The following is a 265,489-nucleotide window of genomic DNA, read 5'->3' on the forward strand; positions in this document are numbered from 1 at the left end:
GAAGGGAAGTCATTCCAGGTTCCCAGAAATCTCCTTTCTCAGATCTGAGTGTCCAGGGTTTCAGCTGAGCTTTTCAGGCCAACCAGCAGTTACTTGGTCAGTCCTGCGGCCTTGACCCCATCTCTGGGAAGGGCTACAGTCAGAGGGAGTAGGGCGAGTCTAGCCCCCAAGCCTTTGGAGGCACAGTTAGACAGCGAAAAGAAGGGCCCTGGGCTCATGATTCTAGGAGCGAAATTGGTGTGGGCAGCATCTCTCCTGGGCTGGACAGAGTGGAGGCTGGACACACAGCAGATCCGTTCCTGTTGCAGCTACCAGCCCCAAGAATTGCTCCCTGGCCTGTCTTGGCTTCCCTTGGTCTCAGCTGCCCCTGAGATGCACCTGTCATGGCAAGTCCATCTCCAGCCCGCATCTCTGCAGGGCCAAAGTGAATCAGGTGGCCAAAGTTCATTGGTTCCCCAACCATGGCGCAGTCAATCCGGCTCCTCTTGTTCAGCTCAGGTTTCTCTACCATGCAGCAGCCTGGTTTGTCCCAAATTCCGTCATGTTCCCTGATGGTTCCGGGTTGCCTGGGGCCCCAGAGGGTTCTTGCTCTGATGCCCAGCCTGCCCCCTCCTCGCTCCCCTCAGGTGTAAAAACACCCTGGGTATACTCAGCTGGACAGGTCTAGAGCAAGTAGAGTCCTCGGAGCCCTTAGCTGAGCAGGGAAGGTCAGCGTCTTGGACCCCGAGAGACTAGCAGGGTCAGGGAGTGGGGTGGGCAGGCCGGCACAAGGTTCTGTCTCCCACTGACTTGGAACCCTGTTCTGCTCTGGCTTCGAGCTGTCTGGCCGCAGCTGGTGTGTCGGGGGGTGGTTCCCACTCCATGCCCGCCAGGGTGGAGTTTCCGGGCTCGCTCCTCAATGCAATGGGGGAGCCAAGGGCCAGAGTCTCTGGTCTTCTGGGCAAATCAGTGAAAACTCTGACTCCTGGGAAGCAAGTACCCGGTGAAAGGGATGCATGCAGAGGAGGGTCCCCTTGGCTGTCAGAAGGGGTTAAGAGAGGCTTCACAGAGCCGATGTCCAGCTGGGTCCGAATGCGGGAGCTCACTGGGTGGAGCACTGGGAAGAACATTCCAAGGGCAGGCAGAACAGAGGCAGAGGCCCCAGGGCACGTCTATGGCTTTGTGAGGATGTAGTCCCGTGGGTCTGGGCAGAGGGGATTCAGGGCAGAGGTGGGGTGCTGTGAAGGGAGAGGCGGCAGGAAAGACAGGCTGAGCGCCACACAGCTTGTGAAAAGCTTGGACTTCACGCGGGGGCAGTGCAGTCCCAGTAGGGCAGGACCTTCCACCACTGAGGCACCTTCAGATGCTGGGGACCCGTCCCTGATCCCGTGCCCTGGCTTCTGCCTGGAGGCACAGGAGCTCCATGTCCACACCCCAGGTGTCCGTGCAGACACTCCCACTGCTCCCCTGGAAGAGGAGGCAAGTGGTCTTGGTGCCGGGTCACGGCCTCATACCCCAGCTGTGGCCCTCTCTCTCTCACACACCCAAGTCCACACCTGCCTGCCTTCTGGAAGCTTCCTCTTTTCTTCTGCTCCCTGTGTCTCTGGGGTACAGGCGCCAGGAAAAAGTCTCTCTCCTGCAGGGGGCTCTGGCGCTCTCCAAGGAGTAAAACCAAATGATTTTTCTACAGTAGCTCTAGGTGGCTAAAGTTGGCTCAGTGGGAAAGAATCCACCTGTAACACAGGAGACACGGGTTCAGTCTCTAGATCAGGAAGATCCCTTGTAGAAGTGAAGTGAAGTGAAGTGAATGCTGTTCAGTCATGTCTGACTCTTTGTGACACCGTGGGCTATACAGTCCATGCAATTCTCCAGGCCAGACTACTGGAGTGGGTAGCCATTCCGTTCTCCTGGGGATCTTCCCAACCCAGGGATCGAACCCAGGTCTCCCACATTGCAGGCGGATTCTTTACCAGTTGAGCCACCAGGGAAGCCCACCTGGAGAAGGAAATGGCAACCAGCTCCTGTATTCTTGACTGAGAAATCCCATGGACAGAGGAGCCTGGCGGGGCATAGTCCTTGGGGGTTGCAAAGAGTTGGACACTACTTAGCAGTTGAACATGCATGCACACTGGCTCTACGGGGATAATAAGCCTGGTGGGGGTGGGGGCGGGGGTGAGGTGAGCAGGTAGTGAGAGCCATTTGGCTCTGTTTTCTTGTGTTTCTCCTCTATCGTCTCAGTTCAGTTCATTTCAGTCGCTCAGTCATGTCTGACTCTTGGCGACCCCATGGAGTGCAGCGTGCCAGGCTTCCCTGTCCATTACCAACTCCTGGAGCTTACTCAAACTCATGTCTGATGGATACCATCCAACCATCTCATCCTCTGCCGTCCCCTTCTCCCACCTTCAATCTTTCCCAGTATCAGGGTCTTTTCAAATGAGTCAGTTCTTCGCATCAGGTGGCCAAAGTATTGCAGTTTCAGCTTCAGCATCAATCCATCCAATGAATATTCAGGACTGATCTCCTTTAGGATGGACTGTTTGGATCTCCTTACAAGTTCAAGGGACTCTCAAGAGTCTTCTCCAACACCACAGTTCAAAAGCATCAATTCTTCGGTGCTCAGCTTTCTTCACAGTCCAACTCTCACATCCATACATGACAATGGAAAACCCATAGCCTTGACTAGATGGACCTTTGTTGGCAAAGTAATGTCTCTGCTTTTTAATATGCTGTCTAGGTTGGTCATAACTTTTCTTCCAAGGAGTAAGTGTCGTTTAATTTCATGGCTGCAATCACCATCTGCAGTGATTTTGGAGCCCAAGAAAATAAACTCACTGTTTCCATTGCTTCCCCATCTATTTGCCTGGAAGTGATGGGACTGGATGCCATGATCTTAGTTTTCTCAATGTTGAGTTTTAAAACAACTTTTTCACTCTCCTCTTTCACTTTCATCAAGAGGCTTTTTAGTTCTTCTTCACTTTCTGCCATAAGGATGGTGTCATCTGCATATCTGAGGTTATTGATATTTTTCCCGGTAATCTTGATTCCAGCTTGTGCTTCATCCAGCCCAGCGTTTCTCATGATGTACTCTGCATAGAAGTTAAATAAGCAGGGGGACAATATACAGCCATGACGTACTCCTTTTCCGATTTGGAACCAGTCTGTTGTTCCATGTCCAGTTCTAACTGTTGCTTCTTGACCTGCATATAGGTTTCTCAGGAGGCAGGTCAGGTGGTCTGGTATTCCCATCTCTTTCAGAATTTTCCACAGTTTGTTGTGATCCACACAGTCACAGGCTTTGGCATAGTTAATAAAGCAGAAGTAGATGTTTTTCTGGAATTCTCTTGCTTTTTCGATAATCCAACAAATGTTGGCCATTTGATCTCTGGTTCCTCTGCCTTTTCTAAATCCAGCTTGAATATCTGGAAGTTCACAGTTCACACACTGTTGAAGCCTGGCTTGGATATTTTGAGCATTACTTTGCTAGCATGTGAGATGAGTGCAATTGTGCGGTAGTTTGAGCATTCTTTGGCATTGCCTTTCTTTGGGATTGGAATGGAAACTGACCTTTTGCAGTCTTGTGGCCACTGCTGAGTTTTCCACATTTGCTGGCATATTGAGTGCAGCACTTTCACAGCATCATCTTTTAGGATTTGAAATAGCTCAACTGGAATTCTATCACCTCCACTAGTTTTGTTTGTAGTGATGCTTCCTAAGGCCCACTTGACTTCGCATTCCAGGATGTCTGGCTTTAGGTGAGTGAATCACACCATCGTGGTTATCTGGGTCATGAAGATCTTTTTTGTATAGTTCTTCTGTGTATTCTTGCCACCTCTTCTTAATATCTTCTGCTTCTGTTAGGTCCATACCATTTCTGTCCTTTATTGAGTCCATCTTTGCATGAAATGTTCCCTTGGTATCTCTAATTTTCTTGAAGAGATCTCTAGTCTTTTCCATTCTATTGTTTTCCACTATTTCTTTGCATTGATCACTGAGGAAGGTTTTCTTATCTCTCCTTGCTATTCTTTGGAACTCTGAATTCAAATCAGTATATCTTTCCTCTTCTCCTTTGCCTTTAGCTTCTCTTCTTTTCTCAGCTATTTGTAAGGTCCTCTACCATCTAGGACCTTGGAAAGTCAGAGGGGTGATTTGCCTCACACCCAACACTAGCATCTTGGCAGCCAGTAATAAGTCCAGTGGGGAGCAAAGTGTCACTTGGGAAAACTGAGGCTTCTCTTGGCATGGCAGGAGTGGCTTTACCTGCCTGGACCCCATGGGCCTCTCAACAAATAAGTACCTACTCTGTGGCAGTCCAGGAGCACAGCAGGGAAGAAGACAGACTGGGTACTTCCTCCCTTGGACCTAAATATTCTAGCAGGAGGAGAGAGATGATGAACACCCAGAGAAGATGGTTTCAGATAATAGTGGACACGAAGAGGTAAGACAATGTGGTGTGGAGTGATGGAGGCAGGGGTACGTGACTTCAGTTAGCAGTTCATGTTTACACTGCAGCCTGAGTGAGAAGAAGAGGCCATTCTTTGGAGAATGGAGGCAAGGACATCCCAGGCCGAGAGAAGAGGAATTGGCAAGTGCAAAGGCCCGGAGGTAGAAACAAGCTTGGTGTGTTCAAGAAACGTGAGGAAGGCAGAGCGCGTCATTGAGAGAGTGACAGGAGAAAAGGTTGGTGACAGAGGCTAGGGCCATGTCATTAAGAATCTTGCAGGCTGTGGCAAGTTTAAGTTAGATATGATGAGAAACCCTTTCAGGTGTTAAGCAGGGGGAGTGACATGTGATTTTATTTTATTCATTTATGCATCTGTGCTGGGTCTTAGTTTCAGCTCGTGGGAATCTTCCATCTCCCTTGCAGCACGTGGAATCTTTAGTTGGAGCATTTCAAATTCTTAGTTGTGGCATGTGGGATCTAGTTCCCTGATCAGGGATCGACTCTACACCCCACTGCATTGGGAGAGCAGAGTCTTAGCCACTGGACCCCCTAGAGAAGTCTCTGTGATTTGTTTTTGAAAAGACCTTTTTTTAATAGCCAAAAAAGAGAAATAACCCAGATTTCTATTGATGAGTGGATAAACAAAAGGTGGTATAGCCAAACACTGGGTATTATTCAGCAATTAAAAGGAGTGAAGCGCTGATGTGTGTTACAGCGTGAACAAACCTCAGAAACATTATATTGAATGAAAGAAGCCAGACACAGAGACCACATATTGTGTGAGTCCATTTATATGAAATGTCCAGAATGGGCAGATCTACGGAGACGTAAAATACATTAGTGGTTGCCTGGGGCGGGAGTGGGGAACGGGGAGGAGAAAGGATGTGCTAATGGATACAGCGGTCTTTTGGGGGGTATTGAATGTTCTAAAATTAGATTGTGGTGATGCTTGTACAACTCTGTGAATATACTAAGAAACATGAATCGTATGCTCTAAGTGGGTGAATTTTATGGTGTATGAATTAGAATTCAATAAAGTGTTTTCTGGGTAGAGAAGAGACTGAGGAGAGCAGGAGTGGAAGGAGGGAGCCAAGAGGCTCATTTAGTCCCCTTGCTGGGCTGGTGAGGAGCTGGAAAGAGGTGGGAAGATGCAGTCAGCCATGTGGTGGTGGAGACAGGGCTTGCTGATGGCTTAGGGGAGGGCGGTGAGACCAAAGACAAGCATCGATTAGGGCTTGAGCTCGGGTGAAGGAGGAAACAGGCTCTATCTTGAAAGCAGGACTCCATCTTGGGCCGGACTGTGCACTTTGAGTTATATGTCCAGTATCTATGGAAACAGACCAACTGGAAAACCAGGCCCCTGGAAGGAAGAGCCCCAGGGCTCATACCTAGACTCTCCTCGCCTAAAAGAATACTGTAATTATCTGTGTAACCGGATAGAATCATACATTCTATTATGCTTGTTGGGATATGACCACAGGTCTATTGATAATTGTCCACTGTTAACTACCTAGGCTTAAGGCATATGAATCACGGGTTAACTTTGTATCTTTCTTTTTCCTTTGTTCAGACTAGTTTCTGGGAACCTTGTACACTTAGGGTATATAGGTTTTCACAAAAGCTGGTCGGGGTCCTTGCCTAAGAGGGGACTCTGCCTTGTATCCACCGGTGTAGTGAACTGCACTCCACTATCTGCATTGTCCTGAGTGAGTTTGTTTCCCGGAACGCGTGGCTACAACAAGGGTAGATGGTAAGGCCGTTTCTGGAAGTCTGAGAGGCCCAGGCTGGGGGCAGCTGGGTCAGGTCTGCTGTGTGGAGATGCCCTGAGCTGCCAGAGAGGCCGCGGGTGTGGGAGTCTGGAGCTGTGAGCTGCTGGACTGCAGACTTGGAAGTTGCCAGTCTCCAGATGACATCTAAAGCCCCCAGATTCAGTGAGATCTCAAAGGAGGGTGAAGAGGCCTTCAGCCTGTGTGGCCGCAGCAGCTGAACGTGGTCCCAGACGTGGCCAAGCCTTGGAGTCTGAGTGGCTTTGGCTGGATTCACAGGCATGGGGCTGGGACTATGATTAGCCAGAAAATAGATTAATTGGAGGGGTCATGACAGCTTTTGGCTAGACTCTCAGACTGTCCAGGCAGAGAGATTGGTTTCCTGGGGTCAGGAGGGCCCACACAGACTGCTTTATTCTCAGCAGCATTAGCCTGGCTGCCACCAGTGTGGCCTGGGGCCTCTGAACAGAGACCAGGCCCCACCCCTACCCTCGTTGGTCCGAGGAAGTGGGGAGCTTTTCCCCAAGGGCACCTGCGACTCTGAGACACAGTCAGGGTTGGGAATCACTGGGCTGGCGCGAGCACCACCGAGTTTTCCTGTGTGGGGTTTCTGGAGTGCTAAGCATTGAATGCCAAATCCGGAAGAATTTTTCCTTTTTATAAAACCACCCTCCCCACACTCCTGTTGCTCATTCAGGACTGGAGGCTGAGAGTTTCAAATGCAGGAACAGCGATCTTCCAAACAAGCCACAAAAAACAGCAAATCTGACATTTGGGGGCCTTTAAACAGGATCGGGCTCAGGAAGAGGTGTGGAGTTAAGAGCCCCACACTCTGCCCCTTGCGTCTGTTTTGAACTGTGGACAAGGAGAGGGCAGAGATTGGGGTCAATCTCCTGGTTTGCCCGGGACTGAGGGCCACCCAGTATGAAAAGCTGCAAAGGCCAGGGCAGGCTGCGATGAGCCAGCCGCCCTACAAGGGAGGGAGGAACATGTCTCAGGTGCCTCCAGGGTGTTTTATTTCATAAGCTCTGATCTTAGTTGTGTGCTTCAGAGGTTTGAGCCACAAAGGATAGAAAAGGGCTTTGTGACAGCCAGACAAAAAAGCATGAAGGTCCTTCTTATATAAGAGATAAGTCATTATAGGTTGTCTCTTATCAATTGAGACAGAGGAAAAACTCAGTGGAGTTTTTATAATTCAAAGACTAAGAAAGGAATTAAATTTTGTGCTGAAATTAGTGGTGGACGAGGTCAGCAGAGGATTCACTCTGGAGAGGGCAGGTATTGATAGGAAGCAGCAGGAAGATTTTCTGGGGGCTGGAAATGTTGTGTCTTGATGAGGGAGGTGGTTTTAAGGTCTGTGTACATACGGGTCAACATTTCTTCAGCTGTATGTTTAAGATTACTATCCTTTACATTTGTTGCTGAATCTGCATTAAACCTAAAAGATTTTTTTTTTTAAGTAAATATTTCTATGACATTAGGCACCTTCAGTTTTCAACTGTCTTTCACTCTATTTTTAGTTCGGGGCAGGGCTGAATATAAAATAAGAAAACCCCCTTCCAGTCTTTTAAAGAAAAGTTTCATTTAAAACCTCATGGAGAAACAGGACTAATTAAAAACATGGGAAAAGGAAAGTAGATTGAAGGGAGGACATGGGATTGGAGGGGGAGAAAGGAAAGGATTTCCTTAAGGGCAGGTTGAGCTCGGAGACAAAGATGAAAGGGAGGAGGAGGTAGACAGTCTCGAAGGAGGTTGGAGGTAATGAATTGTTCCTCAACAGGAGGGAACCCGGAGAGACTTAACAGAGATGGAGGCAGGATCTCAGACAGCAGGTCTGATGTTTTCCCTGGGGGCTGGGGCAGGGCACCCTTACGGGGAGCCCTTAAAGCCATGGTGGGCAGTGGCTATCAGGGCAGGCCCCTTGGCCAGCGGGTGAGCCTTGGGCAGGGAAAGTGTGGAGGTCATATGGAGATTGTAGGTGAGGAGCCACATACCGGAGGGAAAGCCCTGGAGAGGTGCAGAGTCAAGACCCTCCAGGAGGTGCCAGGCAGACCACAGGGCAGAAAGGAAGGGGGTGCTCCGGGCATGTACGTGGAATCCAGGCCTGCAGGGGACACTTCTGGAAGGCCATCGTCTCCTGGTTAGCATTCCCCATGAGGGGAGGGCGTGAAGGTGGACAGTACTGTGTCTGAGACCTGGAACTCACTGACTTCCTGCCTGCCTGGGCCCCACAAACAGCCTTGATTCTGCACATACAAGGGAAGGAGAAGGGCCATCGTTGGAAGCAACTTCTATTTTTAAAACACCCAGCTGGGCTTGTTGAAAGGCAGTGGCGGGAGGAGGGGAGGGGCCGGCAGAGAGGGGAGTGGAAGCTGCAGGAACAAAGGTCAAAGGAAAGCTGGGGTGGCTTGAAGTCCCCCGGCCCGGGACCAGAGGAACCCAGAGACCGAGGACTGGCCGTGGAACACCCGGCAGAGGGCGCTGGGCTCTCTCTGCACTCCTGGGGGCACTGGTTCCAGAAGCTTCTGCTTAGGAACCCAAGAATGGTTTTCCACTGAGACTGATGTAAGGCGAGGAAAAAAAAAGAATTCTTAGGCATCTCCACTCAGAAGGGAGAGGAAGCTTTCAAAAATGTAAAGGAGATTATCTCAGGCCCCAGCTTAAAACCCCACCTAGCTTCTTGCTGCTCTCAGATGAAGAGCAAAACCCGCCCAGTTCTGGAGGCCCTGCAGGTTGGAGCCCGGTCAGTCGCTTCCAGCCGGTAGGACCGCGCCTCCCCCTGGCTTGCTGACTTCCCGCCCCTCAAACAGACCAGAACTTCCTCTGCTGAGCCTTTGCACCAGGGACTGGCTGTCCCCTCTGCCTGCGATGCTCTGTCACACGTGTCAGCTCCCCGGGGAGTCCCTGACCTCCCCCGTTCCTCTCACATGTCCCTTGTCTGTGGTCTCTCCGCCTGCACTCAGCTTACGGATGTATCTGAGGTTTGGTCACTAGCCTGGAAGTCCTGTGGGAGCAGCCACCTTGTCTGTCGTGTTCTCAGCTGCAGTTTTAGCACCTCGCTCTTCGCTCTTCGTGGGGCAGGGATGGTAATGGCTACTTGTTGAATTACAAAAGCCTGGAGGATTCTGGAACCAAGGCCGGGGCAGCAGCCCTGAGCCCCATAACCCAACTTCAAGAACTAACTGGACGGGAGAAAGCACAGTCAGCCTGGTAGGGGATGGACCTGGAGCATCACTTTCAGGGATAATGGCCAGAGGGAGTGGAGTTTGCTCGTCGATGCTAACCTCCAGCTGGTGCTGGGATTCTTCACATCCTGTGAAGAAAAGCACCCCAGAAAAGCAAGATGTTCCAGAAACTTGGGGTCAAATTACATCAACATTGGGGGTGGTGACAGGGAGGTAGGAGATGGCTCAAGAGGCAGATGGGGCTGTAGGAACCCTAACATCCAAGAGACCCTGACATCTAAGGAAAACAATTGAGAGCAGAATTTTTATTCTGGTCAAGACTGAGCAGAACAAAAAAATGGAGAAGGAGGAGTTTTGACTTCAATTTGTTTGGATTTCAGTTTTCATCATAAAGGAGGTTTCACTGTGAATTTTATTTATTTTTTGAGGAGAGAATTCATTGTTTGGAGAGTGTTTGTATTGTTCAAAACGGGGGGGCAATTCTTCTTATTTGGTTTATGGCAGGACCTCTGATGAGCACACACAGAGTTGAGGCAGAGGGATATGGAATGGAGACAGGCTAGGCATGGGTTTTATTCTGGGGTGTGGGGTGGCCTTGGGGAGCATTCAGCATCGGTTCTCCCATATCTACCCGCGCCAGGGTCACCTGAGGGCTTGTTACAAAAAGACTGCTGGTGCCCCCAGAGCTGCTGATTCAGTCAATCGGGGCGGGGTGGGGGGGTGCCTGAGAACTTGCATTTCTAACAAGCTCCCATGTGCTGCTGGTGCCTGGGGCTCGGTTCGACACTCTGGGAGTGTGACCTAAGGATGCTTCAGCTCTGAATCATTCTGTGGCCCAACACAAAACCCCCTTTTCAGGTCTCAGGGGAGCTCCAGAAGGAACAGTGACTGGGGGCAAGGGGCTCCCATTGGGTCAGGACCGTCTGGGTGTGCTCCCCCCTACCGCCAGGGAGACAGCCAACCCCTGATGACTGCAAGGCTGGCCAATAAATCCTAGGGCTTAGGAGAGGGAAGTCAACGGGTGTGTTTGTGTGTGCACATGAGTGTGTATTTGTGTGCTTGTACATGTGTGTGTGTGTTTGTATGTGCACACATAACTGTGCATGTGTGTATGTGTGTGCATGTGAGTGCATGTGCGTGTATGTGAGTGTGTGTGTGAAACCTTTTCCTCAGCATGCTCTCATCTCAGCCCCCAGACTGGAGAGTGACAAACAGGTCTGGCCTGTCTCCTCACTCTCGGTGGGACAAGGGCTGGGCTGATCAAGTCGGTCTTCTCCTGTGTAAATAACTGCCAGCCTCGCCTCCCGTCCAAGGAGGGATTCAAGGTCTCCAGGAAGAGGAAAGACAAATAGGATCTCAAACACCTTCCAAAGCAGAGACGCCTCTCTGCCAGCATCCTGGACAAGCTCTCAGCCTCTTTCTCTGGCCGGCCACTCCTGCCCGAGCATCCTTCACAAACTCACCGGGCCTTGGAAGCCTGTGGACAACCTACAAATCTTCATCCCAATTTCCCAGTTTTCGCAGATTCAGGGCTAACGGCAATATGCTTGTTCCATGCGAAAAGCAGAAAATGTTCAGATTTATTGCTTGGAGAGTTTGGTCTGTCTCTTGGGCCTGATTGATGCAGTTTCTCCAAGTTTCATAGCATTTTGTTAAAAGAAGAATTTTTGACAGTAGTGTTTTGCCTCACATTTACTCAAGGTTTATAGTTTACGAACAGTGTTCACGTAATAACGATAATCACTATAGGTACTGAGTTCCTACACCGGGGAGCTCAGTTAACCCTGGAAACCACTCTCCCTTTCCACAGACGGAAAAGCAGAGGCCCAGAGAGCTTAAGGGACTTGCCTGAGGTCACACAGCCCAGGGAAAGGACAGGGTGGAACTGAACCCAGGTCCATTTGGTTTCAGCCTGCGTTCTCCTCTCCTTTGTCCTTCTTACCTTCAGCCTGACGGAATGCATTCCAATCCGCAGAAAAACTGAGTGAGAAAAAACACAAAACAAAGCAAAAGCCAGAGGCTTTTGCAGAAAACAGAGGCTGAACTGCATATAAAAATAAACGCGTACGTTCAAGGGAACCCTCAGGTCCCCAAACAATATGTTTTGTGTAAGATTCTTTCTATAACGATGCAGGTGGTAGAGGGTCCAGTGGGGCAGGTGGTCAGCGAGCAGAGGACTGACTTTCTAAGTTTGAGGACTGCACTGTCCGAACAGTGGCCAGGAACCACACACAGCTATTGAAATTTAATTAAAATGAAGGGAAAAATTTAGTTCTTCAGTCGCACTTGCTACATTTTAAGAGCTCAATATCCATATGTGGCTGCCCTTTTGGACAGCAGGGATCTAGAACATTTCCATCATCACACAAAGTTCTACTGTATAGCACTGTTCTAAGCCCCCACCAAGCCTGCTCCTGTCTTACCCTGGCTGTCCTGGAGGAGGGGAGCCGCAGCGCAGAGACAGATGCCTATTCTAAGGCAGGTTCCTCTGTAGTCGAGGTACCTATAGCTGCTATCCCAACACCCAAGTCCCCCTACTTTACTCTGGAGAGGCGACAGCACAAGGGAAGCAGACAAAGGCCAAAAACCGAAGGACTGGCCGTTAACTGAGGCCATGCTACTCAAAGTACGGCCCAAGGCCCGGCAGCTTCAGCATCTCCTGGGAGCTCGTTAGAGACGCTCCATGCCGGACTCTCTGAATAAGAACCTGTGTTTTAACAAGACCCCCAGGTGATTCAGGTGCACATTTAAATTTGAGAAGCTGTGACTTAAGAGACAGGCTGAGCGGGATCAAAATACTGTCCCAAATATAGGAAACCAATCAGATATTTTTAGACACACAAAAAAATAGCATCAGCACCCTGTTCCCCCAGTAGGGTGTGATTAAACATGAGTCACAGAGGGCTGAGCATCTCTGCACCACGTGATTAATCAGCATATTTCCTAGGTTAGGCCCCACGGGAGGAGCTGGGGGGAGCTGGCCCATTTCCCATCCCTAGCACCTTCTTAGACCAAGATGAGGTCACCTCTCCAAAGCAAAGAGAAGAGAGCTAAGACTCACATCCTGGGTCTCAGGGATGCTGCCTTTATATCAGATTTTCTATTTTTGCCTTTTCTTTCCAATGCGTCTGGCTTTGAACTTTGTAAATTGTCAAAGACACAATGCACTGTATAAAGTCAGCCTGAACAAACACACAGTCCTTTAAAGGGAAGCACCTGGCAAAAGACTGTGTCCCCTCTTCCCGGGGACGTGATGCCCTGCAGGCCCCAGTGCCTGGAGCCAGGTGCTAATGAAGCTTTCTGGGAAGGAACCAGCAACAAACCAATCCATGAAGAAAACAGGTGCTTCCATCCGCTATGAGGGCAAAGACGAGGCTTAAAACGAGCCTGGCAGCACACTGCCCGCCTCCCCGCCACCCCTCGAACTGGGGACGGAGAGGTTTGCTTCCAGAATGGTTCCAGAGCTCAGATTCTTCCTTCATTGCAGATGACTCACCCTTTTATTCCCCTCTCCTCTCAGCCTACCTTGGGTCTTACTTATTTTTATCCCCAGAATGGAGTTAAGTTGCCAAAGGGATGATATTTCTCCACCTGCAAGGGCCCTCCTGGAGGATGAATTTTAAAATATTCATTTTTACAACTTGCTCCCAGCGATAATGCAGAAGACAAGAATGCTGTGGGGAGGAGAGGGGGGCAGCGACATGGGCCCAGCAGGGAAGCCTGGGGCCTTGGGGAACTGCTAAGTGGCTCTGCCAATGGAGACACCCCAGGAATTGACTCCAAGGGGTTGGACCTGGGAAAAGGGGAAGGGGTCAGTGTGCTTTCGTAACTCTCTTTATAATGCTGAGAAGAATCAAAGCCAGACCTAAGAATAGTCCTGCTGTTTTTGCCTTGTCAGCAGACAGATGTGTCGTTTTGGTAGCAAACCTCATTTTTTCTCCAGGGAACAGCCCGTTGCCCATCGCATGGGGTGGTCAAGATGCCTAGGCTTCCCCTTGGCTAGGGGCACGTGACCCAGGTCAGGCTGTTTGGAAGCTCGCGTCCTTGAAGGGAGACACAGTAGAATCTGGAGCTAACATTTGGATTCACCCGTACTGGTGGTGGTGCCTGGGGAGGCTGCCCCCTGATTCTTGCAACCTGGACCCCTGGCAACATCTTCTTTCCTGTCCTTCTTGAGGTCTGGCTGCTCTCTCCTGAGCCACTCCGAGGCATTCTAATACTGTATTGTTATTATTAATTTTTCTTGCTTAAGTTAGAAAGTGTTGGTTTCTATTATTTGTAGCTAAGAATCGGAACTGACACAAACCCAAATGCCCAGCAATCGGGGCTTAAAAGCATGATACAGCCCACGATGGAGTACTACACACCAGGTACAGCAACGAGACACAGGCACAGAAAAGATGCTTACAACATATAGTTTAGTGCAGAGCAGATTCTAATAAAACAGGATGCCATAGTATGATACAATGCTTGCAAAATACACTCTGTACCATCATAGAAAAAGGTCTGGAAAAAAATATAACAGTATTTATTCTGGTGCTGACGTATTCAGTATTTCCTTGATGCTGGGAAATACTGACAGCAAAAAGAAGGGGGCAGCAGAGGATGAGATGGTTAGATAGCATCACTGACTCAATGAACATGAATTTGAGCAAACTCCAGGAGATAGTGGAGGACAGGGGAGCCTGGCGTGCTGCAGTCCATGGGCTCTCAAAGTTACATGACTTAGTAACTGAATGACAACATTTATTCTGGAGGGCAGGAAGGGGAATGGTTTTTCTTTCAGCTTACCATAAAGATATTCCTAACTGTTCTATGATATTTGTGTAATGACTCTTCTGTTTTGCTTTAAAAAAAATGGGCCCAAGCAGGTTATACTTTCTTGGTGCCTGTCAAGAGTGATTTGCTGGGTTTAGGCAGCAACTTATTTACCAAGTGCCAGGGCTCCTGCTACAGCCACAGCTTCCTTGTAGCTCTGACTACTATTAAGAAGATGCTGGAAATGTCTGAGTCTCCACAACAGGAAGCAGCATCTCCCACAGCCTCAGGGCACCAGCCACATTATGCTAAGGAGAACCTTATGAGGTGGAGGGTCCACCCTCCGCTTGGTGGAAAAGAGAGGTTCAGAGAGACAGGAGACCTGCCCAGGTCCCCCCAGTGGGGGTTTAAAGCCAAGTCACCTGGCCCAGGGCCTCAGCATCCCAGGGTGCTACTCAAGTTCACTAACAGCCAGAATGAAGTGGCTGAGCCTGGAGACGGATTCAGAATAGTCCTGTGAAGTCAGCTGGGTAGACACACTGCCGAGGGGTGAGGGTGAGTGAGGAGACGCTCTCCCCAAGCTGCTGGGGCCTGAACTCTTTGCCCTGTAGAATGGCGGCCTCCCAGGGGTGGAGGTCAGGGGGAGAGCAGATTTGTGGGCTGCCGTCTATGGGGTCGCACAGAGTCGGACACGACTGAAGCAACTTAGCAGCAGCAGCAGCTTCCCTTCCAGGTCTCAGCTTGAAGGTCATCTGCTCATAGAGGCTCTCCTTGACTGCTCCTCTAAGGTAAGTCTTGGCCTGCTTGTCTCCTTTGGAGCATTTTATGGAACTTGGCAGTCATTCTGCTCCATGGTGTGTGTCTCCCTGCTTGACTACATGCTCCCTGAGGGAGAGGCTTCTGACTTCCACTCACAGTTGTGTGCCCGTGTCTGGCCCCTGTAGATACTCACCAAGTAGCTGCAGAACGATGGGCTAGATGAAGGCTGGACGGGGGTGGTGAGCAAACCACAGGGGCTGGTCTCCCCTCTGCCTTCATTGGCTGTGTGACCGCAGGCATGTTACTGCCCCTCTCTGGGTCTCTTCCAAGCCACGATGTTTAACTTCATGTATAAATATCCAACTCCATTGAAAAGGTTGGCCTCACCCTTGCTGAGTATCTTAGGACCGATGTAAGGGAAGGTAATAGAAGTTGGCATCTTTACTAAATTATACCTTAAATCAACTGCTGGTTGATTTTTCTTTCTGATGATAACATTGCCGTGGTTTCCCCAGGAGTCACTGATGTGCAATGAACCCAATTGTATTTCTTATTCAATAAACTCTTTTATTGTAACTTTACAGATTTTTCCATTACGGTAATGAAAACAGCACTAGTGATTCATAACTGGCCCAAATCAAAGGGGAACTTCCCTCAAATCATAAGGTAAATGACACATAATTGAACATATAGTAAATGTTGGGCAAAAGGAATTCAAAACATAGAAAATGGGGTCAGGATTGTGTGTGTGTGAGTGCAAACACTTTAAGGTTTGGTTTATCAGGATGATAGCATTTTTGAAAGCACATGATTTTGGAAACTATATTTATAATCTGTGATAAAACACAACTGTAGAGAAAAGGCAAAATCAAGCAAAACCCAATAAACCGCCTAAACGAAAGGAAGTAAATCGAATCCACGGGGCTGCAGCGCAAACCTCCGGTGCTTTGGCCCTGGAACGGCGAGAGAGCAGGCGTCACAGAAATTCTCCGTGGAAAGGAATGTCTGGGCCTGCTGTGACATCTCTGCGTCTCCAAGTCCTGTCTCCTCATAGAGGAAAAGAAGTTGCTCGTCCGACACATTGGCTGGGTCTGCCGGGCAGGGGCCCACGTTCCCAATCCGTTTGAGAACAACCCCCAAATCCAGAAGAGGCGACCCGGGAGCGGCAGGGATCCAGGTGGGCGTCAGCCCCCGCCCCGGCCGGAGCTGTCCGAGTGGTTCACAGGGAGCGGGTGGGCCTCTGTGTTAAACACCCAGTCTTCCAGGGAGAGCATGTCATCTTCAGAGAACAGAAGATAGAGATACCTGTGCGCAGCGGGGAGGCAGCAAGATAGCCTGTCAGTGCCCCAGGGAAGGGGGATCTACTGGGAACAGAGCTCAGAGCCTGGGGTCGGGGGCGGGGGGGGGGGGGCCTCTGGGACAGGCCTGTGCCCAAGCGGGCAGGGAGGTCGCAGACCCTGAATCTGTCCAGAGGGCCCAGCCCTGGGAAGGAGCTGTGGACACCGGGGGCACATCGAGCTTTAGGCCAGATGGAGCTGCTTCATCCTGCCTCTGCCCCCAGCCCCCACTCTGCACCTCCCCCAAAACCAGCTTCCCCTAACGGAAGGAGCAGACCGTTCCCATCCATCCTGAAGGGCTAAAGCACAAGGGACCTGCTTTAGGAAACCGCGAGGAAATGGAGGCCAGCTTCCACCCCGGAGAGGAGAGGACGGCGCAGCGGCTGAATTGCTGTGGTGACGGTACCAGCGCCGTCATGGTGATTCCTCTGCCCGTTTTACACAGAACTTAAGTAACAGGCTGCAGCGGTTCACTTCTCACACAGCTAATGCTCAGGTGCGTGGAGTCCGGCCCACCTCACTCTGTGTGGAGAAACTGGCCTGGCCCAGGGCCCCCGCCCCGAGTGGGATCACCTCCTGGTTCCCAAGCTCCCATCCCTCTTGGGCGCCCTCCTGGGACGGCAGAACCTGACTGATGGTGATGGTGGAGCCTGCCCCTCCCGCCTGCTTCCCTGCCTGCCTTCTGGAAAGAACACCGGCCAAGCCCCCAACTCACTTTAGAGTCTCCGCCAGAAAGAATGTCTGCTGCTTGTTGTCGTGGTTGGGAACCTTACTGTATACGTCCTGGATCCCGGAGAACCCAGCTTCCGTCCGACAGTATTTCTCCAAGGCCTGAAGGAATGGAAGGCAGACTTGATGTGGGGAGAGGAGAGGTCTCCCCAAGACCCACATCTGCCCAGCTCTTTAACAGGCATGCGCCCCCTGCTTCGGCTGGCGACTCCAGCGTTGGTGGGGGCAGTGGGCCAAACTCCTCTCCAGGGTTCAGCCACCCTGCGCGAGCAGGCTCCCTGGGCCCTGCCTGAGCTCTTCACCTGGTGGGAACTCACAGGAAGCTTTTCTGCCTCTTGGGGAACTAGACTGGCCTGACAGACTCCCTCACGGTGGCAGACAGAGGGCAGGGAAGGGGCGGGTGATGTTCCTGGCCTGCAATGTGGGGATTGGTCATGGCTCGCCCCAGGGGTTCCCTGTAGAGATGTGGTCCTTAGGCCAGAGGCTGTGTCCACCTTCTGCACAGAAATGTAATTTTTATCCACTTAGCATCTATGGGTGGGGCCCAGGGGGACAAAACAAGTGACCTTCAATGGTCAAGAACTAGGGTTCTCAGAAAAGTAGGGGGACTCTGGCCAGTGCAGCGTGTCCGTGAGTCTGAGCAGGTCCTGACCCCTGGCAGAACATGTGCTCTGGGTGGTCTGGGCGCCCCAGGGCAGTGGGCCAGGGAAGAACAACAGAAGGAGCTCTGCATCCATCCAAGAATCTTCTGGAGTCCCCACCCCTGCCTCTGACACCTGCCCCAAAGAAGGGAAGGACTGGAGGAGCAGAACCCAGAGAGGGGGAGTCCAGGGCTGGGCTGGTTTGGGGAGAGGAGGCAGGTGAGCTGGCAGCCTGCTCCCATTTGAGAGGAGCGATCGACAGCCACCCGCCCAGGCTTCAGGGTCAGAAGGCGGTGACCCTGTGTGCGCTGGGCCGCCTCTGGCTGCCGCCCTGCGTTCGCCCCTCCAAGTTTGCTGACACTAGTGGGCGCTCAACCCCCTTCACAAGCTCGGGGCCGCTTCTGCCCAGCCGGCGACTCTTGGCCCTGCAACTCAACCCTGACCCTTTGCACTCTCAGCCTTAGCCAGGTGCCAGCCTGGCCCTTCCTCTGGGCTTTGGACCCTGGCTGGGAGTGGCCAGCGGCCCCCGCCACTCACCATCACCGCTTCCCAGCCCCACTCCCTGTAGATGGGGTCGTGGGTCTGCCGCCACAGGTACATGTAGCTCTCCACCACCTCCGGCCGCAGGATGTAGTAGCTCTCGCTCGTCTGCGTGGCCACAGCCTCTCTGCCCGAGTTAAACCAGAAGGCCTCGGGCCCCAGTTTGGTATCTGTGGGGAAATGACCAACCAGGGAGCCTGGGTCAGACCTCCCATCTCCTTGCTCTTCAGGACCCTGCTGCCCCAGGACAGATGGAAACCTCTGGAAGCCCTGGCTGGGACTGGTTGGTGATGGATTGGCATGGGCTGGCCTGTCTGATTTGCCTGATAAGCTGCCTGGCAGAGGTATAGCTCCCCTCTTGGCCTAAGCTGGCCAAAGCAAGACCCTTAGGCCTCAAAACTTTGGCAGTTTTAGACCCTGAGAATCCAGATGAACATCCCAGTTCAGGGAGACAAAGCTTTGGGTGGTATGCCCCTCACTGTGTATTTTGAGACCTTAGTCCTGCTAAGATGTTAACCAGAGCTCAGCCAAGAAAGGGTTGCAGGTTTAAGCGCATTTGGGGAACAGTGGGTTAAACCCAAGTAAAAGTCTCTTGTCTGTGGACCCTTCTTTAACTTGCTAATGCAATGACGCTTCTCCCTTGCCTGCCCCCCACTCCCCAGCCCACCCCACCTTCCCTGGGAACCACTTCTGACACTTTCCTGAACCACCCTTCCAGAGCTGACAGTTTGGGAGACCGCTGAGGTGGAGACAGGGAAGATTCGCCCAGAAGGCACACATAGGCAGAGGGAGCCAAATGAAGAGGCTGCTGAGCTCTGGGTTTTGCTGTGCTTGTCCGCTTTTGGTCAGTTTGCTGGGGCCCCACGTTCTCATAACCACTGCAGCCCTCACGGGCGAGTCTAAGGGCTGGGCTGGGTGCTTTACATCCATTTATTTCAGTCCTTAAAAGAAATGTTGCTTTGGTTAAGGCAGATATTATCTGCCTCTCAGACATGTGGAAACTGAGGATCAGCGAGGCTATGTGATTTGTCCCAGGTAACACAGCACGCTGTGGCTGCGCTGGGGTGTGACCCTGGGTCCGTCGGACGCCCTTTCCCCAGGCTGTCCTTTCTCTCTCTTTCTCTTCTGGGCCCAACATCTAGGGGATGTAGGTCAGATCATCTTTCCTTTAATGCCTGCCCATCCGGTCCAGTCAGCGGAGGGCCCAGCTCTGGTCCTAACGTGGCCCTCCCCACCTCCCCTGAGGGCTCAGGACCCCTAGACGCTCTGGGCTGCTTTTTCTCAGGGACAGATTGGAGCTTTGAAGGACATCCTACTCATTCATATGGAGGGCTTCAGGGAAGGTGAATTAGGCAGACCCTGGCCCCTTCAATCCTCTCAAGTGGCGGAGCCGCTCGTGGCCATCAGAACCCAGCCGTTTCACCAGGCTGCTAGCGGGGCGAGGGTGAGAGTGGCCGCGGCAGCCATCCATGGCAGAGCCGGGCTGGCTGCAACAACATGCTCTGTTAAGCGGACTGTCTTTTATGGTCTGGGCTGATTGTCCCCAACAAATAGCAAGCTTTTTATCATTCCTGAGATTTCCTGTTTGTTTATGGTGCTGGCAGAGACAGCCCTTTGAAGAGAACTGAAGACCAGTTTTAAGGACCCACTGCGAATCACTGGCCTCCTGAATACAGCTCCAGGAGCTCTGGATTCCACTGTTGCGCTCACATACTCGTCTGCAGTGGACCGTTAACAAACGCTTCCCACAATGCTGGCTGAAGGTGCAGGCTGAATACTTCCCATGGGGCCTAGGAGACCTGTGTTATGTTCCCATTGAACAGATGAGAAAACAGAGGCCACCAGCTGGGTGAGCGGCAGAGTGGTACTCAAGCCAGGATTTTTTTTTTCACTGCAAATCTTGCGTGGGTCCTCTCCTCCAACCAAGGCTGGGATTACAACTCAGATCAGTGGGCCCCTTTTGGGGTCCCGGGGTGGGGTGGCCTGGGGCTTTTTCTGAGGGGCGCTGTTTAGAGAGGCAGCAGACAAGGTGGGGCTGGGCATCAGAAGACCTGGGCTCCAGCCCCGCTGAGCTACTCAGGTGCAGTGTGGCTTTGGCTTAGCCACCGTTTCCCCACCTGTAAAATGAGGAGGTGGGTTCATGATCATTAACGGCAGCTTCTGAGTCTAACATTTGGCAGTTCTGCCGTGAGGGCTGGCGGGGATGGTGCAGAAGCTCTTGAGCTTCCCAGGGGGTCTTGGATCAGAAGGTGATTATGGGGGTGGTGCCAGGAGGTGGTAAGACCCTCTAAATAGGAGGATTCCAGGGAGGAAAGACAGGGTACGTTGCAAGGTAGGGGCTCAGGGAGAAGGAATTTGCTAGGCTCAGGAAGTGAACGTTTCCAGCTCTGTGTCCCTCATGTGGGAGCCTGGCTGGGTCACCTCTGAGCCTCAGTTTCCTCATCTGTGCTGTGAGGGTCAGCGATGGGTGTCGAGTGTTGAATGATACCCAGCATAGGCAAAGTGCTTAACACAACACCGTGTTCCCTGTAACTGAGGACAGTTTGGGTGCGTGGCTAGCACACCCCTCATTCAAATTCTGCGTAACCCCTAAGGCGAGGCATCGCTAAGTCCACATGTTCCCTTCACTCACTGCCACTCTGCTGGTCTTTCCAGTCTCTCCTGCTGCCCCTTCCCCTTGCAGGGTTACCTGAGCGGGCGTATGACTCGTGGCACGTCTTGGTGATCTGGGCTGCGAGCTCTCGGTAGTGGGCCCTCTTTTCTTCCTTGGCATCCTCAGCGCCGAGGGCGATCATGCCCCCGGAGAAACAGGCCAGGTGCCCCATCTTGTGGTCCAGGATGCCCCCTCGCCACTCGGCGATGTAGGTCAGCCCCCCGGGAGAGACATTCACCAAGTGGGTCTCTATCGCCTGGGAGCAAGGTGGGAATCGGGGCAGGGAGGGAGGGCAAGAGGGGCACAGAGAAAGGAACGGGGGGACGGAAAGTGAACATTCTGGAGATGCAGCACGCGCAAGTCCTCCATCCCAGACAAAGGGGTCCTATTGACCTTGGCTGGGGGTGGTCCCAGGCGGGGCTGGCAAGAGTTTCTGCCACTCACCCAGCTGAGGCCTGCTGCTTGCTGGGGCGGGGTGGGGAGCTTGGCCACAAGGCAGCTTCCCCACGGTGAGTCTCTTAATCAGATTTTTAAAAATCCTTTACGTTCAAACATTTTTAGAAAAAAATCTTTAAAAATTATTATCATTCTCCATTATATCCTCTGTCTCCCACATTGCAGGCGGATTCTTTACCAGCTGAGCCACAAGGGAAGCCCATATGCTCTGTTAAGGAATCTTAACCTGAAGCCTGGATGGCCTGCGGATGGGCTTGAGGGGGTCCAGAGTTCCCCTAATATTGTATGTGACACTTTAGAGCATTTTCAAGGGAACAGGATCAGTTATATTTGATCAGATTCTCAAAAGGGACCACAGACAATAAGAGCTACCCCCTACAAGCCCTTATCAGAGGCTTCCTCACTTAATGCCCACAATAAGCCAGGCACAGCGGCGAGTGGCTTGTCCCAGGTCTCCCACCACACCAGGATCAGGACAAGGACGCCCACATGCCCACATCTGATTCCTTCCATGACCTGACAGCTGCTCCTCTTGGTGACAAGGGGCTTTCAGAGTCCCTCCCTCCTCCCCCAAGAGGTGATGCTGTTGGGGAAAGACTCCCAGGATATTGGGGGGGGGTGTAGGTGTCAGGCCATCACACCCCTGACTTCTTGCCAGTAGTCCCTGGGACTCCAGCAGCCCTGGAGACGGAGGTGATGGTGGCAGCCACCCAAACAGCACAGGGCTGCACTCAATGGGTCCCCTCCGCTCTATTCTCTGGGGTGGGATGCGGGGGTCTCTGTACTCTGTAAATAGCACACGTGCCTGCATCTTGGGCCTCTGTAATGCCCTCCCATGGTTTCCAGGCGCCCTCAGACCAAAGTCCAGCAGGGCCTCCGACTCCATGATCTGCACCCTGAGGTTTAATTCAATGCCAGGGACATGGCTCCCAGGTGTAGACTCCGGGTCAAACCGCATCTCCACCAGCCCCAAGCTGTGTGACATTGGGCAGGTTCTCTGTTCTCTCTGTGCCTCAACTTCCTCATGTATAAAACCAGGGTGAGAGCACAAGCCACTTTACAGGGTTATGAGGGTCCAATGTGACGTGTCTGCGGAGCTTAGCATGTTTCTTTGTGCAGAGAGGCCTTAATAAAGAGGCCTCTGGCAACTTGCTACCTCCAGCTCTGCCGCTTCCTTGGTGAGAATACCCCCGTCGAAACCACGGCGGCCCCATCACTCTATGACCCTGTTATCTCTCTATGCAGTTCTGGCCCCACGTGCCTGCTCCTGTTTGTATATGATTCTATGGGATATCTGCTTCCATCCCAGGACCCTGAGTGCCAGGTGATGGCAGAAGCCACCATCGTCAACCACCAGCCAGTGGCTGGCACTGGGGAGGTGCTCAGACAACATTTGTTCCTTGATCTGTTTTTCCTTGCCAGAAAAAGCAGAGAGGCTGGCGATTATGACTCCTCTCCGGTCTGCCCTCTAGCCTCCCCTACTCCCTTCCACCCTCCCCCTCCCTGGCCCTGGCCACACCTGTGCCCCTTCCCAGCCCCCAGGACACTTTGTGAGCGCCCTCAGTGCCAGCGCTGTGCTCCATGCAGGGGATACAGCCCAGAAGATGGGCCTGGGCCCCAGGGAGCTCACCGGTGGGCACAGAGGCTTCCCAACAAAAGCAAATAACGCCTGAGAATCATGACTTGTGATCAACATTTGAATAAAACAAGTTAAGGGGATGAGACAGAAAAAAGCTTGGGGAGGGGGGTGGTCCTACGCTGCAGAGTGAGGTCAGAGATGGTTTCAACGCTGGTGACCCTCACTGAGACTTTTTTTCCTACCTCGGGCTTTGTTGCAACTGCTGTTTCTCCCCTAAGCTCCAGCCCCAACTTGTTACCTTCAGCTCTGCCACTTCCTTGGCGAGAATACCCCAGTGGAAACCACGGTGGCCCCGTTACTCTATGACCCTGTTATCTCTCTATGCGGTGCTGGCCCCACGTGCCTGCTCCTATTTGTATATGTTTCTTTGGGACATCTGCCTCCATCCCAGGACTCTGAGTGCCAGGTGATGGCAGAAGCCACCACCATCAACCACCAGCCAGTGGCTGGCACAGGGGAGGTGCTCAGACAATATTTGTTCCTTGATCTGTTTTTCTTTTGCCCTCGGCTGTCAGGCCCAGGCTGGTGGGCTGGCACCAGGACCCTCGCTGAGCAGCAGATGGGGATGCTTTGATGATGTGACTGATGCGCCAGGGCACTGCTCTCCTTGGGAGGAGCATCGGAGTGACCTGCAGGGCTGCGGGGCCCTGACCCGGCAGAGCTGGGTCCACCGCAGCTGCTCTGCGGCGCTAAGTGTGTTGGAGCAGGGAGGGGTGGCAGGGCTAGTCCTGAGTGCAGATCCCTGGTTCAGTTACCCACTGTCAACAATTGGGAGAGAACCCAGACATCCAGGGAGATCCTAGGAAGCTTCGCACTGCAGCTGGAAATCGGCACCTTTAAGACTGTCTCCCATTGGTTAACTTCTCTTTAGGGTTAATGGGGCTTCCCTGGTGGCTCAGAGGGTGAAAAATCTGCCTGCAATGTGGGAGACCTGGGATTGATCCCTGGGTTGTGAAAACCCCCTGGAGAAGGGAATAGTTATCCACTCCAGTATTCTAGCCTGGAGAATTTCATGCACAGAGGAGCCTGGCAGGCTACAGTCTGTGGGATCATAAAGAGTTGGACATGATGGAGAGACTAACACTTTCACTTTCACCACGCTATGTAAGTGTGGTAAAGAGTGAAAAGATAGGCCAGTCTCTCTCTGAGGATATAACTGAGACAAGCAAATGTAAAGGTGAAAAAGCAAACCCCAAAGCTTTCTAAAACCCTAAGCAAGACAAGAGACAGCAGTCTGGCAACTGACCAGTAGAAAGGCTAAAATCACAGCAAGAGACAGAGTGGAGAGCTGAGTTTGAACCCCAGCTCTGCAGTGTGAGAGCTGCATGACTTTGGGCAAATTGCTTTACTTTTCTGAAGACTCTCTTTCATCTTCTGTAAAATGGGAACAATACTTTCTGGATGGTTATGAAGCCGCTCAAAGACTCTGGCTAAGCACTGGCATTGACGGTTCCTTCCTTTGCCTCCTGGAGGGCACCCTGTCTGCAGCCTCCTGAGGGGGCTGTCAGACCAGCCAGGATCCTCTGTGATTTGGCAGCTGGTAAGTGGAGGATCTGGAGTCAGTGAGACCTGCGTTTGAGCTCTGGCTGTGAAACTTGCTGCTGAGGGCCTTGGGCCTTTCTTTTTAATTAATTTATTTTTTAATTGAAGGATAACTGCTTTACAGAATTTTGTTTTCTGCCAAATATCAACATGAATCAGCCATAGGTATACATATGTCCCATCCCTCCTCCCTCCCCTCTAGGTTGTTACAGAGCCCCTGTTTGAGTTCCCTGAGTCATACAGCAAATTCCCATTGGCTATCTATTTTACACATGGTAATATAAAGTAATGCTCAAATTTTGAGCTAGCAAAATTGAGCTAGCAAAGTAAAATTTTGCTAAGTACAGTAAAGTAAAATTTAATTTGGTAAAAAAGTAAAATTTAGAAAAAAATTGAGCCAGCAAAGTAATGCTCAAAATTCTCCAAGCCAGGCTTCAACAGTACGTGAACTGTGAAATTCCAGATGTTCAAGCTGGATTTAGAAAAAGCAGAGGAACCAGAGATCAAATTGCCAACATTCACTGGATCTTTGAAGATGCAAGAGAGTTGCAGAAAAACATCTATTTCTGCTTTATTGACTATGCCAAAGCCTTTGACTGTGTGGATCACAACAAACTGGAAAATTCTGCAAGAGATGGGCATTACCAGACCACCTGACCTGCCTCTTGAGAAATCCATATGCAGGTCCGGAAGCAACAGTTAGAACTGGACATGGAACACAGACTGGTTCCAAATAGGGAAAGGAGTACGTCAAGGCTGTATATTGTCACCTTGCTTATTTAACTTCTATGCAGAGTACATCATGAGAAACGCTGGGATGGAAGAAGCACAAGCTGGAATCAAGATTTCTGGGAGAAATATCAATAACCTCAGATATGCAGATGACACCACATTTATGGCAGAAGGCGAAGAAGAACTAAAGAGCCTCTTGATGAAAGTGAAAGAGAAGAGTGAAAAAGTTGGCCTAAACATTCAGAAAACTAAGATCATGGCATCTGGTCCCATCACTTCATGGCAAATAGATGGGGAAACAGTGGAAACAGTGGCAGACTTTATTTTTTTGGGCTCCAAAATCACTGCAGATGGTGACAGCCACCATGAAATTAAAAGACGCTTGCTCTTTGGAAGGCAAGTTATGACCATTCTAGACAGCATATTAAAAAGCAGAGACATTACTTTGTCAACAAAGGTCCATCTAGTCAAAACTATGGTTTTTCTAGTAGTTATGTATGGACGTGAGAGTTGGACTATAAAGAAGTCTAAGCGTTGAAGAATTGATGCTTTTGAACTGTGGTGTTGGAGAAGACTCTTGAGAGTCCCTTGGACTGCAGGGAGATCCAACCAGCCCATCCTAAAGGAGATCAGTCCTGAATATTCACTGGAATGACTGATGCTGAAGCTGAAACTCCAATACTTTGGCCACCTGATGCAAAGAGCTGACTCACTGGAAAAGACCCTGTTGTTGGAAAAGATTGAAGGCAGGAGAAGGGGACAATAGAGGATGAGATGGTTGGATGGCATCACCGACTCGATGGACATGAGTTTGAGTAGGCTCTGGGAGTTGGTGATTGACAGGGAAGCCTGGTGTGCTGCAGTCCATGGGGTTGCAAAGAGTCGGACACGACTGACCGAACTGAATGTAAGTTTCCATGTTACTCTTCCCATACATTTCACCCTCTCCCTCCTCCAGACCTTGGGCCTTTCTAAGCCTCAGTTTCATCACCTGTAAGAAGGGCACTAAATAAGGCCAGGCATCCAGCACAGCTGCCTGGAGGAGACCACAAGGACAGAAACTCCCTGCTCTTCCTGTTGTGCCTCCTCTTGACCCCAGGGGTGTGCCTGCCCGCCTGTCTGAACCCCCGCCCCCCATGCCCACCCTAGCAGGAAATTGGTCTGACCTGCACTTTGGAGGCCCTGAGGCAGCTTTCACAGTGGTTGCCCGGGCCCCAACCCAGAGGCTGTAAAGTAACCTTGTTGGGGTGCAGCCTGGGCACTGGGATTTTGCAGCTCCCCAGGTGATTTTTAACATGCCAACAAGGTTGACAACCACCAGAACATTCTTCAAAGCCCCAAACTCGCCAGAGGCCCAGCCTTTACCCGGGGTCAGAGACATTGCAGGCTCTTCATTGGGGAGATCAAATGCCAGAGCAAAGCTGAGTTCTCTCCTGTTCAATCAAGTGTTTCTATAAAGCTCCCCGTTTGCTTAAATAATTCATGGCCATTTCTTCCCTTGAAGCCTCAGCTACAGTGTGCCCTGAGGGCTGGGAACCGGGCTGCTCGTTAACTTTTCTGTTTATCCTGCAAGGAAGGCAGAAAGGGCCTCTCCAGGCAGCACTGCTGGACCTGACCGCTAACCCTTGACAGACACTGCAGGCTGCGGCTGCAGCTGAGCCCGGAAACTTGAGTGGACGGGGCGGAGCCAGGCCGAGCTGGGACTGCAGTCCCAGGACCTGCTTCATGACTGAGGTCTTGGCGCTGGGGAGCTGGGCAGGGGAGATTCATCACTGAGCCCACAGTTTTAAGGGGTCCACGGCTCTGGAGGGCTGTTCCAGTGTGTTTCCTTGAAGAACGACCATTCCTGGCCAGATTCAAGTGATCAGAGCGTAGTTAGATGTCATTCATCCATCCAGTTGCTGCCCACACCCATTCATCCACCTATATCCACCCACCCATCCTTCCACTCACCCATCCACCCATCCATCCACCCACTCACACACCTCTCCTCCCTGCCTTCCTCCCCACTTCCTTTTCTTCCATCCTTCCACCCACCTATCCACCCATTCAGTCATCAATCTGTACTTCCTTCCCACCCTCCCTCTGAGAGAGAAGCCGGGGAAGGCTAATTCTATGGCCTGAGTTGACCAACAGGCAGGACCCAGCCATGTGAATGATAGTCCAGGTAGGAGGGCAGCAGGTACCAAAGCTCTGAGGTGGGAATGAGCCGGTGTGCCTGAGGGAGGCTGGGGACCAGAGCTCAGAGGGCAAGGGGGAGAGAAAGAGGTCAGGGTGACTGGCAGGCCCAGGTCAGGGACTGTGGGCAAAGGCGAGAAGTCTGGTTTGTTTCAAGTGCTGAGCAGCTGTGTGGGGAGGGACAAGCACTTACAATTATTCGGGCTGCCGTGGAAGAACTGACTTAAAGTGGGGAGGGGTGAGCAAGGAATCCAGTTAGCTTCGACCAAAGAGGGAGCAGAATAGATCCAACCTGCTCAATGTACTTTATGAGGAAACTGAGGCCTGGAGCCTGCCTTTTGTTTCACTGGGCTCAAAGGTATCTTACCAGTGGGCTGCTGGGTTCCAACCCCCCTTCAGAATAGCCCAGGCTAACTGGCTGCCCATCAGTCCCACAGTCTCTGCCCCTTTGGCCCATCTGAGTCTAGCATTCTTGTTCACTCCATGCCACGTGAACAGACCAGCTGAGGGACAGTGGGGAGAGCCTGGCAGCTGGCTTTGGAGATCTGGTTTTAGCTGGAGTTCTGCCCGTTCTGTGCTGTGTGTCTTTGAGCCACTGCCTTCCCTTCTCTGGGCCCACAGGATGGGTGTCCCGCTGGGGAGGCCCCTCTCAGCTTGGATGTGCTAATTACGTCCCCTCTGGTTCAGCCGGAAGATGTGAGGGTCCTGCTTTGGCAGCCTCCCTTGGGGGCCCCTGTGTTCTGGGTTCTGACACAGCAGGAGCACAGACCCTGTGTTTCTGAATCAGGCTGCCTGCTGCTTCCCCTGAGGCCCTGGACAAATGACTTCACCATCTTCAGCCTGGGTTCTGCATTTGTAAAACGAGGGGGTTGACATGACCCTGATTTCAAGGTGTTTGAGAACAGTCACAGACAGGGTGTGCAGAGCGACAGGCTGGGGAGGGGACAGTCTCGGGGTTCCTTTGGGCCCGCTCGCTGTGGGGGGCGCGGGTGGGCAGAAGTGGGTGGGGGCCAGGCTCCCAGCTCTCAGGGACCCTCGGGGAACTGGCGGCGAGTGACCAAACCGCCCATGCAGCGTCAGGCGCCTGTCTTACCTCCAAGGCTTCGTAGTACATATCTTTAGCTTCCGTATCTGTCTTGGCCGACATCAGCCAGGACTTGATCAAATATTCATAAAAACTGTCCCCGAGTCCTCCAACCGAGACGTGGTCTGTGAGGGGAGAGAGGACAGGAATATTATCTCCACCGGCCGCCGGCAAGACTCACCCGGTGAGCTCGGTGGGGAGCGCGCATTTAATCCCTGGCCTCAGACACCCCAGCAGAACTGTTCAAGGGTGCTGGGAGAAAGGTGTGGCTTGCGACTGGGGGCCACCGGGGCAGCTCGAGCTCGATGGTCCCACACAAAAGTGCAGGGGCTCCTCCAGCTGCCATAAATCATGTCGTTTAGCAGGCGGAGGACGGCAGGGCTGCTGGTTATTAACTGTAAATGAGTTGCATTTCTTTAAAAAGATAATCTGGTGGCAGGGAGTTCAGGGATTTTTTATTACCCGGTGCCAAACATGGTAATTAATGCTGGGCAGGTTCATAAAAGGCCACGGGAAGGAGGAATGAGAGGCTTAATTTAGTTGGTCAGAGTGCAGAGCTATTCTGAAAAAGCCAGGTTTAAATGTAGCCAGTTGGGATGAACGGAGTTCAAAGGAGCAGGGGGAGGGAAAACCAGGTTGGAGGACCCCTCCGTCCGCCCTGGGGGAGCAGGACCTCCAGGCGTGGCTGGACGAGCAGGTGTCCCCACAGGGCAGCTCCGAGAGAGTGACAGGTGACAGAGGAGCACTTAATTACAGAAGCAAGAGCGCACTTCACTCCCATTAACAGGCAACCTCAGGGCATTCGGTAGATACGGCAAGGAGCGAACTGCGGTTCCTGGTTAAGCAGGGAGACAGAGAGAGGAAGGAAAGGGGCTGGATGAAGGCAGGGCGTGGGAAATGGGAAGAGGATTTTCAGCTCCTCTGGAAAAAGAGGGGGCCGAGAGAGAGAAGGGAGGGAAGGGGGTAGAGGCAAGAGAAAGACACAGAGACTATGGCAACGGCTACCCTCTTTCGAGGGTCTACTGTGGGCCGGAAGCTTTGCTGTATTATGTGTAACAGGCTTCCCAAGAACCCTGTAGAGTAAGCATGACAAACCCCATTTCCCAGATGGGAAGACTGAGAGTGAGCCTAAATAGCTCAGCCACCAAGCCAGTAGAGCGCTCACTTTCTGCAGCTTCACACAGTCAACCAAGAGAAGGAGGCAAAGACAGAGAAAGAAAGGACAGGTGTGAAGAGGGAGAGCCCAGAAATGGGAAGAAAAGACAGAACCAGGAGAGGGGGCTTATAGGAGGCCCCACGGTAAGTAAACCAGCCCTGCCAGCCCCCTCCGGCCCCTCCTTAAACAAATCTTGGTCCAGCAAGGGTTCAGGAAGGGGACAAGCGCTTGGGAAAATGGGAACAGACCAGATAAAGCCTGGGGCTTAGGGAGGCATGGGAAGGGGCCAGCGTGGGCTGGACTTTGTTACCCGAAAAGACAGGACCAGCCTAGTGTCCCCCTCGGCCCCTCTCCCTGGGGAAGGACACAGCTGGACAAGCACAGAGGTGGGCAGGGCTGTGCCAGGCCTGATAGATGGATGGTGTGTCCACAGCCCTGGCAGGAGACCCATGCAGAGCAGAGGTCGGGGGAGGCTAGAGGTTGGACCAGGTCAGCCTCCGCAGAAGGGGCTGTGGCTGGTGACACACAGGAGGGGCACGGTGACCTCCGTGGTCATCTGCTGGGCCTGCCTCCTCTCTGCCGCCCCAAACGCTGCAGCCCGCCCCCACACACTCTGTCTCACCTGTGATGACCCCTCTGCCGGGAAGACCCTTTCCCCCTGGCATGGCTCAGGCCCTCTCCCTGCTTTGCTCCACCTAGAAAGGCTTTCCTCCATGTCCCCACAGGGGGACCATGAGGAAGGAGGGAGATAAGGCAGCTCTGCCCTCTGGCCCGGTGCCTTCCTGCAGTAGGCGCTAGGTGACAGCGGCCCCCCACCGTTGCTGGGTGCTGTATCGTCAGGACCTGTCTGTGGGTCTGCCTCCCCAGCTCGGCTGTGGGCTGTGTGGGGAGGGACCATGGGAGATTCGCAGCTGTGCCCAATACCTCGACCGCGCGCAGTGGACGCCCCAGTAGGCCCTGAATGAGAGAAAGGTGAGCAGATTTGGGCCGTGCTGGGAAGGACCTTGAAGGCTACGCCAGTGAGGCTGGACTTTATCATGTGACTGCAGAGCGTGGTGAGTGACGAGGTCCAGGGCTTCCCCTGGCAGGTGTGTGTGGGAGAGGGAGCCAGGTCAGCAGGTGTCCCACAGTTGTTTGAGACAGGACCCCCCTGGGACGTGCGTAGAGTTTCACAGGACCTCGGCTGCAGCGCACAGTTCTTATCTGCAGGTCCTGCCGCTTTCTAGCCTGTGTGTGACGTGTGTGGGGGGGGGGCGATGTGTGTGTGTGATGTGTGTGATGTGTGTGGTGTGTGATGCGTGTGACATGTGTGGGGGGGGCGATGTGTGTGTGTGATGTGTGTGGTGTGTGATGTGTGTGTAATGTGTGTGGGCGATGTGTGTGTGTGTGGTGTCTTCCCACACCAAGGGGCACAGGGGAAAAGTATAGGAGTGGGAATTAGAAACATTAGCTCCGGACAAGTCAGACCCCCGCCCTGGGGGCCTCCATCTCCTGATTTGTCAAATGCAGATGGGAGCAAGAGTTTGTGTGCTTGAGTGGAGCTGGATTCTTCTGCTTCCTGACCGTGTCAACAACACTCCCATCACACTCGGCAGCAGGAGGCGGCCACCCTACATGCCTGGGAATCGCCAGCAGGAAAGTAGCGTGAAGCTGGGGAGGCAGCCAGGCTGCAGCTGGCGGGCCACTTACGCTCCTACGCCGCCCACGGGGGAGAATCTGGGCTCGCCACGTCCCTCCCACCAAGGACGGTGTGGGATTCAGGCAGTGGACAAGGCGGCCAAGCTACTCCAGGGGCCAAGCCGGAGGGCTGGCAGCTCTTCAAGCTCTGCTGGGGCCGGTCTCATCTTGGTGCTTGCTGCCAGCAGCAGCCTGGTGGACCTATCCTGGCTGCGACGTCCTAGGGGCTGGAGGGTCTTGGCCTCTCACTACCCTGACATCCAGCTTCAGGCAGGAGTGGGGACTGGGCAAGAGCATGGGTCTGGGCTGGGAGGTAGCCTCAGTTAGTTCTTCGCCTCCTGAAGCTGCAATGTCTGTGGCTGCAAGTGGGCTACACAGAGGATTCAAGGAGAGATAAGAACGTGAACTTGGCTTATGCAAGATGGGAATGGCATCATCTGCTGGAAAATCACACAGTCATCCAGAAAACAAAACCAAACGAACCCAGTGAAAACCACAGAAAAGCTGAGATGACCCCTGGCACCAAAGCCAGGGGAGGAGGAAGGCAAGCGCCCAGAGGAGCAGGGCTTTCTTTATAACCTTCCCTCTGCAATCCAGTGGGCCTTGGCTTCATATTTTATTAATAGGAAACACTTTTCCATATGTGACTGAGTCTGCCCAGCCCTGCGACCCTGGGTGCAGCCTGCAAAGAAAATTATGCTTCTCAACAGGGCCGGGGAAGGCGGGGAGGCTCCCCTGTAATTTGCCAAGGTGGCCCTTCAGGTTGGGAAGCCACGCCCCTCGCCCCCTGGTAATGGGTTTTGCCGCATTGTCCTGGAGCAGCTAGGGCCGGCAGCTGCAGTTTATCTCTTAACCCAGTCAGGCCTTGCAATTAAAGGCAGTAACAGTTATTGAACTGTCTCTTCCCGTGGCCATAATCTGTAATTCAAACCTTCATTTTCCCCTGGCACTTCTGAATTTGGTACTGTGTTTTGGTTATAAATACTTTGCGTTTCTCCAAGCAGTTTTTGCAGGAGGCTCCTTGGGAATGAGGTCATCACCAAGGAAAATTCCCGGGTCGAATTTTCTGGGCCTCCTGGACCGGCGGATCCTAGAGGCTCTGGCTTGGAAGGGCAGGCCTCTGCAGTTTCCTCACAGTATCCCTGATGGCCGGCCAGCTGGCCCTCCAGGCCCTGCTTGTTTGTGATGGGTGCTTATCACCCGTTAGGACAACCCATGCCATCTTTTTTTTTTTTTAAGTCTTGTTTTGAATTTATTACAATATCGCTTCTGTTTTATGTTTTGGTTTTTTGGCCCTGAGGCATGTGAGAGCTTAGCTCCCCACCAGGGATCCAACCCACACCCTCTGCATCGGAAGGCAACGTCTTAACAACTGGACCGCCAAGGAAATCACAACCCGTGTCATCCTTGGAGAATGAACCGAAATCTGTTTACTGCAGCTTTTGACCAGCGCTCCTACACCCTTCTGTAGTACACAAAGATCATATCTCTAGCTCTTCCATTTTGCAAGAGAGGAAACCAGGGCTCAAAGAGAAGAAGTGACGTTCCCCCAGGGTGGGCAGGAATTAGACTCAGGTTCACCTTGTCCCTGAGCCTTTGCTGATGACATTACAACTGGGGTTGGAGGCAGGGAAAGGGGTAAGGGGGCAAAAAAAAAAAAGGTAAGGGTAAAGGGAAAGGGTCCTTGTCTGGGTAGAGGCAGTGGAGGTGGGGCTTCTGGGCGAGTCTTGGGAAGCCCTGAGAGGCAGGGCGCATGGAACCAATTTGTGCTGACGGTGACCACACGACTAGGGCCTTGGTCAGAAAAGGCAAGGCAGAGCCGGGCTTCCCGACAGTGGGGCAATGATGGAGGCTGGGAGACCTTAACACTCCCCTGCCTGAGAGTTTCACAAACCCCATTCTGTTTCAGTGGGTGGAGCTGGGGGCTGTGAATGAGGCTCCAGAGGTGACCCACAACAGTTTGGTTGAAAAAAAAGCCTCTGAACATAAACAGGTGCTGGAAATCCTAGCACCGATTCTTATAGGTGTAAGATATGAGTGAGGAACTCATGATTTTTATATTGCTGTATAGGCAAGATCTGCTTAAATGTTTTTTTAAGAAATTAAAGTTGGAGGAAGGGAACCAGATGAAGCGGGGTGGGAGGGGATTGCATGGCTTTTCTTGGAGCCATATTTGGAGTAAACCTCTAACTGGAGCACTCTTGCAAGTTTGGGAGAGGATGAAGGAGGTTTCGGTGGGCATCAGAAGAGATGGAAGGCTGGGGATGGCTAGCGTGGGCGATGCACAGGGCGGGCCTCACACCTGTCACAACGGCAATGGCAACGGTAACGAGCACTCCCCACGGCTCCTGGCAGGACGGTGGTACCCAGGAGCCCTGAGCAAATGCATCACCCCTCACTGGGCCCAGGTGCCTCACACAGCCTGGCGGGCGGGGAAGCCGGGCAGAAATCCAGTGGACCAGGGGCACCTGTACTCACGTTGCATCCAATTCCCGCTCACCGGGCTGAGGAAGTTGGGGTAGAGGCCGAAGGGCTTGTCAATTTCCCGAAGGACCTTTCGGATGTTCCTGACCTGCCAAGAGATGGACACCAGGCACATCTTTACTTTCTCCAAGGAGCCAGCTAATTCCCAGCCCACTGAGGACCAGGGTGGCTGATTCCAGTCCAGAGAGGAAAACATGCCAACAAGGAAAGGAGAGCTGGGTAACCAGCAGTTGGCTCCAATCTGGAGGTCAAGAGGGGCCCTTAATGCTCAAGAGTGGGGTGTGGCAGGATGTGGCCACAGTGGGGCCTGATCTCCCACCTCTGTGCTGACTGATCTGCCAGGGGCCCTGCCAGTCTCCCCTTCCCCACCTTACCCCTTCCTCACTGTGTGTGGATTGCGGGGACAAGTCTTTTTACTAGGGGCTTCGTATAAATGATAGTCGCTCATTTGTAAGTGCTAGACAAAACTGTCTTTTTCAGTCAGAAATGGTTAAATATTGGCAGTTTCACATCGCTCAGCCTGGTAATATGTTGTTTTATCTGACACGGTAGGAACCATTCCAGAAGGGAGGATCCTTAGCATTCTTGTGCCCTAATAGGCGTCTCGGGGTTTTAATAACAACTGCAACAGCCGTTAACGTTTCTCAGTTGCTCTGAGACAGACCCATCAGATACACGATCGCCAACCCTCCTAACAATCCATACGGGATTATCATCTCAGGAATCAGGATATCGGAGAGGTGCGGTCACTTGCCCATGGTCACGGGGCTTGTAGTGGCAGAAACCAGGGCGTGAGTCTGGTCTGTCCGTCCACACGGAGTGGCCCTGGGTCCAACAGGGATCAGGGCAGGGACCGTGCAACAGAGGCTCCCCCTGCTAGAGCAGGACGCTGGGTCTGCAACCTTTGGGGCTGCGAAGGGCATGACATGGGATTCAGCAAGGCTTTATCCATCAGGGGCTGCTGTCTGGCAGAACATGAAATCTTCCAGTGCAGACTCCGCAGGACAGAAAGGCCCTTGGGGACCGAGCTGTAGCATGCTCACAGATTTATCTACAAGCCGAGGAGCAGTGTTTTAGCTGTCAGACCTTTCTTTCCAGGCACAGAAGCTCGCTCGCACTTGGCTTTGCCACATCAGATCTCATATCCATTTATACTAACAGAGTCCATTATGGGGGACAGGACTGTGCTTGCACCTGAGTCAGTCTTGATCGTCCTGGTGGTGAGCAGTGAAGCGAGCTAAATGAGCTCCCCTGGAGGGTGTGGGTGCTTCCAGAATCAGGGCCAATTTGTTGACTGCCAATAATCGCCTGTGTGAGAGGCATGACTGCGGGAATCAAAGGAGCTGGAGAATGTAAATGTGGTGACAGAGAGGTGGAGGGACTCTTGTGAAAAAGCTGGAAGCCTGCTGTAGTGATCTGGTCTTGAAAGAGCATGGGTTTCAGGGCCAGAAAGTCCCTGGGTTTGAGTCTCAGCTTAATCACTTACCAGATGGATGACTCAGGACAGGTGATTGAACCTCTCCGAGTCTCAATTTCCTCCTCTGTCAAATGGGGATAAAAGAAGACACACCTCACAGGCTTGGTGGGAAAATCAGAGCCACTACACAGGGCCCAGCACATCTTAGGTGCTCAGGCAGCGGCAGCTCCAGCCTAGCAGGAACTAGAGCAACTCCTCGCCTCACTCCTCTCTGAGCCAGCCGTGGTATTCCTAGAGGGGTCTGGCTCAAGAGCAGTGGAAATAGGGAGGCTGGGGGCAAAGTCAGCCTGGAGTCGGGCAAAAGGACCAGAGACCAGAATATAAGATTCATCAGAAGTGGGATTGACTTTACTCCATGAGCTCTGGAGGTGGGGTGTCCTGGGGAGGCAGAGTCCTCTCAATATAAGGAGGGGCTTCTGAAGGGAGGTCTGACAACATGAGGGGCTGTTTAAGGGTGATGGTGAGCCCCAGTGCTGAGGAAGTGATCAAGGGGTTGAAAAACCCTTCTTGAGATTCTTGAGAAAGCTTGGGTGGATTCCCACATTGAGTAAGCAGTGGTCCTCTACCTGACATCAAAAAACGCATGGGTGTTTTTATTTAAAGACTTTTTTTTTTTTTTTTTGATGTGGACCATTTTAAAAATCTTTATTGAATTTGTTACAATATTGCTTTTGTTTTATGTTTTGTTTTTTTGGGCATGTGGGATCTTAGGTCCCCAACCAGGGATCAAACCCACACCCCGCCACCCTGTGCTAGAAGACAAAACCGCAACCACTGGGCCTCCAGGGAAGGCCTGTACGGGTGCTTGTTTAAAATGCAGATTCCTGGGCTTGGGATGACACTCAGAAATCTGCTTCTTCACCAGCCAGCGTGCTAGGTGATGGTTTGAGGCTGGCTGGCTGACGTAAGCCTGGGAGCCACTGTAGTGGTGTGACTCTGTGAGCCCCTGGCTCCCTTGGCATTCTAAGAGATTAACACAGGACCGGGGAAGAGAAGACTTTGGCGGCAGGGGGGTGGTGGGGGTGGGGGGAGGTGGTCTCCTGCTTCCTGGAGGGCAGGGCTTTATCTCCCTGCAGGGCCAGGACTCGGGAAGGGTCAAGTGCCATCGGCGGGTGATGTGTGTCCACTTTCCTTCTTTGGGTTTAGAGTTGGATCTATGGGGACCCTTCCAGATGGGACTGCCCCGGGCTGTGACCCTGAGAAACCGCTCTTTCTGGAGGGCTTCACAGGGCAGGGGCGGCTGTCAGGAGGGACAAAGGCCTGGACACTAGCTCTCTGCACCCCTGCAGTCCTAGCCAGCGGGGTAACTGAGAAGGAACAGACGTGAGCCTCTGCCACGGAGGGAAATCACTTTGCCAGCCTGCTGACAGCGTGAGCTAGACGGGCATCTGGAAGCGCTAAGGCAGGCAGATCTCACCCGAAGAAGTTAAATGTCTCTGGAAAGGGGACTTCGGTGCCGGGTGGCCAGTTCCTGCCAATGCAAGCTGGTGCCTAGACTTCCCTGGTTGCACTTACTCCGGATTTCACACATGTGTGGTTGCCACCGAGCTCACACGTATACCAGGGAAAACCTTCTCACTGGCAGCCATGTCTCTTCCCTGCTTACTCCTTGTTCTCACCTTCCCTGCCGCCTGGCATCGGGTACAATTAGGCAACTATTTGCTACACTGGCCCTGGCTGCGGGCTTTCAGCTTCCCCGCCCCCCACCCTCAGCTGGCCCGTGCTCCATCTCCCTGAGTGCTCACCCTCTGCTCTCAGCAAGGGAAAGAGGGAAAGAGAGAAGACTTGCCTTTTCTGCGAAGACCTGGTTGCCAGAGAGCTGGGTGAGGTGTAAGAACTCCAAGTGCAGGGATCCAAACTCCGCCAGGATGCTGCTGCTCCCTGCCATGGCCCAGCCCCAGCTCCTGTTGGAGCCGCTGAAAAGACAGAAGCAGTCGGGTCACCCCCTGCTGGCGGGGCTGGCTCCTCTGCTTCGTGGAGGAGCACCTACTATGTGCTGGGCACTGGACTAGGAGCTTCACCATACAATCGCAGTGAATCCTCCCTGGGGGTCGATACTGTTCGTACCCCCCGTTTATCTGATGAGGATGTTCAGGTTGGTGAGAAACTCGCCTACAGGTCATTTAAACCCAGGGCTGTCTGACAGGCAATAGTCTTCGTTTCTATGGTCAAGCAGCTCCTGTAAGGTGCGTGGGCTCTCAAAGGACGTGGGCAGAGCTGCTTTGGTGGCCAAGACCTGGCACAGACATGATGCTAAATTTACAGGCGATAGGGATAATGCAGTCAGGGACCACAAAGACCCCCTAGAACATTCTATCTCCATCCACTTGTTCAAGGGCAACTGATCGCTCACAATCATTGTTGCTGTGTGTGGAGAGTGCATGGCCGGGGTCCAAAGTGGGGGACAACGAGAGGAACCCCGCTTGGCCCTTTCCTTCCCTCCACAGTCACTGCTGCCCGTGGACTCACACAGCTCCCACCTGGAACTTCGTGGAACCCACACCTGAAGGGTGGCTGGCTCTTCTAAGACCACCCACCAGGGACTACCCAGATCCTGGGAAGTCCGAGGTTAGGGATGAAAGCAGCAGGGGCTCTCTGAGCGAAGGTCTCCTCGCCGCAGAGATGCACGCGTCTCATGAACGCCTTAGATGGATCACCAGCATGACTTGGCGGCCCCGCCAGAGAAGGCTGTCAGCTAACTGCCTCCTCCCTTTCCTTGAAAGTACTGGGTGCTTTCAAGGCGGAAGAGTGCAGAGGCAGGGCCTCGGGTAATCCTCCCATCTGCCCCTTTCACACATAGGGAAAACAAGGCACAGAATGGTGACGTCACCGCCCGAGATCGCACAGTTAAGTGGAGCAGCTGGGACCCTGGCTCCCCGGTAGCTGGCCTCTGTCCGCCCTCTGTCTCCCAAGGACCTAGGAGGGCAAGTGTGGGCCCACAGTTTGCCAGCTGAGGGGCCCTGCTTTATCTGGGTGGGCTGGGGCTCCCCCGAGGTTGCCTTTCTCCTCTCTGATGTGGTTTCAGGAAACTCTTGCAGAAACAGATGGAATCGAGTTCAAGGATCTTTTGGAGCAATGACCTCAATAAACACACCCGTTTCCTTGGTATTACTCTGACTCCGGGCAGGTGTGGAGGGAGGGGTTGCACAGAGGGGAAATTTGAGTTCTAGGTAGTAATTAAAACAGCTTCCAGATGCAGGCACTGGGGCGGGCTGTCCACATCATGACTGCATTTAAAGCCCACAGTTAAGCACCGTTAATTCCTGAGGAAAATAGACAGGGAAGTGAGCTGTCTTTAGAAGCTCAGAACCAGTAGGTGGTGGAGGCAGGAGTTGAACTGAGATCTGTTGGCCTCGGCCTCAGAGAGGACGACCCTCAGGGGTCCCCCAGATGGCCCCATATCCACCCTGAGAGAAGGGGAAGCTGATCCCTCTGTGTCCCTCTTCCCTCCAGGCCAGGAGACCTCTCTCCAGCCTGTGACCTCAGTGGGAGCCTCAGGCACCCAGAGAGGTCTTCCTGAATAATTGATGCTTCCTGCCCTGGCAGAGAAATTCAAGGTAAACAAACAAAAAAAAGCCCCAGCCATGATCAGCAGTCTTTTGTTCTCCCTTTCCTTACAGGAGCCTCTCCTTCCTTCCCCTCCCTCCCAGTGCTCACCCTCCCAAGAGGACCTTCAGTGGTGGAGCCCCCGGGCAGGGGCAGGCCGTGGGCCTGGCGCTTTCCCCTCTCCGACCTGGCCTCACAAACTGGCTCCCCCAGTTCTCAGCTAGGGGACTTCAGGCGGGTCAGGGAATTCCTGCAGACCCCGACCTCCTCATCTCCACACCTCATAGAATCACTGTAAGTTATAAATTACGCATGCGATGGCTGTCATTGTAACCATTATGTAATAATGCACATTAGATTATGTTGTCTGTTAGAGTTAAGTTCTTGATATGTGCCAGGCAGCAGCGGTATCTTATTCTACCTTCACATCCAACTGCAGGGGTAGACAGCAAGATTCTTATTTCACAGGTTAGGACAGTCCTACTCAGAGAGGGTAAGACACTTTTGCAAGGTCACACAGTAACTTGACAGTGTTAGCTGAGCTGAAACCAAATCCACACCCTCGGTCCTCTGTGCCCCTAATGCATCCGTTCTGGGCAGCATCCATTCGGAGACCAGGAGGTCTTCTGATCAGCCTTGTGACTGGTGGGCTGACGGAAGCGGGTCTGCTCCCCTCCCTGCCTTTTCAGCCGGCAAGTGGGCCTGCAGCCTGCGTTCTCTCCCCTGGTGTGAGAGAACCATAATCCCCCTCCCCAGCCTGGCAGAAGCCTCTGTGTGTGTACACACGTGTATGGTATCAACACAATTGTTAATTCTGGAACCAGGCAGAGACTGGATTCTAATTTCTAACTTTGCTGCTGTGTGACCTTGGGCAAGTTACCTCACCTCTCTGAGTCTGTTTCATCACTTTAAAGTGGGATCCATGTGGTTGCTGTGTGAACAAGAGAGAGAATCCATAACAGCGTGCCTGGGACACGGTGACCATTCGACAAACCTGAATAATTATTACCACATGGATGCCTGTGTGTGGCAGAAAGGTGCACTTGTAAACATGTATTTGGGTGTGAATCTGTGCACATAGGGATGGGAGAGTGTATGTGGCAAAGGTGAGGTTGGATCTGTGAGCCTTCATGATTAGGGTGAGTGGCAGTGGGGTGCACACGTGTGTGTGAGCCTGAGTGTGTGAGAGCTACCTGGAGAGGCAGCAGAGGTGCAGAGGCCCTGGGACTGGACACCTCCCCTCTCCCAGAGTCCAGTGGTCCTGCAGGTCACAGGTCATGGCTGCCCCCTGCCTCTGCCTCCCAGGCCTGCCGCCAGGGAGGAGGAGTGGTCACGCTCACTCAGGGACCACCACCCTTCACGGTCCTCCTCCTAGGGGCCCCGAGCAGAGCTGCCCACAGCCAGCCCTGCTGGGCAGGGGCAGCAGCGTGGACCCCGCTCCACCCTCTCCAAAGGCAACACTCAGCACCACGCCCCCAGGGCTGTATACATCCCTGACGCTTTCCCTGGTGGAACCAGGAGGCAATTTTAGCAACAGACTCTCTTACCCAGAAAATGAGAGGGAGGTGTTGCCAGGAAATATGCATTTACATACATATGTATACAGCACTGGCAGCATGCAAACAGCCTAAAAATAAATGCGCTTTCTTAATCAGAAATGTCAGGATCTGTGTGAGATCAGGTCTGGGCTCTGAGGGACCCGGGAAAGGCAGGCAGCCAGGGCTGCTGCGTGTGGGGCTTGCTGGGGGTCAGGGGAGGGGGGTGCCATGTATGGAGGAGGGAGGGGTGCCTGAGCTAAGGTCTTATCCTGACCCTGGGCAGGGAGGCCCGAGAAGCTAGACCCGGGACATAGAGTTAGAATCACAGGGTGCTTATGTCTTGGCTCCGAGACATCTGGCCAAGTTTCTCCAGGATCAGTGTTTGTGGGAAAGGAGCCTGAAAAGAGATCCAACTGTCCACCTCTGAGGAGTCAAGCCTGGCACCGAGATGGTGTTTCAGTGGGTCCCTAGGGTTCCTCGCTGGTCTGTTACAGAGACTGAAGTGACATCACTCCCCAGGAATCCTTTCAGACCAGAGATGGTAAGTCAAGATGCCGAGCAGGCCGAATCCCCTCTTCTTTGCAAGGCCCTAGAGGGTGGGACCTCCTCCGGACGGACAGGGGCAGTGGGAACTCTACCTGAGCCCAGAGACTCTGCCTACCCTCCCCTGTGGGGCTGAGATTCCTGAGATAAGAAACTGCTTCAGGTGATGGGACGAGAAGTTCAGTGTGATGGAAATATTGCAGCTCTTTCCCCAGGGTCAGGCTGTAGCAGGGCCTAAAGCAGAGCCCCAGAGCGCTCCCTGGGTGCTGGGGAACGGCTAGTGCCTTCTACTAAGACTCCTGGATCTGTTCCACGCAACAATGGGCTGCAGGGTTCCTGCCTGAGGGAGGGCCAGGTGGGCATCAGGAGCACAGCTGTTGATCCATAACGAAATGGTTTAAAAGTTGGCCCCGTTACCTGTGAGCAAGAAGACCTTGGGCAGCAGCCATAACATAAATACTGACCCTAAAGGACTGCTGTGTGGAGTGTGACCTGTGAGGCAATGAGCGAAACCGTCGGCATGATGCCAGGCACAGAGTGACCACTCAATAAACGTAGGAATCAGCAATCATCAGAGTCGGCCTCCCGTTTCATACACGGTGCCTCGAGTGAACATGTGTGGAAGGAGAGAAGAAAGAAGGGGACGTGTGTCCTGCCCTTCGAGAAGCTGCAGGGCTGGTGGGGGAACGTGGGGAACAAGGGTAACGAGGGCCAAACAAAGCAGAGAGAGTGCCTGGTGGCCGGCGATGCGAGGATGCTTTTGGCTTCTGGAGAAGGTGGCATCTGAGCTGGGCTCTGATGGCCAGAGAAGCGGCGAGAAGCCCAGGGGACAAAAAGATGGAGGGCAGGCAAGGCAGTGGGGTGCACAGGGGTCCCCAGGAGCAAGCTGCATGGTCCTCAGTGGATCTTAAGGCCTGCTGGCTGCTGTCCCCTTGACTTTCACCCCGCCTTTCCCCTCTGGGAAGCAGCGGGACGCAGGTAAGTCCCCAAAGGCTTTGGAGCGGGCTGGAGCTTCAGCCTGGCTCCACCTGCTCCAGCCACGTCCCCCAAGGTCTCATCCACTCTGGCTCTGGGACTTGGTGAACGTCCAGGAAGACGCTAGCTCCCACACTGAATTACGCAACCCATCGGGAGGGAAAATGATGGAAGCAGCCAGTGAAAATCAATGGCCAGTAAAACAAAGCATACCAGTGGTTTCTTGCTTAGTGGAGTCACGTGTGATATTTTGGGTCTTATCCAACACTTCTGGTATAATCCACATTTTTTTTTTTGTGAGAAGAATTTGTTTTTATAGGGGGGACTCACAATAAATATTATTGAAAATGGAGTTGGAAGTCCTGGGCTCATATCCTAGGTGGCCCTTTACTGGCTTATGTGACCTCAGCCAGGGTCTTTCCTCCTTGGAGTCTGAGCTTCCATGGGGTCGATGTTTCAAGAAGCCCCTTGGGGTTCCTGAGACTTAACTCTGAAAGGGGTTGAGGGTGAGGGTCAGCAAACCAAGGTCCCTCTGTCCATGGTCCTGACTCCCCAGCGGCTGCAGGTTCCTGCCTGTGGTGGGAGGTGTGATGACCCTCCTGGCCAGGCATCTCAGCTGAGGAGGGGGGTGGTTGGGGCACAGCTGTGGGGCTGTGAGTCATGGCAGCATTACAGGAGGATCCCAGAGGCTCGGCGACCCTGCTCTCCACACCAGGAAGATCAGCTGAGCCCTTGGCTAAGGCTGGCTTTCACTATGCCACCCACTCCCTGTGATTCCCACACCAGAATCACCCCACCCCGCCCCCCACCCGCCACCCTGTGCCTCAGTTTCCATGCAGATGCAGCCAAAGCCACAAAGGGGAAACGAGAAGGCATCCTACCTTTTGAAGTTCACCACGCCTTTTGGGATTCCCGTGGGGGTGTCGAAGGCTGGCAGGAGTTTCTCTCCCAGCTTGACGGCCTTTATCCGGAACACCTGTAAAGGAAGAGTCAAAGGGCACTGCGAATCCTGGCAGAGGAGCCCGCCAAGGCTGCTGGACCCAGAGTGGGAGGTTTATGAGGCTCTGGGGTCAGACAGGCCTGGACGTGAACCTGACTCCATGACTTCCTGGCTCAATTCCCCTCCTCGTTTATAAATTAAGGACCGTACTACCTTCCTCAGAGGGCTGCTGGAGCAGGAAAATCAGATAGCGGTTGTAAAGCACCTCCTGTGGTGTCAGGACCAGGATGAAGGCTCAGTGGTTATGCCGTGATTAGGGTGACTGTCGGGAGACGGAGCAACCAGGGCAGCGGGCCACCAATGCCAGTGCTGCCCAGGCTGGGCACACGCGAAGCACCTTCAGACAGGACGTAAGGAGCACTGGACTGGGAGCTCCGGGCCTTGCTCCCCAACTTGGCTTCCATGCACTTCTCAGCAAACCTCTGCCTTCCCCCACACCATAAACCCAGCGGAAGGGCCTTTCCCACTGACATTCTGCCCACCCGTTCTGTTTTACAGCAGCAAAGGTGAATGGCTAACCCAGGGACATGATGGCTAGGGAGCCCAGGTGTCAGGGGCCCCGCCCAAGGCTCTGGGCTGCTCAAACTGTTCTGATTAATGCAAAATCACCTGTGACCCTCTGAGGAAATAAATCATCAAGGAAGTTCCGACAACTTAACTTTATGGCTATTTATTCCAGTGTTGTTTACAATAGTAGAAAAAGTGCAAATACACTAAATATCATGTAACAGGGAAATGGTGAAATTATGGCTTTTAAGTACAACCACTGAAGTGATGTTGCAGACGGTTATTTTATAGTAAAAAAAAAGGGGGTTTATGATCTATTAAGAGACAATATTTCACAATGGTGTAATTCAACTTTCGTATGAGGAGAGGTTGGGAAAACACTGAAATATTAAAAATGGTCTTCCCAAAGGACTAGGCTCATGGAGGATTTTTATTTTCTTCTTTTGGTTTATCTCTATTTTCTGTGCTATTTACAATAAAAGCAAACCCACAAAAAGGTTATTTATTTTTTAAAAAGATGAGATGCAAGTCCCCAGGCAACCACTCCTGGTGAGACAACAAACATCTCCTTTCCCTTTGGGGCTCCAAGGGGGTCTCAGTGCGCTGGACCCCACTGCGTGTTGCTGCAAGACGGAGTGTTCCTGAGGCCTCTCCTTCTAACAGATGCAATTTATAGCCTCTCAGACAGCCGTCTGGGGACCACAGTGGAGAAGCAGTTTGTGGACACCACCTGGGATGTGGATTAGAGGGCTCTGTGGAGCAGGTGTGGTTCTTGTTTAGGAAGGAGGGTGGGAGGGAGGGAGGGAGACGGATGAATTGCACCTGGGGACTGGCTGTGATGGGTGCGAGATGATAATGTCCAGTGCCAGACAGTGGGTCCTCGAAGTGCGGACAGGGGCAGCACAGCAGAATCCCAAGGGAGTTTGTCTAGACACCAGATTCCAAAGCTTCGAGTCACCCCAGAAGCCACTGGTTCAGTAACAAGGGGCTCTTGTTTGAAGGTCCTGATATCTTCATTTGACCCCCAGGGGGGCTGAGCACAGAGGCACAAAGGAACCATAGGGACCTCACACAAGGCTGGAGCTCCAGGCTGCCCTCTGCTCAAGGACTCCAAGCTAACTGCTCTGAAATGCTCCTCTCTCCCAGCAAACCACATCTCCTTTGGAAGGCCCTCCTGCCAACTGGTTCAGCAGAGTCTCAACCATCCCAGGCAGGATGCTGGGGGACTGTGTAGATAGGAGTAGTACCATGGGGAATAGAAAGCCTGTCCTCCTTATCGTTTGGAAATGATGCATCTTATCTACGTGAACTTCAATCCTTGCAACAGCCTTGGGGAAGACAAAACTGAGTCTCAGAGAAGCAATTTGCCCGAGGTTGTGGAGCTATGTTATGTTGCTCTTTTCCAGGCCACACGCTGACCAACACAGAGAGAGTCGGCCTCAGACAGTCATGGTAAACAATGGGCAGTGGCCTCCTAGTTCCAAAACAGGGGTGAGAGAGACTGGCAGAAATTACGTGCCACAGAGCAGAAAGGGCTCTGGACTGGGAGTCAGAGCCCAGGTTCAGATTTCCCGTCTGGGCAGCTGCGTGACCTTGGGTGAGCCAAGTGCTGTCTCTGAGCCTCCTCTGCACAAAGAACAGTGATGCGTGCCCTGGCTGCTTCAGAGAGTCCTCTGGAAATCAGATGAGAGGATGAACGTAAGTGAATGTGCTATACAAGCTGTAAAGTGCGCTCCGAATGTCACTCGGTGCGGCCGTGGCTGTACTTGTCTTTCTCCTGGGAGCGGAGTTTCAGGGGCTCCACCTCCTGCGGGTTCCCTCTGTGGCAAGAAAGACCTCAGCACTGGAAGGGATGTGGGGGCTCCTTCACCATCCATTCCACAAACACGCGTGGGAACAGCCCACCCCATGGATACCCACTGTGGGCAAGATGGAGGAGGAGAGAGGAGGGCGTCCTCACCCTCGTGTGGCCAAGTCCCGGTGACAAGCAGTGATGCCGGGCCAGGCTGAGCAAGAGCTAGGACCCAGGCCGCGGGAGGAGGCCACAGGAGCCTGTGTGACCTGCACCAGATGCCTCTCTAGCTCTTGGTCTGCATACCTGCTAGGGCAGCCTGGTCTCTGCCACGTGGAGGGAGGGGTCAGGGAGGCGTGTCTGGGGGGACGGGGCAGTGCTGACCACCCGGGAGCCTGCCTGCTCAGGGGCTCTGCGCCGATCGGACTCTCCTGGGGCCTCCTGGACCACGGCGCTCACACCACACCCCACTGCCTGCTCTGCCCGCCAGAAATCATTGGTCCTACACCCACCCCGGTGGGCCCTGAGCTGTATAGCTCCTCCCCCATCCTTGACAGGAGGCTGGGGAGTGCCTGGGCAGAGCCTGGTGCCTTCCTCGACTCCACGTCATTTTCCTGTCTTGGGGTTTTTCAAATGACATTCAGGCCTCAGGTGGCTCGCAGGGTTCCCATGGACCATCGGTTCAGTTCAGTTCAGTTGCTCAGTCATGTCCGACTCTTTGCGACCCCATGGACTGCAGCATGCCAGGACTCCCTGTCCATCACCAACTCCCGGAGTTCACTCAAACTCAAGTCCATTGAGCCGGTGATGCCATCCAACCATCTCATTCTCTGTCGTCCCCTTCTCCTCCTGCCTTCAATCTTGCCCAGCATCAGGGTCTTTTCCAATGAGTCAGTTCTTCGCATCAGGTGGCCAAAGTATTGGAGTTTCAGCTTCAGTATCAGTCCTTCCAGTGAATATTCAGGACTGATTTTCTTTAGGATGGACTGGTTGGATCTCCTTGCAGTCCAAGGGACTCTCAAGAGTCTTCTCCAACACCACAGTTCAGAAGCATCAGTTCTTTGGCACTCAGCTTTCTTTATAGTCCAACTCTCACATCCATCATTTGGGGACAAATTGGTACAAGCAGGAATCTCTGCTGAGGAGATCAGGCTTGAGCGAGAGGGGCCCTGAGCGACCAGAGATCGAGGGCTCACTGCTGCCTCCACACCCTTGGCATCCGGGGCAACCCAGTGACTTCCTCCGGCAGCGGCGGCAGAGGCTCCCCGCCGGCAGGGAGCAGGGCCATTGTTTGTCTCTAAGTGGACACAGCAGTGATGCGCAGAGCGGTGCAGCCCCCTGGGTAATGGAGACGTGACTGATGGGTGACCCATGTGCTGGGGACTCAGCCAGCTTGCCCCTCAATCCTCGGACACTCCCAAGGGATGAAGTCCCCGCTCTGTGATCTCAGGGTTCCTTACAGTGCGGAGAACATGGGCTCTGGATTCTTTCAGCCCTGGGTTCGAACCCTTTCCCTCTCGTCCCATTTCACAAGAGCTCTCTGACTCCATGGGCTTGGGATCACCCCATGGAGGGGAAGGCAGGAGGCCCAGGAGCGGGAGAAGGAACTTGCTCAAAGCCACAGGCAGGTGCCCCGTGAGGGTGACAGGCAGGTTTTTCTACTCCGTGCCCAGGGCTCCACCTTCTTGCCTCATTTCAAGGCTCTCCTTCTGGAAGCCAACGCAGCTGGCCTGGGCTGAGTGGCCAGCAGTGGCTGCCCACCTCCCTAGGGGGTCACCCCCTTGAGACCTGGAGCTGGTGTCTGGCCCAAGAGCAGCTGCCCTTAAAGATTTACCACCAACCGTGGGAGCCAGTTCTGAGCAGCAGAGTGGACGCGCTGGACAGAAGAGGAGGAAGAATCTGTAGGTGGCCCTATGGAGACGGGATGTGGATCCCCTGGAACCCCTGTTTCTTCATAAAATGAGGGGGTGGGGTTGGTGTTCTCCCAAGCCCTCTTCAGCCAGGATGACCCAGGGGCCTCAAGAGGCCAACTCACCTCCTCTCCCGTCAGGTAGAAGGCTGAGAGGAGTCCTCCGATGTACCGGATGTTCACTTCAAACAAGGACGCTTCTCCGCTCTGCAGGGCAGAAAGATGGGGAGGGCAGAGGGGACATTCATGAGATCCCTGCAGGGCTCCCTGGGGCCTGCTGGGCCCTTGAGACAGGTCACACCTGCCACCCACCGCCTCTGCCCCACGGGCCTGGCCACACTTGGACCAGGCTCCAAGCCCTTGCCCAGCGGGTCAGGCTCCCTGCGGTGGGGGTTTTCAGAGCAAAAGGCGAGAGGGATCAGCACCTGCCCGGCGGCAGCTACCGCACATTTACAGAGTTCCAAATAAACACTGGGCTTGGCTTCCTTCCCCGGCCCTTGCCAGAGGCCATCGGAGCAAAGTTATGCCTGGCTGCTCTCCAAGGAGCTTGAGAATGCGCGGGGGGAGCTGCCGGCTGAAGCTTAGCCCGAGGACCGGCAAATCCTCTCCCAGTCTGGCCCCCTCCCCTCTCTGACGGAGCCCCCTTGGCTTTGCAGGAGGCTGGTGTGGCCCTTCTTCGGGGTGACAGGGCAAGCATTAGGTTCTCAGAGGAGGTTCTGGGGCAAAAGGAGGGCTGCCAGGCAGATCCTGACAGGCAATCAGCACTTTCTTAGCCTCCGCTCCGCAGCCCTCAGGGTACACCCACACTCGCCTTCAACATTGGCGTCTTCTTTCTGAAGCCTGGACAGCGAAGCAGGGGTACTGGAGCATCACGCTAAGGACCAGATCTGGCTTAATATCCCACCTGAGCCACTCACTTGGCTTTGGGACTTTGGGCAAGATACTCAGCCTTTCCCGCTCCGAGTTTCCTCTTCCTGAGTGGGTGGACAGCAGATGCTGACTGGGGCAGGGGAGAGGCCTGCCCAGTGCCTGCTTAGGGGTGGGTGTGGCTCCAAAAAGGTACCTGTTATCATCCCCCCCTGCTCCCGAGGGTTCCCTTTCCACGCTTCCCACACTGCAGTCTTTGGTTATTGATGACAATGACGGCCATCCTTTTATCTGGGAGAGCTTGTCCACTAACAGAGCACTTGCAAAGCTGGTCCTCTCTTTTGCCTTCCAGTCCTTGGTGAAGTCATCACACCCACCTTTCAGATGAGAAAGCCCAGACTCAGAGAGGTGAAGAGCCCCCACCTGGCTTTCTTCCAGGGACACTCCCTAACTGTTCCCGGGCTGCCTGAATGTCCCTAGGCTCCCCAGCCCTGCCACCACCCGGCCCCTCGGGCAGCCGCCTGAGGCCCACTCTCTTCCCACCATCTGCTAAGGGGCCAGATGGGCTATGGAGCCACTCCAGCCTTCTCCCGCCTCTGCTCCCATAGGAAATGGCAGGATTCTGCATGTCTTCACCTCACACAGACTGGGCAAAAGTCACAAGCTTCGAAATCATCACAGGGATGATGGCATCACTTTATCCGCAGTGGACTTTACAGTGTGTTATCAAATGCTTTTTACAACCCTCCATGGTCATCCATCCTTACAAGCCTGTGAATTAGGCACCAGCATCGCCCCGTCTTTTGGGTGGGAAACTCAAGTCCAGGAAGGTCGCATGACTTTTTCCCAGCCTGCAGGCCGAGCCGTCCCCTGTAGCGTCGCTCTCCCAGACCTCTTCCACCCTGTCTCTCTGCCCTGCTCTGTGGTGACACGGGCCCCTCTAGGAGCAGAGGCAGCCACTCTGCCAGGAGCTACAGGAGCTGTCTTGTTCACAGCAGGACCTGTCACTCATGGAGCCCCGGCTGGAGCCTGACGGTGGGCTTTGACATGACCCCACCGTCTGTCTCCACGTCCTGCTCCCCAGACCACCTAAACGGCCTCTCCCTGAGGGGAGCTGAGACTGCCAGGATGGATCTGTCACTTTAGCCCAGGCTGGGAAATCACTGGGAGAGGCAGGCATCTGGCATTTAAGGCTTTTGTACCATCCACACGCATGAGCATTCCCTCCCCAAGGGTCTGGTCCTTGAGGTCCTGAGCAGGGTTGCCTGCAAAGGCTGGAGACCAAGAGGGTCCCAGACCTGGCCATGGGCCTCACACCACATGGCCTCTGTGCCCCCTCACCTGTCTCAAGAGGGCAGCGCAGGGGCACATAGATGGGTGCTCCGGCTCAGGGCAGCTCCAAGCGGGTAGCCACTTCTCCCTTCCTAGAGTCGCTTCCCCTGTTGCAGCTGTTTTGTCTGACAGACTTAGTCCCCAGAAGGAGCTTCTTGGGTGGGAGCAATGTGCCTGAAGTTCAGGCTGGTAGATACTCATGGGCTGTGGGACATCCCCCACCTTAAGGCTGGTCACAGGGGAGGGCACTTGGCACAGAGTGTTGGGAGCTCTGGCTCTGAGAATGCCCTGCTGGGCAGCCTGGGTCTCAGAGATGGGAGGCGAGCGGGCGGCTGACCTCTCAGGCCCCTTCCAGCCCTAGTACCCCAGGAGGTCTTGGACTCACCACGTTCAGGTGGAAGCTCTCTTCGACCCAGGCCTTGGCCTCCTGGAACTCCTCCTTCAGCTCCATGAGGTAGAGGGTGTCGAGGGAGTCGATGACCGTGGCCCCGCTGAGGCCTCCTGCAGGCACAGAGGATGCAGGGCGTGACCCAGGGTCATTCTCATCCTTTCCACCCCAACCATAAGCCACCATTCGCCAGGCCTCCTCTAAATACCTGGGCAGGCTCCCAGGCACAACTCAGGGAGACTCCAGGGTCACCAGCCTTTAAAGGCACATCTGGGATCCACAGTCCTCCCTTTGCTTCCTCCTCAGGGCAGCAAAGAGGGGGTGGTGGGTCGGGGAGACAAGATCAAGGGCTGAGCCGCTTCCCAGACCTTGGTTCACTTTTATGTCCACCAGCAAGCCAACTATCAGCACCAAGCGGTACCTACCACTTTTCTGTGATGCTGGAGGGTGAGGGGAGGGGTGGGCGAACTGGCATTTGGTCTACAAAATCTTTAAAAATTTGCTAGTCTTCTGACTCAATTCCATTCTTTATTTTATGCTAAGAAACAAGATGTTCATAAACATTTACCCCGGAAGGTATTTATTGCAGTAACATGTAATGGGTGAAAAAGTGAAAAGTGAAAGTGTTAGTCGCTCAATCGTGTCTGACTCTTTGTGACCCTGTTGTAGCCCACCAAGTTCCTGTCCATGGAATTCTCCAGGCAAGAATACTGCAGTGGGTAGCCATTCCCTTCTTCAGTGGATCTTCCCAACCTAGGGATAGAACCCAGGTCTCGTAGGCAGACCTTGAAGGAAGATTCTTTATCATCTGAGCCACTAGGAAAGCCCCAAATATAACGGGTAAAAGTTGGGGGGAAAAAGCTCCAAGTCCAATAATAGGGGATCAGTTATACAGATTGTGGCTTATGTACAAACTAGGGCTTATGCACACATTCACATGAGTGAGAAAGACTATTAGTTGGGGAGATATCCATAGGATCTGATCAGCTAAAAAAATTAAATTGCAAAAAAAACCCCCCAAAAAAGCAGAGTATAATTTCTTTACTGTTTGCCAGTATGGACAAGCTGGTACAGAATTAAGTCTGGCAGGAAGTGATTCAGTGGTTATCTCTGAGGGTGAGGATTACAGGTGCTTTTTGATTGCTTCTAGCTCATGGATTATTTTTATAACCAGAAATTTATTTCTGCCTAAAAAAAAAAAAAGGAAAGACAGTTTGAGCAAAGAAACCAAATACATACACAGACTAAAGAGTCCACGGCCACCCCTGGGCTTCAGACTCCCGTCTTGGGAGTAAAGGCAGAGAACACTGTACCGTTTCCCCCTCACAAGCCGGACAGAAAAGCAACGAGGAAGACCTCCCCATGTGGGACAACAGAGTGTGGCTTGTAGAGCATGGTGAAGGAGGAAAGGAGGGAGAAAGAGATGTGCTTGGTGCCACCTCGAGGGCTTCCTGGAAGAGACGGCAGGGTGCCACCTGGAGGGCTTCCTGGAAGAGATGGCAGGGTGCCACCTGGAGGGCTTCCTGGAAGAGACGGCAGGCTCCCATCAACTCTGTACTACAGCCATCACAGGCAGCAGTAATATCCCCCAGGGACTAGGGGGTAACTTAAGAGGAGTATTGTTCCTTCAGTGTACTCCTTGCAGAGTACTCCTTCCCCCAGAGGCTGCCAGAGCTGGCCAACGGGTGCGGAGCCCCACTTGAGTTTGAAGCACAGCTCTGCAGGCCCTCCTGCATTCAGAGCTAGTGTCTGATCTCCTTAATTAGTGCTTCCCTCACTGCTCACTTGTGTTGACTTTGCAGAGTAATGCCTATGAAACTCAAACACTTAACCACCTCTCTAGGCTGGGCAAGGTCAGATAAAAGGCATGCCCTGGAAAAGGATGGGAGGTAGACCCAGGAGAAGTTGGCTGAAAGTTAAGTCTGAAGGTTAAAGAGCCATTTCCAGGAGGAAGGGTTTGGCAAGGAAAAGTAGAGGGTGGGAGGGCTGGCGGGGGGTGGGGGGAGGGGGTGGGGTAAACGACTCACTTCCCAGTCCAGAGACGTGTGTCCTGGGATGGCTCTGCCATTTGGGTTGAACTGAATTTCCAGAATATCAACCCCTCCCACACTTAAGCATTAATAGGAAAACATACTCAAAGCCAAACAAAGTCGATCTTTTCCTGGTTTATCCCGGCTGCTTCCAGGCAGGTGTCCAAGGCCGACCTCAGTTCATGGGAACTCTGGACCCTCCTGAGGTGTTCAGGCCTTGGGACACAGATGGGGCACACACGGACGAGACATGCCCAGACCCAAGGGTGCTGGCCTGGCATCCACGCTCCAGGCTCTGATGCCTTCCCTTCACCACAGGGCCTCAAACCTGAGTTCTTAAGGGCCTGGAGGAATTCTTGAGATCCCCGCCTTGTCTCACCCCTAGATTTCATAGACGAGGACCCAGAGAGATCCCCTTCAAGTTCAGGCCAAGGGAGGAGAGGAGCCCCAGGCTGGGCCACATGTAATGTGTTTTCCGTATGAGGATGTCTCGGTTCGCTGGGAAACAATTTCGGACCTGCTAGCTGAGCCCCCTTCCTGGCGGGGCCAGGACGCTGCTCCGATCAGTGAGGAGAAGAGAAGCCCAAGCTGCGTGTTCTTCAGGGCCAAGGGCGAGGCGGCCCAGAGTATCTGATTTCTGGATCCTGTCCCCAAGCTGCCGGGTGTTTTCACCCCGTGGGCCCTCCATCTCCTGGGCTGACCCTGAGCCCAGAGGCCTCGGGACCTCGGCTGGGCCAGGAGGGCAGCCAGGGAGCCTCGTGATCAGCTGTCCTCCCAAACACTCCCGAGGCCGCTCACTAAGAGATCTGTTGGCAGGGTTCTGCCCTGGCTCTCAGCTTCCTCTCACCCCGCCCCCAGCCACCACCCTGCTGGGCCGCAGGCCAGGAAGTCACTTATTGGAAAGCTTTTCGTTTCAGGCCAGAGGTTACCTGGTGGCCCGGCCGCCAGGCAGGACAGAAGGCGTGATACCTTCTCTGTATCTGCACCTGTGGCCCGTCTAGGGTAGCTCCCCCATGGAAAAAGAGATCCGTCCATTCAGTCAACAGGCCCACAGACTGTCGGGAAAGAACCAGAGGGGTGCAGAGAGTCAGGCAGCTGGCTCGGCGGCTTCCCTGGGCCGCAGCAGCCCACGCCCCCAGCTCCAGCTCTGAACTCTTGTTCACAAAGGACACCGCTGGCTCCTCTTTCTGCCGGGGCAGGAGGCGGTGGTGGTGGTTCAGTCACTAAGTTGTGTCTGACTCTTGTGACCCCATGGACTGTATGTAGCCTGCCAGGCTCACCCTATCCATGGGATTCTCCAGGCAAGAATACTGGAGTGGGTTGCCATTTCCTCCTCCAGGAATAGAGGCAGTGGGGTCTGTTAAAAAACAAAGAAACAAACCACAGCTCTGGGTTCAAATCCCAGGTTGGGTCAGCAACATATCCCCTCTAAGTGCCAAAGTTCTCATCTGTAAAATGAGGTAAAGGCCACTGGGCCGGGGTACTGGGGAGCTACTGAAGGTTCCTGAGCTGGGACAAGGGTATCATATAATGCCCAGCCTAAATGCACATGTACATGTCTGGCCTGGAGTAAGCGCTTGACAAATCAGTTTACTGCTCTTATTTCTGGGGTCCCTTAGCTCACCTTGAAATTCTGACCTGGCCCAGGGAGGCATGGGTTTACATTCTGGCTCCATTAGGTACTAGCTGTGTGACAGGGCAAGTCATTGTACCTCGCTGAGCCTCATTTTTCTCATCTGCAAGATGAATACAGTAGGACCAACCTGATAAGGCTGCTGGGAGGGTTAAGTGGGGCGGTGGATGAAAAGGAGCTGGCACGATGATGGGTACATGTGAGCTTGACCCTACAAGCAGAAGTGTGACCCTCTCTGCCCCCAGCTGGCCCTGGGCAGCCCCTCCACAAAGTCTTCTAGGGTCACTGAGGCCTTGTGATACTCCTGCATTTACTGGTCTCTCACCACCCCATGGGGCACTAGACACAGCTTGTAAAAGTCTTGACCTCAACTTAAAGGAAAAGCGTCACACGGGTCCCACCTGTGTCTGCTGCTTCCCACCCCTGACTTGTCTGTGCTGCTGCTGCTAAGTCGCTTCAGTTGTGTCTGACTCTGTGTGACCCCATAGACGGCAGCTCACCAGGAACCACATCCCTGGGATTCTCCAGGCAAGAACACTGGAGTGGGTTGCCATTTCCTTCTCCAATGCATGCAAGTGAAAAGTGAAAGTGAAGTCTCTCAGTCGTGTCCGACTCTTAGCAACCTCATAGACTGCAGCCTACCAGGCTCCTCCATCCATGGGATTTTCTAGGCAAGAGTACTGGAGTGGGGTGCCACTGCCTTCTCCAATGTATGAAAGTAAAAAGTGAAAGTGAAGTTACTCAGTTGTGTCCGATTCTTAGCGACCCCATGGACTGCAGCCTACCAGGCTCCTCCGTCCATGGGATTTTCCAGGCAAGAGTACTGGCCTGGGGTGCCATTTCCTTCTCCAATGCATGAAAGTGAAAGGTGAAAGTGAAGTTGCTCAGTTGGGTCTGACTCTTAGTGACCCCATGGATTGCAGCCTACCAGGCTCCTCCGTCCATGGGATTTTCCAGGCAAGAGTACTGGCGTGGGGTGCCATTGCCTTCTCCGGACTTGGCTGCACACTTGCCTCCGAAAAGGTCTACCTGCCTCCCAGGCCTCTCTGATTCACCCTGTACATTGTCACCTTACCTGTCTTCCTAAAACCAGATCCACTGTGCCCCTCCCCAGCTCAGGAACCTGCAAAGGCTTTGCAGTACCCATGCAACAACCAGGGACAGGGGGTGAGGCCTTTTGGGTCTCAGTCCAGAGGATCTGGCTAATATCATCTCCCATCCAGCTCTGCTTCCTGGACACAGGCTGCGTGCTCTGCCCTCCCTACATTTGCATGTGTGGTCTCCTCTGACAAGAGAGCTTCTCTGTGCATCTGGGCATTTATGTATTAAAGCCTTCACCTTCTTCAAGGTCACCTCCCACTGGCAGCCTTCTCTGATTGCACCCAGCCAACCTCTTCCTGCCCAGAGAGCTTCCATAGAACTTTCCCAGACCTCTCACTCGGGTGACCTTCATTCCCACCCTGTACTGTGAGGCTCTAAATAGACTGTGAGTTCTTTGAGGCCAAACGCTCCCAGGGCTTCTCTCACACCCCTTCCCTGCTACCCCAAAGGCCAGAGCCCCCAACCCCAATGCCACCCACCATTCCCTGCAGCCTCAGCACCTGCCCTGACTTCTGTGATACTTCTGCAAACTCTGCTAAGAATTGCCTTGCCTATCCCCCCTTCTCCTGCAGGATTTTTAGAGCCCACCCAGGGCCTCCTTGGCCAGGAAGCCACCGTGATCCTCCCCCCACAATCTGCATGAAGTCTCACCCTCCCTGAGACGTCCTCACCAGCCCCTCGGGGCCCACCCTCGAGGCTTGTGCACTCTCATCTCCACAAGTGGTCCCCTCTCTCCAGCATAACGGAGCTGTCAATTTACTGCCCTGTCCTCTGTAGCAGCAGGGGCTCAGCCTGCAGCAGGGTCGCCTCCAGGCTCAAGAGACAGCTGCCAGTGGAGTGGGCAGACAGGAGGGAGGAGATCCGGCTGGCCCACCTCCTGCAAGGAGTCCCTGGCCTTGCTCTGGCTCTGGGCTGGGTCTTGGCCTTCAGGACGCCCCTCTTCCTCTTGCTTCTCCTTCTCACTCTGTGGTTGCTTCTTTCCAGCTTCTTTGCTGGTTCTTCCTCATCGCCAGGCCTTGAAAGCCTGGGGCTCTGTCCTTGGGCCTCTCGTCTGTTCTCCTTCCTCTTTTTAGTGACTCAATCTGGCCTCACAGCTTAAATACCATCCACGTGGTGCCGATGACTCCCAGATTTAAATATCCACCCAGGACCTCAACCTCCAGCCCAGACTCACTATTCAACAACGCCTTACTCACACTTCCACTTGGAGATCTAGAGACATCTCGCCTACAACTTGTCTGAAGGCAAATCCTGCCCCTCCCTCCCAACCTGTCCCTCCCACAGTCTTCCCCCCTTGGTGAATGCCAACCCCCTCCTCCCAAGAGCTGTGGCCCCAAGCCCTTGACTCTTCATCTCTCACCCCCACATCTTGTCCTGCAGCAGATTTTGGTGGCTCTGTCTTCATAAGAGGTCCAGCCTCTACCCACTCCTCACCTTCTCTGGCCTTCCACCTACAGAAATGCACGTCGTGTCATGCCTTTCCTCTGCTCAAAACCCTCCCAGGGCTCCCCACCTGCCTGGAGGGCTGTGATCCTGCCCTGGCTTCCTCGCTCTGCTTGGCCTCCCTATCTTCATGCCAGCTGTTTGTTGCTCCCGGAGCCCTCCAAGCCCTAGAGCCTTGGCCTTGGCCTTGGCACTTGTGATAGCTCTTCCCTCTCTCTATCTTCAGCACCTTAATCCCTGGCAACGTTACACACCTGTCTGCTTCCCTGTTTACTGTCTTCCCCAACGGAGCGTAAACTGCTGGAGGGGAGGCTCTGTTTTGTGCACTGCAGTCCTCCACTGCCTAGAACAATTCCTGCCCATCACAGTTGCCTGATGAGTATTTAGGAATAATGGGGCCCCTTCCCGGGGCAGGGAAGGCTTCGAAGGGGCTGTGGCTCATTCATATCTTTCCATGTTCAGCTACAGTCTGGCACCCAGAGGCATTAAAGGTAAATGTGTGGGTTGAACAGACTGAACCTATCACGTGGGCATCTTCGGTGGCCACGTCCAGGGAAGCTTAACTCTGTGCTCTAGGTTCTGGTGCCAATCGACAGAGGAGACCCTCCCAGCAGGCTATGGCCAGATTGGCCAGAATGGTTGAGCGGGTCACACCACTGCCCTGCACAGAGCTATCTGTCTCACTCTATGTCAGGCTCTACAAGGGAAGGACCCTGGGACCCCACGGCTTCCTCCCCTGGGGGCTGCCTGGCCATGAACCACCCTGCCCTGCTGGACTGTGGTTTGTATCACCTCTCCAACTCTGCCATATTAATGATGATGAGGTTTTTATGTGACATTGTATTAGCAAAGAGAAATGGGTCAGGCTGGGCAACATAAGCTCCAGAAAGAACATTTAGATAGAAAAAAAAAATCACCCAAGGCGTAGCCTATTACCACAATATCCCCAGAGCCAAATACTAATGGTTGCATTTAATTTGATGATACAATCCAGAGACTTTTCTTAATCTGTAAAGCAACAACACAAATGTCTTTCTCAGCTTCCAAAGAAACCAACGTGGCTGTGGGGCAGGTTGAGTTCCCAAAGATGGATGCCATAGGACGTCCTATCCCACAAGAGAACCTCTGTCCACAGCTCCTCTCCTTGAACCTGGGTGAAACTTTGTGACTACCTGGAATAACAGAATAAAGCAAAATGGATGATGTGCTAGTTTTCAGGGCCAGACTTTAAGAAACAGGCAGTTTCTACTTCCTGTCTCTTGGAATGCTGGCTCTTGGGACCAGCCACCATATTGTAAGGAAGCCCAAGAGAGCCCACAAGGAGAGAACATGTGGAGAAGCCATACGTATGCTATCTGACGGACAGCCCATCTAAGCTTCCAGTCAACAGTCTGCATCCATTCCAGACATGGGAATGAAAAAGCTTCCAGAAGGTTCCAGCTATCAAGTCACCTTCAGCCTTCAAGCTTTCCCAGGTTAGGGGCTGTATATCCTGGCAGGGAGATAAGCTGTCCCCATTGTGCCCTTTCTGAATTCTTAGCCCACTGGATCTGTGAGCATAATAAAACCATTGTTTTAAGCCAGTAAGTTTTGGAGTAATTTGCTATGCAGCAGTAGCAGCTGGAATGTTCTGCCACATGGGTTTCTATGCGGATGAGTTAAAGCGATATCCCCACTACCCCAAAGCACATTGTTTAAAACTACCTGAGGTCTTCTGTGAAAGAGTGAAAAAGGAGAGTGAAAAAGCTGGCTTAAAACTCAACATTCAAAAAACTAAGATGATGGTATCTGGTCCCATTGTTCCATGGCAAATAGATGGGGAAACAATGGAAACAGTGACAGACTTTATTTTCTTGGGCTCCAAAATCACTGCAGATGGTGACTTCAGACATGAAATTAAAAGACCCTTGCTCATTGGAAGAAAAGCTATGACCAACCTAGACAGCATATTAAAAAACAGAGATATTACTTTGCTGACAAAGGTCTGTCTAGTCAAAGCTATTGCTTTTCCAGTAGTCATGTATGGATGTCAGAGTTGGACTATAAAGAAAGCTGAGCACCAAAGAACTGATGCTTTTGAACTGTGGTGTTGGAGAAGACTCCAAGGAGATCCAGCCAGTTCACCCTAAAGGAAATCAGTCCTGAATATTCATTGGAAGGACTGATGCTGAAGCTGAAACTCCAATACTTTGGCCACCTGATGCGAAGAACTAACTCATTAGACAAGACCCTGATTCTGGAAAAGATTGAAGGCAGGAGGAGAAGACAACAGAAGATGAGGTGGTTGGATGGACATGAGTTTGAGTAAACTCCAGGAGTTGGTGATGGACAGGGAAGCCTGGGGTGCTGCAGTCCATGGGGTCACAAAGAGTCAGACATGGCTGAGCAACTGAATGGAACTGAGGTCTTCTGGCTGCATAAAATATTTTAGGGATGAGGACTTCCCCATTTTTATCAGGTCTGGGTTATTTGTTTTCCTCCGGGAGGAATTTTTTCCTTGAAGCTTTCCATAATGATTAGTTCCTGGATTACATAAAGTTGTGTTCAGGGGCTTGAGTATTTCCAGGAAAAGGTTTCTTGGTGCCTCCGGAAGGACTAAAGATATTTTTAAGGAAATATTCTTGGAATCCAACAGAATGTTCTTACGAGAAGCTGATTAATAAAAGGTGATCAGATCTGACCGTATCACTGCCCTTTTAAAAAGCTCTCAAAGCCTCCTGTTCTCCAAGTTCAAAGTCCTGGGCACAGTGTGCAGGGAGCCTGTGGTCCAGGCTTGGCACCCTCCCTAGTCTCACCTCCCTTTTGCTCTCTTTGCAAGTGATGCTCTGCCCAGAGCAGACCACTAGCAGCTCCCCAAACACCCTGCGGTGTCTGCTGATGCGAGCGCTGTCTTTTCTCAGGATGTTCCAGAAGCACGAAGCAGAGCTGACCGCCCCCTCCTTTGCAAGCCCAACTCGCTCTGCAGCAGGCACCTCCGTCACGGCACGGTCCACCCTGCATCTGACATCTTTGCCCGTGAATCCTGGAGGGCAGTGGCTGGGTCTGACTCTTCCCAGGAGCCCCCGCATCCATCCTTAGGCCAGGCACCAAGAAGGCAAGAACAAATGGCTGCTGCATGAATAAATGGCTGGTGGCAATACCCACAGCACTTTCTTAGGGATTTCCAAACATTTCACAAGCTATTTTGGCCTCAGAGAAAACACAGAGCTCATAGCAGCAGCCAGTTATCCAAGGAACGCACTGTCAGAGGGACATGATGGGCAGCTGCTGACATCAGGGCCCTGGTGGAACTAATGGCTTCCTGCATCCTTCCCAAACACATGCCACGCTTTGCAGCCACAGCCGGCTGGAGAACGCTTGCTGTGGCTGACCGCAGATGACGTTTACTGCGACGAATGGCCAGACACGGTTCATTGAAGCAGCCTGCTGGACAGGGTTCCTCATTGGAAAACAGGGTGTGTTTAAAAATGTTAATGTTTTGTTTGTTTTTAAATAAGAGCTGGGGGTGCAGGCTGACCTGGAAACTGGTATTCAGACAATTCCCTGCAACAGTGCTGTGTAACAAGCTCTGAACTGCTTTCATCTCAGAACATCTCATAGAGAAGAAAAGGCAGATGGAGAAACTGGAACTCAGGGCGCTCACAGCTGTAACCAGACTTTTCAGACCACGTGACTTTACAGACTTGGTTTTAACCCAGCTTCATCCTTTCCCAGCTGTGTGATCATGGGCAACTGACTTGACCTCCCTGGGGCTCAGAAAAATGGGACAATGGGGGCCTCCTTTTGAGGACAGAGTGGCCAGTTGAGATGGATGTATACCAGAGCACTCAGCAGGTGCTCAGTACCAGAGAATCTGATACCCCCAGCACACAGTAGGTGCTCTGTGCACAGGGCTGTTATCCTAAGGCTCAGTTCTGGCAGAGGAAGGCATACCCTTGGCCCAGCAGGAAAGGATGGCACAGCCTACGTGCCAAGCAGACAGGAGATGTGGGCTCTCAGGAAGGCAGGACCAAGCTGGCCAGGCACTCTGGCATTTTTAACACACTTCTTGCCTCAACAGGAAGAAGAGCAAAAGCCGGAGTCCTGGCTGCTCACCCCAAGACACCTTAAACCCAACCGCCACTCTGGGTAGCTCCTGAGGGCAGACCCAGAGTTCCTCCATGGTCTGGCTTCCCCCTGCAAATTAGACGATGGCTCAGTACTGTCCCTTCACCTCCACGGGAAGGGTAAACATCCTTGTTCCATCAGCCTTGGTCTTATCCATGTAACTTTTTTTGGCATCATGGTGGGAAGGGAATTAAAAACGGCTCTGACTTTAGGCTCGGCCCTGAGACTTGCCAGTGGGATTAGTGGACATGACTTGAACAGAGGTTTGAAATAAGCTAGCATGGGTGGATTTGCCCTCCTGCGTGCCCACCTTTCACCAGGAGAAGAACAAGTCTCAAACAGTCACTGGTCCATGAAGGATGACAGATGGATGGAGCAGACCTGAGCCAGCTGAGTGCAGCCTAGATAAACCAAATCCCAGTCTATTTGCAGCCACGTGAACAAAAAATAAATGCTGACTGTTGTCTGCCACTCACTGTGGAGTAATTTTTTACATGGCATTATTTGGGAAATAGATGACTGATATAACGCCCTTTCAGTCCTATTTCTTAATAGTCTTGGCATGTTTTCTGTACTGTAGCTAGACTACAGACTCTATGAGGTCCACCTTTTCTTACCTTCCAGACCTTTATTCTGTCTGCTTGGACGTGCCTCCTCTAACCCAAAGTGTCTCCACAGATGGCCAAATCCAATGTCTACTTTAAGTCCTAGAGAAAATGCTGCTTCCTCCATGAAGACATCCCTGATTGTCCCCACCTGGACCTGAGGTTATCCTCCTCTGAATTTTTATTAAAAGAACTGCTTTTCAACTTTCATTACAGAAATCTGTGTCCTTTTCTCAAGTCCCTCCCAGGCAGTGAGTGTCTTCAGGGCAGAATCTAAGCCTGTTTAACCGAAGCTGGCACAGGCCCTGGAGAGTAAAGGTGTCACTGAGATCTCCTGAATGATGCCCTCCACCCACTGCCTCCCATCTGGATGACAAAGACTCTGGAGAGCCAGGGCCCCTACCAGAGGCTGTTCCTAACATGGTGGCAGGTGTGGAGGGGGTTGGAGGGGGAGGGCAGACCCTAAGTCCATGAATCTCTGAAATCCTGGCTCAGGGCGGACACCCAACCGAAGTTCACTTGTGGGATGTGGGATTCTCCTAAATGCCAACCACAGAGGTTAACAAGAACAGCTGTAGACAGCGCTCCGTGCTGGGCACAGCCTTATATGTTTACACACATCTTTTTTAAGCCTTGTGAAAACTCTATCATTGTCCCTCTTTTACAGGTAAAGATGGAAACTTCAAGAATTAAGTCACTTGCCCCAGGTTCATTCATTTACCCGAAAACACACTGTGGAGTCAGGCTGGGCCTGGTGCTGAGCACAGTGGGGAGCGGACAGTCCCGGTCCCCACCCTCAAGGCGCTGAAGGTCTGGTTGGGGAGAAAGACACCAGCCAGGTATCACACGATGGCACCGAGTTACAAAGGACCTCATGCAGTAGAGGGAAAGCGAACAGGGGCATGGCCGAGCCTTTGAGTTGAGGCCTGAAGGAAGCATGGGAGGGAAGAGGGGGTCGGGGCAGGCCAGGTAGATACACGGCAAGTAGAACGGAGTGGGGAAGTCTTGGCCTGCTTGTGCAGCAGAGAGCAGGCGTGGGTTGGTGAGAAAGAGGGAACATAGTGGGTGGTGAGAGGTGGTGGGCCGGACCACACAGGGCATGGGGGGCTCTGGAAGCTTTGTGTGGATGGCTTAGGGACCCCAGCTGCCTGATGTTTTAAAGTGACACATAAGCGGTTGTGTGAAGAGTGTCCTTGAGGGGGACCCAGTAGGGACTCCAGGTAGAATAATCCCGGGAGCGGCCCATCTTGGCTGGGGAGTGCCCCCTAGTGACTTAGGATGAGTAGGAGGGAGGCAGGGAGCACCTGGGCCTGTGCTTTGAGATCCCCTGAAGGCAGCTGGAGACACCCTCCAGCTGGTGGGAGGCTACTTATCAGTCCAGGGTAAGGAGAATTAACCAAGAGCACACAGCAACATCAGCCAGTCACCTCACTTCAGCCCCGTTGAGGGGAGCCTCTAGCTGCCCTCTGAAAGTGCCAGGGCCTCCCAGGCCCATGGACGCAAGGTCACAATGTCATCTTGCATATACATGGTGGGCACACAGAGCTATGCACTGACCATGGCAAACACAGCCTGCAGGCCAGAGCCAAGAGGCACAGATGCAAGGCTGTGATAACAAGATGAATGATGACTCCCGGAAAGGGGAGAAGCAAGGAAATCAGAGAGGCCCCATTCACCCCAAGAAGCATAAAGAGGCGGCAGAGGCAGTGCCGGGAGAGCCTGGCACAGAGCTGTGCCCCAGCCGAAGGCCCCTCCCGTCGCTTGGACGGCTGAGCTGCAGGGGACGGGCCAAGCCCTGGAGCCCCACTCACTAGCTGCCTCAGTTTCCTCATCTGTACAATGGAGCAACCATACCTCCACCCTGCAGCACCATCCTGAGGGTCAGAGATCATACCGCTTCCCGTCCACGGCCAGCCTCGACTGAACCTGTGTGGAGGCAGACAGGGGCACTCTTTAAACAGCCTCCCAACAACCCTCTGAGGAGGGTGCAATTGTGTCGCTCTTTATCAAGTGGGGAAACTGAGGCTGAGACAGGTCATGGAAGGTTCCCAAGGTTGATGAATGGGGAGCCAGGATTCAATTCAGTCTGTCTGCCTCAGAGACTCCGCATTTCATTGGTGGGTCATCTTGCTTCTGTGCAATTTCTGGAAACTTGGCCAGGTTCAGAGGGCCTGAGAGGGTCCCAGAGAGGTGCCCACAGCCACAAGACCCCCAGGCCAACTCCTCAGGGCTTGGCAGCACCTGCCACCTGTGGGAGGGAGCAGTGCCTGTGTGAAAGCAGCTGGTACCTCCCGGTAGAAGTCCTGCCTTGATGCGCAGACAAGCCTCCACAAAGCCTTCCCAGACCTCCTCGAGGGAGTGATGCTTTCTCCCTGCACCATTCTGGGTCCCACTGCTGATCACCGGGCCAGGCCAACTCTGGGAGTGTCCCTGTTGGTCTGTCTCTCTAACAAGCAGGAGCCTGGAAGGCAGAGAGCCTGCCGTATTCATCTTGAGACCATCTACGATGGCTTCCCAGGTGACTCAGACGGCAAAGAATCTGCCTGCAATGCAGGAGACCTGGTATCAATCCCTGGGTCGGGAAGATCCCCTGGAGATGGAAATGGCAACCCACTCCAGTATTCTTGGCTGGAGAATCCCATGGACAGAGGCTACAGTCCATGAGGTCACAAAGAGTCAGACATGACTGAGCGACTCACACACACACACACACACACACACTCACACACTCACACCAGGTGTGCGCAGTAGGGTCTGAGTCAACATAAACAGAATTAACCTGGAGAGAGAACTGAGGAGCCCAGCAGGCAGGAGCAGAGGCCAGACCAGCTGGCCCTCTTCCCATCAGGTCCATGATGGCCCCCCCGATTCATCCTCAGCATCCAGGGAAGAGGAGGGGGCCAGCTCCCCCTCCTCCACAGATACCTGAGACCTTCCCTTTCCTTAATCCATAGACCCCTTTCAGAATCTGCTAGAAGCCACCCCAACCCCTCCCCTTTACTAAATGGACATTTGTATGCATTTTACACAGAAAGTAGCACAGGCTTCCCATTGGCAGACCTATCTGGGTTGACCACCTAAGTGAGATGGGGGACCCTCTGGGCAGATATTTATTTCCTACAAAGGATGAGGTGAGGAATTTATTTTGGAGTCAGGGAGATGTAGAAACAAATCCTACCTTACTATTTCTAGCTGTGTGATCTCTGGTTAGCTGGTTTACCCACATAAACCTCAACATCCTCATCTGTGAAATGGGGATCATGTCAGGTAATGCACATTATTAGAGACAGTGCATTAATAGGTGGACAGGGAAGTTTGTTTTTTTTTCCTTTAAATAAGAAATAAGAAAATCAGCTGCAGTAGTTGCCTCTGAGTTACCTTTCATTTGATTTTATTTGATTTCTTTTAAAAGGCAACAGTAATAATGGAAAAAGCATAGGCTTCTAGTCAAAATGTTTGAGCCTTGGCTCTGTGTATTACCAGCTATGTGACCACAACTAGATTCTTTAACCTCTCTGAGCCACGAGTCTGCGTTTATCAAAAGGGACTAATAACATCCCCCTTGAAGATGTGGGTGGCTTGGATGTGGCACAGAGTCTGGCAGAAAGAGGGAGCAGGAGGGGAAGGGTCCGTGCATGAACTAAACAGGGAGAGCTCCTCACCCACCTGCCCATGTGTACCCACTTCTCATTCCTGGTGCGACAGCCCTGAGCACGCTTCCTGGGTGAGAACTACTTCTGTTTTAGATCTGGAGCCCAACGCAATTCACAAATGCAGCAGACGTGCCGTGGCCCAGAAGACAACTCCCTCTGCTTCAGAGAAAACACACAGTTCAATTTCCCAAAGATCGAACCTGGGAGCCTTTCAAGGCTTTCCCAGTGAGAGCAGTTCTCGGAATTCTCAGGCGCCACCCTCATGCGACTAAACAATTAAAGCCCAAGTATTTGTCATTCTCAGCAAAGGTTTGCGAGGATGAGTGAGAAAATGAAAAAAAAAAAAAAAAATCTGATTTCAGCGGCACAGTTTTCAGAAATGTATGGTAATCCATTTTTGTCAATCCACGGAAGGCGCAGCTCAAATCATTAAAAAGCCATCGTACTTAATCATGCATGGAGAAGGCTGGGCTGTGACTCTCAGATCATTTTCAAATGGTTTCAGGTTAACTTTCAGAAACTGACAGGCAAGCAGGCAGGGGATTATGACAGATGATAATCTGAAGAATTTCTGGTTCTGGTTCTCAGAGGATGAGGGATTTATTTGAGAGAAAATTGCCACCCAGACCTCAGCATGATGGCAACAGTGAGGAAGAGTCCAGGATGGATCAGCCGTGACCTCTGCCCTCAGGGAGTCTGCAGCTGCCTTCTCAGAAAGACAGCAAGTTCAGAGCAAACTATTAAGTAAGCAAATAATTGTGATGCATTGTGACAGGGGCTAATAAAAGGCGGAAGTTGACCCAGTGGTTAAGTCTCAGCTGTGAGCATACAGACCTGGGTTTGGGATTCGTCTTTGCCACCCATTCTGTGACCTCACACAGGTTCCTGAACCTCTCAGTCTTGGGTTCCTCATCTATAAAAAGGGATAGCCAGCTCATAGGCTCAGGAGATTATGACTGAACTCATTCCTATAAATCCTTTCACGTGGTGCCTGGTACACACTGAGCTCTCTGGTCAATGCTGGCAAAGCAGCTAACTCTGCAGAAGGAAGCCTCCCAGGTGACCTCTGATTGGGATCAGGAAGGATAAGTGGGAGTCTGCAGGGATAAGGGGTGGAGGAAGGATGTTCCAGGCAGAAGGCACAGCACATGCAAAGGCCCTGAGGTGAGAGGTTGGCCAGGGAGGAGCACAGGGCGTGTGGGGAGCAGGACGAGGGAGGGAGTGCTGCAAGGGAGTCCTCCTGTGAAGGTCAGTGACTGCCAGGCTGAGGCGTTCAGGCTTTATTGAAGGTGGGGGCAGCATTTGCGACCTCAGAGGGTCAGGGACATCCTGTGTCTTCTTCCAGGTCTTAGTGTGTGTTGGTTACTTGTTGAATTCTCAGGGATCGCCTCTCATCAAACTCGATCCAGGCCTTTGTGTAAGAAAAACACCCTCTATTAGGCCTAGTAGTGGTCATGCTTCCCCTCCTCAGGGCAGAGCCGTTGGGGGGGAACCACCATCCAGTCAGACACTGCGCTTCCCACTTTTCCCACCTCCCTTATGTTTAGGTGGGGCCCTCTGACCCAGTTCTGGCCAGTGGAATACGGGTGTAAGTTACATACAGACTGAGCCCTGGTCTGTGAAACCTGCTGTGGGATCCTCCGAGGCTGAGGTGACCTTGGGAGTCACAATCTGAAGATGACGGAGCCTCTGTTACCCTGTCCCTGAGGGACTGTGATGGGTGGGCCTCCCTCCTCCTGCCATTTGACTTTACACAAGCAAGAAATAAATGTCTGTTCCCAATCCATACAATGATCTCTGGGTTTATCTGTTACAGCAGCTCGCATTATCTTAAATAAATACACCCATTACAGCATGACTCTGGGCATGTTATTTTGCCTCTCTGAGCCTCAGTTTCTCTAATGCGGAGTGTCGTGAAGGGCTAATAAGATGAGATGTGAGGGAACACATTGCTGGTGTTGTGGCTTCAAATCTCCCCGAGAGCTTGCGGGGGAGGGCACTTTGCAGGACTCCTGCTGTGGCAGGGGGAGTGCACGCAGCTAGGGGCTTGGAGACGCTCCGGGCAAGCAGTCCAGATCCAGCAGCAGATCCTGACCTGGACTGGAGACCCTCACTCCCGGCTTTAGTTCTGCCCCTTGGCAGAACTCCCCCAAATGGCTGAGGGAGGGGGCTGGGGCCTGGCTTCTGTCTCTTGGCTTCTGCTCCCCTGGGAAGCAGTCAGCCCAGCCTCCCTGATGATAACTTGTTCCAGCCTCTCACAATTCATTAGCAGGAAATTGCATGCCCTGCCAGGAAGATGCACGTCTGATTTTTCAGACATGTCAGGTAGACACTGTTATCAAAACCTTGTCATGTCTCTGCACAGCCCCGCATCCTTCTCTGAGGTCCTCCTGGCAGGCTCTGTGCTCAGGGCACATGCTTGCTATGTTGGGAGATTGAGGAGCCTTATTCAGTTGAGGATTCCGCCAGCCAGCTTGCAAGGAGCAGGGGCTCGGGACGGAAGCCCGTGTTGGTGGCCGAGGCTCACGCTCCACCCTGCCTCTAAGCCATCCTGCACCCCCAGCCCAGGACTGATGCTGAGACCCGCAGAGGAGACAGGAGGAAGGCCTGAGTGGTCTGTGATGTGCTGAGCTGGATCCGGCCAAAGACAACTTTAACAGGATTCCGGTCATTACGCGTCCTTTTGCAGACAGGATTTCCTCTCCCATAGACTGGAAGTAGGGATGGAGAATGCCCCACCCCCAGCCTCTGGAGCCCGAAGTCGGGGCAGGGCCACCTCATCCTGTACACATGGCCCCGTGGCCTCATGCTTAGGTGGGTGGGTGCAGACATTGACCTTCTCCACCTTCCATGCCCTCACCTTTGCCCGCTGCCCACTGGCCAGCGCTAGTGGAAGGCAGGTGAAGAGCTCTCAGGTCACCTGATGGCGTAAAGACCATCAACACCCTGGACTCGGCTCTAAGGAGAGACAGAGAAGAAGCCATGACAAGGACAAAGAGCATCCATCTCCACAGTCTTTTCACACAATAATGAACCTGTCTGAGCCTTATATCCTCTCTGAGGAATACCATTACCCTTATTCCACTGAGGAGGAAACTGAAGCTCACGGAGATTCAACGACTGGTGCTCAAGGTAACCCAGCTAACGCACCAGGCAGTAATCTGAGCCGCACCCTGTGAACGCCTCATAATAACCACCGTCACTTGCTTAGAAGGTCCTACATATCGAGTCCTAGACCAAGCATTTGGTCAGTTCTCCAGCTGAGGTCATATGATCGCCATTTGCAGGTGATCTATGGAGGCTCAGAGAGGTTAAGCAAGTTGTCCAAGGTCACACAGCAAGCAAGCAGTAACCACAGCCTTCATGGCTACAGCGGTGCTCTCTCCCTACGCCAGCTGCCTCGCCAGCGAGAAGGGTCCCACCTGGGGAGGGCTGCAAAAGAGGGAGGCTACCAGATCCTACCAGGCGAAAGAGCAGCAGACAAAATTGCACACATGCTGATCACCACTCCATTAAAACCCCGAGGGGGCATGGATTGGATAGGGTGGGAGGTGGTAGACCGTTGGGTGGCTGTCTCCGAGTGAGGCAGGGCCTGGCAACTTCTGTTAGCTCACGGTCTCCCTTGGCTGAGTTTTCCTTGTAAGGATGGCTGAGGGTCAAAATGAATAGGGGCCAGGTGGGCACGGGTGTGGTGGCTCCCGGGCTCCTTGGCCCCGGCAGCAGGGGGTCCTCCCTCCCTCTCCCAGGTGCAGGAGCCACCTGGCCAGGTAACCTCTCCACCTCACCGCATGCCAGACAGCCTTCAGTTAGGCAGAGATCCCAGCAAACCAGCGCCCACTGCGCTGAGCACGCGGAGCTTTTGAAACAGCGAGACTTGCAGAAGAGGGGCCGAGCAGCTGCGACAGCCCAGGCAGTGCGTGTCTGTGGCCCCCATCCTGGAGGCCAAGGCCAACGAGCTGGTCTCCAATTACCTTCTAAGAGGCCCTCCGTGATGTAGCCTCCGCCCTCCGGGCAGCTCATTACCCACCTCTCCTTTCATGCTCCAGTCACTCTCAGGGCAGCACACAGGACTGCCAAACCTCCTCCCAGGCTGTCCTTTCCGCCCAGAATGCCCCCCACCTCCGCCTGCCTATTCTTCAGCTCTGGAACACAGCTCTGTTGTTCTCAGTTGCCCTGAATCCACCCTCCAGCTTTCAGACTGCTATACATCTTAAACTTCTGTTCAAGCAAACACTTCAGGAGAATGCTTCCAGAACTCCTGCTGGAAGGCAAGGTGGGGTAGAGAAGGAGGGTGGGGAAGGGGAGGGGGCCCCGAAAGGGGAGGTGAGGTGGCCCGAGGGTACCCAGCACACCCGTGCGCCACCGACTCTGCGCAGCCTTGCTGTAAGCTGCCTCTGCAACAGCTCCCGGACTCTCACGCCGCTGTGCGTTTGCACATGATGCACCCTCCACCCAGAAGGCAATTCTACTCTTCTCTATCCGAGCAGCCCCAGCTAGTCTCAGGGCCCAGTTGGATACTACACACTCTGCGATGCTACAGAAGTAGGCTCCTTCCTCTATATTTTCTGCACTGCGTATGTATGTCACAATGACGTGTGGGTCCTTTCCTTGAGGAGAACTCTTTAGGGATAAGGGACTTGGCCAACTCATCTTTGCATCTCTTTTATCAGCCCAGAATTGGCCTGGAAATGTCTCATGAGTGAACGAATGAACCTCCTTCTCTAAGACCTCAAGAGGCCTAATCCCCTCTTCCTGCTGGGCCTTCTTCTCCAGTCATGAGAGGAACAAACTGCCCTTTGTCTTCATACTACGTTGGTATTGACCAGAGTTGGGTTTTAATGGCGCTTTGACAAAAGGCAGCACCCACGTTCATTTTCCTTGGCTAATTACATTTCCCAATTGAAATGCTTATCTATGGGCTGATGTTAAAGACATAATCAGTTTCCAGAATGGATTCAAAGGAGGTGAGAAGCAAGAAAATAATTAAGCTAACTTCTGATTGAATCAAATAATTAAGTAGATTAAATCGGCTGTTTGTGATCTACAGCCCAGCCCAAGCCTAGGGAGTGCATTTCTCTATCAGAGAGATTATTTCTGATTGTTTTAGAGATGGAGAGCCTTTCTTCTGAGTACTGTGTAAAGGACTGACTCCTTCAACTGAATGCAAAATCAGAGTGGCAGGACCCCAGCTTCCTGGTTTAGGTAAAGTATTCTAGGTTTAGGGAAAGAAAGCTTGAAGCAGGGAGGGGCGTTCTGTTTCAGAACCATATCTGGACACTCGTGGCACAAGCGTTGCATTGCTGGCCTTAGTTTCTCACTTCTCCATGTATCCATGCCCTCTGCCCTCTGAGCAGGCTTTCTTGCCCTGTCCCTTTTATTCGGGGCTCAGGCATGTGGCTAACTTTAGCCAGTGATAGCCAATGTGATGTAGGCAGAGGCTTGAAGAAACACCTGCATGGCCATCACTGTGAGAACATTCTGGGACTAGATCCTGAAAAGGAAAGACATGTGGACCAGAGCTGAGTTGACCAGTTGTCCCAGCCAAGGGTTTTCTAGGATAGTTCACAGTCAGCTGTCCTACTTGAGATCAGCAGTCACTTAGCTGACCCAATCTGGAGCTGCTAAACCCTGAAGGCTCCCAGGCTAAATGAAAGCTTAGTGTTACATACCAGTGAGGTCTGCGAGTGTGTGTTATGCAGTGTCATTGGAGGGCTAGATTATCCCTCAGCCTGGGATGATCTCTTCTCCAGCCCCAACCTTTAGAAGGTCCTCTCTACCCTCAGTTCAGCATCACTTAGAACCCTGGTAGGTGACCAGTAAATATTGGGTTGGGCAAAAAGTTCATTCAGTTAGTGAATATGCTGTTCAATTAAGTTCTTGGTGAAAATGAAATATGTCTTTTATTTTTACTTTAAACTGAATGAACTTTTTGGCAGACCCAATATTTACACAAAAACTCATCTGATCTTTACAAAGGCTCCTGGGTGATTGTCAGGACAGCGATCATTTGCCCCATTTTATAGACGACGGTGTGAAGGCTCCAAGCAATTAGAAGAGCAAGGGATTATGGTTACAGAGAGTGGGTTGGATGAATACATTAGCCTCTATTTCTATTCCTACCCTGAAACTCCACTAAAACAACAGTATAAAATTTTTTTTTAAAAGATATCAATTTAGAAGGACAAAACAGAGGAGAGGCAACAGCAACAATCTTGGCCTCTGCTAAAGAGAGAGATGTGTAACATTGAATTAGCAAAGCCGGGAAAGCAGAATCTATGCCAAGATGCTGAAAGCACACGCATCAGGTCTATACCAGAGAACCTCACAGGGTCTGGAATTGGTGGCAAGACCAGGCATCTCTGGAAGGATTTATTGACAGTCATCTTAAAAGGCAGTAAGACCCCTTTTCTCCTACATCTACCCAGCCAAGAAAATGTCTCCTTCTCATCCCAGCATAAAACTAGGGGTTGAGTCTTGAGAGGGGGTAAGCTAGAGGGTCTCTGGACCGTGGGAGACCCGGCAGAGGTGGGGACACCATCCTGACAGCATGGGGGTTTGGGACTGCCCCACTTTGTCCCCTAGCCCTTCTGCCTACCTGGTTCTCAGCAAACAGAAGCCCAGAGTCCACTCTCAGAGAGGAGAATGGAAACATCTCAGCAGACGCTGAGCAGCCACGGAAGGCAAAGACCTCTTTCTAGAGTTCCCTGTTGCCTCACCCTGCAGTGAGGTATCAGCCAACAAAACCCACTCACCACATCAGAGCCCCAACCACCTTCTTTCCTGGCCCCATTTAACATGCACACAGCCAAGGGTCCCTAAACATTTTAGGGAAAACTCACATGTGCAATAGACATACATATACTCAAATGAACAGGAAAAGTATATTTAGAGGACACAGACTCTGCAGGAAGGAGGAAACTACAAAAAAAAAAATCATATCCTCAGAGAGACAAAAGGAAATGTTGCATCCATGAGATAAGAACAGGATGCTCGAAAAAGAACATTCACAAAGCAAAACAACTCTTGGAAATTAATAGATAGTCTGACCGAAGAAATAAAAGCCCTACAGAAGAGTTGGATGATAAACTTGAGGAAATTTCCCAGAGTAGAACCAAAGAGAGAGACGAGGATGGGGAACAACTGGAAGTCTCAAACGCTGCTGGTGGGGATGAAAAAAGGTACATTCACTTTGAGAAAAACAGCTTGGCAGCTCCTTACAAAGTTAACCATACACTTAATACATGACCCAACAGTTCCACTCCTGGGTATACACACATCTACACAAAAACTTGTACATAATATGCAAAATAGCATTATTTGTAATATCCCCAAATTGGAAACAACCCAAATATTTATCAGTTGGTGAATGGAAAAAACCAACTATGGAATAGTCATACAATGGAATACTGCTGCTGCTGCTGCTGCTAAGTCGCTTCAGTTGTGTCCAACTCTGTGCGACCCCATAGACGGCAGCCCACCAGGCTCTCCTGTCCCTGGGATTCTCCCGGCAAGAACATTGGAGTGGGTTGCCATTTCCTTCTCCAAAGAATGAAAGTGAAAAGGGAAAGTGAAATCACTCAGTCATGTCTGACTCTTAGCGACCCCATGGAATGCAGGCTACCAGGCTCCTCTGTCCATGGGATTTTCCAGGCAAGAGTAGTGGAGTGGGTTGCCAGTGCCTTCTCCACAATGGAATACTACTCAGCAATAAAGTGCAAACCGCTATACATACAACAATGTGGAAGAACCTTAAAAACATAATGTGAAGTCAAAGAACATGACACAAGATTACACACTCTATGGTTCTATTTATAAGAGACTCTAGAAGGTTCACACTAAACCAGAGTGACAGGAAGCAGATCAGTGATTGTCTGGGCCAGAAGTTGAAGGAGGGGCATGAGAGAACTTTCAGAGGACAAAATTTTCTGTATCGTGACTTTCAGTTTGGTTCAGTTTAGTTGCTCAGTCGTGTCCAACTCTTTGTGACCCCATGGACTGCAGCATGCCAGGCCTCCCTGTCCATCACCAACTCCTGGAGCTTGCTTACACTCATGTCCATCGAGTTGGTGATGCCATCCAACCATCTCGTCCTCTGTCGTCCCCTTCTCCTCCTGCCTTCAGTCTTTCCCAGCACCAGGGTCTTTTCCAATGCATCAGTTCTTTGCATCAGGCGGCCAAAGTATTGGAGCTTCAGCTTCAGCATCAGTCCTTCCAATAAATATTCAGGACTGATTTCCTTTAGGATGGAATGGTTGAGGATCGTCATTTTGGTGATGGTTAAAAGCACTTCTCAAGATGCATTGAATTTTGAGAATTTTTCTTATTCTCTTATAAATAGAATCATACAGTGCGTACTCTTGTGTCATGTTCTTTCACTTAACAGTTGAATTTTTAAGTACACTTAAAACTGGGTGTATTTTATTGTAAAAAATTATACATCAATATAGTTGATTTGAAAGGAAAAAAAGAGAGTTACTGATTGAATTGGGGTTTAAATCAAGGAGATTTCATGGAGAAGGCAGAGTATAAGCTTGGTTTTTAAAAAAATGAACTTGAGAGACATATGGAAGAAAAGAGGAGTGACCTGTCAAGGAGAGCAAATTGTGTAGGTATGGCAAATCGTGTAGCAGTAGCTGCTGCTGCTGCTAAGTCGCTTGAGTCATGTCCGACTCTGTGCGACCCCATAGACGGGAGCCCACCAGGCTCCCCCGTCCCTGGGATTCTCCAGGCAAGAACACTGGAGTGGGCTGCCATTTCCTTCTCCAATGCATGAAAGTGAAAAGTGAAAGTGAAGTCGCTCAGTCGTGTCAGACTCTTCGCGACCCCATGGACTGCAGCCTACTGAAACTGCTGGTGCTCCCCTGATGTGCATCTCCCCTAATGTCTATAGAAACAGAAACCGCAACTGTATCTGAGCACATGGCCATAAGAATAAAGGCCACATTCCCCAGCCTCCCTTGCACCTAGGTGTAGGCATGCACACAAGTTCCAACTTGTATTGTAACTTGGGGATATAAGTGGAAGTAACTTGGGGATGTAAGTAGAAGTGGGGTGTGCAACTTCTGGAGAGTATGTTTAAAGTGAAGGGACATTCCGTCTCTCCCCGCTTTTCTCTTACTGCTGGCTGAGATGTGGACATGATGACTAGAGCCAGGGCAGCTACCTTGGACAACACTGGACTGAATGCTTGTGTGTCTCCAAAATTCATGTCAAAACCCTAACCCTCAATGTGATGGCATTTGGAGATGAGGCTTTCAGGAAGTAATTAGGATTAGATGAGGTCATGAGGGTGGAACTGTCTGGTGGGATTAGAGCTCCTATAGAGAGCTTGTGCATTCTCTCTCTCTCTCCCCTACCAACCCTCTCTTGCTCCTGTTCCTGCTCCATAAGTCCACAGAGAAATCATTTGAGATGTAAGCACACAGCAAGATGGTGGCTGCCTACAAACCAGGAAAAGATGCCTCAGAATGAAACCCACCTTGGCAGCACTGCGATCCTGGACTTCCCAGCCTCAGAGCATTGAGAAATAAGTTTCTGTTGCTTAAGCCATCCGGCCTGTGGTATTTTGTTTCAGCACCTCGAGTAGACTAATACACACAAGACAGACTATGTGTTTGCTTCCTGAGGACAGGCCTGAGCCCCCCTCAACACCCCCATAACCCTTGCACCTAGCTGCAGAAGACTTGTTGTGGGATCTCAAGTATTTGCTGAAGCAAAGAATGAAAGGTTGAAGTTTCAGAAATCTGAGGTTTCACAGCCAGAATCTGCCCATCTTTTTGGTTAACAGGTCCCCAAGTTGCTTTCAAGGGTGCCTCCTCTCTCTCACTCCTAGTTCATGTCCTTCTTCATGGAGTGGGACTGTCTAGACCCCCAGCAATGGGAATGAGTGATCTAGACCCCAGCCAACCCATACCTTTCATCCCTTTGGACCTAAGGATATGTTAGGGACAGACAGAGCCATGGGCCCCATTAAAGCTTGTTAGAGCTAATCTTGGGACTTCAAGTGAACAATCAAAAAAGTGGCTCTTTTATACCACACACAAATTGAGTGGATGGAAGATAAAGTAGCTGTAGCCAAATTGCTATCATGAAGGAACAGCCAATCTGAGGCTAAAGCCAACTGAGAGAAAGTAGCGCACAGAGACAGAGGGAGAATGGAGCCTTGGTGACTTCATTTGATGCCTGGATCAAGCTGTGCCTGAAGTCCATCCAATCCTAGTGATTTAAACTAAGTGATCTAGTAAATGTCCTTGGGGGTTAAACCAAACGGGCTTCGGTCTTTATCTCTTCCAACCCAGAGAGTGCATACTAAAAGCTGACCTTAAGGGTCAATGTCACCTTTAAAATAGGTCATCTTGGGAGCAGTGCTACCATCTAAAAAGGGGGCCAGGGCACTACCAGGCTGTTGCATTAACTCTACTTCCTCTCAAGCATAGCTGACTCCGAGAACTCCAACAAGGCCTTGTTGATTCTACCTGGTATGTGACATTGTAAACCAATCTCACGTTATCAGCATTGCAAAAATCCCCCTATAAAAACACAGGAGTCTAAAATGTTAATCTGGGAATTAGTGGACATTTATCTTCTTTTGGATCGGTATAATTTCCTCCCATTTTTTTTTTTTACCTGCTTTCTGAGCCACCTCATTTATCTAAGCTTTCAAAAGCTCATGCAAAACACATAATGTACTTCAGCTACAAAAATCAATGCTTGAGGATGTGTTTTTTACCAGGATTGCTACAGAAATTTTTCCTGTTGCTTTTCAGAGCCCTCATTACCAAAATTTTTATTCATGAATAAGAGCCAGAATAGTCTCACTTATAAACAAAGCTTTTCCCTAATTATCAAGTAGAGGGGAAAATGTAATTTTAAAAAATTATTCTTTTTTTTAAAATATGTTTTTGAAGAGGAGGAGATTTATATTAGTTTGGGCTTCAAACAACCCTCCCCTACCCCTCACCCTCACCGAGACTGACTTTAATTAAAGACCATTTACCTTGGGAATGGATTGCTTGCTGCAATTTGTACCAAAGAGACACATTTGCAGACAAATGGATTGCAGTTCTTAGATTTTGCTCAAACGACAAAAGGAGCGATTATGTTCCCTCGTCACTTCCTGACTCTGAAGAACTCTATTAAGAGAATAATTTGAACGGTCTCTCTGCTACTCTGCATTTTAAAGTGTGATCTATTTCAATGCCACCAACATTTTCCCCCTTTAAAAATAATGAGTGATATTTAAGGAAAAATGCCAGCTGGGTGTCTATTTGAGGAGGGGCTTGTAGGAACGTGAAGGTTTACATAACTCCCTCTGAAGCCCCAGCTGCTCGCACGTGCATGGGTAACCTGTAGCTTTGTTCTGTGGCTGCAAATAGCAGACAGAGACAGTCCTAGAGCACAGGAGGAGACTAATCGAATTCCCACGCTCGCTCTGAACACCTTGTTCTATTTTCCGTTTCCTGGCTGCCCAATGCCAGAGGGGTTTCAGTGGGGCTGCCTAACTCTGGAGCCATGGAGTTTAAATGGAACTGTCAGCCCTAAGGCTTCCTGACTCATATGTGGTCTGAAAACAAGCCCCTGGATCTGCTGAAGGAAGCCCAGACTGTATGGAGGTCGCTGGTATTGTATTAAAACAAGCCCGGGGGTACCTTCTCCATGACCCTATAAACACCTGCGTGCTATGTTATAATGTTCCATGCATCTGTTATCCTAAGGGACTGAGGGTGGGTGCCTTGAAAACAGGGGATAGTCTACCTCCTCAGGGCTTAGCTCAGTACCTGGCACACAGTGGGGCTCACTAAATGCAGTGAGTGACTGAGTAAGAACATGTCCTTTTAGGTCTGTCCAGTTGGAGCTGAGCTCAGCACCAACACTGACTGGGTACCTGGGCAATTCATCCCAAATCCAGGAAAGGCCTGTCCAGTCCTTGGCCTGCGATGATGGGAACTGGCCTTCCTCCTCTCACTCTGATCTATGCGCTATTTGATTTTAGAGATTTTAGAACAGGGAGGAATCTGAGTGTGGTCAACTGCAAAAACATTCCCAATTCTTCACCCTTCCCTGTACCCTTGTACCTTTGGTGATGTGATTTAGCAGATGATTTCAGTCCATCTCCTCACCCCTTTGTCCAGGCTAGCCTTTTAACCCACTTAGCCAACAGAATATGAAGGAAGTAATGGTGTACCTTCTAAGCCTGGGTCTTAAGAGGATATGCATGCTTCCACCTTTCTTTTGGACACCTGTTGCTATCAAGAGAAGAAATCCAGGTCCATATACAGCCAAGTTAGGTAATCCAACCAAGTCCATCCGAGACCAAAGGGCTCCCAAGTGACTTAGCAACTGACTACAGATTAATGAGTTAGCCTAGCCAAGACCCATAGACTGGTGAGAAATAATAAATAGTTTTGTTATAAATCATTAAGTTTCAGGATGGTTTGTTATGCAGCAATAGCTGACTAGTACAGGGAGCTCAGCATTCCAAACAAGTGGGCACCCTGAAGCCCAGAAAGGGGAGAGAACTTTCCGAAAACCACAAATGTCAGTGACAAGAATCCATGAATGGGAACCACTCACTCAGGGCCCTTCCAACTACACCGAACACTGGTCTTTCTTTAAGCACCCATTTCTTTTCACCTTTCTAAGTCATCAGCCCTCGGGTTCTGAACAAAGGGCAGGGGCAGGCACATGAAGGTCACCCAGCAGCCATGAAGAGGCCAAGTACATGTCATCAGTTTCCATCTCACTGCCTCTGAGCTTCTAGAATCGTACTTCCAGGAAGCCATTAGGTTCCCACACATTGTAACCATGTGTACTGCAGTGAAAATCAACCACAGTGGCCTTTCCCCAATTTGTAAAAAATTACGGAAATCAATAGGACTTTTAATGTCAATAGTCATTTATAAAAGGAACTTAGAACAGCATTTGGCACACAGTAAGTGTTCAATAAATGTAAGTTGTTATTATTGTTAAATTCTCCTCTCATGTTTCTTCTTAAACCTCTGGCACCTGCTACCATGTGTCAACCAGCAGGCAAAATGCATGGATGACAATACCCACAGCTAACATTCTTTGAGCACCCTTCAGCCCTTCTGCATTTCATGATGTTACTCTTCACCCTTCTTTGAGGTACCAACCCCCTCTTACAGACGAGGAAACTGAGGTTCAGGGAGATGAATTCATCCAAGGTTAACAAAGCTAGAAAGTGGCTAGACTCACACCTCAGTTGTCCGACGCAAGCCCGGGGCAGCATAGATCATGACATGATTATTCTTTATTTTCTCTTGTGCTCAGCCTAGAGGAGAGACTGAACAAAAGTACAGAATGAATAAATATATTTCAAGAATTCAAAGACAAAAATGTCTCTCTGCCCCACCCCAAGAAGGGCTGAAAATGAAAAGATTGACAAAGGACTTCCCTTGTGGCCCAGTGGTTAAGACTCCACCTGCCAATGCAGGGGACACAGGTTTGACTCTGGGGTCCAGGAAGATTCCACATGCCATGGGGCAACTAAGCCTGTGTGCCATAACTACTGAGCCCAAGCTCCAGAGCCCTCTGCCACAACTGCTGAGCACATGGGCTGTGACTACTGAAGCCTGTGGGCTCTAGGGCCCATTCTCTGCAACAAGAGAAGCCATAAAGATGAGAAGCCCTCACCCTGCAACTAGAGAGTAGCCTTCACTCGCAGCAATGCACTCAGCAATGAAGACCCAGTGAAGAAAAAAAAAAAAAAAAAAAAAAAAAACAGAGAAAGAGAGAGATAGACAATGTTAAAGTACTGGTGAGGGTGTGAAGCAACTGGAACTCTCACGCACTGATTCTCCACCACCTCCCCACACTCCCTCCTCCCCCACCAAATCCCAGGCTCTCATACTTGAAACCGAGAGGGCAGGGCAGCAACCATGTCTGATTGACCAACACAGTTAAACAGCCCTCCAGAGCTGTGGTGAAGAGCATGGGCTTCAGATCTGGATGGGTAGGGTGGACAAGAACTATCTGTGAGCCCCTAGAGCGTTAAGCTTGATCCAGTACTGTTCCTTTCCATGGGATTCACTCATCGCGTCTTCACACTTTATTGAGCACCTACTATACGCCAACACAGAGACCTTGAAGCTGCTACTGTTATGATCGCAATATAGAAAGGTGGCTCTATTGGACTTTTCTAAATTTAACCAGCCTGCGTGATCTTTGGTTACCTCCTCCACATGCTGCATCAGGTCCCTAAGTGTCCTTCCTCTTTGAGAGGAGAAAAAACACCTATAATCCAAGCCTCTCCATCTTAGAAATCATCAAAGCAGCAGGGATACCATCTATACTGGCCTTTCATTTCTCAAATCAGGAAAACTGTACCCTCCCAAGGGTGCTGCAATGGACTGAATGTTTGTGCCTCCCCGAATATCATATGTTGAAATCCTAATGCCCAGCATGATGGTATTAAGAGGTTAGGCCTTTGGGAGGAGGTTTTTAGGTAATGAGGGTGGAGCCCTCATAAATGGGATTGGAGACTTATAAAAGGGACTCCAGAGAGCTCTCTTGCCCCTTTCACCCTGTGAAGACACGGTGAGAAAACAGTCTTTTATGAACCGGGCAGCCAACCCTCAAAGAGACAATTAATCTGCCAGTACCTTGATCCTGGACTTTCCAGCCTCCAGAATCGTGCAAAAGAAAGGTTTGTTCTTTAAGCCACCTACTCTGTCGTATTTTTGTCATAGTTGACCAAGATGGGTGCTATTTTGTGGGGGCAGCATGACCTTGCACCCCACCAGCCCGCCCTTGCTTAGTGCTGCGTGACAACTCAGTTCAGCAGGTCCTGGATTCCTGCGTGGCAATGCACATTGCCTATGTCACGTCTGAGAAGATCCGTGGATTCCTAAGTTCCTAAGCTCAGGAAAATGCAAGTGTCCAAATTCCAGGTGATGCTGACTGAGCAAGAAATCCATTAGGGACTTTCTCAGATACTTTCCAAGACAGTGGCTCTTTGGTACTGTCTTGGGATTGAACTCCCTACCCCCTAGGTCCTAAGATCACATATGCAGTTGTCTAACACAACCTAGATGCCCACTGATGGATGAACAGATAAAGAAGTTGTGTACATATATACAACTGAATACTGCTGCTACTGCTGCTAAGTCACTTCAGTCATGTCCGACTCTGTGCGACCCCATAGATGGCAGCCCACCAGGCTCCCCCGTCCCTCGGATTCTCCAGGCAAGAACACTGGAGTGGGTTGCCATTTCCTTCTCCAGTGCATGAAAGTGAAAAGTGAAAGTGAAGTCGCTCAGTCGTGTCCAACTCTTAGCGACCCCATGGACTGCAGCCCACCAGGCTCCTCCGTCCATGGGATTTTCCAGGCAAGAGTACTGGAGTAGGGGTGTCATTGCCTTCTCTGACAATGGAATACTACTCAGCCATAAAAAAGAACAAATCTAGTCAGTTCTAGTGAGGTGGATGAACCTAGAGCCTGTTATACAGAGTGAAGTAAGTCAGAAAGAAAAAAATAAATAATGTCTATAGGATCTCTATTGGAATAGAGACTCAGACATGGAGAACAGCTGTGGACACAGTGGGGGAAAGAGAGGGTAGGATGAATTGAGAGTTTAGCATTGAAACCTACACATTACCATATGTAACATAGATAGCTAGTAGGAAGTTGCTATATAACACTGGGAGCTCAACCTGGTGCTCTGTGACAACCTAGAGGGGTGGGATGGGGTGGGGGTGGGAAGGGTGTTCAAGGGGGAGGGGGCACATGTATACTTATGGTTGGTTCATGCTGCTGTGTGGCAGAAACCAGCACAACATTGTTAAACAATTATCCTCCCCCCCAAAAAAATACTGTCATATGATTCTTCTTGTTTAATCCTTCTAACCCTAATCCTTTTTTTTCTAATTATGAAAGTATTATCGATCCTCTAAGCATAATTACATAAGATTTGAGAATTGTCTTTGTTTTAATACTGTTTTATCATTATTTTGTTAACTATACTGTCTAACAAAATTACTTGTTGTTCAGTCGCTAAGTCGTGTCTGACTCTTTGTGATCCCATGGACTGCAGCACGCCAGGCTCCCCTGTCCTCCACTATCTCCCGGAGTTTGCTCAAATTCATGTCCATTGAGTCAGTGATGCTATATAACCATCTTATCCTCTGCCACCCCTTTTCCTTTTCCCTTCAATCTTTCCCAGCATCAGGGTCTTTTCCAATGAGTAAACTCTTCGCATCAGGTGGCCAAAGTATTGGAGCTTCAGCTTCAGTATCAGGCCTTCCAATGAATATTTAGGACTGATTTCCTTTAGAATTGACTGGCTTGATCTCCTTGTACTCCAAGGGACTCTCAAGAGTCTTCTCCAGCACCACAATTTGAAAGCATCAGTTCTTTGACACTCAGCCTTCTTTACAGTCCAACTCTCACATCCATACATGATTACTGGGAAAACCATAGCTTTGACTATACGGACCTTTGTTGGCAAAGTGATGTCTCTGCTTTTTAACATGCTGTCTAGGTTTGCCACAGCTTTCCTTCCAAGGAGCAAGCATCTTTTAATTTCATGGCTGCAGTCACTGCGGTCTGCAGTGATTTTGGAGCCCAAGAAAATAAAATCTGTTACTGCTTCCACTTTCTCCCCATCTATTTGCCATGAAGTGATGAGACTAGATGCCATGGTCTTAGTTTTCTGAATGTTGAGTTTTAGGCCAGCTTTTTTCTTTCACCCTCATCAAGAGGCTCTTTAGTTCCTCTTAGCTTTCTGCCATTAGAGTGGTGTCATCTGCAAATCTGAGGTTGTTGATATTTCTCCCAGCAATCTTGATTCCAGCTTGTGATTCAACCAGCCTGGCATTTCGCATGATGTACTCTGCAATACTTGGTTGCTAAACTTTATGGGGGGAGTATGAAACTCCTAACCGCAGTCTCCAATCCTTGTGGCAGCAGGGATAGGTTATGTGGAAGACAATTTTTCCATGGACTGTGGGCAAGGGGGGATGGTTTCTGGATGATTCTCATAAGGAGCGTGCAACCTAGACCCCTCACATGTGCAGTTGACAAGGGTTCATGCTCCTATGAGAGTCTAATGCTGTCGATGATCTGACAGGAGACGGAGCTTAGGCAGTAATGTGAGTGATGGGGAGTGGCTGTAAATACAGATGAAGTTTCTCGCTCGCCTGCTGCTCACCTCCTGCGGTACAGCCTGATTCCTAACAGGCCACAAACCAGTATCAGTCTGCAGCCCCTGGGGGGTTGGGCATCCTTGACTTAAAATATAAGTGGAATTGAACTCAATGGGGGAGAAGGCACTAACTGCATAATCCTAACCCTTTAAGGATGGTCAGGGTTAGGAAACAGTCTCCCCATTTTATGGGCTTCCCTGGTAGTTCAGCTGGTAAAGAATCTGCCTGCAATGCAGGAGAGCCCGATGTGATTCCTGGGTCAGGAAGATGCCCTGGAGAAGGGATAGGCTACCCACTCCAGGATTCTTGGGCTTCCCTGGTGGCTCAGGTGGTAAAGAATCCGCCTGCAACGTGGGAGACCTGGGTTTGATCCCTGGGTTGGGAAGATCCCCTGGAGGAGGGCATGTCAACCCACTCTAGTATCCTTGCCTGTGGGCCACATGGGGTTTCAAAGGGTCAGACATGACTGAGAGACTAAGCATGGCACAGCACTCCCCTTTTTACAGATGAGGACACTGGGGTCTAAGAAGTAAATTCCTGGCCAAGGATCACACAGGCTTCCTGCCTGACTCAATCTAGTGTTCCTTCTACTATATATCTCATAAATAAGGTAGGGTGGGGAGCAGAGAGGTGGGGAGAGAGGGGCATAGTATTACATCTCTCCTGTTTTTACTACGTTAGGTGTTTTTGTGTGTTATCACCACAATCAGGTTAGGTGATATTGTGCCCATTTTACAGATGAGGAAACAAATTCAGGAAAGCTGACTGATTTGCCCAAAGTAACGACAGCAACAAATGCCAAAGCAAAATCCAAACCCAGGTTTTGAATCTGCGCAGCAGCAGGCAGAGGCCTACTTTCTAGAAACAGAGTTTATCAGGTTCCCAGTCTGGTGAGTGACAAATTAGCAGGACGTGATAATTCATGGTTCAGGCACTGACTTCTAAAAGCAGCTCTCGGGTGGTAGGTTAGAACTGCTTGAGGCTGGGCAGTATCGGGAATATGAGCTGGCCTCTCAAAGGAACCACCTGGAAAGAAATGAGTCACTTATGTTATTCTAGTAGATATGTTTTTTAAAAACACGTAAGTTTTGAGGTCAAATAAAATAAGACCATCAGCCTGGAAGGATGAAAGGCTGTCGAGAGTTTCAGCTCCAGCATGTCTTGTTATCTCAGGCCGTGCTCTTAGGATTCTGCCCCAAAATACTTATTCTGGCTGTACACCCTCATCTCTTCTGCGCTCTGGGGTAGATCTGTGTCCCTGGCCCTGGGAAACAGGAAGAATCTGAGGTCTGCAGTGTAGCTGTGAACAACGCCTGGACACCTTTTCCATCGGTCAAGCTCTGGCCCACCCATCTGCAACATCTGAGGCTTCACAGTGGTAAAGAATCTGCCTGCTGAGCAGGAGATGTAGGTTCGATCCCTGGGTCGGGATGATCCTGTGGAGGAGGAAACAGCAACCTCCTCCAGTATGCGCCTGAAAAATCCCATGCACAGAGGAGCCTGGTGGGCTACCACGGGGTCATAAAGAGTCGGACACAGCTTAGTGACTGAGCACACACACAACGCTTCACAGAGAAATGAACAGAAGCAGCTTCTCTTTACTAGTTGATCTGAGATTTCTGATGTGGTCCATTGCAATCACCGCAGACAGGAAAGGAAAGCTGAGTGGCTGCCCTGGGGGCAGGGGCTGGAGGCCTTTTCCTTTCCACTCCCAGCACTTGCTTCCTAACATCTGCATCTTAACAGCGAGCAGCTGTCTTCCCCGTGAGACGCGAGCCGTGTCAGGCCAGGACCCAGGGCTAGTTTCTCTCTGAAATCTCCAGCATCTAATCCAATATTTGGAACTCTGTAGGAGTCCCACCACTATTGTTCGTGGAATAAATGAATGAATGAATGAATGAGTTCTGTCAGACGATGACTGCGTCCTGGTACCAGGGGCCTGGCGGCTGGTGATGACTCTGAGGCTAATGATAAGGAAGAAGAGGTGAAGTTTGTTGTTCAAGGTTATAGCAAAGTTCTGGGCAGGGAGAACAGACGCTGACCTTCCCCACCTCAAAGCTTGCAATAGCTTTTCCCAGTTGGCCCACGCCTTTTTGAAGCCCTCAAATGCATTTTCTCCCCCAGATCAAGTTACTGCAGAGGCAAACCAATTCTCTGGTTAAGTGAAAAGAATGTGAGCAGATTATCTATTGATTGCCATCCTTCCAGGTTTTATGGATAAAGACCCCCTACCTGGACTCCGCATGCAGCATTGACAGGCCAAGTGGCCGCGTGATGGGAGGTCGAGAGGCCAGAGCTTTGAACGGCCTGATTTTAGCTCTCTGGTAATCTCTGCTGCGTGGGATGGCTTTCGACATTGGCATTTCCGCTCCCTGGGTTTTAAAGAATGAGAAATCTGTGGCTGATCACATATTCAGCAGCCAAAGGCACTTATTCGAAGACCTAAATTGCAGAAATAACTCGCCTGATTAGTTGAATGAATATGAGTCAGATCATCAAGCTCAATCTATGGATAAATCAGGATAAGCTAGCTGGGCCCAGTGGAGGGCAAGTCTCTTCTGCAAGTCTCATCAATCTCTTCTGCTGGGCCAAGACACACTTTCCCTGCAAGGTGGCCCAGGCGGGAATCCTTGAGCCTCCGCTTGACCAGCCGCACCCTGAGCCCCAGCTCCAAGGCAGAGTTTCAAGTTTGGAGGCAACTGGACCTCTGCTTATTCCCCAAGGGCAGATCCCCTGAGGATGAGCCCGGCCTAGTGAGGGACACATGAAGAGGGCCCCGGCCTCACCTTGGGGCCACAAGCCTGTCCTCCTAGTGCTCCTGGTGAGCTCCTGCAAAACAAGCCTGAGCTTCTAGGTGTCAAACTTAGATTAGCCCAGTTCAGCAGCATTATCACCAAGCAAATCTCTAACAGCCCTGCCGCATGCCCAACTCCCCCAGAGTGGCCTGCAAGGGTTCCCCCAGCCAGAGCCGGGCTCCCACAAGGAAGAGTTCCAGAAGGAGTCACAGAGCCTCTGAGCACAGTGCACACTCTGCTTGGCCATACCACAGCCCAGCCTGTAGCCTAACCCCGCTGAGCTGTCAGAGACCTCACGGCTCCCCAAAAGTGGGCCTCCGGTCAACTCTTCCTCTCTCTGGAACATCCCAAGAAGGCACGTCCCAGGGACTGAGGACCACACCTACATCATAGCGGAATGGCACCCCAACACCCACCGATTCTTCCTTTCCTGTTCCTATTATGCGATGGTGGCGGTGACGGGACTCTGAGAAGACCAGGCCTCGGGTGAGGTGGTCACAGAGTAAAGAGCTGGAGGAGACGAAGCAGGGGACAGGTACCATTAAACCATGCAACGGAAGGCTATACAGACCTAACCCTTTCCATCAAAGCTTAGAGGATCAGAGAGTTTGGGTTCCAACTATGGCTCTGCAATTTGCTGGCTGGCTGACCCTGGCCAAAGTACATACCCTCTCTGGACTTCAGTGTCCTCATCTGTAAAATGTAGATATTTCTATATAGAATTATTTGTAAGACTCAGACTCAACAAATAATATATTTAAAGCAGTCAGGAGAGTGCCATGTGGTAAATGCTTGCACATGTTAGCTAGCTCTGTTCTAAAAATCTATCCTAAGAAAATATTAGGACATGTATGCCAAGATTAGTGAACTGAATTAGAAAGAATGGCAAAAAAAAAAAAATCAGAAATAACCTAAATGTCCAGTAGAAAGATAAGAAAAAAATATATAAAATGTATATACATATACATACATACTGTGCTGCAGTCCGTGGGGTCACAAACAGTTGGACACGACTGAGTGAACTGAACTGATGTATATATATGAACATGTGTGAATATACACATTGTATATATGTGTGTGTGTATATATGTTACTTCCCAGATGGCTCAGCGGGTAAAGAATCCACCTGCAATGCAGGAGACAGAAGAGACATGCGTTTGATCCCTAAGTCAGGAAGACCCCTGGAGGAGGCTATGGCAGCCCACCCCAGTATCCTTGCTTGAACAAAAACCCCATGGACAGAGGAGTCTGAAGGGCTACAGTCCATGGGGTTGCAAAGAGGAGGACACGACTGAGTATCCAACCACACACATACATGTACGTGTTCATACAACAGATGATACAGTGCCATAAACATGACAATATAGTTGCTAGTGTTTAACAGCTTGAAAAGGTGATCAGAAAAACACTTTAAGTGTTAAGGGTATAAGGCAGATTACGAGACAGTACTTTTTATATTATTCCATTTATGTAGAAATACATATTCATATGTATGCATTTTCCATGAAAGAAGACATATCTAGAGAGACACATGAAACCATGGGTCACCTCTGAGTGATGGAACTTCAGGAGCCTTTCTTTCTGCTCTTATTTGGAATTTCTAATTTCTCTACAATGGGCATATACTACATTTACCTTTTTTTTTTTTTTTTTTTTTAAGGAAAAAAGAGATGGAGTAACTTTAAGGGTAGAAAAGGATTTTCACACCCAGATAATTTCAACACAGATAAAAGGATCTGTTCAAACTTCATCACTCTCCAACTGAGAAGAGGCATGAAGAATGGCAACCTTAAAAGAGAAAATCTCACATTTCAAGGTTTAGTGTCTGAGAAGAGTAGCTTAAAAATTGAGAGTGTCTCGGGCCATCCCGATGCATCCTTCCCTGTCGCTCCATCCCCCGGGACACCAACCTTGAAAGTCAGCAATAAACCAGACACAGAAGGTGTCTTTCTCACAGGGAACACAAAATCAGAGTATCACAGTGACAACGAATTTCTACTTTACGTCGCAAAGAGACCCTTCCTGCTGAGATGGGGGGATTTGGGGCACAAATCAGCTCTCTGGAAGGAGGAGACATTTTCACAGGATCAGCTGGAGGTCGGGGAAAACTGCAAAGTCTAAACATTCTTCGTGTCATAACTTTGTCAGCTGTGTTGAAGTTGACAAGATGCTTACCCAGCATCTCAAGTCATATGCCCAATTGAAGTGGTTAAATGTGTAAGCTATAATAACCACTGCAAAGATTTCGTAAGCCTGTGCCCAGGGCTTTAGCAAGCCTGCCTGCCTCTTCTCTCCACACCAGGAGCGGCACAGCCAGACTGCCTAAGAGTGGGTCGCAGGACAGCAGCCACTGGCTAAGCCAGCGGCCCGTTTCCAGCATTTGAGCTGTGGCCTGGGGCTGGCACTGGATGTAGGGTCAGTCAGAAGCTGTGCCTACCTTCAGGAAGCAGATTATACTACAGAGCACATTCTTCCAAGAGAAAAACACAAATTCAGTTTGTGTTCCCTCACAAAGGGAACATTGGAGCTTGGAGGCAGCAAGGAAGAGAAAGGGGGTAGATGGAGAGAGAGGCTGTCCCACAACTCAACCCTGGGAGAGAGATGGGGGCCAAGGCTTCCTAGGTTCCTGACTGGTTCCTATGATCAGAGACAGGAGTGGAGATGTGCTGAAGGTATAAGGAGCCAGGTCAGTGGGCCAGGCAGGGGTCCACAGTGGGCTGGGCAGTGGGATGGGCACTAACAGGGGGAAGGTGGGGCCCCGCCAGTGCCCAAGGAGATGGACCATTTGTGATAATACAGCTCCTTTGAGGTTTCTCTTATCAAAAGCATCCAAAATCCTCTCCTTGACCCCACAGGAAGTGGGGCTAACATACATCCACACCCCCAGCCCCTTCTCAACCACACTTTAGAAAGAGCTCACAGTTACACTGTGAATACCCTGTTACCCGGGGGTAGGGTTAGTTCCCAAGCACCATGCCATTTGCACAGGCCGCGCTCACTGAACATCTGCTGAAGGAGCCCCTAGATGGGCTGGACCACTCACCCCATGAGGCTGCTCTCCAGACCACCGCAGCCTTCCTGCTGAACTGGAGACTGGCCTTCCACATCCAGTAAAGTGTGACCCCCCTCATCTCACCCAGGTGGCAGACGCAGCATCCATAGTGGGGCAGGGGGCTCACCCCAGCCAAAGACACCACCTGGGCTGACGGGTCTGCGAGAAAGGGACTGATCACTTCAGAAACCACATCCTTTAGGCCCAGGAGGGTCCAATGGTTCCTAACCCAGCCTGTGTATCAGAACCACCGGTGGGGAGATTCTACCTTTAACACAGGTTCCTAGGCCAGATCCAGACCTGCTGAATCAGAATTTCTGGGGATAGACCACAAAAGTCTGCATTTGCAAAAGCCTATGGGTAATTCTGATGCTTTTCCCTGGTAAGAGCTACAAATTGGTCCACACTGCTCATTTCATAGACAGCAAGACTATGCCAGAGAGAGGGGAGAAAGTGTGTTGTCCAAGGTCACACAGGCAGAACAGGGAGGGGACCTAATCCTCCTGCTTCCCCTGGCAGCTCTGACAATATTAATGGTAAAAATTGATGATGATAATAGCAGCTACTGTTTATCAGCTCTACTATTTGGGGCTCTAAGCCCTTCACGTGTATTAACCAACCGAATGCTCACAACCGCCACTCTAGGAGGCACACGTTATTATTCTTGTTTTTTCAAGGAGAGAAAACTGGCAGAGAGGTTCATTTAATCACCCAAGGTCACACAGCCAGAAAATGGTGACGAGGCAACCTGGTGACAAACCTGTGCTCTTGACCTGTTGGTATAACTGCCTTCAGTCACCAGGAGCCTCCCTTGGATTTTGTGTCCTCCCCAGTGTGCAAAATTGCAGACTCTGGGATGCTCTGCGGTCTAGTCTCTATGGAGCTGCCCAGCTTTGCACCCTGGAGGGGGAAGACAGAGCCCCAGCTCTGATCCAGGGAGCCGGGGGAGCCCAGAGAGAGGGTCTTGCTTGCCGAGGGACCTGCTTTTGCATTTCCATCTGGGTCTGAGTATGTATTCAAGTCCCTTCAGACGAAGAGTTGACTCATTAGAAAAGATCCTGATGCTGGGAAAGACTGAAGGCAGGAGGGGAAGGGAACAATAGAGGAAGAGATGGTTGGATGGCATCACCAACTCAATGGACATGAGTTTGGCAAGCTCTGAGAGATGGCGGAGGACAGGGAAGCCTGGCGTGCTACAGTCCATGGGGTTACAAAGAGTCGGACACGACTAAGCGACTGAACAACACCAACAGATGAAGCCACAACCCCAGTGGAAAGAAGGCCCCTCGCTGTGGATTAGGGCAAGAACAGAAGAGGCGGTTCCCCCGGACAGCCCCTGTGACATCATCTCAGACAGTGGCGAGCGTCATGCAGTAATAGCCTTGTCTGAAGTGTTTGAGATTTTGTCCTCCTTGGTTTGGGGAAAACAAGTAACTACTCTGGCTTCACTTTTTCAGCCCAAGGCAGGGCAGAGGGACACCATGGACCAAGGCCAAGCTGTGTCAACAGAATCTCCGCGGCAATCTGCTTTTAATCAATAAACACACACGGGCCCATCTTTGCCCTTCACTAGTCCCCTGGACACCCCAAAGCACCATCTGGACCCAATGACACGCTGGTGTCACACAGGGCAGGTGACGCAGGGACTCCTGGCCCACGGGGGGCTCAGTCCCTGAGGTAGAAGAAAGAGGACGGAGGCGCTTCGGAGGCAGAGAAGCCTGGGTTGGAACCGCCGTTCTGCCTCTTTGCAGGCCTGGGTTGGTTAGTTCTTTTCAGAGCCTTGGCTTCCTCGTTACACCCACACCTCAAAGAGGCACCATCAGGAAAAAACGAACTCACGAGAAGGTTCCTGTGCTGGCAGGTGGGCACCTGCAGCGAGTCCTGCCAGCCCAGTTCTAACAGAGACAAAAAACCCTGGGCTGTTGGCAGGTGTACTGCTAGCATTCCTGACAACAGTTCTTGTCAGGAAGGCCTTCCCATGGACAGTGAGCAGGTGCAGGCTTTCCCAACCCGACTTTCACAGGTCCAACCTTGGTAAAATAAATAAATAACAACTCAAAATAATCTTTTACGGTTGCATTGGTATAAAGAAGCTGGATTCATTATTTTATATTTGCATTTTCTTCTGATTTGAAAAGAAATTAAAATGAAAATACTTTTGTAAGCCCCAGGCACTGCATGTCAGGGAGAGGTTAGGCCCTGTGCAGGGAATGCCTGGCTGGATATGGGATGCTCAGACAAGATCTCTTCCCTTCAAGCCTGCACCCCTCCATCTCCACTCCCACCAACCGTCCTTGTGTCTGAGCACCAACATTCTACCCAGCAGGACCCCTTGACCTTGGTCTAAGCTGCTCCCCAGCCTGTAACAGAGGTTTCACGGGTGTCTCTCAAATCCCTGAGTAACTCTGGGGTAGGTGCTGCCTCCTTCCGTATGACTCCTCCTAGGTGCCACTGTCTCTGTGACTCCCCAGCAATGAAACGTGGGGAATGTGATGAAAACTTTTCACATAGTCTCAAGAACTTGCTCAGCAGCTCTCGGTCAAAACTGAAGTCCTCTCTTGCAGCTGCGTCATTCAGGCGCCCACGTTCTGTCCGGCTGCACAGGCAGACATCATTTGTCTTTTCTCCAATGAGCTCATCGCGTTGTTCTTTGCACCCTCTTCCCCGCTCCAGACCTGGCTCAGAGCCCAGCACATAGTAGGTACTCAATGCAAAGCTGCAGAGCTGAATGAAAACTCTCCACGTCCCCCTGTGTTCTCAGTTGCTTGTTGCAAAATAACATCCAGACACATTTCTGGGCAGCTGCTATTTTGGGAATGGGTTGTTTAGGGAGTGGAGCCCTGGCTGCTAGATGTAGGAAGCAGGCAGACGGCCTAGGGCATGATGGCTCCCTTCCTCCCTGTCCCAATCATTTGCTTGGTCATCGGTGGGATTAGACAACAGCAATTATCCCACATGGTCTATTCCCAGAATTCAAAGTTACTGGGGGAGAAAATACAATTGTGCTTTATCCAGTCATTAAAAAAAAAACAACAACAAAATAAGAGCAGTGGATTTCAAACCGCCTTTCAGACTTGATGAAAAGAAAAACAAACTTGAGTATTAGCTTCAAATTGTGCTGACAACAGACTTCCGGATCCTTTTGTCCTCCTCCAGGCTCTTTTCAGAATTTTTCAACAATTCCTATTGATCCCTGCGTGGTTCTCATGCTGACCATTTATGCCCCCTCTGCGGAGCAGGGAACCGTTCCGCCGGCCTCAGAGGCCCCTGCGGGGAGGTGGGGGGATGTGAAGTCCGGCCCCCTCCCTCCAGAGGAGTGGCCACCATGGCCCGTGCAGCCCCTCTCCCCCTGTAGCTGATCAGCCAGGCTGAAACACACTTCAAAGTGGCTCAATTACCCTACTCTTTTAGGACCTAGAAGTAACATGAGAGCCCATATGCCAGAGGCCCAAGGAGTATGGTGGGGAGATGAGTCCAGAGAGGGAAGGAGCTTAGCCTGGGTCACACAGCAGATTGGTGGCTGAGAAGCCCTAAGAAGCCAGGTCTCCTGGCTTTTGGGGTCTGGGGTGGGGAAAAAACACTAGGAAGCATTCATAGGACTCCCTTAATATGCCAGCTGCCCACAGAGGGTCTCTCACCATGCCCTCACCCTCTCAATCCACAAAGAACACCTTTTAGACCCCAAGGGGACATAGTCTCAGAGAAGGCAATGGCACCCCACTCCAGCACTCTTGCCTGGAAAATCCCATGGACGGAGGAGCCTGGTAGGCTGCAGTCCATGGGGTCGCTAAGAGTCGGACACGACTGAGCGACTTCACTTTCACTTTTCACTTCATGCATTGGACAAGGAAACGGCAACCCACTCCAGTGTTCTTGCCTGGAGAATCCCAGGGACGGGGGAGCCTGGTGGGCTGCCGTCTATGGGGTCGCACAGAGTCGGACACGACTGAAGCGACTTAGCAGCAGCAGCAGGGCCGTAGTCTTGCTCAACCTGCCCTTTGAGGTCTTTGCACGTGTGTTTCTGTACCCATGACCCCGCTCTTACGCTCCTTTCATGTTTCAGGCCTCAGTAGAGGCCATGTCCCCTCCCCACTCAGGAAATCCTTCTGAAGCCCATGCCTCCAAGGATAAGTTAAGGAGCCCTTGGTATGAGCTTATACCTCACAGCACTCATATTACCTTAACTGAAACTACAAGTTCATGCATGCATCTCCCCGCTAGCCTGGGACATCCATGTGGGCATCCATCTTGCTCCCTGGCACTTGCCCTGTGTCTAGAGCGGGGTCTAGTGGCACATAGTAGGCACAGAATGATCACTGGCAGGTAAAGAAATGGTCTCCTGTGATCCAGGAAGGTGTTTCACCCCCAGTCCACAGAAGAGAAAACTGAGTTCAGAAAGGAAACATTCCACTTAACCAGTGAGTTAGCGGAAGAGTTGGGGTTTGGACAACTCAAGTCTCCTGACTCCAAAGTCAGCATTTTCTCTGTCAAGACCCCTTTCCTAGCCAGTAACTGAACTAGAGAAATTTCAATTCATACCATCTTGGCTCGTGTGTCATAGCCAAGTGGGCTGGGAAGTAGAGAGGCCACCCATGGTGCTGGGGAGACACTGTGGGGAGCGGAGAGTGAAGGAAGCCACTTCTGGCCACTCCTTGCACTGCAAGGAGGCACTTGAGGCCGGCTGGCCCGAGAGCCTCCATCTACCAGTAAGTCCAGGCAGGAGGGGTAGGGGCCAGCTCCACACCAGGCCTGGGCCAGCTCCACACCAGGGCTGGGCCAGCTCCACACCAGGGCTGGGCCAGCAGCATAGAGTGGCTCTGCCTTGGGGAGCATAGGCCCAGGAAGCTGATGCTTTAAACGTGGGGTGTGGTGGGATCTTGATTCGGAGGGAGGCAGCATTCAGCAGGAGCCTAATACTGAGCACAGCAAGGACAGCAAGCACCAGTGAGGATCGTACAGCCAGAACCTCACACAGCTGGCGGACTGCTGGCTCTGGAAAGCTGGCAGCATTCAACCAAAGCTCAACATCTGAACACAGAAGGACCCAGCAATTCAAACCCTGGGTAGATCTCAACATAGATGACTGCTTGTTTCCACCAAAAGCACATATCAAAGTGTTCATTAACTTGAAATACTCTTCATAGGAATCTAAATGGTGCAGCCACTGTGGAAAGCAGTTCCTCAAAAATTTGCACATACAGTTACCATATGACTCAGCAATTCCATTCCTGGGCATATACCAAAAGAAATAAAAACCAACATTTCATACACAAAAAGTTATATATGAATGTTCATAGCAGCATCATTTATAACAGCCAAAGAAAAGTAGACACAATCCAACCATCCACTAAATGGATAAATAAAATGTGGCATGCCCATACAATGGAATATTACTTGCCAATAAAAAGGGATAAAGTACTGATATCTGCTACCATGTGGATGAACCTTGAAACATTATGCTTAGTGAAAGAAGCTATTCACAAAAGGCCAGTTTTGTATGGTTCCTTTTATAGGAAGTGTTCAGAATAGACAAATCTGGGGACTTCCTGGTGGCCCAGTGGCTAAGACTCCATGGTCTAAATTCAAGGGGCCCAGGTTCAATACCTGGTCAGGGAACTAGATCCCACATACCACAACTAACAGTTTGCACACTGCAGCTAAGACCTGGGGCGGCCAAAGGAATAAATAAATATTAAACAACAACAAAAACATAGACTAATCTATAAAGGGATAGAAAGCAGATTAGTGGTGGCTTAGGGCTGTTGGGGCGGGAGGGTTGGGGGGAAATGGTGAGTGACAGCTAAAGGGTGCAGAGTTTCCTTGTGGGACAGGGAAAATGTTTTAAAACTAACTGTGGTGATAACTGCAAATATAATCAATCACTAAATTTTCAACAAACAAATAAACAAAAAGTGTTTACAGCAGCTTTCTCATAATTACCAAATACTGGGAACAAAGATGTCCAGGAACAGTAGAATGGGTAATCTTGAAAAAGAATGAACCCTTCATGATACAATTATGAGTGAAAGAAAGTAAACCATAAAAGTACAGACAGTGTGATATGAACTTATTTTTTTCTGGCTGCACCTTGAGGTATGTGGGATCTTCAGATCAGATCAGATCAGTCGCTCAGTCGTGTCCGACTCTTTGCGATCCCATGAATCGCAGCACGCCAGGCCTCCCTGTCCATCACCAACTCCCGGAGTTCACTGAGACTCACGTCCATCGAGTCAGTGATGCCATCCAGCCATCTCATCCTCTGTCGTCCCCTTCTCCTCCTGACCCCAATCCCTCCCAGCATCAGACTCTTTTCCAATGAGTCAACTCTTCGCATGAGGTGGCCAAAGTACTGGAGTTTCAGCTTTAGCATCATTCCTTCCAAAGAAATCCCAGGGCTGATCTCCTTCAGAATGGACTGCTTGGATCTCCTTGCAGTCCAAGGGACTCTCAAGAGTCTTCTCCAACACCACAGTTCAAAAGCATCAATTCTTCGGCGCTCAGCCTTCTTCACAGTCCAACTCTCACATCCATACATGACCACAGGAAAAACCATAGCCTTGACTAGACGAACCTTTGTTGGCAAAGTAATGTCTCTGCTTTTGAATATGCTATCTAGCTTGGTCATAACTTTCCTTCCAAGGAGTAAGCGTCTTTTAATTTCATGGCTGCAGTCACCATCTGCAGTGATTTTGGAGCCCAGAAAAATAAAGTCTGACACTGTTTCCCCATCTATTCCCCATGAAGTGGTGGGACCAGATGCCATGATCTTCGTTTTCTGAATGTTGATAAATATCAATAACCTCAGATAGGTAGATGACACCACCCTTATGGCAGAAAGAGGAACTCAAAAGCCTTTTGATGAAAGTAAAAGTGGAGAGTGAAAAAGTTGGCTTAAAGCTCAACATTCAGAAAACGAAGATCATGGCATCCGGTCCCACCACTTCATGGGAAATAGATGGGGAAACAGTGGAAACAGTGGAAACAGTGTGGGATCTTAGTTCCCTGACAAGGGATGGAACCTGCCCCGCCTGCATTGGAAGCGTGGAGCCTGGACTCCACTTCCACTGGACCACCAGGGAAGTCCACGATAGGAACTTTTAAAGCAGACAAAACAAATGTAAGGTGATAGAAATCACAACAGTGGTGGCCCCTGGGGACTGCTGACCAGGAAGTACTGGGGGAACATTCTAGGGATAACAGAAATGCTCTGTCTTGATCTGTGGGGGTGGTTACAGGGGTGTATCTACATGTAAAGCTCACTGGACTGTGCACTTAAGATTTGGGTGTTTTATTCTAAGTTACAAGTTACATTTCAAATTTTTTAAAGTATTTAATTAAAAAGATGATGGCTCAAGTCACAGGACCAGAGTTCAAGTCCTGGCTGTCAGGCCTTCCCGAGAGCCCCTGTCCCCCTGTGCCTCTTTCCCCATCTTTAGACACTGGACCAGATGGTTTCAAAGACTCCAGCTGGCACGGACAGTCTGAGATTCTGTGAATTCACATACCTATTTGTCACTGAGTTTGCTGGGAAATTTGGCAAGTACTTGCCATCAATGTGGTGCAAAGAAAAGAAGGCTGGCTGTCTGCTGTGGGCTCTGCCTTGTTTCCAAGGAAGGGAAGGTCTTTGGAAATTGGGCAGGAACACGTCACCCCCAGGAGGGAATGTCAGTTTCAATATGAATCATCTTATGCATCGCCAGTAACTTCCTCTGGGAATAGATACCCTGACTCACTCCTCCCCAACAGGAGCAAGACTTGCCACTAAAATTTCAGATTTCAAGAGAATCGGTATATCCCAAATAGCTTCTCCGAGGCCAAAAACAAAAAAGGAATCAGCCTAGTAACCAACCAAGAGTCACAGAGAGGACACCGAGAGCCCAGGGTGCAAACCTCTTTGTCCTAAAGCAGAGACGGGGCCCAGAGGAGGTCGCCGGCTCACTTGGCTGCTGGCGCCAGGGCTGGGACGGGGACCCAAAGCTCTGAGCCTTGAGTTTTCTTTTTACAACAACCTGCTGCTATATTTTCTAAAGAAATAAATTATGCTCTGTGCTGGTGGGAAGCCTTTTAAATGAAAAGAAAAAGAAAACAGCCAAGATGCATCTTAATTAGAAACTGCTTGGGGGGAAAAAAACAAAATCTTTGCGGGGAGGAGGGTGCAGAGCAGCGGGCTCTGAACGGTCAGCTGCCCAAGAGCCTGAAAGTCCAGTGGGCTGATTTAGAGGTAAGTCTATTGCTTTGCTAACCACCCAGGTGGACATTCTGGTCTTTAGAAGGTGGCCGGGAACTGCGGATCTGTCATTCGAGGCCACAGGGAGGCCACCACGGGGGGCAGAACCCGACCAGCAGCTGCCAGTCCTATCTGTCCTTCACACGCGTGGGGTACATACTTTCACCCTATTTCCCTCCTTGCACTAAAGGCCATTTGCCAGTGACCACCGCTTCTAATCCATTTCCTCTGAGCTTTGACAGCCTCTGGCCTCCGGATGGAGCAGCCTGGGCTCCTCAGACATGTGACTGCCGGGAAGGTCTGTTCGCTGCCCTGAAGCCTGACCCAGTCTACCCAAGGAATTGCGACATCATCACCTCCGCTGAGGCTCATGACAGCTCTTTCTCAAAACAAACTCCAAGCTTGGGCCAGGAATGCGCAGCACGGCCAAAATCAGGGAGCGGCATGGCCTGACATCAGTTTTCCAAGAGCTAAGGACACTTAACAAAACCCAAACCTCTGAAAAACAAAACTTGTAAGAGCGGATATGGCATTTTCAACCAGATAAGTCCAAGTGCCCTGGTGCTTGATAAGACAGGAGACGGGAAAAGGACTGGGAAGGGTTATCTACACTTGGGGAAGAAAAATCTACTGTTTCATGAGGAGTTACTAAGTGCAGGCTCTGTACTCGGAGGACCAAGGCCTGCTGGCCCCCTTTTACAGGTGAGTAAACTGAGGTTCAGAGAACTCTGTCTCTTGTCCAGTTTAAATCAGCAGGTAAATCTGAACCAGGGATTTGAGCCTGGGCACATCTCCAAAGTCAGAACTGCTGCCTCCCAGAAACAGACTCAGAGACCCATGGAAACAACGTGGAGATCCGTGGAAAATGGGGAAATGACTGATTTCCCCAAACGGTCTGCAAAGCACGCAGTTCCCCTGGCAGCCACACTGCAGTGTGTGTGTGTGTGTGTGTGTGTGTGTGAGAGAGAGAGAGAGAGAGAGAGAGAGACTGTGAACCTTTTGTGGAAGGCACTACTAAGTCACACGCCACAGCACAATTGTAAAAATGACATCTTGGGGCCTGGATTGATTCCCTCTTCAACATCATATTTGCTCCGTTTACAAGGCAAAGATGATTTTTTTCCCCCTCTCTGCCAAGGCCAAACATTCCCGGGCTGTGATCTGAAAATTGTGCTGTGTTCATTTTAGCTCTTGACTCACCCAAGGCCATAAATCATCCCTCGAAATGGGGCTCTGGTTGGGGAGTTCCATCAGGAATTTAGCAGGTGGAGGCAAAATCCAATCCGGGGCTCTCATGGTTACCTGGGGCTGGCTCAGAGATTCTGGCCACACAAGCACCTCTATCCTCCAAAGAGAAGATGCCCGAGCTCAGAGCCGCTGACTAAGCAGGACTGCTGCTCTTTCAGGGTCAGCCTGCTGACTCCTAATGCACCTTGGGATGGGGGAGGTCAAGCCAGCTGCAGAAGATGTGAGCACAGCAGGGCCAAGAAGGACGGCCTCAGGGAAAACAGGGCAGGCAGAGACTGCAGGGGGCAATTCATTCATTCGACAATATTTATCAAGAGCCTACTGTGTGCCAGGCACTGCTGTTTTCCTTGGGATGTAATTATTCTCATGATTATTTTACAATAGACACAGTAATAACGGCAGTAGCTTACTGTTAATGAGTGCATATGGGCAAGTATATTTAAGCATATGGGCAGGTTTTCCACACATCAGCTTTTACCTAATCCTCGCCACTGCTGGGTGAAGTAGGTATTATCCTCATGGTATAGATGGAGAAACTGAGGTGCAGAGAGTTTAAGAATCTGGCCCAAGGTCACATGACTAGTAAGTGGCAGATCTGGGATTCAAATTCAGGCTGGCCTGGTTCTCAAATCCATGGTTCATCAAATCCATCATGCTGACAGCCAATGGTGTTTTGCAAGTAGGTGTTTTTAGACTGTTGGGCAGAGATAAAATATTTGCCTATGGTGGCAGAAAAGAGGGATGTTTTTCCTAGGTCCTGTATAGTCAACTGATATCTAATAAGTCATGATGCCTTCGGATGGGTGGCTGCAGACCCTGACCTGAAATACAGGTCTTTCTGGGCTTCCCTGAGGTCAGTAGAGCAGAAGCAGCAATACCACCCACCCGGAGACCGTCCCCTGGCTCCACTCCCTTCTCTACAGATGCCCATGCAGTCATTGGGAGACAGGACAGTGTTGGTGGTTTGTGGAATCCGATGGAGCTGTGATCAAGTCTCTGCTTGATTACTGTATGACTGAGCAAGTCCTAAAACTTTTCAGGCCTCAGTTTCCTCATCTGTGAAATGGGGATAAGTGGATAATTCATATCTTAGCAGAGCTGTGAGGAGGACATGAGAGAAAGCAGCTATAGTGCCAGGTGTGATATATGTACAGGAAGCAGGTGGGCTCTTGGCCCCTAAATCATACACCTCCTGAAAGACAATTTTCTCTTGTTAGAGTTCTGAGAAAGTCCAGCTCCTGGTGGTGATCTGCCCAGGACCACAGGCTTTGCTTTGTCAATTGGGCTAATCTCAGAGTGGGTGGTGCAAAGAGCCCAGGGCTGGGACTTTGGCCTCCAAAGTTCAAATTCCAGACCTACAATTAGCATGATGCATCACCCTGGGCGAGTGTCTTTCCTGCTCTGGGCTCGGTTTCCCCACGTCTAAGATGAAGGAGTTGGACTTGTCATCAAAGGGCCTCTCTGGTGGGGACCTCCCAAGACTCTGTATCCAGTACTGATTTCCCCCACTGCTGAGGGAGAATGAAGGTTTTACGATTGCTCTTTTTGGGAGTTTTAATGCTAAGTGGTTCAAGGCTGGCAGCTGGCACTGAGTGCGAGGTCTCATTACTCTCTTGGAAGCCCTTCTGCTGGCAGGAGGCCAATTTATTTCACAGCCTTGAACCCTAACCTTCCCTTGACTTTTCCCTGTTAAAAATTCCACTGTAAGCTGCTTAACTGAAAGGGTGAGAGGTACACTGCCTACCAGTGGCCTGCCCACTCATGATCTGCCACGGGCACTTGAGGGCTGCGGGGAACAGGGCAGGAGGGATCCGGGCTGGGAAAGCCCTGGAGTCCTTGTGTGGGTCCCTGAGTCCTAGACACTTGGTCACAGCCCAGTCAAAGTGGGAGAAGCGCACGCTGTCCTATGGGTCTTACATCATCCTCATAGCGGCTGAACTGAAGGATGCTTCCTATGTGCCAGGTGTGGATACAAGCACTTCTCACGTATTAACTCATTCAATTCTCAAAACAATCCTGTGAGTCGACATGACTGTCCCCACTTCATAGCTGGAAACTGAGGCCCAGAAAGGTTAAGAAACTTGCCTAAGGTCACAGAGCTGGGAAGTGGCAGGGTAGCATGCAAGCCCAAGCTGTCCGGTCTTAGAGTCCGTGCTCTTCAGCTTGCCCCAGGTTCTAGCAGCAGCCCCTTTTACAGGTAAGGAGGCTGGGCCTCTGAGTACTGAGCGAGCTGCATCCCCAGCAGCAGCTTTAAGGCAGGTCCTCTACACTCTCCTCCTCGAACATGTTCTTCAAGTGGCGGGCTCACCTCTGTGACTTCACAGTGATGAGAGCATCGCCACTGCGTGTCGGTTGTGCCTGTGAGGAGCAGGCCGTGTCCTCCCTGCTGGCAGCCAGCACTAGGGTCTTGAGGGCATTTTCTGGCAGGATCTGCAGAGCAGGACTGCGGTGAATTGAAAGCCACTTTAACACTCAATTGCTCAGGACACAAAAGCTAGCTTGAGAGGTGCCTCACCCAGAGGTCTGACTCTCCAAGTGAGAACAGATTCAGGAAGGGACACATGGGCAGCAGGGAGGAGAGATTCAGTTAGGTGAACCGCCCCATGTGGAGCCCAGGCTCCACGTCCGATGATCTGCCTGCAGCCCCTGTAAATCCTGCAGAGCCAGGCACTGGCGTGAACCCGTCACTCCTCCCCGTATGCAACTCTCCTGGTCCTGCAGGCCTAGGGAAGAGGATGTCAGAGCCCACGCCAGACCAATACACACCAGCATGCAGCTCAGGGACCCCAAACATCCACCCAGCTGGGCAGAGCAGGGTGGGGACGGCTGACAGCTGACCATGCCCTGCAGGGCTCAGCTTCCAGTGAGGTGACTGATGACAGAGGCTGCCAGAGCCCAGGAATGATGCCACCCATAAGCCCGTATGAGTCCAGCAAAAGCAGCAGTGGTGTGACAAGCAGCTTAATTCAGGCCAGTTCATCTCCTACCTTCTAGAATAGTCTGGCTTCCAAGTCCCTCGCGGGTCCAACCCAAACTAGAACCTCCTCCAGGCTCCTCAAATGCCCCGAAACCCTCCTCCTCCGGGGGTGTTCCCATAAGCCTCTGTATCATCAGATACGTTTGTGGCAATGATAAGCATAACTACCACCTATTAAGAATTTCTGTCGGGAAGCCCTGGGCTGGGCTGGGGTAATGTGTTCCTTTTTTTTTTTTTTTTTTTAAAGATTTATTTATTTACTTTTTTTTGGTGGGGGGTAGGGGTTGTGCTGGGTCTTCACTGCTGCATACAGGCTTTCCCTAGTTGCAGAGAACAGGGGCATCTCCTGTTTCAAAGCATGGGCTCTAGGTATGTGGGCTTCAGTAGCTGGGGCTCATGGGCTCTACACTGTGGCCTCAGTAGGCACATGGGCTTAGTTGCTCCGTGGTGTGTGGGATCTTCTCAGACCAGGGATCGAACCCATGTCCCCTGCATAGGCAGGCAGATTCTTAACCACTGGACCACTGGGGAAGCCCCTGGGATAATGTTTTCATTAGTTCTACTTTTCAGAAAACTCAGGCTCAGGGAGAAACGCCTTTCCCAGGGTCACTCAGATAGGGAATAGTGAAGTCAATCTGAACTTGCTGGGCTCCAGGGGCCCAGAACCACAAGCCAGAGAAGGTCTGTTGATCCCCTCTAGTTGTTCTTCATTCTGAGAGCACCTAGATGACCCCAGAGGGGCCCCAAGGAAGGGTTCCCAGTGTACATCTTGGCAGGGCTGCTGGAGTTATCGCTGTACCATTTCCCCCTTCATCCCCAGCAGTTAGTGCCAGACGTGGTGTAAACAAGCAGCTGCTGAGTGAAAGAGCAAGAAACCAAGGCTAGTTTCTCCTTGCCCAGTGCCTGGGGCCCTGCATGTCCTCTTTTCCCAGGAGACAGCCGCCCACTGCGGCTCAACTGCTGGCTGCAGAAGGCAGGCCTCGCTTCACTGCCAGGACTGCTGCGGGCAGGGGGTGATGGGGCCCCCAGGGCCTTGCCAAGGCTGCTCATGGGAGACAGGGGCCTCAGCACCCCCGTGGGCTCACCTGGGCAACTGCCAACCACATGTATTACAGTGGAAGTCTTAAATCACTCCTATATACTTGGCCCTTTGTTTAGGGTGTTCTTGTACCCTTTCGTAGCAACCCAAGTGTGAAAGATGAATGAACAGGAGCCCAGAGAGGTCAGGTGACCTGGACTTGGACATACAGATAGTTCAGGGCAGAGTGAGGACTTGCACGCAGGTCTCCTGGTTCAAGATCCAGGTTTCTTTGCATCGTTCCCAGCTGTCCTCTCTCCCTCAGGCTCCGTGATGGGAAAGGGGTTGGAGGGTTGAGATGTACATCACAGGCCCTGAGGAATTTCATAAAATGGGACTTGGTTCAGCCCAGTTCCTCCCAGTATGCTCTGCATGGGTGCTCCCTCTATCGCCATGAGTGGTCACAGCAGTAGCTAAGCCCACACTCTGCAGTTTCAGAAATCGACAGCCCCCCGTCCACCTCCACCAGTTTCCTGAATATTTGCACCCTGTGCAGAGAGGAAAGGATTACCTCCCTCGATGACACTAGTAACCAAAGCTCTAACAACTCTGATGAGAGCCACACTGGCCATCTTTCCCCAGGGCTGATGCGGATATTGGGGAAGATCCATGATCTGGGCAGGGAAGGCAGTGAGCCTCCAAAACTGGAATCCACACATTTCATATTTGAGGTTAAAGAAACATCTGCCTTCCTCCTTCCAACTCAGGAGTCCTCTCTCCAAACCTGTCCTAAGACAACATTTTGTGCACAAAGATGGTAACACTGTGCTATCTCTATTGGTAAAAAATTGGAAAGAACATTTGTCCAACATCAGTGGAATGGTTAAATGAATTATGGCACATCAATGCAATAATTGTATCCAATAAAAATATTCTTTTTTTTTGGCCATACCACATGGCATGCAGGATATCTTAGTTGCCCGACCAGAGATCGAACCTGTGCCCCCTGCCATGGCAGAGTCTTAACCACTGGACCACCAGAGAAGTCTCCCCATTAAAAATATTCTTTATGAAAAATTTTACATGAGTTAAGGAAACACATGATGTAACATTAGAAAAGAAGGAACATAATATTATATAGAGAAGAAGGAAGAGAATACTGAAGAAAAGATTGAAAGGAAATAAGCCACAGCATGTTAAAAAGCAGAGACATTACTTTGCTGACAAAGGTCCATCTAGTCAAAGGTATGGTTTTTCCAGTAGTCGTGAATGGATGTGAGGGTTGGACCATAAAGAAGGCTGAGTGCCAAAGAATTGATGCTTTTGAACTGTGGTGTTGGAGAAGACTCTTGATGGTCCCTTGGACTGCAAGGACATCAAACCAGTCCATCATAAAGGAATTCAATCCTGAATATTCATTGGAAGGACTTATGCTGAAGCTGAAGCTCCAATACTTTGGCCACCTGATGCAAAGAGCTGACTCACTGGAAAAGACCCTGATGTTGGAAAAGATTGAAGGCAGGAGAAGGGGACAATAGAGGATGAGATGGTTGGATGGCATCACCGACTCGATGGACATGAGTTTGAGTAGGCTCTGGGAGTTGGTGATTGACAGGGAAGCCTGGTGTGCTGCAGTCCATGGGGTTGCAAAGAGTCAGACACGACTGAGCGACTGAACAACAACAAAGCCAAGATGTCCACAGAGGCTGTGTCTATGTGGTACAATGAGTTATTTTTTGCCAGCGTTACACTTTTGATACGTTCTCTTATCCCCTACATGCCTATCATAATTAGGGGAAAAAAGCAAGATTCACCCAAATCCCACCCTCCTACCCAAGGGAAGTGAACTGTCTGAACAGCCAGAAGGGTCAGGATGCTGCCTGGTGTAGATCCTGGGTCTCTTTTCACATAACACAAATACGCACGGGAGGCTTTTCTTTGTAAACCTGCTTTTGAAATTTTTCTGGAGAATTTCATCTGACTTAGGTCTTTGGTTCTTGGTGTCAGGAGTCTGTGCTTCTGAGGAGTGGGAAATACAGGTGAGGAATTTCTGTCTCCAGCCCTGCTCTGCTGAAATAGCTCCTGTCTCTCAGGGAAGAAGAAAGCCCGGTGCCTCCAGCATCTTCTCACGTGAAAGGCCTGTAGACAAGGGAGCTGGCAGTTTGTCCAGGAATTACATTTGAAACCTGAAGCCGTGCCGGCAATGAGGCACTCTGCAGACTCTCCAGCTGAGAGGGGCTTTCAAGGCTCTGGGTGAGGAGGATCTTGTGGCGGCAAAGGGCAGAGAGGTCGGGCAGTGAGGCTGCAGGTCACACTCAAGCTGCCGATACGCAGCGACACCCGTGGGGCTCCCTAAGGTGACTGTGTGTTCACCAAGCTGGCCGGCGACAGACACACCCCCAAGACCCTCAAGGCAGTGTGCGTGCCCAGTTTATCAGAGGCGTGTCTGGTTTCTCTAGGCAAACATCCCAGATCATTTTACAGCCGCCTGAAGGAGCGGATTTAAACCCCATCCTCTGTGTCCTTCAGATCTGCCTGCCTTCTCTGTGGAAACACGTGTCCATCACTCACGGTCTCCACTCACATTTCCAAGTCTGTCTGCTCTGAAAATTAACAACAGGTGCATAGAAAGAAGAGTTTGAGGTGAAGGAGAAGCATGTGGGTTTCCCTCAAACCTAGAAGGCTCAGCAACCTAGACAACCCCGAAGGGAACGCACACTTAGGAGCCTCCAGGTCTGGAGAAAGAGGGACACCACTCAGGAGGCGAAAATGCCAACAATAAAACTGTCCCCGAGCAAGGATACTGCTCGGCCCCCAGGGGCAGGGCTTCTCCCGAGGTCAGCTCACCGAACATGTTCCCCTCGTAGCCGTCTCTGGTGAGGGGCCGGAGCTCGTTTTTCCCCATCGCGTAGCGCTTGTAGCTCTGCCAGGCGAACTGCATCATCTGTAAGGAAGAGTAGAAACAGAGGCTGAGCGTGGAGAGTCGCGGCAGCACAGGCTGGCCGCACGGCCTCACCTCCTGCGGCGGGATTTGAAACCACATTACGAAAACAACCTTCCACACTGAGAAAGACAGCTTCCTCTGACCATCATTTTCATAGTTACACCTGGAAGACCATTCTCCTCAGACCACCCCACGCATCCTGCGTCTACCCACAGGTTCCGCAGAGATGACACAAACGATACTAAGTACCTTCTGGCCATCCGGATGTGAGTGCCATCGTGGAAAGACACCTCCTCCGTGAAGCCTTCTTGGACTTAAAGTGACCCTTTGAAGGGAAGGAAATGAAACTCCCCGAGGGATGTCTGTTAGAATCTAATAGAACCGTCCTCTGTGGGAGGGATTAACTCCCGTTTTGTAGATAAGGAGACAGGTCAAGACAGGAGGTAACCTGCCTGGGGTTACCCAGTGAGTCAGTGAGAATGCCAGGACTTGAGAGCATGCCCTCTGCCCGAGGTCTTACGTCTGTTCCCTGAAGTCACTGCAGGAGTCTCCTTGAACTCCTCCACGCTCGGCTTGGCTGTCCCACGCCTCCAAGCACCCCAGGGGGTCACTCTTAGTTTTCGCTTCACTGGCTCTGGTCCATGAACTCTGGAAAGCCATTAAACTATACTTTCTTTGCCTCAGTTTCCCCAAAGCACCCTGCACAGGTCTTGGCAACGAGTATCTGTCAGCTTTGTCTCCCAGTGCGTGCATGAGTTCCTACTGTGCTAAGTCACTTCAGTTATGACCGACTCTTTGCGACCCTATGAACTGTAGCCTGCCAGGCTCCTCTGTCCATGGGATCTTCCAGGCAAGAATACTGGAGTGGGTTGCCATTCCTTTCTCCGGGGGATCTTCTTGACCCAGGGATCGAATCCGCATCTCTTACATCTCCTGCATTGGCAGGCGGGTTCTTTACCATGAACACCACCATTAGGTCAATTATGTCAGCCCCTTGGGAGCATCACAGAAGCACCTTTGTCCCCTAACTGCGCTTAGCACTGGAGGATGGAGGGATGCAAGGTGACAATTTGTCCCCAGCCCTGCTACCCCGCCCCTCCCCAGGTCCGCCTTTTGCCTTTGATGGCAGGCTGAAGGAAGAGGACAGCTAAGCAGGGCTCTGGGGTGACCATGGGGTTGAGGAAGAGGCCAGGCCAGGCAGTGGAGGCACTCCTGAGGGACGGGAGGTGGGAGGCAGCCTGGGCTAGTGGAAGGAACTCAGGCTTCCAGGCCAGGGAGGCCTGGCTTCTAATTCTCTCTCTGCCCCATCTCTTTGATTTTGCAAGCAACTGAAAGTCTCTAAGCCTCAGCTGTCTCATCTCTGAGATGGGAATAACAAGGCCTGCTCTGCCACAATCCTGAAAGGTTTAAATGAAAGCAAGTAGCTGGAAATGCCCAGTTTTCGACCTGACACAGCAAACGATCAATAAACACAAGTCCTCCTTCCTGCTCAGCCTTTAAAATACCCATTGAGTTCTCCAAGCCTTATCCATCCACCCCTCCTCTCATCCACCTTATTAGTTCTCAGACTTGGACTGCATCCGTGTCACCTGGGGAGCTTGTTAAAACAGGCTGTTGGGCCCCATCCTTGAGTTTCTGATCCAGCAGGTCTGAGGTGGGACCTACGATTTTTGGCTAAGAGACTCCCCATGGTCTCAGGCCACACCTGAGAACCACTGGTCTACTGCGTGTGTTTATTTCCACTTCTCAGCTCACTTCCAGACACTGTCCGGCACCCTTCTGCTTTTCTCCTTCGGTCTCCTGGCCCACCTTTCTGCTTAAGCTCTGTCTTTCTGGACAATGCCCCCTGCACTCTCCATGCTCTGCCACTCCTGGTGCCAAGCCATGTCTTCCAGGCACACCTAGACAGTAACTACCGCCATGCTCACCACTGGGGCCCAAACACACAGGCCCAGAGGGCAGACCTGCCAGGGCTATGACCTGCGATCTCCATGAAATCATGAAACCAGCATAATCTAGTATTATCTCTCCACTTCAGAGATGATGAAACTGAGGCTCTGAGATGGAAAGTGGTCAGGGAGGAACAGTCAGCAGGACTGGTGGTGTACAGCCCTTTCGACTCCCAGGCCAGCAAATCCCACCTCCGTGCCTGGCCTGCTGTGTGGTTTCCCATGAGACACACATGTGAATGTCATGGTAATGCATGCCAAGCACTTGGCACAGGCTTTGGGTCCTGGTTCCATTCCTCTGTTATTTTCTACTTATCTTGAATTGGCAATAAGGGAAACTAATTGCCGGGTATGAGCACTTAAGGGAGACCAGCCTCCTCCCTCAGGCTCTCTTATTCTGGGGGGGAGGCCCTCAATTAAGTCGTGGGGGAGGTGGCTGGGTAGGGGAGCAGCAGGAGGCGGTTCCAACATAGATGGCAGTAGCAGGAGCGGAGGTCGGGAGGGCGAGGACGGAGCCCCACCCCAAGCCCCACCTACTAGAGAGAGAGGGAAGTGGGTGTGCAGGAGTAATTAAGAGAACCATAGGTATCCACGTGTTCTCAAAAGAGCTGTCACTGCAGGGACGTGGGGATGTTTGGATCATGACCCCTCCCAATCAATGGAGGGGAAGGAAGGCACACACAATCCCTGCGTCACTGGGACAGGACTCGGAAGGCAATAAGAGCTGCTCGGTCACACGCACATGTGCCCAAGGGCACACAGACCCTTGAAAGCTCAGCCCAGGCGCTGGATGAGCAGGGGTGACAGGAAAGGTCACAGCCAGGCAGTCTTTACTTCTCTTCCCCACCCGCCCTAACCTACCAGGTGGCCTGTCCTGTGCTCGCTGCAGTTTGGGATGCAGTCATTATGGGAGTGCTCCCTAGTCCCCTCCCTCCGCTTACCTGCCAACTGCTCATCTTTTAAGTCTCAGTGGAAATTTGAAAGGGGGTGTGTCTTCTGAGTAACAGAAGCGCTCAGGAGAAGGCATGTGTCTCAAGGGGAGCTTCTGGGTGCATGCTGCGCTTGGTCACTCAGTCGTGTCCGACTCTTTGCAACCGCATGGACTGCAGCCCACCAGGCTCCTCTGTCCGTGGGGATTCTCCAGGCAAGAATACTGGAGTGGGTTGCCATGCCCTCCTCCAGGGGATCTTCCCAACCCAGGGATCGAACCCAGGTCTCCCACACTGCAGGTGGATTCTTTACCACGTGAGCCACCAGGGAAGCCCCAAGGGGAGCTTCACGGGCACCCAAATGTCCTGATGGACAAGTAGGATCATAAGGACACAAAAGGATGACCCTGGAACTTGTGCTGTGTGCCTTGGGCAACCTCTGGGCTTGGCTTTAGAGATGGACTGTCCCTGGCTTGCAGTTTAGGCAGTTCTAAGGCCTGAAAGGTGACCTGGCCACCTCTTGCCCCGTGCAAACTCCTTAATAAAAGGCTAAGTAATCTCTCTTTGAACACCGTGAGTGATGGGGTGCTCACCATCTTACCAGGCAGCTCATTCAACTGCGGAGTTTCACAAAGTTCTTAATCCAAATCTGCTCTTCCCTGCAGGCCGTGTGGAAGACAGCTCATACACTCCCACCACAGATCTTCACACAGGAGGAACCAACTCTCAAGCCACTGTAGGCTGCCTACTGGCCGCGGAACAGACCAGCTCCTTCAACAGCTCCCCTGATGGCAGAGCTCTGAATCCCCTGAAACTGCAGGCATAGATCATAACATTCTTTCAGGGTGCCCAGATTTTATCACCCATTTGTAAAGGTTGGTTTTTGGTAACAAGCACTTTGTGGGTGTGGATTTGCCATTTGTCCTTAATAACTGCATGTCGCTGGACTCTGCATACCATTCCGTGCTGTCAGGATCTTTCTGGAACCAGATCTTATCATTCAATGTGCGTGTGTCTGCCTGTTTGGGGTATTTTGCCTGCTTTGATGGCTCTGCCATCTGCATCTCCCGCAAGTTTTGGACAGAAATATTCCATGGCTGGGCTGAACACAGAATCAGGGAAACAGCAGCAGGGGCCCTTCACCTGACTCCAGCCTTGCTCTCTGAGTGTCATCTGTCAACACAGGAGGAATCTGCCAGAAAATCAGTCCAAGCTCCGTGTCTCCATTTTGTATACAGATATTGTGAAGGTCAGAACCGAAACACAAAAAACACTCTGTCCCAGTACAGAGAAAATAGATGGTTTCTTTTTCTTTTAAAGAGAAATCAGGGGTTAGACTGGTATGATCTGCTCTTAGAGAACCCATTTTGGCCCCTATGGGTCCTCCTTTTTCGGTCCTAAATGCTTGCAAGTCACCAACTTAAAAACCTATCAGTTCCACTAGGATGGCTGTAATCAACAAGATGGACAATAACAAGTGTTGGCCAGGCTGTGAAGAAATTGGAACCCTCATCAATTGCTGGTGGAAATGAAGATGGCTGCAATTGCTTTGGAAAACAGTTTAGCATAAAAAGTTAAATACAGAGTGTCATGTGACCTAGCGATTGCACTCCTTGGGGCAGACCTGCACAGAACAGAGACAACACAGCAGGCCTGAGACTCTATCCCTAGAAAGGCCTGCTTGCACACTGGGCCCTTGGCTGGTATCTGGGAACTTGAGTTCAGTGAGTGTTCTCACCATTCTCTGATGGGTAAGGGTGGTTTACTGCACCCAGGCGGCACAAACAACGTGGTGTATGCTGAACACCCACTTTCCTTCTGGGAGTCTGGAATTTTGGTACATGTTAGGTGGGGTGTTCTTCCGTGACCAGCCCCCAGTAAAACTTTGGGCATTAAGTCTCTAATGAGCTTCCCTGGTGAACAGCATCTCACACCTGTCGTCCCAATTCAGACAAATGAAGTGTGTTCTGTTTGGCTCCACCCAGAGAGCACTCTTGCACGCTAGGCCTGGTTTCCGTCGGGGCTTCCCGCACGCACATTTCCTCTTCGCCGATTTTGCTCTGTGTCCTTTCAGTGCAGTAAGTCAGCCAGGGGTAGGACTATGTGCCAGGTCCTTGGAGCCATCCTGGTGAATCACTGCAACTAGCCATGGTATTGGGAACCCTGACACATACCCTGGAAAATTAAAGGCATGTGTCCACACACAAAGTCGTACACGCAAGTGCATAGCACCACTATTTGTAATAGCCCCGAAGTGCAAACAACCAAATGTCCACTGACTGATGAAGAAACAAAATATGTTGTTGTTTAGTCACTCAGTTCTGTCTGACTCTTGGTGACCCCATGGACTGCAGCATGCCAGGCTTCCCTGTCCATCACCAATTCCCGGAGCTTGCTCAAACTCATGTCCATTGAGTCGGTGATGCCATCCAACCATCTCATCCTCTGTCATCCCCTTCTCCTCCCTTCAATTTTGCCCAGCATCAGGGTCTTTTCTAATGAGTCAGTTCTTCTCATCAGGTGGCCAATATTGGAATTTCAGCTTCAGCATCAGTCCTTCCAGTGAATATTCAGGACTGATTTCCTTTAGGACTGACTGGTTTGATCTCCTTGCAGTCCAACGGACTCTCAAGAGTCTTCTCCAACACCACAGTTCAAAAGCATCAATTCTTTGGTGCTAGCCTTCATTATGGTCCAACTCTCACATCCATACATGACCACTGGAAAAACCATAGCCTTGACTAGACGGATGTTTGTTGGCAAAGTAATGTCTCTGCTTTTAATATGTTGTCTAGGTTGGTCATAGCTTTTCTTCCAAGGAGCAAGCATCTTTTAATTTCATGGCTGCAGTCACCATCTGCAGTGATTTTGGAGCCCAGAAAAATAAAGTCTGTCACTGTTTCCATTGTTTCTTCATCTATTTGCCATGAAGTGATGGGACCGGATGCCATGATCTTAGTTTTCTGAATGTTGAGTTTTAAGTCAGCTTTTTCACTCTCTTCTTTCACCTTCATCAAGAGGCTCTTTGACTGATGAATGAATCAACAAAACGTGTAAATAGACATCATGCAGTGGAATATTATTTGGCCATAAAAAGGGATGCGGTGCTGATACGTGCTCCAGCATGGATGAACCTTGGAAACACTGTGTTGAGTGGAAGAAGCCAGATACAAAAAGCTGCACAGGTTTTATTTATATGAAATATCCAGGATAGGCAAATTCATGCCAACAGAAAGTAGATTAATGGTTAGATGGACTGGGGAAAAGGACACGGAGAATGATTAGTAACGGGGATGGGGTCTTTTGGGGGTGATGAAATGTTTTAAAATCGATTGTGATAATGACTGTACAACTCTGGGAACACACTCAAGTCCACTGGGTTTTACACTTTAAAATGGTGACTTTTATTATATGTGAATTATAACTCAATAAAGCTGTTATAATATATAATTTTAAAAACTATTAATGTGGACAAACAGATATCACGTGCCATTTAATACGCCATTTCAGTGGTAATCTTGCCAAAAATGCAAACCTGAACTGAATCATGAGGAAAGATCAGACAAACTCAAACTGAGGGACAACTTACAACATAAAGGGAAGCCTGGTGGTGTAGCGGTAAAGAACCTGTCTGCCAAGCAAGAGATGCAGGTTCGATTCCTGGATTGAGAAGATCCCCTGGAGGAGGAAACGACAATCCGTTCCAGTATTCTTGCTTGGGAAGTCCCACTGACAGAAGGAGCCTGGCAGGCTACAGTCCGTGGGGTTATAAGAGTTGGACGTGACTCAGTGACTAAACCATCACCACCACTACAACAAAATGGCCTTTACCCTTCAAAAACAGCAAGGTCATGAAAGAAAAGGCAAGACTGAGGAATGGTTCCAGCTAAAGGAGACTAAAGTGACACGAACTAAATGCAATACATGATCTTGGGTGTGATGCTGGAGCAGAAATAACAACTACTATTATTATTATTATCATTGCTACTATAAAGGACAATTGTCAAGATAATTGACAAAATGTGAATGATACAATCAGATAGTATTGTATCAATGTTAATTTTCTAGTTTTACTGTGGTTATGGAGAAAAGTAGAATTAACCTTTCGGAGATACACAGTTGAGTATTTAGGAGTAAGGGGTGTTATGCTTGCAACTTATTCCCAAATAGTTCTTAAACCTGCATGCGTGTGCATGTGTGTGTGTGTGTGTGGAGAGAGAGTACACTCAAAGTGAACAGGGTAAAACACTAACATTATGCTGAAGCTGAAGCTCCAATACTTTGGCCACCTGACATGAAAAACTGACTCATTGGAAAAGACCCTGATGCTGGGAAAGATTGAAGGCAGGAGGAGAAGCGGACGACAGAGGATGAGATAGTTGATGACATCACTGACTCAATGGACATGAGTTTGAACAAGCTCCAGGAGTTGGTGATGGACAGGGAAGCCTGGTGTGCTGCAGTCCATGGGGTTGCAAAGAGTTGGACATGACTGAGAGACTAAAGTGAACTGAACTGAACTCAGAGGAATCTGGGTGAAGGATAAATATGAATCTTTGTAGTATTTTTTGCAACTTTTCTAAAAGTCTGCAACTTTTCCCCATAACTTTATTTTTTATCTTTTGGCCACACTGTGTGGCATGCAGGATCTTAGCTCCCTGACCAGGGATCAAACCCATGCTCCCTGCAATGGAAACACAGTTTTAACCACTGGACCACCAGGGAAGCTCCTGATGTTCTTTCTAAAAAATATTGGGGAACTTGCAGGATGTTGATGTCATTTTCAAAGAATAGCAAGCAGAGATAAGAAAGCCTTCCTCAGCAATCAATGCAAAGAAATAGAGGAAAACAATATAATGGGAAAGACTAGAGATCTCTTCAAGAAAATTAGAGATACCAAGGGAACATTTCATGCAAAGATGGGCTCAATAAAGGACAGAAATGGTATGGACCTAACAGAAGCAGAAGGTATTAAGAAGAGGTGGCAAGAATACACAGAAGAACTGTACAAAAAAGATCTTCATGACCCAGATAATCACGATGGTGTGATCACTCACCTAGAGCCAGACATCCTGGAATGTGAAGTCAAGTGGGCCTTAGGAAGCATCACTACAAACAAAGCTAGTGGAGGTGATGGAATTCCAGTTGAGCTATTTCAAATCCTGAAAGATGATGCTGTGAAAGTGCTGCACTCAATATGCCAGGAAATTTGGAAAACTCAGCAGTGGCCACAGGACTGGAAAAGGTCAGTTTTCATTCCAATCCCAAAGAAAGGCAATGCCAAAGAATGCTCAAACTACTGCACAATTGCACTCATCTCACACGCTAGTAATGTAATGCTCAAAATTCTCCAAGCCAGGCTTCAGCAATACGTGAACCGTGAACTTCCAGATGTTCAAGCTAGTTTAAGAAAAGGCAGAGGAACCAGAGATCAAAATGCCAACATCTGTTGGATCATGGAAAAAGCAAGAGAGTTCCAGAAAAACATCTATTTCTGCTTTATTGACTATGCCAAAGCCTTTGACTGTGTGGATCACAATCAACTGTGGAAAATTCTGAAAGAGATGGGAATACCAGACCACCTGACCTGCCTCTTGAGAAACCTGTATGCAGGTCAGGAAGCAACAGTTAGAACTGGACATGGAACAACAGACTGGTTCCAAACTGGGAAAGGAGTATGTCAAGGCTGTATACTGTCACCCTGCTTATTTAACTTCTATGCAGAGTACATCATGAGAAACACTGGGCTGGAGGAAGCACAAGCTGGAATCAAGATTGCTGGGAGAAATATCAATAACCTCAGATATGCAGATGACACCACCCTTATGGCAGAAAGTGAAGAACTAAAAAGCCTCTTGATGAAAGTGAAAGAGGAGAGTGAAAAAGTTGGCTTAAAGCTCACCATTCAGAAAACTAAGATCATGGGTCCGGTCCCATCACTTCATGGCAAATAGATGGGGAAAAAGTAGAAACAGTGGCTGACTTTTATTTTTCTGGGCTCCAAAATCACTGCAGATGGTGATTGCAGCCATGAAATTAAAAGACACTTACTCCTTGGAAGGAAAGTTATGACCAACCTAGACAGCATATTGAAAAGCAGAGACATTACTTTGTCAACAAAGGTCCGTCTAGTCAAGGCTATGGGTTTTCCAGTGGTCATGTATGGATGTGAGAGTTGGACTATAAAGAAAGCTGAGCACCGAAGAATTGATGCTTTTGAACTGTGGTGTTGGAGAAGACTCTTGAGAGTCCCTTGGACTGCAAGGAGATCCAACCAGTCCATCCTAAAGGAGATCAGTCCAGAGTGTTCATTGGAAGGACTGATGTTGAAGCTGAGACTCCAATACTTTGGCCACCTGATGGGAAGTGCTGACTCATTTGGAAAGATCCTGATGCTGGGAAAGATTGAGGGCAGGAGGAGAAGGGGACGACAGAGGATGAGATGGTTGGATGGCATCACCGACTTGATGGACACGGGTTTGGGTGGACTCTGGGAGTTGGTGATGGACAGGGAGGCCTGGCGTGCTGGGGTTCATGGGGTCGTAAAGAGTTGGACACGACTGAGCGACTGAACTGAACTGAACTGATGTCATTTTCACCCAAATATATACATTACAGAATTCTGTTTTTCTCCACTTTTATAAATTATGATAAAATGTTGTTGCCAGTCTCCTGTGGCTCCTCTTACCCCTCGGTTCCTCAAAAGCCCTGCTGGGCTTTCACATCCCCTTCAGCAAGCCTGGCCTGCCCATGCTGGTCAGAAGATGGAGCAAATGAGGAACTCATAATTTTGGTTTCTCTTTTTACCATTATCTTACTATATTCAAATGAGGTGCCCATCCTTACTCTATTCTTCCTGCTCCAAAGCTAAACTAAAATGCACCTTTTGTGGTGCAAAGCATTTTCCTAAAAGTTCCAGGTCAGTTTGGGCTCAGCAACTCCAGGCCCTTTTCTCGCATCTCTGGGTCACTCCTTTCACTTGAGCTCGGTTCTCTGCCCCGTACTTCCTTCTTCTACCTACATCCTTTCCAATAGTTTTAAACCACAAGGTTGATCTAGCTATCTATCTACCTACCTATCTTTTCATGAAACTAAGCTATGCAAGCTCATTGCAGAAAAGCAGAGAGAAAGAAAACAATCACCCATCACTTAAACATTATAACCACCATTCCCATCGGGTAGTCTTTCTTTTCACTTTTTTTCATTCATCTTCGCTTTTTCCCGTGATGGTGATGACATAAACATCTTCCATTTTATTACAAAACCTTTGTAAACATCATTTTAGCTAGCTATACAATAGTCTGGCAAGTAGGTTCAGCATCAGTTACTTAACCTTCCTCCCATATAATTGGACATGGCAGTGTTTTCTACTTTGGGGCTATTGTAAATAATGCCTTCATGGACATCTTTGTACATACTCCCTTCTCTATATTTCAGGTAAATTCCTTAAGACAGAGCCTCTAAGAAATTACCAGGAAAAAATAAGAACTTATTAATAAGCACATTCTCTTTTAAAGATTAAACCCAGACAGCTTGTTTTACCCACCACTGGGCAAAACTTCATGAACAGGAAAGTGAAAGTCGCTCAGTCGTGTCCGACTCTTTGCAACCCCATGGACTATTATACAGTCCATGGAACTCTCCAGGCCAGAATACTGGAGTGGGTAGCCTTTCCCTTCTCTAGGGGATCTTCCCAACCCAGAGATCAAACTGAGGTCTCCTGCATTGCAGGCGGATTCTTTACCAGCTGAGCCACAAGGGACACCCAAGAATACTGGAGTGGGTGGCCTATCTCTTCTCCAGCAGATCTTCCTGACCCAGGAATTGAACTGGGGTCTCCTGAATTGCAGGCAGATTCTTTACCAACGGAGCTATCAGGGAAGCCCTTGTGCATAGGAAAGTATACAACAATTTTGTGAATACATAAAGTATTTTGTGAATACATGAAGTATTTGCTCAGGAAGATAAAGCTAACTGTACTCATGATCGTTGCTCATATTTGTTCAGCTCTTTGCACCTTCCTTAATTTGACTGGATAGTTCAGTGGGCTTGACAGGTATTGTTCCCAGTTAAAAATAATCATGCAAGGGATAAAGTATGAGATGTAAAGTATGAAACAAGTGTTAAAAATCATGTTTCCAAGGAAGGAGAGGGTGAGATGAATGGAGAGAGTAGCATGGAAACATATACACTACCATATGTAAAACAGATAGCAGTGGAAGTTTGCTGTGTGACACGGGGAACCCAAACTGGGACTCTGTGACAACCTGAAGGGGTGCAAAAGGATGGGAGGGGGGAACGAGGTTTCAAGAGGGAGGCGCCACATATACACCTATGGCCAATTCATGTTGATGTATGGCAGCAAACAAACCAATACGGTCAAGCAAGCATCCTTCAATGAAAAATAAATTGAAAAAAACTGTGTTTCCTGGGTATTCTCTAGGGGTCCATTGGTTAAGGCCTCTGTGCTTCCACTGCAGTGGGCCTGGGTTTGATCCCTGATTGGGGAACTAAGATCCCACAAGCCAAACAGCCAAAAAAAATTATGCTTCTAAATATTTAATGATATAAGCTAAATATCACTATATATAGAGAGAGACACACAAAGATGCTTGTTATATAATATTAGTTGGAAAAGCAGGACACCAGGTTATATGGCATGAAGATCACTGGATTATTATTAGTATTTCAAAGGAGAAAGACAGGAAGGATATGCACAAAAATGTTGACAGTGGTTATATCAGATAGTGAGTGGTTTAGTGGTCATTTTTTCTTCCTATTGATCTATATTTTCTGGATTTTCTACAACGAATATCTATAAATGTTTGTAAGGTGAAAATGAAAGATTGTTAAATGAAAAGCAAGGAAAAATGATACAATGCTACTCCTAAGTCAAAGGGAGTGCATGGCTGATTAGCCATGGGGTGGATGGGAAGGAGTGGGTTTTGACAAAGTAGAAGGCCTTTACAGCCAGGAGTCAGAAAGGGCCCAACCAGCAAGAGAAACAACATAAATAGAAGCAGAGAGCCAGAACCTCACCGTCAAATAGGATTTAATGCCAGAGACATTACCTATTTGCCAAGCCACATTTTACAAGAACCATGTGAGACCAGACAAGGAAAATGACTTTTCATCGCCTAGATGCGTAAGTTAATAGCGCAGGGATGGTCATGTTTCCAAAAAGATGGGCCAGGACAGTGAAGCAGCTGATGTAGGCAGGGGCAGCCTGAGCTACAGCAAGAGAAATCTGGGACAGACTCAAAATGTGGCTGTAAGAATCAACAGACAGGAGAACTAAACACCTCTGCCCCCACTGGGATCTGGAAATACACACCAGGCGGTCATCATCTGTATGTGTATGTATCTACGTGTGTGTGTGTGTGTGTGCATCCATGCATGTCCATGCTAGAGACAGAGGGAGCTCTGGATGGTCTCTGGAAGCCCCTCCCTTCCAGCAGCCTATGATTTATAGTTTCAAAGAACACCTAACAATAGACCACAAAGCATTCCCTTGCCAAGCTCTGCAGAGGAAGGCAACAAAGCTCCAGTGACGGAAAGACAGGCAGAGCAATTGGAGCCGAATCCTAAGACACCTCTTCAGTTCTCTCTCAAACAAAAGCTGTTCTTGTCCACCTGAACAAATTGCAATGACATGAAATCTTACAATGAAAAATATTTACAAGTTTGAGGTAGACATTATTATTTTGCTTAAGATGTTCTTTCTCCCTGTCTCAGAGTTCTAGAATTCTGTCCTGCAGGAAACTAGAATCCATGGCTATCGCCCCTGCCACTGACACCCACCCCAGCCTAAGAAGCCCCCAAACAATAGAGCCAAGACAGAAAGGATGTGTTTGAGGAGACAAAGAAATGGGAATACTGGAAGACTGTCTGGAGAGTGCAAAACTGGACAGAAAGTTTGCCTCAGAAAGTTCTTTGGTGGCAACTAGGGAGAAAGGAGCGATCACGGAACAAGTGAGACATCTTCCCCTTTTTAACATAAAGCATGCGCACAGACAGATCAGGGCTGGCGATGACCCAGAAGCACAGTTGCAACATCACAAAGCTGCCAAGAAGGGAAATGGATTTTCCCAGTCATTAAAGTGCTCACACAGTGACTTGCAGCCTTATTGGCGTCTCCCAGCAGTGACACCTAGCCCATCTGCAGGGGCTGAATGGGAAAGGGCTTGGTCTCCAATCATCCCAGGAGCTAATGATCACACAGATTAAGAGATTAGAACTTTGGGTCGATTTTGTTCCCCTTCATTTTCAGTACAGCCCAGGCAAACAGCTGACAGCTTGGTACTAATAACCATCCACATTAGATTTCTCAATCCACCCCCGTCAGTGGGGCCCCCACAAAATGATCTGATTGACAACTGCGGAGACATCTGTGAATGTACGTGACCCCTAGTCCCTGGTTCAGAAGCAGACCACAGGATGGGGTCTGGTTGTGCTGAGGGGTGGAGGGGCGGGTGGGGAATAGACGGAGAGGTGCTACCTCCAACCCTCTCACTTCTGGGTTTGCTTGAGCTATTGGGCAAAGGGAGGAAGTGAAAATGTGAAACAACTTCCGACCTATCTGAGGTCCAGAAAGCTCTTCCACATCCTGCCCAGGGTGGGATTCAGATTTGAGTAGCTTCAGAAATCTCCCGCCATCTGCAGCTGTTCTAAGGCACCATGGCTGAGAATGTGAGCCCTGGAGACAGACAGACCTCTGTTATTCAGTGTGGTCCAGGGACCAGCAGTGGGGCAAATCCGGGGAGCATGTTAGGAATGCAGCATCTTGGGGCCCATCCCAGACCGGCTGAACCAAAGCCAGCATTTAACAAGATCTCCAGGTGATCCATTTTCTTCAATTTCAGTCTGAATTTGCCAATAAGGAGTTCATGATCTAAGCCACAGTCAGCTCCTGGTCTTGTTTTTGCTGACTGTATAGAGCTTCTCCATCTTTGGCTGCAAAGAATATAATCAATCTGATTTTGATGTCGACCATCTGGTGATGTCCATGTGTAGAGACTTCTCTTGTGTTGTTGGAAGAGGGTGTTTGCTATGACCAGTGCATGCTCTTGGCAGAACTCCATTAGCCTTTGTCCTGCTTCATTCTGTACTCCAAGCCCAAATTTGCCTGTTACTCCAGGTGTTTCTACTTTTGCATTCCAGCCCCCTCTAATGAAAAGGATCCAGTCCCCTATAATGAAAAGGACATCTTTTTTGGGTGTTAGTTCTGGAAGGTCTTGTAGGTCTTCATAGAACTGTTCAACTTCAGCTTCTTCAGTGTTACTGGTCAGGGCATAGACTTGAATTACCATGATATTGAATGGTTTGCCTTGGAAATGAACAGAGATCATTCTGTCGTTTTCGAGACTGCATCCAAGTACTGCATTTTGGACTCTTTTGTTGACTATGATGGCTACTCCATTTCTTCTAAGGGATTCCTACCCACAGTAGTAGATATAATGGTCATCTGAGTTAAATCCACCCATTCCAGTCCATCTTAGTTCGCTGATTCCTAGACCGTCGATGTTCACTCTGTCATCTCCTGTTTGACCACTTCCAATTTGCTTTAATTTATGGACTTAACATCCCAGGTTCCTATGCAATATTGCTCTTTACAGCATCGAAACTTGCTTCCATTACTAGTCCCATCCACAACTGGGTGGTGTTTTTGCTTTGGCTCCATCCCTTCATTCTTTCTGGAGTTATTTCTCCACTGATCTCCAGTAGCATATTGGGCATCTACCAACCTGGGGAGTTCATCTTTCAGTGTCCTATCTTTCTGCCTTTTCATACTGTTCATGGGGTTCTCAAGGCAAGGATACTGAAGTGGTTTGCCATTCCCTTCTCCAGTGGACCACATTCTGTCAGATCTCTCCATCATGACCCATCCATCTTGGGTGGCCCCATACAGCATGGCTTAGTTTCATTGAATTAGACAAGGTCCCATCACTTCATGGCAAATAGATGGGGAAAAAGTGGAAACAGTGGCTGACTTTATTTTTCTGGGCTCTAAAATCACTGCAGATGGTGACTGCAGCCATGAAATTAAAAGATGCTTACTCCTTGGAAGGAAAGTTATGACCAACCTAGACAGCATATTGAAAAGCAGAGACATTACTTTGTCAACAAAGGTCCATCTAGTCAAGGCTATGGTTTTTCCAGTGGTCATGTATGGATGTGAGAGTTGGACTATAAAGAAAGCTGAGCACCGAAGAATTGATGCTTTTGAACTGTGGTGTTGGAGAAGACTCTTGAGAGTCCCTTGGACTGCAAGGAGATCCAACCAGTCCATCCTAAAGGAGATCAGTCCTGGGTGTTCATTGTAAGGACTGATGTTGAAGCTGAGACTCCAATCCTTTGGCCACCTGATGTGAAGAGCTGACTCATTTGAAAAGATCCTGATGCTGGGAAAGATTGAGGGCAGGAGGAGAAGGGGACGACAGAGGATGAGATGGTTGGATGGCATCACCGACTCAATGGACATGGGTTTGGATGAACTCCAGGAGTTGGTGATGGACAAACAGGCCTGGCGTGCTGCGGTTCATGGGGTTGCAAAGACTTGGACACGACTGAGCGACTGAACTGAACTGAACCAGGTGATCCAAACGCACATTAAAATTTGAGAAGCTGTTCTAGGGCTCTGCCACCTACTGGCTGTGTGGTCTTGAGTGAGTGACTTGACCTCTCTGAGTCTCAGTTTCCTCATCTGTAAAAGGACAGGAACATTTAATCCTTATGATAGCCCTGGGAGTAAATAAGATAACACACACAGAGCGCTTAGCACAGCAGCTGGTACGTAATACGTGCTCAGTCAAAAGCAGCCATAGGATGACTGCTCCCTTTTAATCTATCTACCAAGTCTCTCACCATTCACTTCTCCCTGCACCACCTCTTGAATCCATATCCCTCCCACCCCTCTGGGGGACCCCTGCAGCAGCCTCCAAACTGGCCTAGAGGATCCTCTTTGGCCTCTTACACAGTGCCCCACACTATGGCCACAGTGATTATTCCAAATGCAAATTTATTCACATCTCTACTCCACCCCCCACACACACTTCAAGATTTCCAACACTCCCTGTGAGGCCCACAGGTGGAGCAAGAGTGGGTGAGACACTTTCCTACCGCACACATGTATGCTCTTGGTGCAGGGTCTGCAGGCAGACAAAAGATGCTGATGGAGAAGGTCACAGCGAGTCTGAGCTCTGCCACTGTACTGAGGTTGGCTCCCCATCTGTAAAGTGAAGGGTCCTCCCCACTCTAGTCTATCAAAGACGGGGCATCAGGGTGGAGGCAGGAGACAGGGACAAGGATGACTGACAACCGGAAAGACCGCAGCACATCTGTGAGGGAAATTCCAAGGGGAAATCATTCAACGAGGACATTTTGAAGAAACTGAGTATAAAAACCACCCATGTGCAGCTAGCTCTACCATTTCCACTGTGCTTTGCCTTCCTGATTTGAGTCTTACGATCCTGTGGGTGAGGCAGGGTGGGTGTCATCATCACTCCCATTCTACAGAAAAAGAAACTACACTCACACACACACGCACTATGGAACATACAGCATGTGCCAAGCACCATGATAAGGGCGCTTGTACCTACTAGAACATATAGTTCTTGCCACAGCTCTGAGAGGCCTTCTCAAGGGGGAGCTAAGGCATGGAGGATAAGAGCCTGGCTTTGGGTCCCAGATTTCCCTAGCTGTGTGCCTTTAGACAAGACACTTAACCTCACTGTGCCTCAGTGATCTCATTTGTTTAAAGATAATGATACTGTTATATTATGCTTTATATATATATATATATATATATGTTAAGTGGGTCATCAGTGTTTCACATATATGTCAACTCTTTTAATCTTCACACTAATTTTATAAGTTTCAGTTCAGTTCAGTTCAGTCGCTCAGTCATGTCAGACTCTTTGCGACCCCATGAATTGCAGCACACCAGGCCTCCCTGTCCACCATCATCTCCCAGAGTTCACTCAAACTCACGTCCATCAAGTTGGTGATGCCATCCAGCCATCTCATCCTCTGTCGTCCCCTTCTCCTCCTGACCCCAATCCCTCCCAGCATCAGACTCTTTTCCAATGAGTCAACTCTTTGCATGAGGTGGCCAAAGTACTGGAGTTTCAGCTTTAGCATCATTCCTTCCAAAGAAATCCCAGGGCTGATCTCCTTCAGAATGGACTGGCTGGATCTCCTTGCAGTCCAAGAGACTCTCAAGAGTCTTCTCCAACACCACAGTTCAAAAGCCTCAATTCTTTGGCGCTCAGCTTTCTTCACAGTCCAACTCTCACATCCATACATGACCACAGGAAAAACCATAGCCTTGACTAGATGGACTTTTGTTGGCAAAGTAATGTCTCTGCTTTTGAATGTGCTATCTAGGTTGGTCATAACTTTCCTTCCAAGGAGTAAGCGTCTTTTAATTTCATGGCTGCAGTTACCATCTGCAGTGATTTTGGAGCCCCCAAAAATAAAGTCTGACACTGTTTCCACTGTTTCCCCATCTATTTCCCATGAAGTCATGGGACCGGATGCCATGATCTTCGTTTTCTGAATGTTGAGCTTTAAGCCAACTTTTTCAGTCTCCACTTTCACTTTCATCAAGAGGCTTTTTAGTTCCTCTTCACTTTCTGCGTTAAGGTTAGTATATCATTTCTCCCATTCTCATACGAGGAAACTGAGGCACAGGCCCAAGTGTCACATCAAGTAAGTGGCAGAGCCAGGATTCAAACCCAGACAGTCTACACTCTTGGTCACAATACCCTCTGCCTCTCATGTGCTGTGCTTAGTTGCTCAGTCATGTCCGACTCTTTTCGACTCCATGGACCACAGTCTGCCAGGTTCTTTTGTCCATAAAATTCTCCAGGCAAGAATACTGGAGTGGGTTGCCATGCCCTCCTCCAGGGGATCTTCCCAACCCAGGTCTCCTGCATTGTAAATGGATTCTTTACTGACTGAGCCATCACGGAAGCCCAAGAATACTTGAGTGGGTAGCCTATGCCTTCTCCAGGCAATCTTTCCAACTCAGGAATTGAACTGGGGTCTCCTGCATTACAGGTGGATTCTTTACCAGCTGAGCTATCAGGGAAGCCCATGCCTCTCATAGAATCGAGCGATTACCGTGCCTGCCTCCAACAGGGATGTAAGGATTGCAGTCGTCCCTTGGTAGCCAGGACCTCCCGCAGATATCAATAGCCACAGATGCCCCAACCCCTTATGTAAAATGACTTGGTACAGTTGGTCCTCCTTATCTTCGGGTTCTGCATCCATGGATTCACCAACCTCAGACTGAATTTCAGTTGGTCAAATCCACCGATGCAAAACCCATGGATACGGAGGGCTGACTGTCATTACAAGGCTAGGCATTCGACACAGCTCCCCGCAGACAGAAAACCCTGTTGGAAGTGGCAGCACTGGTGGCTGCGGCCGTGGGCTCCACGTTCATTATCTTTCCAAGATTGGAGAAGGCAGCACTGTACTCTGAAGCCTCCGAGTCCTCTGGAGTCTCCTTCAGCTCCACACCTCATGTTCACTCTCCAGCAAGTCTGTCAATGATATCTCTCATTCTCTCTTTCCCAGCTGCCTCCCAGCCTACCACTGTCCCTTAACCTCAGCACAGTCTCCCTGCTTCCTCTCTTGCCCCTGCTCCTGCATCCTCGGTCTATATATCCACCAGAGTAAGCCCTTTAAAAACGCAAGCCATTAGGGGCTTCCCTGGTGGTCCAGTGGCTAAGACTCTGTGCTCCCAATGCAGGGAGTCCAGGTTCAATCCCTGGTCAGGGAACTAGATCCCATGTGCTGCAACCAAGAGTTTGCAAGCTGTAACTAAAAAAAAAACAAACAGTAAAGATACTATGTACCACAACTACCACCTGGTGCTGCCAAATAAATAAAAGAAAAAAATCATTTTAAAATGAATAAAAATAAAAATTGTTGTTTTTGTTCAGTCGCGCAGTCATGTCTGACTCTCTGCGACCCCATGGACTGCAGCACGCCAGGCTTTCAAGCCATTAAATGTCATTTCTGTGTAAGAGCTTCCAAGAGCTTTCCAAGGCAACATGCCTGAACGGCTTGTCTCTGACCACTTCCCAGGCCCCTTCCATTCTCCAAGTTTCAGCCTTTGGATAATATCTCAAAGACAGACAGCACCTTCCCACCTAGGTCTGGCAGAATAATGGCCCCCCAAAGGTGCCCATGTCCTAATCCCTGAAACTTGTGAGTATGTATGGTGAAGTGGAACTAAGTTTTCAGATAGAATTAAGATTAGTAATCAGCTGATCTTGAGAGGGGGACATTAGCTTGGGTTATCCAAGTAAGCCCAGTGGATTCATGGGGTCCTTAGAAGTGACAGAGGGAGGCAAGAGCGTCAACATGGTGAGATGTGAAAAGGACTCCACTGGCCATCGCTGGCTTTGAGGATGGAGGAAGGGGCCATAAGCCAACGAATCCAGGGAACCTCCAGGAGCTAGAAAAGGCCAGGGAATGGATTTCCCCCTGGAGCTTCCAGAGAGGAATGCAACCTGGCCAACACCTTGATTCTAGCCCAGAAAGCCACTCCTGTTAGACTTCTGATCTCCAGAAGCATAAAAAAGAAAAGTTGTGGTTTTAAGTCATTAAACTTGTGTAATTTGTGACTACAACAATAGGAAACTAACATATTACTTCAGCGCATTAGCATTTCCCAATGAAAACTGAATGAACAAGCCCCGCTCAGCCTCCAAACCACTTTCCACCCCAGCACAGTCCTTTTTCTGCAAAAGGAATTCTAAGGTTCTGGAGCATAGTACCCGCATTCTGGAATTCACTGTCCTACAGCCTCCTGTCTTCCATCTGTGACAGTGCTGCAGACTTCCGCAGGATAATGATTTCTCTCATGTCTGCCTCCCCTGCCCTTGAACTGTGACCTATTCACCAACGCAGCCTCAACCTCCTAGCACGAGGCTGTCCCAACAGAGGAAGTCAACAAAGCACATTAGTAATAATAATGGCTGCGTGTGTTACCTCCGTTATCCAGTGGTGGACATGCACTGAGCACCGAGCCGGGGCGGAGCCCTGGGCTAAGCCTTTCAGAAGCACTTCATCCTACACCAACCCTGTAGGGTGGGTTACCATTGTTCTCCCTATTTTATAGGGTGAAGGAAGCAGGTGAGTCCTGAAGGGTTAACTGACTTGCCCAAGGATGCAGAACAAACAGTGGCGGGGCCAGGCAATGGATCCAAGAAGACCGCTTGGGAGTCTGCACACTTAATCACAACAGTACACTGCTTCCCTCTCTACAGCCTTCCCAGGCAAGATTAGCGTCTCCTGTTCCAAACATTTGGGACCCTGTCGCTAGAGTTGGACAGACTGAGCGACTTCCTTTTCACTTTCATGCACTGGAGAAGGAAATGGCAACCCACTCCAGTGTTCTTGCCTGGAGAATCCCGGGGATGGGGGAGCCTGGTGGGCTGCCGTCTGTGGGGTCGCACAGAGTCGGACACGACTGAAGCGACTTAGCAGCAGCAGCAGCTGGCAAGTGGCAGAGCCACTGTTTGAAGCTGAGGTCTGACTGATTCAAAAGGCTGTGTCCCTTTCCATCTCACCAGGCTGCTTCACTGTCCAATGAGCGAATGAACAAAACATCAACCCAGCACCTCTGGATGGCATGTGGCACACAGAATCAAAATGAGGACTGGCTGCTAACTGGTGCCACGCGGCCCATCCTGAGGACTGTTTCTTTTTGAAAACAAGCACCGTCCAAATTTCTAGTTCCCGAAGGCTCAGTCTGCGAAAAGGGAGGGGATGACCTGCTTTAAAGCTGCCCCAGCAGAGGCTGAGGCCTCTGCAAACGTGAGAGAGGCAGAACCAGTTCTTTGTCTAAATGTTAAGAATTTTTAAAAAGAAAGGGGAAAAAAACAGGTTTATGTGAAAACAAGGAACATACCAAAGGGAGCTGTAGAGAGATCGTGACAGAAATGCAGAGAGACGTTATCTCTGTTGCCAGGTTGTTTAGGGAGGTAATGCCATTTGAAATCTGGAAGATAAGCCTTGAAAACCAGTTTCCAAAGGCTGTTGGTGGCACCTCTGTGACAGCAAGGGGCCTCGGTGACCTGCTTCAGGGCCTTTGGGGCGTGCATGGGGACCTTCAGCCTCGGATGAGAGCGAACGACCTCAGGAGGACAGCAGTCTTGTTTTCCAGGCAGTGCTGCCATCTCGTGAGGAACCAGGTCTGAGCACAGAACCCTAGGACCCCATCCTTGACTCCTGCATCTAGAACCATGTGAGACCGCCTACACTAGAGTGGCTCTCCTTGGAGCCAGAAAACGATTAGCACTATTTCCCTTGGGGACACCATTCCTAGACCCAAGAAGGAGGCTTGAGGACCACTGGACACTCTTAGACAGTAGAGGGCCCTGTTTCCTGTCTGGTAAAACTGTTTTAATCAAGCCTTGGAGGATGAGCCAGTATTTATCGAGCACCTCCCTGTACCAGCCCTTTGCCAGAAGTTACCATATACCTTATCTCATTTAATCCTCCACTGCTATTCTGGGAAGCAGGTTAATACCTGCCCATTTTACAGAATAGGAAACTGAGGCTCACAGAGGTTTGGTAACTATTCCAAGGGCACACAGCCAATAAGTGGAGGGTTTGGATTCACACCTAGGTCTGATTCCAATCTTTGCCTCTTCCTGTTCCTTTCTCAACCTCCCTTCACCTTTATTTAAAAAAATGTGTACTGAGCATTTTACTATGTACCCCATGTTCTGGTACATGCAGCAGTGAAGAAGACAGGCAAGGTTTCCACCTTTATGGCCTGGATACCCTAGTGTAGGGAGATGGACAATAAGAAGGAGACAGATAAGCAAGGTAATTCTGAATAGTGATAAGCACTGTGGAGAAAGATCAAGCAAGGGATTGGGGGAGAGGATGACTGAATGAGCGGAGGTGGCCGAGGAAGGTCTCCAGACGATAATTGAGCTGAGATCTTAATTAGTATCCAAAAAAAACCCCCACCAAATTCCTCCTGTTTCCCACATGTAGCCTGAGACATGCATTTCACTTTTCTCTTTATCCCCTCTAGTTCCCCATCAGCAGAGATTCCTAAGTACATACTTTCGTTTTTGGGCCAGAATGCCTTGTGAAACCCACTGATAAGGTTACCTGTTCACACCAGGAGAGAGAATTTCAAAGCGGTAAACAGACCTGCTCAGCCTTGCAAACACCATATAAAGACAGGTCCTGGGGCTCATTTATCCTATGAAGCCAAGGAGCTGCCACCCCATAAGCACTCCCTGAGTCTGCATTAATCAGACAGCTCGAAGAAGGTTTCCTTTTCATTTTTCTAGGTCTGTGATGATGGATGATGTGTGGCGGCACTTCTGGATCCATAATTGGGGGTGGTGGTGTTTTCTCACTCCTACAAGACTAAACTTCGAGGGACATTTAGGACATCTTCCTTGACAGTGCTGAGCTAAAGTGCTGTGTTCCTGAAAGGATGATTGCAGCCCTATTATAAAAGATAACCTAATCACACGGGAGAGAGTAAAACATCAAGCAATTTGATTTCAAAACCCTGAAATAGAAGACCAAAGACTAATTAACTACGAAAACCAGAAGGCTCTAATCTTGATGAACTAGTGGGACGACCAGGAAAGACAGAAAACTTAGATCTTCGAGCTTCATAGATCCTTGAATGGTTTGAGTGATCAGAATCAGGGCTCCTGCAGGCTTTCAGTTGGCTTGTGTGTGAGCTTTCTCCTCCCACCCCCTCAAGTCCCCACCTCTCCACACACACTCTCAAGTAACCAAGTGTGCCTGCCCCAGCTCTGCCGTTCTGGCTTCTAGTAAGAAAGAGAAGACTTGCTCTCAGCGGCCCCCAGATCTGGGCTTCCTGCTGGGGCCTGTACACCTGCTGGAGGGAGGTGGCAGTTTCCACAGAGCCGGCAAAACAGACCCTTTCACAGAAAGGAGACAAATGGGCTGACGGCCAGTGACAGGTGATTTGATAAAACCTTCACAAGATTCCTCTTCCCTGTATTTGCAGTTGAGGCACAGCTACGGGTGACGGTGGCTCATGGGGGCTCTTTCATAAATCTCAAAGACAGGCCCTTTTAAGCACTGCCTACAAAGGAAAGCCCTTGGTGAGACTTCTGTCACCGACAGCCATATATTCTGTATAAAGGAGAAAACCGTCATGTTTTCCCAATTTTGAGCACAGTGGCTGAGAAAAAAAAAAAACATCACCTAAAACGATCTCAGTTCAGCTGGCAAGGTTGGGCCCAGGATGAGGGTGGGGCCAGGGTCAGGGTCTTCTCCAGCTGCTGTTAATAAAATAACAACCCAGTCTTGGGTGCCTTTTCTAGGAAGGGTGGCTTCAACTCAACATGCTGGCCCAAGAAACTGCTCTGTTTTTCTTTTTCTGAGCAAGAAGAGAAGGAAATTCTTCTTAGTTTCACCATGGAGTTGGTATTCCATTTGTGGACCCGAGAAAGATGTGATAACCATTCACTCTCAGATCTGACTCTGGGCCTGGTTGGTACCACTTAAAATGAAGAGATGAGCCGCATTAGCTGGGATTCAACAGGCCCCTCGTGGATGAGAAGTCACTAAGTGAGAAAGCTTCATTCAAGGGTGATGAAAGGGGGTCAAGGATGGAAATGATGCAAAGGAGAAAATGAAAATGCATGAAGTTTCCTGAGTGATTTGCTGTGGCTATTTAAACCATTTAAAAGTCTAAACCCTCTTGAGGTCAGGGAAAGAACCAGTGGAAAATCAGAGGTACGTTTTAAAATGCAAAGCATCTCTAAACAGCTATTTGATTAGGTTTTTATCCAACTAGACTATGATAATTAGCAAATGCCTGGGAGATGAGATTTAAATATGCCAATCAGCCCATCTCAAGAGTTTAGCGTGAACAATGCAGAATTTAATTATCCTTAAGCGATCACCACTTTAGCGGGGTTACAGCCTTAACTAGAGATCTGAAACCCAAAAGATGACCTCTCCTCATGCCTGGAGCAGCTGCTTTACCACTTAAAATACCACTTAAAAAAAAGAGCAATCCCAGGTGTTATCCGAAAATTCCACCAGTGTGACCTTTAAAGAGAATGATTTGGAGTACTTCTGGTGATAACTCTGCCACCATTTCTTCCACTAATGGGGCAGTTTCAGAAGCAGCAGGGTGGTGGAGATCACTGACTTCACGGAGGTGCAATCAGACTCTACCTGTGATACCTAAATTGCCACTTTCCCCGTCAGTGACCATTTCTTAGGTTGAAACTCATCAAAAGCTTAAAGATTCACAACTTCTGGCTTCTCATGCAGTCAGATGGGACATGCAAAATGGGACCTGAACTAGAGATTGACCTATAATGGGATTGAACGTAACTTGAAAGAGAGGAGAGCGCAGTTAACTGTTGAGGAGCACTTTTCTGTCTTGCTACCCAGGAATGTGGCATCATGAACTCTGGTTAAATGAAGTCTTTTCAATAACTCAGGCTCTTGTCACAATGGGTCCATTTTTCACCCCACAGACTGGGCTTGACTATCTCTCAAAATAGCTTTTTAGAATATTGTGATTGCAAAATGGCTAAGAGCAAGGAAGCTTTCACTTCTTCAGCCTGTAACTATAGAAACATGCCTGTCTTAGGCACAAAGGGACATTACCAGGAAACATGACAAAAATGAATAGTATCAATAACCATCCCACAGTATCTCAGCTTTTGTAATTATAGATGACTGCAAGTACAACAGATCCCGACACAAACGGGTATAATGGAGACGTGATCATTTCTCTGCTTCTTTGTCACCAGCTCTCCTCCTGTCTACACGTGGCCCTGCACTTGCATGGACTGGAGAGGTCTCTAATTAACCACCTGCCAGTGTCGCTGGCCGTAACTCTAACTGGGCCAGCACTTTCTTGCCGAAGTTCTCACAAGTGATAATTAAATCCACCAGCCTCACTTATGAGGTCTGCTCACAACTGAGCAGATCATACATACACTGGCATGTCTACCAGTGACAGATTCTCCAAGTCCCACTGGCTGGCGTCTGGGCCGCAGCACTCTAATCATGAGATAAGCATCTCCTCACGTGACCGCCTTGAGTCACAGCCTCTGCCCCGGGAGCCTTCACCTTTTCTTTTAATGGAACAATGTTTTGCAATTTCAGCTCCATCTATCAGGCGCCTCCATTGTCTACTAATAGAGTTTACAGAATCCTATTCCCTGTCTAGGGCCAGGGCCAAGAAATCTTCTGTCGTTTCTGTAAGTCCAAGAACATTGCAGAGGCACTATAAACTGAATTTGAACTTGGTCCACCATTGGCTGCTGACCTCAGAATGTGACAGCAAGGGTTTTAATTCATAATTAGATGTTGACTAGACAAATTACCTGCCAGTGGTACCTTTGCCTACTGCATCGCACAGGAGAATAATGTTCAGTGTGGGGATACATGGAAAGAGAGAGCTCTCCTGGGAAGCAATGTTTTGCAAAAATCTATTTCCTTGACAACTGTTTTCCAAGCAAAAGCTAGTACTGCAGATTTTCCCCCCAATGATTTTAAACTATTCTGGTGTCTAAAAATCAACATTGTCAAATGACCTAATGTGAAGAATAGGAATTTAAATAAAAGAAAAAAAAATTTTTTTTTTAATTCTAGAGTTGAACATTTTAAAAGGTAGGGATTCACATGTACCATAAGATTTGGGGAAGAAAGGGTGGTAATGAGCAGAACATGGGCAGTATTTAGTGGTAACCACACTAGGAATTAGTGACATCAGTGATCATGGAGAAGAATGTGGAGGACAAACGGGCTGCCATGCTGGGCCCCTCTATCCAGAATCGGAGGACTAACCTAGTCTCTATGCGGAATACAGCCTAGACCCCTTCTAAGGTTTAAGGAAACTCCAGGAACAAACCCATTAGCCTCAGGTCTAAGTTAAGTTCCTTAAAATTACATAATCTCTGATTTTCTGGGGCTTCCCTGGTGGCTCAGACACTACAGAATCTGCCTGCAATGCAGGAGACTGAGGTTTGATCCTTGGGTCAGGAAGATTCCCCTAGAGAAAGAAGTAGCAACCCACTCCAATATTCTTGCCTGGAAAATGGACAGGGGGACAGAAGAGCCTAGAGGACCACAGTCCACGGGGTTGCAAAGAACTGGACACGACTAAGGGACTAACCTTAAAAATAAGACTATTATTTAACTTATATGCAGAGTGCATCATGAGAAACTCTGGGCTGGAGGAAGCACAAGCTGGAATCAAGATTGCCGGGAGAAATATCAATAACCTCAGATATGCAGATGACACCACCCTTATCGGAGAAAGTGAAGAAGTACTAAAGAGCCTCTTGATGAAAGTGAAAGAGGAGAGTGAAAAAGTTGGCTTAAAGCTCAACATTCAGAAAACTAAGATCATGGCATCCGGTCCCATCACTTCATGGCAAATAGATGGGGAAACAGTGGAAACAGCGGCTGACTTTATTTTTCTGGGCTCCAAAATCACTGCAGATGGTGATTGCAGTCATGAAATTAAAAGATGCTTACTCCTTGGAAGGAAAGTTATGACCAACCTGCTGCTGCTAAGTCACTTCAGTTGTGTCCAACTGTGTGTGACCCCATAGACGGCAGCCCACCAGGCTCCCCCATCCCTGGGATTCTCCAGGCAAGAACACTGGAGTGGGTTGCCATTTCCTCCTCCAATGCATGAAAGTGAAAAGTGAAAGTGAAGTTGCTCAGTCGTGTCTGACGCTTAGCAACCCCATGGACTGCAGCCTACCAGGCTCCTCCGTCCATGGGATTTTCCAGGCAAGAGTACTGGAGTGGGGTGCCATTGTCTTCTCCGTATGACCAACCTAGACAGCATATTAAAAAGCAGAGACATTACTTCGTCCACAAAGGTCCGTCTAGTCAAGGCTATGGTTTTTCCAGTGGTCATGTATGGATGTGAGAGCTGGACTGTAAAAAAAGCTGAGTGCTGAAGAATTAATGCTTTTGAACTGTGGTGTTGGAGAAGACTCTTGAGACCCTTGGACTACAAGGAGATCCAACCAGTCCATCCTAAAGGAGATCACTCCTGGGTGTTCACTGGAAGGACTGATGTTGAAGTTGAGACTCCAGTACTTTGGCCACCTGATGTGAAGAGCTGACTCATTTGAAAAGACCCTGATGCTGGGAAAGATTGAGGGCAGGAGGAGAAGGGGATGACAGAGGATGAGATGGTTGGATGGAATCACTGACTCAATGGACATGGGTTTGGGTGGACTCCAGGAGTTGGTGATGGACAGGGATGCCTGGCATGCAGCAGTTCACAGGGGTTGCAGAGTCGACTGAGCAACTGAACTGAACTGAAGAGACAAACACTTTCACTTTTCACTTTCACCGATTTTCTGAGACAGGCCCAATTTCTACCCCATTATCAGACAACATGTCAGACACCATGTTATAAGGTTTTATTTGGAAAATGATCTTATGGAACGGTGGCCTTCCAGTTACGGGCAGAACCACACTCCTAGGGCCAGGACAGGTTAGTGACATGGAGAACACTACCATTCTCTGCTCAAGCTGACCCTCTACCCTGACGACATCAATGAAATTTTTAGCTTGACTCTACACAGGTCATGGCAAATCAGGACAGTTTTTAACATACCCACCTACTTATTCAATCCTATTATCTCCACACAAAGGCCTGAATGTCAAGAACTGTGTGAGCTATTGGGGCCGCAGAGGGACAGGACTGGCCTACACTGGGGAATCTTACTTTTTAAAGCAGGGTTCTTATTTGAAACGGAAGCTTGTAAACTCCTTGAAACAACATAAAACTGTGTGTGTGTGTGTGTGTGCATGCCAGGGGCATTATGGGGAGGAAGGTTTATAGTATTTATCAGATTAGCATAGAGGTCTGTGACCTACGAAAGATTAAAGAAAGTGAAAGTGAGGTCACTCAGTCGTGTCCGACTCTTTGTGACCCCGAAGACTGTAGCCTACCAGGCTCCTCCATCCATGGGATTTTCCAGGCAAGAGTACCGGAGTGGGTTGCCATTGCCTTCTCCAGGGGATCTTCCTGACCCAGGAATCGAACCCGGGTCTCCTGCATTGTAGGCATACGATTTACCGTCTGAGCCACCAGGGAAGTCAAGAAAGGTTAAGAATCACATAAAAGTTATAATGCAAATTGCTGTTTTGTGTCATAGATGCCTCTCCAGAGGCATAAGAAAACATAAGAAAAAGCTATGCCATGGAGGTAAAGTTTGGGCAGGACCTTGACAAATGCAAGAGTTTGGCTTTTCGTGCAGCAAGTGGAAGAAGGAAGGCTTCCTTCTTTCAGCTCAAGCCACTCCCTCCAGATGCCCTCTGGGCCTCTCACCTGCATGAATCTCCCTCCTCCAAGCTTATTTCCCCCTCCATTCACTTATTCAACAAGTTCTTTCTGATTGCCTTCTGATGCCAGGCCCTGTGAGCAAAACAGACATGGGTGCCTGCTTGCCTGCCCTCCTAGAGTTGACATTCTTATGAGAGAGACAAGACATCCATCAAACACGCACTCAGATACTTAATTACTGCAAAATGAGATCAATGCTAAGTAGGGGGAGAACAGAGAAAGAACCAACTGGATGCCCGTGGGTGGGGGCCTGATTCCAGAAAGAGTAAGAAGGCTTGGGGTGGGGGCTGGGTGGGGAGGCATTCTGACCGCTGTGCTCACTGGCCATCGATCTGGATTATAAACTGCCCCACAAGTTTGAAAATCCCTCAAGGGGAGAGGCCTTGGATCATAGGCTTGGCAGCTCATAGAGCTTGCGAGCACCTGGCTGGGTAGGCATTTGTATTTGCTGAACAAACAGAGGTGTGAATCAGCAGGCTATCCTGTGATATTTCTTATATTAAATATTTTAAGCCCTTTCAGGTGCAAAGGTCTCATTTTAGATCTCCTTCATTCCCGAAGCACAGAGAACAGCTAACCATTCTTGAAGCAGGGAGGATGTATCCCATTTTCACAAACTTCAAAGAAACTGATTTTGCTTCCCTCTTCCTGGCTCCGTCCCAAAAGCTGCTTCAATATTCAATCCCCGGCCTTCATTCAAGTTCCAAGCCTTTCCCGCATGACTCTGCTCAGATTCTGTCCTCCTCGAGCTGAGGCTCGTTCCCAGCAGCTCAAAGTTGAAAGACAGGACCGGCATGGAAGCAGAGCTCACCCTGGGTAAAGGACATCAAGACTCAGAGAGGGCGCTTTCGTGCCTTGAAGGAGGGAAAGGTCTGAAAATGGAGTTATTCTGTCGACTGCCGGTTTTGTTCACTGCCGTGTCTCTGGCGTCTGGCACACAGTACACAATATGTATTTGTTAATGAGCCAGTGAATGAAAGGGGACTGAAGCATGCCAAAGGCGTGGAGCTGGTAGAACACTGGGACCACCAGCAAATCCCGTGATGTGCTGACACGAGGTGTAGTTCCCACACGAGCACTGGTCAATCCTTTTGTTTACCTTAAATAGTAAGACAAAAATGAAGTAACAAAAGCACACCAGAATTTCATTTGCTTGTCAGTGATATGAGTGGGTTCTCTGCTGAATTTCTGGTAGCAGTAGTTTTTGAAAGCCAGAAAAATGTTAATTTTCAACTCCTCCCGCTTTTTACAATACATGTTTAACGCCTACTCTGCACTATTAACATTTTCTCCACCACTTTCTTAAGTCTAGATAATCATCAAAACAATAAATAAAACCCTGATTTATAGGGTTGGCCAATTTCTGTGGTGTGAATATTCCCATATACAGCAGCACACCATTATATAGAGACACAATAGACATAGGTAACCTCAAGAGGTTATCTATTTATTATAGATAAATAATAAAAAGTGGAGTAAGTTAGGGAGTAATGAGATTTCAGTATTTGCTACCTTTGCTTTTAGTATAATTTCTTTAATTGTAAACATATATATTTAAAAATAATGGCTATTTTAACAATCAGCTCACAAAACTTCTGAAAATTTAACAATGGCTCTCATGACTCAGCTCCAACACATCACTGGACACATCCCACTGGCAGACCTAGCCCTGCTTTGGGGTCACAGGAGACGGAGCGTCAATGGACTCACCCAGGACCATGCAATCAGAAAAGCTAGAAAGCCGCTGTATCAGTGTTCATACAACATGTGACTTTTATGATTAAAGAAAAGGATTTCTTCTGAACTACATTTCAGGATTTAGGGTTTCTAAAAGCCGAGCCCCAGCATCCCCTCCCCTTAAGGAAGAAGGGTATATGCCAGGCTATTCCCCAGCAGGACTGGTGCTGCCTTTGGAGGGCTTGAGAAGGACGTAACCAGCTCTGCGCTTTTTAGGTTGTGAAGCACAACCTGTAGAAAACTGTAGCCTGAGGGCCAAATCAGAAGCTCCCCAAGTCGGCCAGGTGAGAGGGATTCTAGATCTGGGGCGGGGTTGGGAGGATGGAGTCAGGGGAGCTACAGAGGTTGAACCACAAGCCGAGCTGGCTCCATGGGGCACAAGGAGGGGAAAATGGCCCAGGAGACAGCGATCTAGAACAAAGGGGCCCTGACTTGGCAGGCTGCCCAGGTGCCATCTCAGCAACAAGACAAACCCCCCAGCCCTGTAGACTGGGAGGCTCCGAGTCACTCTCACGTCCCAGCTGGGTGCATGTGTGTGACACCAGGCGTAGTCAGGCAAGCAGGTGACTCCACACCTAAGTCCTCTGGCAGACGATGGGGAAGCACCCTCAGCTCTACAACGGCTCTCGCCCTTCCTAACGCGTCTCCCCTGAGCCTTAGGCTCAGGAGTGAGGTGGGGTGTGCAGGCGAGATGGGGTCCCTCTCAAACAATAGTCGAGCTGAGATTTCGGGGACATAGGAAACCCCAACTATGGGGGGGTGGGGTTGGGGGTTGGGATAAGGGTGGGAGAGAGAAAATGGTGAGAACACGACTCAGGACGCCAAAGTCCTGCTCGCTCTACTGTTTGCTACACCCTCCTTGACAAGGCCCTACCCACGAGCCTCAGTTTCCTCATCTGGAAAGAAGAGACCACTTTTGAGGACTGTTTTATTTTAAAAAGTTTAAAAAACTCATTTATTGGCTGCACCACGTCTTAGTTGCAGCACGTGGCGTCTTCGGTCTTCGCCACAGCACGCGGGATCTTTCGTTGTAGCGTGTGGGAGCCAGTCCCCTGACCAGGGATCGAACCCAGGCCCCCTGCATTGGGAGTGCAGTCTTAGTCACTGAACTACCAGGGAAGTCCCTTGAAGACTATTTTAAAGACTATAAAAGAGAAAGAAGAAATGCTATATGAGAGCGAATGGACTAAGCAGATGGGAGGAACCTCAGAGAGGGGACAGGACATCAGGAGGCAGGCTGGGTCGGGGGGGGAGGGACAGTGAGTTGTCTCCTTACCAGGCTCATTCCAATCCCGGGACCACTGCTCTTCATTCCCAGGAAGCTGCCAGCCCCCTCTGCACTCATGCCAGACTCGTAGAGTCTATAGTTTGTGCATTTTACGATCATGGGCAAAATGGAATAACCAAGGCTCCCTCTCTGGTTCTGCCATTTTCTAGCTGTGTGACTCTGGGCCTGTGGCCTAACATCTCTGAGCCTCAGCTTCCTCAACTATAACACAAGGAGAGCCATCTCTGTCGGCTAGAACCACGGTGGAGATTAACAACCAATGGGAAAGGCCCACTTCCTGGCAGTAGTTACTGAGTTTTGGTTTTGGTCGACTGACATCGGCTGGGCCACCCAGAATGAGACCAGGCGTTCTTGCAGAGCAGGGGATGTGGTCTTGCTTAGACGGATCAAGGCCTGAGGGCAGGGAAGTGGGCATGGGAACAGAGAGGAGCACAACGGGGGCCTGGCTGTACATGCTCCTCAAGTGGGTGAGCCCTCAAAGTGGGCAGGTGTCCAGGCGGCAGGCCAGGTTCTGTGTGTGGCCATCCTTACATCCAGAGGCAGGCCTCAGCCTAGGGTTCAATTCCTCCAACCACACTACAGGACAGGTGACTTGGGGTGCAAGTTACATGGGGTTCTTACTCTATAGTAAGGATGACATATGATGGGAAGGCACTGGTAGCCGCCAATTACTTACTGAGGCCAAAGCCGCTGTGGGTAACAGGGCCTAACACGAGGTCACCAAGTTCCCCGGTCCTGCCTTCTTATTTCTCTATGGATCTTGCTGTATCAATCTCTTTTGTGTGTGTTTGTCAAAGGGCAGCCCCCAGAGCTCCCCAATGGGACATAAATAGAACTGATGTACAACAAGCTACTATATTCTCAGCACTGGGAGTGGAAGGCCCTTAGTCTTAAAGTGACAGATGAGCAGGAAATTATTTCTTGCTGAAGAATAATGAAGACCATAAATTGCTGTGTGTACGGATGATTCACTAGAAGGTAAGCATCTCCCACTGAAAAAGGAAGGTGCCACCACTTCAAGCCTCAGGGCCCAATTTCACCACTTCGTTCCTCCACTTCCAGCAACCCTACCCACCCCCTTCCTCTGCCCTCATAGCCCTTGTCCCTCCTTCTCCTCAACCTCTGGACAGACGCACGTGTGGAGGGCCACTTTCTCCGTCAAAAAGTTCCTTTACTCCTAGGAAAGGGTTTCTGGACACAGAACTGTTCCCTGGGTGATGGTGAGCATGGCCATGACGGGCTCTTGTTTTGAAGGTTGAAGGCCCTGGGATCCATCTTCTGACCAGATCCCACACGAGACCTTTCCTCTGCCTGGTTATGACCCAGGCTGCTCTATCATTCCCTCTCTCTCTCCTCTGGCACTCCCGCCTGATCAAGGGACCTAAACAGCAAGATGCCAGCGTGGCTGTGATCAAACACGTGTCTTCATTTTCCACTTCTAACAGCAGCTTCAGAGGAATCACTACAATTAAGCAGATACAAGCACAGCCTGACGTACAGCAGAGAAACACACACGGAATTTCCTGCACTATGTAGAGACCTGGAAGAAATTTAACACACAGGCTTATTTATTTCAAATACAAAGTTGACCCCGCAGACCTGAGGAACGGGTTTCAGCTAATACTTTGCCAAAGCACAGCTAAAACGAGATCGCTCATCCTGGAGGAGGTGCCAGATGGACCTGTAGCTGTATGATGAAATGATGTCTTTTAAAAGGACAGGATTCCAACCTATGACCACCCCCCCCATTGGGTTTGTAGCCTAACTGGTTTCATCACCCCACCACCCCTAGAAGAGAAAGCAGCTCCTGGGGACCCCCAGTCCAGGCCCTGGGCTGCTCTCCCACCCCCCAGGGGAGCTATCTCACACTGCCAGGCTCAAGGATAAGATTTTTTTTTCTTGAAGTCAAACTGCAGCAGGAGAATTGAGGTTTTGGTAAGACTGAATTTCTTTCTGCTGTCTTATTAACCACTGAAATGGTCCCTGAGGGAAAATTGGCATTTTCCAGAGGGTTTTAAACAAGGAAGAGATTTCAACCAATAGACTGGAAGTCAGCACTCCTGATCTGAAGCTGACAGCAGAACCGAGCCGAGAAACCAGGAGTTGAAAAGGGGTGTGGGAGGGAGAGCCTGCCTTCGAACCAGCCTCATGCTGCCCCACACATCAATCACCTCTGTCCCCAAGGGCTGGGGAAAGAGCCAGAGAAGAGTCTTCTGTTAGTATTTGTCAAACTCAGCTCACTCCCATGAAGCCAAGGAAAGAGATTTAAACTACGCATGTCGGCCGGTTCTGTGTAACGAAACCAGGCATCTGGTATTTTGAGAGCCTCTGAGAATTATGACGATGAGGCGAGGAGAGAGGGTCATTTCTTCAGCTCATTCTCACCTTTCAGAAGGGGTGATTTTAGCCCTGGAGGAGCAGGAATCAAGCACATGTTGCCTAAGTTCCATGAAATCCAGGATCTGAGCAAGAGGCTGCAAGCCGGAAGCAGACTCCGAGACCCAGTCTGGGCCCCCATTTCTGAGATGAAACTAGGACCTGGAGAAGTTAAAAGCCTTGCCCAAGATCCTATGGTAAATGAATCTCTTAATCCGTGACCTTTGGGGATGAAATAGGCTGGAGCCCTCAATCAGAGACAGGCTCTGAGTTTTCTTTTCATTTTAAGACAGCCTAGCTCACAAGATGGTTTATTTCAAACCAATAAGGCCTAGCTTTGTTTTAAGCCACTTCAACGATCAGAGGACAGCATGTGTTCCGGTGAACTCCACGGCACTTTGGAACCATAGAAAATTTACAGCCTACACGTGAGAAGATTACATCCCCTGGCATTAGCTGTCAAGTCAGGCTTCCCAATGTGGCCACACACAGATTAAAGCAGAAAACTCGCAGCGCATAAAGAAAGGACAATTATTTGCAGGAGAGAACTGCTTTGGCACCAGCACAGTCCTGGGACCTGGGTGGGCTCCCACCCACCCCATGGGATGGTGCTTCCTTAACTCAGAGCCTGGATCCAGCCCAGCAGTGCCCCTCCAAATACAAGTCAGAACCACTTTCCTTTTACAAAGCCTATCCCTCTGGAAGGAGTCAGGTGCCTTGTGAATCTGTACAGCAGCCTGGGGTCCCCTAAGACAAGAAGCTCTATACCAGATGAGATGTCTCTGACAGATCATCATCTGGAAAGGCAACCCCCAGGATCCCCGCGTACAGGAAGGGAAACTAAGGCTCGGAGGGTTTCATTTATCCACGGGTGCACAACCCATCAATAAGAGAAAAGTGATTCTAGGATCTGGGGCTGGGGGATGGAAAGGAATGGAGGACTCAGGCCAAGGCTGCTGAAGGCTGCTGCTCGACAATCCTCAGAGCTCCCAGGGTTCTCTCTCTGTCCAGCCAGAAATAGATCAGGGTTTCTCAACCTTGGCATGACTGACATTTTGGGCTGGATACTTCTCTGTTGCGGGAGACTGTTCTATACAGTGTTGACATTTATCAACATCCCTGGCCTCTACCCACTGGATGCCAACAGCATTCCCAGTTATAACATCTAAAAACGTCTCCAGACAGTGCCAAAGGTTCAGGGAGGTGGGGCAAAACTACCCCAGTTGAGAAGCACTGGAATAGATGGACAACAGGTTTCAGAGAGAGAGAGAACAGTTCCCCAATACTGTCCTCCCAAACATGTATCCAGTTCCATCACTTCATGGAAAATAGATGGGGAAACAGTGGATGACTCTTTTGGGGGCTCCAAAATCACTGCAGATGGTGACTGTAGCCATGAAATAAAAACACGCTTACTCCTTGGAAGGAAAGTTATGACCAACCTAGATAGCATACTAAAAAGCCAGCAAAGGTCCATCTAGTCAAAGCTATGGTTTTTCCAGTAGTCATGTATGGATGTGAGAGTTGGACTATAAAGAAAGCTGAGTGCTGAAGAACTGATGCTTTTGAACTGTGGTGTTGGGGAAGACTCTTGAGAGTCCCTTGGACTGCAAGGAGATCCAACCAGTCCATCCTAAAGGAGATCAGTCCTGGGTGTTCATTGGAAGGACTGATGCTGAAGCTGAAACTCCAATACTTTGGCCACCTGATGCAAAGAGTTGTCTCATTGGAAAAAACCCTAATGCTGGGAAGGATTGGGAGCAGGAGGAGAAGGGGACAACAGAGGATGAGATGGCTGGATGGCATCACCGACTCAATGGACATGGGTTTGGGTAGACTCCGGGAGTTGGTGATGGACAGGGAGGCCTGGCGTGATGCGATTCATGGGGTCACAAAGAGTCGGACACGACTGAGCAACTGAACTGAACTGATGCTAGGAAAGATTGAAGGTGGGAGGAGAAGAGGACGGCAGAGGATGAGATGGTTGGATGGCATCACCGACTCAATGGACATGAGTTTGGGTGAACTCCGGGAGTTGGTGATGGACCAGGAGGCCTGGTGTGCTGCAGTCCATGGGGTCACAAAGAGTTGGACGACTGAGCGACTGAACTGAACTGAAACATGCCTCACCTCCTGTGCCCTAGAAAAGAGCCTGGCCACTCAGCCAATTTCCTGTAGGAGCCAGACTAGAGGAACGCTGAGGCCAGGCACGGCACTCTGGTCCTGGAGAAAGCAGCTTAAGACCAATACCCACTCTGACGTGGCCCCTCGGCTCAGACATTGGCAACTACTGGAAACGCAGGGAGTCCACGGAGCTCCCCACCTGGACTGCAGCCAGGGCAGGGTGACAGACATCTAATTAGCAGGCAACTGGATGAGCTGTGCCCAGCAGCCACACTGCAGCACAAAAAGATGGTATCCTGTAAGTCCCTCGCAGAGCTGGGGCCATGACCAGCAGGGCTGGGGAATATTCAGGGGTCTCAGCAGAGGAGATGCAGTAGGAAGCTAAGATTGATGTGCCAGGAACTCTGCTAAGCACTTGATATAGTCTCCAACCCTGAGGACGGTCCCATTGTACAGAAGAGGAAACAGAGGCACTGGTTCAGCACCTTGCTTTGAGGCCCCTGTTGGTGGGAGGGCAGCCAAGCTCTGCTCAGGACCAATCCACCCTCACACAGTGCGCCTCGCGAGGCTCTGGTCCCAGCTCGCAAGACCCGTCGTCGAGCCAGAGGAAAAGACGGTCTGACTCAAGGGCCGGCAGCAGGCTTCAGTCTCTGCTAAACAGCCTTGTGCCAAGTGCTGCCAGAGGCTCGGCCCCATGCCTGAGCGGGTGCTGGGGGCCTTCCAGCCCGGGGAGTGGGAACGGCGGACGCCAGCTGGAACAGAACCTGAGAACACATTAGCAGAGTCTCACTTCCCAGGAGAACGCCACTCCGCCGCGCTGAGCAGACTTCTTTGGCAGCAAGAAGGACTCAGAGTCCCGGTGTCACTCAGAGGAGCCCTTTGTTTCCCAACAGCAACCCGGGAAGGCGGCAGTGGCCCTCCGGTGGGAGTCGGGGAGGCCTCTGCTGGGAACTGCTCAGTCCTTCCAGCCCTGGAATGAGGTGCAAGCTCCGCAGGGCAGAGCCGGGGGCACGGGGTTTCCCAGGGTCTCCGGGGTCAGCTAGGCAGACTCTTAGGAGCCAGGAGCTGCTATGAAGGGGCTGACATGCTGAAGGACAGGGAAGCCTGGCATGCTGCAGTTCACAGGGTTGCACAGAGTCAGACACAACTGAGCGACTAAACAACGGCAACATTGGAAAGATAGAGCATGTGGCTCTGGGTGGCCAGTGCTGGGAAGCAGGACCGGCTATCTGGGTCCGTGGAGCACTCAGCGATCTCAGCTCGGGCTGGCCTCTGCCACTGCAGGCGGACGGCAGGGTCTCACCCCCTGCCCCTTCCCCCACCGCAGCCCTGACGGGGGCCCCACTGCTAACACGCCTCAGATGGAACAAGACCATCGCTTTTCTAAATCCCACCACCCAGGAGGGGAGGACACTGGAGATAAGCCTCCTTAAACCCCCTGAGGCAGAGATTCTCCCCACAGGGCACCTCCTCCTTTCTTTCCAACAGCTGAACTCGGGTCCTGGCTGGGGTGGGGATCAGAATGCCCTCTAGCAGGCCAGAGCTGGACGCAGCTGAGCGACTATTATTCACTCACTCACTTGCTAACAGGCCAGCAGGACCGTCTGCGGTTAAAGGACAAGTGGGTTAATTCTGTGAGGCCTGCTCAGCGACAAGAGGCAGAAGGGCACGCATTAGCCTCTCCCTGCAGAGAGCATCTGCGTTGAAGAAACGGAGCTTCTTTCGCCCTGGGTCACAGCCCCAGACACAGAAGAGACGGACACTGCCTGCCCTGAGGAGTCTTGGCTGCAGAGCTCAGTGTGGGTGTCCTTCCCACCTGCCAGGAGGCGGCTCACAAATGCCAAGGGCAGAGCGGGGACAGAGGTCTGTCCACTTCTGCTACTTGCCGGGCACCGAGCAGCCAGGAGCAACCCTCCCGGCCTCCAAACAAGGCAGTGAGCTGGGACAGAGGATTAAAGCACAGCTGAACAGCCAAGCGACCTCAGGGTCCAGGCCTGGAAGAACCAAGAACCCTCTTGCCTCTCAAGCTGGCCCGTTTGTCTTTCCGACCAGCTGGGCCTGATTACAAAAGGAACCTCGGCAAGGGTAGGCCTGCAGGTCCCCCTCTGGGACAGGAGAAAGGATGGGATCGGGTTTCTAACCAACACTTCAGAACCCAGTGGTGGCTAGCCCCGGTTCTTGGCGTCCACTGATTTCTAGAATGTTTGCTCTTAGTCGGTGGACCCCTGTCAAGTGTTCAGCAGGTGGGATCTCTCCAGAACCAAGCTTCCCTCCCTGACTCCTGCTGTGATCGTTTCCTCCCTTTCTCCCAAGCCAAGCTCCTCCAGTTCTCCTTTGAGGGGTTCTTATTTACTCAATGGACAAGTAAAAGAAAATAACTTTAAAAATAAACCCAGCTAAGAGCAATACAGCCTCCCTTTAGCCTTTGCCATAATACTGATTTGAAACAGGAGAGCCAGGTTGTCCGGGTGAGAATTACAGGGTGTGTGGATTAGGGAGGCAACCAAGCCTTCTTTATTTCTCTTCTGTAAGGACTAAATTGATATTTACGTGCACAGGCCAAGAGGAAAACGGGGCAACCAGCTCTCCTAACAGCCATTTATACATCCAAGTGTGGTAGATTTATCAGAGTCTAAAATGGCAGAAAGAGAACTCAGGATGTGAAATGTCAGAGATGAGTTCTGTGTTGTGCTGAAGAGAGCATCCTATGGGTAGAAGGCCCTGTCCTTTGCTCGAGGAGACAGTTGGTTAGGCCACAGAGTCAAGAGAAAAATGTCTGACCTGGTCTCTCTCAGGAACTCTAGTACTGCCCCCAGACTAACTCAGAACCAGCTCAGAAGCAGCTACACGGAAGCAGCCTGGAGCTGTGGCTGTCGCCGAGGCTGACGGGTTTCTTAGAGTCTCGGCATGGCGAGCACCAGGCACTGATTTGGGAACAAAAGGCTCCAGACTCCTACGGAGTTCCTCATTAGATCCTTCAGCTCTTGGTCAAACGTACTCACCAAGGTCACAGCTCAGCAATGAACCAGATGCCTCCTCATCCATCCATCCCTTGAGGGCAGGAGAAATAAATGTTGGGTAAGAAACAATGCTGAGGACCTGATTTATAAAGGCAAGGAGGACACTCTTGTCTTGTGGCAGAAAAGAACTGCCTCTGTTGAGGGTAAGGCAGAGACGCACAGGAGCCCAACTGCACTGGGGATGCACGCCTGCGCTCATGGGGCTGCCAGCATTTATACCCTCTGCTTTTTGACTCAGAAGCAGAGGTTCTATCCCCTCACTTTGGCACCTCAGCCTGGCTGGTGACTGAAGGTCTTCTTGGGAGCCAGCACAGTTACGGGCGAGATGGAGCACCCTGGCATCTTCAACATCAGAAGTAACAAGGCTGAAATATGCTCAACTTCTTGGTTCACCCTGTTATGCTGGACAGGAGCCAGCTCCTTCCCTCGGAGGCAGGTCAGCTGGAGAAGTGCAGCAGGCAGGCTCTCAGAACCCCAGGAACCCCGAGGTCCCCGTGGGGCAGGGAGGCCAGCACTCTAGGACCTTCCAGCCCAGAAACCACGCTGGATGCCAGAAAGAGAAACACATGTGTGGGCAGATGGCCTCTGAAACCCCGAAAGCATCTCTTACCTGGGAAATGGCAGCAGAGCCTCACAGGACAAAGGGGCCCACAGAGAAATGGGGAGCAGCTGAGAATCCAAAGGACAGCTAGGTTCCTGGGCCGGCGTTCAGGACAAGAAGCGGAGGTTCCCATCTCAGAGCTCAGCATGGGGAAACTCTAACAGCAAGAAGACCCATCAGTTTGAACTTCAGAACCATTAAGAATGGCTCCCCAGCCCCAAGACTGGGAAAGCAAGTGCAGTCAAAGGGTCAGCCAGTATGGACCAAGGATCCCCTCAGCTGCCGGTAAAGTCCAGAAATACAAGGAATTCTTTGCCCATAGAGAGGCTCGGTCAAGAAAGTCTACAGGAAGAGAGGTGAAAACAGGGCCAGGGTAAGCCAGAGACAGGAAGGCACCAGCCAGACCTAGGTCCCCGAGGTCCTTCTCCACCTCTCCCCATGCTCTGTGGATTCACATGACTACTAGGAAAATACTGGGATTTCTGACATTGAAAAGGTGCCTAAGTATTAAACATTGGGCTTCCCTGGTGGCTCACATGGTAAAGAATCTGCCTGCAGTTGCAGGAGACCCAGGTTCCATCCCTGGGTCAGGAAGATCTCCTGAAGAAGGGAATGACAACCTACTCCAGTATTCTTGCCTGGAGAATCCCCACAGTCCGAGGAGCCTGGCGGGCTACAGTCCGTGGGGTCGCAGAGTCAGACAAGACGGAGCCACTAACACCTTGCTTTTCACTTTTAATACTAAGTATTAACACGCTGTGTGTGCCGTCACACGGTGCATCGGTCACGATGGCAAAAGCTGAAGCTCAGAGTCTCTGGTGGAAAACACACAGTGTCTTCAGGAGACTTGCTCAGCCTGCACGTGCTGCACAGAAACTGGTGCCAAGGGTTCTTACGCGAATTAAGTGCTTACGAGCGGCGAGTGCTAGACAGTCTGGAAGGTACCCTTTCCGAGCTAGATGAAAACTCAAATCAAGAGTCCTGGGGTCCTTCCCGGTACGTGCCTGGCATGAAGGTTACAAACAGTGCTCGTGAAATTCCTCAGGAAACACAGCAGCTGATCTGGCTTCCACCATTATATCGTTGACAGGAAGCAGGAGACAGGTAGTCAGGGAAGAATGACAGTTTGGGGATTCGTGTGATGACAATTAGCCAAGTTCTGCTCTGCTTCTCTTTACAGAGAAAACTCCCCTTCTCTTTGCTCTTGGAATGCCATGTCAGAAGAGAGACATTTCCATGGCAACCACGTACACATTTAGTGATGTGTCACTAAATTTGTGAGTGCACAAAGGCACATTAGGAGACTTTTTGAATGTGGCAAGAGAAATAGATGTTCATAATTGAATGTTGCCCTCAAGTAGAGTTTAGCATTTGCTGAAAGCCAAGGTTGAAGCCAGAGATGCAAAACTCTGCCTCGACAGAATTGAGGCTTGACCCAAAAATCTCAAAAAAGCAGACTTTAGGTGTGGGCTGGCTCTTTAGAACGCTGCTGCCCAGAAAGGGGTTTAGACAGCTGTGGGGGGTGCTGGGATGGTCTCGGCAGAGGCAGGGAAAGAAGATCCACCTACTTGACCAGAGCCCAGAGAGAGAGCAAGCTCCCTGCATGCGAATCAGACATGATCCTGATCCTTCCCCAGCATCTCACGACCCCAAGACTATCATCTGTTCTAACAAAGAGAGTGCAGGAAAAGATTAGCACCAATATCAGATAGATTCCCCCAGAAGGAAAACAAACTAAAAAGAGCGCTGAATCCAGAGCCAGAAGTCCCAGGTGTGTGTCCTAGTTCTGGCTCTTCCTAATCACGGAAATTCGAAAGCCATTCTTTTTCTCAGCTTCAATCCGTAAACTGGGAATATGCTTTCTGATTACCAGGTGCTTCAAGGAGGCGGCAGACATAGAAGCATCACTATTAAACCGCAATGCTGACAAAGTTGGACAATGTTTATAAGGTGGCACTGGCTTGGCCCATGTACCCTGAAGGGGGCCTCTAGCCAGATGCAGGCTGGGCTCCCAGGGCATGCGTGTGGCGAAGGGGCCACCCCAACTCTGTCTGCACCCTTTGGGGCTGCTGTGGATTTATGGTGGCCTGACCCTGGGTCTCTTCAGAAGCTGGGAGAGCCCTGAAGCACCTGCCCAGTCCCAGAGCCTCTGACGTCGGCCTTTCTGGCCCCCCTGCCCCCACCTAAGTGCTACGTACCCTAAGTCCTGAGCCCATCAGCACAGCTGCCAGAAGGCCTCAAATATTCAATTCTACCCACCTGCCACCCCTCCCCTAATCTCTTTATTCTCTCCATTACCCTTCCCACTCAGACTAGACCTTGGCCTCCACTGCTTCCAGGAAAGAAAAGCCACCATTGGAAAGTAAACAAAAGAAGCTCAATTTTGGCTTTTGAGCTTCCAAGGGCCTAGGTCCTGGCAATGAGAGGTTTTCAAGAACCATTTTGAAGACCTTGGATTCCCCTGACACGCTTGATTCAGAACTTCACCTCTGTCTCAGAGAGCACTCTGCACTGGATGTTGGGGGCCGGCGTGAGGCACTCCGCCCATGGCAAAGGTCATGAGGAAGGAGGCTTGACATACACAAAGGCGGGATCGAGCCTCAGGAGTCCCCCTGGAAATCCTCAAGCATCTACCCCCATAACCAGAGCCTGCCTACTTTACTACTTTGTGCTCTCACCTACACCTCTGACTTTACGGGGGGCTGTCCCCCACCACCTCTTTCGGAGAAGGAGTTAACTTAGAGCTCCAGTTAATAATAATTCCTGGGCATGATAGGAGTGTTTTAACCTACAAACTCCTCTGAAGGTTCTCTAGCCTGCCTGACAGGCTTGTCCGGCCACATGTGATTGCTCACAGCCTCCCAACTGTGAGAGGCACGAGATGCTTTAAACCTTCTAAAAAGAGGTTCTTTAGAGAAGTTAGAAAACCATTAGTATAAGTATAGTGGGCTGATTAGAAATTGTATTGGTGAAGGGTTTTTTCATTTGTTGAGCCAATGTTTACTGCTAAGTCTCCACATCCCCTGCCCTTATACACATTAATGAATATATAGAAGAAGTAAGTATTAACCTTTGATATAAATCACGTTAGACCTTAGGCTAAGTAAATTCTTTCCTTAACTAAAACCCACTACACCCTCACCCTATAGGAATGTAACTTTATTTGGGTGGTGTCTGTTTTAAGAATAATCACCCCTGGAGAAATAAGTGTCCTGGTTGACTGACCGCTGTCACAAGGAGAGGGTCGTAAATTGTCAGCAGGCCCCCTGGCCAGAAGAGATGTAACACCCCTAAGACCTCTGTATACATTTGTATGAAGCACCTGACTTTGATAAAAGTCAGGACTGCTGACCCCGCGTGACTTTTGCATAACATCTCAGTGTATAAAAGTAGACCATGGAAAATAAAGAATTGGGATCAGTTCCTCGAAAGACTGGTCTCCCCATGTCTCTCTCTCTCTCACTCTGGTTGAGTCTCCATCTGGAGCGCGGAACCCACCATGCTTACTAATTATGCCTGGGCTTCTAAGATCCGACCGGGGAGGCCTCAGTGTCTCCTCTCCTTCGGGAGAACGGAAGGACGCCTGCGGCCTACGTAAGTGGTGCAAGCTTCTTGTCTTGAAGTTTTATTGGTCCCCCGCATAAACCAAGCTACTCAGCCTCTTTTCTCCACTGAATTTTCCTACTGAGCTATCCTTATTCTATTCCTTAATTAACGTTTAATTAAGCAGTTGTTTCCTGACCCTCGCCTATGCCGTCTCTCCTTCGAATACCCTGGATACTCTGAAGCCCAGTGAAGCATCCCTTTCCCATCACCGCTCCCCCTCCTCCTCCCATCAGCCTCATCTGGGAGCCGGGCTGGGCCTGCCTCAGGGCGACCTGTGTCCCTGGGGGCCACCACCTGCCAGCGCCCCAGGCTCAGGGCCCACAGACACCACCTGCGTCAGCCCTCCTGACCACCACGTGGCCCTTCCACTGCCCCACCACACACGCCCATCACATACACCTCCCACTACACCCCCCAACACACACACCCATCACACACACTCCACATCGCACACACTCCCATCGCACACACTCCCATCGCACACACTCCACATCGCACACACTCCACATCGCGCACACTCCACATCGCGCACACTCCACATCGCCCACACTCCCATCACACACACTCCCATGGCACACACTCCACATCACACACTCCCCACCACACACCCCTCCACCACACATACCCCACCACACACTCCCCATGGCACACTCCCCACTACACACTCCCATCACACACTCTCATCACACACTCTCCATTGCACACTCCCCATCAAACACCCCTCCACCACACATACCCCCCACCACACACTCCCCATCGCACACTCCCCACCACACACTCTCATCATACACACCCCCACCACACACTCCCCTCGCACACTCCCCACCGTGCACACTCCCACCACACACACTCCCTGTCACACGCTACCCACCACACACACGCTCCCATCACATGCTCCCATCACATACTCCCCTACACACACTCCCACCACACACTCCCCGTCACACAATCCCACCAAACTGGAGCAGCTTAACCACCCCTGAGGGCTAGGCCCCGGCCTGCCCACTTGCACGTGTGAACTCCGAGTTCCCCAGGCCCTGCAGCCCGCCCTATCCACTCCCGACGCCACTGGTCCACCCTCCACTGAGGCGCACCCCAGAGAACCACTCTGGTTTATGCCAGAGGGGCTGGCACACTTGGCTCCAAAAGTCACCACCTCCCCTCATACTGCTGATGAGAACATAAACATTTCCAGTTTCCCGCCGTGGAAAACTGGCAATTCTGCAACAAGGTAAACACAGAATTACCATATAAACATAAGAGCAACCTCTTACGTATGTCCCCAAAAGGACTGAAAACACGTGTCCACCTAATAACAAGTACATGAATGTTCAAAGCAGCATTATTCATAACAACAGGCCAAAGTAAAGCATCCCAAATGTCCATCAACAAGTGAACGGATAAACAAAATGCAGTATATCCATACAAAGGAATATTATGCAGACGTAGAAAGAAATAAAGCTGATGTGTGCTGCAACATGGAAGAACCCTGAAAACATCATAAAGGTCACGTATTGCATGATTCCCTTTGTGTAAAAGGTCCAGAATAGAAAACCGTGTAGAGACAGAAAGCGGACTGGTGGTTGCCAGGGGCTGAGATGGGAGTGGGGGTACGGGGTTCCCATCTGGAGGGATGAGGACGTTCTGGAGCAGGACAGTGGTGATGACCACACAGCACTGGGAGTGCACTTAATGCTACAGAATGGTCCACTCTAAAACGGTTACAATGATAAACGTGATGTGTATTTCACCTGCAATTATTTTTTAAAAGTCACCATCTCACAGGGCAGTCTATGCACTTCCTTGGTGCCTCCCCCAGCAGCCTCTGCAGCCTTGCTAAGGTGAGACCTTGGGGTCTCTGGCACTCCAAGACTGGAGGAGGGGGTGCTGGCTCAGGAGGCAGCACTGAAGCGTCAGACACTTCCCAGCTAAGCTGGTGGGGCTGCTACAGGGCCGCTGGGGACAAACACACCCTAGGAGGGTGGGCATGGACGAAGGAACGGGAATGCATTTCAGCTTTCAGCGCCTCTCTGCGGAAGCTGAACAGCTCAACACAGGCTGCTGCTGAAAACACTGTGACCCCGGGGGAGAAAGACACCACACACATTTCAGTCCTGCGACGACAAGGATGATAAACCAGTGCTGGGCACGCAGCACCTGTTACCCAGGGGGAAGAACAGACCTAAATATTCAGGCTATAAGATGCGCAAACCACTACAGGAAGCGTCGGGGCAAGATGGCAAGAGCCAGGACTACCAGGCTGCCACCACACAGGGACCGCTTTGAACCAGAGCTTCCAGGATGTCTTCCAGGTGTTCAGTCCAGCCCGTTTTCCATCCCAAGCTGAGGCCAGGACCCAGGGTGGCTTATGCAGTACTGGTGGAGCTCAGATATCAAGGAGCCAATCTGGAAGGGCGGCCAGGGTGCGAATGCCCCCTAAACACACCTTAGGTGGCAGGATCGCAGGGACTTGGCCACATGATCCTCCCTTCAGTGGTCAGGGGCATGGTTTCAAGAGAACACGCCCCAACAGAGCAGAGATGATAGCCAGAAGCTGAGTGTGGCGGGATCTATCCAGTCACTGCTTGTGGTCACGGGGCAAAGACAAAACCCACCATTACCACTGCGCAAAGTCTCCCTTTCCTCAACAGCAGCGAAGACTGCACCCTGCCTTCTCCCCCCACACATGGCCTCCTCTTTTCACTGAAGAGGAGTGGAGCTGGCCTGCCAATCTTTAGCGCGTGGTCAGGCCGGAGGATACATACCCAACTTCCAGAAAGAAGGGGAAAGAAGGGCTTCCCCTGTTCTGCTACAAGGCTGAGCTCCTCCGGCCTCAGGCCAGGGAAGAGCCATACCCCGGGCTCAGGTTGGCTCTTCGTTTCTTAGTTGAAAATCAAAGAGCAGACGGCTCAGAGCACCAGCTCTTCAGAGCAGAGGTCCGGATACACAATCAGAAAACAAAGGGAAGAAACGGATGCTCTGTTTCTTGATGCCAGCAGGGAAGGAAAGTCATGGGGTCTGTGGCTGGTGAAGACAGTGCTCTGAAGCTGGGAGGTGGTTGAGGAAGAGACGAGACGAAGGGCAGGCAGCTCAGGACAAGGTGCTGGACTGCAAGCCTGCGTGAGCCTGAGAGCTGTGCATGGGGCTCAGGGGGCCCCCAAGTGTGGCAGAACCAGTCAGAGGAAGGAAAAAGGAGGCTGGACAAGGTTCCCTTGGTCTCTCGGCCACCTGCCTCTGTCTGCTTCCCAAATCTGTTCTTTCTCTCAAATGCTTAGGTTCCTGAAGGCTCTGACCCCTGCGCCTCTTGGTCCAGGTTTTCCTCAAGTAGCTTCACACTCCAGCCTTGAGCCCCCAGCAGGCCATCCTTCTGAATCCGCATCTCCTGTGCCATTGCCCCCAACCAGTCCTAAACCCATATTTCCAACCACCTAGAATGCACAGGTGTCTGGAATTTTTGTTTAATCATGTCTAGAATTCAACTCATCTCCCCCTCCCAGGATTTCTCACTGTCCCCACTTCTTGATGTTCTTATCTACCCCCAGGTAGAAGGGGCTCCCCAGTGGCTCAGCAGTAAAGAATCTGCCTGAAATGCAGGAGATGCTGGAGACACAGGTTCGATCTCAAAGATTCCCCTGCAGAAGGACATGGCAACACACTTCAGTATTCTTGCCTGAAGAATCCCATGGACAGAGGAGCCTGGTGGGCTACAGCCTATAAGGTTGCAAAGGGTTGGAAACGATTGAAGCGACTTAGCATACACACCCAGGGTAGGCACCTTGGTCACTCCAAACTTCACCTCCCATATCCACACCTGTATCACACCCCTAGATCCAGCACAAGGAGCCTCTTGCTATCTGACAAGTCCACTCCACCTGGTATTCATTCTCCACATTTGCCTGAAACACTGACCTTTCCCCTAAGCTCACATCAGAGCCGCTGCGACCCCAGGCCTTTGTTCACCCATGACTGGGGCTCCATGGTGTCACAAATGTATGCACACACATCTGCCTGGGTGAGAAGCCTCACGTTTGCACCCTCAGCATCTAGGGCACTGCCTGGCAGGTGGTAAGAACAAGGTAAGTTTTCTGGAAAAGTTGAGCTGGAATAAAACAGATAAGCGGCAGGTAGTTAATATTCCTCTCACTGCGTATCAGCTCAACTACGTTATTTCATAAGGTCTGGTTTGGACCTGTTTGACAACTAGGTTTCCAACACGAATCAGCTCTGCAAATTCTAGCAGTCACATGAAGGCGGTTTCTAGAACAAGAACGACAGGGAGAGAAAAAAACAGCAGCTCAGAGAAGGAAGCAATGAGGGCTGCATCAAGAGAAAATGAAAGGAGAGGAGGTCAGGCCCAGAAAACGCCAGATCCTCTCCAAACTGCGGAATGGCATCCACCTGGGGTGGGGGTGGGGGGCGGCAGAGGGGACCCACGCAGAAATGCCTCGGCATCTAATTAAACATTTTAGACTCCACTGCACACGAGAAGGAAACCTGCGTCCCCCATGGAACCCTGACAAATGAGTCGTTTCCAACCAATCTATCACCATAGCATCTGGGCACCTCAGGAAGATGAAAATAAGACCAATACATAAATGAAAACCAATATATAAACAATCGTCTCCCCGCACAGGCCTCCAGGAAGCCACGGCTACAGCCATCTGCCAAGTTCCACCCTCGTCACTGCTTCCCGCAGCCAGAGGCCTCTGAGTAAGCACGGTTTAATATAAGATTTAACAGCAGAAGGAAATTTCTTCTCTGAAGTCTGCCTCTCCATTAATGCTCCTACGCTAAATGTCCACCGCTTGAAGCTGGAATGAAATAAGTTTGGCATTAATAGGACTTTGTTCTATGTGCCACGTCAGCCAAAGAATTTGCTAGAAATAGTTGGGGCAGATTGACGAAAGATCGCAACTTGGCACAGGTTGAAAATTCAAAGGTTTCTTGCATGGAAACGGAGCTCTCGGGGGGCCCGTCACTAAGCCGTGGGAAGGAGGCTCACACTCATCTCTGGCGTATTTTCACCTCCTGCGGCTTCCACGCGGAGGGGGCCTGGGTAGATGTGATCTGATCAACCCAGGACAGCAATTCTCAGATTCAGTCACATCCAACACCTGGCAAGGCAGGGATGATATGAAATTGCAGCACTCCTGCCCTGAACCTGAACACCTGGCACCGGGTTTTACTCTTTTACTTCAGTATCTTTTTCCTGAGCATCTGTGATTTGATTTTAGGGCCCAAACAGCAACAAAAGGCTGCTCTGCTAACTGGAAAGGGGCAGAAGCAGTAACAGTGGTGGGGGTGAGAAACCAACTTCTGGACAAGCAAATATTTTCATTCCAGATGTTTATATTCTGCCTGCTTTCCCCCAGAAAGATTTATGTGGGACAGGCAAGTATTTATGCAGTTAACCGAGGTTTCCTTTCTTCCATGCATCTGTATACAGTGGGAAATGATTCCGACACACAACACCATTACACAATGAAATTCCTTAAAGCCAGAGATTCATCTCTAATTTTCTTTAGCTCATATAGCCTTTGGTGTGTATAACAATTTCTGTTTCCAAGATCTTTTTCTTGAAATCAATTTATGGCTTCTCTTGATGTTAACAGTTTATGCTCTTAACACTGGAAACCTCAGTTTTAATTGAGTCTTTTCTCCAGGACATCTGACCCGATCCTGGTCTTAATAAATATAGAAAATTTCCAACCTCTTCCATAAGTGGGTAAAAGGGAAATATAGTCAGAAAGGAGATACAGCTTAGGTGGAAGATGAGTCCTGAAGCATAGCTGTACATTAAAACCGTCTGGGAAATGTTTAAAAATCCCAGTGCTTGTGCTGTATTCTGGACCAATTAAACCAGAACCTCTGGGGTAGGAACTTGGGTATCAGTATTTACTAAGAGACCCCTAGGGAGTTCCAGACTGCAATCAAGGTTAGAATCCCTGTTCTAAGGATTCGTGAGACCCGTTCTGTTCAATGTCAACCAAGACTATGACAATTTCTACTTTATTTCACCCCAAAGTGAAACCTCTTCCTCTAAATGATCAACCTGGACCCTTCAGATAACGTAATAGAAAGAATGTTAACCAGACTCAGGAGAGGAGGTCTGAGTCAGTGCATCACCAATTAAACTGGCAGGGCCTGGAGTTGGTCACTTACAGCTTTTGCAGGGTGTTCATTCCCTGAGCTATAAAAAGGGATTATCGCCCTGCCACGTATGCCACAAGGCTGCTGTGGAGACAAGCTAAACTCTTAATGGGATGCAAGGGCTCTACTAAGAATATCACACACACAAGGAATCTTTGATCTCATCTGTCCATGAGGTTAGGTATCAGCCTGGTCCAGCCTCTACTCCCCTTCAAAGCAGGTCCCCTGGAAACTCCTCCGGGGAGAATTTAAAGACAATGGATGGTACAGGGAGCAGAGAGTCAGAAATCTCTTCTCTGACATGCAAGAAAACTTCAAATTCCAGGGCTGACAAACTGCTCCCACTGGTGCCAAATTTGAGCGCACTTTACTCAGATCACAGAGAATCTGATTACGCTTTAATCTAATCCAGCGCCTAATCACAGGAAAGGCTAAGGCTGTTTGTCTCCCTCAACCCCATCTGGACCGACGCCACTCTGGTACCATTCTTATTACTCAAGGATTGATAATCAGAGCTCCTACCATGATTACAGGGCCGCTATTACACAAGACCACCTCTGAGACTGCATCGGTGTGAAGTCTCTGCCTTCTGTGAAAGTATACACCCTGAAAGACCTGCTATCTGAAACTGCTAAAGAAGCCTCTAGACTGAGCTGCTATTTCTCTGTCAAAACATGAACCTTTCTCTATAAAAGGTTTCCTTATAGTCTAAAGCAGGAAAATTGATTATATTTATAGGTTGCTCTCTAAAAGGTCCAGTTCTGAAAGCAAGAAATTTACATCTTCTTTTCCCACTGATTCTTATCATTAAAAACCAAGACTACTCCAGAGCTCTGTAAAGTATGTGACAGACGGAGAATGGCTTCTGGGAGAGCTGGAAAAGAGGAAGTTTCACTGATTTAGGTCAAGAACACAAGTACAGAAAAACAAAAAAGGAGCCAATGTCTTTCCAGGAGATCGGCATTTACTTGGCAAAGTTTAGGTTTAACCTCTGAAAAGCTCATTCCAGGAATGAAAGTGGAGGAAAGAGATCTTAAATAAGAGACCTGTAACTTTAATTCAACACTCCCCCGGCCCGACCCCAAATGAGACGAATGAAATTAAAGATAGCCTTTGCAATAATACACTACATTTATTTCCTACTGAACTTTGCTGAATGAGGGGAGATAAGAGATCAGACCCACAGCCATGTAAAAATCCTTCAGCCATGTATATTTACCTTCCTTCTGATCAATAATCAGCAATTTGGCCTATACGAATAGCTTTTTTTTATGTGGGGATTTACAAACCAAGTTTCTAAAACGTCATCATTAGAGTTAAGGTAGAGAGGCTAGAGAAAATATTTGACAGATTAAAAAATTCTGAGAGGAAAGTCACACTAATAGAGACTGCTAGAATGTCACAGATAGCAACAAGTATTTCTTCTAACACCTCAAAGCAGATGAGCAAAAAATGCACAAATAATTTCAGATGACATCAACCAGAAATTAGACACCCCTTTGAGAACTACTCTATTTATTCAGGATATAATTTCAACACAAAATTATATTTCATGCATCTCATACCAACTACCAAAAGTAAATAAGAATCTTTAAATATCTAAACTGTACCAAAATACGTCAAGTTTATATACTTCATTCAGGAGTCTTCTGAGACCTACTCAAGGTCTATTTATTTGTACTTCATATATAATGCTAACAAGATAGATTGAATGCTTCCTAGCCATCTATAGATTAGAAAATAGCAAAATAGGAAGAGTAGAGAATAAACTGGCCAGAAGCAGGCATCTTGACAGCCCAGAGTGTTAACAGCTGTCAGCCTAACAGGAAAAGGGGATAAAAACTACTTAAAAGCAGATTTAAAACAAAAACAAAAACAAAAAAAGATGAATCTAGAATCTCAAAAGAGTACATTCACAGTGTTTGGCAGAAAATGTTTACCAATCAGTAGTCACATGAAGATGTAGGAAAATGTGACCCATAACCAAGAGATAAAACAGTCAACGGGGATAGACCCAATAATGACAAAGAAGACTTTTTGAAAAGCTATTATAGATGTGCCTTAGGATTTAAAGGACAAGATGAAAACGATGAGTGAACACATGTGAAACATTGAAGAGCTCAAAACAATGAAAAAGGTCCAAATGGAAATTCTAGAGGTTAAAATCACAACAAACTGTGGAAAATTCTTCAAGAGGATGGGAACACCAGACCACCTGACCTGCCTCCTGAGAAATCTGTATGCAGGTCAGGAAGCAACAGTTAGAACTGAACATGGAACGACAGACTGGTTCCAAATAGGAAAAGGAGAACGTCAAGGCTGTATATTGTCACCCTGCTTATTTAACTTCTATGCAGAGTACATCATGAGAAACGCTAGGATGGAAGAAGCACAGGCTGAAATCAAGATTTCTGGGAGAAATACCAATAACCTCAGATATGCAGATGACACCACCCTTATGGCAGAAAGTGAAGAGGAACTAAAAAGCCTCTTGATGAAAATGAAAGAGGAGAGTGAAAAAGTTGGTTTAAAGCTCAACATTCAGAAATTAAGATCATGGCATCGGTCCCATCACTTCATGGCAAATAGATGGGGAAACAGTGGAAACAGTGGCAGACTTTATTTTGGGGGGCTCCAAAGTCACTGCAGATGGTGACTGCAGCCATGAAATTAAAAGACACTTGCTTCTTGGAAGAAAAGCTATGACCAACCTAGACATTAAAATGTCTGCATATTAAAAAGCAGAGATATTACTTTGCCAACAAACGTCCGTCTAGTCAAGGCTATGGTTTTTCCAGTAGTCAAATCCATGTATGGATTTGAAAGTTGGACTATAAAGAAAGCTGAGTGCCGAAGCATTGATGCTTTTGAACTGTGGTGTTGGAGAGTCGCTTGGACTGCAAGGAGATCCAACCAGTCCATCCTAAAGGAGATCAGTCCTGAGTGTTCATTGAAATGGCTGATGTTGAAGCTGAAACTCTAATACTTTGGCCATCTGATTCGAAGAGCTGACTCATTGGAAAAGACTCTGCTGCTGGGAAAGATTGAAGGCGGGAAGAGAAGGGGACGACAGAGGGTGAGATGGTTGGACGGCACCACCGACTCACTGGAGTTGAACTAGAGCAAACTCCGGGAGTCGGTGATGGACAGGGAGGCCTGGCACGCTGCAGACTATGCAGTCGCAGAGAGGCGGACACAACTGAGCAACTGAGCTGAACTGAGAGGTTAAAAAAATATCTGAAAGTTAAAAATTCACTGGGTGGGCTTAGCAACAGATTGGACACTACAGAAGAAAATTTCAATGAAATTGAAGATAGGTTAACATAAAGTATCCACACCAAAGTGCAGAGATAAAGATTGAAAAGAAAATGAGCATAGATTCAGTGACTTCTAGGAAAATATCAAACAATTTAACTTATATGTAAGTTAAGTTCTAAAACAAAAGGAGGTATATTGGGGTAGGAAAAATATTGAAGACCTAAGGGCCAAATTTTTTTCTAACTTGATAAAAATATCAACCCATAGACACAAGAAGCTCAACAAACCCCAAGAAGGATACACAATTACATCCACATTTAGGTATGTCGTCAGATGACTTAAAGAGAAAATCTTAACAGGATCCAAAGGGAAGAGAAAGACATTATACACAGGGGAATATACTCTGATCTTTCATCAGAAGCAATACAAGTTACAAGACAATGGTTGGTTCATATAAAGAAAGGGTGGTCGGCGTGGAGGGGATCAACTTAAAATTTTATATCCAACAAATATATTCTTTTAAGAGGAGGGCAAATAGAGGCATTTTCAGAAAACAAAAGCTGTAAGAATCAGTCAACAGTAGACCTACACTTAAAAAAAATGTTCAGAGGAATTTGATTTATAGGTTCAAGGCAAATCCAATAAAAATCCCAGCATGATTTTTCATAGAAATGGGTGTACTTATTCTCAAATGTACTTCAGAAATGTAAAGGACTTATAGTAACTGAAGCCATTAAAAAAAAAAAGTTCAAAGATGGAGAAATCACACTACCTGTTTTTAAGACCTACTATAGAGCTCCAGCATCAGTATAGTGTGAACTGACAACAAGGACCTGCTCTATAGCGCAGGGAACTATATTCAATATAAAAATCTGTAATAGAAAATAAACTGAAAATGAAGATATATAAAAAACTGAATCACTTTGCTGTACAACTGAAATTAATGCAGCACTGTAAATCAACTATATTTCAATTAAAAAAAAAAACTTGGAAAAAAAAAAGCCAAAAAAATTCCAGGAAACAAACAGCAAGATGGTTTGCTTAAAGCCAATCACACTCAAAAAAAGACAGTATAAACTGGCATAAAGACAAATCAATAGAACAGAAGAGTCCAGAAACAGAACCACATACATATGATAAATTACTCCAACAAGGTATCAAAGCAATTCCAAGGGGAAAAGAAAGCTTTTTCAACAAATGGCACTAAACAACTAGACATTCAAATGGAAATAAAGAACCTCAACCATATACAAAAGTTAATTTGAAGTATAGGAAAGACCCAAATGTAAAAACTAAAATGACCAAGCTGCTAGAATTAAAAGGAGACTATCTTCATGACCTTTGGGTAAACAAAATAAAATTTTTAATCTACACAAGAGTACTACCATAAAAGAAAACATTGATACACCAGATTTCATCAAAATTTAAAACTTCTGCTCTCTGAATGACATATTAAGAAAATTAAAAAATAAATCATAGAGGATAAATATAGGAATATGTGTTATTGCTCAGCCACTTGGTCACGTCTGATTCTTTTGCAAACTCATGGACTGTAGTCCACCAGGCTCCTCTGGCCATGGGATTTCCCAGGCAAAAATACTGGAGTGGGTTGCTATTTCCTTTTCCAGGGTATCTTCCTGACCCAGGTATCAAACTTATATCTCCTGCATTGGCAGGTGGATTCTTTACTGCTGAGCCACCTGGGAAGCCCATGCATATATATATCTGACAAATGACATATATCCAGAATATGCAAAGGATTTCTAGAATAAGAAGATGATAAATAATACAAATTTTAAAAAAAATTTTAAGGGGGGTGGGGCAAAAGACCCAAACATACCCTTAAAAGGAAGATAAAGAAATGGCAGATAAACATATGAAAAGATATTCAATAACAATGGCTAACAGGAAAATGAAAACTAAAACCTCAACTTAATATTCAGTTCAGTTCAGTTGCTCAGTCATGTCCGACTCTTTCCGACCATGAATCGCAGCACGCCAGGCCTCCCTGTCCATCACCAACTCCCAGAGTTTACCCAAACTTATGTCCATCAAGTCAGTGATGCCATCCAGCCATCTCATCCTCCGTCGTCCCCTTTTCCTCCTGCCCCCAATTCTTCCCAGCATAGAGTCTTTTCCAATGAGTCAACTCTTCGCGTGAGGTGGCCAAAGTATTGGAGTTTCAGCTTCAGCATCAGTCCTTCCAATGAACACCCAGGACTGATCTCCTTCAGAATGGACTGGTTGGATCTCCTTGCTGTCCAAGGGACTCTCAAGAGTCTTCTCCAACACCACAGTTCAAAAGCATCAATTCTTTGGCGCTCAGTACTATACATCAAATAGAATGGCTAAACCAAAAAAGGTGGACAATAGCAAGTGTAGGCGACGATGCAGAACTCTCACACACTGCTGGTGGGAGTATTTAACGGTCTGACTATTTGGGAAAAGTGTTTCCACTTCCCTACAAAGTTAAACAAACATTTACTCTGTGAGCCAGCAACAATATTCCTAGATGTTGACACAAAAGAAATGAAAATATACCTACATAAAGACTTGTGCATAAAATGTTCGTAACAGCTTTATTCATAATAGCCAAACACTGGAAACAACCAAAGGTCCAACCACATGTGAATGAATAAACAAATCGTGGGATATTCATACAGTGAAATACATCTCAGCAAAAAGAAACGAAATACTGCTACACACAACATGAATGAGTTTCAGAAGCATTAGCCTCGGTGAAATAAAGTTTTGCACAGAATGGCATAAATTGTACTACTCCATTTAGTTGAAGTTCTAGAACAGGTGAGGCTAATCTCTGGCAACAAATCAAAACAGGGTTTGGGTATGGATGATGGGGGACTGACTGAGAAGGAGCAGATGGAACTGTCTGGGTGATGGAAATGTTCTATATCTTCCTAGGGGTGTGGTCTACACGGTTTTCTGCAGTTGTTAAAATTTAGCAAACTGTATATTTAAGATCCGTGCATTTGCCTATATGTAAGTTACACTTAAATAAATAACTAGTTTCCTTGGCCAAAATCACTGCAGACAGTGACTGCAGCCATGAAAGTGAAAAATGCTTGCTCCTTGGAAGGAAAGCTATGACAAACCTAGACAGCATATTAAAAAGTAGAGACATCACTTTGCCAACAAAGGTCTGTAGAGGCAAAGCTATGGTTTTTTCAGTAGTCATGTATGGACGTGAGAGTTGGGCCATAAAGAAGGCTGAGCACTCAAGAGTTGATGCTTTTGAACTGTGGTGTTGGAGAAGACTCTTGAGAATCCCTTGGACTGCAAGGAGATCCAACCAGTCCATCCTAGAGGAAATCAACCCTGATTCTTTGGAAGGACTGTTGCTGAAGCGCCAACACTTTGGCCACCTGATGTGAAGAACTGACTCATTGGAAAAGACCCTGATTCTGGGAAAGATTGAAGGCAAAAGGAAAATGGGACGGCAGAGGATAGGACGGTTATATAGCACCACTGACTCAATGGACATGAATCTTAGCAAACTCCAGGAGACAGTAGAGGACAGAAGAGCCTGGTGTGCTTCAGTCCATGAGACTGTAAAGAGTCAGACATGACTTAGCAACTAAACCACCACCACCACCACCTCCTTCACAGGGTTGTTGTAAAAAAAAAATAAGGCAGTGAGAGACCAACAGTCTTACCTAAATGATTCATCAGGGCCTAATGGGATGTGCTGTATTGCACAGTGGATTTTATGGTGACCCCCAAGTCACAGTAGAGGTGAAATGAGGGGAGAAAAATCTATCAGCCACTGAAAATGGTTGTTATTCAGTGAAAGCTATTTACCTAGAAGTTTCGTCTATAGAGCAGCTGACTCCCAGAGCATGCCAGGGAAAAGCATAATTATTGCTTATCAGTTAAGGACACTAATCAGTATGCCCAAGTTTCTTCTGTACCACTGCAATACTGCACTAAAACAGATGGACAACCGCCCTAGCCTCAGCTTTTAATTAATGAAAATTCAGAGTTAAGAGACATATCCAGACTCTCTTGTGAATAAGGGCTCTTCTGACTACCTGCCTGTCAAGTGTGGGGAGACCTCAACCCAGATCTTAGAAAACAGCCTTCTCAAGGGAAGAAACATGTACAGCTGGGCCACCACACTGGGCCACAGCCTATAGCTGTGGTCTCCATGGTTTCAGTTTTCTTTGGGGATGGAGAAACCAAAAGGTAGGCCTGACTTCCAGCTATCTCAGCCACACCCTGCGTTTAAGAGAACCAAAACCATACTGCCTTGGCTATTAACCAGCCACTGGAGCTGAGTGGGGGTGAAGGAGGGAAGGGGGACTTGGATCCTTGGGTCCTCAGAACTTCTTAAGGAATCTCCAGTTTCTTTTCCTTACCATCGTGTGCCATGAGAATTCAGAGCTTAAAAAAAAAAATCTGTTTTTTCCCCCAGAGTATGCAAGCACTGGTTCATAAGGCCTTGGGGCTGAGACAGTGGAAAATGAAGAACCAGAGCTTATTGTTTCAATGAGCCTGGTCTTTTTGGGGCTGCAGTTGTACAGAACTGGAATAATAATCATTCTTGATTCAGGACACTCATTCCTGCTCCATGTATGTGAAAGTCACTCAGTCGTGTCAGACTCTTTGCGACCCCATGGACAATACAGTCCATGGAATTCTCCAGGCCAGAAAACTGGAGTGGGTAGCCTATCCCTTCTCCAGGGGATCTGCCCGATCCAGAAATCAAACCGGGGTCTCCTGCATTGCAGGCAGATTCTTTACCAGCTGAGCTATCAGGGAAGCCTGCTCCATGTATGGCACATCTTTTAAAGTGCCCACCACTCTCTCTTGTATCCTGTCCATCACGCTCTTGTGAAAGCTTTCCTGACTTGGCCAATGAAAGCAAGGCAGGGAGAGAATTTCCTGAAGCCCTCGCCACCTCTCTTGGTGCAGATTCGACTTAGGATGCAGAGGCAATCACCTTCCCCACGCCAGAGGCAGTACCCATAGGCCGGTTGCCCACCTAGATTACCAAATAGCTTCCCTGCATGGGGCTTTCCAATCTGTGAGCCTGATTTATTTTTTTCAATAAGAGAAAAGATGTAAGTCCCTTTGAGCAAACTATGCGTGATATATATCACAATATTTATTTTTGGTAGAGTAATGGATCAGTCTTCGGGGAGAGCTAGAGAAAAGGCATTTCTTGAGCTCGGATGTAAATCAGTCACTCTGAAAACTGCAGGGAATCTATATTCTTGCCCCCCCTGCTAACAACAGTGTGAAATAAGCAGCTGACTTTTAAAAGTCATTGCACTATGTGTTTCTAAACCTAACACCAAGGACAGAGTTAAAGATGAGAGGCCCGAGAAATGACTGCTCCCGGAATGCCTGCACCAAGTCTCCAGAACAATGGTGCAGCTCACAACGAAAGTAGAGACCCACCCAACCTGCGGTTGTTAAGTTGTAGACCCGGTGGGGACAAGGTCTGAGCTTTGCTCTACGTCAGTCCTCTTAGTTCTAAGCAGCACTTAAAAAGGATGAAGTGTGTGACTGGGCATACAATGTGAGGGTCTCCCAAGGGACTTGTCCAGTTCTTATCGGCCAGTCTTCTTGTCTATATTAAATGTACCATAGAGCAGAATATACATCAGGAGAGAAACTGAAGGACAAGCGGGTAAAAATCTTCAGTGGATTTTCAACTCAAACAGAGCTCTTCGAAGGAAAGCTATTTAAATCTGAAGATGTTCCTAATATTAATTATCCTGAACATCTCACAGGCTCAGATTCACATGCTACAAAGAACACAAAACCTTTTAATTTTCCTACCTGTCCCTGAGACTAGCAGTGATGAATCAGATATATAGAGAAACCACATGTGACTAACAAACCAGCCCATTAGTGGGGAGCAAAGATCATTTGCCAAGATGACTTATCTGGACATAGTCACACATCATAACCAGCAATGTCCTGGAGGCTTAAGACAGCAGGCATGGAAGGCAAGAGCTGGGGCACTCTCTGCCAAGTCTCAGGACTCCAAGGTAACTCGGGCATCTTCCAGATGCCTGCTATCCAGGCATGAAAGATTTTACTCATGGCTGCCCCCTCCCCAGTCCCTTCAAGTTGCACTTGGAAAATTACTGCAACTTCTAAAAGGCTTCTTGGGTCACAGAGCTGCTGAGCCCCCAAACCTTGCTGTGGTCTCTGCTCTGCAACTCCTGGAATTCCAGGTACCCTCAGGAAGAAGACCTGGCCTCTGCCACCAGCAACCTTAACTGTTAGTTATACTGCAGCCACTCATTCAAGTATCTGGGCTCCAGTGAAGTGTCAGACCCTATCCTAGGTGCTTGGGCAGATCCATAAATAAAGCAAGTGGGAACAGATGGGAGAGAAGACTTCCCTAAATGCCAATCCCTTCATTTTACTGTGAAAACTGAGGCCCAATGACAAACAGAAATTTTCACCTGAGGTCAGGGTTGATGGCTTGGCTAGGGCCTGAACCCAGGCTGGACACCCAAGAAGACTGTCACATACAGTGGTGCAGAAACGCACATTTTTTATATGGGTGCCCCACTCTCACTGACCAATTCCCTCTAACAAAAGCCCCCTTCACCAGAAGGGACAATTGAGGTTCTTTAGATTAGCAACCAGCCATCATTAGTAGGACCCAACACTGTCTGAAACCTTTCATTGGGATGCAAGCCTGGCAAGCTATTCACTCCCAACCCTTGTCATGTGTTCAGTTCAGTCCAGTCGCTCAGTCGTGTCTGACTCTTTGCGACCCCATGGACTGCAGCATGCCAGGCTTCCCTGTCCATCACCAAGTCCTGGAGCCTACTCAAACTCATGTCCACTGAGTTGGTGATGCCATCCAACCATCTCATCCTCTGTCGTCCCCTTCTCCTTCTGCCTTCAATCTTTCCCAGCATCAGAGTCAGCTCTTTGCATCAGGAGGCTGAAGTATTGGAGCTTCAGCATCAGTCCTTCCAATGAATATTCAGGACTGATTTCCTTTAGGAGGGACTGGTTGGATTTCCTTGCAGTCCAAGGGACTCTCAAGAATCTTCTTCAACACCGCAGTTCAAAAGCATCAATTCTTGTCATATGTGAGAAAGGTCTATTGAACTTCAATAGCAGCCTACCTATGATCCTAACATAATTATAACAATAATTTCCTACATTATCATCAGATCTGTAAGGGAAGGCAGTCAGTAAGCCGTTTCTCATTCTTACCGACCCCTTTACTCTCCAAGATGAGCCCAAGATGAGGCTCTGTCACTGCTCAGTCCCATCTCTAAAGTTCAATACATGTGACAGGAATACTTAGCTATGTGGTGCTAGGAATACAACAGTGAACACATGACCATCATCAACAAGGGCACAACACTGTCCCTAACTTCAAGGAACTGAGACATGCTGCAAACAGGGCTGGGAAAAGCCCAACTGCTAAGGAGTCCCTGGCCAGACTGGCAGTCTACTTAGGGGCCGGGTCTGGAAGCAAGCGTTTATGTAACCAATCTCTTTCCCTCTCTCTCATCCCACTTTACAGGAGGAAAAACAAGGTCCAGGAAGGAGAGGAAGTGGCTTGTCCAAAGTCAGACAGCTGATGATTGAGCGGACACTTGAATCCATGTTCTCTGGGTTCCCCTTTTCACCACACTGCCTCCTCCAAGGTTCCAAAATTACAAGTGAGGAGAAATCGTTGGTTCCAGTGACAGATGGTTTCCTGATGTGTGAACAACCAGAACAGGCAGCCTCAACTCATCTTATCAGCAGAGACCTTGTGTCCATGGTCCATCTCTCACACTAGAATGTTCGTAAGTATACTTCGTTGATCTAGAGCCTGAGTGTCCAGTCGTCATTCACTCTCATTTATCACCCTCTCTGAATCGCTCTTGATGCTTACTTTTGCTTTAAAAATCTCATCTTATAAGAACAGAGCCCTTTTTATCTGATGCTAGCTCCCCCTCTGCTCCTGGGGTCTAATCAATCCATGTCTGGAAATAAACAAACCAGAGAGGAAAGCAGCAGTCCCTTTTCTGAAAACAGGCACCTTTCTAAAATGATCTACCCCTGGGCTTGGCACAGATAGAAATTTAAATGAGAAGGAAATAAAGACATCCTCCAGCAACAGTCAAACGCATTCCTCATCAGGTGGGACACCAGGGAAGTTAACTCTGTGTTAACAGCTAAACCAGACACTGCCCACATTTTTGGGGGGGGATGGTTATTTGGGGAGGTGGGAAAGGGAGAGGTACAAACTCAAGACATGTGAAGAGACAATAGGCTTCAAAACATAATAGCATATATAGTAGTCCTGTCCCCTCCATTCTGAGGAGCTTACGGTCTTCAAGACTGTAAGAGAGGGTTCACTGAACAACCAAAGGTACAGACAAGCAGGGTTCTATCTACTACCAGGGGTGTACAGAGACGCCAGACAGAAAGATCCAGACACCTGGCAACTGACACAGACCTCCACCCATTGTGTTCCTTTATACTCACTGGCAAAGCAGAATCTCTACACCTCCCACCATCCCCAGCCACTGCAGCAAGTCACTGCCCACAGCCTCTGCCCTCAAGGGAGGTTCTCTTGGTATAGAGGGGCAGAACTTGGTTCCCCACTGACCAGCCCACTCTTCCTACCACGGCTCCCAACCACAGGCTTTCAGAAATGGGTCACAGTCTTAGATGTAAATGCAGAACAAACTGCTTCCAAAGAGGACAGTAGTTAATTCCTAATCCTTTGGGGGATCTTTTGGAAAATCTAATGGCAGCTCCACACCCCATGAAAAACCCCATGCATGCACTTTATACGTGATTTCACTTGGAGTCATTGCCTTCTGAGGAGGTCTGAAAGGGTTAATGTGCTCAGAGGCAGTTTCAGGAAAGGGAGCTGGAGTGGTTCAGGTGAGTATTCAGCAACACAGCTCCTTAACCAATGGGGGAGAAATGATGCCCCTTTCTTAGCTACTGCAAGTTCTAAGCTTCAGTTAACCTTTGGGATTTCTGTAAGGATTTGGAAACTGACAGCTCACATTTGCACACAAGAAACAAGGACTCCTCTTTGTGATTTCCGATCCTGACATCACAAAATGTCCAGCGATTGCTAGTTATTCAGTAAGATAGAGTCTCCACAGGGCTTAGCATAGAAAGCTGAGTAACAGCAGCAGAGATAACTAGGGGAGAGGTGGGTGCTGGGAGAGAGGGGTGGACTGGACAAGGGGAGGAGGGCAGCTCAGCTCTCAGCTGGCTCTGAGCAGGTCTTGGCAGGGCAGGTCCTGACCCTTGCTGCCTGCTCTCCCTGGAAATCAGAGCAGACTTGCTGACTGCTCTGCAGCAAACCAAGAGGTCCAGATAGAAGCAGTCCTTTCCTTCTGGGTCCACGGGGACAGAGGAAGATCTTCTTGATTCTAGGGAGGAGACCCTGGCCCACTGCTTGCCCACAGCCCCCTCGTGGTCCAGGGGTGTCACTGCAGCCCCCTCCGCAGTGCTGGGCAAATCCTCACACAGGCGGCTCCAACAGCAGGCAGCTCTAACAGTGGTTGAGCGGAACATTTAGTTATCAGTGGCGGCTTGGCAACTGTTTCCAAGCCATCCATGGTGAGGCTGCATTTGCTTTTGGCGTGTTAAACTAGGACTCAGATTCAGACTCAAAGTGATCTATCTAACCCCTCTCTGGTACAATCCCTACAGGAAACCAGTCCAAGACCTGCTTCATTAAGCCAATAACCTCAGAGCTTCTGTATCATTACCACTACCTTATTGATCACTGCTCCTTGTATCACATGCAATTATGTACAATTGTTCCAAAGCTCAATAGAAACAGTTAGTAAGAATGTAGGACATCTTCTGGCTTGTGGGTTGCTGGCTAGATTACAAAATACTTGCAAGGACATCAAGTATCCCCCAAATTCTGGATTTCCAGGTAGCAGATCCTAAAGGGATTTAGATGTCATGACTTAAGGATTCACAGTGAGAAAGAACATGGCCCTTGGCCCCTTAGAACAGAAAGGGTGCCCATTAATGAACCCCACTCCCGTATTCTTGCCTCGAGGTGCCCCTGGACAGAGGAGCCTGGTGGGCTACAGTCCATGAGGTCGCAAAGTGTTGACGCCTGAAGCGACTGAGCACGCATGCATGCATGCATGCATGCAGCAACTCCACAGAAATCTTATTAGCATCTCCAAAAGGGAGGGAGCAAGGCCCACCTGGGCTCAGGACTAGACTGAAAAGACCAGAATCTGGGGGTGAGGGAAAGTTGGTCTAGGGCTTTAGCTACCATCTATCAGGAAGGTGGATGGTTAACTGAACCCAGCACTGGAAAAGTGTGCAGGAAGGAGTGAAGGTGGGAAGTTTGGGAGGAGGGCCTCGAACAGGTCAGGGAGCCGGGGAGTGACTGGGGGTGAGCGAGGATGGATGGAAGCACAAGAGCCTTCTTGTAAAATATTCTGTGGAAGGAGGAGGAGAGTCCTTACCTCCTTGATTTTCTCCCGCTGGGTATGAACTAGGCTCTGGGGCTCCTTACTCCTGTCGGCCCTAGTCCCCAGGACCGGGTGGCGGAGGCGGCTCCGGAATGCCTTGAAGTCAAAGCCAGAGGGAACGCTCCCCTCCTGGGGTCTGAGGGCCGTGGCGCCGCCGCCCCGGGCCGCCGTGGCCTCCTCTCGGGGTCCGGTGGGGTGCGTGCGGCGCAGCCACCCTTTTCTGCGCCGAGAACTAGCTTGGCTGCCGGGGTCATCCTTGCCCGGGGCTGGAGCCGCGGGGGCCGGGTTGGGAGGCGACTCCTGTCCGCGGGCCCTCGGGTGGCTGGCGACTTGGGCCACCGCCTCCAGGCCGGGCTGCTGGGTCCGAGGGGCCAGGAAGAGGCGCTTGAGGCGAGAGGAGTTGGGCAGCAGGAACAGGGCCCCGAAGCACAGGGTGACCAGGCCGGAGAGGAAGAGGAGGAAGACGAACTTCTGCGGCAGCCGCAGCCCCCACGGGGAAGCCGGGACGAAGCCGGGCACTTTCCTCACGAGCATCTTGACCGGGCACGGGCCTGGGGCACGCTCAGCTCCGGCCGAGCTCCTGAGATCTTTGGAGTCCAGGCACTTGTCAGCAGCTGGGCTCGGCGAGCGGAGTTCGTCGAGGGCGCGCCGCCCGGGGTGGGGGTCCCTGAGAGTTTCGCCCTTTCGGGGGGCTTGTTCCCGGAGTTTAGGGAGTTTGGAGAGAGTCCTCCCGCGCCGGGACAGGGGGAGCGGCGGCGGCGGCGGCGGCGGCCTCGGCGGGGCCCGGGCGAGCGAGGCAGGAAGGCTCGGGGCCCGGGCCCGCGAGGGTCGACCGCGCACCGCAGCCTTCCCTCCGGCCGCCGCGCCGCCCCTCCTCGCCGCGGCCGGAGTCCGCGGGGCCCGCGCCCCTTCCCGCGCTGCGGCCGCCGCCGGAGCCCGTCACATGCCGTCCGAGGCGCCCAGGCTTGTCCACGAGGAGGGGCGCCCGCAGGCCTCGTCCCCGAGCTGAGCCGCCCTCAGCAACCCCCAACCACCCCGGGCCAAAGTTTGAGCCTCAGAAGCAGTTTCCCGAAGGGGTCGACTCCCGGGGGCGGGGGGGCGACGCGGCCGGGCTGTCAGTGGCTCTCCGAGAGAGCGCTGGAGCGGCCGGGTGGCGACAGCGCTGGGGGCTTTGGCTATCGGGACACGTCCACAACTTTGCTCCGCCGCGGGGCGGGCGCCGGGGAGCTGGGGGTGGTGGTGGTCAGGCACTTCTGAGCCAGGCGAGGCAGGGGCGGGGGGGGCTCCCGGGAGCGGAGGGATGCCTGAGCCGGGTCCGGGGCGTAGTGCCGTTCGCGACCAGCCGCGGCGGGGGCGGCTGCAGCTGCGCTGGGGATGGGGTGGGTGGGGGGGGGGGGAGTGCGGGCTCCCGCCCCTCCAACTCTCGGTAGGGCTCCGGGTTCCCGCTGGGATCACCTGTTCTCGGTGCCTGCCGGCTCCGCGGAGCGCGCAGTCCCGGCTGCGCCTCCCCCGCTGCAGCTGGCTTCCTCGCCGCGGCCGCTCCAGACGGGCCGCCGCCGCCGCCGCAGACTGAGCCGCCGCCGCCGCCGCCGCCGAGCCTGCGCCCCAACACGCGCGCACACACCGTCCGGACGCCCCCGCCGCCGCCGCCGCCGCAGCAGCTCGGGCTTTCACGGAGGCAGCGCCCGCGGCCCCGCCTCCCGCCGGGCCACGCCCTCGGGCCACGCCCACTGCGCGCGCCTCGCCTTCCACCGCCGCCGCGGCGCCGCAGCCGGGCCAGTTGGCCTGGCGACCCGGGGTGGGGAGTGTGCAGGGGCCTAAGCCCGAGTCCAGGAGAGGGCCCGGGACTCCAAGCCACGCCCCCTCCCTCCAAGGGCCGCCGCCGCCGCGCACACGCCCCCCCCAGCCCACCAGCACCAATGGTCCAGCTGCGCGGGGTTGGCGAGGGCGGGGGGGTGGAGAGCGGCGCGAGGTCATTGGCTGCCTCGCAGGGATCCCTGTTGGGCTGCGGTCCCCCATTGGTTAGTGCCCAGCATTCGCCGGACTGTGAGCGACCGAGACACCCCCCCCACCTCCGCCCCGCTTCTTGCCCCCACCCGCGCGGCTCAGGTTGTTGGTCCCCTGGAGCAGGCAGGGGACCCAGCCGGTCTGCTAGGACCCTGGCGGCCGTTCGGTAACCTCACTCACCCCCTCAGTGCCAGTCCAGAATTGGCAGGGAGCCGGGAGCTTGCCCGGGGGTCCCAGAGCTTCCGCGGGAGCCGTGGAAGTGCTGCTGTGGCCGGCTGTGAGGAAGGGCTGGCTGAAGCCCCCGGCCAGGGAGCTGTGGCCACGGTTGGGCTGGGTTCAGGCAGGGTTTCCACCGGACGCCCCCCCCCCCCCGCCCCCGCACCGGCAGACCACAACTCTGCCTTCCTTTTCCTATGGCCCGAAACCAGGCCGGGGCCCCTGGGTGGGGCAGGGAGAGACGCTAACCGCAGCGGAGTGTAGGGCAAGGAAGGAGAAAGAACCTTGGTCGTCTGCGTAGAAGACCACACACATCATGTGACACGCGTACCCAGAGAGGCCTGCGTGTGTTTATGTGCACGTGTGTGCTTCTACGCCTAGATGCAGATGCACTTGGAGATTACACCTGGGTGTGTACATGCACACAAACTTACGCTTAATTTAGGTAGAAGTGATTTACCAAAGCGCATGTAGATATATATGCATATTATACGTGTACTAATTTACATATTAGTATAAATAGTGACACGTACATACATACCCACATGATACTTACACAACAGGTCCAAGAAACACACACGTGTACACACTACCAGACGTAGAGACACAGGTGTCTCCATCCCAAGGCCCTCACCCTTTCCTCCCTTCTATTAAACCTAACTCAAGGCAAAGAAACACTATGCTGTGTGGGTCTTTCATGCAAAACACTTTATAGAGACAAATAACAGCAGAGGGAGAGACAAATTAAGAGGTGTAATAGGCAAGAGGGAAAATATCCGCTTTCAGCTGCAATTTAAAATGAAATGCAGCGTTGATGAGACAGAAAATACTGCAGGGAGGCCTTTCCAACAGAAGCGGCCCAGGCGGGCTCTCACCTCGTAAATCTTGCTTCTTCCCTGAGGCCTGTTACCAGTGGGACTCTGACATCCTTCTGCCTCTGGCCAGGCCACTGACAGCAGACCCTCCCCTGATGTTTAAATGCCTTTGGCATGTCAGTTTCTTTCTGTTGAAAATAAAAGATTGCTCTGGGTAACAGGTGCAAATATTTTGGTCACTGGAGATACATAGTTTCTCCCCACCCTACAAGCACACCCAACTTAAAAATGTGAAAGGCCAGTTGAGGTGTTTCAGTCTCTCATGAGTTTGACTGTCAGGAGTCAGGTGCCTGGAACCAGCTGTGAACATCAGAGACAAGCATGTGGTCCACTTGGATGCAGGAGCCCAGAGATCTGGCCAGGCTTTTGCCAATCTCCAATGCCCAAGCGTCTCCCTACTGGGACCCACCTTGGGCAGAGGGAGGCTTGTCTTTGGAGAACCAGACAGGAAGGCAGCAGGCACTGGAGGCGCCCCACAGCATATCATGTTGAGAGTACAGGGGAAGTCACTGTTCAGTCCCCTGAGAAGGGAGGATCCAGGAGAAGGGGAGGAGGGTCGGCAGAGTCTCAGAAGGCTACTTGAACTAGATCCTCTCTGTGACTGTGTCACAGTGACCAGTCTCTGGTATGCTGGTGAGCTGGCGTAGGAAGTGAGGCTGCAGCAGGATTCCACAGACAGCCTACAAAAAAAAAAAAAAACAACAGAGCCTGGCGGGACAACTCCATTTCAAACCGATGTCATATTGGTGATTTCATGACGTTGGTGATCCCATAACCTTCTATAATCTCCCTAGCAAGCTTTGGAAGGACTGATGCTAAAGCTGAAACTCCAGTACTTTGGCCACCTCATGCGAAGTGTTGACTCATTGGAAAAGACTCTGATGCTGGGAGGGATTGGGGGCAGGAGGAGAAGGGGACGACAGAGGATGAGATGGCTGGATGGCTTCACTGACTTGATGCACATGAGTTTGGGTGAACTCCGGGAGTTGGTGATGGACAGGGAGGCCTGGCATGCTGCGATTCATGGGGTGGCAAAAGTCGGACATGACTGAGCGACTGAACTGAACTGAACAAGCTGGCTGAGGGCCCATCTGGAGGTCCCATTCCACCTCCATATCCCTAATCTCTGTAGACCTCACACACATTATGGCTCTTCTCTCACTGGATTTTTACTATTGATATGCTGTCCCACAGCAGACTTAGTTCCTCACAGCGGGAACCATGCATGGCTTGTTCACCTCTCTAACTGCCCTAAGTCTTAACTACAATATCTGGCACGTGAGTGCTGTGTTTGTTGAGTAATGAATGCAGAGGTGTGGGAGTGGATGCCCATTTCACAGATGAGGAAACTAACCCTGAGGGAAGAGAATAATAATGGACCAACATTTTCAATGTGCTGAATACATGTTGCTTCATTTACTTTCAATACATTCTAATGAGGTAGATATTATTAACAGGCTCATTTTACAAATAAGAATACTAAGGCTAGAGAGAGATTTAGGATAAGTTAAAAAGTATCTTTCTCAGTTCAGTTCAGAAACTCAAGTGGGACTGGGAACAGAAATAAATAGCATTTTAAAATCTATTCTGTCAACAAATATTTATTGAAATTAGATACTAGGTATTGGCCTAGTCTCAGGTTGGTCAAAGATGAGCAAAGCATGGTCCCGGTTAGTATGGATTCATTCTCAGTAAAGAGCTATTTACTGAACACCTACTGTGTGCCAGAGGCTGGGGAAAACAGCCCTAAATAAGGCAGGTGTGAAGCCTGACTTCAGGGAGCTTCTTGTCTAAGAGGCAACAGGAGCCAGTTCAGCACCAGGAGGAGAAACACCGTGCACTGGGCCCTATGCTGCGTGCCCTGCTCTCATCCTGTCCGCTCTCACAGTGACTGTCTCTGAAAGATCCCAGCTTCAGAGATGGGGAAACTCAGGCTCAGCGGTGTGAAACGACTTGATCACACAGGGAAAAAATGGCAAATATAAAAGAAAACCAGATTCATCCAGTGCTGGGATCTATGTTCTTTCTGTTAATAATACCAATAGTAACTAAGCTTAATGGGGCACATACTATGTGCCAAACCCTTACAATCGCACAGAGATTTTAAGGATCTTACCCAGTGTCACACAGCTGGGAAGCGGCAGTAGAGAAATTTGAACCCAGTTGGTCAGCCTCCAGAGCCCTTAAGTCTTTCAGAGTCTATTGTTCCCCTTTTACAGTGCCAAGAGAGCAGGTGCTATAGGAAGTCAGAGCTGGGAAGGAACATTGGCCTCAGGCAGAATTTTCACAGGCTTGTTGGGAGGATTATATGAGTTCACTCAGCCATTCAGTAAGTATGTATCAGGTACCTGCTATGTTCCAGGCAATATACTAGGCTTTAGCGAAATAATGAGGAGCAAAGATGGATACATTGTTCCCATCATGGAGATTACAGTCTTAAGGGGAAGAGGAGTCTAAACTAAATAAATAATCTCCCAAATAAATCTGCAAGCTGAGATAAAAGTGAGCGATGTTGCTCTCAGAATGATAGATCTGGACCTAGACTGGGGTTGAGGAAGAAGGGGTCAGGGAAGACATCCTCTAAGTGGAATTGCCTAAGCCAAGAGTGGTGGTGAGAACACCGAAGCTGAGGAGACAACATACGCACAAGTCTTGGTGGGGACAGAATATGCTAACTTTTGAGAACAGACTAGTCAGTACTTCTAGAGCAGAGAGAGTGGAAGGGAAAGACAGGAAGCATCACTGAATGATTTAGGGCAGGAGCAGGAATGTGTGTGTAGGGGTGGGTGGGTGGGTGGATTCTGATTAACATTTTTAAAAGGCTATTGTAGCTCATTGAAAACAGAATGGAAGGCAGGAGTGAATGAAGTGGGTGCCTTTCAGAGGATATTGCAATAGCCTATGGTGGCTTGGATTGGGGAAGTGGGAGATGGACCGGCCCACAGGATCCAAATCATGCTCAGAATCCAGAACTGAGAGGACTGGGTGAAGGCTTGAGATTGGGCTTGGATAGGTAGGGAGATGGCTGCAAGGATTCCCGGGTCTCTAACTTGCCAGGGGACAGAGGAACTTGCTGAGATGGGAGCAGTGAATTTTGCTGTAAGAGGCTTTGCATCTGCTCATTGAGAAGCTCCTATGCAGTTGGTGCAGGATCTGAATCTCATACAGGCATTGTATGTGTTAGTCGCTCAGTCATGTTCCACTCTTCAGTTCCATGGATTAGAACCCACCAGGCTCCCCTGTCCATGGAATTCTCCAGGCAAGAATACTGGAGAGGGTTGCCATTTCCTTCTCCAGGAGATGTTCCTGACCCAGGGATTGAGTCAGGAGACCCGACCTGGATCTCCCGCATTGCAGGCAGATTCTTAGAGATAAAGCTAAGTTGAGCCAAGAAACAACCTTCGGGCAGCTCCCTTAATGGCCTCCAGACAAATTCAACATGAGCAAGACAGGGACTGGTGTCTGAGGGGCTGCTGGGTATCGGGTGAGAGCACATCAGGCTGGTCCAGAGATAAAAGTGCCTGCAGCTGTCTCAGGTTCTCTCCTGCAGGCTGCAGATACCTCTCTATGCAGGGGGTGGCCAATTTCGGGGTCACAGAGCCAGAATATCTGTTCTCACGCTCATGAAGTTTCCCTTTCAACTCTTCTTTCTTGAGTCCCCAGTCCTGAAGTGGCCCAGTCAGCCAGTCAGAAGCAAGGGCTCTCAATGGGGAGCAATTTTGCACCCAGGGAACACTGACCATGTTTGGAGATAATTGTGGTTGGGGGAGGCATGCTGCTGGAATCTGGTGGATCAAAGTCAAGGATGCTATCAGACATCTTCCAGTGCACAAGATAGCGCCCCCCTCCCCCCAGATTGCCCAGTCTCAGTGTCAGCTGTGCCAAGGGTGAGAAACCTTGGCTTAAAACCAAGGCTTTGAAGTCCGAGATGCCTGGGCTTGAATCCTAGTTTTGAAGCACATTAGCTGGTTTTTCTTGGACAACAACTTATCTGGCCTCTCTGAGCCTCAAGTTCTCCATCTGTCAAGTGGGGTGAATAGTAACACAGACCTCAGAAAGATGATGTGAGGATTACTTGAGATAACTGGTCAAAAAGAGCCTGAAGCAAATGTTACGCTCATGAGCAGAGTCCAGGTTGAACTTATTTCTGATCTACCTCCCAAACTAAGTCCTTGGTATGCTAGACAAGGGAAAGCAGGGTTGGAGGAACGCGGACCCTGGGACTTCCCTGGTGGGGCCAGTGGTTAAGAATCTGCCTTCCAATACAGAGGACATGGATTCAATCCCTGGTCGGGGAACTAAGACCCCACATGCTGTGGGGCAGCTAAGCCCACGTGCTTAGCTAGAGAAGCCCGCATGCCACAACTGCTGAACCTGTACCCTCGCGAGTTCGTGCACTGCAATGAGCAGCCCACACACCAAAATGAAGACCCGGTGCAGCCAAAATAATTTAAAAAAGAAAAAGTATAAAGAACAAGGACCCTGGAATCAAAGCACCAGTCTGGACTCCATCTCCCACCAGTAGCAAGACGCTGGGGAAATTGCTCATCTCTTGAAGCACCCGTTTCCTCATCTGTGAAATGGGGATGATCACACAGGGTGGTTATGGGGACTAAAGGAGCTAATTGTTGTACATATCTTAGTACAGAGTCTGGTACATAGTGAGCACTGGATAAATGGGAACCAATGTTATGAAAGAATTAGTGCTGCTGCATTTCCCAGTAGCAAACAAGCTAGGGAGCAAACTGAAACTTTGTAAGTCCAAGTTTCCAGGGAAGTTCCAATTTCAAATACTCTGTCCATGGTCCCTATGAGGATCTCATTTGTCAGACTGTACACACCAGTGTTCATTTCAAAAGATATGGCCTCTACCTGGATTATAATAATAGTGCTATGGATGCAGTCCTCTTGTACTAAGCACTGCTCAGGCCACCCCCTCCTCTCCAGGAGTTTCTAGATCACCCAGCTCAAAGGAAGAATGCTGCACGCATGAAATCTAAGGATCAAGATGCCTGTAAGTAATTTGCAGTTAGAGGCAGAGCAGAGGTTGGCTCTTGTCAGTACTTGAGAATCCCAGTTGAGGCCACTTCCACACATATAGTAAGGGTTCTTCTCACTTTCACAGCCCTGGGTTACATTTACCTCACTGATGTTGTGAGGGTTAAATGAAATAATCCACGTTAATATCTTAGCAGAGTGCCTGACATATCGCAGGATCTAAATGTTAGTTATTCTTATTTATGGTTCTGGCACTTTTAAAGGGAAGGTAAAATAAATATCTTTGAATCTCATTAAGCTTACACTCCTAAACCCCACAAAGCTAGAAATGAAACACAATCTTTAAAATGCAACCCTGGCATAATTTGGTCATCTGGTTCTACTTACTAATATCAGGGAACCTTTATCTTGTTTAATGTGTGTGTGTATCTGTTTCTCAATGTCCACAGGTGACTGAATTTCCAGATTCTATGCAGGGTGTCAAACTATCCGTCCCTCTGGGATTAGGAATGTAAGCAGCAATTGTTGGGACCACAGGAACCAAACAAACAACCATGGGGAGTTCCCTCATAACCTTATCCATTATGTCATTCAAATGATTTCTAGCACCAGGCCAGTAAGCCAGAGTGGCACAACAACATCACAGTTATAGCCTTGACTCTCATAGACCTGCACATGAACCCAAGTCCTGCCAAGGTTACCAGGGGCTATGTAACCTTGAGTGGTCATCTCATCTGTTTGAGCCTCAGATTCCTTGGCTATAAAATGGCAATGAAAATAGTACAAATTCAGTATATGTTAAATGTTAGTATTAAAAGAAATAAAGAAAAGCAAGTTCAGTTCAGTCCAGTCACTCAGTCGTGTCCAACTCTTTGCGACCCCATGAACCCCAGCACGCCAGGCCTCCCTGTCCATCACCAACTCCCAGAGTCCACCCAAACCCATGTCCATCAAGTCGGTGATGCCATCCAACCATCTCATCCTCTGTCGTCCCCTTCTCCTCCTGCCCTCAATCTTTCCCAGCATCAGGGACTTTTCCAATGAGTCAGCTCTTTGAATCAGGTGGCCAAAGTATTGGAGTTTCAGCTTTAGCATCAGTCCTTCCAATGAACACCCAGGACTCATCTCCTTTAGGATGGACTGGTTGGATCTCCTTGCAGTCCAAGGGACTCTCAAGAGTCTTCTCCAACACCACAGTTCAAAAGCATCAATTCTTCGGTGCTCAGCTTTCTTTATAGTCCAAATCTCAAATCCATACATGACTACTGGAAAAACCATAGCCTTGACTAGGCGGACCTTTGTTGGCAAAGTAATGTCTCTGCTTTTTAACATGCTGTCTAGTTTGGTCATAACTTTCTTTCCAAGGAGTAAGTGTCTTTTAATTTCATGGCTGCAATCATCATCTACAGTGATTTTGGAGCCCAGAAAAATAAAGTCAGCCACTGTTTCCACTGTTTCCCCATCTATTTACCATGAAGTGATGGGACTGCAAGTTAGCAGGGTTGATAAGTGAAAGAGAAGAAAGATTGGGGTTTGATGCAGAAGTTCCATTAATTATCTTACTTGTCCCAAGTCCCAGCTCTGCCATTTGACTGTGAGACCTGGGCAGACCACTCACCTCTCTGAGCCAGTTTCTTCATCCATTAAAGGGGGGGCCCATGAAACCCCCATGGGATTCCCAGGTGGCTCAGTAGTAGAGAATCTGCCTGCCAATGTAGGAGACACAGGAGACCTGGGTTTGATCCCTGGGTCAGGAAGATCCCCTGGAGGAGGAAATGGTGACCGACTCCAGTATTCTTGCCTGGAGAATCCCATGGACAGAGGAGCCTAGCTGGCTACAGTCCATGGGGTCGCAGAGTCAAGACATGACTGACGTGACTTAGCACACACACATAATACCCTACATGAGATAACCAGTGGGCAAGCACTTTGTTAGTGACAAAGCAGAAAAGGCATGTTCGTTGTGGTTATGACCCATTTTGAGAAAGAATTTTCGCCATCTCATTAATATTTACTGAGCCTCAATCATAATTTTTAAAAATCTGTGAGGCTGTCTGAACTTTTCTATTCCATTCTACTTTTTTACTATCACTTAATTCTGTATGTTCTAAAGAAAGAAAAAAAGCTGGTAGAAACAAGCTTATCACGTCCACCAAGGATTGCTGGAGCTCTGCCTCTGGGCACAGGGTAGGCTCGCCCTGCCCCCTTGTGGTTAAGTAAAGCCATGTGACTGGTTCCGGCCAATGAGCTGTGAGCAGAAGCAACAGGTGTCACTTGTAGGCCAGGACGTTTAATTGTCAGGGCCACGCCCTCCAGAGCGCTGGCTTTCCCTCTAGCAAGGTGACTGACAGGGATCAAGGAGGCAGCTGCTCCATCAGCCAGAGCCCCCGTGTGACTATAATGTGCAGAACCTTCTGCACATCTGCTTTGGCTGCCCTGGCATGGAGCTAAGACGAGGAACTGATAGGTGTTGTGTTGAGTCGCTGAGACCACAGGGCTTTGAAAACATTTTTAACTTCAAGAAATGTTTCAGGTTAGCTTCCACAATATATTTTATGTAATCCCATATATCCAAAATAGTATCATTTCTGTTATTATTTTAAACATCAGTCATGAAATAGGCTACATTCCTTTTTACATGCCAAGTCTTCATGACCCAGAGCGCGTTTTACCTTTATGGCCCGTCTCCGTTCAGACGAGCCACATTTCAGGCACGGCCACAAGCCCCACGTGGCCAGTAGCTACTGGAATGGACAGCACAGCCGTAATGGCTAATGACCCTCATTTTGAAGCACACTGTTCTAAGGTGCCTGAGCACATAAATCTTTATCCCAATTCAGATGATCTTTGGAAAAGGAAATCCAGTGTCTCGTAAAATAGATTGTAAAAAAAAAAAAAAAAAATACAATAGATTGTAAAAAAAAAAATTAGATCCCTTTTCCCTCATTTACCCTGCAGTCGGGGGGACTTTTCCTTCCAGGATAACTAATGCCATTTGATTCCCATTAGCTAATTCATTCCCTCTTATTCTTCCTCAAATTAAAAAAAAGGAGGGGAAGGGCTTTCCAGTGGCCCAGGTTAAAAGTAAAGAGAACAGTACAGCTTTTTGAAATGTTCTCAGCACCCACAGTATTCTAAGAGTAGACTCACTAAACCCCAGGTGGAGGTAAGGGTAGAGGAGCAGCTGATGCACTTTTTTCTTTTCCACAGGAGGTGACATGGAGGCTTCAAGGTCAAGAGGAATTGCGGGAGTCAGGGAGAGTGGGAGGCTGGTGAGACTCAGGCATTAGAACTTGATGTCATACCCCGGGGTAGACAGGATCCCTTTTGACTCTGGATATTGACTTGGGACACATACTCAACAATCGAGGGTAAATGTTAATTCTTTTTTTTTTTAAATTAATTTATTATTATGTGTGTGTTGTTGTTATACTGCACCCATTGCTTAGAAAATTGGCTTCTTCAGTTTCCCAATATGTCAGGAGCATTTTCCCATGAAATTAAATAGTCTTCAACCTCATCATTCTGACAGCCAGATATGATTTTTTAAATTTTCAAGTGAAAGTCGCTCAGTTGTGTCCAACTCTTTGTGACCCCATGAACTGGGAATTCTCCAGGCCAGAATACTGGAGTGGGAAGCCTTTCCCTTCTCCAGGGGATCTTCCCAACCCAGGAATCGAACCCAGGTCTCCCACATTGCAGGCGGATTCTTTACCAGCTGAGCCACAAGGGAAGCCCATTTATTTTTTAAATGGGTAGACCATAATTCACCCAATCTGCTGGACAGTAAGGTCATTCCAGTTGTTAACTGTGTTTGTCAGCCTTACCATCCCTCAGCTCCTCCAGAAGGTATGGTCAGAGGACATGTTTAGATGGAGGAAGATGTGATCACTCCATGGCATCCTTCTGGCAAACTGGGGGTTTTGCCACATAAGATGCCAGCTTCTGGTGGCAGCGGGGAGGGCACAGCCTTCTCTGAGCACTTCCAGGAGAGCTGTGTGAGGTGTAAAGAATGTTGGAGACAGAGGCTGTGGGTGACACCAGGTCCTGCCACTTATGAGTTCTGGGGACCTCTTCTCCGAGCCTCTGAGAATGAGAACAATAATACTGGCCCTTTGGTGGTGGTGTGAAGATTAAATGACACTATGAGTTCTGGCTAAATAAGGCAGATTGAGCGCACACACACAGCCCTGCTCCATCCTGACCCTCCACTAACACAAAGGCAAAGGGATTTTTTTTTTCTTTGAAGGTGTGAAACCACAAGGATAATTAGCATAGAAGAAGAGATAACAGTAACAAAATTTGGAAGGCAGAAAAACCAGATTAGTGCTATAACTTGGGGCAGCCAAAAACCTTGAACCTTAAACTGCCAATAGAGAAAGCTGGAGGTAACTTACACTACAGAACCCCCACAAGGCTGTGATTACCTACAGGGGCCAAAGAGAGGAGGGGCTAAAACAGGAGAGTGGGTCCTTCACTTCCTTGCCTTCCCCTGCACCCAGTTACTGCTTCTCAGAGCCTGAGGGTGAATGGGAGAGAGCCTGTCCCCCTCATGGACACGCACAGCCCACTTGATGCCAGGCTCCCAGTGCCCATAGTGAGGGGAGGGTGGCAGGCACAGACACCTAGCAGAAGCCGTCTGTCCTGGGGACTCTGCAGGAGGCAGTAGAAAGGTCAGGTGGCCGTGGAGAGTTAGGAGGAGCAAGGAGCCTGGAGCAGGAAGGGCTGGTGGCCAGAACATTTGCTCCGACCACCCAGCTTAAGACAGGGGCCCTGAGGGACCTCCCTTCCAGTGGTTAGGACTCTGTGCTTCCAGTCCAGAGGGTCCAGGTTTTGTCCCTGGCCCGGGAACTAAGATCCCATGTGCTGCACAGCATGGCCAAAAAAATTTAAAGATGGGGGCCCTGAGACCTGAGAAGACAGAGTCTGGCCCCAAACCCATATGCTTTAGCCTGTCCCTATCACCTTCCTGGCCCCTGCCCTCTCCGTGCTTCCCTTTCTCCACCCAGGTGGACAGTGGCCTCCCCGGCTCCGCTCCAGGTTGGGGGTGCCCTGCTCAGCCCGGAGGTGGGCCCAGGATCCCCAGTTTGGGACCCTCCCGCTCCCCCATCAGGCCATCCCCCCTGGCAGCACTACGCCCCTTTCCAGGAAATCACCACTGAATTCTGTTCTCAGAAAGTCCTCCTCCCAACTGGATGTCAAAAAATGTGCTAGCTTATGCGGCTCCAACCCTTGCAGAGGCAAATGTACTTCCTGAACTATCTGAAAAGAAACAAGGTTCCAAGGATCAAAGGACTGCAGCTGTAACAGGGGAAACCTCAGCAGTGGGGCCAATCAACTGGACAAAGGAGTGCTGCTAGATCTCACCTGCAGATGGTCAGTGTTCCCCCCACATAGAAAATGTCAAATGTGCTGAAGGCAGCAGGTGGGAAAAGGTCTTCCTGGACCTGTCTGCTCTCCTGGAGTCAACTGTCCTTGGCAGAAGCATGAAAAGTTCATGCTCTCATGGGACAAGGGCCAGGGTATTTCAGTGTTATGATTTACCAAATAAAAATACAGGAGGTCCCATTACATTTGAATTTCAGATAAACAACAAATTATTTTTACTATAAATATCTCCCACAGAATCATTTTGGACTTGCATATACCAACAGATTATTTGCTGATTTATCTGGAATTCAAGTCCTGTGTTGTACCTGGGAGCTCGACTCATCCCCAGCCCAGGGTCTGGTACATACTAGATACTCAGTGAAGGAGAGATTTGTTTGAGCTTTGAACTGGATGAGAAATCAAAATATTTTATTTCACTGGGTCAAAGTGGACTTTCTAATGACTGGAAGTGAGTTTTAATTACCAAAATGAAACTGTTATTTTGCCCCAAAGGGACCAGGAAGTCATGGATCTGCCTGATTATCATCAGGAGTCAAGAGAGGGAAACCACCTTTGACAGAAGAAATTTTCAGGAGGAGGAGAAAAATAAGATCATTTCTTCTTTGTACCTCCTCAATTCTATCCCACTAAATTCATTCATTCAACAAATATTGATTGAGTGCCTGCTATGTGCCAGGCACTGTTCAGTAAACAAGGAGAATTAATTACTATGATCATTCTTTGTATTGCCTCTGTTTGATAGCAGAGGAAAACTGAAGTCCAGAGAAGTTAGGTGACTTTCCCGAGGTAACACAGCAGATAAGTAGAGAACTGGGATTAATGTATCTGGTACCTGAGTCCTTGCTCTCTCCACGTGTGATGCTGTAGAGGTATGGGGGGAACAGAGAACAGAAGGAACTGGTTAGGTAAGGGCCACATAGATTACCAGCAGTCCCCGAGCCATCATAATTTAATCTCCTAAGTATCACTGACCATCCACTTTGCTCCCTTTCAATCACTAAACCCCACTCCCCACTCCACTCCCCAGTCCAACCCACCTTTCAGCTTCCTGCCTCAATAGCATCCTTCATCTCTGGGCTGGCTCACCTCTCTGGCTCCCCCTCCAGGCTGTTTTCCACACAGCAGGCAGATGATCTAGGTGAAATATAAATGCGATATGCTGTGCCTAGTCTCTCAGTCCTGTCCGGCTCTTTGTGACCCCACGGACTGTAACCCTCCAGGCTCCTCTGTCCATGGACAGAGGATTCTTTACCAGCCGAACTGCCAGGGAAGCTCATCAATGCAACAGTGTCACCTTTCTACCCAAAATCTTTCTACAGTTTCCCACTGCTCTTAGGAATGATAACAAAACTCCTGACCGTGGCTTACCAGGCTCCACATAATCTACTCCTGATGACTTCTCCAGCTTCATCTCACTTCCTCTTACTCCATCTGCTTGTACAAGTCAGTAGTTGGGTTATCTATTGCTGCACGAAAAATCACCCCAAACAGTAGCTCTCTCGTGATTCTTGCATTTGGCTAGGCTCAGCTGTGTGGTTCTTCTGGGACTGGAGCAATCTGGAGGCTTGACTGGGGTGGGCTTCCAAGATGCACACTCACATGTCTAGAAGTTGATGCTAGCTGTTGCCTGGGAGTTCAATTCAGTTCAGTTCAGTTGCTCAGTTATGTCTGACTCTGCAACCCCATGGACTGAAGCACGCCAGGCTTCCCTGTCCATCAGCAACTCCTGGCACTTGCTCAAACTCATGTCCATCGAGTCGGTGGTACCATCCAACCATCTCATCCTCTGTCGTCCCCTTCTCCTCCCGCCTTCAATCTTTCCCAGCATCAGGGTCTTTTTCAATGAGTCAGTTCTTCGCATCAGGTGGCCAAAGTATTGGAGCTTCAGCTTCAGCATCAGTCCTTCCAATGAATATTCAGGACTGATTTCCTTTAGGAGGGACTGGTTAGATCTCCTTGCAGTCCAAGGGACTCTCTAGAGTCTTCTCCAACACCACAGTTGAAAAGCATCAATTCTTTGGCTCTCAGTTTTATGGTCCAACTCTCACATCCATACATGACTACTGGAAAAACCATAGCTTTGACAAGATGGACTTTTGTCGGCAAAGTCATGTCTCTGCTTTTTAATATGCTGGCTACATTCCGTGGGGCTGCAGAGTTGGACACAACTGAGTGACTGAGCACACTTAACCAGTAAGCAAGACAAAAGGCATTTGGACTCAAGTGGCCTGACTCCAGAGCCTGTTCTTAACAGATGATGATGTTATGCAAACAGAGTTTACCTGCATTAAAAGGCTGGGGGCAGGGCATAAAGCTGACCTGCAAATAGGCAAGGATGATGCTTCAACAAATGTTGACGAGCCCAGAAAACTCTGAGATTGACGGAAGGTGCAGGTGAAAGGTCTCAGGACGAGGTTGGTTGGTGCTGTGGAGCTTGGCCCCCCACTCCTGGAGAATGTCAACAGGCGGCCTTTCAAATACAGCTGAGCTAGAGGAGTCCACAGAGCCCTGGCACTGCCACCCTCCACCAGGGACCAGAGAGCAGCGGGCACTGTGTGTTGGGGAAGGGCAGCACCTCGTGTCTGTCCCAAGAGGGATTAACACTTTCAGTGACAAGGCCCACAGTCACAGTGGACAAAGTGTGCTCAGCACCCATAACCTTAACAGGCAGGATTTTGTAGAACAAGGAGACGCTGCCAAGGAAAGGAAACCATCATCAAAGAGGGGCTAGGGGTATAATTGGTACCCCTACCTGCCTCCTCTTGGCAGCCAGATCCCAGTGAAGGGAGCCAAGGAATCCAGAGGACCACAGTTGATTTTTTTTTAATGTGATACGTCCTCAGTCCATTAGCAATGATTGAGATCATTTGCCCTCCCTAAGCTGAGTCTGGGAATTCCTAGGATAGCAGCATAGTTTTACCTCTTCCTTGGCCACCAAAACTCACGTCCCTCTACAGCCAGCAGACGCTCAGCAAAGGAAAAAGACACGCTCACCATGGATGGGTAGGTTTTACAGTGTAAGAGGAGAGAGGGGATAAAATTTGATTGATTGGCTTCTTCAGTTTTCTTAGCCATCCACCCCATTTCCTCTTCCATACCCTACTTCCATTCAGACAAAGATATCTGAAAGGTTTATAGTGAGACTCTGTGGAAATTGTATCACTGGTCATGTATAGGGTTATTTTGTTGTTATGAAATAATCTTAGAAGAAACCCAGATACAGTTTGAAGTAACACTGCCTTTCATGGCAAGAAAGCTGTTTTCTTTGAATCCTCTTCAAATCTTTCTGGTGATCTAGTTAAGGAGAAAGTCGTTTTTGGTGCTATCTCATCTTTAACATCTTGCCAACATGTTAATCCTCCTTTTTAATAAGAGAAGATAGACTTGGGATCAGCCTGTAGCAGGTGGTGAAATGGAACATTATTTCATTTTCATTAGGTTTAGTTTTACACTGAGTTTGTGTGTATGACACAAATTAGGATAGTTTACAAAGGGTTTCCCTTTTGAATGAGTGTGTTTAATTAAAGTGACTCAGTCACAGGTAAAGTATTAAGTGAATAGTATTTATCACGGGGACAAGAGATGCTGGGTATGGCAAAGATCCGGAGATTATGAATGTTTAGAAAACACCAGAATGCAGAAATACGATCTGGTCATGTCACTTCCTGGCTTAACGTCTGCACGGATCCTTCCTAAGCGGACCCCTGCCCGCAACCCACTCTCATCTGTGCCTGTCCCCTTCCCCACTCTGATCCAGACACACAAAACTTTTTTACATTCTGTCAACTTTCCAGGCTCTCTCTTGCCTTCAGGACTTTAACCCTTTACTTCCCTCTGCCCAGAACTCTCTCCTCCTCCCTCCTAGATGGAGAATTCCTGCTCAGGACTCAGGTCTTGGTTAGATGCGACCTCATCCAAGAAGCCTTCCGTCATCCTCCCAGCAGGGTTCTCTGCCTTTCCTCACTGCCCTGCCCCCAGCACCCCCCATGTCTTCATCACCTCACTCAGCCCAGGACGCACAACTGCCTGGTTAGCTGCCAGTGCTGCCTATTGGAAGGGGAGCCACTGGAGAACAGAGTCTGTCCAATTCACCCCCACTTATTCATTCAGCAGCGTGCCAAGTGCCTACTTAAGGGACCAGGTGCTGTTCTAGGAGACATAGCAGTAACCAGCACAGAAGAGCCCCGTCTTCATTCTAGAGGGGAGAGTTGGACAAAAATAAATAGATAATGCTTTAAAAGCCATATATATTCTATACACAATTTCAGGTTGTCACAAGTCCTTTCGATAAATTAAAACTGGGTAAGGGAGCACTGCCCTGGTGGTCCAGTGGATAAGAATCTGCCTGCCAACTCAGGAGACAATGGTCCGATCCCTGGTCCAGGAAGATTCCACATGCCTAGGGCAGCTGGGCCCACGTGCCACAGCTACCGAGCCCACACCACAGGGCCCGAGAGCCGCAGCTGCTGAAGCCCACGCGCCCTAGAGCCCGCGTCATGAGATAGGCCACCCTAGTGAGATGCCTGCACATCACAACAAAAAGGAAACCCCACCTGCGCGACCAGAGAAAGTCCTTGAGCAGCGACGGAGACCCAGCACAGCCAAAAGTAAATTAATTAGCTAATAGAGCTTTTTTTTTTAAAGATGGGCAGTGATGGGGACAGTGGCTGCTCTTTTAGATTGGCGTCAGACAAGGCCTCTCTGAGGAGGTGACGTTCGCACATAAACTTGAAGGAAGTGAGGGGAAGAGGGCCAATGGGAACAGCAAGGGGGAAGACTCCGAGGTACAAACAGGCTTGGGGTGTTTACAGAACACAGAAGGGGCCGCAGTGGCTGGAGTGGGGCGAGCTTCCAGGAAGCAGCTGGGCTGCACCCCTACTCGAGGAGGCAGGGAGAAGGCTCCCAGGGAGGAGGCTCCCCCCGGGCTGAGACGGTGCTCTGAGCAAACAGGAGGGAGGGTGCCCTCTCTGCCCGCGTGCCAGCCAACCCCGAGCCCAGCCTGAGAGACCTCCAACATTTGCAGAGGTGTTTCCTGTTAACATTTACCTTGGCTGATGTTTATTAACCGAGTCTATTAATAGTCATTTTTGGACCCTTCCTAAGGAATAACTTCTAGAAAAAGCATTTCTTGCCCGTTATCCCCTGCCTTGTATGATGTTTCAGATATGTAAATTGCTTTTCCATCCCTTCTCTCTTGATCCATTAATTTATTCATCCATAACACACATCTGAGTTGTTGAGCGGGGAACACAGACTCAGCTCCCACCCTCGAGAAGCACACAGTTTTGATGAGAGACAAGTCTGGAGGGCCCCAGGGGCCCATTTTCTTCCTACCTTTGTTAGCTTGGCAGAGAGGTGGCTGGGCTGGACCAGGCCAGTCTGTGGGCAACAGCCCACCCTGGCTTTGTTGAGTATCCACGTTCCTGTGGGCTGACAACCTCCAAGGCTCTTCCGTGTCCTGGGAGTGCAGCCCTGGGCCTTGGCAAGCACACTGCCTAGTCGTCACTAATGCCCAGACAGCCCTTGATAGATTTCTTGTTACTTAGAGAATTTACACATTCCCTCTTACCTCTCTGGCCAGCAGTCTGGAGTGGGTCCTTTCTCTTGGTGATGGTTGCATGTCCAGCTGGCTGGCTGGGTCAGGCCTCTCTACAGGAGCCCTGGCCATGCAGAGGACGTGCCAGCTGAGAACCCATGGTGAAGAGGATGAGAGTTCAGGGCCCTGCGGATGCTGTTACTTCTCTGCCTCTTGAGTTCCCCCCAGCATCTCCATCTGTGCCCTGTGCTGCTGGTGCTGCGTTCATCCCTCTCGCACGACAATCCAGGGCAAGGAGACAGGATAGAGGAAGCACCCGACACCCTCATGAGTATTAGAGAGGAGATGACCGAGTGCCTTGGGTATCATCTGGGACTTGAAATAGGGGTGTCGGAGGCTGGGTTCTCTGGAGGTCAGCACACAGGTGCTTAGTGGGGAGTGCTCTGAGAGCAACAGCTGGGAAAGGGAGGGGTAGCAAGGGCGCTGTCCAGAGTTGGTCGGAGATGGCCGCAAGGAGGTCTTTGATTCTCCTCCTGCCACCAGTCCCTGATCAGTCTCTGGATGCGGGCAGCCCTGAAGTGAATGACGATTGGAGGGCAAAGGCCACCTGCAGACAGCCTTCCAGACCCGGAACACCAAGTCTTTCACTGAAGGGTGATCTGGACACATGTTATGTCCACCACAAGACCCTTCAGGAAGACTTGCTGGAAGAAGGGGGATTTCACTTGGGGGATGTAGGAGCGGGCAAGGAAAGAAGAGTGTGGCCCAGGCAAAGGGTCAGAATGTAAGAAGACCCAAAGGCAAGGCAGAGACCACACTCTCAGGGAACTACGGGACCGAGAGGAAAGCAGGTGGATCCCTTTTAAGATGAAGAAACAGCCATGGGGAGGCCAGTGGACTTCTCCAAAATAAGTTTACAGTAAACGAGCTTAGAGCCACAGCTGTGGGTTCTGAGTCCAGAGTCCTTCCAGCCCCTCCCCTGGGACAGCTTTCACCCCCTCCGGCCACTCCCGTCTCCTCTTTGAGATGCTGTTTCCTTCTCCCCTCTCCTCTTTGAGCCCCCGGGCACACAGTCCCCACAAATCTGCCCAGTGAAGCACTAACATTCCTTCTAGACTCAGCACAAATTCTGCCATTTGAAGAGCTCCCACTTGGGTTACATTTCAGGTCAAGTGTTGTTCTGTTGTTTGGAAATTAGAGTCAGTCCGTGGCCACAATCACAGTTCAGTCTAAGACTGAGGTCCAGACTGAAATTAGAGCTGGATCCTGCTTGAACTTCTGACCAGAGTCAAATCAGCTGGGGGCAAGGTTTTGAGCTTAATCCTTTGAAAGAGCTCAGCCTAGAACCAGGGGCAGGTCTCAGCCTGGGACTATGATCAGGGCTTGGAACGGAGTTGGGGGGCAAGACTCAGTCTAGGGACAGGTTTGGGGTCTTAGCCTGGAATCAGAGTCAAGGCTAAGCCTTGGACTGGGGCTCAGGGATGTGAATGTGTGTCTGAGCCTAGACTGAGGACCATCAGGGCTCTGCCTTCCTGCTCCTGAGGTCTGGAGTCAGAGCCAAACCCAGGAGTGGACAGGAGAAGCCTATGAGCACAGACTCAGCCAAACTCCATCCCCGCTGCCGTGCTGGGTACCATATCCCACCACACTGTGTCTGGGACACGGGAATCTGGGTCCAAGACCCTTAGGGATGCTGCGCACTGCTGGAGCCTGGTGTTTGTGAGGAAGGGTCTGCACAGATCAGACAGGGCCCCCAGGGAAGTCAAAGTCAGCTCCCAGGCAGGCCCAGAGATGGGTGCGGGGAGGGGAGCTGGCTTGAACTGTGGTGCCCCCAGCAAGACTGTCGTGAGAGCCCCAGTGCCACTGGTCTTCAGAAAACTGGGCATCTGTATCAACTGCCCACCCTGAGTCTGCCGGGACTGGCTCTGCCCAAACCCCTGAGAGGACACTGGCCAGGGGTAGAGGAAAGAGCCTCAGCTTGGGTGTTGGGGGCCTGGGCACCCCACCTTGCCTCTGTCTCTGTGTGAAAGAAAGTGAATTTTAGTCGCTCAGTCGTGTCCGACTCTTTGTGACCCCCTGGATTGTAGCCCACAAGGCTCCTCCGTCCACGGGATTCTCCAGGCAAGAGTACTGGAGTGGGTTGCCATTTCCTTCTCCAGAGGATCCTCCTGACCTAAGGATCGAACCCAGGTCTCCCACATTGTAGGCAGACACTTTACTGTCTGAGCCACCAGGGAAGTCCTGTAAAATGGGAATGATATAAGTTAAGAAAGGCATTTGACAAGCGAGGAAACTGACAATCAGAGGGGGAGGGACTACTCTGGGTCAGTGAGGAGGAGCGTGGGGATCTCAGGCCTGCTAGCACCAAAGCCCTCATCTCTCTTGCCAGTCAGGCTTCTTTCATCCCTGACATGATCACATGCTGGCTATACCTGCCCCATGTGGGCTCCCAGGGAAAGGCCAGAGAAGAGAAGGGGTGGGCAGGAAACAGGACAGACACCCAGGGGATGGGACAGACACCCAGCTTGGGTCCACTGGGGTCGTGGGGCACAGAAGAGATCCAGAGGCCATGCCTACCCTGTGTTCTGTGTGTCCAGCTCTGGGCCCAGAGTCAATCCAGCTTCCCTGAATACCTGCTGTGTGATCTCAGGAAAGTTGCCTCACTTCTCTGAGCAAGATGCAAGTGGAAGTGTGAGTCGCTCAGTCGTGTCTGACTCTTTGCGACCCCGTGGACTGTAGCCCACCATGCTCCTCTGTCCATGGAATTCTCCAGGCAAGAATACTGGAGTGGGTTGCCATTTCCTTCCCTAAAAGAGAGATAATAATCATTTCCTCTTGTGATTGTTAGGCAAGAAGTGCTATAAAAGGCAAGTGAGCTATAAATATCGGTGCTGATGCCACGGTTGCTGCCACCATCCCAGACTCGTCCCTGTTACCCTTCGCTCAGTCTCGCTGCCCCAGACACGCAGGCCTTTCCATCTCCCCAACGTGCCACACTCCCTCCTGCTTCACAACCTTTGCTCAGGATGCTCTCTTGATGTGGCCTGTGAAAGTCACTTCCTCGGGGCACCCCAGGTGGGACCAGCGCATTCTCCACACTTCCTCTGTAGCACCTGTCAGCAAATGGGGGCGGGATTATACGTGTGACAGGACATTGGAAGGGACGTCTTCATTTGCCCCAGAATTGACACCCGGGGTGCAGACCTGGGGTGAACAATTGCCGAGCGCCCCGTGTTCTGAAGAGGGACCTCAGTAACCTCTTCAGGACTTGCTCAGGGGATGAGACTGGCCCTCCCACAGTGTCACCCCTCTGTTTCCAGGAGGTTGGACTGGGGAGAAGGATTCCACAGGGATGGGCAGCTGCAGTTTCCTACGGACGTTAGGGATTTTCCTTTTTACCCAACCAAGCCCATGGGAGACACACCAAGAAAATCACATGTTATGATGAAAGCAGGGAGGGAAACTTGCACTGCAGGGGGCAGATTTGTTCCAGCCTGGCCCTTCTGGGCAGGGTGGGGTCAAATAGAGAGAAGTGGCGTGAGGGGAGGGACGGGGCATGGGGCAGCCTGCAGGCTTGCCATTGGCTAAGGGTCAGCAGGCATCACAGGAAAGAGTTGAATTGTGCCATCTTTGGTACCCATCCAGGAAGGCACCCCACCACACCCAGGGGCCCCACAACAGGAACCACGGGGCAGGCGGGAACTGGAAAGGGGAGGTTGGAAGAGGTTGTGGAAGAGCGGGGACTGCAGAGGCCGGGGCTCCCTGGGGACCCATGAAGAGTGCGCACACACACGTGCCCAGTGCAGGGCCAGCATTCAGATGCCTGCCACGGCTGAGGGCATCGGCGGCCGTCAGCATCGATCCACAGAGAGGAGCCCGACCGCGAGTGGGTAACTCGGGTGCCTAACTGTTGCCTGCTGAGCCCCGATTCCCTCAGCCCCTACACCAGAGAGGCTACATCTTAAGAACAGAGGGGGAGAACTGGAACACGGACACCTCTGGCACATGGATGGACATTGAAACCATTATGCTCAGCGAAAAAAGCCAGACACAGAAAGCCACACAGCGTAAGATTCCATTTATATGGCGCGTCGGGCGGAGGCGGATCCATGGAGACAGAACACAGATTGGTGGATGGAGGGCTGGCTGCGGAGCACGGAGTAGGGGATGTTTCACAGAAGGGAGCTTCCTTTCGGGGTGATGAAATGTATTCACTTGGATTGTAATACTGGTGGTACAACCCTGTGAATGGACTCAAAACCACTGTGTGTACACCCTGAATGGATGAACGGTATGTTATGTAAGTCACATCTCAATACAGCTGTCATTTTAAAATGGGGAGGCGGAAGGCTGGGGGGAAGGGGCAGATAGTTTGGAGGACATGTACACGCTGCTGTATTTAAAATGGATAGCCAACAAGAGCACGGGGAACTGTGCTAAGTGTTAGGTGGCGGCCTGGCTGGGAGGGGTGTTTGGGAGAGAATGGATACATGTGTGTGTATGGCTGCGTCCCCTCTCTGTTCAACCAAAACTATCACCACACTATTAACCGGCTATATCCCAATACAAAATAAAAAGTTAAAAAAAATAAAAGCCATCGAAAAAGTGCAACAAAAAATAAACTGATTACTGAACGTGTTGGGTTAATATCTAAATAATAATAATAATAAAATGAGGGGCGTTTCATTTGGGATCAGAAAGACATTTTGGAGATGGACAGTGGTGATGGCTGCCAACAATGTGGAGGCGCCTCATGCCACTGAGCTGTATACTTAAAAATGGCTAAAAAGGTAGATTTTATGTGATGTATATTTTACCACAATTTTTTTAAACTAAAAAAATTTCATTTTAAAAAGATGGAGAGGGGAAATATCCCAGAAGAAGACCATGGACCCCTAAATACTCCAAGATACTGGCATCAGAACACCAGGAAAGAAGCAGCCTCCCCACCCCACCCCCCAATGTGGGGTAACACACACACACACCCGCATACGACACTCCAAGTCCCATAAGCCTGGTGCTGGGGACAAAGGAAGGAAAAGCTTTGAATCGCCTCTGGGACTGGGATTTCAAACAGACGGCCTTGTAATAACACAGTGACCACAGCATGCCTGGATCTGCCGCCACACGGCTGTGGCCAGAGGTTGGGAAAAATTGCAACTGCTTCCTGTGAAGCTCCCTGTTAGCCCAGAGCCCCACAAACCACTGCAGAGGCTCAACATCAGCTCCCCAAGGAGCACAAACTCCTAGATGGCAGGGACCGCTGGGTCTGGCTCGTGCCCGGGGCTTGATACAGAGCTGGTCACATTGTGGGTCTTTGGTTGATGTCTGATGAAAGAAAGGAGAGCCTCCATCATGAGACACAGAAGAAACTGAGGCCCCAGGGGGCCGTGGCCCTACCCAGGGCCACACCATCAAATAGAGGTGGGGGTGGGGACTAGGACCCAAATCCCCAGCTCCCCTGGCCCAGGCCAGCACCAGGCAGGGCCGGATTCCACCCGGAGCCCCTCCTCCAGCTGTGCACATCTGTTGGCCTCCGTGGGATGAGGCAATCACCCAGGAACCTGGCCAAGGACGCAAACATCCAGGACAGAACAACCGGAGGCGTTTCCAAGGGGTGGGGTCGGCGGCCCAGTGCCAAGCCTGGGCCCCCGCAGGGCTGCCTCCTGCCTGGCTCTGGGGGTTGCATTCCTAAAGCCACACCTCACCCTGTCACCCCAACTCCTCCTGATGGGGAGGCAAGGGTCCTGAAATACTGTTTTGGTCAACTTCTCCCTGGGGGAAATACCCTGCAGGCCCCTGCCGGTCTTTGGGTCTCAGCCTCCCTTCAGGGTAATCTGGTTCCATCTGGCTCTGCTCCTTCAAACTGCGTGGCTCTTGCTGACAGAGTCTTCTTAGAACACCATGTTCTAAGGCAGCCCTGCCTTCAGGGCCCCTAGTCTGAGAGAAGACACACCTCCTCTAAAAGCCCCCAGTCGGAGACTGGAGACGTAGCCCTGACACAGGACCCCTGATATGCTGGACGAGATGGCACTCTGCTCGTAGGAGCCTTGTCTACGGAGGGAGACCCCTAGGCTGACGGGGCAGGCCTGGGCCACCAGCAGAAGGCTCCCGGGTCCCTGCCTGGGCTTTGGCTGGCTTCTCTCCCTCTCTTTCGGATGCCCCTTCCTCTTCCCAACTGGGAGACAAGAGGGCTCTGACGCCTCTGTTTCTCAGAACCCAGCATCTCTCTGTTCACGTAGCACTGGGCACCAGCTTTAGGCTGTTGGTCGCAGTCAGCTCCGCGACAGATGGCCCACGTGCGGAGGCCCACCAAAAAACACACGCTCCTGACCCGTTTGCTTTCGGCGGCTTGGCTGTGTCTGCCACTGTCCCTGGGCTGCTGCCCCGTCGGCCCATGACCTATTCCCAGCAGGCCAACAGCTGCAGCATCTACAATTAGGAAGTGCTCAGACTGGACAGGGTCCTCCCCCTTCTCTGAGGCCCGAAGGCCAAGGTTGGCCTAAATTCAGGGCAAGCCCTCCAGAAGCCTGGCTCTGAGCTGTCCAGTCTGGTCTTCACAGCGACCCCAGAGTCTGGGGCTTACTGATGAAGAAACTCAGAGCTTGTTTCCCCAGTTGTAAAATGAGCTCGATAGAAGTAACAGCTCTCAAAACATAATTGTGAAGCTTAAACTGAGATGATGCTGGAAACCTGTTAGCACGGTACCTGGCCAAGGTGAAAGCGTGCTGTTTCATGATTTTGTTTTTTTCTCCTGCTCGGCATTCAAAACCTTTTCTTGTTTGGGGGACCACCCTCCTAGGCTGACCCTCATAGGAAGGCGCTCTGTCCTCCCAGTGCAGAGGCTGACACGCCTTCGGTCAGAAGGAGCAGACACATGACCTGACTCCATCACTCAGGAGCCCACCCTGAATTTGGGGACGGCTAAGGTGCTGCAGAGGACAATCGGGGATCATTCCTGGGGGCCAGAGGCTATGCCCAGGCCACGGTGCCCAGTGATGGTGGCTTGGGAAGCAGCCCCAGACGTAAGACAATTCCTCCAGGGGCCCTGCCTGTGTCCTGAGCTGCCAGCCCCCTTCACATCTGTCCTTTCCCTGAGCCTGGTTCTCCAATCGATTCTGTGAGCTGCTTGGTGTCCTTCCAATAAATCCCTGTCCTGCTTAAATTAATGAGAGTCAGTTTTCATTGTTTTCAACCAAGATACTTGACTGGCTTGGAAACTGGTCTGAAGGGGTGGGTTTCAGACAACAACACCCCTAGGGAAAGGGAGGAAATAATAATCTATTCTAGCTGGGCTGAAGGTGGCAAAAATCCAGTTAGTGTCCAGGGACGAGAATCCAGTAGCCTGTGGTATGTGGTGATGAAATAGCTAATGCAATTAAATTCATTAATTACATCATGGCCGGTGGCCATCTGGAAAAAAGTGCCACTGAAGGCAAAGCTGTGCGGGCCTGAGTCGCCGCTGCCATGGAATAGGATAGGGATGGCACGATTTCAAAGATGGCCTGGCTGCTTCAATGACACTAGACAATTCAAAGAGAAAGAATCACAAACTACAATCTCTAAATTCTTGGCTCAAGGCATAAATTGGAGCCCAGAACCTTTCTATAACTGGACTAAAGAATTGCTTATCTTTTACTGCATCAGGATGAAGTTTGTGGAAAACCAACTGCAGAGCGTGATCCTTTGCTTTGCCAAACTCCAGTGGCCGTTGAGTGCACAGCCTTCTCTTCCTCGGCCTGCCGCATTCATGCTGGTAGTTCCTTGAGGCTGACCCTGGGTCTTCTCTTCTTGCTCTGTATCCCTGAAGCACATGGGATGCCTTTGGCTACAAAGAACAGAAAACTCGGCAGTAGTGGCAGTCCAGGGCAGGTGAACTCCTGGAATGCACAGCGCCCAGCAGCACCCGGGGCTCTCAGAGGTGCCAGTGCTTTTCACTCAGCTCTGCCATCCCCTGGATTGGCTTCATTCAGTGGAGCCGGCTCATGCTGGCTTGCAAGAGGTGATTGCATGTATCTTGACTCTGTGTTCACTGGCCTCATGTTGGCAGTCTGAAATTGACCATGGAGGGAGTATTTACACCTTGGAAATCAGCCAGCAGCACATATCAGGGTTTTTTTTTTTCTTTTCAATTTGGAGCGGTGGTACACCAGCACATCACTGGCTTCATCCTAGCTCTGGTTCCCTAAGGGGTGGCAATGGAGCCACCTGCTTCTGTGTGTACGTGCCCAGGAGGTAAAGGAAGAGGGAAACCAGAGAAGAGGAGCGGGCAAGGGGAGGAGAAGGGGAGAGATGGGAGAGGCAGAGGGAGAGGGAAGAGGGGAGAGGAAGAATCTCCCCTGACTATGGAACCAGGCCGGCTCTCCAGCCTCACTGGGACCTAGCACCAGGGGAATGTCATGACCAGACCGGGCTGAGTTTCTCCAGATCCCCCTCTGGAGCTGCAATGTGGGGTCAGCAGCCCTGAAGAGCCAGGGCTCTGTGGTGGGCAGACCTCTGAACAAACCGAGTCCTTCAGGGAATGAGGAAAGAGGAAGTGGTGGTAATGAGTGGCAGTGGCGACTTCTCTGATGAGCAGCAGAGCTAGATCCCCGCCCAGACATGTGTAACTGACCACTCCTGGACATCTCCCCTTGGAGGAGAAGAGGAAGACTCCGAAGAGCCAATGCACACAGTACCGACCGTGTGCCAGCTGCTGTTCCAATGCTGTCCGTGTATCAGCTCATCTCACTACACAACAGCCCTAGGAGCTGGATCTGTTGTTGCTCTCATTCACAGATGAGGAAACTGAGGCTCCGAGGGGTGGTGTAACTTGCTAGAGCCCACAGAGGTGGTGCTGGGGTGGGGAGCCAGCCACCTGGCTCCAGGCCCTTGCTCTGAACCTCCTCTCCTCCCTGCCTTCCCCCAGACCTGCTTGAAGCTCTCTTCTTCCTCATCTTAACTGCAACTCAAGGTTCAGGTGTCCCCACAGGATGGCATCAATACTCTAGAAAGCTTTCCAACCCCAGCCCAGGTCAGACACCCGTCTCTAGCTGCCGCAGTGACCACTGTCTCTCCAGGGCACTGGGCCTTGTAACTGGCTTCTTGTCTACTTCCCTTGAGGGCAGGAAATAGGTCCTGCTCATCTCCACAGGTCCAGTGTCCTCAGCCCAGGACCTGGCACGGGGAATGGGTTGTGAGAGCCCAGCGCCAGGCCCTCAGCTCCCTTCTCCCCAGTACCAGATCCCTGGGCCCAGTTGGTCTCAGCACGTGCAGACGTGCTATCCCCCACCTTCCGGGCAAATGTTCTGCTAGCCCTTCCGCCTCTCCACCGCCTGGCTGGATCTACTTCATACACTCAGCACGGATCTCCTTACTTCCGCTTCTTAGCCTCCTTCCTGTTTTACTCTTTTATTAAGATTCTAATTAAATAATTCTAATTAAATGTAATGAGCTGAATCGACAAACTTATTGCAATAAAGCAGCATTCAAGACATCCTCTCTCCTGATCTTTCCCAGCCAGTGGAATTGAGATAGCACTGGGCCTTTTCCGCCTGGGGGTGACTCAGCAGGGCTGGGACTGAAGGCCATGCTCACAGGACATCACCAGGGGCACCCAAGGCCCAGCTGAGGCCTCCCCTGACCCAGCTACCCTGCAGCCAGGTTTTAGGCAGAAGTCAGTCTGTTCTGAGAGCGCAAACACCGGCCCGGGCCACACTGGCTTGCTTACGGTCTGTGCTTCCAGCTGGCCCTGACAACACATGGCCTCCTCCACACCAGGAGGGGCAGGCAAAGCCCCCAGACCTGTAACTGGGGTTCGCTAACCACTGGGTGCCTACCTCTTCCCTTCAGCCCGGCTTTCTGGAGAGGAAGAAAGGCCTGGACCTGAGGTCTGACCCTGCCCTTCTGCGTGTCCTTAGTCAAGGTCCATCCTCTCTCTGGGCCCCACCTGAGTTTCCACCAGATGGCAGGCCGATATGATGTGTTGAGGGAAGCCAGGCCTCAAATCCTGGCCTGCCCCTTTTGGGCTGTGGGTCCTGAGGCAAGTTACATCATCTCTCTGAGCCTCAGTTTCCTCATCTGTAAAATGGGGCTGTTATAAAATGAGCTGTTATAAAATTACTATAAAACAACATTCAGGCACAGACTAAGTGCTTCATAAATTACAACCGTAAATCATCCTAATCCAACACCCCTTCCCCACAGCAACCCTAGGGGGCTGAGAGAGGACCCTGGTCAAGGGGAGTTGAGGAGGGGAGGCAGAGCTTTTAGAATCTTTCCAAACCTGGCCCACCTTCCTTCCCACCAGCCAGCACGGAGGACACAGCGCCCTGGGGACCCCAGGCGGGACTTATATCCTCCACTCACAGGCCCTACCTGGGCAGCAGGCCCGTTACAGCAGCCTCTGAGCTTCTGCCCACACCTGACCTCGCTGAACCCGCATATCAGCTCTCGGGGAAGGTAGCATCTGGTTCATGGTCCCACTTCACAGACAAAGAAACTCGGGCTCAGACAGCAGGGTGTTAACACACTCAAGTCAACCAGGCAGTGATGGAGTCAGGACTTGAAACTGGTTCTCTGGCTCTGACACCAAGGAGCCACTAACTGCCACCTCCCTCTGCAAGTATACATGGCCAGGGATATTCTATGGGTTTCGGTGATCCAGGCCAGGAGACCCAGCTCTGGAGGCAGGCAGGCAGGGCAACTGCCCCAGAGTACAGAAGCGGACGGGGAAGGGCTGCAGAGCAAAGTTGAAGATCTGGGTCCTGGTTCCTGGGCTGCTCCAGGGTCACAGGGTCACCTGGCCTCCAGCCATAGCCCCTGCTCCTGAGCAAAGCAGCACAGACTCTGGGGTCGGAAGGACCCTGGTTTAGTCCTGGCACTGTGCTCACCTGTGTGTGATGGGCTGATGACTTCACCTCTCTAAGCCTCAGTCTCTTCACAGCATCAATGGGATGCATGCTTGTATCCCCAGAAAAAAAAAAACAGTGGGCATCATGGATCTTATGTCACAGGCCCATTTTACATTCCTGGGGCTGCAGAACAAGAAACAGGTATCCCCGCTTTTGGAAAGTTTGCTTTGGGATTTCCCCGGCGGTCCAGTGGTTGGAACTTCACCCTCCAACACAGGGGTGTGGGTTCAATCCCTGGCCAGGGATCTAAGATCCCACATGCCTCAGGGCCGATAAAACCAAAACGTGAAACAGAAGCAATATTATAACAAATTTAATAAAGAGTTTGAAAATGTTCCACATCAAAGGAAAAAAAATGTCTTAAAAAAAAAAACAACCCAGTTTGCTTTATGCCACTTTGTGTTATGGAAGATCAACATTAGTTTCTGTTTTCACTAACCGAAAGACATGCAAGAGGATTTTCGCTTTTATGAAAAAGGCAAAGAGCGAAACTAGCGCTCAGCGTTTGTTTTGCAGCAGCCGTCATAGAGGCAATGCGCACCGAGCAGAGTGGCACCGCCCGGCTCCCTTCCTGAAAATACCTTCTGCATCTCAGCAGCTCGAGCCACCTCAGCTCTGAACCGCGTCTGTGAGCATCTGCACTTTCACAGGATTTCCTTCGTGCATCTGTTAGCGAGGTGTGTCCTGTGGAATTGCTTCTTCGCTTTATACCAGCTCAGCTTATGAAAGGTTTCACAGGAACTTTGGAACAATGGGGAAACCTATACCGCAAAGTGGGTAGCTTAGAATACCAGAAATGGACTATCTCACAGTTCTGGAGGCCAGAAGGCCAAAGTCCTGTGTCAGCAGGGTCGTGCTCCCCCTCCACCCCTCACCTGCAGGAGACCCTGCCTCACCTCCTCCAGCTTCTGATTGCGCCGAGTGTTCCTTGGCTCATGGCAGCATCACTCCAGCCCTCACACTGCCTTCTCCCTGTGTCTCTTCACACAGCCTTCCCTCTGCGTCTGTCTGTCCCTCTGTCCAAATCTCTCCCTTTGTATAAGGGCACACCCAAATGATTTTGTTTTAACTTGATTACCTCTGTAAAGACTCCCTTTCCAAACACGGTCATTTCTGATGTACTGGGGTTTGTGGACACGTTTTGGGGAGGACACAAGTCAACAGGCTGCAAGCTCTTCTGCACACACTGGATCCTTACAGGCAGGCCGGAAAGGAGTGTGCCCATTGTACAGATGGGGAAAAATGGAGCTGGGGGTTGGAAAGTTGAGTACAAAGGCACATAGTGAATGAGACGCAGAGCCAGGATCAGAACTTCAAGTCTCCCAAGTCTGATGTTTTTCCACTGCCTTCTTTAAAATTTAAAAGGGGAAAGGAGAGTCCAGAGCTATCCTTTGGGGTCAGGAGTTTGACCCTGAATAGCCATCTGGCATCAGTAATTACAATTGACCAATCACCTACCAGAAGTCAGGCACTCAGCTTTATATTCACTGTGTCACGCTGCTGCTTTTGAAGTCAGAGTGCCTAGTTCAAACCCAGGTTTTCCCACTCCTAGCTGAGTGACTCCAGGCAGGTAACTTTACCTCTCTGGACCTCAGTTTCTTCTTCAGTAAAATGGGGACAGCATCCACTGTAGAGGGTTTAACAGGGTGACTCATGCAAAGCCCCTTAGCACAGGGCCTGGCACGTAGGACGTTCTCATTTAATCTTCATAATGACACCATGAGGCAGGTCCCCACTTTACAGAGAGGAAACCAAGCCATCATTCAACCACAGTTACGAACTACATCTAGTAAATGACAGGAGTGGGACTTGAACCCAGCTTCCTCTGACTCCTAAGCGTATTTTTGTTTGTTTGTTTGTTTTTCCCACAGTGCTGAAGTCCAAGGCCTCCAGGCTTGGGAATATGACTCTTACTGTGGGCTGGCAGGACTCAAACTTCAGACACCCTTCCTAACTGGGTGCTGAAAGCCCTGGTCCAACTGGGTCCCTGGAGAAGGAGGAGGTCTCTGGGTTTAAACACTGTGATGTGGGATCCAGGAGGTGGGTGTCTTCTCTACTTCAGCTGTCCGATGCCCCCAAAAGGCAGACACTCAACCCAAGTCCCCAGGGAGCATATGCCAATCCCCCTGGGCCCCAGGGACCTCTGTTCGGATTTGCTGCGAAAATTAGAGCAGAGCGCTGCAGAAGGTCAAGCCAGCAGGGGGACCAGACAGTGAAGGGACCAAAATCAAAGACATTCCCCAATGCTGCCCCCTACAGACCAGCGAGGCGCCCACACAGGCACAAAGAAATACACCTGCGGGCTCCCGCCCAGATCACCTGTCCACACACTCACGTTCAGACACCCATACCTGCAGCACAACACAGACCCCGGAAGCGACACGCGCTGGCTGCACACGCCCATCGGGATGTCACGTGTACCTGGCGACCCTCACACCACAGCCTGACGCGGGCAGAGACTTAAAGAGACGCAGAACCACAGACTCCAGGACACCACAGACCACCCTCTGGCGTCCCGATGACAAGCCCCAACCTGCCCCATTTCTAGCCCTGAGCCTGCTCTTCTGAGTCTAACCCGGGATGACTGCCGCAGCCCTGAGGCATCTGAGGCCTCTGTGATCTTGTTTCTCTCTGTACAGAACCGCCTGCTCCATCTCAAGCAAGCCAAAGGTCCATGGCGCTGACCTGCTCTCTGACCTTGTCTCCAGGCTCTCTGCTTCCGGCCACACTGACCTCCCCCGACGTCTATTCGCTCACATCCCACTCTTCCTAGGGTGGCAGGCAGCTGGGGTGCACTTGCTGTCTCCTCTCTCTTAAGTGCTCCTTCCCTCCACGTTCAGGTCTGTGCTCAAGCGTCCCTGGCCCCCCTGCCCCACGGCCCCTGTATAAAGCAGCCCTGCCCCTCATCTCCACTGCTGGGTTTCCATCCTTACCACACAGATTAATTCTACACCTCCGCAGAAGAGGGAGGGTCAGATCCCACTCCTCCAGTGGAACGCAACTCCACGGGATGGGGTCTTTGTCATGTGTTGCTTGCTGCCGTGTTCCAAGCACCCGGAACCCAATCTGGTGGTAGACGGTGGGTGCTCAATCAGTGGGTGCCGAGTGGATGACTCCTGACGCCCAGCCTGGCTCAGAGAGCACCCCGAGGCAGGGCCCGAGCTGATGTGCAGACAGACCTGCGTTCCAGCCTGGGCCGGTCACACCACCTCTCAGTCTCGGCTCTCGCGAGGATTGAAGACCACGTGTGTCGGCTCTCAACACAGCACTGACACGACCGCACGGTGGTGAGGCTTCCTCTGGCCCACCACCCCCCTCCCAGTTCCTCTCTCCCTGCCTCCCTCAGGAGTGTCAGGGAAGGAAGGATGGCCAGGTGGTGTCAGCACCATTTCTCTTCCTTCCAACATGCCCGGCTGCATCTCAAGGGCTGGACGCAGGGAACCACTCTCCCCACCTCCCTTGGCTAGCCGGCTTTGAATAGGTTTCTGGCTGCGCAATAAGATCCCACAGGACCAAGGGCTGGAGCAGAGGGCTGCCAGGCCACAGTAGGGGTTCAACTCCAGCCTCTCCGGATTCCCTGAAACTTGCGGGCCTTCCTTCACACCCTCAAGCGCTCCCAGTGGTTCTGAGGGCCGAATCTCTTTATCAAGAGATTTATTTCCTACATGAAACAGCTAGAGTGGACGGTTTTCTTGCCTGCCTCCTGACTGGCTCCCAAAGTTTCTGGAGTTTTCCCTGGGGGCACGCTTTGATAGGGAGGGGCCAGAGCCTGCACTGGGTGGCATGGTGGTGGCCTGTGACTTGTCTCCTCCGCCTTTGCCATCGCGGGTGGGGCTGGACCAGCCCTGCAGTGACGCTGGTCCTGCACTCCCTCCCCTCCCCCAGAAGCCCCCACAGCGACAATAAAAACAAGCGACGGCTACAGTGGACAGTTCCCAGCACCCTGCCAGTACTAACTCGTTTACTCCTCACAACGTCTCTGCGTGGACAGGGCTGTTACCACCCTATCTTTGTTGTTTGTTGTTCAGTTCCTGTCGTGCCTGACTCTCTGTAACCCCACGGACTGCTGCACACCAGGCTTCCCTGTCCTTCCAACTCATGTCCACTGTGTTGACAATGTCATCCAACCATCTCATCTTCTGTTGCCCCTTTCCCCTCCTGCCCTCAATCTCTCCCAGCATCAGGATCTTTATTTTTTTACAACGAGTGGGTTCTTCACATCAGGTAGCCAAAGTATCAGAGCTTCAGCATCAGTCCTTCCAGTGAATATTCAGGGTTGCTTTCCTTTAGGATTGACTGGTTTGATCTCCTTGCCGTACAAGGGACTCTCACTGTTTTATACACAAGTAAACTGAGAGCCAGACTATTAAGTCATCTGCTCTTCAGTCATTTACATGGCTAATAAGTGGCAAATCTGAGAGTCAAATCCAGCCTGGCTCCAGGGGCTTGCTCGTAATTACAGCCCTCTGCTCTCTCTTTCAGGCATCCGTGCCAGCATCTCGAGCAGCAGATGAGACCTCAGAGCCCTCAAGGAGGGGGGATGAAGAGACGGGTGATGAACCGTTGCTCATTACGTGCTTGAGAACTCACCAAGGCCCTTCCTCCAGCCTCTCCTTGTCATCATCATTCCCACTTCCCCACAAGCATGTGGCCCCTTCCAGCACACGTGGGGAAGGGACCTCTCTCCTCCTTATGGGGTGGGGAACAGGGCGTGGGGACCCTGGAAAAGAATAAAGCTCCCATCTCAGCTCTGCTTCTCCACTGTCCCATTGGCCTGGGGAGGTCCTGTCCCTCCCTGGGGACAGGGCCCAAGTGCAAGCCAAGAAGGCGGACCGCAGGACTGCTGTGGCTCCCCCAGCTCTCACTTTCTCTGCTTTAAAGACGTTCTGAAAATCAAAAGCTTTGGGTCAGCACAGAGGAGTGGCCCACATGCTTTACCAAACCTGGCTGGACTGGATGTGTGAGGCCACTGGCTCCACGATGGAGACCCAGAAAGTCAAAGCCCAGGGGCAATGGGAAGCCGACCACCGGGCGGTTTTGCCTCCAGAACAGATAACCTACTAAGTTGACCTCTGGGCTGCTAACTCCCAGCCTTGCCTGCCGATCCGAGGCTGCCCCTGCTTTCGAAGGTTCTCACAGGAAGTCCAGCTGGTTGTGTTCCCTTTTCATCATCTGACTCTAGTCACTGACAGCCACTCTGTGCTGGGACCTACGCTGGGCACCGAGACCACAGGTGGATCAGACCCAGGCCCTGGCCTTCCGGAGCTCCCAGGCTAGTGAAGGCTGTCTGAACACTGCTCCCCTCCTTCGAGGCCCAGCTTCTGGAATCCTCTTCCAGAATCCCCCCTGGCTTCCAGCTCTGATATCTCATGTCCCCCTGGTGTGGTACAGACCTAGCCCACGCCCAGGAGCTTTCTAGAGCACCATGACCCACAATCCCTGGACAGATCCCAGCAGCCTGACCCCATGCTGGGGCTCAGCAGATGTGGTCAGCTGGTCAGCAAGGACTTGTGACCCAGCTCACATCTGTCCTGGCTGGAAGTGAAGGCCCCAGTCTAAGCCAGCATCCACATACTGGGCACTTGGCTAAAATTACTCTGTGTTGGGCCCCGAAGCTCCTAAGGAAGAGAGGATATGGTATTGTCCCAATGTTCCAAGAGACTGGCAGGGAGGGGAGGCCACCTCAGGACAGTGGGAACACAGGCTCTGAACCCCAGGCCTGCCTCTTCCCAGCTGTGTGAGGCTGGCAGGTGGCAGTTCTGTGGGTCTCAGTGCAATGATCTTTAAAATGGGCTAATAATGCCTGCGTGAACCATGAACTTCCAGATGTTCAAGCTGGTTTTAGAAAAGGCGGAGGAACCAGAGATCAAATGGCCAACATCCACTGGATCATCGAAAAAGCAAGAAAGTTCCAGAAAAACATCTATTTCTGCTTTATTGACTATGCCAAAGCCTTATGACTGTGTGGATCACAATCAACTGTGGAAAATTCTGAAAGAGATGGGAATACCAGACCACCTGACTTGCCCCTTGAGAAACCTATATGCAGGTCAGGAAGCAACAGTTAGAACTGGACATAGAACAACAGACTGGTTCCAAATAGGAAAAGGAGTAGGTCAAGGCTGTATATTGTCACCCTGCTTATTTAACTTATATGCAGGGTACATCATGAGAAACACTGGGCTGGAAGAAGCACAAGCTGGAATCAAGATTGCTGAAAGAAATATCAATAACCTCAGATATGCAGATGACACCACCCTTACGGCAGTAAGTGAAGAGGAACTAAAAAGCCTCTTGATGAAAGTCAAAGTGGAGAGTGAAAAAGTTGGCTTAAAGCTCAACATTCAGAAAACAAAGATCATGGCATCTGGTCCCATCACTGCATGGCAAATAGATGGGGCAACAGTGGAAACAGTGTCAGACTTTATTTTTTTGGGCTCCAAAATCACTGCAGATGGTGACTGCAGCCATGAAATTAAGACACTTACTCCTTGGAAGAAAAGTTATGACCAACCTAGATAGCATATTGAAAAGCAGAGACATTACTTTGTCAACAAAGGTCGGTCTAGTCAAGGCTATGGTTTTTCCAGTGGTCATGTATGGATGTGAGAGTTGGACTGTGAAGAAAACTAAGCGCCGAAGAATTGATGCTTTTGAACTGTGGTGTTGGAGAAGATTCTTGAGAGTCCCTTGGACTGCAAGAAGATCCAACCAGTCCATTCTGAAGGAGATCAGCCCTGGGATTTCTTTGGAAGGACTGATGCTAAAGCAGAAACTCCAGTACTTTGGCCACCTCATGCGAAGAGTTGACTCATTGGAAAAGACTCTGACGCTGGGAGGGATTGGGGTCAGGAGGAGAAGGGGACGACAGAGGATGAGATGGCTGGATGGCATCACTGACTCGATGGACGTGGGTTTGAGCGAACTTCGGGAGATGGTGGTGGACAGGGAGGCCTGGCGTGCTGCGATTCATGGGGTGGCAAAGAGTCGGACACGACTGAGCGACTGAACTGAAGTGAACTGAATAATGCTATATATACTAGTGTATATATATATATACACTAGCACAGTCACTGCAGAGCAGCTTAAACTAGCTACTGGGTTCAGATGCTGCCAGGGTTCCAGAGATGTGTTCCCCTCCTTCTCGGCTCCTCTGAGGCTGGTATTCACCACCTGACACCCTGAGTCTGCTCCCAGAGGATGCTGCCCCCACTCTGAGGGACACCAAAGCTCACTCTGGACGTCTCCCCACCTCCCCACTCCACCAAGGCAGGGTGACGCTGACCAGGGGCCAGACAGGGCCTGAATGTGGTGAGACACGTTCTTCCGAGTCCTCAACTAGACACATGCAGGGAAGCAGGCCCAAGGGCACCCCTGCACAGTGGGAAAGAGGTTCCCCCACAGCCTGGGAAGTCAGCCCCTACTGCCCTAGGTACTGAGCCCAGCTGGGGCCCTACCGCTCCATTCCGTGTGGAGAGAGAGGCTCCCCAGAGCAGAGAAGAGCTCCCCAGGCAGCTCGGCTTGGACTAGGTAGGTAGGTAGGTACTCCATGGGGTAGGTAGTACCATGGAAACACACAAGCTTTAGCATCAGTCAGACTAGGTTTCAAATCCGAGGTCCATTCCTTACTGGCTGGGAGTCTCTGGTCAATTGTCCCATCTTCAAAGTGGTACTAGGACCACCCAGCTCCTGGCATGGCTTGGGGGGGTGGGGCACTAATAACTCTGATGTTAGGTGTAAAGGACTGACAGGGCCTGACATGTGAGCCTTGGAGAAAAGCTCACTCCCTGACAACAGTGAGGCCGCCTGGGTGCTCCAAGAACAGGGAGGAGCAGAGGGAGGAATGCCAGGTGAACAGACCCCAGACCGGAACCGAGGACACAGGAATTCACCCAGATTCCTTCTCTGGATTTGTTAGCAAGTCCTTGGAGAGATTTTAATTGGGATGGTCTCTTCTCTGGGGAGAGGATACCCCAACATCTATCCAGTGAAGCTGAAGGTCACATCAAATCTGAAAGGCGACTTTGTTCTCCGTGGCTTCATCCATTATGCATGAAAGAGCAGATGGCGGGTGCTCAGGATTCATGATTTGAGACATCCGGAGACTAAAGGCACTGGCCAAATTTAAACCGAAAGATGAACTTGTTGGGTGTCTTTTCAGATTATGGGAGAGGAAGAAAGGAGAGAATTTCTCCGTCATCTCCCATCCGCTCAGAATTCACAGCCGCTCTGCCCGAGAGCTGACATCAGAGGGCTCCGCCCTGCATTCTGGAGACTTTTATTATCACCGTTTAAAAGGGACAAAGAGATAAATGTCTGAGGAGACCCCCCCCCCCCAGCCCCGGAGCCTGAAGATGGTGGCCTTTCTGTGAGGCTCGAAGGGAGGCCACAGGGGATATGACCACAGACGTGCCTGCTGGGGGGACCGGGGCACGGCAGAGGGGAGGGTCACAGAGACCTGAGGCTGTGTGTCTCTGCCGAGTTCTGGCAGCATGGCCCACAGCCTCAGTGCCTGTAGCAGGAAAGGGAGCGAGAACCACCTGGGCTCAAGAGAAGCAGTGTGATGAGGTAGAGCTGAGAGCCTGGCACAGCCATGGGCACAGAGAAAGAGAGCTCAGTTAACGGTGGCCACCGTTATCACTTCTACTTTGACTTCCTTAAATATATTTGGTCCAAACTGGCTTTTGCTCTGAGATGACCTCTGAGCCATCTACGCCCATCACCAACAATATGGTAACTGTCACTCAAGTCCCACAAAACCCAGAGAGGCAGAAAAGGGTCGTGATGGTTGTACCCTTTTCCCAGATGGGGAAACTGAGGCTCAAGGAAAGAAGTCACGGATCCAGAGTCATAGCCCCAGGCAGCAAAGCCAGAGCTAGACCTTGGGTCTCCCAAGTCACCAAAACACACTTTCCACCAACCCCAATCACCCAAGCCACAGTGTCCTGAATCCACATGGACAAGGTGTCTGGACCGCTTAGTCCCCAGCACTAAGTCCCAGGCCTGGTTTGAGTTTAGCACAAAGTCTGTCAAACGAATAAATATCATGGCCTCATTTGAGAGGGCGAGAAAAATGACTGACATCCTTCCCAAGAAAAATATATGTGTGGCTATGTATATTTCAAGGGGTCACAGACCCTGGTTAGGGGCCTTGACCTAGACCTTCAGAGACCTCTCCAGGGCTGAGCTCACTACGCTATCCAGAGAGGACCTCGCACAGCCCATCGGCCAATGAAGAGAGGGCCTGTCGGTTTCATCTGCGGGACCACAGACCACCGTTGCCCATGTCTGGGCCTGTGGTCACCACCGCTCCAACCACCCCAGGGCAGGGTCCGCCAGAGGCCGCTCCAGCCGAGTGCTCTTTGTATTTCAAAAAGAGAACATTTATTACTTTTTTTTTTCCTTTTTAGAATTCCTTTACAGCAACACCAAGTAAAGCACAAACTTATCTGCAGACACACAGGGAGCACGCTGACTGCTGTTGGCCGGGGACCAGATGAAGACCCCGCTGCGAGTCACACAAACACAGCACGGCCCTTCTCCGGGCTCCTGGACCCTCGTGCCAAGGGCGGCCTGTGTCAAGCCCAATCCCTGCTGCCTCATGACAGACACACGGGCTGACACCAAGGAGGTCTGGGCTGGGTAGTGGGGCGGGGGGGGTGCGGGAGCTGGGCCAGGGCCACATTCTGATAGACAATCCCACTCCACGTCTTACCCAGGCATTTCTGTCTGTGCTCTGACTCCAATGTTTAGATACGCAAAATCTAAAAAAATGGGGTTTCCTAGGCTGGTGTAACTTGCTCCAACTACCACCAGGGACTTCAGCTTGGTTAAAGCCAGGCCTGGGAGGCACCTGAGGATGGAGGGTGTGCTGGAGGCTTTGCCGGGAGCCCTGTGGGAGAGGGGAGGAGGGTAGACTTTGAAGACAGGCGGCTGCTGGCACCGACCTGGGGTTGGAGCGTCAGGAAGGAACTGCGTGATGCTTACGAAGTTTGGTTTTGTTTCACCCTCTGAATTAGCAGACTTCAAACACTTCCATTTTCACGGAAATCAACAGCAAGACAGTTAGCAGGGCACACAGGCTCATGCCAGTTCTGTGTGTAAAGGCACCAGATGGTTTGTTATGAAACACATTTTGGTCAGAAAATAGCTGGGGCTTTTTGGTTCCTGGGAGGACAACAAAGCTAGAGGAAAAAAAAAAAAAGGAGGTGCGAGTTGTGAGAGGTGGGGGTGAGAAGGCAGCTTTGGCACCAGATCTGGGTTCTACTCTCGACTCTTACTTCTTCCACACGTGTGGTCTCAAGTTTCCTCATCTGAAACTTGCGACCAAGGAGTCACAGAACAAATCTAGGTGTTAGGTTTCGCGTGTCATCTCAGGAAGTATGGGGAGGTGGGGCTCAGACCCAGCAGCAGCGCACGGAGGGGGAAGGGCAGGGTGGGGCGGCCACACAGACGACCCCACTGTCGCAGGCAGACTCGAGGAGCCCGTGAGCAGCCAGTTACCCTGGCTCCCAGCACTGGTGGGGACCCTCCGCGGGGACTCTAGGCCCCTTCTCTTGGAAGAAGGGCAGAAAGAAAGCTCTACACAACACGGCACCATCGAGGAGCGGGGCCCGCACCTGCGGTGACTGCTCTAAAGGGCCTGCCACGTGCTGTCTTTGGTCAGCGGTTGCCCCTGTCTCTCTGAGTGCCCCCGGGGCCAGGAGCTCAAGCCCCAGCCTGCTGGGGCCTGCTGGGAAGGCGAGTGGGACGAAGCGTCTTCTCCCGAGGCTGCGGGGCCCTCCCGTGCTCAAAGGGTGGCAGAAACGAAGGACCCAGCTCCTTTCAGTAAGGAGCAGGCGCCTTCAGGGATATCTGGGCCCTCAGAGAGAAGAAACGAGAAATGCTTTGGTCACCATCCTGACACCCACAGCGAGCAGCGCTCACACGAGAGAGGGCAGGAAGCTGGTTATCACACTGCGCTCGTGCCTGATGCCAAACCAGCTTCTGGAACCAGGAGTCACTGAATAAATATTCAAGGCATCTTTTAGTTCTTAGAGAAAGAACAGGGTAAGAAAAAAAAAAATCTCCTTCCCTCTGCTTGACTGGCTGCAGCTTTGATCTTCAGGCTGACAGCGCTGCCGACTGGAGAAGGGTGGCCGGTGGGGGGAGCGGTCCAGCAGCTGGCCCCCATCCCAAACGTGGGGAGCTTTGGTTCGTCACGTGTCCCGCCAGCCCCAGGCCTCAGAAGTTGAAGAGCTTGTCCGGCTCGGCGCCGCCGCTGTCAGGCTTGTCCCAGTCGACGGGCGAGAGGCACTGGGCGTAATGAATGTCCTGTGCCGTCAGTCCAGTGTCCAGGACCTGAGGGTTCGTCCGAGACTGGGCCAGCCTGCAAGGCAGAGCTGTGTAAGCTGGGGGCCCAGGCAAGGGACTGGTGGGGGCCCAAGGAGACAGTCCAACACCAGGGTCAGAAGCAAGAAAGCATGGGTGGGCAAATGGCAGGACTCAGGGACAAAGAAGAAAGACCCAGGACTTCCCTGGTGGTCCAGGGGTCAGAAATTCACCTGGGTACACAGGTTTGACCCCTAGTCAGGGAACTAAGATCCCACACGTGGGCAACTGAGCCCACGTGCCTCAACTACTGAGCCCTGCCCTGCAACGAAAGAAGTCACTACGGTGAGAAGCCTGCACGCCACGACTAGAGAAAGCGCTCCTGCAGCAACGAAGACCCACTGCACCAAAAATGATAAATAAAATTATTTTTTTGGAGAAAAGAAAGACCCAGATGCCAGGAGAGGTGGAACCTCTAACCAGAGAGTCTACCCTTGAGGGTCAAGTGGCTCAGGAAACTGTGGGGCAGGCAGTGGCATTCCCACCACAGAGAGGCCAGGGCACCCACGGCTCCATCAGGAAATGCCCAGGAAAGAGAAGAAAGGGCAGCTGTGCCAGGGCAGAGAGGGGCGTGCGTGGGAGGGGGCCTGTGGCAACCATGGAAGACCACTGGCTCTAACTATGTTTAACACAGCGCCGTTTACAAAGTAAATTCAAAAAGGGGCACAATTAAATGTCAAAAAAATCCAGAGAGTTAATTACAGGCCACATCCTTAAAAGAATGTGAGGCAGTCGATGAATGAGGTGTTTACAAGGAGTTTTTAATAGCCTGGAGGAATGCTCCTGATATATACCAGTGTAGAGTGAAAAATCAGGATCCCCAAATACAAATATCATGAGCTGATCAAGGCAAAAAAAAAAAAAAAAATGCATATGTATAGGATCAGCATGAGTTAAGCCCCAAAGTCTGGGCTGTGGGATTATGGGATGGTGTTATTTCCTGTTTAATGCTTTGCTGATTTTCAAAGTTGTTAATTAAGGGCATATGACACTTCAGTAATCTGGAAAAAGCAAATGAAAGATTTCCTTCAAACAGGAGGGTTGCAGTCAGCCAGGGAAGCAGGAGAGATGGCCACAAGAATAATGAAGGGGCCACACCTGCCGCTCCCCACCCCCACCAGTGCTGGGCCGAGCTTCCCACTGGCTCTGGCAGGAAGGTGATGGGGAACGGGGGACGGCTACAGGGGGCTGCTGCAGGTCCCAAGGGAGAAAGGAAGGCCTGACTTGGGACCCTGAGCTGCCCAGGCCTCTCCTCAGCCCACCTTCGTGGTGGTGTGTCCCCGAGCTGAAGGTAGCCGTGGACAGAGATGAATCCTGGTAAAAAGGGGAAATGCCACCAGCCTCCGGCTAGACCACCTATCTCCTGATGAGCTTCATTCCCACCTCAAGTCAACGCTGCTGCTGCTGCTGCTGCTAAGTCACTTCAGTCGTGTCCGACTCTGTGCGACCCCAGAGACGGCAGCCCACCAGGCTCCCCCATCCCTGGGATTCTCCAGGCAAGAACACTGGAGTGGGTTGCCATTTCCTTCTCCAATGCATCAAAGTGAAAAGTGAAAGTGAAGTCGCTCAGTTGTGTCCGACTCTTAGCGACCCCATGGTCTGCAGTGGATTTAATTTAACATTGCCTTCTCCCTGCCTGCCCCTTTCCATAGAGGCAAAACCTCGGGAGCAGAGAAAACCTGCACCAAAAGCCCATTTTTGAAGGCCACACCAGGCACAGGAAAAGCAAGCCAACGAGCTACACTGTGCTCAGTTCAGCTCAGACTGGGCTCAAGCAGCCATGAGCAAAAATAGCTTCGGATTTCACCAGCAAGGACACTTTAGCAGGCCTGGCTGAGCAGTGAGCTCCCCGCCCCTGGACGTATTCAAGTTGAGATTTTCCCTCTGGAGAAGGTCAGAATTCATGTTCTCAGACACAGCAAAGAGCCCTGGAGGCCAGCTCCCCACCCCACCCCCACAAGCACCAGGCCTCCTTCCCCAGCATCAGGAGCCCAGCTAATGTTACCTTGAAAATGCTTCATCCAGGCCGTCATCCAGCTCCTTGGGGAAAACAAAGCAGGAGATGAGAGCCCTCAGAGGGGGAGCACGTGCCCACAGCCCTGGGAGGCTACGGGGACCGAACATGCAGGAGGACGGGAGGAGTCTGGCGGGCCCCTGGGGGAACGGACACAGGAAGGCCTCCCCCTGGCTACTGCCATCAGCAGCTCCGCACAGGGACCCAAATCTGGGATGGGAGAGAGGGCCCCTGGGTGCCCAGAGGCCCGGGGGTTCAGTTCCCAGCTCTGCCACAACTCGGCGACACCTTAGTGAGGCAAGTCACCACTGCTCTTTGAGACTCAGCTTTTCCTTCTATAAAATGAGGAGATTGGACTGAATGATCTCTGCAGCTTTCCGGATCCGAGAGGGAGAGAGTGGGGGGAAGGTTTTCTTGCTTTTACCCACTTTCGAAAGCTGAGCCAGGATTCTAAGCTCATGAGGGATAGTTGGTGGCAGGAATCCCACAGCCTAGGTGGGAAAAAAAAAAAAACTGGGCAAGACTCCCTCCGCAGCCTCCTGAGGGACAGGCAGGTGGCAAGGCTGGCTCCCAGACCAGTTCATGGTGCCCGCTCGGGGGACACTGGGTGGCCCCCAACAGGCAGTGGGATTTGGCAGTTATTCAAGTCCCTCAACGGTCCACATTTTTAAAAATTAAAGGGATGTTACAAGTAAAGTAACATGTCCTTCTGCAGTGGATCCTGGACCAGAGAAAGGACACTGGAGGGACAAGTGGAGAAAAGGGAATCAAAGCTGGTAGCTTATATAACAGTGCTGTATCAATGTTAATGATTTTGATCTTTGTAATGCGGTTATGTAAGATGTTAACAACTGGGGAATCTATATGAAGGGGAACAGGAATTCTGTGTACTGTTTTTGTAATACTTCATGTCTGAAATTATCAATAAATGAATTAAAAATTTTTTAATTAAAAAAAAAATCAGGTTCCTCTGGAAAATTCTTCAGGCAGAGGTCATGATCATCACTGAGGAAGTGAAAGAGCTGAGACAGAAAAGGTCAGGGGCTTGCCCCAGGTCACAGAGCCAGTCAAGGGCCAGGCTGCCTGCCTGAGTCTCAGGCTCCTCACTCAGACAGCCGAGGGGGAGGGGGCGTCAGGAGAGGACGGCCCACAGTGAGAACAAGGGGGCCTTTGGCTGGTCCTGCAGTGGGCAGAGCTCGATGCTCGGGCCAAGAGGCCAGGCATTGTGAGGAGACAGTGCTGCTGGGAGCCAAGCCTGTTGGCAACGCAGCCCTAGGTTCAAAGGGACATTGTTCATCTCCTACCCGGTGCCTGGGTGCTGCTAGGGTCAGGACCTTCTAGAGGCCTGCAAGAAGTGGGTGCCAGGGCCTGCCCAGGAGCTGCCGTAGGCCTCATCCGGGGACAAGGCCGAAGCTCGCTGGATCCGTGGGGGATCCCCAGGCCCCATGACCACTCACCCAGACAACACTGCTGCTGTTTAAGGCTTGAGGCCGCGGTGGCTCATCCGTGTTGGTGGTGTTGGCGCTGACCGTGGACAGCGGGGCCTTGGCCATCTCTTCAAAGTCCAGCAGGTTCCCAGTGACGACCACTATGAGAGGTCAGGTGCATCAGGGGGAGGGGAGGCTCCTGTCCTCAGCCCAGCCTCTGGGCCCCACCCTGGTGTCTCCTGGGCTGGTCTGGTCCTAACTCCCTCCTTGGGCATGGCCTTTCCAGGCCCATCACCCAGACCACCGAGACCCACCCTGGAACCTCCTGAGGCAGCTGCACAGCAGCCCACGGGGTGGGAAGCTCTGTCCCACTCGTGATTCAGACTGGAACCCATATTCACAACAGGCATTGAGGTTCTGTAAAGTGTGGAGGGAGAGACGTATACCCAGATTTCTATATCTGCAGACATATCTGGATATGTCTGGACATGCACCTCAGCAAGTCATTTTTTCCCTTTACCTATATTTGCTAATTTATCTATAATTATTATTAGTTTAACAAAAAAATAAAAATTAGAACCTAGGAGTTGACCCCGGCCCAGGAGGGAGGTGGCCGGGGGCGGGGGTGGTGCTCTGGATGAAGGGCAGGCCCCTTCCCCAGTTCAAGACTCACGGCTCTTCAACGAAGGGGCGCTGTCTTGGGGGCCCCCGCCCAGGACGTCTGCTCCCTCTTGGTTGGCTTTCTCCCTCTTCTCCTTCTCTGTGGGACCAAGCACAGCGTGTTGGGAGTCCCCGAACCCGGCACTCCAGCCCTAGCCACCTCTGGGCAGGGGCAGGCTGTGGCCCATCTCAGGGGAGCCAGATGTCATGTCTCCAGAAGAGAGGAAAGAAACTCGGCATATATATCATTTACTCAAGAACCCTGGGGGAGGGAGACAGCTGTTTCCAATTCTTCAGATGGAGAAACTGAGGCTCGGAGGTGCAGGGACTTGGCCAAAGCCACAAACCACGTACGTGATGAAGATGAAGTTGACTCCAGAGCCTTTTACCATATGCCCTGCCCCTACTGCTCAGCTGGTCTTCTTCAACACCCCCACCCCCACCACCCACTTGCTACATCCACAAACAAGACTCACCTTCCTTGGATACCTGCCACAACTCAAAGGCAACTTTGAAGGCTTGGGCTACTGTGAGGGTGACAGCCTGGGCCTAAAAAACAGGAAGTGGAGTCGGGGGAGGGGTACAGTGTTAGGCAAGTAACAGCAAGTCTCCACTGGAGGCCCTGGGACTCCAGGCCAGGCCCACCCTGGCTCTGGAATGTCTGATGGGTGGAGGCAGAACCCCAGCCCCTCCCCATCACCAAAGCAGCCTGTAAGGAAAGGGGCCACACCTTCCCCAGGCAGCTGAGGCCCCATCATCACTACCTGGAGCCCAGCCAAGGTTCCCACCGGTACTTCAACCCCTCACCTTGGCAATGGCTATTCACCTCCATGTTTTTTCCTTCCCCCTTGAGTTTTCCTAAATGCAATTAATTAACCATCAGGCTTACTTACTCCAAGAAGTCCTCCCTAATGACCTGAGGACTTCACATAGTAACTTACCCCTTAGAATTACAGAACAGAAAAGCCAGAGTTGGGAAAGGGCTCCCGCCACTACCTGAATGAGCCACAGGTTAGACTCTGGTCAGGACTATGGTGGGTCAAAGGGGCTTGCAACTGAATGCCAGAAAGGCTCTTTATTTCTTGGCAGGATAGTGAAAGTGAAGTCGCTCAGTTGTGTCCAACTCTTTGCGACCCCATGGACTGTAGCCTACCACACTTCTCTGTCCATGGGATTTTCCAGGCAAGAGTACTGGAGTGGGTTGCCATTTCCTTCCCCAGAGGATCTTCCCAATCCAGGGATCGAACCTGGGTCTCCTGAACTGTAGGCAGACGCTTTACCATCTGCACCAGGGAAGTCACTTCCTGGCAGGAGCAAGATGTCAATAAGGGCCCAGGGCAGAAGACTAAAACCATCCAGTGCCATCACCTACTTATAAAGAAAGGCCACACGTTGGCCCTCAACCTCTGGAGGATTCCCATCCACCTCTTTAAGCCCAACTTAAATGTCATCACCTCTTACGTCATGCCATGCTATGCCATGCCACGTCACATGACATCACAGGCACTGGGCTCCCACAGCCTTGCCTACCTCTCTCTAGTGACATCATACGGAAGTATTAACAGTTTGCATGCCTGCCTGCCAAGTCGCTTCAGTCATGTCTGACTCTTTGTGACCCTATGGACTATAGCCTGCCAGGCTCCTCTGTCCATGGGGATTCTCCAGGGAAGAATACTGGAGTGGGTTGCCATGCCCTCCTCCAGGGGATCTTCCTGACCCAGAGACTGAACCTGTGTTTCCTGCATTGCAGGCAGATTCTTTACCGCTGAGACACCAGCAAAGCCCATGCTTGCCTGCCTATGTCACCCCAACTGGGTGCTCCCTAAAGGCAAGCATCAACTCTGAACACCCCTGATCTCCAGAGCCCTCCAGGGGTGCTTAGGATGCTGGCTGGATTGCATTTGCCTTGGGACAGGTCTCTGAGGCCTCACACTCCAGCCAGGACCGACCCTCAGCCCACTTTCATCTCAGCTCCTTCCTCTCTGATTTCAGCTCAGGGTTAACCAGCTCGACTTCTGGGAGTGAAAGTCCTAGAACTTGCAGCTGTAGCCGGAAGCAACATGCAGCTTCCTCTGGCAGGCCCGGCCTGGGGAAGAAAGTGCCAGACTCTTTCAAGTACACAACAAGTTCAGGCCTAACCAGTCTCAGCCCCACTCCCTTCCCCTCAGCCAGACAACTCAATTTAATTGAAAAATGAATCTGTGGCTACTGCCTTTAAAACTCTTCTTTAAAATTTAAAATCCCTAAACAAGCTGACTGATCCCTGCCAATTAAACTTCACGAAGTATAAAATCTCATTTGAATGTCTCCGTCATTTACATTTTTGATAGAAGTACGGGTGCTTCATGGCAAAACTTAAATATGGTAATTAAGTATGAAACTCTTCACAGCTGTTTACAATTTAAGCTGTCACGTCTGAATCAAGTTTAATAGACCCAGTTACCATTGAGAATTGCCCATGAACTAAAAATATGGGCTAATTACCAGCCAGAGTCAGATCACTATACACCCAAGCAAGGGCTGGTCACCCAGTGTGGCAGCGAGATGGGAATGCCATTATTTTTGCCTCCAGGAAATCTGGGGACACAGGCCTGATGCTGTTTTTGCATAAATCTGCCTGCTCATTTGCATCATCCCCGCCCTTTCACCCTGAAGTCCCGAGCTGCAAGTTAAACCAAATATAACTCAAGATTCAGATGCCTGCAGGTGGCTGCAAGCCCAGGCTGGACAGCGACTTGGAGGGGGGACAGGCCCATTTTCCTGGGCGACTGCAGGAATCTGGGCACCAGCATGAGATGGAAGGACTGTTCACGTCTGCCCACAGAAAAGCCTTCCCTGATTCCACATGCCAGGTGTCCGCCCCTCCTGAATGCCTCTGACTTGTGGGTCTGTCTTATTACCTGACCTAGTACTACCTTGCCCAGTTTTTCATGTCCCTGTCTTGTTCCGGATAACCAGGCGGTCAGCTTCTCACAGGGAACCGTCAGGCTTAGGGCTGCAGACCTGGGCCAGGACTGCAGAATCCAGGATCCCAGCTGGGTACTCAGACCAAATGGTGCCTGCACAGCCCTGCTGCCCAGAAGCATTAACTGCTGCACCAAAGGATTACCTGGGGGATGCCACTGTCCTGAGAGGGAGAAGAGCCCTGCCCACCTGACCCCAGTAGAATTAGGGAGTCTACCTGTACTGCAGCCCTGGGCTCCCCACTGACGCTGGCAATGGCACCTTCACGTCCAAGCCCAGAGGCTGAGGTGCTGGCTGAGGGCTCCCAGGTGGGCAGATAAAAACGTTTCTTTGTAGAGAATCTTATCCTGGCCATGAGCAAGAGGAGCCTCCGGGGAAGAGAGGCCTGGTGGTTGTGCCGCCCATGTTGAGCTGAACTGGTGGGCGACCCAGAAAGGGACCCCTTTGCCCCTCCCTGGGTGGGTCTTGGCTTCTTGCTGATTCAGGCAGCCCAGCGAGGAAGGGTGGGGATGTGGAGACTCTGGGCCACTGGCCAAAAGGACTGAGGGCTGCGTCAACATCCAAATTCAAGGTTCCCCTGAGGTGCCATCCACCCAGGCTCCAGCGACATCCGAATCCCCCACCCCCAAATATATCACTGAAGTTTGCACCTCGTGTCTCTGCACGTGCTGATTACTCCTGGGCTGGAGTGCACCCACCCTCTCATCACCCTGTCCCCTTTTTCTTGGCCTGGGAAACTCCTCCCACTTATTACTCATCCCTCAAAGCCCAATTCAAAATGTCTCCTTCTCCGAGAAGTCTTCATGACCTCCTGCATGACAGTGACCACCACCCGAGAACCAAGCTCCCTGTGTGCCAGTAACTGATTCCTGGCTCTCCTCTCTGTGGCCTCCCTCCCTGGGTCCCCAGGGCCTGGCACAGAGCTTTGCCCAGGACAGGGAGCAGCATGCGTCTGTGGAGGGACCTGCTGGCAGCAGGGATGCAGAAACCGGGGCACCCATTCACCTTCTGCCTCCTCCTCGTCAGCCACATCCTCTCTGCCCTGAGAGTCTCGGGATCTCCAAGGCGACCAGACCACGAGGCCATAACACACTGGAAGTCCGGCCTTGGCTGAGGCCTTGGGAGCCACAAGGGCACCGCCCGAGTGTCAGATGGTCTATTTACACGGCCCTGGGCTGGGCTGTCTCTCCGAAGGGCCTGCCGGAATCGGAGAGGCCAGGTGGGAAAGGCTGGAGAAGGACAAGCCGAGACCCAGCCGCTCCTGATGCAGATGAGAATGGGCCGAGAAAAGCGAAGAGCCTGGGGGCTGGGCGTCCAGCAGGAGCCGGCCCTCTGCCGCTGGCTCTGCTGTCAGCGCCGAGCAGTGGCCGGCTGTTTTCCCTGGTAAACCTGACCTCTCAGCCTAGGGCAGACTGGCTTCATTCAAGCTCGTCTAAAGTCCTCTGGCCCCAGGCCAGGCTCCCGTAGCCCCTGGGCCAGCATTCGCTCTCTTTCACCCCCGACCTCCCCACCCCAGAGGAAGTCCCTACATGCTGGGAGCCCCTGCTCTGCAGCAATGGCCGAGGGCCAGCTGCCCCTGCCCAGCGCCTGCTCTGCTCAGTGCGGAGGAAGAGACAAACAATGAGGACACAATAAGCTTGTTCTGTGGGGAACAAGGCTGTCACGGGAGAAGCCACTGCAGCTCAGGGACCCAGGGCATCACGAGGCCCAGGGGAGCGGCTGGCGACACTGAGTCTGCAGGGAAGAAACTAGGTGCACAAGGAAACTGGGACCCAAGTGAGCAATCCAGGAGGCCATGGAGGCGGCCCCCGCATCCCGCCAACGCCAACGCAGCCCAGGGAAGGGCAGGGCCTCACCCGCGGCCGCAGGGTGGGATCAGGCCCCCGGCCTGGCTTCTCCGACAGTGCTCCTTCCACAGGACCTGAGGCAGGCTGACCCGCACCCCCTCCTTCCACAAAAGGGAAAGTCGCTCAGTCGCATCCGACTCATTGCATGCCCGTGGACTACACAGTCCATGGGATCCTCCAGGCCAGAATACTGGAGTGGATAGCCGTTCCCTTCTCCAGGGGATCTTCCCAACCCAGGGGTCAAACCCAGGTCTCCCACATTGTAAGCGGATTCTTTATCAGCTGAGTCACAAGGGAAGCCCGCCTGCCCACCCCTCCCCAGCCCAGATGTCCACAATCTAATCCTAGAACCTGTGAACCTTACATGGCGAGAGGAACTTGGCAGGTGTGATTAAGTTAAAGACTCTGAGGTGGGGATTATCCTGGATTACCCAGCAGGCCCAATCACAAAAGGCCTTGAGAGCGAGGCAGGAGGGCGAGAGTCAGAACAGCAAAGTGGCTACAGGAGCAGAGAGGGAGACTGGACAGTGCACCACGGCCGGCCCTGAGGGGCGGCAGAAAGCCTGGAGGCCACTTCAATATCGGAACATCCTGGATGTGTCCCTGATGACAGGGGGAGCTGAACAGATCCTGTCTCCTTGGCTTTAAGGACCCTAGGATACAGGAACTGGGGCTCTGGGCTTCGGACACAGAGATCAACCGAGGACAATACTAAATCAATAAATGTCAGGAACCTCCTTACAGGGTGGATGCTCAGACCTCGGGGGCCTCAGAAACAAAAACTTGAATGCCAAAGGCTGACTCACTTCAGCAGCTTGCCACGAAGTTCAAGACAAAAGCCCAGAGACCACCGAGGTCCCACCTGCCCCAGCCAGATGTGATCAGGGCGGCCTGGAAATGGGTAAGGGGCTCCAGGCTCCTTAGTCACACAGGGAGGGAAGAAATGTGGGTTTAGACCCTCCCTCTGCCTGGCTGGCTATGTTACCTTGAGCAAGACAGCCAACCTCTGTGAGGCTGTTTGTTTATTAAAAATAAAAACAATGAACACAGTTACAGCACCCATCTTGCAGAGTTGTTCTGAGGAGCAAACGAGACGATACCTTAGAGATGACCATTGAAACAAGCTGAGTAGGTACCAACATAGGGCCATTTCTCTCGCTGCTCTGGCCACAGCCAGTGAGGTCCTCTGGGGGCCCTCACCTCTGCCTTTCACCCTGGGCCCCTCTGATCGCCAGTCTCCAAAGACTAATTTCTGTAAGGCCCTGCATCCCCAGACCATACCAGGGACAGACCACCTCTCCTAGACTTCAAATCCATCAAATCATATGACAGAGCAGAAGGGGCCCCAGGTACTCACTGGGACAGCTGCGGGCAGTCCACCCTGCCGGGTGACCTGCAGCCCTGCATGGGTGCCCTCAGCTCTCAGCTGAGCAACCACTTGAGGTTCCCAGGGATTTCAGACTTTTAACTGATACCCACTTTGGGTCCTACCTCCCCTGCATAAGGGCCCCCAAGCTGAGGCTCCCGCTGCCTGAGCCCAGCCTCCCCCTACTGACCATCTTCCGCTTGGTGCAGAGGAAGGCGTGGCACTCGAGGTTCTCACTGTGCTGGCTCTGCGCGATGTAGGCAAACACTTTGTCGTGCACCTTGTCTGCCGTGCAGTAGGAGATCCTGAAAGGCCAGGAGCAAGTGTCAGCAGCCTCTGGGACAGGGGCCTGACCACATCCAGGACGCCCCTTAGAGCGTATCCCCTGAGGTCCAGACAGCCTGCCGTCCCATTCCACCAGGGCAGGACTCTGGGCCTGGTGTCCTGGGCCAGATGTGGCGGGACAGGGGAGGGGAGGGAACCCAGCATCAGCAGGAAGGAGTGATGGGAAAGACTGGAGAAAGCCCACATCCCCAAACAATGGTAGCTGAACCCTTACTGCACACCAGGCAGCTTTCTAGACGGCATCTCACTGAATTCTCAGAACTGCCCTCTGAGATGGGTTCTAGTACCACCCCCACTTTTCAGGTGAGAAAACTAAGGCTAACAGACCACCAAGCTAGTGGGCCAGGGGCCATAGCCGCTGCCGTGCTGCCTCATGGAGGTCTGTGCTGACCGGCTGGAAGCGGGAGAAGGATGCCCTTCACCTGAAGGTCCCCAACTGCCCTCCCTCTGATCACAGGTCAGGAGTCCCAGGCCCATCGCTCCCAGGATGACCGAGACTGATAACTGAGCTCCTGGGGCTCGGGCCAGGGGAAAAGGAGCTGGGAGCGGGGTGGGGGCCTACGAGGCAGCTCCCCCCACTTGAAACACCCCCTCACCCCATTTGATCCCTCTGTGCGGCCTCTAGTCATCCTGGGAATCCCTGTCGGGAGAGGAGCTGTGGGCCCAGAGGTGGGACAGGAGCTCTGCAGACTCCCTGACTTATGTGGCCCCAGCTTCAATCACAGGCATCTACAAAGGGATCAATCAGGACCATTTAAAACCCCCAAGTGGGCAGAGGGAGGGGGCGCCAGGTTCCCAGCTGCCTCTTCTCCAAATCTGGAGAGCCAGTCTCCTTAATGCCCTGGATCTTTGGTATCAATGCCCTGTCCTAACTGCCCTGGGTCTTTGGGTATCAATCAACTAGATCCTGCTATTCTTCACGCCTCAGCAAGGAGAGGCTTTCCCAGGTAACCCCAGGCAGGCCTCTCCTTCTCTGGCCTCTTGGGAAACACTTCTGTCTCGTTCCCCACCTCCATCTCCTCCTCAACTAGAAGCTCCCTGAAGGCAGGCTGGGTCTTATCCCCTCACCTGGCACAGACCTCAGCAGAGCAGGTAAATGCTGGGTGAAGGAGGCAGGCAGAATTAGGAAGGGAAGAGGAAGACACAAGCTAGAAACTCTACAACGACCCCACAGCTTACATCCATCCCCCCACACACCCCAACCCCAACCCCAGGCTGGTCTGTGCTCTAGCTGGCTGAGCCACTGCTTGGAGATGAAGCAAGAGGGTGTAGCGACGCGAGGCCTGACACAACTCTGACCTCGGTGTCCTGGGCTCAACTCAGTCATGACCTCACCATGAAGGCAATTCCCTCCCTGGGCCTCAGCTACCCAGGTGGAAAATGGACCTGAGTTGTCTGTCTCTTCCAGCTCTGAAGTCCTACAACTGACCAGCTGAGAGAGAGGTGGGGATGGCCTGAGGCTCCAAGGGTCGGGCCTGTTGCCCTGTGACCAGCCCCCACCCACTACCGAAACTGTCTACGCTCTGGCCTCAGATGCGCCTGAGGCCTCCCTGGACGCCTGGCCAGATGTCCAGAGCTGAGCTGCTGTAATCCCAGCGAAAAAGGCAGTGACGGCGCTGCTGTCTGCTCCAAGCCTGACTCAGCAGCACAAGGCGGGAGGCGTGGGGTGTCCCAGGGCGGCTGCAACCAGTGACGGCAGCAGCGGCCATGCAGCCAGGCGCTCGCTGTGAGCCAGGCGCTCGGTGCTTCACAGCAGCCCCTGGGGCGGGATCTGTTTCCACCCGACAGATGCAGATGAGGAAACTGAGGCCCCAGGGTCACGCAGACAGGCAGTGGTAGAGCCGGGCTCAGACAAAGCACTCTACCCACCACCCTGAGGGGCAGAGGGAAGCCAGGCGACGCTCAGCGTACCTGTAAATGGACACGTTCTCAATGAGCTGGTTGGTGATGTTGTCCGTCAGGATGATCCCCCGGGGCGACACCTTGAGAGTCACCTTCTGCAGCTTCTTCCCGCTGGCCTTGGCCTTGGGGCAGACGTGGGTCAGAGGAGCCTTACCTGCCCGCACTTGGGACCCACCCTCGTGGGTGGCTCCCCACCGTTGTGAGCCCCTGATGTGAGGCCCACGGGTGACTGGCAGAGATGCGACGGGGAAGATAATTCGGTCAACACCCTCTTCTGATAAAAAGAGACACGGGTCGCTCACGAAGTACCTGCCGTCTGCCAAGCACGGCACCTCGAGTCATCCTCACAGGTGGCAGGGTTTCGCCTCGGGAGGAAACAGACTCAGAGAGGTTAAGGCACTGGCCCAAGGACACACAGCCAGGTGTGTCAGACTCTGAGGACTGAATGGGCTATTAGAGTCCAGCAGGGTGGGGACTCTGCACTCCACCAGCTGTACCTGCCGGGGTCTGAGCTGAGGGGGGCCTAGACCACCAGGAGAGGCAGACTCCGAGGGCACGTGCTCAGTCGAGAGCTGGGGAGGCGATCAGTCCTAGAGGGCTACCCTGTCTCTCAGGTCATAAGGCAGGCAGTGGGTGCCACCTGCCCCCGCAGGAGCTAGCCCCTCCCCTGGAGCTCCCACAACCCGCCCTGACGGGGCTCACCGTGGCTACGATCCTCCTGACGGCGGCGGCTGACAGCTCGTCACCCTTGGGCTGCTCCACCAGCGTCATGCCCAGGTACTTGAGACTGAAGAGCATACCCTCGAGCAGTGTCTCCCGGGTGTCTGTCCAGTTTTCAGGCAGCTCTGGGCAGAGGAGGACAGGCCCTCAGACCCTGATGGGTAAGGCAGCGTCTGCAGCCCCCATCTCCTAGGAAGACCCAGCAAGGGACACTGGGGTCCCCCTATCTATCATTTTTATCTTTAATGAAGGGCTAACATTTTCTAGCATATCCCAGGCACCGTGGTAGGAAGCTTTACATAAAATCTTCTCATTAGCCCTCATGAGAACCTGTGAGGCAGACACTTTTATCATACCCATTTAGAGACAAAGACATTGAGACCCAGGGAGGCGAAATCCCATGACCAAGACCACAGAGCCAGCAAGTACAACAGCCCAGAATCAAACTCTTATTTTCAAGCCCAAACTCTCGATTTCAGTGTTAATATTTTCTGAGGGCAAACCATGCCGCTTTTTATTGAATCTTCAGTGCAATCTGGTGAGATGGATATTATTCCCACTTTACAGATTAGGAAACTGAGGCTAAGAAAGATGAAGTTGGCAAAGGCCAAGGAGTAAAGGGTTGGAGTCAGAATTCAAGATTAGGTGATTCCCATGGCCCCAGCCTGGCCTGTTTTCCTCTCTCTGCATAGCCACAGACCCCCAGGAAGTAGGGAGGAGGGGAGACCAGGAAAGAGACAGCAGTCCAAGGAGAGCAGGGGTGAGGTAAGGCTTAGTGGGGAAACAGGGAGGTGACTGCTCAAAAGACATGACATGAAGGCCACCTGACTCCAGAAGACTGGGGTTCAAATCCCAGCTCTGCTTCCTCCCACCTGCATGGCCTTGGGGAAGGCCGCTCTCCTCTTTGAGACTAATAATGCCTGGGCTGCAGCAACAGCGCACAGCAGCATCCAGGGGAAGGACCCTGCCAAGCTCTGACCATGACCGAAGGAAGGAAGGCTGGAAAGAGGGGAGGAGCCTGGTTCACTGGGTAATGAAACAGACAAGGAAGGAGAGCTGGAAAGAGGCCCCTGTTTGGCCCCACCCACGTGAGAGGCCCTGAACAAGCAGAGGGACAAGAGGAGAAGCGTGGTGTTCGCTGGGGTATGGGTCATACAAGAACTCACAGGAGCTCCTAGTCCCCGCTCTGCAGAGACCCAGGTGAACAGGAATCTGGTGCATGCAAGCTGGCATGCCCGAGTGAAGGAACGACCCAGACAACCCCAAGGATGCTTTCAGGCCCGAGATGCCCCCAACGCCATCCTCAGCTCTGGACCCTGGCCCACTGCCTTTAAGCCTCTACCCTGAAAGAAGGCCAGGCCCCACTGAGAAGACTCCCAAAGGGATCCCGTCCTCTGTCCATCAACCAGGAGTCTATTTCATTTGATCCTCCAAAGAGAATCAGAAAGTCCCTGAGGTGCTCCAGTCCTGGTTTGGTGATGAGAACTCAGAAAATGGGCCTTCCCCTCAAAGAAACCAAGAACATTACCACCCCCAGGGCAAAACAGCACTCTAACACTCATGACTACCTTACAAGCTAGCATTCTCTCATTCCCATCTCACAGATGAGGAAACTGAGGCTCAAAGAACAAGGAATTGGTCCAATCAGTTGTCTAAGTCACACTTAAAGCCCAAGTTCCTAACCACTAGGTGATACTATCTTACCACGAGGCAAACTACCCTCCCTTTAGCAAAATGTCAGGGAGAAGTTCCTACAGCCAGAGGTATTTTCCCTCCACAGTTCTTAATTCCTGAGGCTTCCTCTCTGTAGGAATCTGCCCAGACCACCACTTTCAACCTGAGACCCCTCTGAGCAAGGATGGCAAACCAGGTACGGCCAGGCCTGTCGCCTGTGTCCTCGGCAGACATTGCTAATCCACTGCAGCTCTATTCCCTCGGATTTAAAGGCTTTGAACTGTTTCTCAGTACAAGGCTGCAGGCAGGTAATCCCAGTCCCTCAGGCATGGCCTTGTTCATCTCTTCATCCACCCCTGCTACTGCTAAATCACTTCAGTCGTGGCAACCCCATAGACAGCAGCCCACCAGGCTTCCCCGTCCCTGGGATTCTCCAGGCAAGAACACTGGAGTGGGGTGCCATTTCCTTCTCCAATGCGTGAAAGTGAGAAGTGAAAGTGAAGTCGCTCAGTCGTGTCCGACCCTCAGCGACCCCATGGACCGCAGCCCACCAGGCTCCTCCGTCCATGGGATTTTCCAGGCAAGAGTACTGGACTGGGTGCCATTGTCATCCACCCCTGCCCCTCGGCAAACATCCTCGCATTTTCACGTCTCCACTCTCATTTCCGCCGGCTCTGCCCTTTCCTGGCCCCTCTCCAAAGCCACTTCCGCTCCCTCCATTCCAAGGGCCAGAGCCTGCCAAGGTCACGGACAACCTCTTTGTTGTCAAGATATTCCCCAGTTCCCCCTGACCTCTGAAATGCTTGGCATTTTTCTGCAATCCTCCTACCCTGGCCTGACCCGTCCCTTCTTCTGTGGGCTCCTGGAAGAGGGCCCTGGTAGACTGGTGGCCACTCACCAAGCCTCAGAGACCCTCACCCCAACCCCCTTACTTGACAGATGACAAAACGGAGGCCCAGAGAACGACAGGACTTGTGCAAGGTCACACAGCAAGTCAGAGGGACCCCAGCTCCCAATCCACTACAGGTAACGCCCACAAGCACTGTTGGGAGTTACAGGCTGCCCAGCCTCCTCTCCATCTATACATGCGCGCGCACATACACACACACACACACACGCAGGCATGCGTACACACAAAAGAGGTTCCAATCATGCAGAGCTTCCTCCCATGATGTAACTCTTACTTTCCCACTTCTGTGTCTTTGCTCACAAGTAGCTCCCTCTACCAGAAATGCCCCTCCCTTTGCTAGACCAAGGAGCTTCCCTAGTGGCTCAGAGGGTAAAGCGTCTGCCTGCAATGAAGGTAGACCTGGGTTCAATCCCTGGGTCAGGAAGATCCTCTGGAGAAGGAAATGGCAACCCACTCCAGTACCTTTGCCTGGAAAATCCCATGGATGGAGGAGTCTGGTAGGCTACAGTCCATGGGGTCGCAAAGAGTCCGACACGACTGAGCGATTTCACTTTCCCTTTCACTTTTGATAAACCGAACCCCCTCCATCCAGTCTCCTCCAGAAAGCCTTCTTTGACAGGGTATATCCTAGTGTTAAGAGCAAGGGCCTTAATCCTAGAATCCACTGGGCTTGAGTATGTCAATTAACTTTCCCTGAGCCTCAGCTGTCTCTTCTATTAAAACAGTGGTGGTTTAGTTGCCAAGTCGTGTCCGACTCTTGCAACCTCGTGGACTATAGCCCGCCAGGCTCCTCTGCCCATGGGATTCTCCAGGCAAGAATACTGGAGTGGGTTGCCCTTCTCTTCTCCAGGGGATCTTCCTAACCCAGGAAACGAACCCGGGTCTCCTCACCGCAGGCAGATTCTTGACCAACTGAGCCACCAGGGAAGACCTCTATACAATGGGAGAAGCAAAAGTCTCCAGCTCCCAGGGCTGTTCTGACCCTTTGATGAGATAATAAAATGAGATAATGAGATAATAAAGTGTAATGTGCTTATTAGCACACGGCCCCACCCATGGTTCTGCCTCCTGGGGCCTCTTCTGTCCTGGCAGGGGGTACTCTGTTCTGGGTATGGATTTCCTCCTCTTCCTCCCGTAGCCATATCCCCACCACCGAGCAGCTGCCTGCTAGCGTGTTCTCTTCAAGGACTTGCGTGCACGTCTGCCTCCTCCACGATCTAGCGGGGAGGAGGTGCACCCCTGCTCAATGACACTGTCGGGCCTCATTCTGCTTCTCCCTGCCCGCCCCCATCACCCTGGCCTCCCAGGCCCAGGAAGGAACTTTCTTCCCCTCCAGTAAACCCTGCCTCCCCTCCTGTACTTCTGGGCATGAATCATCTCTTTGATGAGGTGTCAGCTCTCTCAGGCCCCACGCCCTCCCGGAAGAAACCAGCACCTGGGAGCACTCAGGAAAGACAGAGGTAAGGCTCGCCACCACAACTGCCCCGCTCACCACCCAGCCACCTCACGCTGGAGGCCACGGGTTCCTTTCCAGGAGGAACTCAAGGCATCAGGAAGTGCTCCCAGAGGCCCCTAGGCAAATACAGGCCTGAGTCCACAGCCCTGTTCCGGTCCTGGTTATTTTTGGCCCTGTAGTGTGTAATAACTGTGCTATTTTAACTTGTGATTTTTACAGATGACCTGCTGTCAGAATTAGCTGGGGACGGATGGACCGTATGCCCAGTCTGACTTGTAGCTGCAAACATGGTACTCTTTCCTCACTAAGGGACCCCTGCCTGGGAGTCAGGGCTGGGCAGGGTGCCCCCGTGCCCCTTCCAGCCTGGTTGATGGCTGGAACATCAGGGCTACGGCCAAATCTGTGGGCTAGGAGGGAACCTCCAACCGGGCTCCTGGCCTCCAGTCCCCTCCAGCCTGCTGGGGAGATGGCCTCAGGAGCCACAGAGCGGTATCTCAAGAAGAGGACCCAAGTTCTGCCGTGACCTGGAGTGGGGCTGCTTCTCCAGGCCACAGTCTCCTTATCTGACAAATGGGCTCAGTCCTGCAGGAGTGTCAGCAGAAAAAAGGTTCAGCGTGTGAAACGTGCTAAGCAAATTTCAGAAGTTATTAAGATTATCAAAAGACAGTAGTAATGATTTTTTTAAAAAGGTGATCGAGTGGTTAAGACTCGGTGCTTTCACTGCAGGGGCCTGGGTTCAATCCCTTGTTGGGGAACTAAGATCCTGTAAGCTGCCAACCCCCTCAAAATAAAAACAGCAGCTGTGGGGTTCATGGTCACTTTACCGCCCTGGTCCTTGGCTTCCACATTTTAAAACGGTATCAACAATAGTATCAGTCCCACGGGACTGTGTGGGTGGGAATGTGGTGAGGATGCAATCAGTACACACACGAGCTGGGCTTAGAACCTGCCTGGCAGATCACAAGTGTGAGTGCTGTGTCATTCAGTTCAGTTCAGTTCAGTCACTCAGTCGTGTCTGACTCTCTGCGACCCCATGAACCACAGCATGCCAGGCCTCCCTGTCCATCACCAACTCCCGGAGTTCACGCAAACCCATGTCCATTGAGTCGGTGATGCCACCCAGTCATCTCATCCTCTGCCGTCCCCTTCTCCTCCTGCCCTCAATCCCTCCCAGCATCAGGGTCTTTTCAAATGAATCAGCTCTTTGCATCAGGTGGCCAAAGTATTGGAGTTTCAGTTTCAGCATCAGTCCTTCCAATGAACACCCAGGACTGATCTCCTTTAGGATGGACTGGTTGGGTCACTGAAGTGAAAAAGTGAAGTGAAGTCACTCAGTCGTGTCCGACCCTTTGCAACCCCATAGACTGTAGCCTACCTGGCTCCTCCCTCCATGGGATTCTCCAGGCAAAAGTACTGGAGTGGGTTGCCATTTCCTTCTCCAGGGGATCTTCCCGACCCAGGGATCGAACCTGGGTCTCCCGCATTCCAGGGGTCAAATGCAAAGGTGTACACAGCCATGTGTGGTACTTTAGAGAAGAGTCAAGGATATATCAGGACTCCCATTTGGCAGATGAAGATGCTCAGCGGTGTCTAGCCATGACCCAGAATCCACACTGCTGAGCCTTGACTTTCACAGCTGTGCTTGTGACTCTCTCCTGCAGTCTGCCAAGTCCCTTCCCATGAGCCGGGCCAGGCTCAGGATCACCCAGGAAGAACAGGTAACCTGCCCCGCATGCCGCCTGAAAGGAACATCTGGCTCACTTTCAGTGGGCCATGGGTGACTGGACTCCATCATGCCACATACCTCTCCCTCAGCCACCAGGCCGTGAGAAGAAATCCCAGCCGCCAGTTAAATGTCCCTTGCACATGCTGTTCCCAGATTCCTCCCTCCTGGTATTCATACCTGTGTTCCGTGTCACCTTCTGAGAAGCCTTCCCTGACCCCCTGCACTGACACTCTCATTGCCCCACCTTTAGCTCCTCGTGCCATGCTAAGTCACTCAGTCATGACCTACTCATTGGGACCCTATGGACTGTAGCCCGCTGGGCTCCTCTGTCCAAAGGATTCTCCAGACAAGAATACTGGAGTGGGTTGCCCTTTCCTTCTCCAGGGGATCTTCCCAATCCAGGGGTTGAACCCTCATCTCCTACAGTGGAAGGCTGGTTTTTTACCACTAGTGCCACCTGGGAAGCCCAAGGTGGGTACCATTTCCACCCAGACCACCTGACATGCCACGCTCTCTGGCTGCTGGAGGCCTGGATGCCCACTCAGCCTGGGGCAGTAAGAGCTCCCGTCTCCAGCAGCCCTGCAGCCACCGACAGGAACTGCCCCTCAGATGAAATGTAACTGCTCTGGAGCTCCCCCTGGGGGGGGGCCTCTCAGTTGCCTACAATGAAAAGTGGCTTCATGGTGTCCAGTCTTTGGACTTTCTCTTCTCGCTTCTCCTAAGAATACTTCCTGGGATCTCTTCCCAAATAAGCAACTTGTACTCAGACCCCTGTCTCGGCATCTGCTTCTAGAAGAGCCCAAAGACACCGCCTATCATTTCCTCACCTGCTTTATCTTTCCTCTCGGAGTCACCACTACCCACAAGCACACCACTCACTGGTGCGCCAGTCACACTTCCTACCCCAGGGGGCAGAGATGAACTCACTCACCAGCCTCCCTGATACCTCTATCAGTGCCCGACACACAGTCGGTGCTCAGTATACTGTGGTTTGGGGTTTATTTCTATCTTTCAAAGTTAACATTATAAATAAGTAGGACTAGATCCTCCGTCCCACCCCCTACACTACCATGAACCAGCTTTGCTGAAACCTGCACCTCAGATTTCTTTACTTGGTCTCTCTCTCTCAGAGTTCTCTGACAACCCCTGGAGGAACCTGAGGGTCAGAGGGACTCCTTGTGGAAATAAGAGTATTGAGGGGATGGGGTGAGTCAGCCTTCCAGGCAACTGGAAGAAAGGAAAACCCCTGGCCAGGGACTGAAATAGAATATTTATGGTTCCCAAAGAGATGGCATGGGGTGGGGGGTGGGGGGGAAGCCATGTGTGGGAGAAGGAGAGAGTCCCTCTTGGAAGTCGGAAGTAACTGGGAGACAGGGGGCGGTGAGGGTCAGGACAAAGAAGCCTGTCTGTTGCTGGCTTTGCTCTGTGACCTCAGGCAAGCCCCACTCCGGGCTTCAGTTTCTATGCAGATAAAACAATGATCACACTAATCCCAGCTGAGGACCTTGAGGGGTGAGGAGCAAGTCACAGCCGGACAGCGAGTATCAGGTCTAACCTTAACTCCACTGGCTTCAGTTTGGTCCCCAAACGCAAGCATAGGGCTCAGACCTTGAGGGCTGGATCCAAGGCCTGGCTGGGACACCACCCCACGTCAGGCTGCCTCAGCACTCCTACCCGAGACACACCCCACTGCCTCCCCCTCTGCTTGTGGCCACCGCTGTCCTCAGGGGCAGCCAGCCCTGCCTCAGTCACTCCCGGGGTCAGAGTCCATGAGGCCACACTGATAAGACCCCTGGGCTAGGGATTTGGAGCCAGCTCTCGGAAGCTCCATGTTGGAGCCACTGACTCTACTTCCCCGAGCCTCAGGATCCTTTATCTGAAAAATGAATCTGATAAGAATCCCTGCTCTGACACCTTACAGGAGCAAACACGATAATGGAAGCAAAAACCCTACCTCAAAGGTAGATGACAAAAGCGTAGTCACCATTCACTGAACTCTTTCTGCCCGGCAACACATGCTTTCAGCTAACCCGCATCAAACAGCAACAAAACGGAACTGGGTGCTACTGCTATTGACAATTTACACATCAAAAAACTGACTTACGCAGGGACAGGTGGGGATTCACCCCAGCTCACTCTGGGTCCAGAAGGCTCCAGGACGGCACTCTTGGCTTACTGGGGTCTGCCTAAGAGGAACGGGGCTCTCCTCTCCTTTTCTACGCAGTTGTAGACAGGCTCTGAGCCCCTCCAAACTTGTTCCACCACATTAAGAGTCATGGTGAAGGCCCACATGACAAGTAGGGGAAAGGGGAGTTGGGGAGAAGGAAACCACCAGTTAGGTGCCAGAAGGAAGTGTTATTGTCAACAACCTTCTCAACACCTCTGCCAGAGAGACTTCCCTGGTGGTTCCGTGGTTAAGAATCTATTATACCTTGTGGACTTCCCTGGTGGTGGTGCTGCTGCTAAGTCGCTTCAGTCGTGTCCAACTCTGTGCGACCCCAGAGACGGCAGCCCACCAGGCTCCCCCGTCCCTGGGATTCTCCAGGCAAGAACACTGGAGTGGGTTGCCATTTCCTTCTCCAATGCATGAAAGTGAAAAGTGAAAGTGAAGTCGCTCAGTCGTGTCCGACTCCTAGCGACCCCATGGACTGCAGCCCACCAGGCTCCTCCAGCCACGGAATTTTCCAGGCAAGAGTACTGGAGTGGGTTGCCATTGCCCTCTCCCTGGTGGTGCAGTGGATAGGAATCCGCCTGCCAAGGCAGGAGACACAGGTTCGATCCCCGGTCTAGGGAGATTCCACATACCGCAGAGCAACTAAGCCCATGCACCACGACTGAGCCCACAAGCTCCAGAGCCCAAGAGCTGCGACTAGTGAAGGCTGGGCTCCGCAACAAGAGCAGCCACTGCAACGAGAAGCCTGGCCTCCACAAGGAAGAGTAGCCCCCACTTGCCGCAACTGAAGAAAGCCCACTCGCAGCAATGAAGACCCAGCGCAGCCAAAAACAAATACATTTTTTAAAGTAAGCTTAAAAAAAGAGCTTCCCTCGTGGCTCAGATGGTAAAGACTCCCGCATGCAGGGAGGGGAAGGGGGGGAGACTAAGTCCACGTGCCACAACTACTGAGCTGGCACACTCTGGAGCCCTCAAGCCACAACTAGAAAGAAGGCCGCTGCACTGCAAGGAAAGATGCCACAAAATAGGTCCCCTGGCAGCAGACCCAAGGCAGCCAAATAAATAAAAATAATTAAAAAATAAAAACAAACTAACAAACCACATCCCTTGCCAGGTTAGAGTTTTTATCCTGATTTTGCAGATGAGAAAACTGAGGATCAGAAAGGACAAGTGACTTGTCCAAGATCAGAGCAGGCAGGAGAAACTCTTTTCTGCCACTCAAGGTGGCTACTTCTCCCCTTTCCCCATACTGAGTCGGGGAAGAGGGAGGGGGTGTTCCTAAGTTTCCTTCCCTGTCCTCGCTCCTCCCTTATCCCTAGAGAAAACGACAGGGTTTCCCCATTGGAACCAACCATCATTCTCAGAAGTTCTGATCAAATCCCACAAATATTTAAAGGAGCTATTTTGGGAGTCCATAAATGTAGGAGATGGGTGCATCCCTGGCCTCCTCCAGTCCTAATGGCCTGACCCCAGCCCCGCCAGCAGGCACCAGCCCACGTTCCCAATGCTAGTCTTTCTTGGTTTAGGAGGCAGGCACCGCTGGAACCACAGAATGGGGCAAGAGGTGGGGCAGGGCAGACTCCCTAGGCCCAGACACGCTGGCACTCCGGGGCCTCTCCTGAGCCTAGGGAACTCGGGCTCCCCTGGTGGAGCCCTGGAAGGCCAAGACAGAGGCGGTTGGAGTGTACTGAGAGCGGGCTTCCTGGTGCGGGAGAGGCCAGGGTCCCAGCTGTGGGCAGGGGAGGCGGGAGGGTGCAGCAGTCCTGGCTTTGGCTCTGTATCTATCAGTAAGGCGCTGCGTGACCCCAGGCAAGCCACTCCTCCTGAAAAAGGAGGGACCTGGGCTGGGTTTCTCAGGCCTCGCGGGGGAAGGTGCCAGGTGACTGGTTGGTTCCCTGAGAGTAACTGGAGACTGGGAGAGGAGGGGGGAGCCCGATGAGGTTCCTCGCAGACTCCCGGACGCCCCTGGGAGAGGCGGCGGCAGAGTCTGCCTTACGCCTGGGGGCCCAGGGACTTTGGAAGCTCAAGCGGCGAGGTGCGAGAAATAAAAACAGGTTTCCAACACAGCCAGGACGCCGGCCGGGCCACCTGAACCCCGCCAGAGGAGGGGTCTAGACGGGGCGGGTGGGAGGCACCTCCTGAGACCCCAGGTTGAGCCCCGCCCCCAACTTCCAGCAGGTACCGGCGAAGCCCGGGCTCGCACCTGCGTCGGTTTCCGGGAGCCCGAGGGAGTTAAAAGATGACTTCGTGGGTTGGATCTGGGGGAAGCGGACAAGGTGGGCGCCCGCCGGCGGCTGACCGCGCGCCAGAATGCAGGGGCGCGGGGTGGGGGTGTATTCCCAAATCCCCCCCGGCCCCACGTCCCTTCCCCCCCACACCTCCCGGGTACAGACGCCGAGCTCCCGCCTCCCCTGGCTGTCCAAAAAGTGGAGGTGCCCGGGTCGCGCAAGGCGCCTCCTCCGACCTGCAGCCCGCACCTGGGGACCCCGAGCTCCCGTTTCTTCCCCCAGCTCCTGCCCCTCCTCCACAGCCGAAAAGAATAGGGGCTGGAGTGGGGACGTGACCTTCGGAGACCCTCAAACCACGCAGGGCCGGGGAAAGTCGCTCACGGGCCACAGGGCGCGGGGTCAGGCCCTGCCTCTCTCCCCACTCCGGGGCCCCTCAGGAGACAAGGTCCGTGCGCCGCGATCCCCAGCCCGGGCCCCCGGCGGACGCGCACACACTCACTCCGGTGCCGGCCGCCGCCGCACCCCCAGCTCTGCTTGGCGAGGCTGGGGCTCCGGATCAGCGCCCGCCCGGCAGACTTGAGCGCGTCCATGGCCTCTCCCGGCCGCCGCGCTGCCGCCTCCGCCGCAGCCAAAAACTCCGTCAGTGAAAACTTTCCGCCGGGGCCAGGCGGCGCGCGGACTCCGCGCTCCTCCCCTCCCCGCGCGAGCTCCGCGCCGACGTCCGACGGGGCGGGGTGAGGGCCGGCGAGGCCCCGCCCATGGGCCCGCCCCCTCCGCCCCCGCCCCCCCCGCCCCCGCTCCTCTCGCCCCGCCCCGCCTCTGTCCAGCTCCCTAAGGCTGTCTAGACAAAGGGCGCCCCCGAGGCCGCGAGCAGAGCCGTAGACACCCTGTCTCTTCCCCTCTGTCTCTCTCCCCAAGCCCCTTATTTCCCACCTGGTAGGGGGCTGAGAATCCGAGAGCCGCCGCCCCGCCTCAGGAGTCAGTCAGTCAGTCAGTTCAATCGCTCAGTGGTGTCCGACTCTTTGCGACCCCATGGACTGCGGCACACCAGGCCTCCCTGTCCATCACCAACTCCCGGAGCCTACTCAAACTCATGTCCATTGAGTCGGTGATGCCATCCAACCATCTCATCCTCTGTCGTCCGCTTCTCCCCTCGCCTTCAGTCTTTCCCAACATCAGGGTCTTTTCCCGTGAGTCAGTTCTTCGCATCAGGTGGCCAAAGTATTGGAGTTTCAGCTTCAGCATCAGTCTTTCCAATGATATTCAGGACTGATTTCCTTTAGGGTGGACTGGTTGGATCTCCTTGCAGTCCAAGGGACTCTCAAGAGTCCTCTCCAACACCATAGTTCAAAAGCATCAATTCTTTGCCGCTCAGGTTTCTTTATAGTCCAACTCTCACATCCATACATGACCACTGGAAAAACCATAGCCTTGACTAGAGGGACTTTTGTTGGCAAAGTAAGGAGGTGTGGGAGGCGAGGGCCTAGAATTTAAAGACCACTGAAAAGTACTTGGAGACCATTTTACAGATGGGGAGACTGAGGGCAGGAGACAGGAAGCTTGTCCAAGAGAAATGTGATGACCACAGCAGTGGGGAGTGGGGAGAGCGGGGAGCTTGGAAAGAGAGCTCTTGGTGGTAGAACTTTGCTGGGAACAGGGCAGGAATATAAGGTTGGCCTGAGCAAGACTCATTGGACACTTGACTCACTCAACAGACTCAGCCTGTTCCCTTACTCCACTTGGACCCTCTGGGCTGCCCCCTGCCCATCTTACTCCCCAGGTAGCCTCAGACATGGTGTGGTCTTGATGTTATGCTCTGAGGTATGGGAAAAGGAGCCTCAGCTCTAAAAATGACTTGCTGTGTGACCTCAGGCAATTCCTTCCCCTGTCTGGGTCTTAGTCTTTACTTGTGAAGTCAGATGAGATCCTGTCTAGCGACTCTTCCCATCTGTCAGACCTTGACCCAGACCCTGCCATCCTTTTGAGGAGGCAATTCCAGAGGAGTCTGGATTTTAGACTTGGGGCTTCGCTGAAGGCTCAGGCAGTAAAGAATCTGCCTGCAATGCAGGAGACCAGGGTTTGATCCCTGGGTTGGGAAGATCCTCTGGAGAAGGAAATGGCAACCCACTCCAGTACTCTTGCCTGGAGAATCCCATGGACAGAGTAGCCTGGCGGGCTACAGTCCATGGGGTCACAAAGGGTCAGACACAACTGAACAACTAACACTTTACTGGATTCTAGAATTCCTCAAGCACAGATGTTCTAAGTCTAGAATTCTCTCTAGAATCCTGTGCCTGGCTGTCAAGTTTTACCAAAGGGAGTTAGGAGGAGAACACACATATCCAGGCCACCGCCCAGTTTCTTCTAGGAGGGGGTGGGTGTGTTGCCTCAGCAAGGTGACTGCAGCCTCTGGGATTCTTCTGGCTCAGAAGGCAGGAGTCCTGTTCTCATGATGGGGGAAAGAGAGATCTGTGCTGTCCCCAGTAGGACAGGGAGGCTGACATTCCTCTCTCAGTTTATAAACTAAGGGCTTTTTCGGCCATTCTGTCCTTTGCTCCAACAACACTGTGGCCAGCAGTAGACCCACTTACAGATAAGAGCCCGAGGCCTGGGAGAGAAGCCAGGATGGAGTTCAAAGCCAGTCCCTTAGGCCAGAGTAGAATGTCAGGGGTCTGAAACCAGCTTTCCTTCTTTTAGTGGTTGTGAATTCACCTTTCTGAGCCACAGCTGTGTAAGAGGCAACAATACCTATTCCACAGGGCTGTTGTAAGGAATAAATAACATGAGTTGGAAAAGCTGAATCCTCTCCTTAAGAACTCATCTATAAAGTTGCCGCCTCCAAGAAGCTTTCCAGGCTGCCATCCATCAGTTAGACTTTTCCCTGCGGGATGCCACAGGCCTGAGCTTTTGGCAGTGTCGCGGCTTCCCATTTCTACTCTATTTGCCTCCACCAGACTTTGTGTCCTTCAAGGGCAGTAGGTTTTTCTGATTTACTTCTGAAGCCCAAATGCCTAGCAAGGGGTCCAAATGGAGTTGGAACACACCGTTTCTTTCCTTCTTCCCTCCCTTCCTCCCTCTCTCCAGCTTTTCACCACAGCAGACTAACTTCTCCTGCAAAGGGCTTTGGTGATGTGTAGGTAGGTCCCCAGGGGTGAGCGTCCCAGCCCTGAGCCAGGTAGGCCCTGGGGAAGAGAGAAGATTCTGGAGCTTGAAGGAAAAGTAATCACCTAGGCCTGGCTGGTGAAGGGCAGCTGGTGGTGTCAGGCTGGCAGGGGGCACCATATGGGCCCGGTAAGCAGGCAAGCCTGGGCACTGTATGCCGCGGTGAGGCTGTTTCCAGGGCCATCGCATCCTCCCGGAGGTGGCTTGCTGGGAGCAGTCAGCCGTGCATCCCCTGCAGAGGGGCGGCCTGCTTGTGCCCCTTCTGCCAGCCCCAGAAACAGAAGCAGAAACAGAAGGTCAGAGCTGTGAGGGGCCTCCTCTAAGGTCACCATGTCCAAACCCTCATTTCATAAGTGAGGAGCCTGAGGCCCAGAAAAGGGCAGAGACTCGCCCAAGGTCACACAGCCAGGCAGGACAAGAAGCCAAGCCTCTTGCCTCCTAGTTTGGATGCTAATGAAAACAGAGAGGGAGCAAAGAAATCTTGAAAATACACCAGTATTCAAGAAGGAGTTTTAAGGTGGTTTTTCTTTTTTACTTATCTGATCTAACTTTGTAAAAATTTTTACGATGATCTTTAATAATCAGAAAGGAAAACACAATAAAATGGAGGGAAAAGCTACCTATGGGAGTAAGTTGCTTTTGTCTTTAGGAAAATGGTATCAGAATTGTAATCTTACTGTCCCCTCCCCCACTGGGCCCTCTTGGGAGCCCAGTGAGACAGTGGCTGCCAGGGAACTGGTAGGGCTCTCAGTTTCTCTCCTGCTGCCACTTGGGATTGCAGTGGGATCAAGACCAAAGCCTTAGGCTGGGATCAGGAGCCCTGATTTCCTCCTGACCAGGTCTCAGTTTTTCCATCTGTAAAATGGGAGTTTTTACAGTAGAGTATGTATTCTGGCCCTCTACCCTCCACTAGCAGAGCACAGTGGTAAAACCCATGGGCACTGGAGTCTGGGATTCCATCTCCCCCTCTTCTTTACTCTATGACCTTAGGCAAGTCATTTATATTCCACAGGCCTCCTTTTCCTCATCTGTAAAAATGGGTGGCTGTCTATTATACAGAGGAAATAAATCAGAAAGAGAAAAACAAATATCATATATTAACGCATATATGTGGAAGCTAGAAAGATGTTGCTGATGAACCTATTTGCAGGGCGGCAGTGGAGATGTAGACATAGAGAAGAGGCTTGTGAACACAGGGGCAGGAAAGAGCAGGTTGGGCTAATGGAGAGAGTAGCCTGGAAACATATACACTACCATATGTAAAACAGATAGCCAGTGGGAATTTGCTGTATGACTCAGGGATTTCAGACCAGGGCTCTGTGACAACCTAGAGGACTGGGAGGTGGGAGGGAGGTTCAGGAGGGCGGGCACATATGTATACATATAGCTGATTCATGTTGATGTATGGCAGAAACCAACACAATATGGTAAAGCAATTATCCTTCAATTAAAAATAAACAAATTTCAAAAAAAATGGGTGGCTGTGAGGATTAAAAGAATGTTTGGGACATCTTTAGAATTATGCCTGCGTATAATATGTGTGATTTATGTCACATATTTTAATAAAACTCAAATCTTGTTCCTCATGTGAATGTGAACGTGAACAGTGAAGATGGAGTAGTTATTATTATCCTAGTTCTTGACTGGCTCCCAGAGACGGGAGCTCTCTTGGGACTGGAAGCAGCCTGAGCTGCGGGTAGTTTGCCCTCTCCCCAGAGCCACCTGTCCCCCACTCCCCTCAGACCCAGGTCGGACACAGCCCTTTATCCCCGGAATCTGAGGGCACCTGGGTTACTGCCCAGGGGTTTCTGCTTTGACTTGCTTTCACCCACCCTACAAGGCCTCTCCTGCCTGCGGTGTTCCGCCGTCCCAATCCCCAACCAATCAATCACCTCTGAACCTTTCCCTCTGCAGAACCTTTACATGCTGTTTCCTCATGCAGAAATGTGCAGCCAGGGACTTCACCTGGCTGAGACTCCACCTATTATATATACAACCTCAGCTAGCTGGGCCTCAGTTTCTTCACCTGTACACTGAGGGCATTACCTGCTTTAAAGGGCTTTGCAAGGCTTTTGTGAGATAATATGAGGGAAATACTTAGCCCCGTGCCTGGCATGTGACAAGGGCTCAGTAAATGGTAACACTGATTAGCATTCATTTTTAAATGTATTTTTGGTGAACCTGTTTGCCTTCCCCAGCAGCTGGGCATGCCCCAAGCACGGGACTGGAAACCATCATTCACCCCAGGGTCCTCAAGAGCCACTGACCAGCGTCTGGCCCAGGGGAGGCACTCAGTACACACCCAAGAGCTGGACTTCAGCTCTGTGCTCCGGTTCTCAGAGTGCACCCAGCAAGTGGGTGACCCTCTGCAGCTGGAGAAGCAGCAGCACCTAAAGGGGCTGGGGGAGGTGCTCCTGAGGGACCCCTACTGACCCAGACCACTCTCCTAGGTGGGACCAGCGGTTGTCTCCCCCTCAGCCTGGGCATCCATAAGGCTGTCTCTGGTTATGGAGCTGCTGAGCTAATTAAGAATGACAAGGCACCACGTAATTGCCAGCAATCAATGAGTTCCCTGCCTCTTCATGCCTCTCCTACCCTTGCCCTCCTTGGCACTGTCTGGCCTGGAGGTCACTGCACAGACTTGGAGGCAGGCGGAGTGGCGAAACTGAGCCCAGGCTGATGTCAGGAGACCCGGAGGCTGGCCACCTCTGCCATCCTCTTGCAGTGGGACCCTGAGCAAGGAAGTTCACTCCTCACTCTGGCTCCATTTCCCTATCTGCAGGGCTCTTGACCTCGTGTTAAGTGGTTGGCAAAGCTAAGGGACTGGACTGCACCTTACCACACAGAGAGGCAGAGAGCTCCAGGCATGAATCCCAGCTCTGCCCCCTCGCCAGCTGTGTGATCTAGGGCAGCCTACTTGCCATCTCTGAGCAACAGATTCCTCAGCTCCAAAATGGGATTTGTTTGAGAGCACTTACCTCTTACTAGGAGAACCTGCATTGTCTTCAACCTGTGCCTGTAACATCGATCCCCGGACAAGCTCGTCTCTTTCAAAGTGAGCTCAGAAATTAAGGGTTGAGAACTTGTACAGCAATTTGATAGAGTTATTTTATGTCTTGAATCTCATCATGAGAAAAATAGGTTCACATTTTTTAAATTTTATTTTTCTAGTAATTCATTTTCCTTGTATTGAATGGAAGTATTGGTCTGTGACAGATTAGAAAAATGTAAAAAACAGTTCTTCACCGCAGATGGTTTGAGAAGCACTGCTTCAGGGGACTTTGTAAATCCCAGCAGACATCATAGCAACTCACCATAATATTTCCGAAATTCTAGGAACTTTCAACTCCTTGGCTCCCAAAGCCTACAGGACAAAGACCTAGTCTCTTTTCCTGACTTCTGAGGCCCTTCTCACCAAACTCCCAATCTCTTTTTCCCATCTTGCCTCCTTCCCCACTACACACCCTCATCAAACCACCCTGTTCTCTCTTCCCTCAAATTTCCTATGCCTGTTTATAACTCTGTGCCTTTTCCTGTGCTTTTCTTTCCACCTGGAATGCCTTTCTCCACATTGCCCTAAAACTGGCAAATTCCTATTCATCCTTCAGTACCCAGACCAAATGTCCACTTTAGGAAGACTTTTCCCATGCCACCCCTGCACCCGCCCCAGGCAGGATTAGGTGCTCCCTGCTCTGTGCTCCACGGTGCAACTTGAAAGGTGGGGGCAGGACGTTGCAGTGGTTAGGCTGCCAACAGAATCAAGTGGATTTTAGACTTGACTTTGCATCTGCCTACAATGCAGGAGACCTGGGTTCAATCCCTGGGTTGGGAAGATCTCCTGGAGAAGGAAATGGAAACCCACTCCAGAATTCTTGCCTGGAAAATCCCATGAACAGATAAGCCTGGTAGGCTACAGTCCTTGGGGTCGCAAAGAATCGGACGCGACTGAGCGACTTTACTTTTTGCCAGCTGTGTGATCCTGGGCAGATGATTTGATACTATTGGGCTTCATTTTTCCCATACTGTGAGGAGTAGAGATGATATGTGAAAAGTTCCCAGCAGCGTAACACTTGGGAGAGACTCAAGATATGGCAGCGTCGTTAGTGTTAGCCCTCCTAACCCCTAGGTTGTCTGTCTCCCTACTAGACTGCTTGTTTCCCGAGAGTAGGATGCCTGAGAGCATCTGGTGTGCCTGGATGTTTCCTGGGCCCAGGGCAGGGCACGCACAGAGGCTGTGTGTTGGCCAGGGTCTCTGTCTGCTCCCCGCCCCGTGGAGCCATTGGCTGTGGCTCCCTTGTCAGTGGAGAGGTGATCAGTCAGCTCAGCCCACCATGGCTGAGCCCACCATGGCCAACTTTGTTACCAAAAGTTTAACAACCAACCAGCTTGCCAATTTCTTGAATATTTAACTGTCTGCTCTGTGAGACTTAGCTCCAGGGCACCTCCAGGTATGACTGCTCTGAGCAGAAGAGCAGCCACCAAAAGGCTTGGGTCCTCAGTTTGAGAGACAGGCTGCCTCCTCTGCCCGCCGCCCAGCCAGCGCCTTGAGGGCCACCCAGGGAGGGCCCATGAGGTTGGTCATGCCCCTTAAGAGGTCTTCCTCACTCATCCCCTGTCTCCAAGACTCCAGCCCTTTTGTTCTCTGGGATAAAACTCTTAACCTCCCTCAGGAGGAAGAAGAGAAGCTGGGGTAGTGAGCCCACTGACCCATCCATCATGACTCACGACTCTTGGGGGTTGAATCAAGGAGGAGGCTACCTCTGCAGCTAACAGTGACCAATTCTCAAGAATCCTGTCCCCCCAGTTGTTGCAGGCTGATGAAGCCCACCCTGGCCCCAGTGTCCCTTGGTCACAGAGGGACCTGAGAAAGCTTGTGCAAACCTCCTCTCACCTCCTTCCCTTCTGTCCTTTAGGTTTGTCCAGGCAGCTCCCACCTCTTGCCATGCCCTCCCCCTCCCTTCCCGTTCTCCACCCTGGGGCATCCCTCCCAGTTCAGTGCCCAGCCCAAGTCACTGAGTTATATACCTCCCAGGCCAGCGGAAGCCACTCTCCACACGCGGTGGGTGGCACGTCTCCCTGGGAGCCCCTTTTTCAGCTGCTTGCCCACCTGCCTTGCTCCCTCTTCCTACAGCTGTGGTTTTCCTGGGGTGCTGGTTTAAAATGCAAATTCCTGAGACTTCCCTGGTCCCAGATTGCAAAAATCTGCCTTGCAATTTGAAAAGACCCTGATGCTGGGAAAGATTGAAGGCGGGAGGAGAAGGGGATGACAGAGGATGAGATGGTGGGATGGCATCACCGACTCAACAGACATGAGTTTGAGTAAACTCCCAGAGCTGGTGATGGACAGGGAGGCCTGGCATGCTGCAGTTCATGGGGCCACAGAGAGTCGGACACAACTGAGCGACTGAACTGAATTGAACTGAACTTGCAATGCAAGGAACGAATGTTCAATCCCTGGTCTAGGAAGAGTCCCTGTTTTCAGTTTCACTGTTTAGGGCAACTAAGCTGGTGCGCTACAACTACTGAACCTGTGTGCCACAATTACTGAAGCCCGAGTGCCTCAGAGCCTGTGCTCTGCAACAGAGAAGCCCCTTCAATGAGAGGCCCATACACCGAAGCTAGAGACTTCGAAGCTGCTTCTGAAACTAGAGAAAGCCCGCATACAGAAACAAATAAATAAAAAAAAATTAAATACAGAAATAAAATTTTCATATTTAACAAAAGCTCTGAGCTTCTTAGCAGTCAAAACAAAGAGGGAAACAATAGTAGGGGCTACTCTCTAGTTGCGGTGTGGTGTGCGGGCTTCTCATTGTGGTGGCTCCTTTTGTTACGGAGCACAGGATCCAGGCGCTAGGGCTTCAGTAGTTGCTGCACACGGGCTCAGTGGTTCTGGGGCACTGGCTTAGTTGCTCCGAGGCATGTGGAATCTCCCCTGATCAGCAATTGAACCTGAGACCCTGGCATTGCAAGCTGGATGCTTAACCACGGGACCACCAGGGAAGTCCGTCTCCTTGCATCCTGATGGTACAGAGTGACTTATTTCTTACAATTATCACTTATGGTCTGTTTCTCCCACTAGAAGGTGGGGTCCCGGAAGATGGGGCTTTGGTCCGCGTGGGTCACAGCTGTATGTCCCAGGTACAGAGATGCTGGGTACATTGCCATTGCCCAGTGAATGTTCAGAGGATGTTGAGTGAATGGCTATGACCTGTGAAGGCTGGGGCCCATCAGTCTTTCCACTTCCTGGCCATGTGGGCTCCAGGCCCTCCCCCTGTCCATTTTCACGCAGACAACTCACATTAGAACCTTTGTGGTTCTGGCACTTCCTTTTCAGACCTCAGTGCTTCAGCCTTTCTGCCTCCTGCCCTCCACAGCATTGTTGATGTGAATGGCAGCTGCCCTGAAGGCTGCAGTAAGACCTCCCCAGACGCCTGGACCACAGGCTTCTCTCTTTCCTGGAATTCCTTAGGTCACTTCCATCCATTGTCTTTGGGTGCAGCTTCTTGACTTGATCTTTCCAGCACGGGAAGATTCCCTTGCTGGTTTCCCCATCTGCTGCCAGGTTCAAATCCTTTTTGGCTCCAAATCCTCTCTTGAGGTTTCCTTGGTCTCTTCTGCCTCTGACGGCCAGGGTGACTTTGGGCAAGCCAGCTACTCTTTTCTAGGGAGATCCTTGTGAAATAAGCGGGGAGGGGCTGCCTTGGCCCACCTCCCGGGGAAGGGCAGCAGAGGCCTGTGTCCTCTGAGGAATAATGATGATACAGTGAAGGTCACTTCTCTTTCATCTGAGCCACCGTCAGTCTTCCAACTGGGCGCTTCATGACCCCACTCGCTCTTCCACTTTAGTTGGAATATGTGATCCACTTTTAGTTGGAATCCCACTCGCTCTTCCACTTTAGTGACACAAGAAACAGCCATCGTTCACTGCAATTGCCACCACCTCCTGGCCATTCAATCCTTCTCACCCGTGGGAGGGGACAAAGCTCATTACGTGGGTATACTCCAGGCTCTGTCCCCACTTCTCCTAAAAAGAACTCTGATTTTTATATTCAGCTATTTCTCCCCCTTCACTATTCTGTTGTTGAGGTATAAGACTCAACACGTCTTTCATGAGGCAAAAAAAAAAAAAAAAAAAAAAAGCTTAAACAGCACAGAGGGGACTTCTCTGGTCCAGTAGCTAAGACTTCATGCTCCCAATGCAGGTTTGATTCCCTCATGTATGGATGTGAAATTGGACCATAAAGAAGGCTGAGCAGCTAAGAACTGATGCTTTCGAACTGTGCTGCTGGAGAAAACTCTTGAGAGTCCCTTGGACTGCAAGGAGATCAAACCAGTCCATCCTAAAGAAAATCAACCCTGAATATTCATTGGCAGGACTGAGGCTGAAGCTGAAGCTCCAATACTTTGGCCACCTGATGTGAATAGCTGACTCATTGGAAAGACCTTGATGCTGGGAAAGATTGAGGACAGGAGGGAAAAGGGGCAACAGAGGATGAGATGGTTGGATGGCATCACTGACTCAATGGACATGAGTTTGAGCAAACTCTGGGAGATGGTGAAGGACAGGGAAGCCTGGTGTGCTGCAGTCCGTGGGGTTGCAAAGAGTCAGACAGGACTGAGCAACTGAACACCAACAGGGAACTAGATCCTACCAAGACCAGATGCAACTAAGATGCAACGTAGATGAAACTAAGACCCAGAGCAGCCAAATTAATTAAAAAAAAAAAAAAAAAAAAGAGCACGGAAGTGTCTTTCTCTCTCACTAACCCTCCCTGGTGAATGTTCCAGGCCAGGAAGGCATGTCTGCTCCACACAAGCATGTAGAGACAAGTTCCTTCGATGCAATGACTTCCGTCAGGTTTACCGTCACGGCTTCTGGTCTCAGCCAGCAGGGAGGAGAGAGAGGGCACCCGTGACTGAAGGCCAAGGCCCGAATGCGGCCTCTGTCACTGCCACTCACGTTCCAATGGCCAGGACGCAATCCTGCGGCCAGTGCTGCAAGGGAGGCCGGGAAATGTCGTCCAGCTTCATGGCCACGTGCTCAGGAGGAGGAGGACAGTTTGAGAGGACAACCAGTGTGTTTACAGCACCTACCCTCTCTCTGGAAAGAGAATCTCAGTCTTGGACAAACTGGTTTCTCAGTTTTGTGTCACAGAACCCAGAAAATGGGAGGAGAGAGCCTGAAGGGGAAAGGGAGAGAGAGAAAACAGGGAGGGAAACAGCTTTTAAGAGTATTAGACACGAGTCACAGTTGGAGTTGTTTTTAAAGTACTTTTGGTTAATGGTCTGTGTCTTACGATGTGCTTTGCCCTCCCGGAGCCAAGATGAGGCCTCCTGGGGTCTCAGGATACGTGGGTCACCATGCACGCCGGCTTACAATTTACCAAACCCGGTACTGAGACCGAGGCTACGACGAGAGCCGGTCTCTGCCCTTCAGGCATTCACAGGCCGATGGGGGAGACGGACGCAGAATTAGAGGCGAGTCCAAGCTGCTGAAAACACGTCAAGGTGGGAATTACCTCGGCCGCGGTGGGGGAGGAGCAGACAAGAAGGAGCGTAACTGGGGCCTCACATTCTGGGTTTACCTCTGCCTGTGGGAAATACTCAGCTCTCTTAACATATTTTATTCAATCCTAGAGTCATAAAACGTAAACGGAAGGAGATCAAGTGAAGAATCAAGAAACCTGGGTCCTGGCCTGCTGCTCTGTGTGCTAGAGCGAGTCCCCGCCCCTCTGTAATCGCCTTCTCTCCCACTGTCTGCAAGGCCACCAGGAGCACATCTGATACCCTCCCAGGGAGCACTGATGAAAGATGCCATGAAAGTGCTGCACTCAGTATGCCAGCAAATTTGGAAAACTCAGCAGTGGCCACAGGACTGGAGAAGGTCAGTTTGATTCCAATCCCAAGCAAAGGGAATGCCAAAGAATGCTCAAACTACTGCACGATTGCACTCATCTCACACGCTAGTAAAGAAATGCTCAAAATTCTCCAAGCCAGGCTTCAGCAGTATGTGAACCGTGAACTTCCAGATGTTCAAGCTGGATTTAGAAAAGGCAGAGGAACCAGAGATCAAATTGCCAACATCTGCTGGATCATTGAAAAAGTAAGAGAGTTCCAGAAAAACACCTACTTCTGCTTTATTGACTACGCCAAAGCCTTTGACTGTGTGGATCACAACAAACTGTGGAAAATTCTTAAAGAGATGGGAATACCAGACCACCTGACCTACCTCCTGAGAAATCTGTATGCAGGTCAAGAAGCAACAGATAGAAATGGACATGGAACAACAGACTGGTTCCAAATTGGGAAAGGAGAACGTCAAGGCTGTGTATTGTCACCTTGCTTATTTAACTTATATGCAGAGTACATCATGAGAAATGCTGGACTGGGTGAAGCTCAAACTGGAATCAAGATTTCTGGGAGAAATATCGACAACCTCAGATATGCAGATGACACCACACTTACAGCAGTAAGTGAAGAACTAAAGAGCCTCTTGATGAAAGAGGAGAGTGAAAAAGTTGGCTTAAAACTCAACATTCAGAAAACAAAAATCATGGAATCCGGTCCCATCACTTCATGGCAAATAGATGGGGAAACAATGGAAATAGTGACAGACTATTTTTTTGGGCTCCAAAATCACTGCAGATAGTGCCTACAGCCACGAAATTAAAAGATGCTGGCTCCTTGGAAGACTAGTCATGACCGAACTAGACAGCATATTAAAAAGCAGAGACATTACTTTGCCAACAAAGGTCCGTGCAGTCAAGGCTTTGGTTTTTCCAGTAGTCATGTATGGATGTGAGAGTTGGACTATAAAGAAAGCTGAGCACCGAAGAATTGATGCTTTTGAACTGTGGTGTTGGATAAGACTCTTGAGAGTCCCTTGGACTGCAAGGAGATCCAACCAGTCCATCCTAAAGGAAATCAGTCCTGAATATCATTGGAAGGACTGATGTTGAAGCTGAAACTCCAATACTTTGGCCACCTGATGTGGAGAGCTGACTCACTGGAAAAGACCCTGAAGCTGGGAAAGATTGAAGGCGGGAGGAGAAGGGGACAACAGAGGATGAGATGATTGGATGGCATCACCGACTCAATGGACATGAATATGAGTAAGCTCCGGGAGCTGGTGATGGACAGCGAAGGCTGGTGTGCTGCAGTTCATGGAGTCACAAAGAGCTGGACACCACTGAGCGACTGAACTGAACTGAGCTGAGGAAGTACTAGGGCTTCCCTGGTGGCTGCTATGGTAAAGAATCTGCCCGCAGTGCAGAAGACTTAAGAAACATGGGTTCGATCCCTGGGTTGAGAAGATCCCCTGCAGAAGGAAATAGCTACCTATTCCAGTATTCTTGCCTGGAGAATCCCATGGACAGAGGAACCTAGTGGGCTACGGCGGGTCCATGGGGTCGCAAGGAGTCGGACACGCCTGAGTGACTAACTCTTAGGAAGTACTGAAAGGAACCCCCACCAGTGGGCAAAGTACAGAAAGGTGCCCCCTGCTCCAGGCTGACGCAGCCGCCGTGCTCAGACACACAGAGTGGGCACAGGCTGGATTTCAGCCACACTTGCCCCTTGGCCTCACACCCTTGCTCAGTGCACACCACACACAACTGTGTTCAGGCAGCTACCTTGCCGATCAGCCTCCCTGGGACACTCTCACAGCAACTGCTGTGAGTGACTCAACCCCAATAACCCCCCAAACAGCCTTCCAACCAGCAGACTTTCTGTCCCTCATTTTCTGCAGCCTGGCTGGGACTAACGGAGAGGAGTGAGGTCTCTAGGGCTCACAGAAGACACTCATTTTCAGGGTGACCATTGAGAATGGGTGCCTCCATGAACTCTGTGCCCCAGGTACCTTGCCAGCCTCCCCTAGTCCTGACTCTGCCCCACATGATTCCCGCAGACATCAGTGGTGGTATTTTAAAGGAAGGTGTCTGGAGACTACCTCAGACTCCCTGAGGGCAGCTTCTTAGTGGTGGGGAGTGACACCCAGGAGTCATGGAGGGGCTGAACCTGGAAGGGGAGGCACAGCTTGATTAACATCTTACTCATGCCATGGCTTAGCTTCTATTTATGGCAATCAAGAAGTTTTTCACTTATTAATACAGTTTCCTTGAAAATAAATTATTTAAGATGGCATAGGGTGGAAGGACCATGGTCCAGAGAATGGGTGCCAGGAGAAGCTCTGTGCCAGGAACCCCAGATTCACCTGGGGAGATAGGGAAGGAAGGAGAGGGCCAGGTAGTCAAACCCCTTGCTTGTCATCTGAGGGCTTTGTAGGAGAGCTGTGTGCGGGAGGGTGAGGAGAGAGGAGGACGCTGGTTTGGCTCCTGAGGCATGGGTGACACAGCAGCCCCGGGCCAGGGTGGCTGAGCTGATGCATGTAGGAGAGAGGGTGGTCTCCACCCAGGAGGGCCACCAGCGCCTCCCACTGTTGCCCTGGAGACAAGGAGCCTGACACCCAGATGCTCCGAAGACAAGGACTCTGGCCACCGGGAGTCCAGCGATGACATGTCCAGGTCAGGGTCCTTCCGGCAGGAGGAAACCAGGATTAAACCACCCCACCTCCCAGATCCGTGAAACCCTGGACTGTTTCCCAAACCACCCAAACATTCAAAACCACTTTCCCTCCTGCCGGTCCTAACAGTTCTTTGGTGTCTTCTCAAAACTCATCTTTACTTAAATAATTTATTTTCAAGGAAACTGTATTAATAAATGAAAACCTTCTTGATTGCCATAAATAGAAGCTAAGCCATGGCATGAGTAAGATGTTAATCAAGCTGTGTCCTGACGGGTTCCCTGGTGTCCCCAGGGTTCTGGATTTGAAGGCCAGTCTCTATGCTCAAGGAGGGGGTTCCCAGGTGGCGCGGTGGTAGAGAATCCGCCTGCCAATGCAGGAGACATGGGTTCGATTCCTGGGTCAGCAAGATCCCCTAGAGTAGGAAATGGCAATCCATTCCAGTATTCTTGCTTGGAAAATTCCATGGACAGAGGAGCCTGGCGGGCTACAGACCATGGGGTCGCAGAGAGTCAGACACTATTGAGCATGCATGCACTCTGTGTTCAAAGGGAGGGCAGTGGAGGTCAGAAAAGTGTTAAAGATGGAATGCACCCACCCAAGACTCTCCTTCCTCCTCAGAAATGGAATCACTTTCTCCCTCCGTGAGGCCATATTTCATGTGCCCACATACCCCATCTCGTGCGTGTGTCCCCTCCTTGTGATAAACTGTCCCCAGGAGTCCTGAATATAAGACAGCAAGAGTGACCTCTTGTAGTTGGGGTGGGGGGAGCTGAGGTCCCTGGCTCTGGGGACAGGCTGGGCCCGGCACTGTACCCCCAGTCTCAGCCAGGCTACTAATGTCTCAGATGAGTCTTAGATAAGCTGATGTTGATGGCCTTTAACCTCAGCATGTGGTGTAGGAGCTGGCATGGCACACAGTAGGTGCTCAATAAATGCACAAATACAGAGCCCTTGGAATAGAGGATGGCTCCAACCTCAGTGAGCGGGTGGGGCCAACTGCAGCCCTGTGGGCTGGTTCGTCACGGGTCCAATCTCATCCCTGCCATGGTGGGCCCACCTCTGCAGGCCTGAAGGGAGACACAGTGCCAGAGAGAGCGCGCTGGGCCGAGGGGCACAGGCGAAGGGAAGCCAGCGGGTTTGGTGCTGTGGTTTTGTGGCGGCAACTGTCTCTCATGACTAGAGCAATGATAAAAACAGGAAGTACTGAGTGACCAGGCCCTTCTCCGCCTGACTTCAGCCTTCCCTGACCCCACCAGCCCGCTGGCCCCTCCATATCCCTGTACAACAGGCTGGTCACTTGTCCGGTGGGAGGGGCTCCGAGAAGGCCCAGTATCTCTCAGCGCTTGCCCGCCCTCTGACCCGCCTCCATCGCCGGTGGTCAGGGTTGGGGGCACTGGGCTGGCTGTGGGGTGCCTGGAGGCTTCGCTGGGGGTCGGGGTGGGGAGCACTGGGCCAGCTGTGGGGTGCCTGGAGGCTTGGTCCAGCTCTGCTGCCACATCAGCCTGTGGCAAGGCTTCCTTCCGTGGACCAGCTTCTTATGACAAATAGAAGGGGCTGGAAGGCTGCCTGACAGCGCTTCCCTCCCAGGCAGGCACCCCTCCAGGATGCTGGGGGCAGCGGGAGAAGGGCCCGGGCAGACTGGAGATGGGAAGCAGCCCCTGCCACAGGAGCTGGTGTATGAACAGCTCCAGGACCAAGCTGTGTGTGCACATGTGCACACACACACGTGCACATGCACACACACGCACACGTGTGCATAAGCTGTGCATGCACACACATGCACACATGTGTGCACAAGCTATGTGCACACACATGCACACACAGGGCATGAGCACAGCTTTGTGAGTGAGAGCAGTTTCTACACCTGATCCTACCTGCCTGGAGCAGGGGCCACCGAGAGGAACAAAAATAGCCGGGCTCCGGGCTCCACCACGGCTTTGAAGGATTCCTGGGGGAGGGGAGACAGGCCAGTCCACAGAAACGACAGCGCAAAGATAACGATTACAAGGGTGGGGCTCACAGTTTGGGGTGGGGGTGAAGAACGCAACTCTGTAGGGGGACGGGGGTACTTCTATCCTTCACTTATTATTATGATTAGTTACTTATTTGCATGTTTTATACTATTTATATTTTACATTATTCATATTATTTGTTTTATATTATTTCATTTTATATTATTGTTTTTATATTTCATTTTTTATGTATAATTCACATGGCATAAACTTCATTTTCGAGTGGGTTGCAGTACAGTCACATTGTTATGCAACCACCTCCACTGTCTAATTCCAGAACATTCCCAACAGCCCAAAATGAAACCTTGCACCCATTGGCAGTCGCTCCTAATTCCTTCCTACCCCCAGCCCCTGGCAACCACTAGACTACTTTCGGTCTCTATGAATCTGCCTATTCTGGACACTTCATATCAATAGAATCATATACTATAAGACCTTTTATAACTGTCTTTTTCACTTAGCCTAAGTGTTTTTTGTTTGTTGTTAGGGTTTTTTTTGGTGGGGGGGGGTGGGGGGGGCATGCCACACAGCATGTGGGATCTTAGTTCCCGACCAGGGACTGAAACTGTGCCCCTTGCAGTGGGAGCATGGAGTATTCCCTGGACCGCCAGGGAAGTCCCTAGCCTTAGGTGTTTTGTTTTGTTTTGTTTTTAGCCTAAGTGTTTTTAAGGTTCCTCCGTGTTGTAACGCGTATCAGGACTTCATTCCTTTTTACGACTGAATAGCATCCCATTGTAGATGCTTGCTTATCCATCCATCTGTTGATGGACAGGTGGGCTCTTTCCACTATTTGGCTATTATAACCCATCACTTACCGAGTTCTGTCTCCATCCTGTTCTAACAATTCCGCAGTATCATGTCAGGTAGCCCCTCTCACCAGTGATCTAAGTACTGTTGTTCTCTTTATGCAAGTGGGGAAAGAGATAGGTTGATGGGTTTGCCTCAGTGAGGAGCACTTTATTGCCTGAATAAAACTTTGCAGCGTCCTCTGCTTTCTGGGCACAGGGAACAGCAGCAGTTGGGTTGGCGGCTGCTCCCTCATCCACGTGCCTGAGTGCCTACCATGAAGGAGAGTCCCAGCCGAGCCATGATGCACACGCAGAGTGACCGAAAGCAGGCTCTGTAGTTCTAAGCTGTGGGATGTTTGTTACTGCCCTGACATGGTCCTCCCGTGGCCTGAGACCATGCAGCCTCAGTGCACAGAAGCACGGCCCAGGCTCGCACAGGCACACACACACAGCTTGGGTGTATTTTCGAAGCAAATAGGTATGCACCCAACTGGATAAAAACCAAGATCAAGTTGTACTGCTTGAGTTCCCGAGGGCTCTGCAGGTACACTTTGGGAGCTGATTTTCATGAAAGAGTTGCACATGACTGAAACTTAAGCTGGTGGAGGCTCTCTTGGGGATTAGCCTCAGCCTTGAGGTTGCTTCCAGATGCCCCTCATGCTCCTTGAGAACACTCACTCACCTCAGCAGATAACCAGAGCCAACAAGTATTTATCGAGAATTTATCAGCTGCTGCGCTGAGCAATTTTCCACACATTTTCCTCCCCCTAACCTGTGGGATGGATATTTTTATCATCCCCATTTTCCAGGGGAGGAGACCAAAGCTCAGAGAGGTAGAAAGACTTGTCCAAGATCCCAAAACAAGCAGGTGGAAGAGGTAGAATTTGAACCGAGGTCTGCTTACCTCTATAGAGTTCATGTTCAACTCGAAGTTCTTCTTGATAGCCCATAACAAATTCAGCATCAACCAGGGTCTTGTGCTGGAGTTTATGGTCAGGCTTTCTTTATGAGTAACAGCATGGTGTGTAGACATCCCAGGGTTAAAAGTCAGGAGCTCTGGGTTTGAGTTTCAGATCCAGCTCTAACTTATTCCATGGCTTAGGGCAAATTCCCACTCCTGCTATCTGGGCCTCAGTGTCCACATCCATGAAATGGGACCTTTGGACTAGATCAGTGGTACCAATGTTAGTTGCACCTCTGGACTACCTAATGGTCTGGTTAAAAATACTGATTGCTGGGCTCTTTCCCAGACCTATAATATCAGGCCTGGGAACCCTGAATCTACAGGTGATTCACACCTGAAGCAAGCATTGGGAAACTTGCTTCTAGGGCCCTTCCACAGCTCAGCCTCTGTGAGTCTGTGGAGTCAGAGAAGACCAACCCAGTAACCATGCCTGCCAGTCTGAGTCAAAGACCAAAGAAAACAATTCTGCACAGTATGTTCTGGGAGAATCTAGAAAAGAAAGAAGTTGGTTGGACTGTGGAAGTTGGGGAAGTAGAAGCAGAAGCTGGCTGGATTTTGTTTTCATGGTTTCATTTTCTCCTTGGAAGAAAATCATATTTCCAGTTAAGCCATGCTTCGTGGGCCCCTTGCAGTCCAGAGGGACAGTTCTGGCCAACAAAATGTGTAGAAATGATAAGCACCACTTCCACGGCTGGCCATAAAACTCCTGTGGGATCCTTTCTGCTCTCTCCCTGTTCTGTGGCGAATTTGGACACAAAGTGTTGATGATGGTAGTGTTTTAAAATGGAAGGAATCTGGGTTCCAGGCTGAGAAGAACCTCTCCTGGCCTATAGGACAAAGGGGCAATACGTTTAGATTGTGTAAAATTAGTGATTTACACACTAAAATTACACACTAAGATTATGGGGCTGTTTGTTATAGTAGCTAATGGTACTTATTCCAACTAATACAAACTAGAGGAAGTGGGACCACAGCAGGCTCTTAAAAGATGAATAAGATTTGGCAACACGGAGAGAAAGAAAAAGGCAATCCCAAGGGAAGGATAGTAGGAACAGAGAGGTGGGAGCTAGAACAGGTGTGATGTGTTTGTACCCTTGAGAGGAATTCAGTTTGCTCAGTACTGAGAGCTATGCTGGTTGGAGATGAGACCAAAAATATTCCAACAGTGATGTGCTGGAGCTAGCTCATACCAGCTTTTAAGAGCCAATTGTTAGCATCTTTTCCCAACTTTGTGTTCAGTGACAGACATCACTTTGGTAGCTTGAAATTGGGCATGGTGGGTGTATTTATACCATGGCAACCAGTAAACACTGTAAGTCAGGGCTTTTTTCTCCCGTGTTTAAACATTTAGCAGCACACTGCTGGCTGCAACCCACATACAAAAGAGTCCTGCCAATTTGAGAGGCAGCGGAAAGACCAAAGACCCTACAGCCCATTCTAATCCTTACTTCGCTCCTTCTGAGCTGTGTGCTCTTGGGCAAGTGAACATTACCTCCCTGAGCCTCATATACCTCATCTGCAAAATGGGGCTAATAATAGAACCTCCCTTATATGGCTGAGGGATAAATAAATGAGATGGTGCATGTGGAACTCTGTCTACATCTCATCAGCATCACCATTCCCAGGCATATGACAGCCTCCGATGTAAGTACCTGCAACTCTCCCAGGACTCTCTCTGCCCAGAGGGCCTGCTCGGCCCCCTCACAGGGTGGTCTGGAAGTGCTTGGAAGCAATGAAGTGTCTTAGGGAGCAATCCTCAACCAAAGGTGGATGAGAGCTGGTGGAAAATAACCCAGTTCCTCACCTCTCGATTAGGACAAATCTGAGGTCCATACTGCCCTATCTTGCAGAAGTCTCTAGAAGGGCTAATCCCTTGTAGCTGGTTCCCCCGTAGCCTGCCGATTAGCACAGCCTGAATTGGATTCTCCCTTCCCTACCTCTCTTCCCTGCTTCCCCACCAGAGCATCACTGCCCAAGAAGTTCCAAGGGAACCTCCCTCATCCTTGACTCAGGGTCTGCTTCTAGGGGGACCCAACCCAGAGAGCAGCCAAAGATGATCAATAACCAGAATCATTTTATGTGTGCACGGAGATTCACAAAGCAAGAACACATCTGCTCCTGGCTCAGGCCCACGGCAACCCCAGGGATTATCCGCTGCATTTTGTAGATGGAGAAAGTGAGGGTCTGAGAATAGCAATGATTTGCTCCAGGTCATCCCACCAACAGGAAGAAGGGCTAAAACTGGGGGATCCAAATCCCAGGTTTTCAGCTTTGAGCTGCTCTGGGCTCCTGGAGAGCCCTGAACAGGCTGGGAGGGTGGTCTCCACCCCTCCGACTTCTCTCCCCTGACGGATGAAGCTGACTCCGGCCCCTGTTGTGGGCCTGGGACAGTGGAGGGCAACTGGGCTGGAGGTAGGAATAGCTGGTTATTAAATCCATCTATCATCCAGCAGGTTTGACCCCATTCTGTCCTGGGAAAGCCGGGCTTTGCCTGCGGGTGGCCGGAAGGGGAGGGCGGGGTGGGAGGCTGACCCAGCAGGAAGGGGTAGGTGGGGGCCATAAAGTCCAGAGAGTAACCAGGGCAGGGTGAGGTTAGAGGCAGCTCCTGGCTGTCTGTGTCCCCACGGTGTGAGGACAGCCAGGGCCCTGGGGACAGCCAGGGCCATTATGACACAGTGACCTAAAGAGGGCCTGCCCATGCGCCCATCACTGCCTGAGCCGTGTTCGTTCTGAACCCCCCAGACCTGGTACCCGAGCTCCAGGAGACAGGGGTCAGGGGCAGTACAGCAGCTATGACATAGAACCCGGATGCGCCTATGACTGCCCACCGTCTAATGAGTACCAACCATGTGCCACGCACTAATAAGCTTGGGTACTCAATCCATGCTTCATTTCACCATCCTCAGGCTGTACAGGGAGTGGTTTTAGGAGCTCGAGTTCAGACTCAAGACTGACAGACGTAGCTCGCCATCCAGGCCCCCCTCCTCGGGTGCTCTGTGTGCCTCAGTGAGCTGTTTCACCTTGCTAACCTCAGTTTCCACATCTGTAAAACGGGCTTAACGATAGCAACCATCTCATGGGAGGAACAGTGAAGATCCACTGCAAGATCACTTGCAACTTGCTCAACTCAGGGCCGGTCCACAGGGCACAGCGGCAGGATGATGTCAGACCTATTACGTGCAGGCGCCATGCTAGGCACTTTCCATGGGTTATCTTGCTTAAACTTCACAACCACCCCGAAGGGAAGGGACTACTGGTAGCCCCCTCTCTTGTAGGTAGGGAAGCCAAAGCTCAGAGGGGTGAAGACCCAGGTCCAAGGTCACCATAGCTGCTGGCAGTGGAGGCGGGGATCTGAATCCAGTGCTCTCTCTGCCTTGGAGGCCTGATCAGCCAAAAACTCCCTGGCCTTCCCCATCACCCTCCACCCCACACGTGAGCTTAACAACCCACTGGCTCATCTATCTGTTTGATCTTTTTCTTTTTTTCAAGCTGGATTTTAGATTATTTATTTATTATTTTTGGTTTTGGTTGTTGCGCGTGGGCCTTAAAGTGGGGGCTACTTGCAGCAAATGGGGGTTACTCTCTAGTTGCAGTGCGCGGGCTTCTCACGGTGGTACCTTCTCTTGCTGTGAAGCATGGGCTCTACAGCACGCAGGTCTCAGTCGTTGTGACACATGGGCTTTGTTGCCCCGCAGCACGTGGGAGCTTCCTGGACCAGGGGTTGAACCTGTGTCCCTTGCATTGGCAAGTGGACTCTGCACCACTGGACCACCGAGGAAGTCCCATCTGTTTGCTCTTGGAAGAGATACTGCTGAGTGAAGGGTGACTGGAGGCCCAGGGCGGGCAAGGCACCTGCCGGGAGCCGCAGGCAAGATGATGCTAGAGCCGGGACTAAACCCAGGGCGCCCTGCGGGACCCGGATGTCCAGGGCCAGGCCCCCTGCGGGACTCGGATGTCGTTGCCACTCGGGCCTCTCCTCTGCTCTGCCCTGCCCCTGCTCACCCTCTCTTGGTGAAGGAGAGCTCCCGGGCTCCCCAGGCCACTGGGGTGTGCCACTGACGCCCCAATCTTTTCTTTTCCACTGAGAGGTGATTTGCCCAGAACATGTTGAACACTTTAAAAATTTGGTCAGATTGTAACCATTTGGGTTACCATGGTGACCTCATTTTGAATTCACTTCCCAAGGGGGAGTTGGTAATAATTAACACAGCTCTTAGTGCTGGCTGCCCGCCCAGTGAGCATGGGGAGGATCAGAGAGTCCCCTGGGACCAACTTCCCCAGGGGAAGCAGGGCTTCCTCCCTCCCCTGAGCAGGGTCCTGGGGCTCCCCGAGGAGGCAGGGGAAGGGAGAGGACGCCTCCACCCTGCCCGGACTTTTGCACCCCCAACAGCCATGTTGTTGGGGCTGAACTAGATTGGGGAGCTCCCTTTTATGGATGGGGAATATGAGGTTCAAATGAGTAAGTGACTTACAGGGCCACAGGACAAGATCCAGGCAGCATCTCCATTGGGCCAGAAGGTGGGTTTCCTGGGCTTCGGGACAGGGCTTTGGGGATTGCCAAGGTTGGGGGAAGCCCAGGTCTGAAAGCTCTTCCTTTCTTAAGTGCCTGCAAGAGCTAGGGAGGAGGAGCTGGCTGGCTTGTCTGCTGGGAAACTGGAGTAGGCATGGCTCAGGAAAAAGCTGGGAACTTGGGAACATCAACTACAGAAGCTGGGTTTTAGTAAAGGGTGGGGAGAAGGGGAGTTGGGGGAATGGCTGTGATTATCTCTGGTCACACTCCCAAATCGAGCCTGCTGTCTTGCTGCCTTGTTCATCTCAAGCAAAAAAGAACAACCCAACAAAGCCCGTGACCTGAGCACGCTGCCATCAGCGGGCGCTGCAATGGGGCTGTTCCCATCAGAGAGGGAACCACTAAAATACAAAATTTCACGCATTTTTCAAAAGAGACAAAAGCCTAAAGAATTAGATTTATACATTATTTCACACAGTTTTTAAAAACTGAGATAGTATTTTAGAAGAAAGATGCCTGTGATATAAGCTGGCAAGTCCTTCCCTGACTCTTAATTGTATCTATCTTCCAGCTCTAAACTTTGGGTTCTTTGGTAGTCTGATGCTGGGAAAGATTGAAGGCGGGAGGAGTAGGGGATGACAGATGTTGAGATGGTTGGATGGCATCACTGACTCAATGGACATGAGTTTAAGTAAATTCCGGGAGTGGGTGACGGATAGGGAGGCCTGGCGTGCTGCAATCCATGGGGTCACAAAGAGTCGGACACGACTGAGCGACTGAACTGAACTGAACTGGAAATCTAACTTCATTTTCTGTCTGGTTCATGACTGGAGCCTATCCTAAATGTTTTCAAGCCAACTCAGCATGCTGGAAAGAGCGGGGGATATGGATTCAGTGCCATCTCTCACCTCAATTAGTCAAGTTTTGGAGGTAGCTTCTGATTACCCCAGGTCACCCCGCATCTGTACAGTAGACTTTTCAAATGCCCTGACATTTCCCCCGCTGGGTTTTAACTCTGCCTGCCTGCCACACCAGAAGGTTAATTCCTCCAGACACAGACTTTGGCCCATTCATGTCTGTAACTGCCCCAGATCTTAACAAAAATGCCTGGCACATGGATGATGTGAATGTTGAATGAACAGATGAATTCCCATTTCACAGATGAGAAAACTGAAGATCCTAGAGGGAAATGATAATACTAATCTTAAGAGTAGCTGACATTTGTAATGTACCTGCTAGCACTTCCCAGGTGGTGCTAGTCATAAACAGTCTGCCTGCCAATAAAGGGATGTAAGAAATGCAGGTTCAATCCCTGGGTCAGGAAGATCCCCTGGAGAAGGAAATGGCAACCCACTCCAGTATTCTTGCCTGGAAAATCCCATGGACAGAGGAGTCTGGTGAGCTACAGTCCATGGGGCCACAAAGAGTCAGACAGGACTGAGTGACTGAGAGCACCCACATGTATCTACTGTGTGCCATATATATTAAATTCGTTTAGTTCCCACAATAATTCTAGGAAGTAGATACTATTATTACACTCATTATACAGATTAGGGAGCTGAGCCTGGAAACATTTGGGATGGGAGAACAACTGAAGGAGAGATTAAAAAAAAAAAAAAGTCCAGTTCAGCAGTTCATTTGGGAAGAGGGAGCTGAGGGCAGGCATCATCCATCCATCCATTCATTTATTCAGGAAAAGTGTATTATTGCCAGCTGCCTGGTATTCTAGGGGATCCCTAGGGCATGGTGGGCCCTATGGTCTGTGGGCGAGCGCTGCCTGGTCTCCCTTTTTCACAATCAGCCTGTGAGTGGGGTTCTTCACCCAGCGCCTCCTGGACAACCCATGTCAGGCCACCTTGAAGGCCACATCCTCATTCTGCCTGGCAGTTTGGGTGGGAGAGGAGGGACACCCTCTTGAGGAAGGCAAATGAGGTCTCCTTGCATCTCATTGGTCCTCAGGGGGTTGAGGTTTTTCCTGAGCCAATCAGGGTGTCTGACTCCACCCCCAAAAGAGAGTGTCATCAATTCCAGCCAAGTCCAAGTTAGGAAGGTGAGAGCACTGGACCCGCTAAAGAAAAAAGCAGGGTTGGGTGGAAAAAGGTGAGGTGCCCTGACATGGCTACACTTGCTGCTGTTGCCTGAAGTTGAGAGGGCACAGACAAACCCCAACCTCACCGGAGGAGCTGCTGGCCACCCCCCACCCCCCAAATCAAGGAGGTCAGCCTTCTCGCCACCCTTGCTCTGGCTGACTGCGAGCTTGGACAGGGCCTGTCTGCTCACCCACACAGAGCCCTGGGCCTGACCCGGGCAGGGCCCATGAAAGCGCTTGCCCACTAGACCTTCTTTGACTCTGTGTGATGTCTCGACTGGGCTGAATTCCTGTCTCTCTCTCTCTGCAAACCCCAGCCACAAAGCCCCTCCCTCAAAGCCTCACTCACTGTTGGTGGAAATGTAAGTTGGTCCAGCCACTATGGAGAACGTCATGGAGGTCCCTCAAAAAACTAAAAATAGAGTTGTCTATGATCCAGCAATACCACTCTTGGGCATATATCCCAAGAACACTGTCATTTGAAATGATTTATGCACCCCTAGGTTCACAAGGCAATGGCACCCCACTCCAGTACTCTTGCCTGGAAAATCCCATGGACGGAGGAGCCTGGTGGGCTGCAGTCCATGGGGTCGCGAAGAGTCGGACACGACTGAGCAACTTCACTTTCACTTTTCACTTTCATGCATTGGAGAAGGAAATGGCAACCCACTCCAGTGTTCTTGCCTGAGAACCCCAGGGACGGGGGAGCCTGGTGGGCTGCCGTTTATGGGGTCGCACAGAGTTGGACACAACTGAAGCGACTTAGCAGCAGCAGCAGCAGCAGCAGCAGCAGCAGGTTCATAGCAGCGCTATTGACAATAAGCAAGGCATGGAAGCCACCTAAATGTCAATGGATAGATGAATGGATAAAAAGGATGCGAACATATATACAATGGAATACTACTCAGCCATAAAAAGAATGAAATCATGCCATTTGCAGCAACGTGGGTGGACCTGGAGGTTATCATGCTAAGCGAAGTAAGGAAGAGAAAGACAAATACCGTATAATGTACACGTGGAATCTAAAATATGACACAAATGAACTTATCTACAAAACAGAAAAAGGCTCACAGGCACAGAGAACAGACTTGCAGTTGCCAAGGGGGAGGGGGGAGGGGAGGGATGGATCCGGAGTCTGGGATTAGCAGATGCAATCTTCTTATCCTTTATATATAGAACGGATAAACGAGGTCCTCCTGTACAGCACAGGGAACTATATTCAGTATCCCGCGATAAGCCGTCATGGGGGAAAGAGCCCTCCCTCTAACTGCTAGAGGAATCCCAGGCTGCAGGAGACGTGTGTCTCAGGGAGGCTCGTCTTGGGCAGGCCAAAAAGTTTGTTCGGTTTTCAGTAAAACTAGAAGGCACTTTTTTTTCCATTTTCACCAAGAACTTTATTGAACACCTTATTCATTAACCAGATGAAACTTTTGGCCAACCCAATAGACGTGAGGCGGCCAGAGGCTTCATTCCCTGCCTGTGTGACGTTGCCTCTCTGAGCCTGAGTTTCCTCACCTGTGAGTACAACAACCAACCTCTCGGGGTTGTTGGAACACATAAGGGTAGGTGGCCCCAGGGCCCATAGGAGGGGAGCGCTCAGAGAGACTTTTCTCCTGTTTCCTGGGGCGGGAGGGCAGGGGTAAGGGAATGCAGAATACGGATGGCTCACAGTCCGATTCCAGTGCTCATTCTCTCATCCGGCAGACATTTATGCAGCATTTTCTACTACGTGCCAGGCATGCTACTGAGCGCCAGGGATACAGCAGTCAGCCAAACAGACAAAAATCCCTGGCTTCATGGAAGCGACATTTTCCATCAGGGGAGACAGACAAGCCACAAGATAAATAGAAACTTTTAAATGTGAAAGATAGTAATTAACACTGAGAAGAAGAAAGCAGAGAAGAGGCAGAGAGACTATTTGGTTTTAGCCGGTCAGAATGAATCAGACATTTGAAAAAGAAGGAATAAAACTGTCACGGCCAAGAGGAGCCTAAGAGATATGATGACTGAATGTAACGCAGTGTCCTCATGGGGTCCTCAAACAGAAAAGGGACGTTAGGTAAAAACTGAGGAAACCTGAATGAAGTGTGGAGTCTAGTAAATAACAGTGTATCAATATTGGTTCATTAATTATAACAAAGGTACCAAGTTAACTTAAGATGCTAATAATACGGGGAAGTTGGGTGATGAGTACAGGAATTTCTGTACTATCTTATCATTTTTTTCTGAAATTGATTTACACCTAAAACTGTTTTAAAATAAAATGCTTATCAACAGTGAGGGAGACAGCAAGTGCAAAGGCCCTGAGGCAGGAGCATGCCTGGCAGGATTAGCAATTCCTGGCACTGCCTGATGGAGATTGGGAGGAGAGGCGATCAGAGATAGGTGGAAAATGAATTGTGTACAGGCTGGCAGGACATTATGAGGACTCTTTTCTTTGCTCCAAGGATTATGTAGATTCACTGGAAGTCTGACATCACCTGATTTGTGGTCTAACAGCAGCTCTCTGGTTGCTTTGTTGGAACCAGACCGTGTGAGGCAAGGGCTGAAGCAGGAAGGCCAGTGAGGAGGCTCCTGCAGATGTCCAGGTGACAGAGGATGGTCGGTCAGACCAGAATGGTAGCAGTGGAGGAGGGGAGAACGGGTCAAGTTCTGGAAATATGTTGTATTTCCAGGGGTAGAGCTGACCGGATCTGCAGACGGATGAGACATGCAGCGTGAGAGAAGAGGAGGATCCAGGGGCCGCCCGAGCCGCTGGAAGGATGCAGGAAGACAGGTTTGGGAGGCAATTAGGTTCTCAGTTTAAAAAGACTGAGTCAGAGGGCCCGTGAGACACCCCAGAGGAGTTGTCAAGTGGCATCTGGAAATTCAAGTCTGGAGTTGAGGAGCGAGACCTAAACTGAAGACTATGAACGTGGGAGTCAGCAGCAAAGAAAGAAAATTGCAAATTCTCAAAGCTGGGGAGGCCAGATCCCCTCGGGGGAGGGAGGGTGAATGCTGAGGTGTGGAGACACACACACACACACACACACACACACACGATGTATGAGCACGGCCGTTTAAATGAGCTTATATAAAGCAATTATCCTTCAGTAAAAAAAAAATAAATTAATTAAAAAAAAGAGCTTAGAGGGACTTCTCTAGTGGTCCAGTGGTTAAGATTCTGTGCTCCCAATGCAGGGGGCACAAGTTGGATCCCTGGTCAGGGGACTAGATCCCACATGCTGCGACTCAGACCCGACACAGCCAAGTAAAATTTTAAAAAAATACTTATAATAATAAATAAATGAGTTTATAGGCTTCCATGCTTTAGCTCATATCATCCTGGCAACAAACTCTCCAGCCCACTTCTTGTGTGTTCCTCCTAAAACAGCCGAGAGGATTAGTGACTTGATGGGCGAGGTGAAGTGCAGATAAGCCCAGTGCCTGGCCGGTGCTGATTCACTGAGTTCTCACAGCACCAGTGTGACCTGGGGACCGTTTTCATCATCCCCATCTGACAGATGAGGAAAGTGAGGCACACAGAGTTTAGGGGACTTGGTGCAAGCTCTGTCTGACAGTGAAAACCATCCTGGGAGGTGGGGGTCCTATTTCTCTCTGCCTTCCCAAGGGGTTCAGTTGATTCCGAGTCAGGGCTGATCAGTGGGCAGACAGACAGGGCCTCCCCGACAAAGGCCCAGGGTATCTGCTACAGTTCACGGGGGTCGCAGAGAAAGGGAGCGCAGCGTAACTGCTGCACCGCCTGCCACGAGCGCCGCCTGCTGGGCAGATTCCTCTGGTTCTCAGGACACTTTTGGCTTCTGGTGCAGCTGCTGGAACGACAACGCTCTCAGGACAATGAGCACGTCAAGTTGTCAGTTTCCCCGGGGGCCCAGCTTTATAGATGCCTGGGAAGCTGTAACATGTGCTCTCAAAGCTACTTTTGATGTTTCAGAAAGGCTGCACAGGTGACTTGAAAGGTAGAATTCTCTGGCTTTTCAGCTCCATTGGCCCTGCAGTGGATCAGTTCTCTGAGCAGTTACCTCCTGGACTGATATGATATTGGCACCATGCCATGCCGGGCCAAGTCACTTCAGTTATGTTCGACTCTGTGCGACCCCATGGACTGTAGCCCCCACCAGGCTCCTGTGTCCATGGGATTCTCCAGGCAAGAATACTGGCATGGGCTGCCATGCCCTCCTCCAGGGCATCTTCCCGACCCAGGGATTGAACCTGAGTCTCCTTCGTCTCCTGCATTGGCAGGCAGACTCTTTACTACTGAGCCACCTGGGAAGCCCTGGACAGCTGTCTGGCCAGCTAAAAGCCCCTTCGGTCCTGGCCCAACCCCAGACCCACAAATGCCCCTAAGACCTGTCTGAGGCCCCAGGCCCCAGCCATTACCCTCTAGTTCTCAGCCCTGGTTGTACATCAGAAACCCCTGTGGAGTTAAAACAAAACAAAGCCCAGGTTCCTCCCAGCCTGGTGAGATCCGGCTCTTTGGGGGTGGGCCCTGGGGATGAGCATTTTTAAGAGCTCCCCCGGTGGTTCTAACAAGTGAGGGACTGACTCTTGAGGCCTGCTTCCCACCACCCCCTGCCGCCAGACGCTGCAGTGCCTGGAGAGGAACGCCAGCCCCCCGGGACGCCAGATCTGCAGATTTTCGAAAAAAACAAACAAAAATCTGGATAGTGTGAAATCTCTCAATTCTCAAATGTTGAGTTGTTTTGGCTTTTAATTCCACTGAAAGTGTGTTTTAAAAAACATTTTATTATAAAAGTAATATTAGGTTTATTGTGGAAAATTGGGAATATATATAGTGAGATACAAAGAAGAAAGGGCTTCCCAGGCAGGACCGTGGTAAAGAACCCCCCCTCTGCCAGGGCAGGAGACATGAGAGATGTGGGCTCGATCCCTGGATTAGGAAGATTCCCCTGGAGAAGGGAATGGCTACCCACTCCAGTATTATTGCCTGGGAAATCCCATGGACAGAGGACCCTGGCAGGCTATGGTCCATGGGTCGCAGAGTCAGACAAGACTGAAGCAACTTAACACACACACATAAAGATGAAAATGAAATTCACTTATAATCTTAAGTGCCTCTTAGGTTCTGAATAGGCAGTGATTCAGAACATTCTGAGAGTCCCTATGTCAGTGTGCTAGGGGAACGGGGGCCCCCAGAAGTCTTTTCCTATGGAAACAGAGTTCCATTTCTTGAAAGCCTGGACATGCAACACCTTAAAAGCTGGCCCCTCAGACCACTGATGCTTGTCAGAGACAGACTTGGAGAACCTCCCCTGCTCTTTAGATCAATATGTCTTCTTCTTGATACATAATAAAAATTAGATTTAGAAAGAAATCTTTAGGGCAGAACTCTGCTGTCCAATGGCACTGACTCTGGAGGGCAAAGAAGCCCTCTCGCTAGGCTCGCATGTGCCCCCTGGTGGCAGGTGGAGGGATGGCGTCACAGGGCTGGGCTCCAGGGCCCGCCCTTGCTGCTCTCAAGTCAGTGGTTCTCAAAGTGGGGTCTTGGGACCCAGGGTCACCTGGGAACCTGTTACAAACACAAATTTTCAGGCCCTAAAACTCAGTTCTTCTGCATAGAAACTCTTGAGGGTGGGGCCCAGCAATCTGTGTTTTAACAAGCCATTTAGGCACTTATGATGAAACTTCCAAGTTTGAGAACTACAGTTCTAAATAACCTCAGGCCTGGTACCAGATACTGTGTCGAAACGGCCCAGGCTCTGAGGGCAAAAAGCAATAACCATGCCGAAGGTGCTGGTGCTGGGTTAACACACCTCCTCAGCCCCACCTCCCTCTTGGCCGTCAGGTGTCTGGAGGCTGCAGAGCTGGGGAACGAGCGGAATGGACCACTGCCCAGAGTAAACCCATCCTGGCTTCTTGGACACAGCTCAAAAGACCACACCATGTTGTGTGATGCTAAACCTGGGATTCTTAGGACAGAGATCAGAGGTATAAGGGCAGGATGATTCCAGAACTCTCTAACAAGCCCTTCCTGAGGGCAAGACTTCAACTTCAGCAGAGGAATGAAAAGAAACATTGAGGTAGGAATAAAGCAGAGACGAGGTAAGCCCAAGGAAGGAGGAGATCAGGAAAAGTGTGGTCCCCTTGGGCAGATGGACCAGTCTTTAACCAGATACCTTCCAGGAAGAAATGCTTCATAATTCAATTACTGTCAAAATGAAAAAGCCCCACGTTGACTCAGGATGCAGCTGAAATTCAATCTGGGTAAAAAACACCTAGGTCCCCAGCAGGTTCCCTGCAGCAAGGCTTTCCTGACAGAGAAGTGACTGTTTGCAGGGCATCCAGCAGTTAAGGAAATCTTGGCACCTGGAAAATTCAAGCAGGAGTTTGTAGAGAAAATCTGACAAGAAAAACAAGGTTTCAGCAAAAACCAGAGACAGGCAGATGGAAGAAGTCACGGTAAATATGCCACTTCAAATTTTCCCCTCTCCTAGAAACAGTTGTTTATACTGTCATTCTAACAGAAAATACTATTCCAGAGATGTTCTGAGTTAATTAGACATCATATTTCAGGGTACATGTCTCATCTAATAGTTAGCTTTATTCATTCAATAAGGATTCACTGAGCACCCGCTACGTGGCACTCACTGTTCTAGGTGCTGGGGTTACAGGGGTCCTCACAGAGTTTGCATTCTAATGAAGAGCGGGGAAAGGTAATACACGAAATAAGCGAAAGGTGTAACACTTTGGGTTCTTCCTCTCCAGCTTGCCCCTCATCGATTAAGTTCTCATTCTGAATTTTCAAAGATGAACTAGAAGAGGGACAGTGTTGAGGCTTCGGGTTGGGAAAACCAGCTAAGGCAGGGCTTCTTAATAATTCATAAGCAACGGAATCACCCGGAGACATTGTTCAAGTGCGGGTTTAACCGGAGACTTGGAGAAGAGCTCCCGGGTGCTGACACTGCAGGCCCTGGGTGCAGACCACGTGCTAAGGAGCTCCCTTGGAAGTCAGGCTGTGGGGACAGAGTCCCCAGCGTGCCCAGTCGGCCCAGGATGCCGACTCCCAGCCAGGCCGGCCTCACAGCCACGCCCTGCGGCAGCTCCAGCTCTGGACCTCGTCGGAGGCCCTGGCCAGTTCACGGAGCGCTCTTCTTCGTGATTCCCGCAGCGTCTCCTTCTGGGCGGCTGGGCAGTCAGGAACAACGCTGCTGCTGTTTAGTCGACCTTCTTAAAGGCAAGGAAACAGCACCCACCTGAGGTGTTGTGCTGGCAGCAAGCTGAGAGCAGACTGCCCTCCCCATCTAGAGGGCTCTGCCCAGCCCAGAGCAGACTAGGGCCTTCAGAGAGGGCGATGCTGCAGGCCTGTGAAGCCAGCTCAGCGCGAAACACCACTGAGTCACAGAAAACCCGGTGTTTATGGGCTCAAGGGCCTTTAACCTGAACAGGTCTAGTTGCTGCGGGCCACAGTTGACTAGTTTTGGCCTTCATTGAACTGGCTCTGGGGTGGGTTTCCAGTTTCCTGTTTTGTCTTCCTCTGGGATGATGTGAATTTCGCAGGAAGCAATCTGAGAGCAGCTGTTAGAAATGTTCAGCCTTCCAGGTGGCTTGCCACAGCCCTGTGGAAACAGGCATGTGAGCCTAGGCAACTGGGATGGCAGGAGAAAGGACTATCCCCTTCCTTTTAGGCTGGGAGCCATGAGGAACTGTTTATTCTCATTTTGTAGGGGGTCTTGGAAAGATGATCAGAGAGGGAATGGGCACACAACAGCTATTTCCTGATGTAATGCTGGGAGACGTCAATAAAGAGAGGTTATTCAGCCAATCAAAAGGCATGCAGGCCACTTTTTCTGTAAATCATCATCCGGAATGGCAAACATTATTTTCTGGCCTGCAATAAATGATACTGTACTATCACAGAACCATCTCATGATGGCCCTAGAATAACAAAGACAACAACTGGGGATCTCCTTGGTGGGAAAGAACACGACAGTGAGAGGCTCTGGGCAGACACATTCCTCCAGGAAGGGTGAAGGCAAAAGCCAAGTGGAGGGGTCTCCCCTGGGGAGCCCAGCTCACAGAGTTAAGTGTGGTATGTTTGCAGCAGCCTAGGTGGCCGAGACTCAGGAAGGCTGTCCAGCCATAGGGCCAGGGCTGAGGTGCCAAGAGCAGAATTTTCCAAAACTGGAGCCAAGGTCAATTGTAACAATGGCCAAGAGAGGAAAAGAGTGGCCCAGAGGGGCAGGCAGCCGGCTACTCAGAGGATGAAAACAGGCAAAGCCCCTAGAAACAAGGCAGGACTACAGACGTGGTTACCCTGGAGATCAGCTCAGGACACGCAGCAGAAGGGAAACCTGATAGGGTACTGGCCACAGAGAGGCCCGACAAGACTGTGGAAAATGGAATTTGCTCTTAAAAATTTCTCACCAACTACCTTCCGACTCCACCCCTAACTTGCTTTTTGTACCAGAAAACAAGTCAACTTTGTTTCTAATGCCATGGAGAAAGGAAAAGGCGGGGAGGGAGGAGGAGGGAAGGAAGAGGGAGGGTGAGGGGGTAAGAATGGATGCATCCTAAGTAAGACCAGAAGGGAAACCGCCTGAGGGCTGAGGTGGACTCATCCAGTCCTGCGCCTGAGCCCCGCTGCACTTGCCACTGTCAGGGCGCGGAACCGAGGGCAGGAGAGTGAAAATCTCAGGCCCATTCAGAACCATCTACCTTGTGTGCCCTCCTGAAAAGTTAAAAGGCAGAAAACTAGTTTTTATCTGTAAGAAAATGTTTATTCTTTTGAACCCCACAGGAAAAAAAATAAGAATGCAGCCAAGACCGAGTATTTAACCAGAGTAGTGTCCCAAAAGGCAGCAAAATGGGGGAAACCTCAACACAAAGTCAGTAACAATTTTCCATGTTTTTGCACAAAGGTGAAAAAAATCGATGACAATTCCAAGTAACACTTTCATGGGGACAATTACACAAGATGATGCAAAAAGCAAAGTGGCAGCAGCAGCACGCCTGGCTAAGCCAGAAGCTTGTAATCCCAGAATAAGACCTGTGACTAAAAGCATGATTCTTTTTAATACTTCTATTTTGCTGACTTGCTTGCCCTACTTAATTTGCTTTAAATGAGACGTACATGCCAATTAACAGGAAATTGTAGAACTATGTCCTTCCAGAATCCATGGCAAGGAAGCCAAGCCAATCTGTTTGGTTTCTGAATTTTCCTAGTTTCCAAATACACTTTTGCTTTGCCCCTCCCTCTCCCAGACCCTCCCTCCACCCCCACCCTGATTCTTAAAACACTTCCAAAGGTTGCCAGTGCAA

At 50.8% G+C, this 265,489-nt stretch overlaps 2 protein-coding genes, 3 long non-coding RNA genes and 1 other non-coding gene across 8 annotated transcripts; 2 read left to right on the forward strand and 4 right to left on the reverse strand.

Moving 5' to 3' along the window:
• Nucleotides 1-15,429: 15,429 nt before the first annotated feature.
• MAN1C1 (mannosidase alpha class 1C member 1) lies at nt 15,430-167,217 on the reverse strand. Its single transcript, XM_025278710.3, has 12 exons — nt 166,459-167,217; nt 103,510-103,606; nt 49,608-49,723; nt 47,150-47,230; nt 42,697-42,791; nt 37,003-37,129; nt 33,731-33,824; nt 28,429-28,544; nt 20,825-21,044; nt 18,133-18,305; nt 16,941-17,056; nt 15,430-16,193 (listed from the first exon to the last, which is right to left on the reverse strand). Exons 1-12 carry the CDS (start codon nt 166,996-166,998, stop codon nt 16,073-16,075), a joined length of 1,896 nt encoding a protein of 631 aa, XP_025134495.1. The 5' UTR covers nt 166,999-167,217; the 3' UTR covers nt 15,430-16,072.
• Nucleotides 38,629-41,467, forward strand: LOC123332227. The gene is made up of 4 exons (XR_006549030.2): nt 38,629-38,770; nt 38,864-39,053; nt 40,792-40,838; nt 41,312-41,467. It is a non-coding gene; the product is annotated as an uncharacterized LOC123332227 (long non-coding RNA).
• Nucleotides 122,199-122,271, forward strand: TRNAG-CCC. Its single transcript has one exon. It is a non-coding gene; the product is annotated as a tRNA-Gly (tRNA).
• Nucleotides 167,218-169,332: 2,115 nt separating the features above from the next.
• On the reverse strand, nt 169,333-181,700 carry LOC112582966. Its single transcript, XR_006549029.2, has 4 exons — nt 181,320-181,700; nt 178,388-180,812; nt 169,972-170,242; nt 169,333-169,690 (listed from the first exon to the last, which is right to left on the reverse strand). It is a non-coding gene; the product is annotated as an uncharacterized LOC112582966 (long non-coding RNA).
• A 337-nt stretch (nt 181,701-182,037) lies between these two features.
• On the reverse strand, nt 182,038-200,511 carry LOC112582967. 2 transcript variants are annotated; one of them, XR_006549032.2, is made up of 4 exons: nt 197,458-200,511; nt 188,503-193,315; nt 185,521-188,294; nt 182,038-182,644 (listed from the first exon to the last, which is right to left on the reverse strand). It is a non-coding gene; the product is annotated as an uncharacterized LOC112582967 (long non-coding RNA). The 2 variants fall into 2 exon arrangements; XR_006549031.2 differs by lacking the exon at nt 182,038-182,644 and adding an exon at nt 182,784-184,146.
• A 5,229-nt stretch (nt 200,512-205,740) lies between these two features.
• On the reverse strand, nt 205,741-231,874 carry LDLRAP1 (low density lipoprotein receptor adaptor protein 1). 2 transcript variants are annotated; one of them, XM_025278712.3, is made up of 9 exons: nt 231,661-231,874; nt 220,977-221,119; nt 220,284-220,396; nt 218,218-218,332; nt 212,327-212,399; nt 211,864-211,950; nt 211,221-211,351; nt 209,755-209,786; nt 205,741-207,747 (listed from the first exon to the last, which is right to left on the reverse strand). In XM_025278712.3, the coding sequence occupies exons 1-9, from the start codon at nt 231,749-231,751 to the stop codon at nt 207,603-207,605; spliced, it is 930 nt and encodes a 309-aa protein (XP_025134497.1). In that variant the 5' UTR covers nt 231,752-231,874; the 3' UTR covers nt 205,741-207,602. The 2 variants fall into 2 exon arrangements, with proteins under 2 accessions (XP_025134497.1, XP_025134496.1); XM_025278711.3 differs by having other exon boundaries at nt 209,755-209,789; nt 231,661-231,873.
• Nucleotides 231,875-265,489: the final 33,615 nt, after the last annotated feature.

The sequence above is a fragment of the Bubalus bubalis genome, chromosome 2, assembly GCF_019923935.1.
Source record: "Bubalus bubalis isolate 160015118507 breed Murrah chromosome 2, NDDB_SH_1, whole genome shotgun sequence".
In the NCBI taxonomy this organism is placed as follows: domain Eukaryota; kingdom Metazoa; phylum Chordata; class Mammalia; order Artiodactyla; family Bovidae; genus Bubalus; species Bubalus bubalis.

Bases quoted from the DNA above. Each gene is read 5' to 3' on its own strand.
- MAN1C1 (XM_025278710.3), bottom strand. From the start codon at position 166,998: ATGCTCGTGAGGAAAGTGCCCGGCTTCGTCCCGGCTTCCCCGTGGGGG. The intron at 103,607-166,458 runs GTAAGGACTCTC...TCTTCCTTACAG, and splicing joins AGCGGGAGAAAATCAAGGAG to ATGATGCAGTTCGCCTGGCA. The intron at 16,194-16,940 runs GTGAGTTGGGGG...CGCTGCGCACAG, and splicing joins TTTCTGGCGGAGACTCTAAA to GTATCTCTATCTTCTGTTCT.
- LDLRAP1 (XM_025278711.3), bottom strand. From the start codon at position 231,751: ATGGACGCGCTCAAGTCTGCCGGGCGGGCGCTGATCCGGAGCCCCAGC. The intron at 220,397-220,976 runs GTGAGCCCCGTC...GTCTGCCCCAAG, and splicing joins TCAGGAGGATCGTAGCCACG to GCCAAGGCCAGCGGGAAGAA. The intron at 209,790-211,220 runs GTGAGTGGTCAT...GTTTTCCCCAAG, and splicing joins ACAGCAGCAGTGTTGTCTGG to GAGCTGGATGACGGCCTGGA.